Here is a 242,319-nt window from a genome sequence, read left to right on the forward strand (position 1 = left end):
CTTTCTTTGGCTAATAAGTCGACATACTCATTATGTTCAAATCCTGCGTGTGTTTTAATCCAGATAAAATGTACATTGATTCCTTTGGTTAAAAGATTTTGTTTAATATGTTTAATTTTATAAATGTATGGGCAGTCTTGGATGTTTGGGGGTCCATATTTACCAAGAGATTTCAATACTGCTAAGGAGTCAGACAAAATTATAATATGGGCGAAATCAAATTCAGCTACATATAGTAAAGCTTCATATATTGCAATAGCCTCTGCTGTATAAATCGAAGTCTCCGGTTTCAGTTTGAATTTCTTTTCTATATGTCCCGATGGTATAAAAAAGGCGCATCCAGTTCCATCTGCAGATTTAGACGCATCTGTATATAGAGCTATTGACTCATTGTAATTGTTCGTTATGGATAAAAGAATATTTTTATTTAAATATATGTTTTCACTATAATTTGGTACAATAATATCTGTAGGAGAAAAGAAAGAAGAGTACGCGTAGTTTTTGAATAAGTCGTTCGTTTTATCTATATTTTTTAAGAGTACTATATTTTGATTATAAGCTTCACACAGTAAGGGAGATTTCTTTTTTTGCCAATATTTATTGGTTAGATCATGGCAACTCAAATTCACTATTTTTTGGTATAGAAGTGGGTTAAGTAAGTATACTTTCATTAAATATTTTTTGGACAAAAAACTTCGTCTTAGATTTAAAGGAGGTTCCAAGGCTTCCAAATATAAAGCTTGTACTGGAGTGGATCTCATAGCTCCTAGACATATTCGTAAGGCTGAATTCTGTAAAACGTTGATTTTGTTTAGTAGTGCATTACTTGCTGATCCATACAAAACACTGCCGTAATCGAAAATAGATCGTATGTAAACTTTATAAAATAATAAACTTACTTCAACATCCGATCCCCACCAAGTTCTATTAATTGATTTAAGAAAGTTTATTCCCTTATTACACCTGTTCAACATGTCGTCAATATGTAACTTCCAGGTCAATTTTTGGTCGAGTATCATTCCAAGATATTTAATTTTATTTTTAAAAGAAAATTTATGCCCACCTAAGGTGATTGTGCTAATATTAGGAAAGTTATGTCTGGTAAATAAACAAACTTGTGATTTACTGCATGATAATTCAAAGCCATTTTCAATAAACCATTTTTTATGGAGACCATAGACACTATTCAAGTTTTCAATGGATTGCTGATATTTCTTGTGTTCTGTGTACAAACAGAAATCGTCAGCATATTGTACAATATTAAATGCAATATTGTTAATAGTGATGTTGTGTAGATCTGCTGTGTAAATGTTAAATAAAATAGGGCTCAAAACGGAGCCCTGAGGTAATCCTTTATTATTAAGTCTAGGGCCTATAAGAGTATGATTATTTTTTAAATAAATTATTCTATTTTTATACAGGTTTACAATGTTAGAAGCAAACTGTGATGGAATATTAAAAAATGTAATCATTTTTTCTTGGAGAATTGAAAGAGAGACACAGTCATAAGCACCTTCGATGTCTAAAAATAAAGCGGGCACATAACTGTTCCTGGAAAAACTGTTCTGAATGTCTACAACAACAGTTGTTAAGGAATCTAAAGTTCCATAACCTTTTTTAAAACCATGTTGGTTAGCGGGTAAAGGATTTTGATCCCTTAGCCACCAATCCAACCTAATCTTAACCATCCGTTTGAGAGTCTTCAATATACATGATAATAATGATATCGGTCGGTAAGCTTCAGGTAATTTAGGGTCTTTCCCCGGTTTGGGAATAGGAACGACTATAATACGCTTAAAATCTATTATGCTGTTGCCTTCAATAATAATTATCTGGTCAAATATATTTAAAAGTAATTGTTTTGCGTTATCTGGTAAATGTTGTATCATAGGATATTTGATTGCGTCGTATCCTGGTAAGGTACTAACGCGATTATCAAGGGCAACTTCTAATTCAGCTCTCGAAAAAGATGTAAGGAGAAAATGATTCTGATCAGATGGAAGCGTTTTAGAATTTATATCATCTAACTGGTTATTTACGTAAGGTGGAGCTATTTTATCGAAAAAATCGTCTACCAATGAGTTACTTAGAGGTAATGAAAAATTAACTTTTTTCCTATTCATTTTTCTTGCTTGATTCCAAATAAGACTAGATGGAGTTTGTTTATTTAATTTTGAACACTATTCAACCCAACTTTGTTTGGCCTTTAATTTCAGGAATTTTTTGACACGAGCATTTACTTCTTTGCATTTACAAAAATTTTCAGGAGAAGAATTGTTTTTATAGTTTATTAATGCCTTCTTTCTTTCTGCAACGGATTGATCACATTCCGAATCCCACCACGGAGGGGGAGTCCGTTTGCATTTAAATGGTTTATATTCAGAAATAGATTGTTTAGAAGCTTCATTAATACAGTCAATAAGGAAATTATATTTTTCTTGGGTATTTAAGAATGTGTGAGGTTTTTCGTTTAATAAGGTATCAACAAGCTGAGAGTATAATGATCAATTTGCTTTTTTAATGTTCCACTTACTACTGGGATAAATGTTATTAGCATTAGTTCCCAAGACATCGATCACAACCTTTATAACGAAATGATTTGATCCCAAGGTATCAAGATCTACAGACCACGAAGTTTTATCAAAAAGGGATGGTGAGCAAAACGTGACATCAATCATGGAATCTGAGTTTCCTGGACTCGTTTGGCAAGTTGGTTGTCCATTATTCATTACTACATAATCTAAATTCTGAATTGTCTTCACAATTTGATGGCCTATATTATCATTTTTATATGAGCCCCACAGAGAATTATGTGCATTCATATCTCCTCCAATGATACAAGGGTGTTTTAGTTGAGAAAATAACTTATCCCAATCTTCGGTTTTGGTTTTAGTTTTTGGGCACCTATATACAGAGAGTAAACTTAAATAACTTTGTTTATAGTTGATTTTAATACCACAAGCAAGCAAGTCTTGAATATAATTTTTTTTAATTGTTATGCGCTCAAAAGGAATACCAGTTTTAATTAAAATAGCAACTCCAGAATAGCCGTCATCGCGATCTTCGCGTATCACATTATAACCTCTATAAATATATACAACATCCCGTTTAAACCAAGTTTCACTTATTAAAGCTATGTCAGTATCTTCGGTTATTAAAAAGTTAATAAGGCTGTTTTTGTTAGCAACAGCTGATCGAGCATTCCATTGTATTATTTTGAGTTTAGATTTGTTTGTCATTAGATGAGTTATTTTTTAAAATATTATCTAGAACATTATTAATACCTTTGGCTAACAAATTCATGTCAAGTGATTTTGCCTCTTCTAAACAATTAATATTTTGAATAAAACTTGAGAAAAGAAGTACTAAGGAATCTACTAACTTATTTTTATCATTGTCTGTATTATAGCGGCTTCCCACTGGTCTGCGATTTTACGGATCATCACGCACAGCCGACGAGCACGGACCACCACGCACCGCAGACAGAGGTCTTCCCATGGTCTGCGATTCTACGGATCATCGCGAACAGCCGATCACCGCGGACTCTAACGCACCGCGGACAGAGGTCTTCCCATGGTCCGCGACAGTCTGTGCTTTTGATTGAGACTATATATGTGACTCATTTAATTTTGGCATTGATTACATTGCGTTTGTCAAGTTTCTTATCTCTTTCAATGTTTTCGTTTAGAATATGGTGTGAAATGTGTAGTATGCACATTCCATGTAAATCAATAATTACACACATAATGTATTTTATTTTTAACAAAATGTGTTAAATTATTAACTTGTAAAAAAATCGTTGCTCGAAAACAAATTTTGGACCAACTTTGGATATGCTTTATAATAGTCAGGGAGGTAGTGTAAAATTTGACCGGAGCATTTTAGCATGGGTGTTTTTCTTTATTGAGTTAGGTGTTCCGTTAAAAAATGATGTATCAGCCAGCCCAAAATCGGGGCTTTTAGGCAAAACAAGATAAAATATGAAACTAGATGGAAAAACCCTACAACTATATGTCAAATATTTATCTCCGTGGCTTATTTACATCCATCATGGCCTAAAATACCTAGCTCCTGGCTTTCACCCAGGCAAGCCGGGTTCCATTCCCCAAGTTGGAAGTTTTTTTTGTTTTTAAAATTGACATTTTGATTTGAAAAATAATTATTTTTATAATACCATGTTTTTGATGTTTATACGACACAATATAAAAAAGTTTGTAATGTCCTTTATAGAATCGTAAACTATGCATTTGATCATAATAGGATGACCTCAAGCAAAGTTGTTGTACATGAACCCGGGAAGGTTTCTGAGTGAATACGACCAACCTAAGTAATAAGTATTTGCGCAAACAGCACAAAAACTATTGTTTATTAGAAAAAAGGGTTGTTTAGGGTTGCATGATCTTTTGATTATACATCATATAAAATTAAGAAAAAACAGTTTGTCCAAAAAAATAAAAAAGAGTGTAGTGTGGTGGGGGGCAACCTCCTATACACTTAGATTAGTCGTACCAACTCAGCAACCTTCAGTCATGCACAACAACTTTGCTTAACCGGGCATTGGTCGCTATATGAGATTTTCTCTCACGGTTTAAGAATATTGCACACAACTTTTTCCCTGGTAAATTACACATGCTCTAGTTCCTTCTTGTCTCCGAATTATCCTTCCTCTACAATAGAATAGACCGTGTATAATATTATTCAGCATTATTTTTAGCATTATTTTATATTGTAGCATTATTTTATTTTGTATTTGCAATATGAATGGTGCAAAGATAATTTTAGAACTTACCCTGTTGCATAACAATAAAATAAAGGTACTAGTACAAATTTGAAATTTATATTGAAATATTAAAATTAATATTATTTCTACATTTTTAGATTAGGTTAAACTGTAACAGCGCATCAACAGTCACATTGTGTAAAGCTAATAATAACTTTATTAAGTTTAAAATCTATTTTGAAAATTATATTTCGTAAAAAAAGGCGAAAGTTGGGTACCTTTGTGAGACAAAATCTCACGCGCGACTACTCACGTAAGAACCAACCTAGCGACTAATGCCGGGTTAAGGTCAACATAATAATGATCAAATGCATAGTTTACAATTTGTGTTTTTGGCAAGTGGCCGGTAACACAGGTTTTACTGTATATGCAAATTTAATGAACAATAAGAGAAATTAACTTAAGAATATTGTTAAAAGTTTGTATGTATTTAAATATTTGTTTCTGTTTAAAGACTTTTAATATAGGTACTCTGAAACACGAAATATAAAATGTGTTAAACATGTTTATCCCCGTACTGATTCGTTAAATTGATAAAGATAATTTCAATTATAACTGTAATAATTGATAATAGTTAGTTTCCAATAAACAGAATAATTCAATTTGGACGTTACGAAATGTCCGTTACGAATTTGTCTAGTTACGAACTGTCGCCGTTACCGAGTGTCGCCGTTACCGAGTGTCGCCGTTACGAACTGTCGCTGTTACGAATTGTCCGTTACCAACTGTCCGGTTACGAACTGTCGCGTTACGAGGTGTCTGGTCACGACTGGTGGATATCAGAATACAATAAAAGTCGTTCAAAGTAAGTATATATAAATAAATATAATTTTATTTTCTTTGAATTATTTATTTTCTGTTTTGACACCCCAAGTTCGCATCACGGGAAAAAACTAACAAATGAACATTATTTATTGACCGTTTAATAATATGCTCATTATTCGCTATTTTTGAATAGATATTAACACCCATTACTTTACCCGTGAGTAATAGTTCATTACTCACGGGCTGAAGTTACTCACGGGCTGAAGCTAGGTTCAACTGGCGAATGTCACTTTTAATATTAGTCTTATATAAACTGTAAATAAAATTACTTAATCTTACTTACTACTGTAGACATCATCCAAAAAATTTGCCATGATATCATAAAAAGGCCACTCAGGCTTGTAAATGTCATCAGCCCCACTACCAGTTCCCATTGATTCTTTAACTTTTGTTTTTTGCCTTCTATAGGTCAACATTAGAGGTCCATAGAGGGGTAAGATATTGGGGGTCCATAGAGGTCCATAGAGGGGTCCATAGAGGTCCATAGAGGGGCCATATTTCAGGAAGCGATAGCGGAACTAAGTGATGGAATCTCTATAAACGGAAGAATAGTAAATAACATAAGATTCGCTGATGACACCGTTATAATGGCAGACACCCTGGAGTCGCTACAAGAAATAGAATTAACGATTATTGCATTCGATATGGACTCAAAATAAACAAGAAAAAAACTAAATTTATGATTGTCTCAAAAACACAACATGGAAATGAAAGGTTAATACTAGAGCAAACCCAAATAGAAAAAGTAAAGACATACAAATATCTGGGAACCTGGGTTGATGACAAAAATGACCAAAGCAAAGAAATTAAAGTCCGAATTGAAACTGCAAGGCAAGCATTTATAATAATGAAGACACTGCTTTCAAACAAAGACCTTCAGTTGCCTCTCAGATTGAGGGCTCTAAGATGCTACATATTTTCTATATTACTATACGGAATGGAAGCTTGGACATTGAAAAGGCAACACATAAGGAAAATAGAAGCGTTCGAAATGTGGTGTTACAGAAGAATGTTGAAAATTCAGTGGGATCAAAGGATTACCAATGTTGAAGTGCTACGACGTTTATTGAACAGTATAAAAACAAGAAAACTAGAATATTTGGGTCACATTACCAGAGGAGAGAAATATGAGCTGCTGAGAGTTATTATGCAAGGAAGGATCCAAGGAAGAAGAAGCATAGGAAAAAGACGCATCTCCTGGCTGAGGAACCTTAGAGAATGGTTTAGCTGTAGTTCATTACAACTATTCAGAGCAGTAGCCAACAAAGTGACCATAGCCATTATGATATCCAACCTCCGCTAGGAGATGAAACTTTAAGAAAAAGGTCGACATTAAATTGTCCCTCTTCTTTTTTAAATCTTTTATCGAAACAGTGTCATCTTTTAATTGGCTTTTGATGCGGCTCCATGCATCGTATGTATCGTTCCTATTTTTATGGTCTGGTGCCGTCGAATTCCACAAAGTGGGTTCATTTCGGTACAGATTTAAAAAATCAAAAATTAATTCGTTGGTCTATTCCATTTTTTAGCAAAAAAAAAATCTAATAACAACTCAACACACTTTAGCAACACTAAATACAACTGCTGGTGTCAGCAAATGAACAATTTCTTTAACTTGCCAATCAATGCCTTGTCGTCCGTTAAAACAGTGACGCGAAAAAATATCAGTGGAATGCTGGATAAATAGCGAAAACTGACGGTGTCATGAATTTCGGATTTTATGTATGTGACTCATTTAATTTGTAATTTGGCTATTGATTACATTGCGTTTCTCACGTTTCTTATCACTTTTAATGTTTTCGTTAATAGCATATTATGGTGTGAAATGTGTAGTATGGACATTCCATGAAAATCTTTATTCAAAGCTAATGATATTCATAATAATAATATACCCAAGCTAAATCTTCACAAACTCGCTACAAATGTAGTGCTTGTAAAATTTTTTATTGTTTCGAATGTTTGGTTGTTACTCATAAATCAGAATTCTTAATGCAATAATATTCATGAAAAGAGTTATTAAATTGTTATTAGTAGTTACTAAGAAGAAATGTATTATATTACGATTCAAATCAATAATTATACATATTATGTATGTTATTTTTATCAAAATGTGTTAAATTATCAATTTATAAAAAAACTGGCGTTTAACGTGTTAAAAAATCTTGACAGCATCCACACGGGCTATTAACGCACCTTTGATCTGTACCGACTTTCGACGGATCACCACAGACGTGTCTGTGCTATCACAGACGACCACTTCCCATGGTGCGTAGTGCGAGCTGGTCCGCGTCTGTCGGCGATATTGCCGATCTTGAGAAGCCGTAGTTACTACGGACTAGTACGGACCAGCACAGACGCGTCTTTGCTACCACGGACGATACGCTTCCCACGGTGCGTGGTGCGAGCGGGTCCGTGTCCGTCCGCAATATTGCCGATCGTGGGAAGCCGCTATTAGAAAAACTTTTCTTGTTTAAGGGAGGTAAAGGTTGAGACGGTCCAATGCTGAAAGGGATGAGATATGGTGTAGGATCTTCGGAAGTTGGAGATGATACTTTTCTTTTTTTATTTGCACTATACTCAGTGCTTGATGTACTACAGCTTGGTTGGCTAAAATTTTTGGGTTTCTGTAGATGAGGCCTCAATGGCTTGAAATAAGGAGATGTACTAACTTCAGAGGAGTTAGTTAATTTTTAAAATTCTTTGTCTGAATTTGACAATATTTCAAATCTGTTATTAGAAATAAGACCAGAAAATGATGAGTCGCTCAAATTTTTTGCCTCCAAATATGAGATTTTATGTTCAATCACGATATTTTTTATTTTTTTTTGATGTTCGAAAAAAGGACAGTTTTTAGAGATCGATATATGCTTATCAGTTTTACAGTGTATGCAACACTTTTTTGTTTCATCACATGTATGTATGTCATTTTTAATTTGTCCACATTGCATAGAGTATTCCTGTGTACCTTTACACTGTCTAGAAATATGTCCATATTTGAGGCATTTATAACATTGCGTCACTTTACCCAACAATTTTTCCACTTGGAAAAATACATAATTTATCTCAACAGAGTTTGGCAAAAAATTGCCTTCAAAAGTAATTATAACATTACGTCTAGGGACGTATTCTGTATTTCCATCCTTTTCTACTTTTCTGTGCATTCTTTTAATATCAACAATTGGTGAACTAGAGCTCATATATTTTTTCAAATAGTCAATATTATATTTGGTATCAACATCGCGTATCAGTCCTTTGATTTCCAAGAGGTGATTTGGAATGTACGCTTTTAAATTATCGTCCTTTAAGTGACTATTATTGACTAAATTATTTGCATCCAAAATAGATTTAAGGATTACTTTAACACGGTTTCTTCCTATACTTTTAATTTGCTTAATATTATTAATCTTTAATTTTTGATGTAAAATATCTGCAACAACCATTGGATGCAAACGGGAAATATTCTGATCATTGGTCTTCTCAACATAAACACAACAATTTTGAAAGTCGTAACTATTACAATTAATATTAAAAAGTTTTACCTCCCTTGTAGCAGAAGAATTTGTGGTGATAGTTCCTGTATCCATGTCTTGATTACTAACACTAATAACTTCAGCAGTATTTAGTTGGCACACTGGCGTCTTTTTTATATTCTCCCCCATCTGGGGAGAATATTTTCACTTTTGTATCACTATTCTACAATATGTAAATGCTTTTACCCACGATGAAATTTAAATGTTTTAATTGTCACAAAAACTGCGAGCTGAATGTCAATATTTAGGTACGTTTAACCGTGGCCAAAATTTAAACTGTTCACACAAAAGTTAAACACCGTGAAAAGAAGCCTAGGCTGTCTAACCCATAGGACCGATACTTCTTATCAGTGATAATTAAAACCACTATAAAATTAATTTAAGTTAAACTACTAAAAAATTAATTTTTTCTGGAGCTATTTTAGATGCAACCGTATTTGACATTTTTTTGATGGGGAAATTAATAGGTAACTATTCAAAAATTGCAAAAACTGTTGTTCATTATAAAATAATTTAATTGAAGCAAGTATTAATATTTAAATTACAAAAAACACAGAAATAATATTTAAAAATCATCATCGTCTTCTGAAGAATCGTATCTATCCACATCCGGATCAGTGTCTTTTTGAATCACTTTGTCAACTAGATAACGATTAGTAGTATAGTAAATTAACGATTTCCAATAAATTGTCCTTTTTCTTTGCGCTTATGGGTCGAGGATTTTCATATAAACGTTTTAGTTTATAAGATTGCAAGTTACTTAATTTTTGTCGTTTTTAAAAAAACTTACTTCTTTGAATTCTTCCTCTTCATCTAAGCTGTGCTTGTACTTTACAACTACTGATGACTTGGTGTAACGTAGCCAGCAACTTAGCTTAAAATTATTATTTTTATTTTGTAGTGGCCCCTTTGATAAGACCTTTGAAAAAGAAAATAAATTTTCTTGGTTTATAACCACAACTTTAAATTTGTTTTTCTTGCTTGCTATTCTTACAAGTTGGTACCAATCTCGAGGCACATGAATATCAAAAGAGTAGGTACTTCTTTTTGGCCCGCTCAATTACCGCATGATCTGCATCACATTCAAGATGTGTGTGGCCTGGAACGAGAAATTTGTGGTCGATCACTTCTAACGTCGGATGTTATAGGTCTGGATCCCGCGTATGAAAAAAAAAGTTGATTAATAGCAAGCTGAAAATTTGTTAATAGCTTAAGGGTGTCTAGTCGGACAAACTTTGATATATGGGAACACTGGAACAGGGGCAGTTTTAATTGTGGAACAAGTTAAAAATTTGGAACGGTCTGGCCACGAAAACGGCACATGTATTTTGTCCGACAGAACAGACTTAAACTCTCCGAACAGAGATTAAACTCTCATGCAAAAATCAGATTGCTATTTATCACCAAATGGGCGTTTTAATGAGTGGAACATGTAGAATATGTCAAATGACAGGAATTATGACAGGTGATAAATAGCAGTCTGATTTTTGCATGAGAGTTTAATCTCTGTTCGGAGAGTTTAAGTCTATTCTGTCGGACAAAATAAATGTGCCGTTTTCGTGGTCTGACCGTTCCAAATTTTTAACCTGTTCCACAATTAAAACTGCCCCTGTTCCAGTGTTCCCATATATATAAGTTTACCCGACTAGACACCCTTAAGCTGTTAACAAATTTTCAGCTTGCTATTAATCAACTTTTTTTTCATACGCGGGATCCAGACCTATTTTGTAATTGTAATTAATATAAATGTAATCAATACCCTAATTACAAATTTAATGAATCATTTGCATAAACTTCGCATAAGTTGGTTCGAAGTTGGTTCGTCGCTTTCCATGGATCGTGATAAGTTTGCGATGAGTTCGCTGTAAATATATTTTTCTACGAGCGTGCAAAAATGTCTACTTTCGCGCACGCATTATAGTTTAGAAAGTTTCACTTTTCCGCACGCGTGTTACTTTTCCGCACGCGGTTTTTACTTTTCCGCACGCGTGTTAATTTAGATATGTTAATATGGCCTTAAACTAATTAGAATACATATATAATACATATAATACAATATATCTTTTTGTGTTCCTGTTTTAGTGAAATTAATATTGATTATTTTGAATAAATTATTTTGACATAATATTCGAAAGTCAAATCGGTAGACAATAACAGTCGTTTTGAATCATCGTCATGGAAACCAAGATCGTCGTCATGCTAACTAATTATATTGAAAGTTTGTTTTTGACAACCTTGTCAAAGAATTAGTTTGTGTATGTATTTTCAGTAGTAATTGCACAAGAGCTCTGAAATTATTGAATTTTTCCCGAGTGACACTTTGACAGTTTTAATTTTCCCGAGTGAAATTATGTCAAAGTGTCACGAGAGCAAACATTCTATATTAATTTCAGAGGTCGAGTGCAATTTGTTGCGATTATTTCATGAATAAAACTATTCAAAACCAAAATTTTATTGTAATTTATTTATGTAAGTACCATTAAACACACAGTTTTTATAAATATTTAACGATTGAAAGTCATCACTTTTATAGTTTTTAAAACATTAATTGTCATTAATGTCACTGAATGTATTTTTTCGTAGCAACGAAAAGCATCTGACGTAATATACTTAACGACGGGAGATTATCAAAAATTATCGATTTAATTCAGATTTCTGTAGCTTTCTATTGGTCAGAATCTCCTATAAATGAAATAATCAGATTAATTAAATTAATTGATTAAGATTTGGTAATTTTTTAAAGACTCTTAGAAAAAATATTGTTCCTAACTCTTGCAGAAAGTCTCTTTTCCGCACTCGACTGCTTGCCGAACTCCCGCTTCGCGTCGTTGACAATGACTTTCTGCACTTGTTAGGAAAATAGTAATTTACGTAACAAGTTCCGAAAGTGATATTTTACGAGACGAGTAGGAAGTTTCCAGGGCTAGCCGTAGGCGAGTCCTGGAATCCTGCGAGTCTCGTAAAATCACTTTTGGATCGTGTTACGTACAATATTTTTCTGCAGCTTTTTTTTGTATGTTACAAAGAATATATGTATAAACTTTACTTATGAACTTTTATTAAACACTTTAATTATGACAAAAGACTAAATTGATTGTACAGGATGTGCGGGTATATAGAGGAGCCACTTGCGGCAGTGACCACCATCTATTAAAACAAAGCTCACAATAGGAATAGATAGAGCAAGAGATTTAAAAGAAGCTGCAGCGGAAATAGAAAAATTAACAGAAAAGAAATACAACCTCAACAGCTTAGAACAAGAAAGCGTGAGGGATTTATACAGGAGAAGACTAGATAAAAAGTTACAAACCGTGCAATTTACCAGCAATGAAGAGCATTATCATTATATAAAAACATGTCTTCAGGAAGCAGCAACAGAGGCCCTCGGACTCCAAATAAAAAACCACAGAAAAACTCGGTATTGGTGGGACGAAGAAATAGAACAAGAGATTAAAAATAAAAGAGAGAAGTATAAAAAATTTCTGAACACAAGGACTGACGCCGATAAGGTAGAATACAAGAGGGTCCAAGCTAAAGTGCGAAAAATGATATGCCAACAGAAGAATGAGGCTTGGGAGCAAAAGTGTAACATGATTAACACACATTTAGGAGGACGGAGAAGTACAGAAAGTTGGAAAGTATTAAAATCGCTACGACAGGAAAAGAAAAGAGATATAATATCAGCAATCACACCGGATCAATGGGACGAATATTTTGAAAAACTACTAAATGAGGACAGAGCGGAATTTTTAAATAACAGTGATACCAGCAATGTAAATATCTTAGCCTCACCATTACGAGTAACAACAGAAGAAGTAGAAGAAGTATGTAAGTCTTTAAAAAATAACAAAGCACCAGGACCAGGGAACATACCAGCTGAACTAATAAAATATGGCACAACAAAATTATATGAAAACCTGGCTAAACTCTTTCAAAGATGCATCAACGGAGCGGAAATCCCAGAAGAATGGAAGACATCATGGATATCCACCATACATAAAAAAGGTAGACGGGATCAATGTGACAACTACAGAGGCATCGCTGTAACGAACTCGATCAGCCGAATATACGGAAAACTGATTAAAAATAAAATCGAAAACGAATATAAAGATATAGAAGCTGAAGAACAGGCAGGATTCAGGGCAGGGAGATCAACGGTTGACCATCTGTTTTGTATTACACAGATTATTGAGAAGAAACTGGCCGTAAACCAGGAGGTGCATCTGTTATATGTGGACTTAAGAAAAGCGTATGATAGCATTCCACAAAACAAACTATGGGAAGCATTAGAGAAAACCAATATAAGCGCAAATTTAATAACAGCGACGAAACAATTGTATACCAAAACTGCAGCAAGGGTGAAAGTTGGAAGCAGGCTATCGAGAGGATTCCAAATTAGCAAAGGCCTAAAACAAGGGTGCTGCCTTTCACCGACATTATTTAAGATCTACCTCGAGCAAACTCTAAAACTTTGGAAACGCAAATGCAAAAACATGGGATTACCGATCAACAACAATACAATATACACTTTTTCATTTGCAGACGACCAACTTGTACTAGCGCAAGACTACGATGATATAGAATATATGACAAGGAAATTAATAGAGGAGTACAAAAAAGGTGGTTTGGAAATAAACATAAAGAAGACCGAATATATGTGTATCGGTGGGACACAGCAGGACCTTACACTGGGGAATGGCGAAATTATTAAACATTGCGACGCATATAAATACCTGGGTATGACCATCACACAAGAAGGAAACGTAGACCGGACGATAGAAGAAAGAAACAACCAGGGAAGAAAAGCAATTACCCTTCTCAATAGCATCCTGTGGGACCAGTCAATATCAAACAACAACAAATGTAGAATATACAATACAATTGTTAAGAGTATAATCACTAACAGCAGTGAAGTATGGCAAATAAAAGAAAGATACAAGAGAAAACTTGAAGCAACAGAAATGGATTTCTGGAGGCGCTCAGCAGGAAAATCAAGATTAGAAAGAGCAACCAACAACAGAATTAGGGAAATAATGAATGAGAAACACACAATAGTAGATGACATTAGTACCAAACAGCTTAGATGGTATGGACACGTACAAAGAATGTCCGAAGAGCGACTCCCGCAACAAATCCTAACGTGGACCCCCCATGGTAGACGAAAAAGAGGAAGACCCCGCCTTAGTTGGAGAGAAGGCATAAACCGAGAAATGAGAGAAAGAGAATTGGATGAAGACCTTTGGATGGACCGAAGTGAATGGCGACTAGGCATCGGAAGACGTAGGAGAACGATTTAAAACCGATATATATGTTATATCCGTTTGTACCAACTAGCCTTAATAATGAAGTACCTACCTATTTCCCATCAGCAGATATCAGGTGTCAGCCATCTGAATCGACGCATCCAGTTTCAATGCCAATGTCAGCGAGAACTACTACGTCCAGGCTTTCTCACAACCTCAGCATTTTGTAAATCATATAAAACCATTTGCCGGTGTTTAATATTTGTTCGTAATAATTTAGATTTCATTCATGTAACTTTAATTTTTCTATTTTTCAAAATAAAATATTTTTTAAAAAGTCAAAAAAGTTTTGTGATATAAAAATTGGCGCAGTCAGTAGGATCTGGAAACGTTGTTAGAACACGGAAAAGCCTAACTGACAACTGTGGATTCCAATCCTTTGATTCAGAAACGAACCATCCAAAAGGCAGAGCCGTCATCACTTTGCAGATATCTACGGATTAGGAACACCTGGTGAAGCCCCTGGTAGAGACGCTGTCGAGAACAAGACGACTAGATGTTTTTGGATTTAGTGTAAGTCTAATATTGAATCATCTCGTATATTATTATTACATTATTTTACAATATTATTATTAATATTATTATTATTGAATACTGTTCGATATTCCAATATTGATTATACTGAAAATCAATAAAAACAAGTACATATTTATTCTCATTATTTGACGTTTATACTGTAAATCGTCAATTTTTTTTTATTATTTATTGTTATTATAAAACGCCTGAAACACGCACTTTTCGCTCATCGGGCAGTTATTATAAGAACATTTTTTTTAATACTAAATACAACCACTAAATATTTTTCTGATTATCTTTTAACTATTTGACGTTTATTCTGTTAATCGTCATTCCTTTATTTTCACTATTGTTCTTATATACACGTCTGAAACACGCACATTTCGCTAATCGGACAGTTGTTATAAAAACATTTTCTGATATATTTTTTATTATTTCTGATTATTATTTGATATTTAAATTGATTTATTTGACTATTTTTATTTTTATTATTTGATATATTGGTTATTCCATTTGACTTATTTGACCATTTTTATTTTAATATTTGATATTTTGATTATTTCATATTTAAATTGTTTTATTTGACCATTTTTATTTTTGATATATTGATTACCTGTTTTATTTAAATTTATTTGATCATCATGACTGACAACAGTAATACTTCTCGCCCCGCAGTCCCCGTATCTCATATCGAGAATGAACCCGAAGTAGAACCTTATAAACTATCCGAAATATTTTCGATCGTACCCGAATTTGAAGGCGATCAAATATTTTTACAAACTTTTCTAAATGCTTGTGACTATGCCTACAATATGTCTACGCGTGATCAAAAACAACTATTAGTAATTCACATAAAAAATAAACTTCGCGGAAGAGCAGCGCAACTCATAAGCTCTAGAAATCCCTTATCATATCTAGAAATTAAGCAACTTCTTAATTCCCACTTTGGAGACACTAGAGACCTATCTTCTCTCATACAAGATTTACAGAGAGTCAAACAACTTCCAAATGAATCGGCTCTTACATTCCTCAATCGTGTCCAAGTCCTTAATGCAAAAATGCATGCCAATATCCAGAAATCTGGCCTCACTCCTGAAGAGAAACAAGCCCAAATCGTACTAATCGAATCAATGGCGCTCAATACCTTATTGACCGGCCTAGATCCAAAAATTGCACATATTGTTCGTGCTAGTAATCCGAAAGACCTTCTTCAAGCTCAGGTCCGCATCAGACGAGAGCTACAATTATCTTATTTCGAGATACAGAAAACCAATCGCCCCAATCCTCCAAGACCCAATCAAAATAATCAAGCCATTAGAAGACCAAACTTTCAACCACCTAGATGCACCTTTTGTGGACGCATTGGCCACTCAAACAACGAATGTCGCTCTAGACAAAATTCCCAAAATAATTCCCAGAATTTTAACGATACTCGAAATTTCAGTAGCTATCAAAACTTCAATAATGCCCAAAATAATGGCTTTCAGAGGCAAAACTTCAGCCCGAATAATAACTATCAAAACACTAGACCTAACGACCAACAAAGACCTCAGTTCAATCAAAATAACCCACAAATACGCCCTTCTGTAATTCATAAGAATCCAAATTTTTCGAGCGATAGACAGAGAGCTCATTTCGTTAACTATGAACCTGACTATGTTAATGATTATACCTAAGATCCAATTGAAAGCTATCAGTATGACGATTTTTCCGATAATAATTATCCACCTCCTGATTTCTACCATTCATTCGATGAATCCATCGATTTAATTGATACCCAAGACTATCAGGATTTTCTCACAGTTCCAAATCAAAACCACCCACCAGACAATGCCATTTCAATGAGCGAACCTTTGTCTCAAATAGAAAACCAGATCCAAACTCTAAATTTGGACGACATGAACCCGTCTCTGAATGTTCCAGATCAGGAATTCTTGCTGTAAACTCCAAAAATCTCTATTACATAACAGACGCAGCAAACAAATTTAAACTACTTATCGATACCGGTGCTGGTATCTCCATCTTTAAAGAAAATACCGCGAAAAATTTCAAACCGCGTTTTCCCGAAAGTATTACCATACAAGGTATTACAGACCAAAAACTTCTTGTCACTGAATCAACTTTAGTCCCGTTTCAAAAAGGAAACCCCCATAAGGTATTCATTTATGATCTAGATATTGATTTTGATGGAATCTTAGGCCTCGATTTTTTTGAACATTACGAATGTTCAATAGACATCAAGAACAAAACATTAATCACGAATTTTAAAACATTAATTCTCTACAAAGTAGAAACTGATTCCCATAACAATGATTCCCCTAAACAAATACAAAATCAAATTAAAATAGATCCCAGAACCGAGCAAATATTTAAATTAGCGTGTCATCTGTCGAATACAGATGCAATTTTGTATAGAAAAGAAAAAGATAAAGTCCATATACCCAACGCGTTAGTACACGTAAATGAAAAAGGTGAATTTCTCACATCCGTAGTAAACGCAAACGCAATGCCCAAAATCATCGATTTTTCCGATATCCAAATTGAACCCTACTCGAACCACCCTGTCCTAAATTATCAGTCAAACGATGTCTCTATCAATTATTGCCCTGATAAAATCAACCGAACTAACAACATCAAATCTCAACTTCGAATAAAACATCTTAACGAGGAAGAACAAGAACTAATTACAAATCTCTGCTTAACATACGAAGACATATTTTACTTAGAGGGAGACAACCTCACCTTTACCAGTGAGATCAAACATCAAATTGAAACCAATAATGCCAAACCCATTTTTACGAAATCATACAGATATCCTCAGGTCCATAAAGAGGAAGTAAAATCTCAAGTGAATAAGATGGTCAACGAAGGAATCATCCGACAAAGCACGTCGCCCTGGTCAAGTCCTGTGTGGGTCGTCCCAAAAAAGATGGACGCCTCTGGAGAACAAAAATGGCGAGTAGTAATAGACTATCGCAAACTCAATGAATGTACCATTGACGATAAATACCCTCTCCCTAATATCTCCGATCTCTTAGACCAACTTGGAAAATGTCAATATTTCACAACTCTAGATCTTGCCTCCGGTTTCCATCAGATCGAAATCGATCCTAAAGACATTCCTAAAATAGCTTTCTCCGTAGAAAACGGACATTACGAATTTACTCGTATGCCTTTTGGACTCAAAAATGCACCGTCCACATTCCAGCGTGTCATGGACAACATTCTCCTAGGTATTTTAAACGAGCGATGTCTTGTCTACATAGACGACATTATAGTATACTCTCCTACCATTCACGACCACATTTCCCGTCTTACTGAAGTCTTCAAACGTCTTCGAAACGCTAATCTTAAAATCCAGCCTGATAAATGTGAATTTCTCAGAAAAGAGATAGCGTACCTCGGACATCTCATTACCCAAGATGGCGTCAAGCCTAACCCTTCAAAAGTTGATTGTATCCAACGATTTCCTGAACCGAAAACACCCAAAGACATAAAATCTTTCTTAGGCCTAGCCGGTTATTATCGTCGTTTTATCCCTAATTTTGCCAAACTCTCCAAACCTCTCACTAGACTACTTCAAAAAGACGTTGCTTTCAATTTTGACCCAGATTGTAGGCAAGCTTTTGAAGATTTGAAAAACGCTTTAATTTCTGACCCGATTCTAATTTATCCAAATTTTGAGGAACCATTTGTTCTCACAACAGACGCCAGTGCATTCGCCGTCGGCGCTATTTTATCCCAAGGCCCCATTGGCAAAGATTTGCCTATAGCATACGCTTCACGTACCCTGTGTGGTGCTGAAACACGATATTCGACAATTGAGCGAGAACTCCTTGCTATCGTATGGGCTGTAAAACATTTCCGACCCTATCTGTTCGGAAGAAAATTCACCCTAGTAACTGATCACCGTCCACTCACCTGGTTATTTTCTATAAAAGACCCTGGCAGCAGACTAGCTAGATGGCGCCTCAAGCTTGAGGAGTACAATTATAAAATCATTCATAAACCGGGAAAAACCAACAAAAATGCGGACGCCCTTTCTCGAATAAAAATCAATCACTTCAAAGAATGCGCGAATTTCCATAAGAAAATATCAATATTAGCTTCGAATGATACGGAATCTGACGAAGAACCAAACGAAGTCAATGAAGAAGAGATCACCGAACATTTCAATAGATTTGTCGACCTGTATAAAACTAAATCACTCATTGATTATTCTTAAATCGAAATATCTAACGATCAACTACTAGATAAATCGCATAAAAACATCATTACTTTCCTTAGGCAAAATAAAATGGAAGAAATGCATCACAAAATTTTAGACGACATTTTTGATGAAAATGAAATAGATTTTAACCTATCAAAGCTTAACATACTTACTAGTAAAACTGTCAAAAATCGGAAATATTTTATCATTCCCCTTCCTTTTGATCCCGAAACAGTAGTACAACACTTATTCTATATCGTTTATGCAGACCAAGATAAATTTGACCTATCGCAAATCTATTACGTCGAAAATCAGCTCGAATTACCAATTTTAGAAATATTTTCGTTTATCTTTGCCGATAAAGAAATAAAAATCAGAATATGTCAAGATGTCATTAAAACCCCAGAACAAGACGAAATACCCCCAATATTGGATCACTATCACCGTGGTAAAAGCAATCTCCATCGGGGAATAAATGAGACCATACGAAGAATAAAAGAAAAGTATAATTGGCAAGGCATCACAAAGGATGTAGAAAATTTTATAAAAAATTGTGAAATCTGTCAAAAGGTAAAGATATGTAGGAAGAACTTAAGCAACCCGTTAGTCATTACCGAAACACCTAAAACACCATTCGAAAGAGTTAACATAGATCTTTTCGAATACCCTACTAGGAATTACGCTCTAACTATCAGAGACGAGCTCACTAAATTTACCCAAGCGTATCCTCTTGAAGATAAAACAGCCAAATCAATTGTCAATAATCTTATTGTCTTTTTCCAACACTATGGCACTCCATTACGCATACACTGTGACTATGGACGTGAATTCGACAATAATTTAATGAAAGATCTTTGTGAATTATACGACATAAAATTAACTTTCTCAAGTGTAGGCCACCCACAATCTAACGGTTCTATCGAAAGATTTCACGCAACCCTAAGTGAAATGATTAGAGCCAATCAGGCTGAAAATCCCGATGAACATCCGTTCAATGTTCTGCCTTATGCAGTTATTTGTTATAATAACACTAAAAATAAAACCCATGGATTTACACCTTACGAATTGATTTTTGGACATACTTCTTTTAGACCACCCGAAATACTTTACAATGAAAAAGCCCTTATATCAAAATACGTTAGGGACTTAAGTAATCGTATGCAATATTTTTATAAAGTGGCACGAGCCAAGACCGAAAGACAAAAAGAAAAAGCTAAAGAGAGATTCGATCAGCACGTGTCATCAAACCCTCCAGAATATAAAATAGGTGATAAAGTTTACGTCAAAGAATCACAGATTAAAGACAAATCCCAAAATAAATTTAATGGCCCTTTCGAAATACAAGAAATTCACGTAAATTCTGCTATTTTGTTGAATACACGAACAAATAGAACAATGAAAGTGAATTTTGATAGATTGAAACCCTATCATGAGTAATTTTCTTTCAGATTCCTCGGACTGATTCCAGTCATCTACCCCCAGTATACGTTAACCCCAATTAACAACACCGTTGGAGTCTTCTTTCATGAAGAAACCAATCTCAAAATTTCAAACGACAAATGGACTCTCCTGGTATACAAAGACATGCAACCAATCAGAAGATGTTATCGACAAAAATGACAGAATCTTAGACAATTTATTAGATACTATTGAAGAAAATGTACCTCGAATGCTGGCATTCAAATCTGAAGTCCAAACTCACATAAGTCTCCTCAAACAAATATCTAGTTCCGTCAATCTTAAATATACAGAAATAATGGCTGATACGAAACAATACGCTTTCCGAGAAAAACGTGGGCTTATTAACGGTATAGGTTCGATATGGAAATCAATAACCGGAAACTTAGATTCTTCCGACGGTGAATATTTCAATGAATGTATAAATAAGATAACCCGCGATGAGTATCAAATCGAAAACCTATTAAAAAATCAAATATCGGTTACCACCTCCGTGATTAAGAGTTTCAACGCGACCATCCAAAAATTACAAATAGATGAGGAAACATTCAACAATGATATTAAAGAAATTCGACAATCAATAATGGATATCTCTGACCAATTAAAATTCTATCAATCTCAAATTGATATGCTGAACTTTTGTGAATTGCTAATGGAAAGCTATTCATTTATCGAAGATTCGTTAAATGATATAGTAAATGCTATAACTTTTGCTAGATTAAAAATATTACATAGTTCAATCATTACCCCGTTTGATTTAATTGAATCGCTTAGGCATATATCACAATCATTACAGAAAAATAATCTTCCCCTATCAATCTATACTTCAAATCTCCCTCAATATCTCGATATTATCGAATTACAGGCCTATCAACTAGACATAAGAATTGTGTTTGTCTTAAATATTCCTTTAACTGATGCAGAACAATATACTTTATATCGTCTATATCCAATACCAATAATGGATAATCGAACAGGTTTACATTCAATTTTAACAACAACACATAAATATATTGCGCGAAACGATGATTCATTGTTATACCTTACAATAAATAGTCTTGAGTCATGCAAAACTCTTCGAGCCAGAACCAAAATCTGTTACAATATACTTCCATACCCAATTGACAGCGACGCCGTATGCGAAGCCCAACTCCTGAAGCGACAAGAACGCCTTCCCAGAACATGCCAGACTTCCGTAGTATTTGCTAAAGACTACAACGTTCAGAAGATCAGCATGAACCTTTGGCTCATAACAGTTTCTGACCCACTGCCTATTACTATCAAATGCGAATCCAGAGAAGTCAAGTCAGAAATCATCAATACCAACCACGTGCTCAAACTACAACCCACGTGCGATGCCTTTATTGGAAGTACAAGAGTACACTCACAAAAATTGATCGACGCTTACGACAATGTTACGTACAAAAGTCATCCAGTTCAAATACCATTCAATTGTTGCAATCACTTCCCAGATAAGATTCATCTTCCCGACTTAAAACCACTAAAGCTTAGCAAGATCAACACTGAAGACCTCGAAATAGCCCATCACAAACTCAATCAATATTCTGAAGAACTCGACAAATTAATCAATGAACCATTCGTCAATAAACATATGAGCTGGTTCACAATCCTAACGATAACAGTCATTGTGACTCTCGTCGTTCTTTACATCTTATGTAAATGCAGATCCAAGAGAAGATTCAAGATAGGAATTGCCAATACCAATGACAATGACCATCCACCTTCTCCACCAAGACACCCAGAGACAGCTTTCGCCAGGAATTGGAAGAAAATCCTTCCAAGACGAAGACCCAGTATCCACCTAAGTGACTCCATAGACGAAGAGGAGAGGATCCAACTGAATACCAACAAACAAACAGTCTGAAAGTTGCTGCCACGCGTCAACTTCCTTCTAACAAGGGGAGCTGTTATATCCGTTTGTACCAACTAGCCTTAATAATGAAGTACCTACCTATTTCCCATCAGCAGATATCAGGTGTCAGCCATCTGAATCGACGCATCCAGTTTCAATGCCAATATCAGCGAGAACTACTACGTCCAGGCTTTCTCACAACCTCAGCATTTTGTAAATCATATAAAACCATTTGCCGGTGTTTAATATTTGTTCGTAATAATTTAGATTTCATTCATGTAACTTTAATTTTTCTCCCTGGATTGGCTGTATACCTTATAGTTAAACAAACTGGAACATGAAGTAAAAACCACTTCTATGTAAAAGGTATATTTACTAAAAATTTTTAGAATCCCAATGGATTCAATAAAATGAGTTCATCAGAACGTTTTCAAACCTATCGGTCCATCATCAGTGAATTTGAATACTTGCAAAATAGCCCCAGAACCAAACAATGGTTGTGATTATAAATAAATCTACATTATGTTGAAATAAATTTAAAATGGCTAAACGCCGATGTTCAAGGATTAAACCTCTGGGAACATGGTGAAACTCTACCCGAGGACCCAATCAACCATCTTCGGTCAACGATGACTACAAAGTCACTTAGTAGTCATCGTTGACCGAAGATGGTTGATTGGGTCCTCGGGTAGAGTTTCACCATGTTCCCAGAGGTTTAATCCTTGAACATCGGCGTTTAGCCATTTTAAATTTATTTCAACATAATGTAGATTTATTTATAATCACAACCATTGTTTGTTCTGGGGCTATTTTGCAAGTATTCAAATTCACTGATGATGGACCGATAGGTTTGAAAACGTTCTGATGAACTCATTTTATTGAATCCATTGGGATTCTAAAAATTTTTAGTAAATATACCTTTTACATAGAAGTGGTTTTTACTTCATGTTCCAGTTTGTTTAATTTTTCTATTTTTCAAAATAAAATATTTTTTAAAAAGTCAAAAAAGTTTTAAGTGATATAAAATATATATATATATATATATATATATATATATATATATATATATATATATATTTATCCGGCCCACGTTTTCAGTCCCGCTATATTATTCAGGCTACCTAAGACCCACTTAATCCAAATGATTTAGGTGTGTATATAAACTGGAAATAAGCCGTTCGAAAATATAACTTCTTAAGCATGCTTGGAGGGGAAAACATTTCTTTTTACATAAAAAGTTGCATACCGAATAACAGTTTTTAAACCCAATTCATTTTACCACCTTCTCGAGCCCATATATACTACTTGATAATATCCGACCATCGTAACCAGACCCAGCGGTGTTGCCAGACAATCGGGACTCGTGGCGTTGGTCGAAAATGTTATACCATATACCAATCCCTACGTGGTCACAATTATTGGATTTTTAGAAGTTAATAAATTTGTCTCCATAAAGTATCATGACCTTGGGATTCATTATTTACTATACTTAAATTATACAAAGTAGTCCAGTCGGGTTAGACGAATAAAAGGCCTATAGCCTTGCATACCGAGCTGCCCCAAATTTTATTTTTCTAATCTTTAGGAAGGGTCAATATTAGTGTAAGTTTAAAATCTCGACTGAATTCCGCCGTTGAGTAGCAGCCATCTTGATTTTAAACGAGGACCGTTTTTACTCAATATCTCCGCTATTTTCAACTTCTCGACAAAAAGTGTAACAACTGAAATGGTTGAAAATTCGATTTTCTATAATTTCTTTTATTATAATTTTTTTCGTGCGGTCGATATTTTCCGAGTTATGGGGGAAAATAATGAGAGTTAGAACATAATTATTGAATTACATATTTAGTTTATTATTAGATTTACGACAAAAATGTACCGATAAAAAATAAAGAGAATTAAATTCTGTACAATTTTGATTTCTGTCACCTTTTTGCTAAAATCAATATTTAAGGTAGTACGTAGTCGGTAAAGGCGCGAGCGTAAGACCTGATTCGCTTTATAGCAATGGTTTTTGTTCAGCATCTACGCCATTTTTAACTTTTCGATAACAACGGCCGGAACTAAAATTGTTCCACATATATGATTTCCTATAATTTCTTTTTAACAATTTTTTTGGTGCGGTTGATATTTTTGGAGTTAAGCGGGAAAATAGTAAAAGGGGTGGGAGGCATAATCATCCCAAGTTTTATAATTCTATCATTTAGGAAAGGTCAATAGTAATGTAAATTTAAAATTGCTACTGAATTCCGCCGTTGCGTTAGCCGCCATATTGATTTTAAAAGAGAAGCGTTGTTGCTTAATATCTCCGCCATTTTCAACTTTTTAAAAAAATGGTAGGAATAGAATTGTTGGAAATGCAATCTCCTACAATTTCTTTTGCACATTTTTTTATGCGATCACTATTTTTCGAGTTAAGGGGTAAAATATTGAAAGCGGAGGGGAAGCATAATTATTGAATAATTGTCTCGTGTATCATTAATTTAAGGACATGATTGTATGTAAACAAAAATAAAGAGAATTATATTTTATACAGTTTTTGAAACTTCCATTAAGTTTTTTGTCAACTAAATATATTTTTGTTTTAACATTTTTTTTTTAATTTTGGACCCTGTTTGGGAAATTTCCCCACCCCTCCCCCTTTGTAGGTTCTCTGGTCTCTCTAGCCACAGAACGAGCCTTCGTAGGTTCTCTGGTTTTCTCGAAAAATTGTAGTAACTCGCTATTGTAACAAATTCAGTCCTTACAATTGTTGTCAAAAAGTTGAAAATGGCGGAGATATGGAACAAAAACATTTGCTATAAAACCAATCAGGTCTTACGCTCGCGCCCTTACCGCATACGTACTACGTTAAATATTGATTTTATGAAAAAAATGGATCAAATCAAAATTGTATAAAATTTAATTCACTTTTATTTTTGTATAGGTACATTTTTGTCGTAAAACTAATAATAAACGAAATAATTCAATAATTATGCTCCAACTCAATATTTTCCCCCAAAACTGGGAAAATATCGACCGCACGAAAAAAATTAAAATAAAATAAATTATCGAAAATCGAATTTTCAACAATTTAGTACTTACACGTTTTGTCGAAAAGTGGAAATTGGCGGAGATATTGAGCAAAAACGGTTCTCGTTTAAAATCAAGATGGCGGCTAACGCTACAGCGGAATTCGGTCGAAATTTTAAATTTACAGTACTATTAACCCTCCTTAAAGATTAGAGAAATTTAATTTGGGACAGCTTGGCATGCAAGGTCGACTGCTATCCCGACTGGGCTAAAGGTAGGTATAGTCTTTTTACTACAAAAGCAAGGTTACGTAGGTCAAAATTTCTGACGTCAGAGCACTGACAAATTATTAGAATGTGACTTTTTGTCATGGCCACGTTAATGCCATTACCTGTCAGATATTTTCTTTGTTTTCGTTTACTGTACAAATAATATCTCTAATTCTTTTTTCCTATTAATGATGTCAATCGGTTTTCAGTTCTTGCCGAAATATATTAATAATACGCCGAAATATTTGTAATGTTAATTAAATCAACTTTAAAATTGACATTTCTTTAGCTGACCGAACTGACCGATATTGCAAAAGTGTCAAAATGGTATTATAATAGGGCTTTTCATTCACAGTCATTTGTTTCGAGCTTCTGTCATATGTTGTATATGTATAATCCGGCTATATTAGGTTTGTTCTAGCATCAGTTTCAAACGGTTTGAAACCATCAGCGAATAGTGAACCAGCGCGAGTAGAGGGGATAGCATCGGTGACTGTATTATGTTCTCTCGCTGAACAACTGTTTGCTGACAGTTTCTGACTAGTTTGACTGTTTGCTAGAGCAAACCTAATACACAGATAATTATACAACATATGACGGAAGCTGGAAACAAATGACAATCGATGAAAAGCCTTATAAGAAAAACGTAATCGCGAGTACATTGAGAATTTTAGAATTATATTAAGTAAATAACCAAAAACATATTTTATTATTAATAATATAAATTTTATGAAACATTCCTTTAAGTTAAATACTCCAGAAAATAATAATTTTATTTTAAATATATCAGACAATCGTACGCTGTAACGCTGTAATCGTACTGACGTAACAGTTCTGTGTTGCTACATTTTTACTTCATTTCGTACACAATTTGATTCAAAATATAGCTTTACACTATAGATACTATTTTTATAAATACCTACATATTAAAATATGCCTTAATTTAAAAACTATTGCAATTATTCTTGTGCACCTATACTATTGTGTTTGTGTTCGTATTGAGAAACACTGTGTAAATTCAAAAATGCTTCTTTAATAGATTATTTTTAAACAAGAACGAAATAATGGGATTCCGTTTTACCATTAACTGCAGAGATGTAAGTTAAAGAATTTAGATTTCTCAGATTAGCTTTATTAGAAATAAGTTTATTGTTAGATTTAAAGATCTCAAAGTTTTCTTATGAATTTTAGCGTTTGCAGTACTTAGTTTTAAAAATATTAAATAATCAATTTTAATGATTATACCTACACTGTGGTAATATTGTTGGTAAATAATATATTTCGGCAAGTAATGAAAAACAAATTGACATCATTAATTTGAATAAATAACCATAGATATTATTTTTATAGTAAACAAAAAAATCTGACAAGTAATGACATAAACGTGGCCATGATGAAAAGTTACATTCTAATGTTTGACAGTGCTGTTACGTTAGAAATTTTGACCTACGTAATCTTGCTTTTGTAGTAAAAAGACTTTATATAAAATTTTGCTGATTTAAACTAACGAACTATCAAAAATAACAGTATATTATTTAAAAAATGAACAAGTTTCGTTCGTCGAAAGTAAAAGCAATTCTTTATGCATTTATAATATCCACAAATGTCGCCTCCTTAATCGCAAAATAGATTATGTTACCCTTTATGTAAGCTCTCTTTTACAAATAAATTTAAACTCATATAAGTTTGAAGTCTAATTTTTACTTTTAATTTCTTAGTTAACAACAATTTTAGTTGTTTTTTATTAAACGACAATATTGCATGTTTGTGAATGTGTTTTGAGTATCTCAGAGAAAAATCTGTAAAAATTACTTTTAATATATTTCATGTTTTTTTCAATTTTCTGAAATAAAATATCTCATTTTGGATAAACAAAACTTTGTTTTCTTTTTGGGGAATAATTCAACACAAATCTATCATATCATTGTTACCAGCCCGAAATAATAAAAAAAAAACGGTAGTTAGTAGGCAGTTTTAACATATCGGGTCTGTATCAGAACTGTAGATATATACCCAATCAACGTATATTTAAAAGCCTAATAATCCTTAAAACTTGTTATAATTTTGGATCAAATAAGTTTTAGGTCGTTTTAGTGTATCGGGACTGTATGAGCCCTGTGAATATATATTCTTTGTTTACTTATACACCATACGGTGTTGCCAGGTGTAGGGCTTCTAGGCGTATGTTGACTATGCGAAATATATACAGCTAGTTGAGCGCGACCGAAGCGCCCTCGAATCTGCCGAACGGTGAACTAAATCTGTATATAATATGATGTATTACCGATTTTTCAAGCCCAGCTAAAAATTCACCCCCTGCACCCCCTACACCCCTAGAATCCAGTACTATAAGTAAACGTTGTCAGACCCGAAGCCGGGTCTGACAACGTCACTTTTGGACTGAATAGGCGGTGAAGTATGACGTTTTGGGACTGTATAAGCGGTCAAACAAATATATATATATATATATATATATATATATATATATATATATATATATTATGACAAGCGTTGTCATAATAAAATACAAAGTTGATGTTATTGTCAAAGCCGTTACCTAGCTACCCAAAATCGTCCCGAAAGTAAAAAAAGCGCCCGGAAAGTGAAAAAATTAGTCACGAAAGTAACTACTTTCGGTACAAGTTGTGTAAAATGGTACTTTCGATTTAATAAATCGTACCGAAAGTTTTATTTTCGGGACGGCTGCAGAAAATAACTATTTCAACGAACTGTACGCGAGCACTTCGCAAACACTTCAACTTGCATATGTGTGCCGACCTTTAGTATACACCTTAATATTGTTGTAAATAGGGGATGCCTGATAGGAAGTAAAGAAATACTTCTAAGTAAGACTTTATCTTCGAAACTTTTCGTTCGTTTAAGTTAGGAATAAGTTAGTAACATTAATGAATAGATTGGAGACACCATAAAAATTAATAGATTAGGACCTCATAAATTCTGTAACTAAATTGGAGGCCTTTGAAATGTGGATCTACTGGAGAATCCTCAAATTTGCATGGCCATCGCATACCTCAAATGAAGAAATGCTGCATAGAATAGGCAAAGAACGAGAATTTTTCAACACAGTGAAAGTTACAAATAAAATCATACCTATATAGGTCACATACTAAGAAATCATAAGTACCGTTATGCTTAACTAATAGTGAAAGGAAATGTTCGAGGGAAAGACAGAATTAGGAAGAAAAAGACTATCGTTGCTAAGAAACATCCGACAATAGACAGGGCTAAATTTTGAACAGCTAGCTGATAAGAACAGCTAAAGACAGACAAAAATTTTCAATCCTCCAATCCTCCCAATCCTTCCTAGTAGCCAACCTCCATTGAGTACAGGTCACTTTAAGAAAAGAATAAATATTATTAGTATTACGACAATTTAAATATTTGAAATATACTTTCATGTTACGATATTTACCGTTCAGTTCATTTAAAAGAAAATATATGGTCAACATCTAAGTATTAATTCAGTCAATTTGTACTCTATACGAGCTCCCTAGTGGGAAAGTTTTGGGGTAGTTGTGATTTATTTCATTATATATGTATTTTGGGCTGCTTTATCCGAATATGAAGTTTGCGGACAAAATTTCTTGACGGAACATTAAAAAATCGCGAAAAAAGCGAAAAAATTCTGCTTTTTTCCGCTCTTTTGCTAAAATCTGGAAAACTATTAACTTTTAGTAAATGGTCTGCTAACAGCAAAGTACTTAAAATTCTCTACAAACATCTACTACTATTTACTTTTTTTCAGACAAACCGCTCGGTCTAAAGTGCAAGTTGAAAATTACCAATTTTTAAGGGTCTAGGCAAAACCCACTTTTTACATTCCAAAACTTTATTTTTTATTAGAATACTGTCATTTGATAAATTTCTCATAGTTTTCTGTACAAATAATAAGTGTTAGTTCATAATATGAATAAGCTCTTTTGACAGCTCCCATGAATCCATTCCATCTTAAGGTCTAAGAATGTCTCTGCTTTTCCCTTAGAGCCACAGAAGATCAGGCACAGATGGAGTCACAGTTTAAGTTGCTGATATGTTATCTTGATTTCTGATAAAACTTAAAGGTTTTTTCCTTTCAAAATGTATTAGATGAACAGCTCCCTGACTTCCATAAACCTCAGGCGCGGGTTTAGCTTTTAACCGAGGAATGGACTGGTTAGGAGCTACTTCATGTTTTGGTGCAATACAAGAAATGCCACTCATGACCTGAAAAGTGTGGTACACGCCGATTGTATGTACGTTAAAATCAGCGTTATCGTACACCTATTGTGTAACGCACGGCTGGTAAATTTTCTGCGGGTCGCCTGCGGTTACTGACACTTCCAGACAAGCAACGCGCTTGCTCAAAATTTTGTAGCGGCAGTAATGCCCAGAAAATTCGTCTCACCATTCCTTGCAGGGTTGGCCGTTTTCTCTATAAAAAGTACGGCTCAAGAAAATAGGTTGATGTAGTTTCCTCTTTGGGGTTTTGTTCATGCTATACAGAAGCTGTTTGCCTGGAAGTGTCAGCATTCGCAGGCGATCCGCAAAAAATTGACCTGGCGTGCTTTACATAGCAGGTGTACGATAACGCTGATTTTAACGTACACACAATCGACGGATAACACACTTTTCGCGTCGTAGGTGGCATTTCTTGTATTGCACCAAAACATGCAGTAAGCAAGATAAAGGAAAAGCAGAGACATTCCCGGCCTCTTAGGATGGAATGGATTCATGGAAGGAAGCTGTCACAAGGGACATACCAAATTAACTAACATTTATTATTTGTGCAGAAAACTAGGAGAAATTTATCAAATGACAGCATTCTAATAAAAAATAAAGTTTTGGAATGTAAAAAGTGGGTTTTGCCGAGACCGTTAAAAATTGCCAATTTTCAACTTGCATTTTAGACCAAACGGTTCGTCGGAAAAAAAGTAAATAGTGATGTTTGTAGAAAATTTTATGTACTTTAATTTCTGTTAAATCACTATTTACTGAAAGTTAATAGTTTTCGAGATTTAAGCAAAAAAGCGAGAAAAAGCAGAAATTTTACGTTTTTTTCGCTATTTTTTCAATGTTCCGTCACGAAATTTTGTCCGCAAACCTCATATTCGGATTCAGCAGCCCAAAATACATATACGAGTATAATGGAAGAAATCAGAACTACCCCAAAACTTTTCTAGTCGAAACACAATTTTATTGAATTATATTATGATTCACGTAAACACTTGGTAACATTTGTTACAGATACTGTACAATAACAATAGATTAAATTACTTATTAATGAATATTATCGGGTACTCTTCGATGCATAAAAATTGTTTACATTACAGCATAGATTCCCCACTATTACATCGTGCTTCCGTTTCCTAGTCTCGTTGAATAAAACGTTAAACACATATACAGGGTTGGGGCATTAGTGCGAGGAAGTCCAATTACTCGTTTGTCGTATAGTGCAGTCACTGAAGGTGGATATGAGCTATTACCTACGATTTCGTTGAACTTATATCGATTTGCATGAAAATTGGTGAGTGGTCAGAGGATATCTCAAGGAACAAAGGTGACATGGTGCCAACTTGCGCTTTGACCCTGGGGGTGGATGCCACCCCTCCTCGGGGGTGAAAATTATTTTATTAAAAATAACCCCACAATTCGATAGAGGGACAAATTATAAGCAACATTTGTTATATAAATTTATTAAAATAAATCAAAACTTTTTGAGTTATTAAAGATCAAAGATTTTATTTTTTCGTGAGAAAAATGTATGTTTTTAACCGATTTTTCATAAATAACTCAAAAACTGTAAGTTTTTCCAAAAAAGTTATTATTATCAAAATTGAGGCTAATAAAAAATCAAATAAACTCCTTACTAAAAAAACCTTTCAATTTTAACTAAAAGTGAGTTGTAGGTAATTGAATATATTTCTTTCGTCGAGTACCCAAATCTAAGTATCCAAGCTTAAACACCGGGAAAATAGTGCATTTTATAACATAAACTTATTAAACATTTATCAAAGTTCATAGAAATATCTATCAAATGAGCACTCGAACAAGTTAATAGCATTAAAATTTATGCACCAAAAATGTTTCAAAATGTATCTTTTAAAAAGTTTTCCAAAAAATGTTATTATTTTTTTATAAATAACTCCATTAATTTTTAAGATATTAGGTTCACCTAAAAACTAATTCAAAGCTGATTCCAAGAGCTATTAAAAATGCCAAAATTAGTCTTTTAAATCTCTTACTTTTTAACAATAAAAGGTTAAATGGCCCCGGTTACATGGTTCTCGCAGCAAAATTGAAATATTTAACGTTTCTATCTCGGTTACTTTTTTACTTTATGGAATTAATAAAATGGATAAAGTATTTGGAACAGAAAAAACTAAAATTTAGTTATATATGATTTTTTACGTATATTGAGTATTTTTGGAGTTATTATCAAAAGAAAATGAAAAGTACGGTAATTTTAAAAATTCTGATTTTTTTAAATTACACCTTTTTTTCAAAAATGTGCATTATAAACTGGTCAAAATTGTTGAAATCATTAACTATGTTAACCTAAAGCAATTCTTGTAAGGATTCCTACAAATTTTATTTTTTGTAGAAATGGCGTATGTTTTATTTTTCACTTTTTCCTAAAAAAAATCGAAAGGGTTCTCTTATTTTCATCATAACTTGCTTAATTTTGATGCTATTAACTTCTACTGGAGCTCATTTGATAGGTATTCCAAAGTACTTTGACAGGTGCTTTACAAATATATTATATAAAATGCATCGTTTTTCCGTTATATAGGGGAAAGTTGGATAAAAAGGGATAGTCGAATAAAACGGGATACCTAGCCTAGAGACCCAACTAGTGCTGATATCAATCGGACAACGACGAAAACTTGTTCTCAGTCGTCATTTTAACATTATCATTTCGTTTTACCTCGATGCCACTATTTGATGAAAAGTTGTTGTGTTTAGAATTGTTTCACTCTATTTTTTTGGTACTTTGTAGTTTTAAGTGCGTTGTTTTCTACATTATATTGCATATATATATAAACATATAATTCCGGTGACTATTACACTTAATTAAGCACTCATTAACGAATATTCTCATGTGTAGTCTATCTAGTTTTACTTTCACGTTTAGGCAATAGCCATTTTTGTTTTGAAAAATGTCTGAGTTGGACAAAACGGGACACTTAGAAGTTGGATAAAATGGGATACAGTTTCTTATGTCCCGTTTTATCCACCTATTTATTTGTTGGCCTATTATTTTTTTAAATAGCGATAAAGCGTGTTCTCATACTGCAGAAAAGAACAACATATGTTTATGTGACTTTTTTCTGATATACGTACCTAGTCCTAAATAAAAGATCTTATTTCCCATTTTGCAATAAAACATAAAAAAGGCCAATTTTTAAGTTTCTGTCTACTGAAGATACTGTTTTTTCAAAGGTAAATTTTGCTTTGCAGTCTATGTCTACTTAATTATACTTCTTAGATAATTTTATGCAAAAAATTAAATATTGTGAACCTATCCCGTTTTATCCAACCGTGGTATGCTAAAACAGGATGTACAAGACTTTAATAAATATTTTTTTTTACTATTTTCCAGTCATTAAAAATAGCTAAAAATATGTTTTTTGTGTGCTTCAATACCTAAATGTTATACCTATAAAAAAATAAGAATATGATAATTTCTTTAACATTTTTTCCCTAATAAAAATAAACAAGAATGGTATCCCGTTTTGTCCAACTCTCCCCTAAGCTTCAATACTTAGATTTGAGTACTCGTCGAAAAAATTATACATTCAATTACCCATAACTCACTTTGACATAACATTAGTTTAGTTCTTTAAGTGGGGTAAAAGTTTAAGTGTATTAAATTTTTTATTATCTTTAATTTTGGTAATAATAGCTTTTTTACAAAAGGTTATACTTTTTGAGTAATACGTGAAAAACAGCTTTTAGCTAATAGGCTAATAGGAAAAATAAAATCTTTGATATTCAATAACTGAAAAAGTATTGATTTGTGTTAATAACTTTATATAACAAATTTTGCTTAGAAGTTGCCCCTCTATCGATTTCTGGTATTATTTTTAATAAAAAAAATTTCACCCCCGAGAAGGGGTGGCATCCACCCCCAAGGTAAAAGCGCAAGTTGGCATCATGTCAACTTTGTTCCTTGAAGTATCTTCTAACTACTCACCAATTTTTATGAAAATCGATGAAGGTTCAACGAAATCGGAGGTGAAAACCTTCAGTGACTCCACTAATAAGAGATACGAAAAAAATGTATTTAGGTAAAAGTTGGGGCACAGATAGGACCATAATCAACGAAAACTTTTCGTTTATAAATTCGCAAAAGTGTGTGTGTTATTGCGTTGCCGCTCCTGAAATATCTAGAGGCCACCTAGCGATTAGGGCCGCGCCGTCCACGTGTGCAATATGTGCGGCGCACACAGGCGCCAGCAATTAAGGGGCGCCACTAGAGTTGTTACAAAAAATTTACGCAGGTGAACGCAACACTTACCCATTTAACGACCCTGCCACCCTGCATATCTCAACTTCAAAGGTAGGTATGTTACGTATTGATTTATAAAATCTGCATAAACAAGAAAAATCCTGTAAAGACATGCAGCCACCGATCCAGCAGAATTTATGCTTTAAAGCTATTGTAAAAGAATTTGATAGAAATGTATGATGCTTTATGTGATATAACACATTGGGATAAATATTTGATCTTGATTCAAAATATCAAGCTAGATGTTTAGGAGATAAAATATCAACATTTACATTCATATGCTCAGTCCATATAATATAGGTACGGTATGAAGTTCTGATGAAAGTTAACTTCGTTAGCAAAATTTTACAATCAGAGACAATGAATATGCAGATTATGCAGCCTGCCTTATAAGAGTTAAGGGTGTAGGCGCAAAATTTCGCGGCAATGTGTTTTAAATTCATTTATTTTTTTTTCAAATTCTGAGAAAACTAATAGGTATTTTTGAAAAATTTAAACCCAGAATGAAAGATTGCGTTATTACCGAGGGCCGAAAGTCCCTTTAAACTTTTACAATATTTATTTTAATAAGATACAGGGATGAAAAAAAATTACTGTTCTTGTTAATTTCAAATATCTCATTCATGAAAGTTTTTGCTTATTCTAAGGGACTTTTTGCCCTCGGTAATAGTATAATCTTTCATTCTGCGTTTAAATTTAATTAAATGCGTAAAAATACTTATTAGTTTTCTCACGATTCGAAAAAATGAATTCATTTAAAACACATTGGAGCGAAACTTTGCACCTACGCCCTTAAAACAATCCTTGCTCTAGTTTCGGATAGATAACATATATTTAATGATGTTATTACTATAGCAAATGAAACTGCGGAGAAAATGGAGTGGAGCCCAGTTTTCAACCAGACACACAGTTCGGCGTCGGAATAAAAGCAGACAGTTCGATTACGAACATAAAGACGAAACGATTTTGGATCCTAATTTCAGTAAATGAAAGATTTTACATATTGGAAAATCATGTTGATTCTTTCAAATTTTTATATAATTTAAACTACAGTACAGAACACTCACAATTAAAACTTTTGTGCAGAAATGTGTAAAAAAACTGAGTTTACCCAAATTTAGCAATAGCTCTTCGCATTCTGCTCACTCTGCCTATATCTGATGCCACTGCTGAACGATCTTTTTATAAAGTGAAACTTAAAAAATTATTTGAGATCGACAATCAGTCAAGGGCGGTGACAAAGAGTTATCTACCATCTCTATAGAGTCGTCAGTGTTAAATCAAATTGATATTCACCATATATTATAAAAATATTTTTCGAACTGAAGATGCGAAATAGTTATTTTCCTAACAAGTGCAGAAAGTCATTCTCTTCCGCACGCGACTGCAGTTTGCCGAACGACGCGAAGCGGGAGTTCGGCAAGTAGTCGAGTGCGGAAACGAGACTTTCTGCAAGAGTTAGGAAAAATATTTTTTTAAGAGTCTTTAAAAAATTACCAAATCTTAATTAATTAATTTAATTAATATGAAAATACATACACAAATTAATTCTTTGACAAGTTATCAAAACCAAACTTTCAATATAATTAGTTAACATGACGACGATCTTGGTTTCCATGACGATGATTCAAGATGATTGTTATTGTCTACCGATTTGACTTTCGAATATTATGTCAAAATAATTTTATTTCATCGAATTGTCGCGTTAATTTCATTAAAACAGGAACACAATAAGATATGTTTGAAATAAATTAGTAAATAATATCTAAATATTAGTTTATTGCATGTATTATAATTACTTTAAGGCCATATTAACATATCTAAATTAACACGCGTGCGGAAAAGTAATAACCGCGTGCGGAAAAGTAACACGCGTGCGGAAAAGTAACACGCGTGCGGAAAAGTGAAACTTTCTAAACTAAAATGCGTGCGCGAAAGTAGACATTTTTGAACGCTCGTAGAAAAAGTTAATTTTTATAAAGTATTTCATGTTTTCCTACCCATACCTTTAGTTTTTATGCTGTTACGCCAAAGATTTATTTTTATTTAATTATTTTAACTTACTATATTTTACTCTGGTATGTGTAAGAATTTTTAGTTATTTTATTTTTGGTTACAATAAATAATTATTCATTTTGGGTGCCATTAAATGTTTTGCACACAGGCGCTACCACGTGCTGGCGCGGCACTGCTAGCGATGGATTCCTATGTAGTTTTGTCTTCTGAATCCAAATCTGAAAACGGCATTTCGCTATCTCTAACCATCTTCGAGATATCCGACCTCAAAGTCGTCATTGTGACGTCACAAGCCTCCTTTAAATTGTCATTTTCTTCCGACATAGAAACATATGTTGTTTTACATACCAAATGAATAAAGTCTTTATTATTATTATTATTAAACGTCAACTCTAATTTGTTTTCGTTTGACGCAACTAAACGTCAACATAAAATTGAAATGTCAGATAAACAAATTTTATTTATTTATGTTAATGTAATGTTAAATTACACTTCACTATTTTCAAGGAAAACTGTTTATTTTGTATTTATTTATTTTTATTAGATATCAAATCTATATCATACGAGGTATGCCAAAAAATATGTAGTTCGATCAAGATTAAAGTGTCTTTATTTTTCACAATATTGAAAAGAGTTATTATAAAAAGTTGTTTGGAGTTAAAAACTATGTTCTACTATGCAATTACTTGTACATCCTTCTAAAGATAAAAAAAAATATTGCAAAATTTTTCTCAAAATACGAATACCAATATCATTTTCATTCATAACTCTTTTATTATTAATTTTACGAAGAAAAGTTATTCTTCATAAAAAGATCTACATGGCCTAAAATCTAAGATGCAATCATCATATATCAAATTTTCTCAATTTTATTCAAGGTATGTCAAAAAATATGAATTTCGCTTGAGAGTAGAGTACTTTTATAGTTCACAATATTTAAATTAGGATATAATTGCATATTAAAACATAGCATTTAATACTAAACAAATTTTCATAATAGAAATTTTCCATATTATGAATTTAAATACGTAAATAAATAAAGTTTTCGTTATGATTTTTCTCGCATTTTCAGCTTGTTTTAAAATATTTTGGGAGAGATTAAATGTCCAGCAAACGACGGCAATGCTGTCAGATTCCTTTTAGCGGGAATTTTAAAATTTTATAGCAGTTTTAAATTTGACAGTTCTGTTTTCTCAAGTCAAAAATCTTAACCTTACTTTTACAAGTGATTAGGATTATTATTATTTTATTTACATGTAAATTGAAACAATAAATATTGTGCTGTGTCATAATTTCAAACTCATTATGTTGCAGTCTTTTCCAGTTGATAAAATTGCAATTTAAAAACTTTTAGGTAGGTACGTGTAACTTCCACATTATTATTTATTTTTTAAGTATTAACATAAAATTTAGATTTCAAAGATAGTTTTATGTAGGTAGATACTAATAGAGTAATACTAGATAATAGATTAGATACAAAGTAAGCTGTAACTGCCCATGTAATCACCTGTTATGTTGTTTTTTTAGATTTGCACTGTATGGATGATGGCACAGGAAGAGAACAAGAGTACAAGAACATGAAACATCTTATTATGAATGTATATGTATGTGATCCTCAAAAAATTATTTTACAAAACAAGATAGAGAAAGAGCTTTAAAATCCCAAGGATCCTGCAAAATGTTTATTTGGTGTACTAGTCGAATAATAGTATCTAAAAATATTGAAACTATTTTAAAACACATTACGGGCATGAGGATGATATACGCTGTGAGCTCGTACGTAGAGGGGATATTTATAAATTCGTGAGCGCCAGTAGTGACAAGTCTGTAAACGTTTACCGGAAATTTGACATAAATGTCAACGTGATTAGTTTAAAATTAAAATTAAAAACATTAATTATAAAAAATATTAGTTGATCAAAGCTGTGGTATATATTTTTACCTTAAATATACTTACGTTTTAAATACTGAATTTGCGTTTTTTAATGTTCTGTAATATGTAATTATAAATTAATGTTGGCGCCATCTACATGATAATTGTGAAAGTATCCGAACTAAGAAATTAATATTTCATCAATAGAACGTTAAAATGATTAGCAAAATCTTAAAAAAATCTATTACAATTTAATTACTTTTTAGCGTTGTAAATATTAAGCGATACAATTAAATAATTAATTTAAAAATTACCGGTGAAAGTTGAATTAGTAACCGCTAGGAGCGACACCAGCGAAGCTCAGAGCATATAGAGCACTTACATAAATACCAAAATCAGATAAATATCTCTTCAAAGTTTATTTTGAGACTTTCTTCCAAAATGTAAGTAAAATATTTGCATATCGACGGCGGAAAGGCAGGACCTCGCAACTGAAAAAATTTTATAACATGAGTTACTTCAGTTTTCGCTTTAGAATAAGTGTATCGGCAGCTATTAAACAGCGTTTACAGCTGGGAAAGTTTCCGGAAGGCTTCCAAAAGGCTTTCCCAGCTCTAAAAGCTGTTTAATAGGTGCTGATACACCTATTCTAAAGCGAAAACCGAAGTAACTCATTTTATACAAATTTTTCAGTTATGAGGTCCTGCCTTTCCGCCGTCGATATACACAATATAATTTAAAACAAGAATGTTACCACTAAACCACTTTTTAAATATTACTCATGAATATTTACTACATCAAACTAGTGTGTTTGATTCTCCTATACCTATATTTTACTTTTTTTAGTAAACTTCAGACTGTTCAGGATAGCATAATAGCATAGGAGGCGAATTAAAAAGAATTGATTTACTTACAAGAAAAGATATCACAAACATTAAACTCTCTTATGGCATTGATTTGAAAGATGGGTATATATGTACAATGATGATGCAACCAGTGTTTATTTTTGGGTTGAATGCTTACAGACTCATGTCCAATATTATTTTACAAACAACAGGGCATACTAATGGATATTCATTCTGAATTTAACATTTATGATTTTTGTCTTATTTTCCTTAATACTGTGCCAAAAGGAAATGTTAATTAAGTTTGGTAAATCCTTTATCGCAATCGATGGAACTCATGGGCTCAATTCCTATGACTTTGAACTTATTGACAGTATTAGTAAAAGATGAATTTGGGAATGGATTTTGTACTGCTTTCTTATTTTCAAATAGAAAAGATACCTACTTTAATTTACCAATTTTTTTAAATACATGTCTGTGTTGGTATTATATGTATAGTCAAATGTTTTCATATCAGGCATAAGCGACACCTTTTACAATGCCTCGTCAAATGTAATGGGTATTGCTCCTAATAGACTGTTAAGTGCCTGGCACATAGATAGGACATGGCAAGTAAATCTTAATAAAATATCTGATTCTGAAAAAAATCCTATTATGTATACAAGATGTATTAATGATGGTTTAGAGAGTATTAATAGCTTTTTGGGTAGACTTCTAAGTGATGCAGATACATACAATTTTAGTAAGTATTTCCAGTAGAACTACTGCAACAACATCTAACAAGGAGCCTATTGTTATAGGAAGGGGTTGTGGAATTAATACCAATATGACCATTCAAAATTTTCATAAAATTTTGGATAAAAGGGTATCCATTAGTTGTTATCAGTTAAGTTTAAAACTTGGCACTCATGGGGAGCTATACCATAATATATAAAAGTATATCTCATAATATTACATCTCATATTGTTCACTACAGTAGTAATGAGTGAGCCTGCATACACAGAACCATAATAATATATTATAGTTTGTGTATGCAGGCTCACTCATTACAATAGTGAGCAATATGAGATATAACATATTATAGTATAAGTCTCTGTGCATGACCAGATTAACATGTTTGGTGCTTATCTCGAACAAGCTCCACTTGGCTGGTACCACATACTTAAATCATTTGTTTAGTTACACAGTACTACTCACATAACTTATGTGTCGTCAGTACCTTCCGTAAAACCTTCGTGATGCTACCCATACGTCATGGCCAGTAAATGTGTTAAAGCTTGTTAATGTAGGAGAGTTATACTAAAATATATATCTTATATTATATTGCCTTAAATAGAAAAAATATCTTATTTAAATTGTATCCATGTAAGTTTTGATATAATGAAATAAACCTTTTAATCAAAAAAGTGTTGTTTACTTGTGTACACCCAGCAAAATATCCTGATCATAGATAAATAATATAGTATTACCGGATCCTGATATGCAGACGCCAATAGGGCTTTTCATCGATTGTCATTTGTTTCGAGCTTCTGTCAAGTGTCACATAATATTAATATATCTACGTAATACGTCTTTGGTTTGTATCATTGGCAATATCAATAACATATGACATAGATATATTAATATTAGACAACACATGACAGAAGCTCGAAACAAATGACTGAGTGAAAAGCCCTATATCATGTAAATAAAAGTCATAAAGATGTCTTTCTACGGCTAAAATTGCACAGCCTAAAGACATCATTTATGTAACTTCTTAAGCCGTCACAAAATGACTGCAATAAGAAAATAGAATTTATTAACTCACCTCGCCCCCAGGCAAAGTAAAGGTGCTAGGCCACTAAGAATGTTTCTTTTCAATTTTTTTTTATTTTGCGGCATTAGCGCTTAGCTATTTACCCAGATACATGATGAGAATTAATACTATTATAATACATATTAAAACTAATTCAAATTACTAGTAATTTTATTAATATTCTGAATAATTATGTAACCACTTAATACTAAAATAAAAAAGTGTCCATCTATACTATCCCAACACATTTTCACCTTTGAAATCCTAAAATTTCCATTCCCATTAAAAAATAATTTGTACTGTATACCTAAGTATATTTCTTTTGAGCTTCATTTTTTCTTTCAAAATACTGCAACATGAGTTTTAAATTATGACACAGTACAATACTTGTTTCAATATTTACATGTAAATAAAATAATCCTAATTACTTGTAAAAGTAAGGTTATAAATTTAAGAATACAGAACTCTCTTTTAAAACCAAAGTGGCATTAGACTAATTTTAAAATTCCCGCTAAAAGGAAAAAGGTAAATCTGGCAATAGTGCCGTCGTTTGCTGGACATTATTTAATCTCTCCCAAATATTTTCAAATATACAGGGCCACCCGTATTGACAGGCTGACACAAACTTTTTTTTTTTTTAAATGAAACATCCTGTATGTTTACATTGTAATATTTTACGAAGTAGTTTAAAAGATAATTACGTTTTCTTTTGGTTAGTTTCGTAGCAACATTCACACCCAGTGGCGTGCTGGCCATATAAATGAAACGGTGCAATCACCGAGAGGCCGCGGCCTCTTGAGGCCGGTCAAATAAGTTTTTTTGCAAAATTATCGGAAGTATCGAAAAACGATGGGATCAAGACAAATCGTCTTATGATGATATAAGCACTCTACATCCTAAAAATTTTAACAATAAAAAATGGTATACATACCTTTAACGACATTTAAATCAGTTACTGAAAAATTAAGAAACTTTTATCCTACCACATCTGCGACAGCAATTAGAGAAGAACTCATCGATTTTACTGAGATAAATGGATTGTATTAAAAAATAGGACTTTGCAAAATAATGAAATTTTAGAACGTTGAGTTAATGATGAATATGCTCAGTCTACAGAAAATATGAAGGACGATATTATTAATCTAAGTGATAATGAACATGAAGTAACAAATGACAATGTTGTTGATACCGTGAAAACTTCTCCTCCATGTGGTACTAAAAAGTGTAAAGATTGTGTAGCTTGATGTTACGCTGTTTTGCATGAGTACAACTTATATCAGTGTGCTTATCCAAATTTAAATATAGTACATAGGTAAGCAGTTATTAACTCTTTCAGTGACACAAGTATCTTGTGAAAGAAGCTTTTCAACGTTGAAATACATAAAAAATCGGTTAAGAAATACTTTAACACAAGATCACTTGGAATCATTTATGCTAATGACTAAAATAATGAAATACTTACATAATCTACGAATCTACTCAAAAATCTACTTTAATGCGGAAATTATTGATCGAGAGTTAGTTATTTTATAAAATAATTGCAAAGGAATCTTTAGATTATTACGTTGTATTAACATTTAGATATCGTTGAATTAAAGTATTTGTACTGTACTTGTATGTATTTCTACTCTCTTGTATAATTGATTTACTAAAATTCAACTTAAGAAGATGGGTACGTATTTTCGGCTGCAATGCTATTCAAACGGGAATTCATTTTTTTCGAGTCCTGAGAAAACTAATAAGTATTTTAAAAAAATTTAAACGCAGTATGAAAGATTACGTTATTGGCGAGGGCCGAAAGTCCCTGAGAACTTCTATAATGTTCATTTTAATAAGTTACAGGGGTGAAAAGCTAAGAGAAAATTTAGTGTGATATTTAATTTAAAATATCTCATTCAAAACAAACTTCTTATTTATTCTAAGGGACTTTCGGCCCTCAGTAATAATATAGTCTTTCATTCTGCGTTTAAATTTTTCAAAAATATTTATTGGTTTTTTCAGGATTCGAAAAAAATGAACACAATGTCCGTGGTAATACAGTAGAACCCCGTAAATCCGAACCCCGCGAATCCGAACTTTCGGCAAATCCGAACCAACGGAAAGTGAAAAAAATTAAAAATTCAAGACAAAACCTTAAAAAAATGTTTATTATATAGAGCAAAGCCAGAAAATTGGACAATGTAGGATTACTAGGACTTTGACATTTAAAATTTCTTAAAAATAAATATCACACTTTAATATATAGGTTTATAAAGTGTTTATAAAGGTTAAACACAAACTTACTTTGGTTCTCTCGTAGTCAACTTGAGTCCAAAAATATTGTCCACACTCTTGCGAGAACGTTTGGCTACTCAAAATCACAATGAAAGCTTTGAACTACTAGTTAAGGCTAACTTTCGGATAATCCGAACTTTTCGGAATCCGAACAGGTTGTCCCCCCAATTAGTTCGGATTTGCGGGGTTCTACTGTATTTCCAAATCTATCTTTGTCATACAACGCACTCAGTCGAATAGAATATTGTCAGCATACTGTCAGTTAGACAGTGACAATCAGTGACAATTTTAAATATTTGACATGGCATCCGTAATATTTTGAGTTGTTGATTAAATAATATTGATATATAGTGTATTTGATAAATAATTGATTTAAGACGTGAACTTAAGAAAAAGTTATTTATTGTGTAATATTTGTGGAAGATCCAAGCAAAGAATACATCAGGATAATATATTCTGTGATCCTGTGATTCTGTGAAGTATTTTGTTGTTAAAGATGTTCAAAATTGTAAGCGTTCCATAGCAACAATATATTATTAAAAAATCACTTTAACACTTTTCCTCTTTTCTCGATTGAGTATTAGTTTTTTTTTGTACATATAAATTATTACAATCATACATAGTTAGTGAAAAAATTATCACATTCATTAACTGAATTAATAATTTGCAATTATAAAAATAATAGTTATCCAAGAACATTCAAAAGCCATCTCTTTAAATTAATGATGACATTTTCGAGTAGAATGACATTCTAGTAATGTTTACAATGTCATAATTATTTAATATAATTATGTCATAATAATTTAATATGTCATATCCATTCCAGTGTGAATTTTACTACACGTAATTTTTTGTGTAGGGATACCCGTAAAATATTTGCGAATTATGTACCGATGGCCTTAATTCATAATTGAAAAATTCTCAAAATTTTATTTTACTTTTACATATCCTAATTACATTAAATTCATATATATTCAGGAAATTGTTTTCTGCCTTCCTGAAAGGAATGTTGTTATACACGTGGGAATATTTATTATGTAAGATTGCTTATTCTTAAATAAAAAAAAAACAGCAAATTTAAAAAAATCAATGAATTCAGTTTTATGTTTGATTTAAAAGGAATTTATATTTTTATATATTTTTTTAAATAACGAATAAAAATCCTGATAATACAATGTAAAATAAGGATGAGAGGCCGCTTTTCTATAAAATCACCGGGCCGCTTGAAATGTTCCAGCACGCCACTGTTCACACCCTGCACAATTGTAATTATTTGACAACAAAATTTCTATTTATATTTAAACGATTTTTAATATAGTCTACTATTGTTAAAAATTATTAATATAGGGAAATATTTAATTTCAGTATTGCACTTGGAAGGGAAACGAGAAACGACCGTCGCGGAGAAATATTGCAACTATCTTAAATAATTCATATTGTCAATTGAAATTGTCAAATTGAGGTATATTTCGTATATTTCATACCTTCTGTCATTGAAGCAGAAAAATTATACATATATTGCTCCACAATATTGATATGATATGCAATTATTATATAAAGGTAAATTTAATTAATTGTATTTTTCTTGCAGTACTGCATTTTAATTAATTAACTAATTTTATTTACTACATACAATTGTTTACGTTTGCATAACATAACCTGCATCTTCTTCTTCTTCTTCTTCTTCCTTTATTGGGTTATATCCCTCGGGATAATTCGCCCAGCTTACACCAGGGAAATACTCTTGTCTTGCTCTGGGCAGTCGAATATTTCCAAATATATATTTTAAAGCCTCAATTTTTTTAAATATATATTAGCAGGAACATCTTCGTATAGGGCCAGACAGTCCCTACAGGAAAGGCAATATTATACCATAAGGGTTAAGACTTTTATCATTTGGAGGTCCAATATCTTTTTATATCTTTATCTACTTAATTTTTTTAATTCAAATTTGGGAATTGATTAATTTATAAATTAAGTTTGGCTAAGTTAAGGAATTTAAGGATCAGGTTAATCCTACGTGGATTAAGGTTGGACATAAGTAGGCAAATTTCAATGGGAGTAGGGATATTTGTCTTGGCTAATTCTTTATATAGGTCAAAATTGGGTGACATATTTATAGGGCACTCAAAAATCAGATGATTTAAGGACCCAACTCGGCCACAGTCACAATATGGGTCATCTTTTACTCCTATCCGGAATAGGTGAACTGGAGTAGCACAATGACCTGTCCTCATTCTAATAATGGTGGTTATATGTCTTCTGTCTTGGTATGCAAAATTGTGGTACCAGGGGAGTTTATCTATCTGACTTACAATTTTAGAGTAAAATGAATTATTTCGATTTTTCCCCTGCCATTCTTGCTTCCACCGATTCCAGATGGAATGCTTGATGTCTGGTAGAAAGTTGGAATAGTGAAGAGTGATACCAGCAGCTACATTTAAGGTTCTACCTATATTAGCTAGTTTATCAGCCACCATGTTCCCTTTAATATTCGAGTGTCCTGGAATCCATGCCAGACTAATATTAACGTTATTTTCTTTCGCTTCAATGATGCCTCTCTTTGTCATGAACGATGAATGTTCTGTTTCCATAGAATAGGTTGACCTGCCTATTTTCTGTAAGGCACTTTTAGAGTCCGAGCAGATGGTTGCTTGTTTAATCCCATTTTTCAAAATAATTTGGAGGGCATGATTAATTGCGACAATCTCAGCCGTACATATTTGGGTATACTTAGGTAGTTTACTGGTATAAGAATAGTTGATCTCTCAGCTAAAGACACCAAAGCCTGCTGATCCTTCATCATCAACCGAGCCGTCCGTGAAGAATTTGGTGTGACTAGGTTTATTTAGAATTATTTTTTGGAGTTGAACTGAGGCAAGTTCATCTGAACGATTAGATTGGATATTTATGATTGGAATTGTTGATAATTGATGGTCTAGTTCAAAGTTATGGCATGGGTATAAGTCACTTAAATATAAGTTGGGATAAGTACTTTTAAATTTGTTTTTTAAAAGCACTAGAAATGGAATACTTCTGTTTTTCCAATGATTTTGGTTCCTTTGAATTGCCAAGTCTAACAGGTCGAGAGCGGAAATAATTGGGTTGCCAATTAACATTAAATTTTTTAATATAAATTTAGAGCTAAGCCATTCCCATCTAGATTTAAGCGAGATCTGACCACTTTCACAATGCACAAGAGAGCATGCATTGGGGTAGATTTCATGCATCCAGTTATAATTCGGATACTTTTGTATTTTAGTTTCTCCAATCTTTTAATTAAGGAAGTTGGACAATCGAAAATTATCTGGCAGCCATAGTCCAGATGGCTCTGAATCAGACCATTGTGTACAATTTGTAAGGTTTTTGGATCACTTCCCCAATAAGTCCCACAAAGAGCTCTCATCACATTCAGGCCACGATTTACTTTTAGTTCTATTGAGTTTACATAATGAATTCCACTTTAAGTTTTTTTGAATATTTACCCCCAGGTATTTGACTGAATCCACCCAACCAATATTCTGGTTACAAAATATTACGTTAGGGGGAGAGATTTTCGTGTTTCCTTTTGTAAATAATATTGCAGAAGATTTGTTCTTAGACAGATTTAAATTGTGGTCTAGCAACCATGATTCCATCTGAATCAATAATTTATTTACATTAATTACCAATTCATTAATATCACTCCCTCAAATGAGAAGAACCAAATCGTCTGCATACTGAATTAGTTTGCATGAAGAGGGGATTAAATTATACAGGGAAAGACAATATAGGTTGAAGAGGATAGGGCTTAATGGGGAACCTTGGGGTAGTCCCAGACTTGATTTTCTTGGGCCATGGGTTTGTCCCAGTTTGTCTTTGACAAATAGCTCTCTATCATTTAGAAGGCAGAAAATCAAATTAGCCAGTTGGGTTGGAATGTTATGCTTTAATAATTTGGATTACAAGAGTGATATATTGACATTATCATAAGCAGAAGAGATATCTAGAAATATGCCAATAGTGTATTGATTTTGAGCGAAGCCTATTTGAATTGTTGAGGTGAGGTATGTAAGGCATTCCGTACAACCTCTACCCCTTCTAAATCCTAGTTGTAGTGGATTAAAAATCTTATTATGTTCCACAATCCACTCTATTCTATTCTTTATAAGAGTTTCGAGCATTTTGCCTACACATGAAGAAAGAGCTATTGGTCTAAAGTTTAACGGATTATTACAATCTTTATCTTTTTTGATTATAGGTAAAATTACTGATTGTTTCCACTGAACAGGAACTATACCCGTTCTAAGACTTTCATTGAAAAGTTGAATTAATAACAAAGATCCAACAACGGGAAGATTTTTTAACATTGAGTAGGAAATCTGATCCAAACCAGGAGCCGAGTCAGATTTAATTGAGAGGGAGTTCTGATACTCGTCGAGAGCAAATGGCGGTTCTAGGGCTTGAGGAGATCTAACCAATACTTTATTGACAGCGGAAAGGGGGGTTAAGCAACATAGAATTTCGTGGGATATAGGAGTAGAGGGCAATTGTGTATATATTGAAGGTTTCGAAGCCGATACCTTATTAATTTTCTCCCACACAACTTTTAGAGGAGTGTTTCTATTTAATTTACTGCAAAATAGTCTGAAACTATTTTTACGTTTTGATTTTAGGAATTTTCTTGATTTGGCTATATTCTTTTTAGCCTCGATATAGTTTTCCATTGAGGGGATATTTTTAAATTTTTTTAAGGCAGACACTCTCGCAGAGACGACTTCAGCACATGAGTCATCCCACCATGGAATGTGGTATTTGGAATTATTAGGAGGGTGAAGCCAAGGTATTGTTTCATCAGCTACCGATGATATGGAGTTAGTAAAAAATTCGTAATCTTCCCTGGGAGAAGCTAAGAAAATGCTGTTTAAATTGTTATGATAAGTAGACCAATCAGCTTTCTTTAGATTTCTTCTTTTACATGAATGCGGGGGAAATTGAGGACATACACCTATCTGACATATTATGGGGAAGTGGTCACTAGTTCCAGTATCTGAAATAGTGGACCACTTGCTCACACTGGCTGCCACATCGACTGATGCCATTGTTAGATCTACTACCGACTTACTGCCTCCTGGGGCCACCAGTCTAGTTGGGGACCCATCATTGAGAAATACTAGCTCAAGTTCCTCCAAAGAATCAAAAATAATCCTACCATTGTGACTGTCTCTAGAACTACCCCATGCCTTATGATTACAATTTAGATCACCCATGATTAAAAATGGCTTATTAAGTAATTTAACAAGGGAAAACCAGTTGGATTTGGAGATAGAGTTGCCTTGTGGACAGTATATATTAAGAACATTCAAATTAAAGTTAGGGAGAAATGTGAGTTGGAATTGGACATCATGATTGAAGCCTGGATTGGCAATTTGAATTTCCCTATAATCAATATTGTTTTTGATAAGAGTAATTAATCCGCCATAGCCATCCTCTCGATCTTTTCTGATTATTTGATACCCTCTACATCTTATAACATGTTGGTTTGAGAGCCAAGATTCGCTAATAAGGATTATATCTGGGTTAAGGTTTTTTATAAGGATTTTTAGATTGTCAGAATTAGTGTTATACGAACGTATATTCCACTGAATAATAGTTATCGGAGTGTTAGGATTCATTATAAAGAGTATGTTTGCTAGACCAAGGAGTCAAAAGATCTCGAATCCTCAGGCTCGAGATCCTCTATTCCCCTCCGACCCTGGTTTACATTTGTATTGAAAAGTGATACACTTTTGTTTATGCTAGTCTTTAGATCTGCCATATTGTAAGGAATGGAGTATGATTTTGAGTTTATTAAATCCCCAATGAAGGTCATGACGAGCTCCCTGTGAGATTGGTTCAGCATAGACATGGCCTGATTGAAATCCAAATGAAGTTGGGATAAAGATTGTGAGTTAGTGATTTGAGAATCAGAGTGAGCAGGATTGAATTTTGAAGTCGAGGGCTCATTTATTCTTCTACCTGATGGATTAATAAGTAGTCTTTGGTGGGAGATTTTATCATAACCTCTATTTTCTTGTATTGAAGGTCTTCTTCTTTTTGGTGGAGATTGAGTGACTTGACTAAAAGGTTTTAAATATTGAGCTGAGGCTGCAGACCTCCTCTCCTGTGGTAAGATGCCATTAGAATTATTCTGATCGCTATGTAAGGGGAGGAAATCGTTTATGTTTAAAGATGAAATATTATGGATCCTAGGAACCTGCTGACTTGCCTCATAGAAAGATAGATTAGAAAAGGACATTAGATCCTTAATATCTTTTTGTCTGACTCTCTCTCTACAATTACGACTACTTGATTCATGGTCAGAAGATTTGCAGAAAATGCAATATTTTGTACACGTATTAGATGAAGAATCCTCATGAGAAGTTCCGCATTTAGCACATTTCTTTTTTCCTCTACATTGGTTCGTAGAATGGCCATAAAGTAAGCAATTTCCACATTGAAGAACAGGGCTGATGAATGGTGTGACCCTCATTGGTAGTTGATATATGGAAATTTCTTTAGGAATAGTTTTTCCTGAAAAAGTTATGCTAATAGTTCCCGTGGAGACAAATTCAACCTTTGAATCCACTTGTACTCTCCGGTTCATTCGCTTTACACTTAATATCTTACACAAAGCCAAGTTGGTTTCTGATGCCTCCTTTATTTCTTCCTCTGTGAATCTTTTATTAACTCCCCTTACTATACCCCTACAAGAAATCTGATGAAATGGAATGAACACGTCATACCCTAGGGCTTCCCAATCTTTCCTCACAACGAAATCGTTGGCTGCTTTTCTAGTAGCAAATAATACCCCTATCCTGTTTTTACCTTTTCTACTGATTTTCGTGATGTTTTTAATTTTTAAAACAGAAATAGATTTAGCTATACTTAACACGTGGTAATCTCCAATATTTTTATCCTGACCCTGGACAAATACTTCATAAGGACCTATGTCGGTCTCCGAATATAGTATTTGTTTTTTTCCTTTAAGACTTTTCTGAATAATTGGAAGTTGAGATTGACATTCATGTTGGTTGATTTTATTAGGAGGGTCAGGTGGTGGAGGAGGATCGGGAGGAACTTGTTCCTCCATCTTATGCGGCAGATTGACGAATTTAAAATCTATGCCAGTCGATGCAAATTAGAAATTAACAGGGAAATATTGATAGTTTTGGCCCTTACCCTTTGGATGAGTTTCAAAAGTCGTCCGTTCACCTCGAACGATAATCACAGATTTGTCTATTTTAAGTTTTCTTCCAAAAAATCAAATGTCAAACACAACAAAATTCACAACAGATATTCACTGCGAAAAGAAGCCGAGGCTGTTCATCCCAGCGGACCTCGACTTCTTATCAACGATAAATAAAAAATTAACAAGAATTAACAACTGTTTTCAAACTAAATTAGGTTTGATGAGGTTTTTTTAGCAAAAATTAAAAACTGTCAACTGTGACGTTTTCAACTAACTCGCGCCCTAACCTGCATCTTATTTTTTTGTTCTTATTATTTTTTTGGACTATGGCCTTGACAATTATCCACCAACCAGGACTAATACAATTGGCCAATATAATTAAAAGTGCGAATAAATGTACAGAGCGTAGAAATAGAGGTCGCTTTGCTGAACTTGCACGGTCCCAATACAGGGTTACAGGAACATTCAGGACATAAAGCATTTTATGGAACATGTAACATGGAACTTTACAATCTGAATTACAACTATTCTGTAAAATGTCAAACACATATTATGTTTATACCGGGTGGTGAATTGTAAAACGGGCCATAGGAAACTCAATTTAAAATTTTAAACTGTTGAATTCCTGCTTCCCTAATTATTTTACATCAAAAGTTATGAGAGAATATTTGTAGAGAATTGAAATCTGGATTAAAATCAAAAGTTAAAATTTTTCTACGATTTAAACGCATTCCAAAATTTTGAAAAATATAATACATTTGCCACAGTAGATATGTGTGTAAAAGTTAGGCCACACATTACTAAATAATATTTAACTGACAGTACTCATACTAGTCCTGTCGGCAGGGGGGATACAACGGCCTCCTTTATTCAGATGGACTAACCCAAGTTTTTTTATTTACTTTGACCCGTAGAATACGACTTTTTTGGGTAACAGTTGATCTGGATGTCGATAAAATTGTTATAAACAAAGAAGCAATATCTAGCAAAACAAAACATTTTTTTTTGTATTTTTGGGCAATTCTAAGCAAAAATTGTTCTTACAAGTTTTTTCGTAGGATGCATAGTTTTAAAGATAAACGCGGTTGAACTTTAAAAAAATCGAAAAATTGCAATTTTTGAACCCGAATAACTATTAACTATTTTTAATGGGAAACAAGCCACAATTTTACCAAAAATGATTTTATTAACGTTTCGAAGCCCAAATCGGGTTTCGTTGTCAAAATACAAAATACTACTAAAATAAACAAAAATGTTGTCGAAGTAAAAAAATTATTCTAATAATTTATTTAATCTGACTCATTTATATTGGCAATTCAGACGTATATTATACATTAAAGTAGAAGACTTTAAAATTATATCGCCAATATTTATGAGTTGCGTTCCTGGGACGACTTTAATAAAAGATAGTTCATTCGATTACATTAAATCAATCCCAACTCAAGAATATCCGTCACAAAAATCATAGCATGTGATCTGTCTTTAAAAAGACAACCAAATGCAACGATGACAGTAAAATTCTCGCGCTAGAGATTCCATAGTAAATCACGAGGGAAAATCAGGAAAAAACCTCGTGATACTAAAATAATATATATCTATTTTTAAAGACAGATCACATGCTATGATTTTTTTGTAACGGATATTCTTGAGTTGGGATTGATTTCATGTAATCGAATGAACTATCTTTTAGTAAAGTCGTCCCAGGAACGCAACTCATAATTATTGGCGATATCATTTTAAAGTCTTCTACTTTAAAATGTATAATATTCGTCTGAGTTGCCAATATAAAAGAGTCAGATTAAATAAATTATTAGAAGATTTTTTTTTACTTAACAACAACATTTTTGTTTATTTTAGTAGTATTTTGTATTTTGACAACGAAACCCGATTTGGGCTTCGAAACGTTAATAAAATCATTTTTGGTAAAATTGTGGCTTGTTTCTCATTAAAAATAGTTGATTGTAAAAATGCCACAAGGAAATAGCTGCAGAACAATATTACGAATAACTATTGATTAAAAAATAAAATAGCAATTCTGCTTATCGCATTTGAAAATTCAAGTCAAATTATATGGGTTTTGATTATTTGCATTGTTAAAAATTAATTCCTTTATTGTTAAACAAAGCTATCAACACATAGTGCTTGAGTGATGTTATCAATTATCTTTCATTTTAAATCGAACGAGTAGGTAGAGCAGGTACAAGTGCAAGCGAGGCAGTTTGGGCACGGGAAACACTATGTTTATAGCTTTGTTTAACAATAAAAAAATAAATTTTTAGCAGTGCAAATAATCAAAACCGATATAATTTGACTTGAACTTTCAAATGCGGTAAGCAGAATTGGTATTTTATTTTTTAATCAAAAGTTATTCGGGTTCAAAAATTGCAATTTTTCGATTTTTTGAAAGTTTAACCGCGTTTATCTCGAAAACTATGCACCCTACGAAAAAGCTTGTAGGAACATTTTTTGCTTAGAATAGCCCAAAAAATACAAAAAAATGTTTTTTTCGAGAAATCGCTGTTATGTAATTCCTCAAGTTTTTTGTTTATAACAATTTTATCGACATCCGGATCAACTGTTACCCAAAAAATTCGTGTTTTATGGGTTAAAATACATAAAAAAACTTGGGTCAGTCCATCTGAATAAAGGAGGCCGTTGTACCCCCCCTGGCGACAGGACTACACCATTGACTGAATAAAAATCTTTATTATTAATACTTTCTCCGCAACTGAGGGTATCTTATCAACTGTATTGTTTTTAAACAATAAATGATAAAATAAATATATTGACAGTTCAAAAATGTGAAAATAATAACTTCATTGTGACACATTTTTGCACTGTGTGTGGGCTAATTTTGGGCTGAAAAATTGAAAAATGTATATTTTTACAAAATTTTGAAATATGTTTAAATCGTAGAACAATTTTAACAGTTGTTTTCAATACAGATTTCAATCCTCTACAAATAGTTTCTAATGTCTTTTGATGTAAAATAATTAGGGAAGCAGGAATTCAACAGTTTAGAATTTTATATTGAGTTTCCTATGTCCCGTTTTCCAAATCACCACTCTGTATATAGATTTTCTGACGTTCTAGACGTCACCAGACTCGTACGTGACTACATCTTCTTTCACGTCAAGGGAATTTTTCTATGTAGGAACAATCTACGGAACTGTCGTAACACTGCTTCCTTCTTTATAGTTATTCGCCTCGAATAACCGGTCTCTCAGGGTCTGGTCGAAGCAAACAAGGTGGATCAGTTCCATGATATGGATATGGGGTTAATCTCTCGATAATAACTACCTTGAGTTTACTTCTAGCTGAAAACTGGATGTGGTAAATAATATCGTTTATCTTCTACGGTACGGTGTACGGGCCTTCCCAGTTTCGTTGAAGTTTCCGACAAAGTCCTTTCTTACGTGTGGGATTGTGTAACCATTCTGGGTCAGTTCTTTCGAATTTCGTCCCATTGGACTGCCGGAATGGTGCATCTCTTTCGCACTCACATTGACGGCCGCCTCAATGCGCTGTTAGCGCTCATTGTTTGTTAATTAAAAATAACAGCTTAGCAATAAATTAATGACACGAATTTCTTCAGGATAATGTAGGGGGGCTATAAACTTTGATTTAGTCACTTTCTGACTTTCATGATAATAATTTTTAACCGAGTTATTAAGTCTTGAAAACAGCCATTTTCGCGTTTTTCAAATTTTAAATCACGTATAACTTGACAACAATCAATTTTAGAGAAAAATTACAAGAGACCTCTTTTTGGCTCATAATGACCCAAAAAATCTAAAAAAAATGTAAGAAGTAAAAAAATTTATTTTTTGAATTTGTTAAAAAAAAAAATTAAAACAATTTTCCGACCGGGGCACGTCCCGGCATCCTGTTGATTTGTTATAAGGACCTCTTTTTGAGTAAGCTTGTGCAAAAAACGAATCGGAATAATTTACCAAAGGGGGGCGACGATACAGTCTGGTCTACAAGATTTTCATTAATTCTTGCCATAATTCTGATTCAAATTTTCGTCCTTGATCAGAATGCAACTCTAAAGGAACTCTGTGTCTTGATTCGACGTGTGTTATGAATGCTTCGGCTACTGTAGTCGCTTCTTGATTAGGAAGGGGTGCAATTGCAGGCAATTTTGAAAAATGGTCCATTGCAACCATTAAGTACTTGTTACTTCTCTCTGTAATTGGAAGTGGACCGAGAATATCAACTGCAACTCGTTCAAAAGGTTCTCCGGAATGATATTGTGATATTTTACCATTTTTCTACCGTTACATAAATCGCATTTCTTACACTAATCTTTTAGTAGTAAAGTCTTCTCCAGTAAAATCTGTCTCGAACTCTGGCCAGTGTTTGAATCTGGCCAGAGTTCGAATCTCACCTTGCTAGAGAATTTTTCATTTATTAAAAATTAATAAGTGAAAATAGTTTCCATACTCGTGGGATCGGTACTCACTGGAGGGACCGCCGACGTTCGGATACAATTTGCAAAGACAATGAAGTCGACTTCGCTAAGTAACAAGACATTTACTCACTAGGTACCTGATTGGAAAAATCCACTGTACCATACCAATGGCTATTAGTTGTCGAGGCATTAAGCTGAATAAAAAAAATAATTAAAATAAAGTTTTTTAATAAATTATTTAATAAAGGGTAATTGCTCATAAGTTTAATCTAGTCTTTCCTCTGGTTTAAGTTTCACTATTTCTTCTGACGCCCTCCAGATCGCTTCACAAAATTGTGCATCGTTAGCTCCTATAGGTTTAATATTATGCAAAAATCTTCCGCAAAAATTCCCTGTTACATTCTCAAACTCTTTGGCAATTGCTATTTGTACGGCGCCTTGTGTGGTTACCCTTGGTTTCTGCAAAGTCAGTGTTCAATTTACATAAAATATACTATAATTAGTATGCCTATAAATAAATATAAACCTAAACCTAACCTAAATCTAAACCTTTTACATTTCATATTTTCCCACCTAAGTACCTGTCTCTTTAGGCATGTGGGCAACTCATAGTCAGAGAGATAGAAGCGGATTTTGGTGGTGATAAGTAATAAGGACAAACTATATGGGGATATGTTGAATTAGTTGTGTACATGACTTTCCCCTACGGGCGGAAACCAGAGTGGGGGACGAGGGTAGTTATAAGGCGTCAAATTCGCGGTTTTTATTATTTTTTTTGTGACTTTCATGATCGAGATAGTGCACCAAACTTTGGGAATAAGATGATCATGACGTAACTAAGCAAAATCTCCAGGGGCGGAAAGCTGCATGGGGAACACGGGGGTGGTGAGCAGGGGTGAATATAAAAATTATGAGGGTTTTTTGTGACGTTCGTCCTTATAATTTTTATATTCACCTCTGTCCGCCTCCCCTTTGTCCCCCACTCAGTGTTCCGCCCAAGAGATTTAGTTAGTTACGTCATGATCTACTTACTCCCAAGTTCTTGTGCACTATCTCGATCACGAACGTCACAAAAACCCTCTATTAATTTTATATTCAACCCTGCTCGCCATTCCTCGCTCCCCACCCCCCACAGCTTTCCGCTACTGGAGATTTTGATTAGTTACGTCATGATCTACTTATTCCCAAATTTTGGTGCACTATCTCGTTCACGAGCGTCACAAACAAACCCTTATAATTTTTATATTCATGATCTGCTTACTCCCAAATTTTGGTGTAATATCTAGATCACGACCGTCACGAAATACCCCTTTTTATTTTTACATTCACCCCTGCTCGCCACCCCTTTGTCTGCCACGGAGCTGTCCGCCCCTGGAGATTGTGATTAGTTACGTCATGACCTACTTATTTCCCAATTTTGGTGCACTATCTAGATCATGAGCGTCACAAAAAAAATAAAAACCGAAATTTTGAGCCCTTGTCTCCCACTCTGGTTTTCGCCCGTAGGGAAAGTCATGTACATAACTAATTCAACATATCCCCGTATAGTTTGACCATATTACTTATCGCGAGAAAAATCCACTCCCAGCTCTTGGACTATCACTTTTGTAAGTTTCTCTCCGTTTTTCATATTATGCTGCCCATCCAAGACCGATTCTTCTCTTCAGTTCAGAGGCCTGGTTATCCCTGCCAATCGTAATTTCATATCTTAGGTCATTATATCTATCTGCAAGTTCTATTTCTTTCCCACCAATATAGATGTTCTGGTTGAGTACCTTTGCATTAATTTTTGTTTTTGAGATGTTTATATTTAAACCTACATTTTCTGTAGACACAAGGTACCATCTCTCTCGCCATATCTAGATCCTCGGCTATTATGACTATATCATCGGCGAAACTTAAGTTGTTTAGGTATTCTCCATCTATTTTTATTACCCTTTTTCTACAATCCAAATTATTGAAAGCATGTTTTAAGACCTTATTAACAAGTTTCGGTAACATTGGGTCTTCTTGTCTAACTCCCCGTTCTATTTTTATGCGATTACTGTTAGTATGTAATTTGACAGTAGTTGTTGCCTGTAGGTATATTTTGTATAATAATTTTGTATACTTATAATGTATCCTGCATTCTTTAAGCGCCTGTAATATTTTGCTTAACTCAACTGTGTCAACGGCATTGTTAAAAACGATAAATACTAGAACTAAAGGTTTATTGTATTCCACTTTTTTCTCTATTATGGTTTTTATACTTTGTAGATGGTCATTGGTTCCGTAACTTTTTTGGTTCCGTAATCTTGCCTATTCTCTTGGTTGATAAGTCTAGTTTGCTTTCCATTCTGTTAACTATTATTCGCGTAAACAAATTGTATACATATATGGCAGAGGAGGCTAATCGGTGTGTAATTCTCTAAACTTGCTTTGTCTCATGCCTTGGGTAATAGAATCATAGTAGTGTTGTTCGAGCCTGTTGGAATATTGGCGTTGTGAAGGCAGATATTGAAAAGTAGTTTAATTTTTTCCAGTAATATATCTCCTCCAATTTTTATTGCTTATGACACTATTCCATCTTCGCCTGGGCATTGATTATTTCACATTTTGTTCAGGGCCTCTTTGATTTCTGATATAGGTTAATACCGATAATTTCCCTTGTCCATCTTTTGCCGGTTATTAGCGCCCTCATCACTGTATACTTACCACAGCTATTTGAAATACTACATACATTGTTAAATAAAACCATAAAATATCGATGAAGTTCGACAACTTCTTCTCAGCTTTTTTAAATATATCTGTTTTGACTATTCCAGGATGGTAACTATTACAAGTAATATTCCATCGTTTAAGCTTCTTTGCAAACATGTCAGCAGTTATTATATTGCAGAATTTGGAATTGGGATAGTCAAAGAATCTAAACATAGGATTGTACATTTTAAAACTCTTTAGCGATCTCCTGGTTATAGTGTGATAAAAAGCCATAAATGATGTCACAAAAATTACTCTAGCACCTTCAGACTTCTTCAAAAGATCTAAAAATGAAAGAAATATTTATTTTTATACTATAAAGTAATAATAATAAACATCGAGATGTGGGCCATAGAACCAGCTTTTAATAATTTGTAGAATAGATTAGAGATATTATACGCAACTTTTACATTATATAGGTACAGTAACCGCCACGCTACTAGACACACGGGTCTCTCTCTTCAATCCTGACCCCCCGGAGGGAGTGTAGTGGTCGACGTGATGTCGTGCATTGTCCGTCTCCAAAGATCTCTGTCTCTGGTCATTTCTTTTAACTCATGCATAGGTCTTTTGCATATTCCTGTAATTTGATCGATCCATCTTGTTGGGGATCTTCCTCGTGATCTTCGGCCTTCCACCTTTCCTTGTATAATGAGCCTTTCCATGTTTTCTGTTTGCTCTCATAACATGTCCAAAGTATTTTAATTGTTGGAGATGGACTTTACTGGAGAGTCGTTGGCTAACTTTTAGCTCTCTTAAAATTGAATTATTTGTTCTATGGTCGGTCCAAGGAATTCGTAGAATTCGTCTCCACTAGAACATTTCAGTGGCGTCTATCTTTCTTCTTTCCGAATTTCTCAGGGTCCAATATTCACATCCATAGGTCAGTATATGGAATATTAAGCAGTTGATCAACCTCATCTTTAACGCTCTTGAAATTTGACAGTCCTTCCATATTGTGGTCATTTTTGCTGTGGCCACTCTTGCTAGATCACATCTACGTTTTATTTCTTCCTGTAGTGACCCTGTGTTTGTGATTAATGATCCCAGATATAAGTATGAGCTCACAACCTCAAACCGATCAATTGTGGTTTTGTGTGGATGAATGTTATGAAGTCTATCCACTATCATGATCTTTGTCTTTGATATGTTTAATTGCAGACCAAATATTTGACTTTCGTTTTCAACCAGTCGTATAAGATCAATCAGCTCTGCTTGACTATTTGCAAGAAGGGCTGTGTCATCTGCGAAACGTAGGTTGTTTATTTTATGACCATTTATTGAGATGCCTTTTTCCCATCCTTCAAGTGCTCTTCTCATAATATGCTCTCCATATATATTGAATAATTGTGGAGATCGTATAGTATAGACACACGGGTATATTGAGCTAATACAGTCCTGGTCCCTTCACTTGTTTCACTCTTTACTTTTATGTCTAGTGACATCTAGAACGTCAGATAATATATAGAAACCAATAAAAACATACAAAGTTGACGGTTTGTCGAACATTTGTTTTTGAAGTTTATATTTGAAGTTTATAGTTGTCATTGTGTTAAAGTTATAAAAGTTTTAAAGTATTATAATATTTTTGTTATTTGAATAAACGTTTTTAAAAGCAGAATAACAATACTATTAATTAATGTATTTTTTGTATGTAAAAACAATTATTTTGAATAGATTCACGACAGGCATATGGCATGACAGACATGAAAGACACAGGTGAGAACGGGTCAGATTTGATCCCAAACCCTTTTTTCAGTGCGTCATAGTTTGTCGAATTCGCTCTAACGCATTAAGCTCAAAGTACCAGAAAAAAGAGATAAAACTAGTAGAGGTGGGAAATTATCAATATAAACCTATTAAGTAAATTTACATTATAATAATAACGTGTGATCCAAAATTATTGTCACCATAGGTGGCTCTGCACGACAGAGATAGCTATACAGTGCATGTCTATTCTTAATTCAGATATACTTTCCAGTTTACGTCAACTTTGCAGTGTACGTCAACTGAACAAGAAAAGTTAGGTTACAGCATCTTGTTTGATTTTATTTATTATTGTTACTTATAATTTTGTTAATTTTTTTATTTTTGATTAAAGTTCTGTGTTAAAAGTTTTGACTGATTTTTTTTTGTTTTATAATGTTAATAAAAATTAATTGATAAACCAATTCTATAAATTCAGATTAAAACAAGATATACGTAATTTTTTCCACGGCTAGCTTTGATCCCAATAATTGTGGATCGCTCGTTAGTTTCCTATGTTTAGACGTATCGGAGGAGTTTGGCAACTGCCACTGTGATAGGAGACTTTTATAAAATTCTCCTGCTAGACGAGGGCATTTAGCACAAAATAAATAAATTTTTAAATACAGCACCTAGAGACCTGCAGTTTTTTGCATTATGTTCAGGATGACATCAGGAATAAAGTCTACTATTCAAAAATGGGTGGAAATGCATAATTGCACTGTAAAGTGCATCAAATGCATCCAAAATTGCATAAATATAAAAATAAAGTCAAAATCAGTATACTAAGGAACAAAATTTATTATTGGGGGTTTTTTTGCGCCATCCGCCAAAACGCCATCAAACTGACTCCCGGATCGTCTGGTGTCCAAGGTCATGGCAAGAGACGTCATCTTCTGGAGTTTCGATGGTTTTCGGCATTAAATCGATGCAAACGGATTACTCACGGGTGTTAGGGATAGCTAAATACGAATATGCCTCAGAATTGAATTCTGGAGTACCTGGTGCCCAGGATCGCTACTAAGGCACCTAATCTTCTGGAGTTTTGAGTGTTTTCGGGATTAAATTGATGCAAATGGATTACTGGAGGGTTTTTGAGGTCGCTAAACACGAATATGCCATCAGAACTGAACTCCGGTGTACCTGGTGCCCAGGGTCGCTACTACGGCACGTCATCTTCTGGGGTTTCGAGTGTTTTTGGTATTTAATTGATGCAAATGGATTACTGGAGGGTTTTGAGGTCACTAAACACGAATATGCCATTAGAACCGACACTTTGTGCACCTGGTGCCCAAGGTCACTGCAAGAGACGTCATTTTCTAACGTTTTGAGAAATTTCGACATTAAATTGATGAAGATGGATTACTCGGGGTTTTTTAAAGTCGTTAACCATGAACATGCGATCAAAACAGACCATCGTAGCACCTGGTGCCCGCGGTCACTGCAAGGGGCGTCATCCTCTGGGCGAGGTTTTTCGGTGCTATATTGACGCAAACCGATTACTTATAGGTTTTTGGGGTTGCTAAACACGAATATGCCATCAAAACAGACACCGAACCAGCTGGTGCCTAGGGCACGCTATCTTCTGGAGTTTCGGAAGTTTTCGCATAGTTAGAAAGTTAACGCATAATAACATTGTCATTATAGAATATAATAAATCGATCTGGAAATAAATAAAGAAAAAACATTGTCAGATATAAATAAAGTTTATGTAAATTTTATATATACATAAGTAAAAAAATTGAATAGCACAGTGACGTACCTTGCAGTGACCATGGTCAACAGGTGCCCCGTCGGTCTGTTCTAATGGCATATTCGTGTTTGGCTACCTCAAAAACCCCCCGAGTAATCCATTTGCATCCATTTTATGCCTAAAACCCTCGAAACTTCAGAAGATGACGTGCCTTAGTAGCGATCCTTAGTAACAGGTGCTCCGGAATTAAATTCTGATGACATATTCGTGATTAGCGACCCAAAAACCCGCAAGTAATCCGTTTGCCTCAATTTAATACCGAAAGCCCTCGAAACTCCAGAAGTTGACGTCACTTGCAGTGACCTTGGGCACCAGGTGATCCGGTGGTCTGTTCTGATGGCATATTCGTGCTTAACGACTGAAAAACCCCCTAGTAATCAATTTTTATCAATTTAATGCCGAAATCTCTCTAACTCCAGAAGAGGACGCCAGTTGCAGTTAGATTGGGCTCCAGGTGCGCAGGGAATCAGTGTTGATGGCATATTCGTGTAAACTCACCTCAAACACCTGTAAGTAATTCGTTTGCATCAATTTGATACCGAAAGTCCTCGAAACTCCAGAAGATGACTTCCCTTAGTAGCGATCCTAGGCAACAGGTGCTACGGAATTAAATTCTGATGACATATTCGTGATAAGCGACCCCAAAAACCCGCACGTAATCCGTTTGCATCAATTTGATACCGAATGCCCTCGAAACTCCAGAAGATGACGTTCTTTACAGTGGCCTTGGGCATCAAATGATCCTAAGGTCTGTCCTGACGGCATCTTCGTATTTAACCACCTCAAATACTCCCCGAGTAGTTCAGTTACATCAATTTAGTACCGAAATCTTTCGAAACTCCAGAAGATGACGTGCCTTTGTAGCGATCCTGGGCACCAGGTACTCCGGAGGTAAATTCTGACGGAATATTCGTATTTAGCGACGCCTAAAACCCGTGAGTTGTCCGTTTGCATCGATTTAATGCCGAAAACCATCGAAACTCCAGAAGATGACGTCTCTTGCCATGACCTTCGACACCGGGTGATCCGGGAGTCAGTACTGATGGCGTAATCGTATTCAGTGACCCCAAAAACCTCGCAAAGAATAAATTTTATTCATTAGTATACTGATTTTGACTTTATTTTTATATCTATGCAATTTTGGATGCATTTGATGCACTTTACAGTGTAATTATGCATTTCCACCCATTTTTGAAGAGTAGACTTTTTTCCTGACGTCATCCTGAACATAATGCAAAAAACTGCAAGTCTCTAGGTGCTGTATTTAAAAATTTAGTTATTCGGGTGTTTTTAGTGCTAAATGGCCTGGTCTATGCGACAGTTTGACTCCGATACGTTTAAAGATAGGAAACTATCAGTAGTAATAACCCATTGATAATTGTTCGAAAAAATTTTATAACAGATTTCGAAAGCTTGTTGCTTGGAAACAGGCCGACGCCGTAGGCAGAGGTCTGTTGCCTGTAAGCAACAAGCTTGAGAAAGTTGTTAAAAAATTTTTGAGCATTTATCAATGTTCGAGGGTTATTCGGATAGAAAATTTTTTGCTGGTTATGAAAAAAAAAAATACAGAGCAGAAACAATTTATTTAAATGTGCAATTAACAATTCTTCCACCGTCCGATTTCCATCTAATTCATATTTTCTATCATTGCAAAAGTCCATAAACGCTTTCCATACAAATTTTTTACTGTAAACAGTATTCTTTGGTATATTTGATTCGATAATTTCATTAATATTCTCATCAGTATTACAACCAAATCGTGACATTTTGAAATATTGAATATTTGAAATGTCAAAATCGAAATGAAACGAAATGTAGGTATCCATAGCTACATGATTGAGTGAAAACAGCCCATGGGATCTGTTTTCAATATAATGTTGGTTTTATTGGTTGTATTCAATCAGATGACCACAAATTAATTGATTTCATTGGATTTGTAATTGAGCAAAAAATTTTCAATATAATGTAAATTTAATAGGCTTCTATTGATATTTTTCCACCTCTACTAATTTGATCTCTTTTTTTCTGTCACTTCGAGCTTAATGCGTTAGAGCGAATTTGACAAACTATGACGCACTGAAAAAAGGGTTTGGGAAAAAGGGAAAACAATTACTTTGCATAGATTCATGAGAGGCATATGACATTACAAACATGAAAGTCACAGGTGAGAACGGGTCAGATTAGCCCAAGACTAGAAATTAGTACCCGTGGCCGTGTGTCTACTAGCGTGGCGCTTAATGTATATGAAAACGCAACTACAATTGATCCCAAACCCTTTTTTCAGTGCGTCATAGTTTGTCGAATTCGCTCTAACGCATTAAGCTCAAAGTGACAGAAAAAGAGATAAAACTAGTAGAGGTGGGAAATTATCAATATAAACCTATTAAGTAAATTTACATTATAATAATATCGTGTGATCCAAAATTATTGTCACCATAGGTGGCTCTGCACGACAGAGATAGCTTATACAGTGCATGTCTATTCTTAATTCAGATATACTTTCCAGTTTACGTCAACTTTGCAGTGTACGTCAACTTAACAAAAAAGTTAGGTTACAGCATCTTGTTTGATTTTATTTATTATTACTTACTTATAATTTTGTTAATTCTTCTTATTTTTGATTAAAGTTGTGTGTTAAAGGTTTTGACTGATTTTTTATGTTTTATAATGTTAATCAAAATTAATTGATAAACCAATGCCATAAATTCAGATTAAAACAAGATATACGTAATTTTTTGCACGGCTAGCTTTGATCCCAATAATTGTGGATCGCTCGTTAGTTTCCTATGTTTAGACGTATCGGAAGAGTTTGGCAACTGCCACTGTGATACGAGACTTTTATAAAATTCTCCTGCTATTGACTCCGATACGTTTAAAGATAGGAAACTATCAATATAATGTAAATTTAATAGGTTTCTATTGATATTTTTCCACCTCTACTAATTCGATCTCTTTTTTTCTGTCACTTCGAGGTTAATGCGTGAGAGTGAATTTGACAAACTATGACGCACTGAAAAAAGGGTTTGGGAAAAAGGGAAAACAAGTACTTTGCATAGATTCATGACAGGCATATGACATTACAAACATGAAAGTCACAGGTGAGAATGGGCCAGATTAGCCCAAGACTAGAAATTAGTACCTGTGGCCGTGTGTCTACTAGCGTGGCTCTTACTGTATATGAAAATGCAACTACAGTTGATCCCAAACCCTTTTTTCAGTGCGTCATAGTTTGTCGAATTCGCTCTAACGCATTAAGCTCGAAGTGACAGAAAAAAGGAGATGAAACTAGTAGAGGTGGGAAATTATCAATAGAATCCTATCAAATTTACATTATATTAATAGTTTCCCACGTTTAGACGTACCGGAAGAGTTTGGCAACTGCCATTGTGACAGGAGAATTTTTAGGGGAGTCAAGATAGAACGAAAACATGCATTGTTTCGGAATAATTTAAACAAGCTTATATTTTTCTAAAACTTTTTTTGTCAGTTTATATACATATTAAAGTAAACAGTTTCACTCAGAGATTTTGTCGCTAATTAGTTATTAATTGTTTAAACAATAACAATTATGTTGTATAAATAATTTTAAAAATGTCGTTGAAGTCATGAAATTATTACTTTGATCAAATTTGTTTCTATTTTGTTTTTGATTACGCTGAATCCGAATATGACATTACAATTTGAAAATTCTTATACAGATTCAGTATGTCTGCTTAGCTAGGAATCATATGGGAAACTTTTTTTCCACCTACCTCTACTGAAAGTATACTTTTCCGGACCTGATTGTAGGGAGCAAAGTTGTACTTTTCCTCCCTATGGAGGAAAATATTTTTCCTCCCTAGGGAGGAAAAGTAAAAGTGACGTCATGGTATTTCATTCATGAAATATAACTTATTGGCGCCCTGTACAATAGGGTGGTGCGAAAAAAGTCAAGTTGATAATTCCGTATCGCTATAGTGCGGAAAAGTTGCGATTGGTAATTACAAGAAAAACAAAAAAAGAATTATTCAAATCGGACTTTATCTTCCGATCCCGCAACAGACCTAAAGATTATGAAAAAAAAAATAAAATTTTACCTTTTTTAAAAAATGTTTATTTCTCCTTCGAGTACTTATTTATCGCTATAGTAAAATTTATTTACACTTTGAATGGTTGTGTACTAACAAAAATTGTTTTACGCATCTAACGGATATTTTCCGATCCCGCAAGGTCAATCAAAATCTATAAAAATTTGAAATTTTTGATGATTTTAAAAAATTAAAAAACATTTAGTTATCTCATTTGTTTGTTACATTGTGAAGCTCTTCGCTTGTTTAGATTTTGTATGACAATATTTAAACAACCCAGATCTCAAAACGAGGGGATGGTTGCACTTCTAGCTCCACACGCACCCTTCTCTCCAACCAACCAATGAGTGTGTGTTTTTTACATTCTTTACATATGTACATTTCTTTTTCATCTGTTTATGTCCAGCTTTCAAACACCAACTTTGCATTGTGATTTCTTGGTAAAATCTGGCAGCATGGACCTTGATTTAAGTGTTGCCCTGATGCATCTATCTCTTGATTGAGGTCCACATGTATTAGCATTAGACGATGCTTCCGTGACCAACTTTAGATACCGCTTATCAGCTGGCTTGTGACAGGGATAGTTTTGTACATTCCAGTCTGATATGTCGCCCGATCTAATACAAGGAGTTATATCTTCATTTGAAACTCTTCGAGGAAGTGGTGGAGAAAATAGTTTTGCAACATTCCAGTCTATTATTTTAGTTTAGTCCTGTGCTTCAAAATTTCAAGTAGTAGGGAGAAAGGAAGCACATTAGAGAGCTAGGGCAAAGGAGAGTGTTAAAAGCCGGACAGACTAAAGCCAAGGGCAAAAGTATTAGAAATTTCATCCCTCCTACTTTAAATTTTCAAGCACAGGACTACACTAAAATAATAGACTGGAATGTTACAAAACTATCTTCTCCACCAGTTCTTCGAAGAGTTTCAAATGAAGATATAACTTCTTGCATTACATCGGGAGACATGCCAGACTGGAATGTACGATTCCTGCCACATGCAAGCTGACGATCGGTGTCTAAAGTTGTCCACGGAAGCATCGTCTAATGCTAATGTATGTGGGCCCCAATCAACAGATGGATTCATCAGGAAAACATTTAAATCAAGGTCCATGCTGCCAGATTTTACCAATAAATCACAATACAAAGTTGATGTTTAAAAACTGGACACAAGCAGATGAAAAAGAAATGTACATATGTAAATAATGTAAAAAATACACACTCATTGGTTGGTTGGAGAGAGAGGTGCGTGTGGAGCTAGAACTGCAACCACCCCGTCGTTTTGAGTTCTGGGTTGTTTAAATATTGTCATACAATATCTAAACATGCGAAGAGCTTCACAATGTAACAGAAAAATGAGATAACTAAATGTTTTTTAATTTATCAAAATCATCAAAAATTTCAATTTTTTATAGATTTTGATTGACCTTGCGGGATCGGAAGATATTCATTAAATGCGTAAATCTATTTTTTTATTAATCTACCATGCAAACTGTAAATAAATTTTTCCACCTACCTCTACCGAAAGTATACTTTTCCGGACCCGATTTTAGGGAGCAAAGTTGTACTTTTCCTCCCTAGGGAGGAAAATATTTTTCCTCCCTAGGGAGGAAAAGTAAAAGTGACGTCATGGTATTTCATTCATGAAATATAACTTATTGACACCCTGTACAATAACTATTTTCTATTACGTAAGTGTCTATACATTTTAACGTTTATTTAAAAACACTATGTATTTTGCAGAATGATAAAAAACAGTAAATTGTTATTCTGATTTAACAATGTTTACATTAATAATTTGACTTATATTTGACAGTTGACAGTTATATTATGTACCTACTTGTTGGTTTTAGTTCTAATAAATTTTGTTGTTTAGTTACATAAATAAATTAAGTAAAAAACGAAAAAATGACTTGTAATTTGAGGAAGGTGGAAAAACCATATGTATAACATGGGAGTAAAGTGCCTTTTCCTCCCTTGAATGATTACTACCCTCCGCTACGCGTCGGGTAGTAAACTTCATTCTCGGGAGGAAAAGTAGCACTTTCCTCCCTTGTTATACAAATAGCTATTACTATAGCGATAAATTAAACGTACACGAATAATACATAAAAATTTTTTGAAAAAAGGTAAAATTTCATTTTTTTATAATCTTTAGGCCTGATGCGGTATCGGAAGATAAAGTCCGATTTAAATAATTCTTTTTTGTTTTTCTTGTAATTACCAATCGCAACTTTTCCGCACTATAGCGACACGGAATTATCAACTTGACTTTTTTCGCACCACCCTACTGTACAATATATATTTTCTGTTACGTAAGTATCTATACATTTTAACGTTTATTTAAAAACACTCTGTATTTTGCAGAATAGTAAAAACCAGTAAATTGTTATTCTGATTTAACAATGTTTACATTAATAATTTGACTTATATTTGACAGTTGACAGTTATATTGTACCTACATGTTAGTTTTAGTTCTAATAAATTTTGTTGGTTAGTTACATAAATAAATTAAGTAAAAATGAAAAAAGGACTTGTTATTTGAGGAAGGTGGAAAAACCATATGTATAACATGGGAGTAAAGTGCCTTTTCCTCCCTTGAATGATTACTGGCCTCCGCTACGCGTCGGGCAGTAAACTTCATTCTCAGGAGGAAAAGTAGCACTTTCCTCCCTTGTTATGCAAATAGCTATTACTATCAATTTTATGAAAAAAAGTTATTTCCCATAAATTGCTCTGCATAGTCTAAAATCTAAATTAAAAAGGGATAGTTCCCTGGGTTGGCTGTATACCATAAAGTTAAAAAAATTTAACACCGAAGTAAAACAACTTCTATGTAATATTTATATCAAATATTTTAAAAATCCCAATAGATTGTCTAAAACGCGTTCAGAACGAAAGTTTTCGGACCTATCAGTCCATCATCAGTGAACTCGAATACTTGCCAACTAGCCCCAGACCAGAATCAAACAATGGTTGTAATTAAAATTCGACAGACTGCACGACGTATTGCTTTAGGCTTTTATAAGATTTGATTTTTCTTACCCACAAGTAGATGAGTGAGCAGAAATCCACTAAAATGGTTAACTTGCATTGTTTCATTCAACCCATCTTGAGTTGCATCATTTAAACAAACACCAATCCCAGCGTTATTAATTAGTATATCTAATTTGGACTCTGACCGTTTTAGCCTACTTGCAAGTAGTCGAACTGATTTAAAGGAAGCCATATCAACATATTCCAGTACAATATTCGGGTTATTGGTTTCGTGTATAATTTGTGTTCTCAGCTTTTCATCTACTGTTCTACTAGCTATAATAATCCTGCAACCCCTGGATGCTAGTTGAAGAACTATGTCATATCCTACGCCTAAAAAAATAGAACATGTGTAAAAAACATGTGTTTTAACAAAATACACAGAATGTTTTCATTGCTACACAAACAAGTTTAACAAGAATTATTTGTGAGTTAGAAATATACAAAAAATATAATAAATACTTGAGCAAAATTTAATAAATACATATACCCTTTTTACTACAAAAACACGGTTACGTCATTTAAGATTTCTGACGTCAGAGCATTGCCAAAACAGTAGAATATAATTGAATCATGGCATTTATATTGTAGGTACAGTGAGAAACTAGGCGTCATTATTTGTCAGAGATATTTTTCTTTGTTTTAGTTTACTGTACACATAATATCTTGTCTCTATAATAGTAGTCCAGGGTAATAAGGATTTTCTCGGGACACTCAAAGTTCCAGGTAGCTGACTATTTTTTTAGTTATTGTAGACCTATAGGAAGAAAACCTACCTGTTTCCTGCCTAGAGATCGCGTCCGTTTATTAATTAAGGTAACTGAATACAATATGCCCATGTTAAGGAAATTTTTGGATTTATTGCTACAAAAATATATTTTTCATATATTTTTTAACACTATACCAATATTTAGGTGTTTTAACATCGCTAGTTTTTGTATTGTTTTGCAATTATTTTTTTTTCATATCGAAATTTTTTTTTTAAAAAACCCCTCAATCTGGGCATATTGCCAACCCTTGAAGGTAATATGCCCAGTCGAGTGAAGGTAATATGCGCGTACCTAAAACACTAAAAGATATGCAAATAAATATTAAATTAAATCATATACTTACAAAATCTTATATTTATTGACACTATAAAAAACATGTAACCAAACAAAGATATTAAACAACCCTTTTTGTAAAAACTAAAATGTCAAAATAAACAATTTTTAACTAAAATAACTTAAAATTAAGGAACATTATTGTGGGGTCCAGTACAATCAGGACAGGTAAAGGATTCCTTATCGAATTTTTTCAGCCCTACACATTTTTCATGAACGTACTGTACACATATAAAGCATAGTCGCATGTCTTTTATTTCAGCTTTGTCGCAAATTTTGCAAAACCATTTCGCTACGTCTTCTGATTTTTTGTTTTTCTTTACCAAAGAACCCGGTAGAGTTTGTTTCGTGCCTTTATTTATATCTGTTCGTGGACCTGTGCTAGTGGTAGAAAATACATTTTTTTTACCACTATAGCTCTGCTATTTATTGCCTTCTTTCTATTTTGTGTATTTTTTTTTCTCAATTTTTGCCGGAGTCTCAAGCATATCCGTAAACGATGTGTCCAAAGTTTTGCCCTGGCAAGTTTTTATTTCTTCAATATTACTTTTTTCTTCTCGAAGATTGTTATTCTCTTTGTTATGAACCACCAAATCATTTTTTTCAGAATTCATAAGGAAAGTTTCCTTTTTTTATGAAACGGATTTATTGCCAATTTAACTTCTTCGCCGCTGTCTTCTGATTCCGAAGTATAACTGCCAGAACTCTCACTTGATGAAGTTTGTGTTTTAGACTTCTTTTTCATGTGAATTTGCGTCTTTTGGTATTGTGGCAAACAGTTTTGTTGGGAAGAGCTTTTTGAATAGCTTGCAGTAGGTGGTGGAGTTTTCTGGCGCAGATTAATGGGTCCGCTATCACTATCACTTGATGATGTTTCAGTTCTAGGTTTCTTTTTTTTTGTAATCTTGGGTCTTTTGATATTTTGGTACACTTTTTGTTGAGAGGAGTTATATGAACAGCCTGGAGTAGGAGAAGGTGTTTTCTGGCTTACATTAATGGGTCCGCTATCACTATCACTTGATGATGTTTCAGTTCTAGGTTTCTTTTTTTTTGTAATCTTGGGTCTTTTGATATTTTGGTACACTTTTTTGTTGAGAGGAGTTATATGAACAGCCTGGAGTAGGAGATGGTGTTTTCTGGCGTACATTAATGGGAGTGGGATCAATGTTCTCAATTTCTGATAAAATACTTGGGGCAAAAGCAACTTCAGGTATAGCATCGGGGATATAAGGAAATATTCCTGTTGCAGAAAAGCCAGATTTAATGTTAGAAGGTGTCAATGCCTTGTCCCACACTATCGAAAATATTTCCCCAAATCGCTGCTTTGTTAAAGAACGTTATTTGTATTTGGTCCAATACAACAACACTTGTTCGTCCCAGTGGTGTTCAAAGGAACTAAACACAGCTTTGTCCATCGGCTGGAGCTCATGAGTTGTGTTGCTAGGCAAACACAGAAGGGTTATTTGATATTTCTCGGCAGCTTCGACAATTGAAATGTCTAAGTGATATGAGGCTCCATCAAATATTAAAAGACACTTTCCCTCCAATTTATATTTTGCCAAATGCTCCAACCAAATAATGAAGGTTTCCACATTCATACTGCCTTTAGGGGTCATCAACGCCAACGTGCCATGAGGCAAATTATCTTTCCATTCGGGCTTCATGCGCCGTCCTTTAAACAAAACGGCAGGAGGAATGGTGGTGCCATTGGCGTTAGCACAGCTAACAACAGTTATATTTTCCCCATGTTCCGGAGCAACCAAATGTACGCGTTTCGCGCCTTTCTTTGCTAGAACGGTCTGTTGATGATGCAGACTGAGTCTGCAGCCTTTCTCGTCCACATTGTAAATTCTTTCAGGTTTGTCGATTAAATCTAATTCTTGAAGTACACCCCTTAATTTGTCAAAATAGTCTTTTACTATGAACTTGTTCAATTTTTGCGCCCGAGCAGGATTCATGTTTTGTGCTTTCCTTATCGATATTTCAGGGTGTCTTTGCAAAAATCCTTTTAACCAATAACGTCCAGTCATTTTGGTTCCTTGTGAAAAAAAGTGTGGTAAATTGTTTTGTTCGCAATAAGTAAACACACATTTTTTCAAAATTTTATTGCTAAGGGGATACCCAACTTCTGCCAATCTAACAATTCGTCGAGACAATTTATTTTCTTGATATATATTCAAAATAGTCTTTCTCCCCATTTTTGCCTTTTTGGTACTATTTTTTTCTACATAGCGTTTCAAAGTGCGTCTAGAAATATTATACCTTTGACTTGCCGCATTGTATGACATTCCATTCATTACTGCTGCAATTGCGGATTCTAGCTGTTGATTGCTCCATTGCGACCGTATCCCCTTATTTCTGACACGAGGCATGTTATCTAAAACAAAAAAAATCAATAAATTAACTGTTATAATAAGCTGGCAATATGCCCACTTGAGCAAATTGTCAGCATACACTATGGGCATATTGTTAGCACATGATGATTAATACATTTTCTTAAATTATAAAAACATTTTGAATAATATTATATTTGATTTTTACTTACATTTTAAGTACTCTATGGCAGACTAAAATCACTTAATGTCGTAGACAAATTAAAACGTTTAAGTGCAAAACAGAGGTAAAACTGACGTCAATTTTTATAAACACGCTCTTAAAAACCACGTACAACTTGACTGCACCACGGCAAGCTCACAACTAACCTTGAGGTCGGTCACGGGCTTAGTTATATTAGGCGTTCAGTGTGTCCAGCGCCTCCTTCGTCGAATATCAAATATTAAAGCAAAAAATGGAAATGGGCATATTACCAACATGGGCATATTGTATTCAGGTACCTTATTAACAATTTAGTGCAAAAATCGCGATTCTTTCGATTCTTTGCACTCCATTCAAAAACTAAATAGTTGACATAAAATTACAAAATTCAGCTTTTTAGAACATTGAAAAACCTTCAAAATGCCGATTTTTTAAAATTAAAAAGTTAATTTGTTGCTACGCAAACTGCAAAATAAGTGAACATCGTTATTTATTAATAACTTTTACTAAAATTACCTTAAAACTTTAGTGTTTCGCCCAAAGTTGGATATTGAGGTACTTAACAAACCCTAGAAATTTGAGACTGATCCATTAATTAGTTTAAGAGTTATTCTATTTGTTTATCCCAGAGACCTTTATTTTGCAATAAGATAAGACAGAAAATAATGAAGATAGAGCAATCCTGAGTACGTGAAATGAAAGTAAAGAGTGATAGTATCAAAATATATTAAAAAAAGATAAAAAAATGATTAACATAGTCAAAAATCCTAATGCCAAATTTTTAAAATTTTGTTGTTTATAAACATTTAGAATAACTTTAAAAATGTTGTCCGTAGAAACAATATTTTTATATATTCGAAAGGATAGTATTTTAACACGAATTTTCAAATAAAAAAATTTAGTCTGGGCTCATTTGGGCCAAAGTTAGCCATATATTTTTTTTAATTCACAGTTAATTTGTTTATAATAATTAAGGAATCTCGTTAATGCCATTTTAAAGAAGGGGATTTGTATTTTTTCTTAAAATATTTGCACAAACATTATACCTTCACAGCACCCTCTACGATTTTTCAAAAATGTAGTGCAAACGATTACTAGGGGGAACCTACAAATCCAGTGAGTTAAAATAACGAAAAAGCAAGCAATTTCAAACGAATATAATTTGCTGTATCTCCGGATCAACTCAATGAATTTTGATCTTTCTTTTTTAATTGGCATGTAATTTTTACGTACATTACAAATATGCAATTTGTTTATAAATTTATTAATTAATAAACAGTCTAATTTGTTTAAACAATTCTTGAAAAAATATTTTTTTTACAAAAATCTATTTTTTTCATCATAGTATCATTAATGATCACAGAAAAAGTTAAAGTACACTTTAATAAATAAATGATTTTTATTAGATAATTATTTATTGAAGATAATTTATTTATTAAAGTATATCTTAACTGTTTGTATGATTAATAGGGATAGTATGTTTAAAATCATGGATTTTTGGGAAAAAATTATTTTTTTAAAAATTGTTTAAACAAATTAGACTGTTTATTAATTAATAAATGTTTAGACAAATTACATATTTGTAGTGTACAGAAAAATTACATACGAATTAAAAAAAGAACGATTAAAATATATCCAATAGATCCCGAGATATAGGAAATGATAGTAGTTTAAAGTTGCTTTTTTTAGTTTTTGAACTCGTGCATTTGTCGGCTCCCAGCTCCCCCTTCACTTACCACGAATGGTCACCAGTTAAACTACATTTTTTAAATTTTTGTAAAATACCAGCTTTTGTAATATGTAAAATGACTTTTTTACAGACAATATTTTTTAAAGTTATTCTAAATGTTTTTAAACTGCAAAATTTCACAAATTTGGCATTAGGATTTTTGACTATATCAGATAATCTTTTTATCGTTTTTTAGTACATTTTGATAGTGTCAGCCTTCTACTTTTATTTGGCATACTCAGAATTGCCCTATATTCATTATTTTCTGTCTTATGTTATTGCAAAATAAAGGTCTCTGGAATAAACAATTAGAATAACTCTTAAACTAATTAATGGATCGGTCTCAAATTTTGAGGGTTTGTTAAGCACCCCAATACCCAACTTTGGGTGAAACATTACAGTTCTAAGATAATTTTAGTAAAAGTTATTAACAAAAAACTATTTTCAGTTTTTTTGCAGTTTGCGTAGCAACAAATTAACTTTTTAACTTTCAAAAATCGGCATTTTGAAGGTTTTTTAATGTTCTAAAAAATTAAATTGTGAAATTTTATGTCAACTATTTAGTTTTTGAAAGGGGTGCAAAAAATCTAAAAAATCGCGATTTTTGTACTAAATTGTTAATAATTAAAAAACTGACGCGAACTCTAGGCAGGAAACAGGTAGGTTTTCATCCTATCGGTATACAATAACTAAAAAAGTAGTCAGCTACCTGGATCTTTGAGTGTCCTGAACAGGGTCTATTTCTAGCTTATTACCCTGGTCTATAGGGAACTTGCATAAAATTTTAAATTCGAAAAAAAAATGTTATAAATCACAACAGAACATAATTTAAAACATATATCAAAGATAAAAAAAAGTTTTGTTTGTCTTTCGTTTGGCCCCTAAAGACGATTAAAAATTCAACTTATATCAGCCAGCCCAAAACGCGTCGTGACGTCACGGGGTTTATGTTAACATTCGTAAACAAAATTGTATATAATTTTAAATTAGATATTACTCGTATAAACGTCAGTAGGAAATACAGTTATGTGACGTTACAAGTGTTTTTGACCGTTTGAACTATTCATAGAAAACTTGTACTTTTACAAAATGGTTTTATTTTTCATAGTAAACCTTCTTTCCTTTCCTTCAAAAACTGTATCAAACTCCAATCTCAACAAACTAGTATATATTATTACAATGACATACCATAAATGTCATTAGAATATAAAAATTTTTTCTTTATTACGCGACGACGAGCTGGCCAAATACCCAAGTAGGTGGAGGCCAATAAACTAAAGAAGAAGAAGAAGAAGAATATACCTAAATGTAACCATAAACCGAACCATATAGGTAAACTCTGTGACGTTACTGTTCGTTTGAACTATTTTATGATACAGAAGACTTTAAATTTGTACTTCTAAGTTATTATGAGTTTTTAAGGCTTGAAATTTTGGAAATCTCATTTTTATACAAAACTGAACATTATTATGTAATAAAAAAAATGTGCAAGTTCCCTATTATGTATTTATTATAATTAATGATGTTAATCGGTTTTCATTACTTGCCAAAATATATTAATTAACAACAGTATTATCATAGTATATAATCAATAAAATAGATCATTTAATATTTTAAGGCTACAAATGAGAGATTCATATACTCAACAGTATTTAATACGAGTAAAATATTGTAGTTATAGCACGAGATTGTTTATAAGGAAATAAATGCTTTGGTTTTTTTTATATAAATTATATGTTCACAGCTACTTTATTATTTAGGTATATTACTAATGGCCGGTTTCATCAACAACGAATAATATCTAGTTTATTCGATGAATAAAATTATTTTATCAATAACACGAATACACCTTCGTTTCACCAACGTCAAATAAGACTTAACCTCGATTTGACTATCTATAACACAAAAAAATTATTCATTTTAAATTATCAAAAAATGATTAATATAAAATATTAAATAATTTATTTTATTGATTATACATTAAAATAATTTAATATTGTTGTTAAATAATAAATTTTTCAAGTAATGAAAACCGATTGACATCATTAATTAGAATAAAGAATTATAGATATTATTTAATAATAATAATAATAATAATAATAATAATAATAATTAGGATTATGTTTAGGATCGCTGCCTGGGGATCGCCAGGGCACGTCTGGAGCCGGCGCTGGACGTGACAGCATGCGGGACGTCGGTGGCAGGGTGTTGAGGAGGCGGGCCCCTGTCACACAAACAGCTACAGCCCAACAACAACAACAACCACAAGCGAGCCAAACAACAGCAAGAGCTCCACTCGCTGAAGGTGCTGCGCTGGAACATCAGCCGGCGCTCACTCAAGCGGGACGACCGAGGCAGCGCATGAAATGGACTGTGTCCATTAACGAAAGCATTTTGCGCTCCTATTATAAGGTGACAAACCTCGGTCAAGAAACGATCGGCTACAGACAACAGCTGTATACCGAATTTTGCAGGGAGTACCCAGATATTCAAGTATCGGAGCAAAGAGTATCAGATCAATACCGGGTAATCATAAGAAACAACCTTATCCCAGAGACTAGACGCAATACGATCAAAAGCGAAGTCGAACGGGAGATTAATAACCAAGAGCTAGTTATAGATAAAGTCCCTGATGCAGGTCTTGATGAGCAGATTCCTGAGATTCCTATAGCAGAAACTCAACCTGACAATACAGAGCAGGAAAACAACGAGTTGCGCGATAGTCTAGCAAACGAAATGGCTCGTGCTGTACAAGAGTTTAATGGAACAAATCCACTTAGCAGACCACCGCTACCACGAATAAACTCTTGTAAGAAACTAGGTGCGCTGTTACAAATTGTAAACACTGAAGTCCTACCCAACTATGTCGTAGAAGCCCACTCATTGGAATATCTGCATATGCTAATCTACTGTGCAGCAACAGCAATTGCTAATGTAATGGGCGTTAAGATCAGAACAAGACGGGGTACTAATAACGGAAGGACTTGTAACAGGACTGCGCCTTGGGAAAAAAGACTTCTCGGAAAAATTGAATTACTGCGTAGGGATATTGGTCAAGTAACAGAATATATAAGAGGTGTAACAAGTAGAAAAGTCATTAAGAGAGCTGAAGAAATAATGCGGAGCACTGCAAGACACTCGAGATACGATCCGGAAAATAACACAGCCCAACAGTGTCTGGATACATTAAAACAAAAACTCTCCGTCTATTCAGGTCGATTAAGAAGGTATAAAGTTAGTAACAACCGAAAATGTGACAATGCACTTTTTGAGAACTCTGAGAAGGCGTTCTACCGAAAACTCAATTCCACCGTAGAAAGTGTCGACAAGTCTTACCCAAGCCAAGAAGAGATTCATGAGTTTTGGGGAAATCAACTTTCCACACCAGCTGCTCTTAACAACAATGCTGGCTGGATAGAAGATACGACGCAGAACTGTCGCCACTATGTCACAGCTAACTACGAACCATTCACTACCGATGAGGTCTCAAATATCATCAAAGAGCTTCATAACTGGAAATCTCCTGGACCAGACGGAGTTCAGAACTTCTGGCTTAAGAAGTTTTGGAGTATTCATGAGTGCTTGTCAACATTAATTAATCATGTTATTTCTAACCCGCAGGAAATACCATCATTTCTAACTCAGGGAACCACTTATTTAATACCGAAGGACCAAAAGAACACCCAAGATCCAGCCAAGTACCGCCCAATTACTTGTCTTCCAACTTTGTATAAACTGGTCACATCCTGTATAACCCGGCGTATCTACCAACACTGTGCTCTAAACAATATCATAGAGCCTCAACAGAAAGGATGCGCTAAGGGTTCTATGGGTTGCAAAGAACAACTGATCATCGACTCAGTCATTTCTAACCAGGCATTCACCAAAAAAAGGAGCCTCTTTACTGCCTTTATTGACTATAAAAAGGCCTTTGATTCAGTGCCGCATGAATGGCTTATAGATATATTGAGAATATACAAAGTCGATGATAACATAGTGACTTTTTTAAGGCATATAATGACAAGTTGGAAGACTAAAATTCACCTCCAAATACCTGGTGAAAACAATATCGAAACGGAAAATATCGCAATCAACCGGGGCCTGTTTCAAGGAGACTCGCTGAGTCCATTGTGGTTCTGTTTGGCTATGAACCCTCTATCACAGCTATTAAATTCCACTGACTCAGGTTTTAGCATTAAAAACAACAATACTGTAGTAGCGAAGCTTAATCATCTGTTGTATATGGATGATTTGAAATTACTGGCTTCTACTCGAGATAATCTAGAAGAAATGCTAAAAACAGTAGAAACATTCTCTAATGATATTAATATGCACTTTGGACTAGACAAGTGCCGCGTTTTAAATATAGTCAGAGGAAAGATACAGCCCGGTGGATTCGATATGCAAAATGGCCAGAACATCGAGGCCATGGGTGAAAATGATATATACAAATATCTTGGAGTAAAGCAGGCGCGGAAAATTGACCATAAGCAAATGAAAACTGAGATAACTACTGAGTTTATACGAAGGATAAAACAGCTGCTTCGTTCACAGCTTAACAGTAAAAATTTGTTTAAGGCACTAAACACCTACGCTTGTTCCGCGCTTAGCTATTCATTTGGTATTGTTAAGTGGACAAAAACAGATATAGAAAATCTTCAGCGAAAAGTACGAACACACCTCACAAAGGCACAAAAACACCATCCTAAAAGTGCAGTAGAAAGAACGACATTACCACGGAATGTAGGAGGAAGAGGACTTATGGATATAGGTGAGCAATTAGATAAACAAATTGCTAATTTAAGATCTTATTTTCAGATGCAAGCTGAGACATCTACTCTACATCGCGCTATTTGCGCAGTAGATGACACAACACCGATCAAACTGAGGGAACCAGAAATGCGCATAAACCACCTCACTAAAGACGAAAAAATGCGCGCCTGGATGGGTAAACCTCTGCACGGGCGACATCCCAATGAGGTCAGCCAAGACTATGTCGACAATACAGCGTCGAACTATTGGTTGACAGCAGGAAAGATGTTCCCTGAAACGGAGGGTTCATTACTGGCCATTCAGGATCAGGTTATACCAACCAGAAATTACCTGAAATATATCATCAAAGACCCTCAGGTTCAAAACGACAGATGCCGATATGGATGTCAAGCCCAAGAAACCATCCAACATCTTACAGGGGGCTGCCAGGCATTTGCTGCAACTGAATACAAGGAACGGCATGACGCAGTTGGAAAAATACTTCATCAAGAGATAGCTATCAAGCTGGGACTTCTCCAAACGGACCATCTCCCGTATTATCAATACGTCCCCGAGAGTATGCTTGAGGATGGCAACTACAAGCTATACTGGGACCGCACTGTGCTCACAGACCAAACAGTGGCACATAATAGACCAGATCTCGTACTAGTTAATAAATTAACAAGACAAACAACACTAATTGATGTGGCGATACCTAACAACAATAACCTACGTAGTAAATTTACTGAAAAGATCGCCAAGTACAGAGATCTGGAAATTCAAATACGAAGACAATGGAGAATGCAAAGTACCCAGACGATACCTATTATTATGTCTACTACTGGAGTCATTCCGAAGAACCTCCTCGAAAGCATAAAAAGGCTGGGTCTAAATGAACATATTTACAAGACCATGCAGAAAGCTGTACTACTCGCAACGGCCAGATGTGTACGAAAATTTCTGGGAGATACACCTGCATACCAAGTCACCTAGGGCTCGATAACACGGAAAGAGTCCCACCAGAGCTCAATCCTTTTGATACCGTAGGTATCTGGGATGAGTCAATTTTCCCCTTAGAGGGAGTGTGAGCCGTATGGCTAAATAATAATAATAATAACCTGTGGGAGTTTTTTGTCAGTTCTTCTATCAGGCGCGGCCCCCTGCGAATGGGGGATGCTTTCTGGGTATTCGTAGCGCCAGTACCCAGAGAGTAGCAGGGATACTTGCCGTGGAACAAAAACTGACACCTGGCAGTAGGTATAAAATGCACACCCATGAGAATGGAGAATAATAATTTATGTTTAGGATCGCTGCCTGGGGATCGCCAGGGCACGTCTGGAGCCGGCGCTGGACGTGACAGCATGCGGGACGTCGGTGGCAGGGTGTTGAGGAGGCGGGCCCCTGTCATACAATCAGCTACAGCCCAACAACAACAACAACCACAAGCGAGCCAAACAACAGCAAGAGCTCCACCCGCTGAAGGTGCTGCGCTGGAACATCAGCCGGCGCTCACTCAAGCGGGACGACCGAGGCAGCGCATGAAATGGACTGTGTCCATTAACGAAAGCATTTTGCGCTCCTATTATAAGGTGACAAACTTCGGTCAAGAAACGATCGGCTACAGACAACAGCTGTATGCCGAATTTTGCAGGGAGTACCCAGATATTCAAGTATCGGAGCAAAGAGTATCAGATCAATACCGGGTAATCATAAGAAACAACCTTATCCCAGAGGCTAGACGCAATACGATCAAAAGAGAAGTCGAACGGGAGATTAACAACCAAGGGCTAGTTTTAGATCAAGTCCCTAATGAAATCCTTGATGAGCAGATCCCTGAGATTCCCATACCAGAAACTCAACCTGACAATACACAGCAGGAAAACAACGAGTTGCGCGATAGTCTAGCAAACGAAATGGCGCGTGCCGTACAAGAGTTTAATGGAACAAATCCACTTAGCAGACCACCGCTACCACGAATAAACTCTTGTAAGAAACTAGGTGCGCTGTTACAAATTGTGAACACTGAAGTCCTACCCAATTATGCCGTAGAAGCCCACACATTGGAGTATCTGCATATGCTAATCTACTGTGCAGCAACAGCAATTGCTAATGTAATGGGCGTTAAGATCAGAACACGACGGCGTACTAATAACGGAAGGACTGGTAACAGAACTGCACCCTGGGAAAAAAGACTTCTCGGAAAAATTGAATTACTGCGTAGGGATATTGGTCAAGTTACAGAATATGTAAGAGGTGTAACAAGTAGAAAGGTCATTAAGAGAGCTGAAGGAATAATGCGGAGCACTGCAAGACACTCGAGATACGATCCAGAAAATAACACAGCCCAACAGTGTCTGGATACATTAAAACAAAAACTCTCCGTCTATTCAGGACGATTAAGAAGGTATAAAGTTAGTAACAACCGAAAATGTGACAATGCACTTTTTGAGAACTCTGAGAAGGCGTTCTACCGAAAACTCAATTCCACCGTAGAAAGTGTCGACAAGTCTTACCCAAGCCAAGAAGAAATTCATGAGTTTTGGGGAAATCAACTTTCCACACCAGCTGATTTTAACAACAATGCTGGCTGGATAGAAGATACGACGCACAACTGTCACCACTACGTCACTGCTAACTACGAACCATTCACGACTGAAGAAGTCTCAAATGTCATCAAAGAGCTTCATAACTGGAAATCTCCTGGACCAGACGGAGTCCAGAACTTCTGGCTTAAAAAGTTTTGGAGTATTCATGAGTGCTTATCAACATTAATTAATCATGTTATTTCTAATCCGCAGGAATTACCATCATTTCTAACTCAGGGAACTACTTATTTAATACCCAAGGATCAAAATAACACCCAAGATCCATCCAAGTACCGCCCAATTACTTGTCTTCCAACTTTGTATAAATTGGTCACATCCTGTGTAACCCGGCGTATCTACCAACATTGTGCTCTTAACAATATCATAGAGCCTCAACAGAAAGGATGCGCTAAGGGTTCCATGGGTTGCAAAGAACAGCTTATCATCGACTCAGTCATTTCTAACCAGGTATTCACTAAAAAAAGGAATCTTTTTACTGCTTTTATTGACTATAAAAAGGCCTTTGATTCAGTACCGCATGAATGGCTAATAGATATATTGAAAATATACAAAGTCGATGATAACATAGTGACCTTTTTAAGGCATATAATGAGAGATTGGAAGACTAAAATTCACCTCCAAATACCTGGTGAAAACAATATCGAAACCGAAAATATCGCAATCAACCGGGGCCTATTTCAAGGAGACTCGTTGAGTCCATTGTGGTTCTGTTTAGCTTTGAACCCCCTTTCCCAGCTATTAAACTCCACTGACTCAGGTTTTAGCATTAAAAGCAATAATACTGTGGTAGAGAAGCTCAATCATCTGTTGTATATGGATGATTTGAAATTAATGGCTTCCACTCGAGAACACCTAGAAGAGATGCTAAAAACTGTAGAAACATTCTCTAATGATATTAGTATGCAGTTCGGTCTAGACAAGTGCCGTGTTTTGAATATAGTCAGAGGAAAGGTACAGCCCGGTGGATTCGATATGCAAAATGGCCAGAACATCGAGGCCATGGGCGACAACGATATGTACAAATATCTTGGAGTAAAGCAGGCGCGGAAAATTGACCATAAGCAAATGAAAACTGAGATAACTACTGAGTTTATAAGAAGGGTAAAACAGCTGCTTCGTTCACAGCTTAACAGTAAAAATTTGTTTAAGGCACTAAACACCTACGCTTGTTCCGCGCTTAGCTATTCATTTGGTATTGTTAAGTGGACAAAAACGGATATAGAAAATCTTCAGCGAAAAGTACGAACACACCTCACAAAGGCACAAAAACACCACCCTAAAAGTGCAGTAGAACGAACGACATTACCCCGGTATTTAGGAGGAAGAGGGCTTATGGATATAGGTGAGCAATTAGATAAACAAATTGCTAATTTAAGAACTTATTTTCAGAAGCAGGCTGAGATATCTACTCTACACCGCGCCATTTGCGCAGTAGATGACACAACACCAATCAAACTGAGGGAACCAGAAATGCGCTTAAACCACCTTACTAAGGACGAAAAACTGCGCGCCTGGATGGGTAAACCTCTGCACGGGCGACATCCCAATGAGGTCAGCCAAGACTATGTCGACAATACAGCGTCGAACTATTGGTTGACATCAGGAAAGATGTTCCCTGAAACGGAGGGTTCATTACTGGCCATTCAGGATCAGGTTATACCAACCAGAAATTACCTGAAATATATCGTCAAAGACCCTCAGGTTCAAAACGACAGATGCCGATATGGATGTCAAGCCCAAGAAACCATCCAACATATTACAGGGGGCTGCCAAGCATTTGCTGCAACTGAATATAAGGAACGGCATGACGCAGTGGGAAAAATCCTTCATCAAGAGATAGCTAACAAGCTGGGACTCCTCCAAACGGACCATCTCCCATATTATCAATACGTTCCTGAGAGTATGCTTGAGGATGGCAGCTACAAGCTATACTGGGACCGCAGTGTGCTCACAGACCAAACAGTGGCACATAATAGACCAGATCTCGTACTAGTTAATAAATTAACAAGACAAACAACACTAATTGATGTGGCGATACCTAACAACAATAATCTACGTAGTAAATTTACTGAAAAGATCGCCAAGTATAGAGATCTGGAAATTCAAATACGGAGACAATGGAGAATGCAAAGTACCCAGACGATACCTATTGTTATATCTACTACTGGAGTCATTCCGAAGACCCTCCTCGAAAGCATAAAAAAGCTGGGTCTCAATGAACATCTTTATAAGACCATGCAGAAAGCTGTACTACTTGCGACGGCCAGAAGTGTACGAAAATTTTTGGGAGATACACCTGCATTCCAAGTCACCTAGGGCTCGATAACACGGAAAGAGTCCCACCAGAGCTCAATCCTTTTGATACCGTAGGTATCTGGGATGAGTCAATTTCCCCCTTAGAGGGAGTGTGAGCCGTATGGCTAAATCTGGATAATAATAATAGCTTTATTGCCCAACAGTTTCCCATTTACAGGACAATGATAAAAATATTACATAATTTATAACACCTATAGGTAAGATTTAAGCAGTAGTACCAAAAAAATAACATTAATAATACAAGTTAGACTAAAATTAATATAAATTCAACCCGAAAAAGAAAATAAATTAATAAAAAAATAAAATAAAAAATTAGTGCTTATTTCAGACACTCAATAGCTACTTTTATAAAGTTCCTTTGAGAACATGAAAAAATGTCACAATGCTTACCAATAACATTAAAATTTCTACACATTACATTAATAGGAGCCTTACATAGAATATTTGTACGAGCTCTTGTACACCTAAATAATACATTTGTTCTTAAATTTGACCTTGGAATATTAAAATTAATGTTTTGTAATATTGAAATGCAATCAATTGCATTATTAACAAGTTTGTACAAAAAAATTAAAGATGCAACTTTTCTTCTTAATTCTAAACTACACATACTAAAACGATCACACAAGTAATTATTATCTATACCTCTAGCCGGATAAAGACCATTTACTTTAAACATTAAAAATTTTAGAAATTTTCTCTGAACGCTTTCAACTGCAATGTTATGACAATCATAGAAAGGACTCCATACAATACTGGCATATTCAAGTTTAGAGCGGACATAAGTATAATATAGCAATGTTAATGACTTTATATTATTAAATGACTTACAATTGCGAATTAAAAACCCATAAGCCTTCAACGCTTCAGAAACTTTAACACACATATGTTCCACAAAAGTGAGTTTTGTGTCAAAAATTACACCCAAATCCTTAACCGTGTTCTGCCTTTCTAATATTCTATCGTGACAACTATAGTTAAATACAAATAAACTTGATTTCCTAGAAAAAGTGACTACTTTACATTTTTTTGTGTTAAGATGTAATTTGTTGCTGTTGCACCAATTTTCCAATATTTCTATATTCTGCTGAAGTTGGTTACAATCATCCAGCTCCCTAATAGTAGAAAATATTTTCAAATCGTCAGCAAAGCCCAATCTTTCGCATGAAATATTTTCAAGAAGGTCATTAATAAATAGTAGAAAGAGCAATGGACCGAGATTGGAACCTTGTGGCACACCAGACGCAGCAAGATATTTTTCTGAGACATAACCATTATATGCTACAAACTGCATCCTTCCCTGAAGATACGATTTTAACAATAAAAGAGCACTGTCAGTAAAACCAAATGTTGAAAGCTTGCTAAGTAATACTTCATGATCAATTCTGTCAAAAGCCTTCGAAAAATCGGTATATATAACATCAACTTGGCCATTATCGTCAATAACTTCAGAAAGATATTGGGTAAAATAAACCAGGTTGGTTACAGTTGATCTTTTATTAACAAAACCATGCTGATGAGATGAAATATAAAGTTGAACAGAAGATAAGATCCTATTATATAATACAATTTCGAAAACCTTTGAAAAATTAGATAAAATAGAGACAGCTCTATAGTTTTCTATTTCTGACTTCACCCCAGCCTTAAATATCGGACACACCCTTGCTTCCTTCCATAGTTCTGGATACTTCATTTGTTGTATAGATAAGTTTATAATCTTGGTTAAAGGTATGACAAATGCACCAGCGCAATCTTTAATAAGAAACGAGGGAATCTTGTCAGGGCCTGATGTCATCTTATCTTTTAACTTTCTGATAGCAGCATTTATTTCATCCTCTGTAACCGATTGAAAATTAATTGATGTCATATATGGGTTTATTGGATAATTGCAACCACCTTCATCATCAGAAACTAAATAAACACTACTGAAAAATTCCGCAAAAGCATTCACTATGGCTTGCGGATCTTTGTAATCACTTCCCTCAAAACTCATGTTGCCAGGAATTCGTGATGATTTATTTCTAGAGTGAATGTAAGACCAGAACTTAGTTTTGTCTTGAGAAATATTTGTTTGAATATCCTCCAAGTAATTGTCATATGCCACCTTGACCTGATATTTTATTAGTCGTCGTAATCTTTTAAACTCAATAAAATCGGAATGAATCTTAGATTTTTTATATTTGCGTCGGAATTTAACTTTTAGTTTTATGTTTTTTATAATCTCGGAATCAAACCAAGGTGGATATTTATGAGCATGATTTTTGTAAACCGGAATATGCTTATCAAAAATGTCATAAATTTTATTATAAAAAGTTTGTACAGCAATATCTACTTCGTCGCAGCATTCGATAAAACTCCAATCACTCTGTCGGATACTTGAATATAAGTTACCAAAATCTGCATTCCTAAAATTATAAGCTTTATCAAGTGAATTTGGAATAAACGTTACTTCTTTAGAAAATATGTTGTTAAAATTTATTAGTAGAGCCGGATGATGATCATCCTCAGCTACAAGAGGCAAATCATCGTGAGACACAGTACATTTTATATTGGATGCTATCAAATCAAGTATTCGTTCAAGTGTATTTTTTATATTATTATATTGATCCAAGTTATTAGTATTAAATAAATTTAAAATTGCTGCAGTTTTTCTATCCGATATGTCATTCTCAATAAATTTAGGCGCATTAAAATCTCCCAAAATAATCACAAAATTATCATTCAAATAATCAAGTTGCTCTAAAGATTCAAAGAAAAATTCAAAATCTAATAAACTTAACTTATCAGGAATATATAATACCATTACATAAAAAACGATATACCTTATGCTGCATTTAATAACTAACATATCAATTAATGGAAACTGAAGATCAAATGGTGAAGTATCCATTACCTCGGACTTTATAAAATTTTTTATTGCAAGCAAAATGCCACCGCCTTTTGTTTTATCCACTAAATCAAATTTACGATCTTTTCGATGTACATCGTAATCATCAGTAAATAATTCATTACTGGATACCTCCTCATTTAACCAAGTTTCACTTATAGCAATTATATCAAATTCAGAAACACTAACAGCAGCCAAAAAAGTCTTCAATTTACTGTTCAATCCACGCACATTTTGATAGTAGCATAATAAATCTTCTTTACAAGTTGAAAATCTGTTGGGATTGTTCAGTTTAAATTTTGGACTATTCTTGGCACACCATTAATATACTTTATTCGGAAGTTTTGTTGGCCGTCCGAATTTTTTACAATAAGTTCCTCTTTTAATTTTTTATAATGTGTAATCTGACGCGGAGTGCGATCACTCGCAACAGAAACATTTTTATAATTTCCATTCCTAAGAACTTTTGAATTGCGAATTAATTTTAATACTTGATTTTCATCGCGTAAAACTACTTTGATCGGTCGAGTTCTTCCATCAGAAAATCGACCAACCCTAAATAGCCTCAGATTTGAAATATCAAATTGCGGATCTATGAGATTAATAATTTTATTAACCTCCAGCTTATCATTAGCGACTTCACCCTGTTGACTGTGATCTGGAACTCCAAAGATGACCAAATTTTTCTTGCGTCTATTTCTGTCGTTAAGTTCCTCGATGACTTCTTCTAAATCCACCTGCTGTGTACTAGGTTGTATTTTCACATTTTCAGCTTTCAACTCTTGAATATCATTTTGAAGTGATATAATTAATTTTTTCAAATCGCTTATTTGATTGCCAATTACTCTACAACTTGAACAAGACCAATTATATCCTTTATCAGGATCACTCAGGACACGGAGTTCCTCAGATGTTATGTTAACACAAGCATGTCGATAATGTCTATTGCAGACCGAACATTGAATCATTAAGTTGGTTTTAAACGATTTATTACAACACATACAAATTTTTGAAGGCATGGTGTATTAAGAATAAAACAATAAATGAAAAAAGAGTAATACACTAGCACGCCACTGGAACCAGCGAAAAAATCCAAGTTGATTCTGTATATAAACAGTAGTTCTTTTTTGGTGATTATGTTTTAATTACACGACTAACGCAAAAAAATGCATTTAATTGTTTCACTAAATTGTCGATTAATAGTCTTTGATGGCAATAATTCAAATAAAACTTAATAAGTAAATACCTTATTTCCAGCAAAAATCAATTAAAAAGCACGGGAGCACCAATTTAACGTGTGTACACTTCTAAAGCTAAACTACTACCTACTATTATTTGTACAACAAACAAAACCAAAAAAAATCTCTGACAAGTACCTAATGATGCCTAGCTACTCACTGTACAATGAACGTGGCCATGATGAAAATTCATATTCCAATGTTTTGGCAATACTCTGACGTCAGAAATCTTGAATGACGTAAACGTGTTTTTGTAGTAAAAAGGGTATAAATAACAAAATAGTTTTTTTTTTCTAATGGCATTAACAAAATAGATCAATTTAAAAATATTATCACTAGGAATGTGTACATACACTGAATTTATATTTGAGTTTATATCCTTATTTAAATAAGAAATTTCGTTAGATTTTCAGAAAAACTGAAGATCTGACAACAATGTAAATTTAACTATAATATAGACTTTATTAGAAGTACCTTACCCACCAAAATCTATAAAAATCGTGCTGGCGTTTCCGAGATAATTGAGGCGAGCCATATATTATAAATCTCACTATTTATCTTAAATAAATAAAAAATACGCCTTAAGATTTTTTAGTTTTTTGCATAAAAACGGCATCTCATATCGAAAAAAGGCAAGTCACAAATCGAATAAGATATTCAAAAACAATTTTTAGTTTAAAATATCTCAGTGGTATACTATTTCTTTCATTAAAACAATTCAGACCATTACCCGTATGCGCGTCAATGATAAATATATAATTCTTAAGTGTACCTATGTCAAAAATGCACAATAACCACCTCTTAAAACTTACCAAATTTGACATTTTACCATTTCTACATGATATTCAGCGATTTTGTCGTTCCAGGAACCAACCACTTAATCAATAATGGTTTTAGCAGGACGGGGCTACCTGTCACACGACCAAGGAGTCTCTTCAAAAGTGCGAACACACTTCACACAGGCATAAAAACGCCACCCGAAAAGTGCAGTGGAACTTGTTCGTTCTACTGCACTTTTACATTACACTACTACATTTCCCCGGTATTTAGGAGGAAGAGGACTTATGGATATAGGTGAATAATAATTAGATAAACAGATTGTTAATTTAAAAACTTATTTTCAGATGCAGGCTGAGATATCTACTTTACACCGCGCTATTTGCGCAGTAGATGACACAACACCGATCAAACTGAGGGAACCAGAAATGCGCATGGACCACCTTACTAAGGACGAAAAAATGCGAACCTGGATGGGCAAACCTCTGCACGGGCGACATCCGAATGAGGTCAGCCAAGACTATGTCGACAATATGGCGTCGAACTATTGGTTGACATCAGGAAAGATATTCCCTGAAACAGAAGGTTCATTATTGCCCATTCAGGATCAGGTTATACCATCTAAAAATTCCAGTAAGGAAAAGAAATTCCAGTAAAACAGTAGGAAAGATCCTTCATCAGGAGATAGATATTAGGCTAGGACTTCTTCAGACGGACCATCTCCCATATTATCAATACGTCCCTCAGAGTATGCTTGAGAATAACAACTACAAGCTATACTTGGACCGCACTGTACTCACAGATCAAACAGTGGCACATAATAGACCAGATCTCGTACTAGTTAATAAATCAACAAGACAAACAACACTAATTGATGTGGCGATGCCTAACAACAATAATCTACGAACTAAATTTACTGAAAAGATCGCCAAGTACAGAGACCTGGAAATTCAAATACCAAGACAATGGAGAATACAAAGTACCCAGATGATCCCTATTATTATGTCTACTACTAGAGTCATTCCGAAGAAACTCTTCGAAAACATAAAAAAGCTGGGTCTAAATGAACACCTTTATAAGACCATGCAGAAAGCTGTACTACTCGCGACGGCCAGGTGTACGAAAATTTCTGGGAGATACTCCAGCATACCAAGTCACCTAGGGCTCGATGACACGGAAAGAGACCCGCCAGAGCTCAATCCTTTTGATACCGTAGGTATCTGGGAGGAGTCAGTTTTCCCCTTAGACGGAGTGAGAGCCGTATAACTCAATCTGGATTTCAATATTAATTTCAGTACTGTATATTTTGCTGCATACTGTATAAATAAACAAGAATAACAAAAAAAGCTAACCGCCGTAAAAATGAGTGGCGCATACAATATTCCAGCTACAAAAGAACTGATATAAATATTACGTGGCGAGAAAATGTATTTAGAATAGAATAGAAACATGCTTTATTGTCACTGAAAATTATACAATTGTATGGACAAAGCTTAACATAGATTCACGAAAAAGATATACAGTAGGAAAAATGAAAGAATACCCATGAACGAACATATAAAACAGGCTGTATTTTCCTGTCACCGTGTCACACAAAAAATTGGCTGGCACAGGTACATGTAATAATTATTGTTACATGTACTTGCACTGGACAGTTTTCTTTGTGACACAGTCACAGGAAAATACAGCGTGTTTTATATGTTCGTTCATGGGTATTCTTTCATTTTTCCGACTGTACATAACAATAACAAATACAATTTTATAAAATTAGATAAATCGTCAATAAAAAAAAATATAAACAAGTTAAAAAAGTGAAGTAAAAAAACAAAAACCAATATATTGCAAAATTACTATAAATTGCAAAATTTAACATACAACATAATATAATAAAACACAAACAAAGGAACTAATAAGTTTAAGCTGCTGTATGTGACACCCAAATATATATAAATACACTTTAGTTACTTGTACATTACTGTGATTTCTTAGTTAGTCATTAAGAAACTCTTCTACTGAATAATATGGTCTTTTAGATAAATGAGCTTTTGTCATTTTACGGAACTTGAGAAAGGATGTTGCAGATTTGAGTTGTAAAGGGAGATGGTTGTATAGTTTTTTGCGGAATATAGTATAGATTTCTTTACTAACTCAGAAGACGGGATCGGTAAATAGACATCAAAAGTTGAATTTCTGGTGGAGTAGTCATGATGAGGCCTTGCTGGAAAGACATGCATGTGTTTACGAATTAAGCAAACAGTTTCTAAAATATACAAAGATAGAAGAGTTAAAATTTCGTGATCTTTAAAGTAACTTCTGCAATGGGTTGTTCTTCTGAGGCCAAACAGATATCTCATTGCTCTTTTTTGTAATTTGAAAATCACATCAAATTGGGCAGCTGTACTAGACCCCCAAAAAGGAAGACCATATCGAAGATGAGACTCGAATAAAGAAAAATATGTTATTTTAGAAGATGCTAAATTGAGTTCCTTCGAAACAGATCTTATGGCATAGCAGGCCGAGGCAAGTTTCTTACTTAACAAATCGATATGAAGGGACCATTTGAGGTTGCTGTCTAAAAGAATACCAAGAAATTTTACAGAATCAACGATAGAGATCTGGCTGCTATTCACAAGCAGGGGTTGAAGAGCACCTTTATATGATAATGCTACCGTTTTATCCACGTTAAAGGAGAGTAAGTTAGAGTCAGACCAGGTTTTTATCGTAAGAATATCAGAAGTTATAGTTGCATGAAGAGTTGCAATAGTTGAGTTGCTCCAAGTGATACTGGTATCATCAGCAAAAAGAAAAAATTTTCCATCGATTTGATACTTGTACTTGTGGTACTCCACATATAATGTTTTTGAGACTAGAGTCAGTATCATTTGCTCTAACCAATTGTTTCCTATTATCTAAGTAAGATTTGAACCAATTCAAAGAAATACCTCGAATTCCATAGTAATTAAGTTTTTTAATCAAAATGTTGTGATTTACACAATCGAAAGCTTTGGAATAGTCACAGAAAACAGTGGTAGTATAAAGATTATTGTTTAGTGCTTGGTAAACCTCGTGAAGTACAGAAAACATGGCATCAGTTGTACATTTATTAGTTAAGAAGCCGAACTGATTTTGTGATAAAATATTGTTATCAAAGAGAAAGGACATAAGTCGGGTTTTTATGAGCCTCTCAATAATTTTGGAGAGTACCGGTAGTAGGGCAATAGGTCTATAGTTGCAGGCATTAGATTTTTCGCCACCTTTATGAAGAGGAATAATAATGGCTGTCTTTAGGCACTCTGGAAATTTACCGTTTTCAAAGGAATCATTAATTAGTGACACGAGGAGTTCTAACACATTATCTGTGAGATTTGAGAAGATTTTTATGAATAGTCCATCAGTACTACAAGATGATTTGCTTTTGATACTATTGATCGTTTGGATCAATTCAGATTTATAGATTGGTCTTATAAAGAATGAATTCGAGACAATTTCTGAATTAGGGAGATAGGAAATGGGATCTTGTTGAGAGTGAATAGTTGATGTTATATTTTTACTCACATTAATGAAGTATTCGTTTAGATTTTCAGGGTTTGGAAGGGCAAATGTTTGAGGTGCGTGGGTTTTATTTCGAAGATCGTTTATTATGGACCAAGTTTCTTTTGCAACACTTTTGGAGCTTCCCAGACGATTTTGATAGTAGGCTTTTTTAGCTGATTTGATGAGTTTTAGGTATGTGACTCTGTAATTGGTGATATATTGAGTGACAGCGATGTTGGTAGTAAATTTCTTGATATAAAGTAGTGAACGCATATTTTTTGCTGATATGCGAATACCTTTGGTAGTCCAGGGTTTGCGACGTTTTGGCTTAATTGAATCGTAATTAAAGGAAATGCCTTATTGAAGATACAGACAAGCTTCTCCAAAAAATCACTGAAATTATAGTCCACGTCCGTAGAAGGAAAATGCCAGTCAGAAGTTAAACATAAATTTTGAAATTTATGAAAATTCCGAGCGGAAAAAATCCTACCTAAACGTCGGGTTTTCGAGGAGGGTTTGCTGAAGATGTTAAATTTCGTATATACTGCTTCATGATCCGATAGTTCCGCATTAATAACTGTAGAGCAAACATCAAGGGGTGAGAAATCGGAGACAATATAATCAATTATGGTAGATGTAGTTTTTGTAATCCTTGTAGGAGAATTAACGTGCATTGAGAGACCATATGATTCAAATATGTTGACCAAGAACATTTGGGTAGCACAAGCAGCAGCATAATTTATGTTGAAGTCTCCGCATAGAATTTTTCTGCTTTTGTGAGGCAAGTCATCTAACAAATTTAGCAGGTTCTGAAAAAATAGTTCCACGGAAGAGTCAGGTGATCTATAGATGCAAATAATGTAAAGATTAAGATTTTTATTAAAAACTAAGAAAAATTCAAAGAAGGCTTCATTCAACAAAAAGTCATATTTTGTTAACAGAGAAATATCATTGTTTGCAGAAAGAATTAGGGTGCCTCCATGAGCTGAGTTTGGACGATCATACCTAGCAATTGTGGTATATTCCTCTACAAAAAAAGGCTCGTTGCCTTCTGGGGAAATCCTAATTCCTCCAGAAACAAAAACAATTCGTCAGTTTTATTTCTTATAGAACGAATATTAATCAGAACCATACTAAAGTTGTCATCACTAAAATTATTCGAGGTTTCTAGTTCCTCATAACACGTCTTATTATTTAAAAATTTCGTCTTGGAGAGCTAGTGGAATAATAATTTCGGTGACATTCCCTTGATTTTTGCAGGTGAATAATTCTTTCCGAAGTGAGAAAAGACCTAAAAGCAGCAAGATCAGCGTCTACTTCATCTGCACCGATTCCATAAGCATCGTTGAATTCTAGAAGAATTTTTCTTAGATCTTCACTCTTAGTCGGAAGTCCTTCGGAAGCCAGAAACAGTTTAACACTTGTGTTGGTATACCCATCATAAAATACTGATGCAGGTTGGTCGTGTAGAAAAGCAAGATGAATTTTAATGGCCTTCAAGATATCCGGTTCCCTTAATCTGGCTAAAAGATATCGACTATTCGAGTTATTGGTCAATCTAACTCTTGGTGGGGTCAAAGGATCCAGATTTATCGATGGTTCTAAAGTATCCTTCTTAATGAAATTAATATGAGAACGGAAAGGATCTTTAGATTTGCACATTGCAATGGCCTGCTTGTCTATCAGTATATTTGTGGTATCAACTTCATTCTTGTTGTTACTTGGAATGGTAATTGGATTTTCCAAGTTAACCGTGATTTTGATGTTCTTCCGATTTATATCTGTCTCATTTTGATTTTGATGGAAAATAAAATTTTAGTTTTATTTTACAAGATATTTCCATAATATTTGCTAAATTTAAAGTAAAACGCGCCACAAAAGAGTAACTTTCTTACAGTTTGTATTTTGAAGCTCTTTTGTGGCGCGTTTTACTTCAAATTTAGCAAATATTATGTATAAAACATTTTAAAATAAAACTAGAATTTTATTTTCCATGAAAATGAAAATACATTTTCGCGCCACGTAATATTCATATCAGTTCTTTTGTAGCTGGAATATTGTATGCGCCACTCATTTTTTACGGCGTTTAGCGGTATTTTATTTTTGTGTCAGGAATTTTTCAAAGTTATTTATAAATTAAATGTCTGAAGTTGAATGAAATGTTTCTCGATTCCACGTTAAGCGTTAAGTCGCCTTTCTCGCATTATCTCCCAAATGATCTAGTGTCCATCAAATGTACACTAGATTTGTTTTCTATTTGAAATAAATTGAAAAAAATATTGGGATAGCCGGTAAATGAACTCCGATTTCCCTATCAAATTTAGCGTCGTAAACACTAAAACTACATAAACCATTTCGGCCATAACGGTTAAATAGATTATATTTTTGGAGCTTGATAACTTTAAAACGGCTTAACCGATTTTGATCACTAAACATGAGTTTGATATGTAGTATCAAGTAGTATCTGATGCATCCGAGGTCAAATTTGATAACTGAAGGTATTACAAGACTTATTGAGCTTGAAAAACAGTTTTTCCCATAGGAAATAGATTTGATCATACTTATGAAGCCTATAACTTAAAAATTCAAATTTTCCCAGATATGAGGTATACACTGTTACACGCGCCTAGAGTCATCCTACAAACGCTCAGTTATTGGCGCAATTCGTAGGTTGAAATTTTGAGTAATTGTTGAAAAACCAAAATTTTCAAAGTTTAGTTTTCACTTTTTCGGCTATACTGAGCTGTGTGTATGTCTGATCCTAACTGCTTAGCCACTATTTTGAAAGCTTAACTCAACGCTGTTGATTTGGTGTATTTGCGGTTTTCCTGTCTCTCCTTGAACCTAAGATATATACCCCCAAAAATATGCCGTTTTGTACTTACTAAGACCTATAGCTGGCTTATGGGTGGTCGAAAGTCACAAAATATACTGGTTCTGTATCGGCCCTGACCCCCTCTTGAAACAGAAAAAAAAATCAGATCGGTGTCATCAGCGTCATCAGAATGATCTGCTATTATCGCTTCTAAATCTTCTTCTGATTTCAGATAAAGTACCAGAAGGTAAAGATTTTTTAAATCCTACTTTAGCCTTATGTATTTAATACATTAAATAGTGGCCGCTTTCGACTACAGATTGACTATGGGCCATTCCACGAACATACGCCTCGCCTGTTTTGGATTACTTCGACAACGAATATTTTACTGTGCAACATAAGAAGTACGAAAGTAAATGGCGCTAATAATTATTCCAATAAACAACAATGTAATTTGCAATTTACTTTCGTTCTTCTTATTTTGCACAGTAAAATATTCGTTGTCGAAGTAATCCAAAACAGGCGTATGTTCGTGGAATAGGGTATAACACTATGTAGTATGCACTATGCGCCGTATGGATCTGGTATGTCGCAGTGATTAATAAACCTCCCTACACTCCACAAGCTTCTACGCAACAGTATTGAAATGTATCACATTACCGTTCTAGTCCTGGATTTATAGACCAGAGAAATTAGCAATTAAATGGCCTCTTTCGTGACATCCGTTGATACAGATATCTAAGAACTGCTTTGGGTAAATTTAGTTACAACAATATCCAATATAAAAATTATGCAAAAGATTTACCGTACTTTTTAACTTATAAACAATATATTAACAATTAAAAATCGCTGTTTGATTTTAAATACAAAAGGTGGAGACCGGTAAATTATATGAAATAGTGACACAATTTTTCTGAAGAAGCATAGAAAATTCTTTAAAATGAGAGTTTGCAAAGTTATTTTTGTTAATTTGTTGCTTAGTTATTGGAAAAATAGCTCCAAAAGTCGATTTTTTGAAAACGATTAATAACTTTTCTGAAAATAAACAAAAAACTTTAATTTTGCGTCAAAGAAGGAACAATGTTACAAGAATTTTGTTATTAAAATTTCAAGAAGGTTCACTTAATAGTTATTGCAAAATTGCATTTGTTTTTCCCAAAAAGCTTTTATCTACAACGTCATTATGCGTAAACTGTTATGTTTACATAAATTCTAAAGACACCAAATTAAATAAAAAAAAATCATTTTATTGAACTGAATCATTTATTGAAATATATAAATATTTTTGAAAAAGTGGTACGATTTTAAGCTTAAAAACAATTAGAATAACTCAGACGCATTAACATGTAGGAAGTTAATATTTTTTATTTGACATGTTGGATTTTTTATATAAATTGAAACAAAAAAAAATAATGCCCTAAGGCCCTTAAAACCCGAGTTAACCATTTTTTTTTTTCAAAAATTCACCTTGGTTTTTTTTATAAACATTAGGAAACTTAAAAAGTAACATTTAAAAGAATAGAAGTTCAAATATAAACAAAAAAAAATCAAAACGGTTCTTCTAAAAGTGAGCCGTCCATGATGCGCCAAAAATGCAAGGTTTAAAATCAAAGCGATTGTTTGATTTTACTGTCGAAAAATGAACTCACAACTACACATTTACAAAAGTCGCAATAACTCCGGTTCTAATCAACGAAAATTGATGTTCTTTTTTTTAATTTGGGGTGCCTCGGTGCATAGATTATAAAAATACGATCAGCTAATTTGTGATTTGTTTATTCAATACTGGCATATTTTGTTTAAACCATTTAAAATAAATATTTTTTTGCCAAATTTTGCATCTCTCTTATTATTAGTAGTATTAAAAGTTAATCAAGTGACAAATAATCTAAATATTTATCTATAACAGTTATAATATAACAGTTATAAATATTATGGCGAATGGATTTAGTGTCCACAGTCATATAAACCCAAATAAACAACAAAAACAGTTATAAATCATATCTTTTAACCATTTAATTCATTATACCGTGTCTGACACGGAACAGCTTGCCGAAAAATTTGGGACTTGCATGTGTCACACACGGGCTACCGTAGTGCAGTGCTAATATTGTATGACTGTTTTTGGTTTATACCGAATTTATTATGTTATTTTTAATGGTAACTGTACTTTCGTTGAAATGTTTTAAGGCCGTTTTTGGTTTATAACGAATTTATTAGGTTATTTTCGTTTCTGTCAGCTGGTAAATGTTTCTTGTATTGTGTTTGCAATATTTACAGTTTATTCTATTTTCGTTACTGTCAGGTAGTAGATTTTTATTGTATTATCTACAATTGCAGTGTTTACAGTATTACAGAGCGGTGCACAAAATATTTTTAAAACTTTTTACAACTTTATTATCAGATTTCAAATAAAACTTTTTTATTTATGCCTTTACTATAATTCTACGCTTCTATAAATCTTTCCTTTTAATTGTACATAAATATTAAATTTTCTAATATAAAAATACTTAAAATATATACACTCACCGGCACAAAATTCCGCCACCCAAAATTTTTGATTAAGTTTGACAATCTATAACTCTATTATTTGTACTCCGATTTTTAAGATTCTTGCATCAGTTTTAGGTACATATATTGATGTCGTTTTTTATTATTCCGGTAACAAAAATTATACGGGGATGAATGGAAGCGTTGTTTTTTCTCCTAATTTAAAAAAATTCTGTGGAAAAATTGGAGGGCTGATTTTGTTTCATACTTCTTTTGTATTATCCTGAAGGTATTACTAAGGTTTTGTTTTTGAGCTATCGAAATATCTCTTTTCTTGTAAGAGCTGTAATAAAAACACTGCTTTGAAGGTTTATTTATTAAAATATAAAACGCACTAAAATTACCAAAACAAAACAAAATTAACAACAAAACAAAGCCATTCAATAGCGGGTACGTTCACCTCTTGCAGCAACGACTGCTCGAAATCTGTTTAGCATCGAATAAAGATGTGTTATCCTTGCCTGGGGAATAGCCCGATATTCCTCTACCAGGGACATAACGGTACCAAATTTTCTGGAGGTCTAGGATGACGGCAAATTGCTTTTTTAATTCATCCCATAAATGTTCAATAGGATTGGGATCTGGGCTGCATGCGGGCCATTCTAATCTTATCAATCCAACCTATATTTTATGAGTCAATCAGTGTTTTATTTACAAAAAATGGTGCAGCTCTTACAAGAAAAGAGATATTCGGATAATTCAAAAAACAAAATTTTAGTGACACCACCGAGATAATATGACAGGACTATGAAACCAAATCAGCTATTCCATTTTTCCACAAAATTTTTTAAAGTTAAGAGAAAATACATCGCTTTCATTCACCCCTGTATAATGCCATGCAAGCAAAATTTTTTTGTTACCGGAATAAAGCCAAATGATATCAATACGTGTACCTACAAACTGTTGCAAAAATCTTGAAAATCGGAGCACAAACAATAAAGTTATAAATTGTCAAACTTAATCAAAAATTTTGGGTGGCGGAATTTTGTGCCAGTGAGTGTATATTTAATATACTAAATTAAAAATACTAAAAATTTTTAATTTTTTTTAATACGCCCTTGTCATGAAAAATACCCTTACTGCGCCCCTGATAATTGTTTTTTAATTACCTTATGATATGCACAACCAAGTCATTAAATGAAAAAAATAAATCATTTTTTGACAGTCACCTCGAAATTAATGTGTACATTAAGTGGTTAACAATAAAATTTACAAAAAAATTTATTTTTTATTTGAAAATCATGTGCTTCGATTTTTCTTAAATTATGCTTATTATTTTTGGAAGCATAGCTTTTTTATCGCTAACTACGGATGGAGCGGTAGATCACATGTATGAAAAAAATAAGAGGGATTGAAACGACAAACTGCAACGATCGTGCGACCATACACTGTAAATGCAATCACATGCATTATAAACTAAAATAAAATAAAACATAATAAAATAAAATAAAATAAAATAAAAAAAATACGTAAAATTAAATCAAATTAAATAAAATTAGGTAAAATTGAATACAATAAATAAAATTGAGTCGAATCTAATAAAATAAAATAAATTAAATAAAAAAACATCGCTCTGTTTTTTATTTGACAAATAAACATTGCTTTTCGCTTAAATTAAATGTTCAAATTGCCAAGGGGCAGGTGTGTGACTGTTTGACATTTAATTTAAGCGAAAAGCAATGTTTATTTATGAAATAAACATTTTTTATATTATGTGGTATCAGTAAAATGTATTTTAAGTTAAATAAATTACATACATTCTTCTTTTTGCGTCAATTATTTTAATTCCGAAATTATCTTTTCGCCACCCTGTATAAATAATGATGTTAATGTTTATATTACTGAATAGAGAATGAGCCCTCACCTTTCAAATGAGCTACCACGTGACTCCTATTCCCATTTAAAAAAAATCATCGATGACGTCATCACGCCCAAATCGATGACGTCACTATTATGCACTATACTTCAAAAAATCATAATTTAAAAATAAAAATCGGCCTGTCACTCTTTAGGTGATAGTCATAACTTTGATTTTTTTTTAATGGGAAAGAACCTCATGTGACATCTCCTTTAAAAGCTTTTGAAATACTGATTACAAAAATGTATAATACTTTAATTGTTTTTGAGAGCGTAGGCGCAAAATTTCTGTCAAATTTTTTTTCGAATTTATTCTTTTTTTTTTCGACTCCTGAGAAAATAATACGTTTTTTTTTTTTTAAAATGTAAACGCAGAATAAAAGATTACAGTATTATCGAGGGCCAAACTTCTCTAAGAAGTGCTATGTTTATTTTAAAGAGTTACAGGGGCGAAAAAAGAAAAAATTAAGTGTGATTTTTAATTTTAAAAATATCATTCAAAAGAAACGTTTTGTTTATTATAAGGGACTTTCGGTCCTCGGTAATAATGTAGTCTTTCATTCTACGTTTAAATTTTTCAAAAATACTTATTAGTTTCCTCAGGATTCGAAAAAAAGTTAATGGATTTAAATAGAATTCGACCGAAAGCTTGCGCCTACGCTCTCAAAAAGGAATTAACTGCTTTACATTTTTGTAGTCAATATTTGAAAAGCTTTTAAATGATATGCCACATAATGCACTTACCTATTTACAAAAATCAAAATTACAGTGGAACCCCGATAGGTCGGCCCCCGATAACCCGGAAGTCCGGCTAACCCGGACCGATTTTCATCAGATAAACATTTTGATTTTCAATATTTTGTATTTTTCAATTTAATTGTGGCTTATTTCCAATCAAAATAGTTAATTATCAGACAATCCTTTCAACAATAAAAGTGTATGTAATATAATATTTGAGAGATAATGTGTCTAGACTCTCTGTGTCGTGTACTTAAGTGTGTAATTTGAACACGAGATTAAAAATTACTCATAGTACACGCCGCAAAAACAACAGCCAGCTGTCTGCAGTATCTATTCCTTTTTATTTCAAACTGTCAGCATTGTTTAGGAAAGACTATTTAAAAAATTCTTTTATAAACAATGGTCTTTAGTATTGTGTGTCTTGTATTGTTTGGGTTTGGTTTTTTTTTAGAATTGTAATGAGTAGGTAATATGTACTGTGCATATTTATAAAAATATTTCATGTTATTTCAATTCTAACGGAGTTTATCTGTAAGTATACCGTATTTTATTAATTTTTACCATATTCTCCGGCTATCTCGGATTTTCGATAACCCGGATCGGTCGTGGTCCCGATTAATCCGAGTTATCGAGGTTCCACTGTATGTCTGTCATTTGAAGAGGGATCGCGTAAAGTTCGAAACATTGATGCTATAATATACTATGATTATTTTAAAAATCCGCCTGCCCGAGCGTTTTGCTTATATGCTAAAAATAAATAATATACATTATACTATACATTGTATCTACGTAACCTGGAACCACATTTTTTTATTATCAATTTTATAGCAGGTATGTCAAAAATAATAAATCCCGCTTTATTTGTTATTATGAAAACTTGTTTGGAATTAAAAATCTGAAACCGACACCCATTTTTTTTTCACTAAGTAGTCATAAAACAAAGGTATTATTCATAAAAATTTCTGCATGGTCTGAAACCTAAGATGCAACTATCAAATATCAAATTTTATCAATTTATATCTATATATATATTGAACTCATTAAAATTTACAGACTTAATTTTATTTTAACATATTTTATAATTATACGAAGTTTATAACATTTGCAGCATTGTAGGGTTTAGTCAAGAAAAGTAATTGTCACAAAAAATATACCTAAGCATAACTCAAGAAAACAGTCATCAGACCAATAATGGCATACGCGCCAGAAACACGACCCGACACAGAGAGGACAAAAAGATTGCTCGAAACAGAGGAGATGAAAACCCTTCGAAAAATCGATGGTAAGACTCTATGGGACAGAGCTAGAAGTATAGATATACGACGGAGATGCAAGGTGGATAACATTAACAACTGGGTAAGAAACAGAAGAATAGAATGGAATGACCACATAAGCCGAATGACAACAAATAGGGTAGTCAGGACAGCGAGAGACGGTTCCCCAATAGGAAGACGATCAGTGGGAAGACCACGAAAACGATAGAACGACAACTTACTAGAGGCACATTGAAAAAACAGACAGAGTCATGTCTATACAAAAAGAAGAAGAAGAAGAAGAAGAAGAAGAAGAAGAAGAAGAAGAAAAGAACTCAAGAAAAATTAACAATGCATAGATTTGAGTTCAAATAAAAATTAATATTTTTTTGTAAAATTTATTGTTAAATAATATTATTTATAACTATAATACATAAGTATTTATGTTACCTATCATTTCATTAACTTTTATAGTAATAATAATAATAAAAATGTCAAATTTGGCAACAAAATATTTAGTTTAAATGGTTTAAACAAAATACTGGCTAAAATAAACAAACCACAAATTAGCTGATTGTATTTTTATAATCTATGCACCGAGGCACCCCAAACTAAAAAAAGTACATCAATTTTCGTTAATTAGAACCGGAGTTATTGCGACTTTTGTAAATGAGTTGTGAATTAATTTTTCCACAGAAAAATCAAACAATTGTTTGCTTTTAAACCTTGCATTTTTGGCGCATCATGGACGGCTCATTTTTAGAAGAATCGTTTTGATTTTTTTTTTGTTTATACTTGAACTTCTATTATTTAAATGTTTCTTTTTGACTTTCCTAATGTTTATAAACAAAGCCACGGTGAATTTTTGAAAAAAGATGGGTAACTCGGGTCTTAAGTGCCTTAAGGCATATTTTTTTTTTAAATTTGTATAAAGATTCCGACATGTCAAATAAAAAATATTAACTTCCTACATGTTAATGCGTCTGAGTTATTGTAATTGTTTATAAGCTTAAAATCATAACACTTTTTCAAAAATATTTTGCAATATTTAGCATACATTTTTTAACCACTCAATGATTCAGTTTAATAAAATAATCCTTTTTCTTTAATTTGGTGCCTTTGAAATTTATGTATACCTAACAGTTTACGCATAATGACGTTGTAGATAAAAGCTTTTTGGGATAAACAAATGTAATTTTGCAATAACTATTAAGTAAACCTTCTTGAAATTTTAATAGCAAAATGCTTGTAACATTGTTCCTACTCTGACGCAAAATTAAAGTTTTTTGTTTATTTTCAGGAAAGTTATTAATCATTCTCAAAAAATCGACTTTTGGAGCTATTTTCCCAATAACTAAGCAAAAAATTAACAAAAGTAACTTTACAAACTCTCATTTTAAATAGTTTTCTATGCTTCTTCAGAAAAATTGTGTCACAATTTAATATGATTTACCGGTCTCCACCTTTTGTATTTAAAATCAAACAGCGATTTTCAATTGTTAATATATTGTTTATAAGTTAAAAAGTACGGTAAATCTTTTGCATAATTTTTATATTGGATATTGTTGTAACTAAATTTACCCAAAGCAGTTCTTAGATACCTGTATCAACGGATGTCACGGGAAAATCCTTAGTTCTCTGGCCAATTATTAATAATTACCGGTCGATGTGTACCGGTAATTTTACCTATCTATTCGGTTTGTATTAATAGTAACCGGTAATTATTAATAATTTCCAATTAATCATACTTACCGTAACATATATATCATCAAGAAAAAATACAAATGAGGGGATGTCTTTATCCCGCGTATACCAATGATTCCAACAGACATTTGATTTTAAGCATTGGCTTTTGCCATGAGGCTAAACAAATCACAAGTTTTTCGGAAGTTCCGGAAGTGTCCATGTTTCGGTCATGGAAAATTAATCGTGCGCTGGAAAACCGCCATTTTTGTATATTTACCCACCGTAAAAAGGTATTTCTTATAAGTTATCAGAAATAATTAAATTGATTCTTTTATAATAGATAATATTTTTAAGTATTTTTTTTATTTTTATTTATGGAATTTTGATACATTAATTATTTCTAAGGTAGTACGAAGTTCGCCGGGTCAGCTTACGTTTATAAATTAAGCTGTTATTATTGAAGTTATATTTCTTTAGGCGTGATTAGTAGTGAATTTTTATTATTCTGCGCGCATGCGCACACAGACAGTATGTAAATCTTTTTAAGTTTTGTATGTATCAGTCCAAAAAAGGTGATTAGGTCCAATTAGTGTTTTTAGTAAATATATTTATTATAATTTTTGCGTGTCTTTGGATTTGTCTTCCTCGGAAGTAAGATAATACGTATTATTAAAATATTTGGGTCTAGGACGTTTCATCGCCGCCAGTTAATCGCTGCCGTTTCGATGCCGCCAGTTCATCGCCGGCCGATTCATCGCCGGCCATTTCGATGCCGCCGGTTCATCGCCAGTCAGTTAATCGCTAACTGATATATTTCCGAATTTTCGACCAATTTTCGACAGTTACATTTATTATTTATTTTTAGTATTAATTAGGAATTCCAGGAAATGCGAGATATGACCATTCCCGTTGCCATACTTAATCTTTTAATAGACTTTTAAACTTTTATAATATAATAGTACATTATATACCGCGGGACTGAAGTAGTACATTTAATCCTGAAGGTAAAGTTTATGGCCCGACCGCAGGGAGGGCCATAATTTACCTGAAGGATTAAATGTACTTCAGTCGCAAGGTATATACGATACTTTTCGTACTTCCGGTATGATTTTATTAATTATTTCAATAATTTCAATCAGTTTTTTCTCTCTTCAACTCATTTAATAAACTGTCTTTAAAATAAGTTACCATAGTAACATTGCGTTGTGACAGTTATAATTTAGAAACATTGTCATTACTAGTGTCATTGTAAAGAAACATTGTTATTGATAATTATTGGTATCATGAGTGAAGAAGGTGTATCTGATATTGATAAAAGAGCAGCCGAAGTAGGTGAAGAATTGTTACCACCGAAATCTAGAAAACTATACGAGCAGCAGTACGATGCTTTTAAAAAGTGGTGCCGCTTAAAAAATGTGAGACAACCTACTGAAAATGCGCTGTTAGTCTACTTCGATGATATATAGATGACGAACTGTCACAATATTAATTTGAATATTAACGTTAATTACCATTCTAATTAATTATATTTTTCAATAAAATATCCCTTAAATTCGTTTGTTTGTGATTTAATCGTTCCGGGAGTTTCGTCAATATTTAATCCCGGAGGGATTAAATGTGACACTTTAGTACCTGTCACAAGGGAGTGAAGTTGTCACTTTAGGCCCGGAAGTACGAAATAGTACATTATATACCGCGGGACTGAAGTAGTACATTTAATCCTGAAGGTAAAGTTTATGGCCCGACCGCAGGGAGGGCCATAATTTACCTGAAGGATTAAATGTACTTCAGTCGCAAGGTATATACGATACTTTTCGTACTTCCGGTATGATTTTATTAATTATTTCAATAATTTCAATCAGTTTTTTCTCTCTTCAACTCATTTAATAAACTGTCTTTAAAATAAGTTACCATAGTAACATTGCGTTGTGACAGTTATAATTTAGAAACATTGTCATTACTAGTGTCATTGTAAAGAAACACTGTTATTGATAATTATTGGTATCATGAGTGAAGAAGGTGTATCTGATATTGATAAAAGAGCAGCCGAAGTAGGTGAAGAATTGTTACCACCGAAATCTAGAAAACTATACGAGCAGCAGTACGATGCTTTTAAAAAGTGGTGCCGCTTAAAAAATGTGAGACAACCTACTGAAAATGCGCTGTTAGTCTACTTCGATGATAAATCAAAAGCGGTTTGTGCCTCAACTCTCTGGGCACATTACTCAATGCTGAAATCGGTTATTAACATTAGAGAAGATATTGATATAAGTAAATTTCCAAAATTATTAGCTTTTTTGAAGAGAAGAAATGAGGGATTTAAGCCAAAGAAGTCAAGAATTCTCACGTCTGAGCAGGTAGATCAGTTCTTACGGGAGGCTCCGGATGATAAATATTTAATGCTTAAGGTAAATTTGGAAATTACCTGCTGCATTAACCCAGGAAAGACTGGTCAATATGACGAACTGTCACAATATTAATTTGAATATTAACGTTAATTACCATTCTAATTAATTATATTTTTCAATAAAATATCCCTTAAATTCGTTTGTTTGTGATTTAATCGTTCCGGGAGTTTCGTCAATATTTAATCCCGGAGGGATTAAATGTGACACTTTAGTACCTGTCACAAGGGAGTGAAGTTGTCACTTTAGGCCCGGAAGTACGAAAAATATAATTTAACACTACAAATTTAATACTGTTTAGTATCAAATTTAGGGGAAGTAGAAATAGAACAGTAAATTAATATAATAATATTTTTTATCTATTTATTTGTCATAAGTTTTGAACTGAATTTAACGTCGTGTCGTGTCATCTCCCATAATACAAGATCAACTGACTAACTGGCGATGAAACGGCCGGCGATGAAACGGCCGGCGATGAAATGAACTGGCGATGAACCGGCGGCATCGAAACGGCGGCGATGAACCGGCGGCGATGAAACGTTCCATTCCTAAATATTTTTATATTTATATTTCACTTCGTCTATTTGTTACGGCGATTTGTTATAATTTCCCAGAAACCGTATAAACCGTGGGGTCGTGGGGTCATTGGTAGAGCATTCGACTACAGATTCTACAGATACTACAGAATTGCTGCCTTTTTTTATTTTTGGATTTTTGGAAATTGGTAAGTATTAAAATTAGTTTAGTATTTAAATAAAATAAAAATAAACTAAAAATGTATACCATTTTTATTCAGTTGCAATGCGAAGGCAAAACAATCTTACTTTTCAATTAGAATACGGAGTGCAGTCCAGTCCCTTGAATCGCGATTTTCGGCTCTTATTGGAGCCTTCATCGGAAGGAACGTAGGCACTGTTCTCCATGCCTACGTGCCTACGTTCCTTCCGATGAAGGCTCCAATAAGAGCCGAAAATCGCGATTCAAGGGACTGGACTGCACTCCGTATTCTAATTGAAAAGTAAGATTGTTTTGCCTTCGCATTGCAACTGAATAAAAATGATATACATTTTTATTTTATAGTCGTATTACTCCGTAGAGTAACTAGGTGCATTTTTCCGTTGGAACTTTACCAGCTGCTGACGGGGATGTGAATTGCATAGTGTAGAATTCCTTCCCTCTCGTCTTCACTACAGCATCCATTTGACTTGCAAATTGTAGCAGTCTTGGGGGTGTCACCAGGAAAGTGTACCAATAAGTTTTCAATTTAAAAATCTTTTAGTAATATTTTTAATATTTTCAATATTAATAATTTACTATTAGGATTGAAAACTACTTAGTCTAAAAATAAACTATTTAAAGTATTTTATTTCGTTGAAATCGTATAATAGAAGTACCTATAACTTTTTTACACACACATTCTTTTGTTCTTCATGCAGAATTACCCCTTAAAGTTTGTCGCACTTATTTACTAACAACAAACTGTATATGAACAAGAAAGGATCTGATCATTACTACAATATTTTGTTAAAATATTTTAAGTTGAAAATATCGAAGTCCAATTGTTTATGCCTTGACATATTTAATTAAGTTGTGTTAAACATATTGATATCATAAAATCTTATTTGTGAATAAACATTATTTTCTAATTACTGTTTGTCAACCACATTCCATTACGATACCATGAAAATGAATATTCCACTAATCCAACTACATGCACATTTTATGTTCCAACTTATAATGACGTCAGGTTGGTGAACCTAATAAGGTCATTAAATTAAAGATATTTATGTATGTCGATATTAAAAATAAATTCTACAACAATGTAAAATAAAATTAACCAATGTTGTTCTAAACTTTAGAACAACATTGGTTAATTTGATTTTACATTGTTGTAGAATTTATTGTAGAATCTAAAACTATTTCCTTGTGGCATTTTTCTAATCAACTACATATTTTCTACATATTTTTAATGTGAAATAAGCCATAATTTTACTAAAAAAATATTTTATTAACATTTCGACGTCCAAATCGGACGCCGTTGTCAAAATACAAAATATTAATAAATCAAACAAAAATGTTGTTGCTTAGTAAAAAATTCTTCTAATAATTTATTTAATCTGACTCCTTTATATCGGCAATTCAGACATATACATATTATACATTTTAAAGTAGAAGACTTTAAAATGATATTGCCAATATTTATGAGTTCCTGGGACGACTTTACTGAAAGATAGTTCATTCGATTACATAAAATTAACCCCAACTAAACAATATCCGTCATAAAAAAATCATAGCATATGTGTTCTGTCTTTAAAAAGACAACCACATGCAACGGTGACAGTAAAATTCTCGTGTTAGAGATTCCATAGTAAATCACGAGGGAAAACAAGGAAAAAGCCTCTTGATACTATTCCGACATCGTAAGTATTGGGTCTTACATTTAGTTTACTCTCAAAACGAATACCAAATTCTGACCTTAATATACATAATGTTAAATTATAAATAATTTTAATAGTACATCCTCTATAAATACTACTAAAATATAAAATATGTACTAACTCGATATGTTATTAACTTACTAATCGTGGTATTTTCTTCCTATTGACTTCCTCCTTTAGTATGGGTAACCATATCCTACTGCATTCTACCGAGGAATTTGCGAGACAATTGGTTTCATTTAGCATAATTAGAGCCGCTTCTTTGATTTTTCTCTTTTTACTATCTGTTTCTTTCAGGACTATACTTGAATCTCTCCACTGACCTCTATGTTCATTATACCATGCATGTTGGCATATTTGAGATCTATCACATTCTCTATTTTTAATATAAGACTGATGTTCACTTATTCTAAGGTTTAATGGTCTTAATGTTTCACCTAAATAAAAATGTTCGAATTCGCAAAGGTATTTTATAAATACAATTATTTGTTCTTTCCTGTTCATTGTTAGGTTTAGTTTTAGATAGAAAAGATCTCAATGTGTTTGTTGTTTTAAATGTTGTTAAAATGTTAAATTTCTTTCCTATTGTTTTAAGTTTCTCGGACATTACTCTTATATATGGTATTGATATTTTCCTCGTATTATTTCTTGTGAATGTTATAGGATCCCATTCTAAGTTGTTCTGTTCCATTCGATCCAATCTTGACAATTCCTTATTTTTATAAACGATAAAGGATAATCATTTTCTAATATCCTGTTATATTCAGGATTTAAAACCTAAAATAATATTAATCACCGAGACTTGGCTAACACAAAAAGATTCGGACAATTTATATACTATAGATGGATACTCTCTTTACAGATTTGATCGCAGCAATCGAAGAGGGGGAGGAGTGTGCATATACTTGTCATTAGATATTTCTGAGACTTTTTCTGTTGCTAATCTGGATGTTGTTGTACCTAACATTGAACTTTTATGTTTAAAAATTTCTCTTAATTCACTTGTTATTCACTTGGCGTGCATATATCGTCCGGGTAGTACTGTCCTAGAAGATGACCTAATGTTGATTGAAAAACTGGAACTCCTTTCAAACCTTGAAAACCTTGTCTTATTTGGTGATTTTAATTTTGCCGATATCTCTTGGCCTTTGACTATTGTAAGTAATGAACTAACAAATTCGAAAAACATTTTTACAAATTTTGTTCAAAGTTCTAATCTACACCAATTGATTACCAATCCAACTCGTTTCAGAATAAACAATTTGCCATCAACGTTAGATTTGATTTTTACAAATGATGACCAGTTGCTTACAGAACCGGTGATTCGCACTCCAGTGGGCAATTCTGATCATGTAGTTATCACGACAAACATACAGTTTCTTATGGAATATAATCATCTTTCTTAAAATACAGTTATACATGAAATAACAAATTTTGAAAACCTCTCTCTTCAATTGCGTGATGTTGATTGGCCGTTACTACTGGGAAGTCTAGAACATCCGGAAGAAGTTTGGAATAATTTCATGAATATCATTGACAACTACAAAAGACTCAACACTACAAAAAAAACTTACTATAGGAACAAACTTAAGCCATGGATTAACGGTGAATTGATATCACTTATAAGACACAAAAGAAAATTATGGCGAAAATACAAACGTACAGGTGATACACGTGACTTGCAAACTCACAAAAACTACACAGGAATACTAAAAAAGTATATCAACGAAGCCAGAATGGCATATGAAGAATCTATTGTAAGCTGCAACGACTCTAAAAAACTGTATAAATATGTTAGGTCTGCTATGTCTTCTAAAGTGTCCATTCCACTGTTAAAAAAGCATGATGAAACGATTTGTCAGAACACGTGTGAGGTCGCTAATATTCTCGCAGATACATTTTCTAAAGTTTTTGCTATTGAACCGTCTCAAAATCAGTTTCCTATAATCAGTAATCCACGAGTTATTCCCAAAATTGATTATATTGATTTTTCACCTGAAATCATTCAGCGCCATATTGACAAATTAAAAAACAACTCATCTCCAGGGCCCGATAAAATTTCTACATTATTTTTGAAAAAATGTTCAGATGTCCTCTCTGTTCCACTATCACTAATGATGCGTTCATCTTTTAATGCACACTCTTTGCCTTTAATTTGGAAAAGTGCTTCGGTGACACCTATATTTAAAAAAGGGAATAAGTTAGATCCTAATTATTACAGACCAATAAGCCTTACACCTGTTATTTGTAAAGTTATGGAATCAATTATTACAGAGTGTCTTTCAGAATTTTTACTTCGAGAAAAAATTATTCCTCTACAACAACATGGCTTTGTGAAAAGTCGATCAACCATGACTAATTTACTGTGGTGTGTTAATGAGTGGACAGCAGCATTAGATAAAAAACGACCTGTGGATATAATATATTTAGACTTTGCAAAAGCATTTGATCGAGTACCAAGAAGAAAATTGATGTATAAACTAGAACATTTTGGCATTCGCGGACAACTTCTTGAGTGGATTAATGATTTTTTAACAAATCGGGAGTTTTGTGTGAGAGTTGGCAAGTCGCTGTCATCTAAAAAAACGGTTTTAAGTGGTGTTCCACAAGGATCTGTTTTGGGTCCACTTCTATTTGTGTTGTATGCTAGTGATCTTGAATCTCATATCAAATCTAGGAAAGCTTTCTACGCAGACGATACAAAAATATTTGCTGACCCACTCTTGAATGGGCAAGACTTACAAAGTGACTTAGATTCGATCTTCAAGTGGTGTTCGGATTGGATGTTACCTCTAAATAGAGATAAGTGTGTGGTTTTACATTTGGGAAAAAATAACCCTCGTTTGTCTTACTCGATAGACGGGCATTTACTGGATACTGTGGAATCATATAGTGACCTTGGTGTAACAATTACTGAAAATTTGAGTTGGTCGGAGCATATTTCAAACGTTACTAAAAAAGCGAATAGTAAGTTATACCTACTTAGTAAGACTTTTACAAAAATATCATTTTCGGGTTCTATTCGTTTATATAAAACTTATGTCCGACCCCTGCTGGAGTACTGTGGAACGGTTTGGTGCCCAGAATTAGTGCGCGATAGAACTCTTCTCGAAAATATTCAAAAGAAGGCCACCAGACTATGTTTCAAACGAAGAAGGCCAGATTACCAACAAAGACTTTCTTTAGCAGGGTTATCAACTTTTGAAGCCCGTCGACTCCGTGGTGACTTAATTATCACCTTCCGAATTTTAAAGTATGGATATGGAGATTTGCAACACTTGTTTATTTTAGACGATCACAGCAGACTACGTGGACATAGTTTGAAAGTGAAGAAGGAACCCTTTTCGTCGATAAAGCGCCAACATTTTCTGTGTAATCGCATTTTTAATATATGGAACAGTCTCCCAACGGAAATTATAAATTCTCCATCTATTAATGTTTTCAAAAACCAACTAGACAGTTATTTGTTTGTAAACTGATCAGTGTTGTGCACAATCTATTAGTCTATAGTTTATTTGCGAAGCTAATTTTTGTAATGTAGGTACTATTTCATTTTTCTTGTAAATGGGCTTATGGGTCTCCATGACCCCAGCCCTTATTTCTATGTAATAATAATAATAATAATAATAATAATAATAATAAAGCGAAGTCGAACGGGAGATTCAGAACGATGTTGTAATTGAAGATCAAATCCCTGTTGAAGTTCATGAGCAGATTTCTGAGCTTGCCATACAAGAAACTCAACCTGACAATACTGAGCAGGAAAACAACGAGTTACGTGATAACCTAGTAAGCGAAATGGCACGTGCGGTACAGGAGTTTAATGGAACAAACCCACTTAGCAGACCACCGCTACCACGAATAAACTCTTGTAAGAAACTAGGTGCGCTGTTACAAATTGTGAACACTGAAGTCCTACCCAATTATGTCGCAGAAGCCCACACATTAGAATATTTGCACATGCTAATCTACTGTGCAGCAACAGCCATTGCTAATGTAATGGGCGTTAAGATCAGAACACGACGGGGTACTAATAACGAAAGAACTGGTAACAGAATTGCACCTTGGGAAAAAAGACTGCTCGGAAAGATTGAATTGCTGCGTAGGGATATTGGTCCAGTCACAGAATACATACGAGGTGTAAAAAGTACAAGAGTCATCAGGAGAGCTGAAGAAATAATGCTGAGTACCGCAAGACACTCAAGATATGATCCAGAAAACAACACAGCCCATCAGTGTCTGGATACATTAAAACAAAAACTCTCCGTTTATTCAGGGCGACTAAGGAGGTACAAAGTTAGTAACAACCGCAAAAGCGACAATGCTCTTTTTGAGAGTTCTGAGAAGGCGTTCTATCGAAAACTCAATTCCACTGTAGAACGTGTCGATAAGACTTACCCAAGCCAAGAAGAAATTCATGAGTTTTGGGGAAATCAACTTTCCACACCAGCTGCTCTTAACAACAATGCTGGATGGATAGAAGATACGACACAGAACTGCCAACACTACATTACTACCCTCTACGAACCCTTCACTACTGAAGAAGTCTCAAATATCATCAAAGAGCTTCATAACTGGAAATCTCCTGGACCAGATGGAGTTCAAAACTTTTGGCTCAAGAAGTTTTGGAGTGTTCATGAATGCTTATCAACATTAATTAATCATGTTATTTCTAATCCGCAGGATATACCAGCATTCCTAACTCAGGGTACCACTTATTTAATACCGAAGGATCAAAATAACACCCAAGATCCAGCCAAATACCGCCCAATTACTTGTCTTCCAACTTTGTATAAATTGGTCACATCCTGTGTAGCCCGGCGTATCTATCAACACTGTGCTCTGAACAATATCATAGAGCCTCAACAGAAAGGATGCGCTAAGGGTTCCATGGGATGCAAAGAACAACTCATCATCGACTCAGTCATTTCTAACCAGGCATATTCCAAAAAGAGGAATCTTTTTACTGCCTTCATTGATTACAAGAAGGCCTTTGATTCAGTGCCGCATGAATGGCTTATAGATATATTGAGAATATATAGAGTCGATGATAATATAGTGACCTTTTTAGAGCATATAATGACGGAGTGGAAAACTAGAATTCACCTTCAAATACCTGGTGAAGTTAACATCGAAACTGAAAATATCGTAATCAGCCGGGGCCTGTTTCAAGGAGATTCGTTGAGTCCTCTGTGGTTCTGTCTAGCTATGAACCCACTATCTCAGCTATTGAACTCCTCAGATGCAGGTTTTAGCATCAAAAATAACAACAATGTGGTGGCGAAGCTTAATCATTTATTGTACATGGATGATTTGAAATTAATGGCTTCCACTCGAAACCAACTCGACGAGATGCTAAAAACTGTAGAAACTTTCTCTAATGATATTAGTATGCACTTCGGACTAGATAAGTGCCGTATTTTAAATATAGTCCGAGGAAAAGTACAGCCCGGAGGATTCGATATGCAAAATGGCCAGAACATCGAGGCCATGGGTGAAAACGATATGTATAAATATCTTGGAGTAAAGCAAGCGCGGAAAATTGACCATAAACAAATGAAAACAGAGATAACTACTGAGTTTACACGAAGGCTAAAACAGCTGCTTCGCTCACACCTTAACAGTAGAAATTTGTTTAAGGCACTAAACACCTACGCATGTTCCGCGCTTAGCTACTCATTTGATATTATTAAGTGGACAAAAACAGATATAGAAGCTCTTCAGCGAAAAGTACGAACACACCTCACAAAGGCACAAAAACACCATCCTAAAAGTGCAGTAGAAAGAACAACATTACCACGGAATCTAGGAGGAAGAGGACTTATGGATATAAGTGAGCAATTAGATAAACAAATTGCTAATTTAAGAACTTATTTTCAGATGCAGGCTGAAACATCTACTCTACATCGCGCTATCTGCGCAGTAGATGACACAACACCGATAAAACTGGGGGAAGCAGAACTGCGCATAAACCACCTTACTAAGGACGAAAAAGTGCGCGCCTGGATGGGTAAACCTCTGCACGGGCGACATCCCAATGAGGTCAGCCAAGATTATGTCGACAATATAGCGTCGAACTACTGGTTGACATCAGGAAAGATGTTCCCTGAAACGGAGGGTTCATTACTGGCCATTCAGGATCAGGTTATACCAACAGAAATTACCTGAAATATATCATCAAAGACCCCCATGTTCAAAACGACAGATGCCGATATGGATGTCAAGCCCAAGAAACCATCCAACATCTTACAGGGGGCTGCCAGGCATTTGCTGCAACTGAGTACAAGGAACGGCATGACGCAGTGGGAAAAATCCTCCATCAGGAGATAGCTATCAAGCTGGGACTTCTCCAAGACCATCTCCCATATTATCAATACGTCCCTGAGAGTATGCTTGAGGATGGCAACTACAAGCTCTACTGGGACCGCACTGTGCTCACAGACCAAACAGTGGCGCATAATAGACCAGATCTCGTATTAGTCAATAAATTAACGGGACAAACAACCCTCATTGATGTGGCGATTCCTAACAACAATAATCTACGTACTAAATTTACTGAAAAGATCGCCAAGTACAGAGATCTGGAAATTCAAATACGGAGACAATGGAGAATGCAAAGTACCCAGACGATACCGATTATTATGTCTACTACTGGAGTCATTCCGAAGACCCTCCTCGAAAGCATAAAAAAGCTGGGTCTTAATGAACATCTTTATAAGACCATGCAGAAAGCAGTACTACTCGCAACGGCCAGATGTGTACGAAAATTTCTGGGAGATACACCTGCATACCAAGTCACCTAGGGCTCGAAAACACGGAAAGAGTCCCACCAGAGCTCAATCCTTTTGATACCGTAGGTATCTGGGATGAGTCAATTTTCCCCTTAGAGGGAGTGTGAGCCGTATGGCTAAATCTGATAATAATAATAAAACAGATGTTAAAAAATGAATTTTCGTTAGAACAAGTAATTTTGGCTCTATCGTGTAAGGATTTAATGATTCCCATTTTAACGTTCATGTGATTTGCTTTGTAATTGAGATACCTGTTGGTGTGTGTTGGTTTTCTATACACTTGAGCCTCATATCCAGTATCCTTCTTTGAGACTAAAACATCGAGGAAAGGTAGGGTGTTATTGTATTCATTCCCATTGTAAATTTTATTGTCTCTTCTTGATCGTTTATAATATTTAGGAATGTATCCAACAATTTTGATCTATGAGGCCATATTGAAAACTCATCATCTACATATCTCCACCATACTGTGGGTTTTAAATTTTGTTTAGAAATGATATTATTAGTTTCGAAATTCTCCATAAATATATTAGCTAATAATGGAGATAAAGAAGAGCCCATTACTAGACCAAAATTTTGTTTATAGAATTCATTATTTAGTTGAAAATAGGTATTATTAGTACATAATCTCAATAACTCCATTATAGCTGATACATGGGGCCAGTTGTTCGAAAGCTAATCAAAAATGGAATCCGCTGATCATTATCAAATATTTAATTATAATTATATTTGATTAAACGTACTTCTGACAGATGTCACATTTTGAGGTTATGTTGACATTGTTGACTGATTTATTTTATTATTTTGGCTTTAATCTAAAATAAACCATAATTAAACTCTTTCTGATGTTAATTTCTTGTTTTTACTTACAAATCAATAATAATAATATTTTTAAAAAAGAAGAAAAAACTAAAATAAAAAAATCCTACGCATTAATACACCCTTCCTCGAAGCACTTACGAAATTTTTTCACAATTGCAAAATTGTTCATCAAGTTATCGCGAAAAAGGATAAAATGTGAGATTCTATCTAACGGCGCGACTACTCGCGGGTTAAACAAAATAATTGTAATCAAGGGGACTGCTAGTTAGGTCTGGATCCCGCGTACCAAAAAAAAGTTGATTAATAGCAATCTGAAATGTATTAACAACTTAAGGGTGTCTAGTAGGACAAACTTTGATATATGGGAACACTGGAACAGGAGAAGTTTTAATTGTGGAACAGGTTAAAATTTTGGAACGTCAGACTACGAAAACGTCAGAGGTATTTTGTCTGACAGAACTTCGAATTGACTCTCATGCAAAAATCAGACTGCTATTTATTACCAATTGGGCAATGTAATAAGTCCGACACGTAGAACATGTCAAATAACAGGAATTACGTTGGTGATAAATAGCAGTCTGATTTTTGCATGAGATTTTAATGAAAGGGCAACACATTAATTGGAAGTTCTGTCCGACAAAATACATCTGACGTTTTCGTAGTCTGACCCATACCAACACTGTTCCAGTGTTCCCATATATCAAAGTTTGTCCGACTAGGCACCGTTAGGCTATTAACAAATTTTTCAGATTGCTATTAATCAACTCTTTTTTTTACGCGCTGTCCAGACCTATGTCCCATGCGTGACCAACGAAGGGTTAAAGAACAATTTAATAAAAAAATAAAATTTACCTTGACTTCCTCCTGTAACTAGTGCCGTTTTTCCCAACAAACAAACATCGCTAGTGCACTTAATATGTTCAAAGTTTATAAACCATTTCACGATTATTAGAACCAGAATTATAAAGCCAATTAGACAACCAGGTATTAAAAGTAACGACATCTTCGGTAGGTACTCAAGCTCAATGTACGAGTTGTCGTTGACTTTGACCTGTTAACTGTCTTTAAATAAAATATCACTTTAAATTACTTTATCACAATAGTTATCCTACATATTTATTACAGGTAGGTACTTATTTATTGAATTCTCTGTTCAGCGATAAAATCATTAACATAATTGTAATTTTATACTGGGTGGCCATAAAATCTATTCGTACAAGAAGTATAATGTTACTGTGAAAGCCCGAAATGCAAGCAAGCAAGCAATTTGATTTAACCCGACCTGTGGGAATGTCCACCCTCTCGAAAGAGTACATTCGGGTGTAACAATTCATTGGGGCGAGGTGTTTTGACCCGAGTGTAAAGAGGGATCACCCCACCTCGCTCCAATGCCCCAGGCCATCCCTTTCCCCCCCATAGCACGCTGATGCGCGATGAGGGCACAACTATCGTAGCCAAATGCTCTTCACAATGGAATCCTGGGTAATAAGATTCCATGTGGTACCCTAATCGAATGCAAAAATCTTAGGCTCAGCGTGATGCGCTCTATACCTTTATCGTCTTACTTACTTAACCGCGGTACTAAAAATTGCTTGCTTGGGCCCCAAGTCATCGTGCTGAGCCCTATTGGGCTCCGCCCAATGACTTGTTGCTCGAGTTTTTATGTGATTTTTTTTGTTTTATTATATTTTTTTGGGGGCTTACGCCTTTTTATTTTTTATATATTTTTTTGGGGGCTTGCGCCCTTCTATAATTTTCTGTAATTGTCTTACCTTGAAGGTGATCGTGGTGTTGGATCTTCGTGTGTAACGCTATCTTCGGCACTTGTTTTTGAGCTACGAACTGACTACTATCACTTTTCACTTTTGTTCACTTTATTCCACTATTTTCTGTTTCGGTTTTCTGTGCTTCCATCGGTGGAACTCATCATACCTTAACATCTCTCGCAGTATGTGACTTGGGTGGTGCTCCAGTTCCGCGAATTTGACCCTTGCCTTGTCTGTCATGATTTTGGTGACTCTCACCTGTTGGAGTTCTCTGAACAGGAATCTTTCTGCTACGTATCTTGGGATTCTGGCGGCTTCTCTCAAGCTGCTGTTGTGGACCGCTTGAATCTTCTTTTTGTGGGTGTTACATGCTTGTCCCCATGCGAGAGATGCGTATGTTAATACCGGTAGTATAATACTGTTTATCAATGTTAACCTTGTTTTTAGTCTTAGTTTGCTTTTTCTGCCTGTAAGTCCTCTTAGTGTTGCTTTCGCTATGTTGGCCTTATGGACTGTGGCTTCTACGTGTTTTTGGAAGGTTAATCCTTTGTCCATGATGACTCCTAGGTATTTAGCTTCGTTTTTCCACTCGATGGGGGTGTTCTGTACCGTCAGCTGTTCCTCTGGTTGTTGTCTTCCTTTCTTGTATAGAACCGCTTGTGTCTTTTCCGAGTTGATGGCTATCTTCCATTTTATACTCCATTCCTCTATTTCTTGTAGTGCTGTTTGCAGGTTGGTCACTGCTATATCTACATTTCTGTGTTTGGCCGCTATCGCTGTGTCGTCGGCGTATAGGCTCATAAGGGTACCTGGTGTTCTAGGTACGTCAGCGGTGTATATCGTGTACAGCAGGGGTGACAGGACCGCTCCCTGGGGTACTCCAGCCTCCGGGTTCCCGAGTTCGGACAGGACTTGTCCTATCCGAACCCTGAAACTCCGGCCGCCCAAGTACGACGAGATTAGCCTCGTCATCGCCCCGCTGTACCCGTATCCCCTCATTTTGTATAAAAGCCCCTTATGCAATACTCTGTCGAACGCTTTGCTTACGTCCAGGAACGCTGCTCCAGTGTACTGCCTGTCGTTGAACCCAGCTGCTATGTACTCGGTTAATCTGAGTACTTGTAGCTCACTGGAGTGCTCTGCTCTGAATCCGAATTGAGCTTCTGGGATAATGTTTAGTCTATTTGTTTCCGCTTGCAGTCTGCTAAGAATGATTCTTTCCACTATCTTTCTGATCGCTGGAAGTAAGCTGATTGGCCTGTAGTTCTGCGGGAATGTGTGGTTCTTACCAGGTTTTGGGATCATAATGACATGGGCCATTTTCCACCTGTTCGGGAATATATTATATCTTAGTATCGCGTTTACTATGTTTGTGAAGTATACTATAGCTTTTCTGGGCAAATACTTTAGGGCTCTGTTTGTTATTTCGTCTGGACCAGGCGCTCTTTTCGGTGAACTGTTTCTGATGTGTTCGTTGATTTCTTCCGGTGATGTTGGGGGAATGATGTCCTCTGGGTCTTCTGGTCCTTCTTCTTGTTCTTCGACTTCTTCCAGGAAGTCGTCGTCTTCGCTTTGATGGAAGTTTAGGTCGCATTCTCTTTCAAGTGTAGCCCTCATCGCCTCTACTTTATCCTCTATGGTGTATACTGTATCTTCCATGTAATGGGGGGATGGGTTTTCTGTCGCTTCTCAACACTTTTTGGAGCTTCCAAACGTTTTTCATGTTTGAGTCTAGTTCTTCCATCTCTTGTACAAAGTTGTCCCATTTTTTGCTGCGGTGGAGTTGTAGGGCCGTTTTGACCTCTCTGTTTAATGTATTTGCCCAGGTTTTATCTACTCGATTTCTTGTTCTTCTGGCTATTTGTTTCGCTCTATTTTTTTCCCTTATCAACTTTTGAGTTTCTTGTGGTATGTCTTTGAACCTTCCCGTATGGATCTCGACTTCTTCCTCTGTTGTGCTGTTTCTGATTGCCTCTTGGATGATGTTTTCGAGCTCTAGGACTTTTACTTCTATTTCTTCAGGGTTATTTATAACTGGCACTATATTTATTCTTTCACTCACTAATCTTTTATAGTTCGTCCACTTTGTTTTCTTTTTTGTTCTTTTCGGTGGGTTTGTCTCTTCCCATGTTCCAATTTCTAGTAGAATGGGGTTGTGGTCTGTTGATCCTTCGTCCAGCGTGATTAGTTCTGATTGTAGTCCTAGGTTTTTGGCCACAACTATGTCGATATGGGTGGGAAGTCCATTTCCTGGGAAGTGTGTTGGTCCTTCTGGGCCCGTTGCCACTGTATCTTCGTTATTTTATATGTAGCTATTTAGTAGTCTTCCATTTCTGTTCGTAGCTCTATCGTTCCAGTTGGGGGATCTTGCATTCAGGTCTCCTATTATGATGGATGTTTCAGCGATGTTAAGGAACGCATCTAGGTCATCGTCCATTAATGGGTGTTGTGGTCTTACGTAGGCTGATGTTATTCTGACTGCGCCTTGCCTCATTTTCACTTCTACTGTTGTTGCCTCCATGTTAACTAGTGGTGGAGTCGTGAATCTGGTGTAAGTGATTCCCTTCTTAACTAGGATGGCCGTTCCTCCTGATCTTCTAGTGAGGTCGTTCCTATATACATCGTACCCAGGAAACTTTAGGTTGAAGTTGTTTGTTAGCTTGGTCTCCTGGATTGCTACGATGTCCATCTCATATCTGTTGGCGATTTCATCCATGATGTTTTGGTTCGTTGATATACCGCCCGGATTCCAGGAGCCTATCCTCAAATATCCCCTGTCTGTCAGCATTACTTCTGTGCCTCCCTGGTGCCTAGTATAACTTCTTTGACTACCCTAGTCACTATTCTGACTATGTAGTCTTCATCAGGGATCGCTGCTTGGTGTTGTTTATTCTGCGTGGCCTGGGCGTAGGTGGTGCCGGTAGCTTGTGGTCGTCTTGCTTGTGGTTGTTGTTGTTGCGGCCTCCTTGGTGGGGGTCTTCCCCACGTAGGGCATTTAGGGCATCCTCTGTAGCTGGCTGGATGGCTGCCTTTGCAGTTGGCACATGTAGCTTTGACTTCTTTGGCCCTTTTGCACATCTTAGTGGGGTGATCCTCACCGCATTTGACACACCTGGGATCCTTGTGGCACGCGTTCTGGGCGTAGTGGTAGCCCTGGCAGTTGAAACACTGCGTTAGTCCTGTCGCTTTTCGAAGATCCTCTACCACGACCTTCATGTGGCACAGGTTGATTATGCGCCTCGCCGCCTCGACGTCCCCTGATCCAGAGTAATGACGAACATAGGTAGCTGTCTTCTTGGGCCGGCTCTTGTTGACATGTTCTTTGCTGCTTGGCAGTCAATGTTATATTGATCTGCCATGTCATTCTTGATCTCTTCCTCTTTGGTGTTCGTTGGTAGCCCTCTTATTACCATTTTAGGCTTTACTTCTTCCTCGAATGGGAAGGCTATCCATTGTAGTCTCTTCTTGGGATCTTTTAGGGTCATATTCTTTGCATAATCCTCGATAATATGGGTCATCTTACGATAATCTTCCGGGCTTTTCGCCTGGATGAGGGTTTCCCTTCCGCTTCTGGAGATCTTGTTTATCGTGATCACGCTTTGTTTCTGGGCTATACTGAGGATAGCTCCTGTCTCGCTCACGCTCTGTAATTTAATTACAGGCGGCTTTCGTTGACGGGTTACCTGTTGTTCAGGTAACGCGGCAGCTTCTTCTTGTTGGTTCGTCACCATTTGGTCCGACTCTGAATCATTGGGATGCCGTGCGGCAGGCGTATCTCCACCCGTGCTCGTAGATGGATGGATTGGTGGGCATTCCCTCGGAGCAGATTGAAGGATTCTTCTGCTGGGGGTGAAGCAGCTCTCATGGCGTTGTTCGCTTGGAGTTCCCATGCCGTCGTCTCGTCTTTTGAGATTGGAGTCTTCAATTTTGGAAAATCTTCTCGAATCTTCTTTAGTCTTTCCTCTGCGGGTGACTTTTTTGCTTCAGGGATTGTCTGCGGATTTTTGACTTCAGAGACTGGCGTCTGTTGGGAATTCTGTATGACTTTTGTCAATGTTCTTATTTCTCCTCTCATCTCTGCCATTTGGGCTCGCATTGTCTGCATCTCATCGTTTTGTTGTGAGATGAGGATCATCAATCTCTCGTTTTCGGCTTTTTGTTTGTCTCTTTCTGCTGTCATCGCCTCTAGCATCTTTCTCATCTCTTCTTGTTCATTCGTCTTTAGTACCTTCTCTTTCGTGTCTTCGTTGGCTTCGCTCTCTTTTGGTTTCGCTCGTTTGGTGGTGCCTCTGACTGCCTGTTCCGCTTCGTCGTCCATGGGCTCTGCTTTTGGATTTTCGACATCTTTCTTCGCTTCTGCGTCGCTCTTCGTTTTCTCCTCTTTCTTCTTTTTGGATTTCTCCTTTTTTCTCTCGTTCCTAGGTTTCTTGAAACCATTTTCATCCATGGATGAGCAGTCGTCTGTGTCTGAGCTTAATCCCTGAAACAGGTTTGGGCCCACTTTGCGTGAGCCCTCATAGATTGGCGGGGATTGCGCCATGGATCGGGGCTGTGATCGAGACCTAGCTCGATCAATCGTCTGGGGTTGGGGGCGAACGGTTCTAATATTGACGAAGCCTTTTTTTCTGCCGACTGGCCTGACGCCAGCTCGACTTCAGGGTTGGCTCCCTGCAACAAGCGCGGTAGTTCACGTACCCAGACAGAACTAGATACGGGTTCCTCTTGCGTTTCTCAATCTACTGACTTAGGGGCCGGGACTGCACGATGTAGGTTTCTAAAGAACAACACCTTGCAGTGTCGAGGTACAATGTTTTAAATTGCACCCATCCCTTACGGAGGCACAGTAGATATCCCGTAGCGGGCTCGCGTCGAGCCCGCTAGTTCTTTTTCTGCTAGCCGATCTCTAGCTGTGGCGTCTCAGAGAATCCAATAAAATCAAATTCCCTCAGTTTTACCACATCCAGCCGATCGGCCTTTGCCTCTCCTTCTTGCCTAAGGCTTTGAAGTGCACGACTTCGCTATCACGCTTGCATTCGTGATTGGAATGAAAATTTCTGCTAGTCGTACAACTTCTTCCACCGTTGGCTCCTTGTCGTCTTCTCGCCTCGGAGAGTGAAAACGCTCAACTGCTGCCTCGCTTACATTCAAGGCAGGACTGAAAAGTCCACAGTCGAGCTATCCCCACTTCTCGTTGGCTTCTCTTCGCTGCTGCTGCTCTGCTCCGCTCGCACGCGTGTTACCAGTCCAGTGGTCGGCACCAGACTACTTGAAAGCCCGAAATCATTGTCCAGAGAAATAAGGTTTTTGTCAGGACAATTGACCAGCCAGGTTGCAAATGGGTTTGTTGGGTATTATCTAATATATTATAAATACAAAAATGCCATTAATATAATCGGACGAGAATTATAGTTATTAACAAATAAGGGTCAAAAATGCCAGTTTTTTAGTTTAAATTGCTACAAGTAAAAATAGGGTAATTAAATAATATATCTTATTTAGAGTACCTATTCATCTTTTAGTAGATGAGCAAAGGTTTAAAATGGCAGTTTTTGAATGTTGGTCCCATCATTTGTTGCTTCGGAAATTGTAAACATATAAAATAATAAAATTTTGAAAATAAAAATTTACTATAACTTTTGCAAAAATGAACTTAAGACTTTGATATTGTACAAAAAGTAGAGTCAAATAGTCCATATAATACACAAAAAATTTAAAGACGATTCGTCCATTAGTTTAAATTTTATTCAATTTGTTTATTCCACAGAGCCTTTTTTTTTGCAATGTTATTTGAGAGTAGAGTCATTTTGGGCTTATAAATAATTTGAATAATTTTGTTAATACTGACTATAGACTAAATCTATTTTGGGATTTGAAAAACTGGTATTTTTACACGAATTTTCAAAAAAAATTCGCCTCTGTTAATTACGGTCAAAGTTTGCCACTTTTTTTATTTAATTCACAGCTATTTGTAAATATATAAAATTCTCCTGTAGCAGTGTTAGTTATCATAGTCCTCCGAAACGGCTTGAGCGATTTTTATGAAATTTTACACGTATATCCTGTAGGATTGAGAATGGGTTGTAATCTATTTTTCATACCCATAAGTTATAAGGGGCGCTGCCCCCTAACATTTATTTTTTATCCTTTTGGACACAATTGTCTTCCTTGATTTTTTATGATGTAGCATTAAAAGATAAACCCTTCTATCACAAACCCCTTCTTTTTAATAGTCATTTATATATTTACATCTATAAAATTCTCATGTCATAGTGTTAGTTGCCATACTCCTCTGAAACGGCTTGACCGATTTTTATGTAATTATAATATATGTATATGTATATTCGGTAGGTCTGGGAATCGGTCGTAATTTATTTTCATATCTGAGGGATAAGGGGGGTTCATTAAAATTTTGTAATGTTAGGTGGATATGTGTACATAACGTACTCTACAAGTCTACGAGTACATACAAATTAAAAAATAATTATCAAAATCCATCAACAAGCTCCGGAGATATTAATCGCAGCATATGTTTGAAGAATCAATTTCATATTTTGAGTGCACAGATTTTAATAATTCCTTCCACCGACCTCGAGCCGATTTCATTAGGACGTCAGAAAATGAGTTGGGTATGTCTTTATTTGGGAAAATTGTTTTAACAAACATATAAGAAGATTATTGTATTTAAAACAAACAGCCAAAATAGCGATTGGTAACTAAAATATTATCAACATAAGAGAGAAAAACATTTTTAAATTTTGATATACATACTATAAAAAAAAACAAAAACAAAACAAAGGAAATATTTTTTTTGTTTTATGGCATATACTTGGGTATCAATTCGCACACCTAGATCTAAAGAGAGTTAAGTCAAAAATATGTGAAATTGAGTTATGCACACCATTTAATTCCCTGTACGGATACCTATCGATCAATAAAAGAGATTTAAAAATAGGTGCAAAACTCAACGCAAGATGGCGCCTAGAGTCTCTTTTGTTGAACGAGCGAGCCAGGTCCCCTCGCGCATAAACGGGAACACCGGGAACAACCCTAGATGCAATCAGAATTACATGCGGAATGCACGTGTCCTCCGTAAACAGTTTGGAGGTATTTTGAGTTGTACCTGTTTAGTTGAAATTTGAAGCAGTATTATTTTGAGTTGACACCTTTTAGATGGTTAGTGGTAATTAAAAGGATACAAACTTTTGAGTTCAGCCTGTATTGCTGGCAAGGTGAATAAAGTTTTTATTTTTATTTTGAGTTGTTACCCTACTCTTGAAACATTTTTGTTTTTGTAGTTGTGTCTGTTTTGTTGAGTTATATTTGATACCTTCTTTTTTCTGTAAAATCTTATCAAAATCAAACTTATTTCGTTATTGACGATTCGATTTTTTGGATCTTAGTACAGTTTAATGTTTATTTTAGAATTAACAAAATTGGTTCTTTTTTACTGTCAATTTTTCAAGTTGGATCCCTTTAGATGGTTTTTTACAAATATATTTTGACAACATAGCTAAAAAGGTCAAAAAGGTTTTTATGGGCTTTCTAAATCGATTGGTGGCACGTTACTCTGTAAATTACTAAAATAAACATTATATATTTCAGGAAAACAATGAATCGCGGGCGATTGTTAGTAAGTATAGTAGAAAAACAGGATAAAGAAAATATCACTTCTATAACTTCTACTCAACATGCAACCGTGGAAGATAATTTAAAGATGTCATCAAGTGATGAAATTCCATCCAAAGAAACTCATGCTATCTTGACACCGGTTAATACATCTATCCCTAGCACGTCTAAATAACAAAACTCTGTTGCCCCGAACTATTATATTTTACCTATCCGGAGCGAGAAAGTGTATCCGGAGCGAGAAAGTGATATTAACAGATCCTAATTTTCAATTATTGTTTAACAAGAATGCGCATCCATCTAACGTCTTACCTTCATCATCATCGGTAACTTCATCTAGCACTAGCATAACAGCAGCTCCAGTTCATGGGATACCGAAGATGATAGTGAGCAAGTAGGCCCGGAAGGTGTTATGGTTCCTGAAACTGGTACTGAGATTGAAAAAAGAGAGTACGCAAGCCAGCAACGTGGAGGTCGGAAATCTTTAAAAGAATTCAGAAATTCTGGCAAACCCTACCATTCCCGGTCAAAATCTAAGAAACTAACGCTAGCAAGAAAGGTTGGACCACCCTGCGGAGACAAAAATATCGCCTAAAATGCAAAGATAAAGTGGACGAAATGTGAAGACAACAGGTCTTTGACGGATATTGGGCACTCGGCGATCTTGAAAATCAAGGATAATTCATAGTACACAGTACTAAATATCGGTACTCGTACACAAAATTTTAGAGCTTCCAACAATGCATTTTACTTTGAGATTAATGAATCCAAAATAAAAATATGCAAGCCATTTCTCAAATCCACTCTTGATTTGAGCAATAAAGTGATAAGAACAGCACTTTTGAAAAAAAAACAGAATTAGGTATTTATTTTTAGAATGATCATTTGAAGTATGGAGAAGCAGGCCTACGTTCTCTCCGATGAGACTCCAACAAGAGTCGAAAATCGTCGATTCAGAGGGCTGGACTGCTCTCCGTATTTTAAGTGAAAAATAAGATTGTGTTGCCTGAATTTTTATTTTATTTTTAGAATTAGGTATTATTCAAGCCGATTTAAGAGGAAAACACAATTATTACCCATTTTTATTTTTTATCAACAAAATATACTTTGGTTATAGCATACTCTGTTTACTTGGATTTGTTATAAATAATTCAAAAAGTAATTTCGTTCTAAATGAACAATGCCTCTTCGAAAGAGAGGCAACTATAAACTTAATCCACCAACACAGGTTCAACTCAAGTTAGTATAATAAATATACATACATTGATAAGCAAAATGGAAATAATTCGAAAATATCGATTTTTAGCTTTAAAACGTGTATAAAATACTAAAGTACTTCAAGATAATATTCTGTTGTATAAATAAACCAAACCATAGAAGCAAAACACTCCCGCAGTGCACAGCGACATAGAAAACAGTTTTTCGTGTTTTCTGAAAAAAGTGCTTTTTTGACTTAACTCTCTTTAGATCTAGGTGTGCGAATTAGCCAGTCACAATTGTTTTGTTTTCTATTCATACATAAAGAAGGCATAGAGCTCCATAGCAAACTCTTCCACAGCTCTCTACTCAGTTTAAAGAAAATATATTATTAAAGGTAAGGTAAAGTTTTCATCCTAATATATTTTCATCATAATAGCAACATGAATAATATTGAAAAATATTAAAAATATTATCTACTAAAAGATTTTTAAATTAAAACTGTTTGGTCAATTTCCCTGGTAACACCTCCATGACTTCTAAAATTTGCAAGCCAGATGGATGCTGAAGCGAAGAAGACAAGAGGGAATTCAAAAACTTACAATTCACGACTCCGTCTGTTCAGCTGGTAAATTCCAACAGAAAATGGACCTAGTTACTCGAAAGGAGTAAAGACCAATATAAAAATAAAATAAAAATTCCATTTTTATTCAGTTGCAATTCGAAGGCAAAAAAATCTTATTTTTCACTTAGAACAGGGAGCGCAGACCAGCTCTCTGAATCGACGATTTTCGACTCTTATTGGAGTCATCATCGGAGAGGCGTAGCCCTGTTGCTCTCTTCTCGAAGTGACCAAACCATGAAAGTTTATCCTCGCATTGCAACTGACATGTATGGAATAGGTGACTAGCGTCATCTGGCAACTGAAAGGTAAGGTAAAGTTTTCATCCTAATAGCAACATTAATAATATTGAAAAATATTAAAAATATTACTAAAATATTTTTAAATGAAATTTTTTTGGTCCATTTCCCTGGTAACACCTCCATGGCTTCTAAAATTTGCAAGCCAGATGGATGATGAAGCGAAGAAGACAAGAGGGAATTCAAAAACTTACAATTCACGGGCCCGTCTGTTCAGCTGGTAAATTCCAACAGAAAATGGACCTAGTTACTCAAAGGAATAAAGACCAATATAAAAATAAAATAAAAATTCGATTTTTATTTAGTTGCAATGCGAAGGCAAAACAATCTTATTTTTCACTTAGAACAGGGAGCGCAGACCACCACTCTGAATCGACGATTTTCTACTCTTATTTGAATCATCATCGGAGAGGCGTGATGACTCCAATAAGAGTCGAAAATCGTCGATTCAGAGTGGTGGTCTGCGCTCGCGCTCCCTGTTCTAAGTGAAAAATAAGATTGTTTTGCCTTCGTATTAAACTGAATAAAAATGGAATTTCTCTTTTATTTTTATATTGGTCTTTACTCCTTTGAGTAACTAGGTCCATTTTCTGTTGGAATTTACCCGCTGAACAGACGGGGTCGTGAATTGTAAGTTTTTGAATTTTTTCTTGTCTTCTTCGCTTTAGCATCCATCTGGCTTGCAAATTTTAGAAGCCATGGAGGTGTTACCAGAGAAATCGACCAAAAAGTTTGCATTTAAAAATCTTTTAGTAATATTTTTAATATTTTTCAATATTATTAATGCTGCTATTAAGATGAATACTTTACCTTATCTTTCAGTTGCCAGATGACGCTAGTCACCTACTCCATACACGTCAGTTGCAATGCGAGGATAAACTTTCATGGTTTGGTCACTTCGAGCAGAGAGCAGCAGGCCTACGCCTCTCCGATGATGACTCCAATAAGAGTCGAAAATAGTCGATTCAGAGTGCTGGTCTGCGCTCCCTGTTCTAAGTGAAAAATAAATTTATTTTGCCTTCGCATTGCAACTGAATAAAAATGGAATTTTAGTTTATTTTTAAATATATTATGTATAATTTTAATTATTGCAATAACTTAAACTACCATGACACTTCGAATTGCACAAAAGCCCCTTGCCTTTACATCTACATTTAGCTCTGGAAGACTTTTTTTGCAACTACAACGTGTATAGCCTTGTCGTCCACTTTTCGAATTAGCACAAGGTGCTTCTCTCCCTAATAACACAAAACATTCCAGGAATGTTCCTAGAAGGTACACACAGGACATTGAAAACATTCCTGGAATGTCCCCAAAAGCACACGAACGTCCCTGGAAAGTCCCAGGAAAGTGCTGTGTCAGCATTTTAAACATTCCTTGAATGTATTGTTGGAACATTCCATGAATGTCTCTACGAATGTTCGTTGAACATTCACGGTATATTGTTTAGACTGAATGTCTTGTTGAAACATTCCATGAATGTTCTTAGGACATTCAAAGTATATTTTTTAGACATTCTCTGAAATATATCGTCAGTGATGTGACAATACCTCCTATATGTTTTTTCATGAGTTTTGCAGGAGACGAAAAACATTTTTTACGGTCACCTCCTGTTTTCATACGTAAGTTTTGACTTGTTTTGTAGTAAATAGATAGTTGAATTTACTACAAAACAAATCAAAAAATATATGAAAACAAGAGGTGGCCCAAACAAGTTTTTCACCTCCTACAAAATTCATGAAAAAGCAGATAGGAGGTATTGTCACATCACCGACGATATACCAGAAGTACAGTAGGAAAAATGAAAGAATACCCATGAACGAACATATAAAACACGCTGTATTTTCCTGTCACCGTGTCACACAAAAAACTGGTCAGCACAAGTACATGTAATAATTATTGTTACTTGCACTGGACAATTTTCTTTGTGACACGGTGACAGGAAAATACAGCGTGTTTTATATGTTCATTCATGGGTATTCTTTCATTTTTCCGACTGTATATGTATCCATACCAAATAATACATCCTTGATAAATATAAACATTTTTATTGCACAAAATCTTGTCATATATTTTTTTCCATAATCATCACTACAATGACGATTCATTGTATTGAATTGTTCATTAGAATTACAATCTGGTCATAACTCTGACCAATGAGCAATTTTAATTTAACCTAAATTACTACTGTTCCTTAAAATGAAGAGCTTACCCATAGCGTCTTTTATCTAATCTAACAGGCACACAAGCACTATGCTCTGCTTTTCTAACCGCACTATTCTATCATACACATGCACACAAGCATTATGCTCTGCTTTTCACTATCACTCAAACTAGTTCAAAAGGCTTTGTCCTCTTCAATCTTCTAGTTTGCCCAGTAGTATCCAGGAGCTGGATTTCCTCAATATTCTTGTATAGGTACTTAAGAAGTTGTTGCTTGTGACTTCCAACTTTACTCCAACTTTAAAAACAAATCCAGCTGTAAAATATTTATGTGCCTGAAGGCTTTTGTATGCTTTCATCTATAATATCTATAATAGTAATTTGGTGGAATGCACTTTATGGTAAAATCCAATTCTGACTGAATTGTATATGGATCTAAATCCCCAATTATTTTCAGCTTCAATAAATATCTAAAACAATAAAAGAAATAATGTTATTGCTTGCAAAATTCATCAATATTGATAAATATCAGAGAAAAATGAACATTGATAAAAATTGTTTGCCCTACCTTTCTCCAAACATCTGGTGTCTCCAATAATAATTTCCTTAAATAATCACTTTGCAGTGTGGTAAAGTTTATAAAGTTCACAAAATACAGCAGACGAAATCCAAATGAATCCAAAATATGACGATAAACAGTGAAATGATGAAATGAAATGATATTACAAACATAACCTCTGTAACCTGTATGCCATGCCAACCAGAACCAGAAGTCACGTGGTTTGGATTGCCTAAATACATATACACGCGCAGAAAATTTTAAAATGAATGCAAATTGAATAGTAAATGGCCTCTCTTAAAATATAGGACATTGGTAGTATGTTCATAGGATGTCTTGTGGTAACATTCCACGAATAACTTAATCAGATATTCACCGAATGTTCCTTGAATGTCCAGTACATTCAAACATTAATAGAACTTTGATAGTACATTCCTGGAATGTTTTGTGTTGTTAGGGCTTAACATTTCATCAGTTGTAATATCACCCATGGAAAGTAATTTTTCTTTACAAATTGCGAACTGATTACGTGTGAATAGATTATATTTTGCATCTGCTCGCTTTGAAGAAATTTGCTCGTACTGCTCAGTCAGTAAGTACTTGGGATGAAGAAGTGCTAGGCTGCGGAACGGCTGTTTCTTGAGATGTAGAAGTATTACACTACGAATCGGTCTTGTAATCGGTCTACAAGTCGGTGCTTGAGATATAGGCGTGCTAGTTTGCGGACCTGTTCCAATCGAATTCTTTTGAAAACTATTGAAATAGGCCTCTAGCTCTTCCTGAGTTTCAATATTTTCAATTTCACTTTGAAGGAGAGATGACCTCCTTGTTACAACCGCTTTTTTCCGACATTCGCCGAAACTCTTTTGCGTTTATCGACATATACCAGTGACACTGTCGAAATTATAACAAAATGTATAACTATTCGGTCTTTCACCAAGGCATTTGGTGTTTATCGACATTCACCCGTGAATCTTTCACTTCCTACTTCTGCGACTCTCCGTACTTTTGTGTCCGTTACTATTCTTCTGATTTTCTGTTTTACCAATACATAATTGAGGCCCTCAGAGCCTTATATTTATGTCTGCACTATTTGTTAGTTTGCGATGGAATGCAAAAGAGATATTTTACCATACACATACAACCACATGGCGATACTTGAAACCTACGACTGGTTTAGGGTCGTGTGCCAATGGTGCATTTACGGACAACTCTCAATTTATTAGATTGTGATATTTGCTGGAGGGATCATTAATATCGGTCTTGTTACCCAGCTAGCAAGATTACGTTACCTTAACGTTAAATTTAGGTTTTTTTGTATTGTTACCTAACATCTATTAAAAAATGACGTTAATGACACGAAATTTTAATACGTATATTACGTATGAATTTATTCGTTTCTGAAACGTGGCTCGTTGGTAGGTATTTAATACGTATGAATTTATTCATCCCTAAAACGTGGCTTTTTGGTTTTGGTGGGTAAAATCTCGTTTTAGACTGCAGCGCCATTGCGTATTTATTTCGAACCTTTCAAATAGACCACTAATATATAACCTTACAGTTCCGTGCTTAAAATCGTGTTTGTTTTTATTGAGTTATGGCAAAAAACTCGAATTATTATTGTTGTGTGCCTCAATGTGATTCTTGGATAAAGCGTAATAGTAATTTGTCGTTTCATTCTTTCCCTAAAAAGGATAAACAAGATAGAATTCTATTCAATAGCAGTTTAGTTGAAAAACGAAATGTATGGAAATATCTTCTAAAAATGGGAAAGGAGGACTTATATGAAAGTGTGCAGATTAAACTTTAAGAATAAAGATTACTTTAAGGGTATGCTTATGTATTATATAAAGTACATAGCTATTAATAATTTTGTCTCTTCCTCTCACATAAAAGTCAAATAACATAATAAATGTTTATTTCAAATATTTAATAAATGTGTCAACATCATGTATGTGGTTTTATTTATCCAATAATTTTAAGTCGTTTTTATATATTATTTATAGGGCTTTTAATTCACAGACATTTGTTTCAAGCTTCTGTCATGTGTCGTATTAATATTAAGATATCTACGTTATACGTTTTTGGTTTGTATCATTGGTATATAGCAATAACGCATGACCTAGCTATATTAATATTACACGACATATGATAGAAGCTCGAAACAAATGACAATCGATGAGAAGCCCTATACCGAAAATTCAACTAGAAAGTGACGTTTTTGTGACGTTAAAAAGGTTACGTAGAAATAACGTAAAACTGTTACGTAGCATCGCTGTGACTTTTATACGTATATTTTAGGTGAAATTTGATGTAACTGTTGACGTAACTTCTCCCAAAATGTTGACGTTTGTTTGACGTCGTAGATACGAACATTGTTAGCTAGGTAGTTATACAAATTTGATTTTTTTTATGTGAAATATCTCCAATATACATCTTTTGTTGTAGTTCTGTTCTTTTTCTAAAATCTATAGATTTCCATAGTCAAAAGTGTGGTTATATTCTATTTAATATCATTGTATAACTAGACAGTAATGCTTATCTAAGGCTGTAGTGTTTAATTTTGGTTTGTAAACTATGTTTGTGTGACACAATCCTTATATGCGAATATTGGTGTCTTTGGCCAATATTATGTTGAGTTGCAGTTTTTATAATTTTGTGATATCATATTTTGTCAGCATTTTTGAAGTTTGTTCGGAGAATCTACTAGTGTAGGGTAGGGATATCTAGTATTTGTTTTTGAGTTGATGACATTAATGTGATAATTATTAGGTATACTTTGGATTTTTTTGGATTGGCATTGGAATTGGATTGATTTTTGATAATAAAAAGTAGCAAATGTCTTTGGGTGGTAACATCACCAAATATCACCAAACATTTGGTGATGGTACCGTACCAAAAAGGTGTTTGATTAGAACTAAAATATATTATATTTAGACTATGTGGAAAAATAACAACAAATAATTAAAATCTGATTTTTTAATAAATTAATTGATAAAGGGTGATTGCCCATAAGATTAATCTAGTCTTTCCTCTGGTTTTAGTTTCACTATTTCTTCTGACGCTCTCCAGATCGCTTCACAAAATTGTTTATCGTAAGCTGCTCTAGGTTTAACATTATGCAAAAATCTTCCGACAAATTTTCCTGTTACATTCTCAAACTCTTTGGCAATTGCTATTTGTATGGCGCCTTGTGAGGTGACCCTTGGTTTCTGCAAATTAAGTGTTTAATTTATAGGCCAGAATCTCGCGTACCAGAAAAAAGTTGATTAATAGCAATCTGAAAATTTGTTAATAGCTTAACGGTGTCTAGTCGGACACACATTGATGTACGGGAACACTGAAACAGGGGAAGTTTTAATTGTGGAACAGGTTACAGGCTTCGAACGTGAGACTACGAAAACGTCCCATGTATTTTGTCGGACAGAACTTCCAATTGATTTGTTACCCTTTCATTATAAAACTCTGAGGCAAAAATCAGACTGCTATTTACCACCAATATAATTCCTGTGTGGGACGTGTCGGACTTATTAAAATGCCCAACATATTTGTCGGACAAACATTTTTTCATATGAGGCGTTTAAATGCCAAGGGGTATAAGTGCAATTTTGGTCAAGTTGGAGATAAGCACAGTAATAGATAGTTAATACCCATTTTATTTATTACTACATTTATTTATGACCTGAAAATAGGTTGTTTATCATTTGGCAGCCAACGGATATGAGTACACTTATATCCCTTGGCCTCCAAACAATTGTTAGTTATATCATTTGGCCAGGGCCACGCCGTCCATAATGTAAGGGCAAAGAGGGGCGGCGCCACCGGCGCCGTATTGAAAAGGCGCCGGTAGGTGCCGACAAAAATTTTTTGGCAATTCCGAAATTTCCAGAATTTTTTTTATTACCAGAAACAATAAACAAAAGTAATGACGTCGACTAAGGTCAAGACGGATTTTACCCACTTGTGAAATCAAACCAAAAATATTAACAATATTTTATTGTAAAATTGAAAACTTCCCAATCGTAGGTAAATAAAAATAGCAGCTAATATTACTTTGATCCCATAAGTGTACGAAACCTTATTTATCTCATTAATCTGAACTATATGTTTGTTCTCTAATAGTGTAGTGTAATCGTTGTTTTTTGTAAATAACGAAGAAGTGGTTCAAGCACTTCAAGAATAAAGAAAGGAAAATCAGTTGGAAAATATGATATTTCTGGGGAAGTGTGGAGAGCATTACGAGAGACAGGAACAAGGTGGCTAACAGTTTTATTTAATAGAATTAGAGAAGTTGGACAAATGCAAGACGAATGGAGAAGCAGTATATTAGTACCTGTTTACAAAAACATGGGAGATACAACAATGTATGTACAAACTACAGGACCATAAAACTACTTAGTCACACCATAAAAATATGGGGGAGAGTAGTTGATAGGTGGATACGTGCAGAAACCGAAATATGCGATAATCAATTTGGGTTTATGCAGGGCAGATCAACAATAGATGCAATTTTCATTATAAGGCAGCTGATGGAAAAATACAGGAATAAAGAAACAAACGCTTATATAGTAAATCTTGAGAAAGCATATTATGATAGAATTTCTCGAAAGATTCTGTGGTGGGCACTCAATAACAAAGGAGTTCCGGATGAATATGTAAATATTATGAGGGATATGTATGAGGGAGCAACAACAGTGTTAGGGCAGGTTTGGAAGAGACTGATAAATTTCATGTGAAGGTAGAGTTTCACGTGTACTAAGACTCAGTGCTTAGTCTTTATTTATTCTTATTAGTTTTGTATCAGATAACAGCGAAGCTACAGGGTAACATTCCCTGGTTCTCAATGTATGCTGTTGATGTTGTGTTAGTATGAAATGGTAAAAGCAACTTATAACAAAAACTGGAACAGTGGAGACAAGCTGGAAAAGAGTTTAAAACTTTTTGAATAGTAATAGTACTACCTACGATCGGTATTATAGATTATAGAGTATGGGGAAATATATGGAGATGCATGTAGTGGAATTAGAGTGGGATGGATCGATGGATAAAGTGGAATGAAGCGAGTGGTTTGTTGCGTGACAGAAAAATTCCAATGAAGCTGAAGGGAAAATTCCATAAAACAGCTATAAGCCCAGCTATGATCTACGGAACTGAGTGTTAGACACTTAAAAAGAAAGAAGAACAACGAATGCATGTGGCGGAAATGAGAATGCTTAGATGGATGACTGGAGTGACAAAGAAGGATAAGATTGGGAATGAGCATATTAGAGGAAGTCTAAGGGTGACACCGATAGATGCCAAAATGAGAGAGCATATGTTAAGATAGTTTGGTCGTGTTCAACGTCGAGACGTCAGTCACCCAATACGAAGAATTCTTGAACGGCAGGTTCCTGGAAGGAGTAAGAGAGGAACACCAAAGAAGACCTGGAATGAGACTCTTAGGCAGGATATGTTGGTAAAGGGGATTAATATCTATATGATGCAAGACAGAAACTTATGGAGAAATGCAATAATTAGTGAAGCTGACCCCGCATAGGGTTAAAGACAGGAATAATGGTGAAACAAATAATTTGTAGGTTTTCGCTTTGTGTATGACTGACGCGACACCTAGCGCCTTCATCTGACGTTTTTGGATCTCACAATTTGACGTTAAGCATATGATAAAAAAGTAACAGTTATATACCATTTTTGACAAAAAATTTTATACAAACAATGACAATGACATTACAAAGATAGCTCCAATATTGTCATATTTCGCCACTACTCACGTTGGCATCGTTTCAAGGTACCCCACCATAGTCACGCACGGAGCGAATACGGTATACCGATTCACTAAGTTGCAAAAAACTACTTACAAATAGAGGAGGAAAGGGGCGCCTAAAATTTCTTGCCCCGGGGCGCTTGAAAGCCTAGGCTCGGCCCTGCATTTGGCAGCCAACTCGTTAATATTTGTTAGATTAATGGTATAGTTGGTTCGCTAATCTCAGACACAACAGTCTAATAATTTTAGTAATTATATTTTTGCGCAAGTTAGTTACATTTATTGTAAAATCCTGGTTGCACATACATAATTGCAACAACGAAAATTAAAACTGTAGATCACAGATTTTCGTAACTGGACATTCATTTAATGAGTGCGACAAAAATTTGGTCTTATTGAGATATCAAAGAAAAACTGAAATAGAAATGTTTGTACCAAAACGCTGGGAAGAGACAATTGCCAAGACCAGCTCAAAATGTATTGTGGTTAGGATTAAAGATCAGAATTTTGTTAATTTAGATACGCTTCGGCAGTTTTTTAAAGCTACTATACCGGAAATACATGCAGTGGCTTATTTTTGAAATACATTGTTACTGATACATTATTTTTAAAAAATAGTATAGGAACTGAATTTCTTTTCGAAAATTTGAGCATGAAACCGAATCATCGGGGAAAACCTCAGATAGTACAAAATAATCTACCATGTGAAACCAGAAAGCCATTATTAAAACAGGCAAAGTATGCTAATCTTATGGAGTTAATGCAGTTTGTGCTTCCCATCCATCACAATTGCTACAGAAATTTGTCTTAGCAATAACAGGAAAGACAACAAATCCCAGATCAAGGCACTCAGGATAATATTCAGGAAGAATCCGACGAATCAGATAACTGCTTTGAGAGGGATGATGACCAGTTAAGTTTATTTCTAGTGTTTTTCTACTTTTTGCATTGCATATGTCAATTTTTTACTATTTTTACAAAAATTCTATTTTTTAAATAAATTGTATTTAAAATAATAAAGATAAAAGTAGAGTCCAAGTATTTAATTGGAAGACAATGTGTATAAGTGCTGTTTCTTATTCTAAAATATCTTATAAAATGCTAAGTTTTTTTTAATCTGATATAATTGTACTATTACATAAAAGTTTTTAAAGTTAAAAAGACCAGTCAATCACTAACTATATTGAAAAATAAGCGGCAGATTTTAGGAAAGGTATTAAACTTAAAACTTGATTTTCTCAAAAGTACCAAAAATGCACTTGTATCCCTTGGCTTCTACACGCCTTATATAGTGTATAAAGTTTGCTATTGAATAAACCTAAAAACAACCTGCTAGTTTTCACAATCATAAACTTGTCAGGATGACACGTTCCACGATTAAAATTTCCCCTATTACACAAAATATATTATAATTGAAATATACTAATTGAAATTCTCCAAAACATAGGAATTGTTGATGAGGAAATCCGAATTGTGACAAGTCTCTACTGGAATCAGATAGCCATGGTGAAAGTTGTCAAATCGTTCAGAGAGCATTGAGATCAGAAAAGTTATGCGACAGAAATGTGTTCTCTCCCCTCTACTTTTTAATATATGCTCCGAACAAATTTTTAAAAAGGCACTTGATGAAGCAAACATAGGCATATAAATCAAGAAAGAATTGACAAAAAAAATCCGATATATGGACGATACAGTCGTACTTGCCAGTAGTATTGATGAACAACAGCATCTTATGGTCAGGGTACAAAGAGCGAGTGAAGAAAGAGGACTTAACCTCAACATAAATAAAACAAAATGGATACTGGTGAGACAAACTCAAAAACCTGCCAGACAATTGAAAATAAAACGAATTAATTCAACACCTATACTCATATATACCTTGAAACAGTCGTCAACTCGAAATGGGATCAAACTATCGAAATACGATGTAGAGTTGAAAAGGCCGCAGAAACATTTAACAATATGAGAAATACTTCCAATACCCATTGCAATACCCATTGCAATACCCATTGTGACATATCTCTCCCACTAAAAATACGGCTGCTAAAATGTTATGTATTTCCAGTCTTTCTGTATGGCGCAGAGACCTGTACAGTAACGGAAACACGAATGAAAAAGTTAGAGTCATTCGAAATGATGGTGTACCTACATAATATCCTTATAATATTCTGGACGACCCATACCCACACAAAAAGAAGTCTCCTTCACAATTAAAAAAACGGAAACTTAAATAACTTGTTCATATTATAAGACATGATAAATATCGTATCCTGCAACTGATAATACAGTGTAAAATAGAGAGCAAACGCGGACCTGGAAGAAAAAGACACTCATGGTTTAAAACTTGCTTGGTTTGGACCAATGGTTTGGACTAACGTCGATTAAGTTATCCAGAAACGCTGCAAACAAAATTAAAATTGCTATGGTGATAGCCAACGTCCGCAACGGACAAGTCACATAAAAAAGAAGAAGATACTATAATTAGTATATCTTGTGAGAATAGTGGCAGACAATTTTCTTGCATTGTGACTATTTTTTTTAATTGAAGACATTTTTGGGATAGTTGAAATTGAATGATATTTATTAAAACATATTGTTCTGTTCCAAACTTCCTGCTCAATTAGTTCATTTTCCTGTCAAAAACAAATCGCACCCTCAGTGCAAGACTGCAGTAAGTCAAAATAAGTAAGTTTCGAGATAAAGACGATTTTGTTTATTTTCGTGCTAATATCGGTGAAATAAGACACAAGTTTTAAGAAAAATTAACGTTTAATTATGATTTTGCATGCTTTTCAGCCTATATTACATTAACCAAAAATAGAAATTTAAATAAAATAATATTAATGCAAAAAAAATTAGGAATTTCAAAGTTACAACACTTTTAAACGGAAAAAATTTTTAATCACTACACATTTAGTATTAGAATTTCAAAGTTACAACAGTTTTGCACGGAGAAAATTGTAAAAAGTGTAGACACATTTACTTTTACAGTAAAACCTGTATTACCGGCCACCTGCCAACATCGGACACCTGTACTAACGGCCAGTTTAAAAATTCCCCAAACCAATTATGTATATCTAGACTACACAAACTGGCAATACCGGCCACCTTTCTATATCGGCCAATAGTTCTTTCATTTTTAGTGGCCGTTACTGACAGGTTTGCCCGTAGTTGTTGTCCTCTTCTCGTACATCATCTTGTGCCAAAATATTTTTATGAAAACTATGGTAGGCTTCTGGTATCATACCCGAATGGCATAAGTATACCAAATCTTTCTTTTTGGCCATTTGAATTTTGGGCTGTTCTTTGGCAAGTTTTCTGAGAATAGATATTTTTGACCTGTCAGTATTGTCAATACACAAGTTTTAAGATAACTGTTTTTCCTCTCATGAGAAAAAATACTTTTTGGTCGTAAATAATTAGTCTTAATTTATATGTTTTTAATCCAATCTAACAAATAAATGGTCAAACGACATCGCACACATCTTATGGAAAATATAATGTCACACAAAGGACATAAAATTTACATGAATAGTTTGGTCTCGTAAATCTTTTTTTATTGTCTCGGCCGTTAATGGATTACGTAGACACGGTGTATATTAAAATTAAACACTACAGATATAGATATTATAATAACAAATATCTTACTTTTTTCGTGCCTTTCATTGCTTGTTATCGAAGCCATTGCAATGTTCCGTGCAAAACTGTTGTAACTCTGTTACATTAGAGTTACAACATTTTTGCACGGAACTTATATTCAAAAACGCAAAAAAGTTAAACTGTTGTTGTTGTTGTAATATTTAGCCGGTTAAGCATTTGAAAGTTACTAACGTTTTACAGGGGATAGATGTGCATGTTTACAATCGAATTCCATGATTACTTCATTTTCGTAAAAATTTTGAGTTACTGCAGTCTTGCACTGAGGGTGCGAAATATAAACTGTATAAAATTGAAATAATTGAATGAAGGGTATGACATTGTTAGATTTGTGAAAAGTCAAAGACTGTCATGGCTGGGACAAAACTGTCAGCGACAAGAAGACACGGAAACGATAAAGAAGATGTTACAGTGGAAGCCGGTAGGAAGGCGTAAAAAAGGAAGGCCCAGGACGAGATGGTTGGATGACGTGGAAGAAAACCATGAATACCATGAATATAAGACAATGGAGGAGAAGGGCCCAAGAGAGATCTGAATGTAAGGACATAGCCGGACATGCAAAGACCCATCCAGGGTTATGATTCCAAAAGATGAAGAAGATAAAATTTAAATAATACAGAATCCAGTGTACACCAGAGGTAAGTGAACATGAAAATGCAGATAAGTTGGATGAATAAGATAATGAAGTTGGATGTGTATGTGCGTGTGTACGTGTGTTTTTATAGAGATTGGAATTACATTTAGACATCATAAGGACTAGATGTACTGCCTGATATGTCAAACTCGTATGTTACAATACCGACCCCCGGAACTACCATAAGGCATTACTTCACGGGAGGAGGATCTAGCCATTGCTTCCTTCATGCTTTCGATGCCATTGCGTCTCTCGTTCTAACCGTCTCTATTTTAGCTCGCCTAGCTTCTTTCAATATGAGAAAGATCCTGCAGGACTTCCATCTCGAATGCGCAGATTGCATCCCAAGATATGCTCGAAAGCTGCCATGTCCTAAGAACATCAGCGTCACGTAGAAGTTGATCTCGCCCATGTTTTCGGTTTAAGGCGGATTGACAGAATCCAAGTGTACTTGGTCAAAGTCTGCTTGGACGTTGCACGCGCAACACTTGGATGCTACTTTGATTGTTTCACCTATTCGTCCAAGTATACTTGTATCAACAGGTTCTATCCAAGTTAACAAGGACGCTGGCCAACTTTCTGGGATAGAAGTAGTGTAAAAGAGTAAAATTAAAATGGCGTCTTTGTCGGAACATTGAAAACGAGAAGTAAATACACAAAGAAAACGGTTTGAAATGGAGAGCGTTCGAGTCCAGTAGCCATACGAAACTGAGAAAGCATTTTAGAATGTTCCGATAAAGGAATATAAAAATAAGGCTAGAAGTGCCGCCCTACAACAAATAAAAATGCACATGAATGTTCCTGGTCTCACTGAAAACTATGTATAATTAATACCATGCTAACTACGTATAAACACCTTTGCAATAGTTATGTGACATCCAAGACATTTAACCGTGTCAACCAACTTATTCCAAGTAAACTTGTACAAGTGCAGTTAGTCCAAGTTGGAATTCAAGTACACTTGGATTGTGTCAACCCACTCTTTGCCAAAAATTCATACATCCACCTACACCTACCCGTTGTTATGAAATCCAACTACAATTGCCATCGACCCATGCTTTGTGTCGATCTTTTCGTCTAAGTTCATCAAGACACAATGTAGTTGTAATTAGCTCCCTTTGCCGATAAAGGGTCTTCCTTTCTTCAGCTAGCACTCCAATGAGTAGTATCCCCGCTAAGACTTATATGTATTGCGTTCTCAGATACAGTGCGGACACTACTTTAAAATGATATTGTGCGCTGTACAATAGCATTTTAAAGCATTTATCATAAATGTATCATAATATATACAGTGATGAGCGCGCTAATAACCGGAAAAATAGCCAAAAGATGGAAAACATAATACATTGCTAAACAAAAAGAGATAAAACTAGTGGAGGTGGAAATTATCGTTATAAACGTCTAAAATAACATTACATTACATAGTTTCCCACTTTTAGACGTATCAGAGGAGTATGACAACTGTCACTGTGACAGTAGAATTTTATAAAATACACGGTTATAAAATACTCCTATCACAGACGTCTAAAGGTGGGAAAAAAAAACTCGACACGGGAAATATGAGGCACATCTGCACAAATTAGGAATAATTAATTCATCAGTATGTTTTTGTGATAATGTTTCGATTAGAGATTTAAACCATATTTTCTTGGAATGCAAAATTAACGAGAGATATATAAATCAATTATATTACAATTTACGACAAACACAAGTTCATTTTCCAATTAGTATAGAATATCTACTAAGTTGTCATAAAATGGAAATATTTAAATTACTCATAAACTACTTGAAAGAAACAAATATAATCATTTAAGTGAAATACGTATAAATATAACAAAACTAATAAATTGAGGTAAAAATAAAATAAAAATCTGTGGCTAACGGACTCGCATCCAAGCCATTTTTTCACACACACACATAAAGGTGGGAAACTACGTAATGTAATGTTAATTAATACGTTTATAACGATAATTTTCACCTCCACTAGTTTCATCTCTTTTTGTTTCGCAATGTATTATGTTTTCCATATTTTGAGCTATTTTGCAGGTTATTAGCGCGCTCATCACTGTATACAGTATGGTGTATGGTGCAAATGAAAGGAATCAATTCGATATTTCGTAAACCGGCGACATCAAGAAAAAATCCCGAAACAGGTCGATTTTTAATTTTAAATTTTGATATTTTAACAAATATATCACACAAGTGACGTCATATATCTGGGCGTGATGATGTAATCGATGATTTTTTTTAAATGAGAATAGGGGCCGTGTGCTAGCTCGTTTGAAAGGTTGCTCTCTATTCAGTAATGTAAACATTAACATAATTATTTATACAGGGTGTCCAAAAACAATTTTTTAAATTAAATTAATTGGCAAAAAAAGAAGAATGTATGCAATTTATTTAATTCCAAATACTTTTTACTCTTATCATAAAACAGAAAAAAAATGTTTATTTGAAAAATAAACGTTGATTTTCGCTTAAATTCAATCGCAAAAGCAATGTTTATTTTTCAAATAAACATTTTTTCCTATTTTCTGACAGTCGTAAATGTATTTTGAATTAAAAAAATTACATACGTTCTTCTTTTTCTGTCAATTAATTTAATTTAAAAAAATTGTTTTTGGACACCCTGTATAAATAATTATGTTAATGTTTACATTACTGAATAGAGAATAACCTTTCAAACGAGCTAGCACACGGCCCCTATTCTCGGTATAAATAATGATGTTAATAATTAATAAATGATGGTTTTGCTTGTTTTCGATTCAGAGGGTTGCACACCAGCTAGATAGACTGTTTCTACCATTTCAGGCGTCTTCAGTAGCTTTTGTTAGCGTGCACACCTCTGAAACGAAAAAGAGCTCCACCATCATTTTAAAGGGAATCTGAAAAATAATTCAAATCTCCCATTAGACACGACATCTCATAACAAATTGAAGAGTGTCAGATGCAGAATCCACCAATTTAATAAAAATTAAAATGGTAAATAGTAATTTAAACCTGAGACTTTTCGCGTTGAAAGTTCTAACTGGTACATCCTTAATCTGCGACTTTTTCAATTAATAAGACAGCAGACGACGAATATAGAAAACGAAAGGGAAACGATCACATTCCGCCTTCATTCGTCTAGAAAAAGGACAGCAGAGGAACTTTCAGTACTCAAACCGAGTAAAGGAAACGCGAAAAGTCTCAGGTTTAAATTACTATTTACCATTTTAATTTTTATTAAATTGGTGGATTCTGCATCTGAGACTCTTCAATTTAAATGATGTTAATGTTTATATTACTGAATAGAGAACTGAATAACCTTTCAAATGAGCTATCACACGACCCCTATTCTCATTTAAAAAATCACTGATTATGTCATCACGCCCAGATGGATGACGTTAATCGTGTGATATATGCCAAAATATCATAATTTAAAAATAAAAATCGACCTGTTTCGCCTGTTTCGGGATTTTACGCCGGTAAGCCATAAAGTCGCCGGTTTACGAAATAACGAATTTATTCCTTTCGTTGGCACCATACTGTATTTCATATTAGAACATTTTTTTTACCAAGTAACAAAAAACAAAATTTGTTTAATTAATTAATATTTTGTATGTTGAGGTAAAAGCGGGAAAAGTTAAAGGAAAATCACTCGAGGAATTAAAAATAATGGCGGAAAACAGAAAAGAATGGAAGAGATGGGTGAATGCAAATTAAAATAGCGATCCCAAATCCGACACCCCGATAGGGTACAAGGAAGGGGAGAAAGGAAGAAAGAAAGTATGTTGAGAATGAAGATGCCAGAGGAAAATAGGTTCAGAAGAATATTTTAAAATATTATTAGACACAGTGGACGATGATGGAATATTTACAAAAGTATTTGTAATAGTAATTTAAGTATTATTTACGGAGTATTATTATGGAAAGACAACTCATGAAATTTTATTACCAATATCAAAAACAAACTTAATAACAATACAGGGTGTTTCATTAATAATTGTCCATATAGTAACTGGAAAAACCTTAGCACAAAATACGAGGATTTAACCCAAAACACTTAAATAAAATGTAGTTCCTTACTGAGTTACAGGGTGTTTTATCTAAAAATTTAAAACTACTAAATTACGTTAAACTAACGTTTCTGGCTATTACCAGAGGCGTACGATGGGAGAAAGTAAATGGTTGACCCTTTCCAAATTCTACGCCACTGGCGGAATTGCTATTTTAGTTCAATTTTTGGATTCTCCAATACTTTCTATGAAAATAATATACTCTTCATTTGTAACGATAAAGTCATTAGTTTTCGAGATCTTTGAAGTTAAAAATGAAACGACACGGTTATTTTGATTAATGTATTGTGTCGCTTCATTTTTAATTTCAAATCTCTCGAAAACAAATCATTTTATCGTTACGAATGAAGAGTATATTATTTACATAAAAAGTATTCGAAAATCAAAAAATTACACTAAAATAGCAATACATTTCTTCAGTTGCGTAGAATTTGGGAAGGGTCAACCAGCCACTATCCCCTGTCGTACGCCTCTGGTAGTAGCTAGAAACGTTTATTTATCTTAATTTAGTAGGGTGTACAGTGTCTACACATTCTGCCAAGTATGATAAGGATACGCCAAATAGTTTTAATGTACTGGGTACAAATAATTTTTAAATTTTAATCACATTAATCATATCATAAATTAATCAAAATAACTGTGCCGTTTCATATTTAACTTCAAATATCTCGAAAACTAATAACTTTATCGTTACCAATGAAGAGTACATTATTTACGTAGAAAGTATTGGAGAATCTAAAAATGGCACTAAAATAGTAATTTCTCAAGTGGCGTAGAATTTGAGAAGGGTCAACCATTCACTATCCCCTGTCGTACGCCTCTGGTAGTAGCTAGAAACATTTGTTTATCATAATTTAGTAGAGTGTATAGTAGTCGCACTTTCTGCCAAGTATGAAAAGGATACGTTGAACAGTTTTAAAATGCTGAGCAAAAATAATTTTTAAATTTTTAGATAAAACACCCTGTAACTCAGTAAGGAACCCCATTTTATTTAAGTGTTTTAGGTTAAATCTTCGTATTTTGTGCTAAGGTTTTTCCAGTTACTATATGGACAATTATTAATGAAACACCCTGTATATACTTACCACACTACTCAATTTTATCAATAAAGGTATTAAAGAATAATACAGTAAAATATCAAATAAATTTGACAAATTTTTCTCAGATTTTTTAAATATCTCTGTTTTTACTACGCCAGGCTGGTAACTGTTACAAGTAATATTCCATCGTTTAAGTTTCTTTGCAAACATGTCAGCGGTTATTATATTGCAGAATTTGGAATTGGGGTAGTCAAAGCTTCTAAACAGAGAATTATAAATTTTAAAACCTTTCACGGATCTCCTTGTTAGAGTGTGAATATAAACCAAAATTGATGTCACAAAAATTACTCTAGCTCCTTCTGACTTCTTTAAAAGATCTAAAAACGAAAAAGATATTTAATTTTATACTATATTGCGTTACGGTACAAATAACAATAAGTAGGTACAATATTAATTGAAGAAATCTACAAAAATGTCCTCAATAGGAACCCAAACCTCAAATTTGACATCCAGATAAAAAAATACATGTTACCGGACTAGACTCCTCAAAATATATTATCCAGAAGTAGTTAGTATCCAGAAAATATAGGCGACTTTAAGGCCTTAAAACAAAGGTTAAACTGGCAAACAGGTTATATGTTCTCAAAAAATATTGATAGTGTGTAAGAATATTTTATTTTAATTCAGCTATAAAGTACTTTCGGCATAACTCATGCCATCACCAGAGCTTCCTAGGGACCGTTCAAGTATTACGTAACGCAGGCAGGTTGGGGGGGGGGGGGGGGTCAAAAATCTTCAAAAATCGCTTTACGTAATACTTGAACGCTCCCCTATAACGAACAGTAAGTTAAGAGAATTTTTTATACAAATATAATGGTTGAAAAAACTTACGTCTAACAGGTCATAAATACGTCATAGAAGAGTCACTCTGATCTAGGGTGCAAATCCATTAAATATTAAAATTTCACATCTGGTGTCACCAAAATACAATGGCTACCACATGGTGACAGGAACAGCTGTTACACTGGTATTTTAAGACATGAAGAAAGAATCGTTTTTACTGAATTCGCGACCTCTATATTAAGTAATTAATAATTAAAAATTAAGAGTGACTAAGTTGATATTTTGAAGTTAAATTTAAAATTACAAATGTTAAAGTTAAAGTGAAATATTAAAATATACAGGGTGGTTCATCTTATCCGCCTCAGTCTCTGTACGGAAAACCACTTGATACTTTAAAAAAATTTCTTCACAGAAATATACAGGGCCTTTAATACTACAACCTAAAAATAATGTGAATTATACAGGGTGTTCCAAAAAAGGGTGGTATATCAAAGTTTTATTTTTTCTTATGGAATGCCCTATATCTGATGACATTATTGAATTGACCTTAAAAAACAAGCTATACTTTCATAAGGGTTCCCTATACCTAAATACAGGGTGTTTTGATTTATTTCGATTTTTATAAAAATGTAAGGTTTTAGAAAAAAATAAATATCTACGAATCTAAGAAGCAGTAACAAATTCGTTCTTGGATCTTAATAATAGACTATTTAGCATACTTAAACAGATGCTTATTGCAACAAAATGCCTTACAGAGTGGTCAAAATATGAGATTGTTCTATTAACAAATTCAAGCTGTAATAACTTACTTATTTTAAATGGAACAACCTTACTAGTCTATCGCGTAGAAAATTTACTTAGCTTTCAATTTGTATTAGGGTTTCCTATACCTATCTTTTTACAGGGTGGTCAAAATATTAGATTGTTCTATTAACAAATTGAAGCTGTAATAATTTACTTATTTTAAATGGAACACCCTGTATCTTACTAGTCTATCGAGTAGAAAATTTACTTTCAATTCTTATTAAGGTTTCCTATACCTATCTCCCTTCATTTTTTAAATATTTAAAGATTTCCTAATTTTTAAGCTTTAAAAATTAGAATTACATAAGTACCTATGTCGTGTTTATGTACAACACATCACCAACACCGGCAGTATACTTAGACAAGATACTGTCATTAATAAAATTTTCATTGTTATCATGTAATCACACAGAGTGTTGTATTATTTTAGTTGATTTTGGCCTACATGTGAAATTGAATAATATGTTTATTTTAAGCTGCATACAATATATTAGATGCCGTATTCTGGAAGATATTTAAATTATATTTCATTCCGTATAAGTATTTTCCATATCTTAACCCAACGGTTATTAAGTAAATTTAAGAACGCCACTTTTTGATTGAATCTTTAAATCGCAATTACAAACAATTAAATGCAATGGCTACTTTGACGAAAACGAGCCTATTGTACAAAATATGTAAAAATGTAAGAATAGAATATCGAGTATGTCATTTAAAATAAGAACACTCTGTGTGATTAAATAATAAAAATGTGAATTTTATTAATGAAACTATCTTGACTAAGATATCTAAGTATATTGCCGGTGTTGTACATAACCACGACATAGGTACTTAATTCTAATTTTTAAAGCTTACAAATTAGGAAATCTTTAAATATTTAAAAAACGAAGGGAGATAGGTATAGGAAACCCTAATAAGAATTGAAAGCTAAGTAAATTTTCTACTCGATAGACTAGTAAGATACAGGGTGTTCCATTTAAAATAAATAAGTTATTACAGCTTGAATTTGTTAATAGAACAATCTAATATTTTGACCACCCTGTAAAAAGATAGGTATAGGAAACCCTAATACAAATTGAAAGCTAAGTAAATTTTCTACGCGACAGACTAGTAAGATATAGGGTGTTCTATTTAAAATAAGTAAGTTGTTACAGCTTGAATTTGTTAATAAAACAATCTCATATTTTGACCACCCTGTAAGAAATTTTGTTGCAATAAGCATCTGTTTTTTGTACCACTCTTTTTTGGAACACCCTGTATAATTCACATTATTTTTAGGTTGTAGTATTAAAGGTCCTGTATAGTTCTGTGAAGAAATTTTTTTAAAATATCAAGTGGTTTTCCGTACAGAGACCAAGGCGAATAAGATGAACCACCCTGTATAAAATTATAAAAAATATATCAAAATTCTTTCAGACAAACTGTTAAAGTTTAATACAGTGTAGAAGCAATTAGATTAAAACAACTAAGGAGAAGTCTCATTTGCTAAATTCAGAGTTCGAAAACGGTTGTAATTATCAATGTTAATAGTAAAGTAAGCCAAATCTCCAAATAATTTCCCTATATTTAATAAATAAAAGAAAATTTTAAAAACCTTTAACAATTGTTGGGCATACTAAACAAATTCTTACAGAAATTTCTATTTTGAAGATAGGATCGAATTTACAATTTAAATGAATCTGAGGTTTTGAGGGTTTCTTTTTAATTCTGTACTTATCTCTGTAACAGTAGGTTCTGTTTCCTGCCAAGAATCTTTAATTGATTGATAAAGATGCTTCTTATCATTAGTTCCATTAACTGAGACCCCAAGATATTTAAAGTAGGGTAGAATACCCAGTGATTGGCCATATTTAATATTTGTGTTAGTCATTGGCCCCCATTAAAAAACTTTTAAAAACAAGGCACCACTGTACAACTAATACTAAATACCAGTATCAAATTCGTCTTCCAACATTCAAGGCCACTTCCATAAAATTTCGTTGTTAAACAGTCTGCCATTTGCGTGCTACAACTCGTTGTTAACAGGTCTCTCAGTCATGTGTAGTATTAGTTAGATTTCTAAAGTATTTGCTAAGGGCGACTACATTTTGGTAAGTGTTTGTGCAGTTTATTTTCTTTAAAACCCTGATTTTCTTACTTTGATTGTGTTAGTTACGTAATTGGTGGCTAATTAAATAATTTTTTTATGTTATAACTAGTAAATTTAAGAAAATAAATGACGGCCAATCTCTAGATTATAAAACACATACTACATTAGTGATTGGCCTGATGGCCAATAACTGAATTTTAAATATCTCGACGAAATTATATTTTCTATAAATGATTTTGAACTCTTTTGGCGTATTAACTCTATTGCTAGTCTATATGCTACAAACAAATCATTAAAATCAGTTATTGGCCGGGGGCCAATAACTGATGTTACACAGGGCCAATAACTGATTTTTACAAATTTGCAGGTAATATTGAACTGAACTTTTTTGGAACAATGCCTAAAATTATTGACGGAGAGAAATATCAAAAAAAGTATACAGAAGAAGAGCTTCAAACTGCCCTAGATGAAATAAACAACGGGTTTTCATTACGAGAAGTTTCAAGGCGCTATAAAATTCCAAGGGCAACCCTACAATTTCGAAAAAGTAAAAAATTTACGAAACCAAATTTAGGACCTAATCCAGTTCTTCTACCAGAAGAAGAAAAAATTTTGGTGAACTGGATTTTCGAAAATCATAGGAAAGGGTTTCCACGTCGAAAGGAAGATGTGCAGGAATCAGTTAAGCAGTTTCTTGATAGTAATCCCAGAGATAATCCTTTTATTAACAATCGTCCTGGCGAAACTTGGTACAAAGCTTTCCTACGAAGAAATCCCGAGATTTCTTTGCGTACAACAGAAGCTGTAACCGCGGCTAGCGCAAATGTTTCGGAAAGTGACATACGAAAATGGTTTTTTGAAGTTGAAAGTTTTTTCATAGAAAAAGGACTTACGGAAGTGTTACAGTACCCCGATCGTATTCTGAATGCAGATGAGACATGTTTTAATCTGTGCCCGAAAAACAGTAAAGTTCTAGCGCCTAGGGGGGCATCAAATGTTTATGAAGTAGAACATGCATCGTCTAAATCTAACATCACTGTGATGTTTACTTTTACAGCATCTGGAGGAATAACACCACCGATGGTCGTGTATCCATATAAACGGCTTCCTGCGAATATCGCCAAGTCTGTTCCTGGTGAATGGGGCATTGGCCTTTCTGATACGGGCTGGATGAAAGCAGAATTAATGTGTGATTATATTGAAAACATACTTTATCCGCATTTAAAAAAGGTGAATACGTCTTTTCCGGTCATTTTGTTTTTAGACGGTCATCGAACACACATGACGTACAACCTTAGTATCTTATGTAAAAAACTAAATATTGTTTTAATATGTCTATATCCTAACTCTACGAGACTTCTTCAACCGGCAGATGTGTCAGCTTTCAAGCCTATCAAAAGTGGATGGAAAAAGGCTGTTATACAATGGAGACGAGATCATCATTCAGAGACATTATCAAAAGAGCATTTTGCAAATGTTCTGAAAATTGCCGTGGAACAAACTGGAAAGTCAGAAACAATAAAAAGTGGATTCAAGGCTTGCGGACTATACCCTTGGAATCCAAACGCTTTAGATTATTCCAAGTGTCTTGGAGGACAAAAAATATTGACAGTTGAATCCGAAACAAAGTCAGAAAATCTAAGTAACACATTTTTAAGTTACAAAGATTTCTCTCGCATAGTAGGAAATCGCATTATTCAAGAATTTAACAATGATTATAAGGATGTCACAGAAAATGAACAACCACTGTTGTTTAAGTTATGGAAAAGTTTTAAACACATTCCTCAGGCCATAGAAGTGATTCCGGTGGAACAGCAAACTTTAAATATGCCTACCGATAGCACTGTCCATACAGAAGAGCCTGAACCTTCCGATTTCAACATTAATGAGATTCCTGTATTAATTGTAAGTCACGATCAAATATTAGATGGGCTGCTGGATGAAAATATTCAAATTATTAATGTCCAAGATATGCCCCCTGAACATACAGGCACGGAGCAAATTGAACTATCAAGGCCTAATAATAATGAAAACACAAACGAACAAAGACCTCCAAATCTGAATGAGACTTTGCAGTTTGCAAAGACACCTAAACGAAAAGGAAACAGAAACACCGAAAAAATAACATATGCAATTACATCTACCCAGTGGATTAAAAGAAAAGCTGAGGAGGAGGAATCTAAAAAAAAGATTGCTGCAGAAAAGGAGGAGAGAAAAAGACAACGTTTGGAAAAGAAGGCTGTTACAGTAAGCAAAATTTCCAAGAAGGTTAAAAGTTTAAAAACTGCCAAGAAAGAAAAAACACAAAGTAAAAAAACAGAGAAAAGTATAAACCGAGAAATAAAAGATGATGATAAGCCTAAAATGTTGAACAAACTTACCGAGCAACCTATCTTACCAGAGAAGGATTCTTTTAATACATGTGAAGACAATTGGCTTCTTGATAAATTTTTGTCAGATATACCATCTTCCTCGTCTTTTCAAGATAACAAAAAATGTGATTTGAAAAATATTGCAATAGAGAAGGTAAAAAAGAGTTTATTTACCGATGAGGTAATGGAAACCTACAAGAATAATTCGTTATTTAAAAATCCTAAGCTGACTGAGGGTCTTTGCTTCTCGTGTACTTATAATTTTAAAGAGCAAAATCTTGGAATTAAATGTAACTTTTGCCGAAGGGCCTACCACATTTCTTGCATAAATAGACTTAATATGCATAAATCAAATTCACAAACATTTAGCTGCAATATATGTCTAAAAAACCAACATAAAATTAATTAAGTCTTATACTTATGTATCATTTTTTACTTTTATATTAAAAGGGAGTTATATTAATAGGGAATTATTTTGATTTTGTGTACTATTTTTTACTGTGAATAAATACTACATATTTTAATTAGTACCTAAACCTGTTTCTTTTTTGATTATCTTTTTCGGCCAATAACTGATTGGTGGTGGCTAATCACTAGAAGTTTCATAATCCGTCCTGGCCAATAACTGACAAATTAGTGGCTAATTACTGGAGAAGCCATGCCAATAACTAGTTTTTGACAGAAAGGTATTACACAAGATTTTTTGGAACTTAAATTTGAATCTAGACTAGAAATGTTTGGTTTTGTATAACCTACAACTGATTTTTTATAGGGAGGAACGTAATATTCCTAATGATAAACATTTATTACATAATTCTATGATTTAATCCCTTAATAGAAATGTGACCGGCCAATCACTGGGTAGTCTACCCTATTCTAACTTTTCAAATTCATATTTGCCAATATTTTAAACCTTGTCACATTAACTTTATTTTTTCTTGGGCATATTATTAGGTATTTTGTTTTATTTTGATTTACTACAAAATTCCTCTTGGATGTCGATGATTCCTTGCGCAACTTCGTAAATCCTTCCGTTAAACTGTTTAAGTTTCTGCTAGTCAATGCTATGTAGTAAGCGTACGCCACAAGTTGCGATGTCGCTGTTATAATTGTACCTATATTTGTAACATTTAATTAGTCACCTAATTATTGTGAACCACACCTATTGATTCAGTCATAGATTTTTGTAGTCACATGGTAGTCTCCAGAAAATATTTGTCGTGATTAATAACTACCGGCCACTGGTTGCTGCTGTGTGTATCTGTTAATACCTTCCAGGGTATTAACTAACAATCGCACATCGACAGATTTTTGTTCTCGTCTTCCAATTGATCAATCCCATTTTGTTCCAATTGATTTTTTCCAATAGTTCAAAGTGTGGTTTACCCTTTTTATCAGTAGGTACGTACCTATATTATTGCATATGGATGTGTTGATTGACGAGAGAATTTTAACAGCTACAGCTTCCAAATTTGTTTGTAAAGTTCATCGAAATAATAAAACGCACAAGACAAATAGTAAACATTGTTCTTACCTACAAGTAGATGAGTGAGTAGAAATCCACTAAAATGGTTAACTTGCATTGTTCTGTTCAGTCCGTCTTCGGTTGCATCATTTAAACAAGTACCAATCCCAGCATTATTAATTAGTATATCTAATTTGGACTCAGATCGTTTTAACCTACTTGCAAGTAGTCGAACTGATTTAAAGGAAGCCATATCAACATATTCTAGTGCTATATCTGGGTTCTTGGTTTCGTGTATAATTTGTTTTCTCAGTCCTTCATCTACTGTTCTGCTAGCTATAATAACTTTGCAACCCCTGGAGGCTAGTTGAAGAACTATATCATACCCTATGCCTAAAACAATAAAAAATACATAAATTTTTGTGTAAATGAAAAATCAATTTTTTGTGTAAACAAAAAACAAGCCCTTCTAATTATGACAGAAGCCTTTAGAGAACATCATAGGTCTCCCCTGCTGGAATTATACAGGGTGTCCCGAAAAGATTGGTCATAAATTATACCACACATTCTGGGGTCAAAAATAGTTCGATTGAACCTAACTTACCTTAGTACAAAGGTGCTCATAAAAAAAGTTACAGCCCTTTGAAATTACAAAATGAAAATCAATTGTTTTCAATATATCGAAAAGTATTAGAGATTTTTTATTGAAAATGGACATGTATCTTTCTTATGACAGGAACATCTAAAAACAAAATTATAGTGAAATTTGTCCGCCCCATAAAAAATTTATGGGGATTTTGTTCCTTAAACCCCCCAAACTTTTGTGTACGTTCCAATTAATTCATTATTGTGGTACCATTAGCTAAACACAACGTTTTTAAAACTTTTTTGCCTCCTATTATTTTTTCGATAAGCCAGTTTTTATCGAGATGCAGCTTCTTTTTCAATATATTTACGTAAAAAATTTATGGGGGTTTTGTTCTTTAAACCCCACAAATGTTTGTGTACGTTCCAATTAAACTATTATTGTGGTACCATTAGTTATACACAGTGTTTTTAAGACTTTTGCCTCTTAGTCTTTTTTTTATAAGTCACCTTTTATCGAGATGTAGCTTCTTTTTCAAAATATACCTAAAAATGTAAATTATAAATAAATTTTCAGATTATTAACAGGTCTCTATAACCGTACTTAACCATAAGCAAATATGTGGTGGATTCGACAAATATTCAAAATATCTCGATAAACACTGACTTATCGAAAAAGTACTAAGAGGCAAAAAAGTTTTAGAAACATTGTGTTTAACTAATCGTGCCACAATAATAATTCAATTGGAACGTACACACAAGTTTGGGGGGGTTTAAAGGAACAAAACCCCATAAAATTTTTATGAGATGCACAAATTTCACTTTAATTTTTTTTTAAGATGTTTCTGCCATAAAAATGCCACATGTCCATTTTCAATAAAAAATTTCTGAGAGTTTTCGATATATGAAAAAAAATCGACTTTCATTTTGTAGCTTCAAAGGGCTGTAACTTTTTTTGTGTGCACTATTGTATATAAGTAAATGAGGTTTAATCAATCTATTTTTGACCCCAGAATCTGTGGTATAATTTATGACCAATCTTTTCGGAACACCCTGTATATTTCGATGGTGGCCTGTATGACCATACTGAGACTTAAATAATAATAACACTTGGAGCAGATGATATATACTTAAAGGCCAAATTATGTATTGGATAATAACAACAATAGATACTAGTACATAGGAAAGTACCACTAGGATTATACTAGAGGAATTTATCTTTCAGAACCCAGATATGATGATACCAGAATTAATCTTCACTAAGAATATTAACACAATTATACCATCTACAGAAAAAAAAGTACCAAACATTAATAGGTACTTAATATGGTTTACTGATGGATGCACGTGCTACTGGATCAGTAGTCGTTGGACAAACAAGATTTTTAACAAATCTTACAGCCTCTAGGTCAATTCCAAACCGTTTTCCAGTTTGAAGTTTTTGTTTTCGTGACCTGCATTGATGGAAATCTTGAATGGAGACCGCAATTCAAAAAAATTCAAAATTTAGAAGGGTACACAAGCCGCTATTTTGGTCATAAAGAACCCAGTCACCAAATAACAACTGGCGAGGAACTGCAACAACCTGACAAAAGATAACGAAGTGTCTCTAATATAGGGTCATGAAGGGGTGCATGGGGATAAACGAACAGATTTGATGGAAAAATTAGATTCGAATGAAACTTTTGCAAGCCCAGAACCAGTATGTGGCTGCACCAAAGATGCTGCAAGAAACGAGGTTAAGGAGTGGCTAATATAATTATCAATGCCTGTCAAGGATACATATAGTCGTATTCAATTGCCTCGCCAGTTCAATTATTGAACTGGCAAGATCCACAAGTTTTTATCGAGCAGGGAACCATGTTGCCCTTTGAGCACTCCTAACACATTCAATCTTTTAACATCGACTTGAAGTCGCTATAAATATTATATAAGTATCATATAAACCATATTTCTCGATGTTACCAATTTCATAAGGTTGCTAGTTTCATGTACTAAGCAGAACGCATTGAAGATGATCTGATATAGATCGAAAACGTTTTGCGAATCCTTTTGGATGACTTTTAATGGTTTTTAATAAACTTTTTTATACCATTGTACAAACGAAATTTTTTACTTCTGTATGATATATTATAATAATAAAAACGATGGGTATTACGCGTGAAAAATACCAAAAATACCAAAATCCCAATCAAATACTCGCATGAAGCAAATAGAATTAGCTCAAAGTTTAAAATCGGAATGCGTAAAAAAATGGATTTTCTCGGCTTCCCATGAAGAAATGTTCTTCATTGTTTTTAATCATATCTAACTCAAGTAGAGCCATCTAATTAACGCATTAACAAATAAAAAAGACACTTTAGTTTTCTTATAATAAATTAATCTAATGATCAAAAAATAAAACTACATATTTTCCCTGTTGTAAGATTTTTTTTAAACTTACCACACATGTATAGGTCTGGATCCCGCGTATGAAAAAAAGTTGATTAATAGCAAGCTGAAAATTTGTTAATAGCTTAAGGGTGTCTAGTCGGACAAACTTTGATATATGGGAACACTGGAACAGGGGAAATTTTAATTGTGGAACAGGTTAAAAATTTGGAACGGCCAGACCACGAAAACGGCACATGTATTTTGTCCGACAGAACAGACTTAAACTCTCCGAACAGAGATTTAACTCCCATGCAAAAATCAGACTACTATTTATCACCAAATGGGCGTTTTAATGAGTGGAACATGTAGAATTATGTCAAATGACAGGAATTGTGACAGGTGATAAATAGCAGTCTGATTTTTGCATGAGAGTTTAATCTCTGTTCGGAGAGTTTAAGTCTGTTCTGTCGGACAAAATAAATGTGCCGTTTTCGTGGTCTGACCGTTCCAAATTTTTAACCTGTTCCACAATTAAAACTGCCCCTGTTACAGTGTTCCCATATATCAAAGTTTATCCAACTAGACACCCTTAAGCTGTTAACAAATTTTAAGCTTGCTATTAATCAACTTTTTTTTCATACGAGGGATCCAGACCTAGTACATTATAATGTTAAAAATACAAATATTGTCATTTGACAGCTGTATAATTTTTTAAACAAACTAATTAACTGTTTAAACTAATTAAATCATTTTTGGCACTTATTGATGCGTTAGTGAGATGGCTCGACTTGAGTTAGTTGGGATTCAAAAAAATGAGGAACTTTGCTTTATAAGAAGCCGAGAAAATCCATTTTTTAACGCATTCCGATTGTGAACTTTGAAATTCAATTTTCCTTATGCAAGTATTTTATTGGGATTGTGGTATTTTTGGTATTTTTCACGCGTACAGGGTCATGGAATCCAAATGGGCTAAAACAGAAAATTAACACCTTGGACGAGTTTTCCAACAGACTCGAACTAAACCTCATAGCCTTACAAGAAACTAAGATAACGGAAAAAAGAAAAACAAAATTTCCAGGTTATGATGTCTATAGAAATGACTACACAGCCACATCAGGAGGGACGGCGATTCTGGTGAAAAAAGGAATCAAACACCAAGTAATTCCTACACCAGACGGACTCATCACTATGTAAGCCACCATAGTGAGGATCAAGACAGGAAAAGATATGCTGAAAATTTTTTCAGCATATGTTAGACCAAATGATCCAATCTTCAAGGAAGACTTAAATGTCGTATTAAACACAGTAGAGCCCTCTATCATTATAGGAGATCTGAACGCAAGATCGCCGAACTGGATAGAACCACAAACCGCAACGGGAGAATATTGTGTGGCTATCTCGAAGAACGACGAAACACCATGGTGGCGGGACCCATAGAACCTACATGCTTCCATGGTGGAAACAGACTTCCCACATTCCTAGACATAGCAATTCTACAAAATGTGAGTCAACAATACCAAATATATTCAATGAATGAGGGTGACTCAGATCACAACCCAATTATACTGACCTTGGGAGCAGTAGCAACAAACAACTTGCAAACCTATAAGAAAAAACGAACAAATTGGCCAAACTACAAAAGAATAGTAAGTGAAACTATTGGTGCAATACCAACAGTAAATACAAAAGAAGAACTAGAGGAATGCGTTAAACATCTAGAAAAAACGATACAAAACGCTATCGAGGCCAGCACCACAGAAGAAAAAACTCCAACAACAAAAGGAAGATTCAGGGAAATCAGCAATGAGCTGAAAGAACTAATAAACGAGAAAGGAAAAGAAGAAGAGCCAACAGAACAAGAAACACAGAGGACAAAAGAATTGCTAATGAGCTGAATAGGGAAGTCAAAAAACAATTAGACGATCATCGAAATGAAAACTGGGACAACTATCCAGCCACTAAACCCAAATAAATCCGCGTTCTGGAAGCTATCTAAAATATTAAGAAAAGATAAAAAACCAATCCCTCCTTTACACGGTGAAAATGGAATTGTCTACACAGAAGAAGACAAAGCGGAAGTAATGAAAAACACGCTAGAAAGAGAATGTAGGGAAAACTATCATCCCGATGAAGATCTAGACTTCACAGAAGAAGTCGAACGAAAAAGTAGAATTCTAAAAAGAAGAAAGGGCATTATAGGTATTACACACACCTCCCCTGAAGAGGTCAGACAATTGATCAAGAGCGTACTAATGCCAAAAAAGCTCCAGGACCGGACCAGATTACGAACAGAGCTGTGAAAAATCTGCCAGGAAAAGCAATAGTGTACATAACAAATCTAATAAATAACATCTTAAGACTAAGACATTTTCCTGACAGATGGAAAGAGGCTCACGTAGTCATGATTGAAAAACCAGGAAAAAATGGCACATTTCCACAGAATTATAGACCGATAAGCTTATTACCAGCATTAAGCAAAATCGCAGAGCGGGTCATATTAGCTAGGCTAAAAGAAGAATCTGAAGCAATCGGAACAATACCTGAAGCACAGTTCGGATTCAGATCCGAGCACTCGTGTGAACTTCAAGTGCTGAGGTTAACAGAATATATCACGAAAGGGTTCAACGAAAAGAAATATACAGCGGCCGCCTTTCTAGACGTCAGTGAAGCATTCGACAGGGTCTGGCACGACGGCCTGCTGTATAAAATGAACCAACATGGTTATAGTGAGGCGATGACGTGTCTTCTCTCGTCATACCTAGCCAACAGAAGGTTCAGAGTTCGGATAGGACCAAACCTGTCCGAAGTTGGGACCATGGAGGCTGGTGTACCACAGGGGGCAGTGTTGTCGCCATATCTATATACCATATATACGGCAGACACCCCAACTGAACCCAGATCGTTGCTAAGTCTATACGCAGATGATACAGCGATAGCTCTTAGCAGTAACCTCCCAGATTTTGCAACAAAACATCTACAAAGAGCTCTTGATGAACTACAAGAATGGTGTGTGCAGTGGAAAATAGCTATCAATCCTGACAAAACACAGGCCGTCATGTACCAAAAAAGAAGAGGCAGGCCAAATGAGGTACTATCCCTATTTGATACCCAAATTGAATGGTCAAATCAAGCCAAATACCTAGGCGTAATGTTGGACAAAGGGCTGACCTTTACAGAACACGTAAAATAAACGATCAACAAAGCTAAAGCCCTTAGGAGTCAACTCTCATCGCTAAAAGGTCGAAAGAGTAAACTGAGATTTAAGACAAAGATTAGGATGGCAAATTGTATAATTTTGCCAACACTAACATATGCCTCAGCCGCATGGGGGCACACGTGTAATACCAACAAGAAAAAAATACAAACCATCCAAAACCACATGATCAGGGAAGCTCTGAATATACCTAGATATGTCCCATTAAGATACGTATTTGGACATACGCAACAAAAGAAAGTCCTGAGAATGATAGACGAAAGAGCACATGAAATATTTAACAATATCAGGAACCATCCTAGCAGATTATTAAGAGAATTAACTAACTACGACGAAAACCAAAGAACGGTACATAGACGGCCTAGACAGCAGTTAGCTGGATATAGAGGAAACCCTTAAGAATGAAAAATTGAGATAGCCACAGGATATCGAAACACAAATGTCGCCCTTCAGGCACTAAGTACCCTTCAGGTAGGTCAAATGGACCATAGCCGCGGAATGTGAGCATCGAGGTCACGTACCGACAGACGTGGGCTTGATGGCCACACTGCCAACATTGTTCAATTAATTGATTAACGGATTGATAATCAGTAATCGTAAATTGTCATTTTTAGACAATTCAGTCACGGCTTACTTAAAATTTGGAAAAATTTAGAGACCTAATTAATAATTTGCTCTGAAAAATAAAAATATCTCGAAAACTGATAAATTTATACATAGGGAATGTTATATAAAAATTAAAGTACGGAATAGTTACTTTTTGACAGTTATATAAAATATGGGGTGTTCCATTTAAAATTACTAAAAAAATAATGTATTTTCGTTTTGACTCACCCTGTATTGGATATAAAGAAAATTAGCAACATCAACCATTCTTGAAAATTTTGATAATAAATAAAAAAATGTGGCCTCAATAATCCTTTGCTGCTGTGCATATTTTTATTTATACAGGGAGTTGAACTGGTTACGATTTTTATATAAAATTGGTTATAACTTTGTAGATACCCTCTATAACATAACAAACATTTATATTTCTGTGATGGAGAAGTTAAGATGATTTCGAATATAAAATAAAATACAGGGTGCTCCAGTTAAAAACATTAGTTTGATCTGCCACTACGTTATCGAAGACCCTGTGACATTTTAACTAATTTTTTAATGTAAAGCTCAAAGTTGGCTACAATTTTTGTTATTAACTTTTATTGCTATCTATTACTATAGCGGATCTACAGAGCTTTAGCACACTAATCAATCACCCTGTGTATGCAATCAAAAGACTGGATTCCAGAAAAAAAATTGCTGATAAATAACGTATCCTTGTTTTTTCCTAATTCGCCCAGAGTATATATTTTTAACAAGCATGTGGCAACTATTTTGCCCAAACTTACTCAAAAAGAGGTCCTTATAACAAATCCACATGGTGCCAGACGGTACTGTGGTCAAAAAATTGTTTAAACAATTTTTTTAAACAAATTCACAAAAACAATTTTTTCACTTCGGACAAATTTTTTTGATCATTTAGGTCATTCGGAACAAAAAAGGTTTCTTGTGATTTTTCTCTAAAATTGATTGTTGTCGAGTTACACGCGATTTAAAATTTGAAAAATGCGAGAATAACCATTTTCAAAGCTTAATAACTCGGTAAAAATTATTATTATGAAAGTCAGAAATTGACCAAATGAAAGTTTAAAACTCCCCCTACAATATTCTGAATGTTGTGTCATCATTGTAGTACTAAGCGGTTATTTTTAATTGTTAACAATGAGCGTATTGAGGCGGCCATCAATATGAGTGCGAGTGAGATGCATAATTGGACTGCCGGAATGGTGCATCTCTTTCGCACTCACCATTGACGGCTGCCTAAGGCTGCACCTACATTGGATCCGTATTTCTCCGATCCGACGTCGGATTGAAAACAAACTCAAGGTATTAACCTTTAACTACACGCGCTGGCGTATTTTGTACGCCAGATATAAGAATTCTACTGCAAATATATTTAAAAATTTAATTTTTAACCTTGTTTATCTCTCTAAGCTATCACTGGAACGTGCTTTACAATTTGGTTTTAGTTTCGTTATAATCGGCTTTCTGGAAAGATCGTAATTTACAGTTTATTATTTGTTGTTTCCGGTGTGGACAATATACGTCACGATTATATTAATATAAGTCTTAATATAAGTACATATTTCAATTGTTTTTTAGTCATTATGGCACAAACTATATTTTTCTTTATAAACAATACTTTTTCTACTGTAAAAAATCACATTTAAAAAAATTTTTTATTAGTAATTTTATTTATCATGGAATCCAGTTATTCCATGATTCCAGTTATAAATCCCAATTGGTTTACTGAGAAGGAACTCCAAGTATTCACTGATGCCGAATAAGATTTATAACAAACAACTAAGTGTATTTTTTCAAAAAAAAAAAAATAAACAAATACGCTGTTTTTAGGTGTATTTTCTTATGACGTATAAAGTACGCCACGCGTATAGTTATGTTATAACTTGATGCGCGGGTAGTTAAAGGTTAAAGTGCCTACAGTGGAGTGTAAAGCCCGATCCGATATCGGGCGATTGATAGGAGAAGCTATTCAGTTCGACGTCGGCCGATTAGTGCAGTCACTGAAGATGGATATGAGCCATTACCTCCGATTTCGTTGAATCTCCATCGATTTGCTGGAAAATTGGTGAGTGGTTAGAGGATATCTCAAGGAACAAAGGTGGCATGATGCCAACTTGCGCTTTTATCCTGGGGTGGGTGCCACCCCTTCTCGAGGGTGAAAATTATTTTATTAAAAATAATCCCACAATTCGATAGAGGGACAAATTCTAAGCAAAATTTGTTATATACAGTTATTAAAAAAGATCAAAACTTTTTGAGTTATTAAAGATCAAAGATATTAATTTGTCGTGAGAAAAATGCATGTTTTAACTGATTTTTCATAAATAACTCAAAAACTATAAGTATTTACAAAAAAGTTTCTATTACCAAAATTGAAGATAATAAAAAGTAAAATAAACCCCTTACTCCAAAAGCCTTTTAATGTTAAATGAAAGTGAGTTATAGTTAATTGAATGTATATTTTTTTCGGCGAGGACCCAAATCTAAGTATTCAAGCTTAAATAACGAGATTGATGCATTTTATTACATAAACCTACTAAACATTTGTCAAAGTAGTACTTAGAAATATCTACCAAATGAGTCCTCGAACAAGTTGATAGCATTAAAACTTATGCTCCAAAATTTTTTCAAAATTTATCTATTAAAATTTTTTCCAAAAAATGTTAGTGTTTTCTTTTTAATTTAACTCCGTTAATTTTTAAGATATCAGATTTAACTAAAAACCGTTTGAAAGTTAATTCCAAGGGCAATTAAACGACGTTAAATTTAATCCCGTTTTTAAAACCCTTACTTTTTTAAAAGTAAAAGGTTAAATAAAATCCACGAGAAAAATAAACTTCCTGTAGGTGGCTGTATACCATAAATCACAAGAATACCAACTTTTTTTAATGGGTATATATTAAAATACCCCAAGATAAGGGTCACAATACAAAACGTTTTCGGATTAAGAAATCCATCATCAGTGTTTAAAAGCCAAAAATTGCATGCCTGAGCCACCAAAATGTATTGGGTAAAAACCCTTTAAATGTAAATGATATGGTTGTTTTACATATTTATATAAAGATCATCTGATGTTAAAGATATGCCTGGATGTTACCCAGGGCAGGGCAACACAGGACTCTTTCCACGTGGTTGGAATATTTTTTTTTTTTTTTGAGGAAACCTCTCATATTGGATTTCAACTCAGTTGGCCATTGAAATCCAATATGTGAGGTTTTCTCCAAAAAAAAAATCCAACTACGTGGGAAGAGTCCTGTATTGCCCTGGGTAACATCCAGGGATATCTTTAACATCAGATGATCTTTATATAAATATGTAAAACAACCATGTCATTTACATTTAAAGGGTTTTTACCCAATACATTTTAGTGGCTCAGGCATGCAATTTTTGGCTTTTAAACACAGATGATGGATTCCTTAATCCGAAAACGTTTTGTATTGTGACCCTTATTTAGGGTATTTTAATATATACCTCTTACAAAAAACTTGGTATTTTTTTTAAAGCTTAAATGGCCCCGGTTACATGGTTCTCGCAGCAAAATTTAAATTTTAAACGTTTCTATCTCGGTTATTTTTTACCCCATAGAAATAATAAAAAAGGTAAAATGTTTAATACAGAAAAAACTAAAATTTAGTTATATATCATTTTTTACGTATATTAAGTATTTTTGGAGTTATTATCAAAAGAACATGAAAATTACGATCATTTTAAAAATTCTGATTTTTTTAAATTGCACCTTTTTTTCAAAAATGTTTATTCTAAACCGGTCAAAATTGTTGAAATCATTACTTATGCTAATATAAAGAACTTATTGTAAGGATTACTATAAATTTTAATTTTTGTGGAAATGGCGTATGTTTTATTTTTCACTTTTTTCTAAAAAATTCGAAAGGGTTCTCTTATTTTTATCATAACTTGCTTAATTTTAATGCTATTAACTTTTTCTAAAGCTTAATTGATAGGTAATCCAAAGTGCTTTGACAAATGCTTAACAGGTATATTTTATAAAATTCATCGTTTTCTCGTTATTTAAGCTTGAATACTTGGCTTTGATTGAGTACTCGTCGAAAAAAATTTACATTCAATTAGCCATAACTCACTTTGACTTAAAATTAGTTTAGTTATTTAAGTGAGGAGTGTATTCAATTTTTTATTATCTTCAATTTTGGTAATAATAACTTTTTTGTACAAGCTTATAGTTTTTACGAAAAAATAAAATATTTGATCCTCAATAACTCAAAAAACATTGATTTATATTAATAACTTTATATAACAAATTTTACTTATAATTTATCCTTACATCGATTTATGGTATTATCTTTGATAAAATAATTTTCACCCCCGAGAAGGGGTGGCTTCCACCCCGAAGGTAAAAGCGCAAGTTTGCATCATGTCACCTTTGTTGCTTGAGGTATCCTCTAACTACTCACCGATTTTCATGAAAATCGATTGAGGTTCAACGAAATCAGAGAAGAAAACCTTCAGTGACTCCACTAGATATCGGATCGGAGAAATACGGTTCCAACGTAGGGCAGGCTTTTAATACCCTGAGTTTGTTTTTTAATCCGACGTCGGATCGGAGAAATACGGATCCAATGTAGGTGTAGCCTAATACGCGGTTAGCGCTCATTGTTAACAATTAAAAATAACCGCTTAGTAATGCAATAATGATAAAAATTTCTTCATGATCTTGTAGGGAGGGCTTTAAACGTTCATTTGGTCAATTTCTGACTTTCATAATGATAATTTTTAACGGAGTTATTAAGCTTGAGAATGGTTATTTTCGCATTTTTCAAATTTTAAATCGCATATAACTCGACAACAATCAATTTTAGAGAAAAATCACAAGATACCTTTTTTGCTCCGAATGACCCAAATGATGTAAAAAATAATTGTCAGAGGTGAAAAAATTCTTTTTGTGGATTTGTTTAAAAAAAATTGTTTAAACAATTTTTCGACCACCGTACCGCCTGGCACCCTGTGGATTTGTTATAAGGACCTCTTTTTGAGTAAGTTTGTGCAAAAAAATCGAATCGGAATAATTTACCTAACGGGGGCGACGATACAGCCTGGACTATTACAGTATTTTAGTCAACTGTTCAAAGTAACATCAGCTAAGATGAGTAAATAAAAAAGATTTCGAGGAAAATATTTGTTTAACAGAACAAAAAAATAAAAAAATAAAATTTACCTTGACTTCCACCTGTAACTAGTGCCGTTTTTCCCAACAAACAAACATCGCTAGTGCACTCAATACATTCAAATTTTATTAACAATTTAAACATCATTAACAGAATAACTAAAGAACTAATTATACAACCAATTATCATTAAAAATAACGACATCTTCGGTACCCGAACTCAATGTACCTACGAGATTTCGTTGAGTTTGACCTGACTAACTTTCTTTGATACAAAACTTTCACGGTCGAGTTCAACATAAATATCGACATAGGTACATAATGTACTTTCTATTGAGATTTTGGTACCACCAGAGTGGGTCCAGTAAGTATTTATAATGGGGGTATAAAATTATGTAAAAATAATAATTTATTGTAATAGTAGCTTAAATATTTTTAAACAGGCTTTAAAATTATACAAAAACAAGTAATTGGACTTCGTAAGTCCTAAGTTTTCACCCAAAGTAATCGAAAGTAGAACTGGAAGTCGATATTTGAACTCTTCGTGTAACTTTACGTCGATTGAGGTACGATTTTACTGATTTTTAGTCATTTTTACTAAACTTTGGGTTATCATTGTTGAAACAGAAATTTCTCACCTTTAGTACCATTCTTGGATTATAAGCTTTCATTTGACACTTTATTTGTCATTCTACCTAGTATAATGACGGAGGAGTTGTGTTCACAGACAGACAGACGGACGTGGATAATTCCAAGTTTTCACATTTTTTTTTAAATTGGGTAAAAACAATAACTAATTAGCACAATAACATTATTTATGATAAAAGAAAAATTTCATTTTTTTTCAGAAATCGATATTTTGAAAACAGATCGATACAAAAAATTGAAAAAATCATGGGGGTATCTTTTGACCAACACTAAAAGATGAAAGTTTTCAAAAAAAATCAGAGATGCAAAAGCCACATATTATGTAAACTTTTGAACCACATGTACCTACCTATTTTCTGATTCAGTTCGACGAACTGAGTAAAAAAACATACAAATTAATTTCTATGAAACCTACTAAAAATATAATGTAAGTATTCTGTAAATTAATTTCTTTTAAATAATATGACATAAAACATATAATATTTTAAATAAAAATATGTTTTTTTTATAAATAATAATTTCGTTATAAACTTACACCAGAGTTTAACTTACTTTAGTTAGACGTTTAGTTACCTAAACCAGACTGGACGTGGAAATGGTGGTAAAGGTTTGGGAAAAGGTGGCGCTAAATTTCAGAGTAAAGTATTACGTGACTACATCCAAGGTATTACCAAGCCTGCTATAAGAAGATTAGCTCATCGCGGAGGAATAAAACGTATCTAAGAGGGAACTAATCTTTGTTGGAATTTTACCGTGCTGGATAGACGGGTAGTGAGATGCAACTTGATAGATCTCCCTCAGCCTTCTTTGCTCCGGCGATTCGTTGGCGTGCAAATTTTTAGAAGCCACGAATGGTGTAACCAAAAGATTAGTTCTGATAAAGTTTTATTTCCAATATTGAAAGTAAAACTTTCGTTCGTATATTTTTCTAATTTAGCTTAAATGCCTCGAAAACTAAGGCCATTGGCATGGTACAGTTGATTTATACATTTATTAAAAAATTATAAAATCTCAAAATTGGAGGACACACACATAGGTATACAGATTCCATAAACTAATAACAGACGTGTGAAATACAGAAGACATTCCAGGAGACTGGAAAAAAGCAATTATATGTTAATCCAGAAGAAGAGGGACAAACTAAGCTACAAAAGCTATAAGGCATATCCTTACTCTGTGTTAGTTATAATATAAAGTGTATACGGGGATCATAAACCGGCGATTAAGTCACTTCACAGAACAAATCATAGGAGAATACTAGGCCGAATTCAGACCAGGACGATTTACTGTTGATCAGTTATTCAAAGTAAAACAAATATAGTCCAGAGAAATAAGGTTTTTGTCGGGACACTTGAGCAGCCAGGTTGCAAATGGAATTTGGGTACTATATACCTAATATATTATAAATACAAAAATGCCCGTCACAGTTTGGACGAGAAACTTAGTTATTAACAAATAAGGGTCAAAAATGGCAGTTTTTTCGTTTAAATCTCTACAGGTAAAAATAGGGTAATTAAATGTCTTATTTATAATATTCTTCTTTTTGTAGATGAGCCAAGGTTTAAAATGGCACTTTTTGAATTTTGGTAAAATCCTTTTTTGTTTCGGAAAGTGCAAAATAAGACTAAAATTTCAAAAATAAAAAATGTGCTATAACTTTTGCGAAAATGGCCTTAAGACTTTCATATTGCACGAAAAGTTGAGTCAAACATTCCACATAATGCACAAAAAATTTTAAGACGATTCGTCAATTAATTTTATTCAATTTGTTTATCGCAAAGAGCTTTTTTTCGTAATGTTATTGTTCAGAAAGTAATAACGACATAGCAATTCTGTGGAAACCACATGCAAGAATAATAGTTATATTTTTAAAGTATTTAAAAAAATCATTAAAAAGTCGTTTTTATCACTCCGAAAAAAGTTTAGTAAAATAAAGTCATTTTTGGCTTCTAAACAATTTGAATAACTTTGTTAATATTGACTATAGAGTAAATCTACTTTAGGATTTCAAAAGCTGATATTTTTATACGAATTTTCAGAAAAAAAAACTTTTTGCCTAGGTTAATTAGGTTCAAAGTTAGCCATTTTTATTATTTAATTCGCAGTTACTTCTATATACATCAAATTCTCCTGTAACAGTGTTAGTTACCATACTACTCCGAAACGGCTTGGTCGATTTTTATAAAATTTTACACGTTTATCCTGTAGGACGTTGAAGAGGTTTTAATCTATTTTTTATACCCATAAGTTATAAGGGGGGTTGCCCCCTGACATTTTTTAAAATTTTTTTGGACAAAATTATCTACCTTAATTTTATATGATGTAGAATTAAAAAATACATACAACCCTTAATTTTCACTCTTCTATCACCAACCCCTATTTGTTAATAGCCATCTATACAGGGTGTTAGTAAATAAGTATGAAAAATTTTAAGGGCTAATTCTACATGTAAAATTAATGCCGGTTTGCTTTATAAACATATGTCCGCAAATGCTTAGTTTCCGAGTTACAGGGTGTTGAAATTTTTATTTCAAACTGCCAATTTATTTATTGCTCTAAGATCAGTTGAGCTATGAAAATAAAATTTGGTGAGTTTTAGGAGGTAGTTACTACGCATTTTTTGACATACAATTGAGTATTTTGTATTCATCATTGGCGCGCCTACGGGTAATGGTCTGAATTTTTTTAAAGAAAAATAGTATGCCACTGAGATATTTCGAATTAAAAATTATTTTTAAATTTCACGTCTAATTTATGATTAAAAACCTTTCTTGCCTTTTTTGCATATGGTGCACCGTTTTTATGCAGAAAAATAAAACATCTTGACGCGTATTTTTCATTTTTTGAATACATTATCAAGAAATATCCAATAATAATACTAAACTGGAACAATAACAGAAAATATTACATATAAGATTTTAACTAGGTGCAGAGCTACAACAAATGTTAAAAAAGACCTCCTTTAGAGGTTACAGAAGAATTTTATATTCATCACTGGCGCGCATACGGGTAATGGTCTGAATTTTTTAAGAGAAAAATAGTACGCCACTAACATATGTCAAATTAAAAATCATTTTTGAATTACTGGTCCAATTTACGACAAAAAAATCTTTCTTGTCTTTTTTTCATATGCGGCGCCGTTTTCATGTAAAAAATAAAACATCTTAACGTTTACAAAGTATTTGAACGAAGTTTCTATGCATATGGAAACTAACGTGTGATCCAAAATTATTGTCACCATAGGTGGCTGTGAACGACAAAGATAGCTATACAGTGCATGTCTATTATTAATTCATATATACTTTCCAGTTTACGTCAACTTTGACACATACTTGTCAGTGTACATACGTCAACTTAAAAAACGCTATAATTGAACATAAAAAGTAGCAGAAGAAGCAAAATTTTAACTTTATACGAATTAAAAGATCTTGAGATTGGGTATCTTTTCAACGTGTTTTCAATCTTTATCCTTTGTTTTGAAAAGTGATCATAACAACACTGAATATAGCCGCAGTTGGCCGTGACGTCACACTCCGGCAGTTTTCAGACTAAAACAAGACATACGTAATTTTTTGCACGGATAGCTTTGATCCCAATAATTGTGGATCGCTCGTTACCTCAAATACTTTGTAAGTGTTAAGATGTTTTATTTTTTTGTATAAAAACGGCGCCTCGTATGAAAAAAAGGTAAGAAAGATATTTTATCGTAAATTAAACGAGGAATTCAAAAATGATTTTTAGTTTGACATATCTCAGTGGCGTACTATTTTTTTCTTCAAAAGTTCAGACCATTACCCGTACGCGCGCCAATGATGAATATAAAATTCTTCTGTTACCTGCAAAGGAGATCATTTTAAACATTTTTTGCAGCTTTGCACCTAGTTGAAATCTTATTAGGAATATTTTCTGTTATTGTTGTAGTTTAGTATTATTATATTGGATAGTTCTTGATGATGTATTAAGAAATGAAAAATACGCACCAAGATGTTTTATTTTTCTGCATAGAAACGGTGTATTATATGAAAAAAAGGCAAGAAAAGTTTTTTATGATAAATTAAACGTGGAATTTAAAAATAATTTTTAATTTGAAATATCCCAGTGGCGTACTATTTTTTTCTTTAAAAAAATCAGACTATTACCTGTATGCGCGCCAATGATGAATACAAAATTCTTAATTGTATGTCAAAAAATGCGCAAAGCTACCTCCTAAAACACACCAAATTTTATTTTCATACCTCAACTGGTTTTAGGGCAATAAATAAATTGGCAGTTTGAAATAAAAATTTCAACACCCCGTATCTCGCAAACGAAGCATTTGCGGACATAATATGTTTATAGAGCAAACCGGCATTTTTTTTCATGTAGAATTAGCCCTTAAAATTTTTTCATACTTATTTACTAACACCCTGTATATTTACATCTATAAAATTCTCCTGTCACAGTGTTAGTTTCCATACTCTTCCGAGACCGCTTGACCGATTTTTATGAAATTATATATGTATATTCTGTAGGTCTTAGAATCAGTCGTAATCTATTTTTCATATCCCTGAGTGATAAGGGGTGTTCCCCCTAATATTTTGTAATGTTAGGTGGGGTTGTGTGTACATAACGTACTCTATAAGACTACGAGTACATACAAATTAGAAAAATTATGATTAAAATACATCAACAAGTTCCAGCGATATTAATCGCAGCACTGGCGAAGCGTCCATGTAACCACTGTTACCATTGGTAACAGTTAAAAATCTTGCAAATAAATATTTTATGACTACTATGAAATAATTCCATTTATATTTTTTACCAACAGAAATATTTGTTAATACCTACCAAATTCAGTAAATAGCCAATTAGACGCACGAAAATATTGGCGAGATTACATGTGAATACATTTGAATCCGTTGCAGGGTTGCGCGTTATTATATTCCGTTACCACTTCTAGTTCTGGTAACGAAAGATGATTCTCGCTATCGGTCGAGACTGAAAATTTTGAAGGAATGACGGCTCCAGAGACGGCGCGGGCACGCAGTGTATATCAGTATTGTCACCATTTTACAATATGGTAACGTTAGTTTAGTAGCTATTCGTGCATTTGAATTTGAACATGGAAGAATGTTGCTGCGTAATCGATCAACTACTTGAAAAGTCATTACCCTTGTATATTTTTTTTATATATAATTTTGAAGAAAAAAATTAAATTATTTAAAATATATAAACACTAGTTTTCAAAATATGTTCTGTTCCCTACTTGTTTATTTTTGATGTTAATTTTATTGTAGAATAATCTGTTTAGTTTGTTTATTATTTATTGTTATACTCGTACCTATTACATGCATATAATACATATATACATAATTACAAAAACTTATATTTGGGAGGTTCAAAATAATGTTAATAATGTTATCTACTTTTTATGTCATATTATGTATAAGTTTTTAGTTTGTGAAAACTGTCATTATAGACAGCAGTGCGTGAAGGGTTTAAAGTGTGCGTGAAGTAACAATGTATTTTAAATGGGATTTACTTTTTCGCACACTTTCAATGGGTTTTTTGGCACACTTTCATATAATCAAGTATCCTCATCCCCCTCCATTTTTCTCGTGACTCATCCCCCTCCAGGCCAAAACCAAATTTTTTGAGTAGTATGGACATTTATATTAATAACCTATATGTTTCCTGCAGCCGATTTTGCAGCCGAAAATCAAAAAAACGGTAAATTTTCGCGTTTTTCGTCTATAACCAAAAAGTTAAACATTTTAAACAAATTTGAGAGTAAGAAACTCATAAACTGTCTAAAAAATTTCAATATGGCGTCCGCTGAATATGTCTATCCTTATTGGTTGCTTAGAAAATTGCAAAATAAATCATAAATTTTGAGTTTCTATAAATATTCATAACTTATGTAAAAATTAACTTAGAACCTTCTTATTACACGAATTGCTGAGACTTCTGGTGCTTAAATTATATTTTAAATTTCAAAGCAATTGGTCAAATAGTTTAAAAGTTATTTAATTTGTTTATCCCAAATTCATTTTTTTTTTGCAATACTATAAGTCAGAAAATTATGAGATTACAGTAAGACTTCTGACAGTTTATGGAAGAGGAACATTTATACTATTGACTTAATTAAAAAAAATGACAAAAAGTAATTTTAAACAGTGTAAGATTATTTTGCAAAAACACGCCGATTTTTTGCTTACTTATAAACAATTAGAATAACTTTTTAACCGTTACCCGTAGAAAAATTATTTTTTCATATTTGGAAATACTGAATTTTTATACACATTTAGAAAGAAAAACAATTGTCCTAGGACAATTAGGGACGAAGTTAGCTCCCCTTTTTTTTAATTTACATGTTTTGCAAAATAATTTTGCAGTATTTAGAATTATTTTTTGTCATTTTTTTTTAATTAAGTTAATAGTATAAATCTTCTTCTTTCATAAACTATCCAAAGTATTAATGTGACTTCATCATTTTCTGACTTATAGCGTTGCAAAAAAAATTAATTTGGGATAAACAAATTAAATACCTTTTAAACTATTTGACCAACTGCTTTGAAATTTAGGATATGATTTAAGCACCAGAAGTCTTAACATTCCGTGTAATAAGAAGGTTATAAGTTAATTTTTACATAAATTATGAATATTTATAAAAACTCAAAATTTATGATTTATTTTGCAATTTTCTAAGCAACCAATAAGGATAGACATATTCAGCGAACGCCATATTGAAGTTTTTTATCCGATTTATGAGTTTCTCACTCTCAAATTTGTTTAAAATACCTAACTTTTTGGTAATACACGAAAAAAGCGAAAATTTACCGTTTTTTGATCTCCATTTGTTTATAACTATGTATATCATCAAAATCGGCTGCAGGAAACATATAGGTTATTAATATAGATGTCCATACTACTCAAAAAATTTGGTTTCGGCCTGGAGGGGGTTGTGTCACCAACAGGATATTTTTTCCTTATTTCTCTGAACTATTTAATGAACGAAATAAAACAGATCTGTGATCAGTATGAATTAAAATTCAACGTTAAGAAACCTAAATATATGATAGTTAGCAAACAAAATTATATACAGGATGACAGTATAAAAGTCGGAGATGCCACACTGGACAGAGTAGAGAAACTCGTGTATCTCGACAGTAATACCAATGAGAGCTGGGATCCAACCGCATAAATAATTAAAAGTCGAATAGAATAAGCCCGAACTGCTTTTGTAAAAATAAGAAACGTACTTTACAGTCACGATCTTAGTATTGACCTTCAAGTTCGAATGACATATTGCTATATCTTTCTTGTCCTAATGTATGGAGTAGAAGAGTGGACTCTAACTGAGACTATGCTTAAACGCTTTACAGTCTGTGAGATGTGTGTATGCAGACGACTACTAAAAATAAGCTAGGTCGACAGAGTTCGAAATGAGGAGGTCCTTATACGGCTGAATCAAACAACGGAACTGGTCAAAACGCCTTATGCCCGGCGCAAATTGAATCTAAGCGAGACACAACCTGCACCGGCTAACTGCGTAGACAGTTTTGCGCATCCTCCTATCAGTGCATTCGTTCGCAGGTCAGGTCTTGCTTGGGAACGTTTGTCATCGGCGTACAGTTTTCTTGGGCCGTGGGACGCTTGACTCACCGCCAGATGTTTATTTTTACTTCTTTTTGTTGCGAGATGGACTTATCTGAAATGAATACGGATGGTACCTAAGTACAATTTATTATGATAAATAAAAATATTAGCATAGTCAACACCCCGAGTGAAAACTGCGTTGTCTTTGTCATTAAATTCTGATAACTTTTGGTAGACTAAATTAGCGGCGATACAAAATTAATAATCAAAGTTATGCCTTTACAAAAACACATTATTAGAAAAATAAGGTGAAAAATTATTCATGTTACTTTAAACCGCGATCGATCAAAATATCGTGTTACCCTCAAAATCAACTTGTCGGCATATTACATTTTTGTGTATTAAATATTGCATTTTTTATGCTTAAAAATTAAAAACGAAATATGCAGATAGTGTTATTTTTATGACCGATCAGTAGCAGAGGGATTATGAATTATTATGACCTGCAGTAATTGTAAATGATTGTGATCCGAGCAGTAAATTGAGGAATATGAGTTATGACCGAGCAATTAGTAGGGGAGAGATTATTTTAAATATGTAGGTATTATGTGAAGAAATAAAATACTCAGTGTAATATATCTTTTTATGCACCCGCTTATGATCAAATTCGATGTTTTCGAAAGTCATACCGCTACGACTACTAGGGACGTGTAAGATATTTTTAAAACCTTACTAGTTACAAGTACTGAAATACCGATTTTAAGTTGCCTACCCAATTCAGTACAAGGATCAGATACATCAGTATTTTGTATGACATTTTATGACATAAAAATATGACATTTTATATTTGATCATTCAGGGAAAGCTCCAAGGTAAACGTGGTCCTAGTAGAAGAAGAACATCATGACTAAAAAACCTAAGGCAATGGCACAGAATAACTAACCATACAGAAGCGAAACTCAGGCCCAAAACGGTAACATAAATTTCATGATCATGCGTCACGTAACTGGTGCAACCTCACTTTTGCGACTGACAGTGACAGTTGTTTATAGTTAAATTTTATATTTATATATGTTTTATTTTGTTTTATTTATTTTTCTAGTTAAATTTTATACTTCATATTTATTTAGTAACTATTTGTAAAAAATTTACATCATTTGGAATGGTCTATTCGTTAGAACATCAAGTTCTATTCTGTAACTGGTGCACAAGGTCAAATATTTCGGTCCCAACAAAATCAATGGAAACGACAGTCAGATTCGCTTCTGTATAGTTAGTTATTCTCTGGCAATGGTATGAAAAATCGACTACATCGTTATTCAGAACTGCTGTCAATAAAGTCACGACAGCGAATATGGTAGCTAACATGATATCCAATGATCGATAACGGTCATGGAACTAGAAGAAGAAGAAGAAGAAGAAGAAGAAGACTGAAGGAAGCGTTAAAATTGGCAACATTGCTTAAACCACTACCGTTGTTTAATCGCCGAAAGATGGCGGAGGACGGAGCAACGGAATCAACGAAATAGACCGTGATAGTCGTGACGTCAAAATGTCAAAAAAAGTTTTCCAAACACGTTGTGTCTAGGTACACGCTAAAATGTACGCAAATAAAAAAGTTAAACTTCATCAAGCTAGTGACTATTTAGCGTGGGCAGTGACTGTATATTTTGATACACGCTATTTTGATATGTTTAGTGTTTGTTTGATAGAAAAATATTTGTTATGACGTTTAATTCTACCTAACTTTTTTATTTGCGTACACGGTAGCGTATACCCTAGACACAACGTGTTTGGAAAAATTTTGACGTTTTGACGTCACACTATCATGGTTCATTAGAATCGGCGAGAATAAAGTGCATTGGTGACCGTCTGGTACTCAACGGCGTGCGGTGTTGCCATTAACAGGTCGTGTATCTTTTTTAAAACTAAACATGCTGTATCTACCAAATCTTGAAAATTGTCGACAAGCCGATGATAACATAAATACAGATAAAGTATATTTGATTATTCAAGAATTTGATATACCAAGGAAATTGGTAAAGTTAGTTCAAGCCACCATGACTCACACAGAAGCGCAAGTACCAGTTTAAAATCAATTGACAGATCCCTACCATATAACTAGAGAGCTAAAACACAGAGATGGGCTGGCACTAGTCTGTTTAATATTCAGAGTGAGTTTTATGTATGGAAACCCTCAATTATCTCGGAAACGGTTTGCACGATTTTTATAGATTTTGGTGGGTAGGGGTTTTCTGATGCGGCCGATATTATAGTGATAATTACATTGTTGTAAGATTTTCCCTTTTTATTAAAAACTAATTAACTTTCTTATTTAAAATAGAACATCCTATATATTTTTTGCGTTTTAAAGTCGTTAAGAAATACTGATTATTTTTCATGTTATATTCCCTATACCTAAAGGCCATAATTTCGGAGTTATTGCTACATTTGTTTAAAAAAAATTAAACTTATAATAAAAATCAATTTTTTCGCCCCGGGTAGACATTATTTTACGTTCTTTGGACCATTGGAAACAAAAATTTCTTTTGTAATTTTTCTCTAACGTTAATCGTTTTCCAGTTATAAACAATTTAAAATTGAAAAAATCGAATAATGACGATTTTCAAGGTTCAAAAACACAAATCAAAAATATTATTTTTGAAACTGCGAAGTACACAAATTCAAGTTCAAGCCTTATTTTATTAGTTACCAATAAGTAATTTGAGCTTGTTTCATTCAAATTTGACCTAGGCTGTCTGTCCGTCCGACCGCGAATATAACTCCTCCGTCATTATACCACGTATAGGTATAATGACAAATTAGGTGTCAAATGAAAGCTTCTAATCCAAGGATGGTACTAAAGGTAAGAAATTTGGACAGGAAAAGCTTTCATTTTTCCGACTGTACATCTCCCTAAAAATAATTTCGGCGGCGCCCATGGTTAAATCCATAATCGACAATACGGTATTGAATTTTATTCAAAAAAATCTTTATTTATGTACATCAAAGGTTTTATAAACTGATTTTTAAGTGGCTTTTGTAAATGTCAATATATCTCATGTTTTTATTACCAGTCAACATTTTATACAGTCGGAAAAATGAAAGAATAATACCCATGAACGAACATATAAAATACGCTGTATTTGCCTGTCACCGTGTCACAAAGAAAATTGTCCAGTGCAAGTACATGTAAAAATAATTATTACATGTACTTGCGCTGGCCAATTTTTTGTCTGACACGGTTACAGGAAAATACAGCGTGTTTTATATGTTCTTTCATGGGTATTCTTTCATTTTTCCTATCTTTAAAGTAGAGCGGAATTATTTACTTTTAAGTAGATATCCATCTCTGATGATGGTCTTATAAATAAGACCGAAAATGTTTTGACATTTTGTAATACTTTTGGAAATTTTGTTTGTTGGAAAGTTTGTAAGTACACTTCCTCGTAAGTTTCTTATTTTATACATACTAGATAAGAGACAAAAACTGGACGTGTAACAGGAATTGAAAGATCCTGCCAGCATCGCCATGTAACGTAATAGTTATTTTTCTACAACCACTATTCAAAGTGCACTTTTCTGCACGGTTTTATGTTAGCAAACTTGATATTTTCTCACAGTATAAGATATTTGACATTAGTGTGCAGAAAAGTGACGTTTCTGTGCCGCAAAGTGACGTTTCTGTGCCGCAAAGTTCTTTTCTGCACAGTTGACTACCTCATTCTGAGTAACGTTATATTCTGTTTACATCCGTGGGCTACCGCATTCTGAGTAACGTTATATTCTGTTTACATCCGTGGTTAAACTTTAGACAAATATATAACCTATAAGACAATTATTATATTTAACTATAGCATAGAAACTAAATTATGGATGTTACAACTGTTTTATTTTATTCTTATTAAACATTTTATAATTATCAAATAACCAATAAGGATTTAGCAACCTGTGCAAGAGACGTCGAATGAAGTAGGTTTTGTGTAAATCCGTGACTGCATAAATATTATATAATGTCAATAATGTGTAATAATTGTTTAAATTTAAACAAATTAAGGCAGTGCATTAATTTTTTAACTGATTTCTGTGTAATTTATTTAGGTATAAGGAATTTAAATTGATTAGTAGGTATTAATTAAATACAGTGTAAAATTTATCACATAGGTACCTATTATAATTAATCGTCGTTTGGAAATTGTGATTTTTATTTTTAGGAAAAACTGTGATTGTAGAAAAAGTATAGTGTGAAACACGTGCAGAAAGATAATTTCTCACTCGTTTGAATTGCGGCACTCGCTTGCGCTCGTACCGCAACTTTTCAAACTCGTGAGAAATTAGTATCTTTCTGCACTTGTTGCACAATATACTATTTCCTAACTAGTGCGGAAAGTGATACTTTCCCACACGCGACTGCCGTTGACCCGAACGACGCGATAGCGGAGTTCGGGCAAGCAGTCGAGTTCGGGAAAGACACTTTCCGCATGAGTTAGGAACAATATTTTTTCTACGGCCGTACGTTTGGAAAAAATCCACAACAAATAGTGTTTGGGAATCTTTATTATTTGTTTATTTTATATTGAATATTATTCTAATATTTAATTTATATCAGATAGATTAAGTTTTTAGATCATTTAATAATTATATTTGCTTTTCTCTGCCCTTCTTTAAAATGATGCAGAATAACCTTATTATTAATTAAATACGATATAGTATGATTCTCCTTACATGCACAAAATCGCTCATATATCCAAATGGGCATGCTCCAATGAGTACATTTAGACGATCAGGTAAGACTTAGATTCCAATCTTCAACGGTGAAAGTTCAAAACTTCCGAATTCCGAACCTTCCGTGTAACTGGCGGTACCGTCTCGCGTCCATCGTGGAATAGGTACTTGAATTTCATGGAAGGATCCAGCACTGATTCTGGAATATTTAATTGATTGAGAAGTGATGAATTGAGTAGTCACATTTGGGTCTGCCTAGTTATAACCAAATCCTAAAGAACACCAATTTAACCTTTAACTACACGCGCTGGCGTACTTTGTACGCCAGATATAAGAATTCTACTGCAAATATATTTAAAAATTTAATTTTTGACCTTGCTTATTTTTCTAACCTATCACTGGAATGTGCTTTACAATTTGGTTTTAGTTTCGTTATAATCGGCGTTCTGGAAAGATCGTAATTTACATTTTATTATTTGTTGTTTCCGGTGGTGGACAATATACCCCAGGATTATATTACTATAAGTCGTAATATAAGTAAATATTTTAATTGTTTTTTAGTCATTATGGCAAAAAATATATTTTTCTTTGTAAACAATACTTTTTCTCCTGTAAAAAATCACATTTAAAAAAAAATTTATTAGTAATTTTATTTATCATGGAATCCAGTTATTCCATGATTCCAGTTATAAATCCCAATTGGCTTACTGAAAAGGAACTCCAAGTATTCACTGATGCCGAATAAGGTTTATAACAAACAACTAAATGTATTTTTTCAAAAAAAAATTAAACAAATCCGCTGTTTTTAAGTGTATTTTCTTGTGGCGTACAAAGTACGCCACGCGTGTAGTTATGTTATAACTTGATGCGCGGGTAGTTAAAGGTTAAGGTAAGCGATTTTGTCCATAACTTGTAGAACCATATTAATTTTCATATTTTTCTACAGTTCTTATTCAAATAGAGTTATATTAATTTTTATTTACGAATAAATACAACATACAACAATACGTAATACAAAAATGTATGCAAATTTATTGTTGTTCTGGAGCTATTTGCTTGTGGCTTTTTGTAATCAACTATTTTAAATGTGCAAATAAGCCACAATTTTACTAAAAAAATGATTTTATTAACGTTTCTTAGTTGATATTCTTGAGGGTTGATTTCATGTAATCGAATGAACTAGCTTTCCGTAAAGTCGTCCCAGGATCGCAACTCATAAATATTGGCAATATAATTTTAAAGTCTTCTACTTTAAAATGATTAAATAAATTATAAGAAGAATTTTTTACTAAGCAACAACATTTTTGTTTAATTTATCAATATTTTGTATTTTGACAACGGCATCCGATTTGGACGTCGAAACGTTAAATAATTTTTTAGTAAAATTGTGGCTTATTTCCCATTTAAAATAGTTGATTGCAAATTTAATCATTTGGAAAAACAAAAATGTCTTTATTTATTGCTTGGTAATATTAATTTTAAACGAGCAATTCGTGACATTTTGCAAATGTATCACTTATGTAAGTTGACCTTTGAATTGTTCAATACGTTCACTGACAAGGTTCCAAATTTTCGATAAAATAAAATTGGTTTCCAACACGACCGACGATTCAAAACCATTGTTATTGTCTACTGATTTGACTTTTGAATATGTCAAAATAATTATTATTCAACGAATTATCAGTAGTAATTGCACAAGAGCTCTAAAATTATCGAATTTTTCCTGAGTGACAATTTGACAGTTTAAATTTCACGACCCGAAGGGGAGTGAAATTATGTCAAAGTGTCACGAGGGCAAAAATTCGATAATAATTTTAGAGATCGAGTGCAATTTGTTGCGATTATTTAATGAATAAAACTGTTCAAAACCAAAATTTTATTGTAATTTATTTATGTAACTACAAATTAGTACAATTAAACACACAGTTGTTATAAATATTTGACGGTTGAAAGTCATCACTTTTATAATTTTTAAAACATTAATTGTCATTAATGTCACCGAATGTATTTTTTCGTAGCAACGAAGGGCATCTGACGTAATATACTTGACGACGGGATATTATCAAAAATTATCAGGTATAATATCACAAGAGAGTGAGAATGAATTGAAAATAATTTTTTATCTGGAAAATTTGTTATCTGGCAATAGACACAAAAGCCCGCAGGGCTCCAGTGGCTATTGCCCAATGACAACAAATTTGAGTAAAAATGAAGCATTATTTTCTTATTTATTCTTACTGTCGTGTGATATTCGTAAGATTATTTTTTAATACGTATATTATGGATATTTTCTTAAATGTGACAGTTGTCAAAACTAGGAAACTGGTTGCCATTAAACAGAAACAATCTACTTAAAAAAAATTCTATCTAAAAATATCTTACTATACGATTGGAAGTTAAAATCATCAAAAAATAATCGGGTATAATATCACACGAAAGTGAGAATAAATTGAAAATAATGCGACAGTTTTTCGAAAATTTGTTGTCTGGCAATAGACACGAGAGCCCGCAGGGCTCCAGTGGCTATTGCCCAATGACAACAAATTTGAGTAAAAATGAAGCATTATTTTCTTATTTATTCTTACTGTCGTGTGATATTCGTAAGATTATTTTTTAATACGTATATTATGGATATTTTCTAAAATGTGACAGTTGTCAAAACTAGGAAACTGGTTGCCATTAAACAGAAACAATCTACTTAAAAATATTCTATCGGTAATTTTCTACAGTAGATAATTCTCAGTATAATTTTAATCTGATTGGACAGGATTAAACACGTGATCAAATATCTTACTATACGATTGGAAGTAAAAATCATCAAAAAATATTGAGTTTAATTTTTATTTCTGTAGCTTTCTATTGGTCAGAATCTCCTATGAATGAAATAATCGCGTTAATTTCATTAAAACATAAATACTGTTGAAACTTCATTAAATAATCTAATTTATTTTTCTTTATTATACCCCTAAAATTTTTGACATCGTTAGATATTCAAAAACGAACAGTTTTCTTTTTCAGTACCTATATGGTTCAAAGTAATTCCGAATTAATATTTTGGACTTTTTGTTCTGCAGATTAATTCTTGATGTGTCTGTTATAAAAGTTAAAAATAACTTTAGGTGTAGTTTTTTGAATAAAGCCAATTAAGATAAAAGAACCATTCTTTTTCTTCAAACAAGAGATGGAGAGACGTTTTGGAAAGCAAAACCAAAGCTGTAGTTCTTCAAACATAATAAGACAAATTTGAAATAAACTAGCAAATAATATCTAAATATTAGTTTATTGCATGCACTATAATATATTATAAAGCCATATTACATGTACAAAGTATTCTACTTTCCGGCACTAGTGCGGGAAAATCCAACTATCGGAAAGGAAATACGTGCGGGAAAGTGACTCTTTTAGCACGCCCGTAGAAATAATAAGTTGTTGGTTGGGATACGGTGTCTTTGCTCCTTATTATTTTAATGTATAATCAAACGTGTTCAATATAACTTAATTAGATTGTCGACGACTGTTGGTCTTATATTGTTTTTGGTTTTCTTATTTATTGTCCAATTTTTATATCACAGTACCTGGTTCAATTTTAGTATGCAGTCGCTTGTTTGGGCTAGTCTATTTTTATACATTCTTCTGTTGTTTCTTTGTTTGATATTATGAAACCTAAATACTTGTCCTAAAACTTCGTCTATTTCCAGCAGTTTCATTTCTGTATTTTCCGTTGTTAGGTATATATTTTTCTTTAGGTTTTTATTCATCCCATTTTTTGCATATTCCTGTTTCAGTTTTCTCATCATAAAACTGAGGTCATCTTGTGCGATCAATATTTGATCGTCAGCAAAACTTAAGGGTATACAGATGTTCGTTTCTTACTGGTATGCTTTTTTTCATGAGCATTTTTCAGTGCGTCACAAATGATAGAAAAAAAGGTAAGTGATAATAGTTGCGTTCGCGGGTACCTGATTTTGTCAGAAAATTGGATAAATTGTCAGAAAACGCATGCGCATTTTAAAATAATATAAATATTATCGTTAGTAGATAAATATACAAGGTATATTTACCCAGTATAATTTAATAATTAGTTATTAATATTAATTAAAAGTAAATATACCTTGTATATTTATCTATTAACGGTATTATTTATATTTCGTAAGGTTAGGAATTGTCAGCGACAATTTGTCAACTGTACCCGCGAACGCACTTATACATTTTAGTGACATGACATTTTAGATAAATCTGACAGTTGTCAAATTTTATTTGCAATTTGGCATAAAAACAAATCAATTTTGTTTATTGCATTTATAAAATGGTATTTTCTTTGATTTGTATAGTCTTTTAAATTGTTCAGATTATATTCGTAGATATATTATATAATTCGCAAATTATTTTATTTTCGATTATGGCGCCATCTATTGACAACTAGAATAAATGTTATAAATGTCACCGACGAAATGTAATCACCGACGTGCGTTTTTTCTGTCACATACAATTTAATGCGTTAGAAAGAAATCGAAAAACTGTGACGCACTGAAAGATCCTCATGAGAAAAAGCATATACCCATTCCTTCACACCCTCTTGTCCATGGTTTCGGGGGTTTTCCCAGAAAAAATTTGAACAACGTAGGGATGTGGGGCAGCCCTGTAGTAGTCCCTTTGTCGTCTTAAATAGACGGCATATTCTATTGCCCGTTTTGATAGCTACTTTGTTATTCTTGTAGAGTGCTTTTACAGTTTTTATTATTATTCGTTGAACTCGATATCTTCCATTGCTTCCCACAGTTAGGTTCTAAGTATCGAGTCATGTGCCTTCTTAAGATCTACAAAAGTCAGGTACTGATCTTTTTTTGGCCATTATTTTTTCTATTAGTGGTTCGTGTAAATGCAATTTAAGCATGCTTTCCCTGCTGTGAAACCTGCTTGGTTTTCTCCGATTTTCTATTTTATAATATGTATTTCTAATTTTTCCTTTATGGTCTTTCCATACAGTCTGCCTGTAAACGATATAAGATATAATGCTGATTCCTCGATAGTATTTCGCTTGCTTTTCGTTTATATTGAATCTTCATGTAAAAGTAGAGTTACTACTACAAATAAGATGATAATTTTCGATGGTGAAATGGTTATAAAAATTAGACTAAGTATTGCATAGTGATGAAAGCAGATGTGTGGTGTGTTATGTGATTGAAATATTCCAGTGAAACTAAAAAGAAAATTTTATACAACTGTCATAAGATGAGTTATGAAGTACTGAATGTAAGAGAGACGGCGTAAATGAGGGTTCTTATATTAATGAGTATAGGGATAATGATTATAGGGAAAAACCTAGGGATAAAATAAAAGTGGAAATATAATTACTTATCTAAGGGTCAACACCTTCTCAAATGCCTCAAAAAATATGGGCCTAAAAGTAAACGAGGAGAAAACTAAGATGATGGCATCAACACCCAACAATAGAGCCAAAAACATCGGTCACCAATTCTCTGTTGATAACTCTACCTTTGAAGTGGTGGACAAATTCACATACTTAGGCTCCCTGATCACCAAGGAGAATGTCATGACGGAAGAAATCAAGCGAAGGATAATCCTAGCGGACAAATGCTATTTTGGACTGAGTAGATATATGAGAAGCAGAAACTTAACGACGTTCTACACCTTCGTTGCGGGGTATGCCTCTCAGAGGAAAGGGGGGAAACTTATATGCAAACGAAAGTTGGCAACACTGCATTTATAGCAGAATACTCAAATCATATGTTTCAGTATTGAATACTTTTTAAAAATAAATTATAATAAATTACGGAAATTACGGAATTAATTACGGAATTAATGATAATAAATAAATTAAAAATAAATGGTACGGTAAACAATCCTCATTTTTTAATATGTTATTCCTTACAAAAAAACCTTTAATTTGAGCACAAATAATTAAAAATCGTAAATTTGGGTCAAAAGTTATTAACTTTTTAAGAATTCCCATAAGAGCCCATGTTAAAACCTAACTTTGACCCTTAATAGTAATTAAATGGCACGGTTAAACAATTTTTAATAAATGAAGTCTTAATTTTTTGAAGTAAACTATAACATACTAAAATTTCATGCAAATCCTTAATTCTTTGCCGAGAGTGTAGAACGTCGTTAAGCCAAAAGAAAGAAAGGAAAGAAACGCTGGACGGAAGGGCCGCCCGAGAACTTTATCGTACCGATATATTATCGTTATGGTACTAGATACTGGCATTCTATAAAAATAACAAAGTTACTCGTTATTTTGATATTTTACAAACACCTTGTGTACTTAAAAGTATTTTATGGTTCTACGCATCATTAATTCCTGCAGTTGAGAAAATGTTCGATGCCATATTTCGGGGACACACTATAGATGTATAGATTATAGCATAAATCAATAGAATATTATAGTCATACTTTCTTTTCAAATTAGTTCATTTTTCTGAGAAATTAATAGATAACAAAAATTTGTAAGTTGTAAGTTTCTGGAAGTTATTTTAAGAGTAAGATCAAACGAATAGGGAATGCTAAGAGGGATATATGCGAAGGAAATAAATAATGGTATTATCCAAGATATAAACTTCTAAATAATAATTATATGACTCCGCATAAGAATAATGATAAAGAGAATGACGATCATGATGTTTCGTATGTCTGCGAGTAAAACAGAAACAACTAACTAAATTCTGGTTTTTAATAAATTATAAATTACTTCATAAAATATTATTGTCTATAGGTACACTAATCCAGTTTTTCCTCCGGTTTAAGCTGTACTATTTCCTCTGAGGCCTTCCAGATTGCTTCACACAATTTTGTATCATAAGCTGACCTGGGTCTTATATTATGAAAATATCTTCCAACAAAATTGCCTGTTACATTCTCAAACTCTTTGGCAATTGCTATTTGCACAGCGGCTTGAGAGGTTAGCCTTACTTTCTACAAAACAAATTCTTAATATAAGCAAAAGCTTGATATAATATATTTTGAAAGTCATACATTTTTATTCTAATATAATTTTTTAATAGTTATTTTCTCAGTAAAAACGTTCGTAAAAACGTCAGTTTGTCAGAAAAATTTCAACACCCCCTATCTCGGAAACGGATCATTTGCGGACATAGGTTTATAAAGCAAACTGTCATTATTTTTCATGCAGAATTACCGCTTAAACTTTGCCAAAATTTTTTAAAAACACCCTGTATTGGTCAAAAACATGTGTAGTTGTTAATGCACCTAACTTTTTTATTATCCAACATAAGCGAATCAATCAAAAAACAAAATGTTAAGAAAGCATGAGACTATAGTTAGGTTTTAATTATTTCAGTATTCTACAAATGCTAGAATATTCCACAGGGTGATGCAAACTTTAAGAACAAAACACAGTTTTGGGCCGGTATACAATGAAAATTTACCTGTTTAGCAACAATATTATTATAACGATATTGTCAAGGAATAAGGCTATAACATATTAAAAAAATCACTTAAATCGGACCCCTTACCCCTTAAACTTTGCCAAAAAATGTTTAAAACACCCTGTATTGATAAAAAACATGTTAGTCTAGGCGCCAAATAGAGGTCACCGTGTCCTTTTCAATTCTGATGAACAAACTCAACGGTTTCTTATGGATTTTTGGCTGCTAATTACGAATTTCGAGGGTGGAATTCGATCCGAGTGGTCAAAAAATTGTTATAAACAATTTAATTGTTTATAAATTGTTTATAAGGCTCTGGATCATAAACTAAAAGAGATAAAAAATAGGTCCGTAAAGTTGGCTTGTCCACTTTTATATAACAATAAAATTTTCATGCCATAATTTAGTGCTCATTTAGTGCTAATTTTGTACCGCAGTCCCGAATTTTGTGCTCTTTATTTATTTAAAAAAGCAGGTGGACAAGCCAGCTTAACGTTAAGCTGGCTTGTCCACTCTTAGTACACAATGAAAAAATAAAATTATTCAGATTCTAAATAGGCTATAATTTAGTGCTCATTTAGTGCTAATTTTGTACCATAAACATTATAATGAAATATTTGTTTAAACAATTTGTTATAAACAAAATTTTAAAAAATTAAAAAATAAAAAAAATTTTTATGATAGAATTTAGTGCTCATTTAGTGCTAACAAAATATCCATATCCTGAATTTTGTGCTCTTTATTTATTTAAAAAAGCAGGTGGACAAGCCAGCTTAACGTTAAGCTGGCTTGTCCACTCTTAGTACACAATGAAAAAATAAAATTATTCAGTATCTAAATAGGCTATAATTTAGTGCTCATTTAGTGCTAATTTTGTACCATAAACATTATAATAAAATATTTGTTTAAACAATTTGTTATAAACAAAACTTTTAAAAATTAAAATATCGAAAATTTTTTTATGCAATAATTTAGTGCTCATTTGGTGCTAATTTTGTACCATAAAGATTATTATAAAACATTAAAATTTTAAACAGTAATAAAATATTACAGAAGTGGTCAAGTCAACGTCAAGACGAATACTGACTTCAGGGTGCGGAAATTATTTCGACTTTACATATTTAAAAAAAAGTCTTTCTTATTATTTAGCAACCCAATCATAAAAGGATTTAAAACATATGTTCCTGTTTGAGCCTTAGTTAACCTTTGTCGAGCGGCATAATTTTACCCCGCTAACAGACGGCATAGGTACAATTGTACCTATTATATAGTTTCTTAAAAATTCCTTAATCTAAAGGGAAATATCTGTTAGTTTTAAGATAATATAATTTTATTAGTGTCATAACTGGTAAAAATTCTTGAATATTGCCATAAATAAATACTAATATAAGGTAATTTGATCTTGTACCCATTAACAAAGCTTAAAAGCCGCTTTTACGTGACCCGGCATAGCTATCGTAAATTATTGAAATTACTGCAACAATAAACTTGGAAACAGACGTTGTAAGCAAATTTTATGAAGAGTAGCATTGTATTGTATTTCAATTGGAAACGTAGATATTTTTACGTACATTTAGTTGGTTGTTTTGCGTTGTTAGGTATAAGCGTTTGATTCCAGAATGCTTCAAGACGGCCTCCACAAAAAAAAATTTCAACCATTTACTGAATGTGAGCTCAACGCATTTTTTGATATTCTAATTGTTGCTGGTGTACATAGAAGTAACAAAGAAAACTTATGTGAGATGTGGAGTATGGATTCTCTGCCATTAATACGTGCAGCAATGTCTCGTGATCGTTTCAAGACCATGTTACGATTTATCAGATTTGACAATGAAAGTACCCGGGAAGAACGCAAAAAACGATAAGGCTGCACCCATAAGATATATCTGGACAATGCTAAATAAAAATTTGCAACAAGGCTACAAACCATTCGAAGACATAACCATCGACGAACAATTGTTTCCGTATAGAGGCCGTACAAGTTTTACGCAATACATACCTTCCAAACCCGCTAAATATGGTATCAAGGATTTTTGGGCTTGTGATGCATCAAATGCGTATCCCTTACAAGGTCCGCCTTATACTGGAAAACCAGCAGCTGGTTCACGACAAGTTAACGTTGGCGAACGAACAGTTTTGGATCTGGTCACATCTTATAAAGGTTCTGGTCGGAATGTTACAACAGATAACTTTTTTACCAGTTTTGAACTGGCTAAAGTCTTGAACTCATGGCAAATGACTTTAGTGGGCACAGTTAGAAAGAACAAAAGATTTCTACCCACCAATATGCTAGTAAATAAGGAAAGAGCTGTTTTTTCTACTAATTTCGCATACAATCCTTATGCTACTGTATGTTCTTATGTGCCAAAGAAAAATAAAGCAGTAGTGTTACTTTCGTCCATACATACTACAGGCAAAGTAGAAGACACTGAAGTAGCGAAGCCGGAAATTATTAAGTACTACAATGAAACCAAAGGGGGGGGGGGGTTGACACTATGGATAAAATGCTGAGTGAGTATACGGTCAAGCGTCGAACATTACGTTGGCCCTTGGCCTTTTTTTATAATATGATTGACGTCACTGGCTTAGCATCCTACATTATATATCGAGAGCACAATCCATTACCAAAAACAAAGGACCAACGCAGGAAATTTTTGAAGGATCTTGCTAAAGATCTTTGTTTACCTTCAGTTCAATCTCGAAGTAAAAACCGGATGATGATGAGGAGTCATTTTCTTCGTAGTGCTGTAGAAATGGTCCTTGGTCGAAACATAATATTTTCTATAGTTGCTCCACCTCAAGTATCTCACAGTACTCGTGGATCTACGCCAATAACCGGAAGTTGCCATGTGTGTCGGAACGAACTAAAAAAACAGCGTAAAACGAGGAAAAGTTGTGTAGTGTGTTCTCTACCTGTGTGTGACGAACATTCTTCGTCTAAAACGACATGTATGTCTTGCGAAAATCCACAATAACATTCAGTTTTGTATTTTTATTTAAATAAACTATCATTTAATAACAAAATATATTGTTTTTTATAACCTTTATTTAAAAAAATTAACAAGGTACAAATGTACCTATGCCGTCTTTTATGGGGGTCGGAACTATTTAGGCCTCCTTCTAGGAACTAAATAAATATTTTTTTGTTATATTTGGCTCACATAATCTACTGGATAAATGTAAAGATGTCACAAAGCTTCAAGTCTCTACCTCTTTGAAAAAGAAAGTTATCACAATTTGAAAACTCAAAAGTTACAATTGTACCTATGCCGCCCGACGAAGGTTAAAGTCTCCAATTTTTTCTACTGTAGTTAAAAACCATGAGAAAACACTATTGGAGGTATATTTCACGCATAAAAGTCCCTTTCAATACAAAAGGGTTTATGACGTGCCATCTTTAAAGATGTGATATCCTGGCTCCTAAGGTCAAATTATCTTAAAAGGAATAAACTATTTATAATACATTACAGTATATAAATTATTAAAATATTTTTTTATATCACATAATATGATTTAGGCTCGATTAAAATAAACAAAGGACACAGCATTCAAGGAATATATATTTTTTTAGCAAAAAGTAAGTTATTAGTTATTATTACAGTAAAGGACCGAAAATAATATACAGAGATTCTGGGGTAAAAAATAGAATGATTGAACCTCACTTACCTATATACAATAGTGCACACACAAAAAGTTACAGCCCTTTGAAGTTACAAAATGGAAATCGATTTTTTTTCATATATCGAAAAATCTCAGAGATTTTTTATTGAAAATGGACATGTGGCATTTTTATGGCAGCAACATTTAAAAAAAAATTAAAGTGAAATTTGTGCACCCCATAAAAATTTTATGGGGGTTTTGTTCCCTTAAACCCACCCAAACTTTTGTGTACGTTTAAATTAAATTATTATTGTGACACCATTAGTTAAACACAATGTTTTTAAAACTTTTTTGCCTCCTAGTACTTTTTTGATAAGCCAGTATTTATCAAGATATTTTGAATATTTGTCGAATCCACCACATATTTGCTTATTGTTAAGTACGATTATAGAGACCTGTTAATAATCTGAAAATTTATTTATAATTTACATTTTTAGGTATAATTTGAAAAAAAAGCTACATCTCGATAAAAGGTCACTTATGAAAAAAAGACTAAGAGGCAAAAGTTTTAAAAACACTGTGTTTAACTAATGGTACCACAATAATAGTTTAATTGGAACGTACACAAACATTTGGGGGGTTTAAAGGAACAAAGCCCCCATAAAATTTTTACGTAAATATATTGAAAAAGAAGCCACATCTTGATAAAAACTGGCTTATCGAAAAAATACTAGGAGGCAAAAAAGTTTTAAAAACGTTGTGTTTAACTAATGGTACCACAATAATGAATTAATTGGAACGTACACAAAAGTTTGGGGGGGTTTAAGGGAACAAAATCCCCATAATTTTTTTATGGGGTGGACAAATTTCATTATAATTTTGTTTTAAGATGTTCCTGCCATAATAATGATACATGTCCATTTTCAATAAAAAATCGCTAATAGTTTTCGATATATTGAAAAAAATCGATTTTCATTTTGTAACTTCAAAGGGCTGTAACTTTTTTTATGAGCACATTTGTACCAAGGTAAGTTAGGTAAGTTAGGTTCAATCGAACTATTTTTGACCCCAGAATGTGTGGTATAATTTATGACCAATCTTTTCGGGACACCCTGTATATCTGGGTTTTACTGTAGTTGCAGAATAAAAATATTTACATTTTTATACCTTTTTAAAGTTTTGTTTATAACAAATTATTAAAAAAGAATTTATTTTACTATTTTCAAATTTTTAAAAATTTTATTTATAACAAATTGTTTAAACAAATATGTTATTATAATGTTTATAACTATCTGAGCACTAAATTATAGCCTACTTAGAATCTGAATAATTTTATGTTTTCATTGTTTATACTAAGGGTAGACAAGCCAGATTAACGTTAAGCTAGTTTGTCCACCTGATTTTTTTAAATAAATAAAGAGCACAAAATTCGGGATATGGATATTTTGTTAGCACCAAATGAGCACTAAATTCCTGCATAACAAAATTTTCGATATTTTAATTTTTAAGAGTGGACAAGTCAGCTTAACGTTAAGCTAGCTTGTCCACCTGATTTTTTAAATAAATAAAGAGCACAAAATTCAGGATATGGATATTCTGTTAGCACTAAATGAGCACTAAATTATTGCATAAAAAATTTTTCGATATTTTAATTTTTAAAAGTTTTGTTTATAACAAATTGTTTAAACAAATATTTTATTATAATGTTTATGGTACAAAATTAGCACTAAATGAGCACTAAATTATAGCCTATTTAGAATCTGAATAATTTTATTTTTTCATTGTGTACTAAGAGTGGACAAGCCAGCTTAACGTTAAGCTGGCTTGTCCACCTGCTTTTTTAAATAAATAAAGAGCACAAAATTCGGGACTGCGGTACAAAATTAGCACTAAATGAGCACTAAATTATGGCATGAAAATTTTATTGTTATATAAAAGTGGACAAGCCAACTTTACGGACCTATAAAAAATAATGTTTCAAATAAAATTAGTTCGTTAATAAAAAACGGAAAAAGAACCGATACTAAATTTAAATCCAACAGTTAGAACTCAAGATATTGTAAAATTGGTGCACAATGCAAATTGCAAATTGCAAAATAAGTATTTTTCGAAGCTTTATCGATCGTATCTCGGCTTCTACACATCCATATGAGCCTTAGAAGGTCTCATTTTAAAGTTTAATGAATATGCTTCCAAACAAAGTTTGCTAAATTACTTTGTCTTCATTTGTTTTAAAGTTCTATCCGTTTGAATTTAAAATTGTCTTAAAAAAATTGTACATTAATTGGTTTTTAAGGGTTTCAAGCAAATTTGAGCTAAAAAAAGTATACTTTAATTAACAAGAATGATAGAAGAACTCAAAATGAACATTGTGAGCCTAAGAAAATGTTCGTATGTCTATTTTTGGCCAAGATATCGATATTTTAATAGCGCGCTATGAGGCGCGAGATTGGCTCCCGCGTAAAGGTTCACGCCTCGATGCAAATTATAATTTCTATGTATATATACGTTATCTTCATTTTTAATTTTTAAAGATCCTAATAAAATTTTATCATATAATTCTTATAATTTAATCATCATACTGTACCTCGTATCACCTTTCATTATATTTACTTTGTCTTCTATTTTTTGTACTAAATGAGAAAAAAAAAACATTAACAACTAATATTTCAGAAATATAACTAAAAATAAGTTGATATTATTTATTAATACTATTTTTACAAACATTATCTTTCATGCATCTGCATCGAGATACACAGAGAATCTTAGCTTTTTTACATCTGCATAAGTTCTTAGAGCAATTTTTACAGTTACATGGTGGAACTAAGTCTGTTCTTGTAGGCAGCAAAACTAAAACTTTCTGGGGCTTCAGAGTCTAATTATATCTATATGATAACCATATAAAGAGGATCTAGTTCTTTTGCAACATCATCAAGGCACGTCAATTGTGTGTATGCTGCCACAACATAAATGCTCGTTTTATATGCAATGATGATATAAAATAACTCGATTCATTTTTATATGGATATCACATATTGGCTCATTTTCATGCGAAGGAGCCGAGTTACGATCGATAAAGCGTTGAAAATTACTTTTATACTTGACTGTGGGCCGATTTTGCACCTCATAGCGCGCCATTAAAATATCGATATCTTGACCAAAACTAAAATTACGAACATTTTAAAAAGCTCAAAATGTTCCTTTTGAGTTTTTCTATCATTATTGTTAATAAAAATATAAATATTTAAATGTTTTACGAATGCCACAAGAAAGAAACGTCCTAAGAGTTTTATCAGCAGGAGAACAAGGGAAGAAAAGAAGAGGGAGACCACGAAGGAAGTGGTTTGATGCCGTCCGGACTGACCTAGAAGAAATGGGTACAAGAGACTGGAGAGAACAAGTACAGGACCGCAAAAAGTGGAAGAAATTAGTCAAGACTATCGAAGCCAAGGGCCTCTAAGGCCTGTACCAAATACCAAACTTTAATAATACAACAACCTTTCCACAATTCTTGAATGTTTTCTTCTTTTTAGTTAAAAATTTATAGTTTTTCTAATACTAGGGCGATCCTATAAGTACTTAGCCTTCAAAAGAAAATAACGAAAATTTTGGAAAAGTGCAGATTTATTTTTTAATATTCTCCTTTTAGCTCGATACACTTGATAAACTTCTTAAATACATTGAGTGCCACCATGGTAACACAAAAATAGGGTTCCACAGGCCGAAGTTGTCACAATGAAGAAAACAAATATAAAAAATGGTCTTAGTATGCCAATTTAAGAAAAACCTGTAAAAACATGATTTGATTGTTATATGACGTCATTTTTAGTATGTATCCACATTGGATACACACGGCCATATGTATCCGGCCACACGTTTTTATGTATCTAGAAACAGCTTCATTTCGTTCATTTTATCGAAAAATACTATCTTTTAATTTGTTTTTTAACCCACAAATGTTTTATTATATATTTTGTTTACGGTGGGCAGGGCACGTGGTCCGCGTGGATGAGAATAGAATCCCCAGAAAATTGCTGAATGCAAGAATGCAGGGAAGAAGACCGGTTGGAAGACCTAAAAAGAGATGGGAAGACGAAGTCGATGAGGATGCCAGGAACTTCCTGGGAACGCGTTCATGGAAAAGAACAGCGGTAAATCGAAATGATTGGAGAAGCTTATTGAAGGAGGCCAAGGCTCGATTTGGGCTGTAGTGCCATTGGATGGATGGATATATTTTGTTACTGTATAAAATAAATAAATTGTTTCATTTACCTTTATTTTGTTTAAAAATATGTCTAGGCAAAAATCATCGCAGTACCTGCAGGCCAACCAGAGTTTTTTATTTCGTAGGTCACTACTTACAAGCACCCATAAAGATATTTAGACGGTGTATAGCTATTCTTGAGGTCTGCAAAGTAGGCTTCCATGGCGGCGATGAAGTCCTCATTTGACTTAAGTTTCTATTCGACGAGTTTCTGTCTGACTTTTTCAAGTTTGGAAAGAAAAAGAAGTTGTACCGGGTGTCCCAATAAGAATGGCTCTCGGCCATATCTCAGGAACCGTTTATAGCAGAGCTTTGAAATAAAAAATTGTATAACAAAAGTTACCTCAGGAAAAGCCTGGAAATTATTTTCATAATTGTGGGTCCACCGCTAGAGGGCGTAATTGAATATCAAAAATAAAAAAATCTAAATTTTACAAAATTTTGCTAATGAAGGGGCACTGGAAATCCGATTATTGTATTCTTCATCAAATTCTGCGCATATTTGATTTAACAAGTTTAACTCTACCTTTGCAAATAAGAGGTGGGGGTGAGTGGGAACCTTGTTATGAAAAAATGGCTGTAAGTCCGGTTCTGCTAAATCAAATTTTGAAAACTGGGTCTTGTTGAAGACAGATCTTTTTCTTCAATGTAAGCGTGATAATTTTGAACCATCCTAATAAGTAATAAGCCAGCTGGGAGGCGTTATTTAATTTTTTTCAGAAATCTAGTTTTCTTTGGAAAATATTAAATACAAGTATGCATTTTTAATCATACTTTATAAAATTAGATTAAATTAGCAATAGAATAGCGAAAACCGCATGTCGATATCTTTTTTCTATCTCAAGATATCTCGAGAAACGTGTAAATTTTATACATAACTGTCAACATCACCGGTAAACTAAGTTAATGAAAAGTAGTGTGCTGTGGAAAAAAACAAAATAACATTTTCCAGATGTCAACGTATAAAAATATAATTAATTAAACAACAATATAAAGAGAAACAATACTATTAAAATTAAATATAACACAGAACAAAAAGAACTACTTAGTGACGACCTAAATATTCAAATTGTTGCCCATCATACACTTCTCTAGAATACATTATCCAGAGAATACTAAACGTCATTCAAAGCATATCGAGAGCAGAAATTGAGACTGCTGTTCAATCTACTCTTGAAAGAGTAAATGTTTGCAACGAAAATGATGGGCAAAAATTTGAACGTTTATGCCATCACTAAATAGTTGTTTTTATTTCTTTGTAATAGGGCTTTCCAACGCTTCTCATTTGTTTCGAGCCTCTGTCATATGCCGTATAATCCGTGTATAATATTAATATACGAGATATGAACGAGGCTCGAAACAAATGAGAAGCGTTGAAAAGACCTAATATACGTTGACAGCTCGAAAATGTTTCTTTGCTATTTCCATAGCACACTACTTTTAATGAATTTCGTTTACCGGTGACAGTAACAGTTATGTTTTTAAATTTACACGTTTTGTAAGATATCTCGAGATAGAAAAAAGGTATTAACATGCGGTTTTCGCTATTCTGTTGCTAATTTTGTCTAATTTTGTAATATGGTATTAAAAATGCATGTTTATATTTAATATTTTCCAAGGAACACTAGATTTCTGAAAAAAATTAAATAACGCCTTCTAGCTGGCATATTACTCAGTAAGTTGGTTCGAAATCATAACTTTTACATTGACGAAAAAGATCTGTCTTCAATAAGACCAAGTTTGCAAAATTTGATTAAGCAGAACCGGACTCACAGCCAGTTTTTCATAACAAGGTTCCCACTCACCCCCACCTCTTATTTCCAAAGGTAGACCTAAACTTGTCAAATCAAATGTGCGTAGAATTTTATGAAGAATACGACGATCGGATTTCCAGTGCCCCTTCATTAGGAAAATTTTGTAAAATTTAGATTTTTTAATTTTTGATATTCAATTACGCCCTCTAGCGGTGGTCCCACAATTATGAAAATAATTTCCAGGCTTTTCCTGAGGCAACTTTTGTTATAAAATTTTTTATTTCAAAGCTCTACTATAAACGGTTCCTGAGATATGGCCGAGAGCCATTCTTATTGGGACACCCGGTACATGGTCAAATCTAGAGAATACGGAGGATGAGATAGTAGTTCGTAGCCCAAATCGACTAGTTTGGCCATGGAAACGGCGCGCGGCGGAGGTGTGAGCTGGTGATTTGTCGTGGTGGAAGAGGACTTTTTTCTTCTCCAATTAGGGCTATTTTTTCTGCAATTCGGTATCGAATCGGCCAATAGTGCGGCATAGAAAAGACCTGTCACCGTTTTGCTCCTTTCCAGGAAGCTGATAGAGAGCAAACTTTGTGAATCCCAGAAGACGGTTGTTGGAGAAATAAATTCCCAACACTAATATTTAGTAAAACTATACTTTATTTAAATATTTTGTTTAGTGGTTTGCGCCTTGTGTTTACGTTGCAAAGTTTTTTTTATGTTTTTATGTTCTGTTATTCGAAGTTTACACAAAGGCGCAATATTCAAAACAATAAAAGTTCGTTACTAAGGTTTTGTTAAATGTAATAAAAAATATAAAAACGGGAAAGTAGGGCGTGTGTCCGATCCCACAAAAATTATTACGTTAATACCAAAAGTTTGTATTATTGTAATAAAGTAAAATTGTGAAAGTGCTTTTAGTTATTCCTAGCTTCCGAAATTCAAAACCAGCGAAAAATTATTCCTTATTGTTGAAAAACCCAACATTAAATTGGTCCTTCGAGCCGGATATAAAAAAGCTAGAAATTAACCCAATTGCCAGAAGGTAAGCAAGACACCTGATAAAAAAGAAATTATCCAACAAAAAGTACGAGATTTTCATTGCAAAATTTTATGTTGTGAACAGGGATATAAAGATTCGATTGATGAAATTAGAGAGGAATATTTTGATACATTGGCTAAAATGAATAGTCAACTCTCAAAAACAGTAATACAGAGCGTAAGTACTAATCCACAAGATGTAAAAAATTATTTTTATTCTTCAAATATTCCACCAAGAGATATTCCTTCTCATGACGGCAAGGATTTAACAAGTTATAGACCTTTTATAAATTTATTTCTAGCTGTTTTTGATAGAAATAAGTCACTGCAAAATGTTGAAAAACTGTTTCATTTAAAGAACCATTTGGAAGGGGAGGCAAGAAGCCTAATAAATGATCTACCTCTAACAAATGACTCTTATGATGATGCATTGAGAATGTTAGATAACCCTTATAACAATGAAACAATATTAATAAATTCTCACATTTATTCACTACTTGGCATTCCCTCCATTCAAAAAGGAACTTCCACCGCCTTACGTGAGTTCATTAGTAAAGTGAGACAGCAGTTAGGTGCACTAAAAAATTTAAAGCAACCTGTAGAAAGTTGGGATATGATCCTTATTTGCATTTTAACTAAAAAACTAGATCACTATACTAACAGATCATTTCAAATTAATAGGGACAACTCAAAATTGCCAAATTTAAAAGATTTCTTACCTTATCTTGAAAATTGGGCTACAGCTTTAGAAACTGTAACGACTCCAGATAAAAAATGTAGCACTAACAAAGAAAGGTATCAGAAAACTCACTTGGCTACAAGTAAAGTTAAATTAGAAACCAGGTGTAGCTTTTGTTCATCCTCAAGCCATAAAATTTATAATTGTTCCAATTTCAAATCTGTTTCAGTAAAAGATAGATTGTCTTTTATAGACAGTCATAAGGCTTGTAGAATTTGTTTGATTAATCATCCTGGTAGGTGTAAAATGAGTTTCACGTGTTCAGTTTGTCGAGAAGAACATAATTCTCTTCTGCATGTGGACAGACAATCTTCCATCAGACAGTACTGGACAGAGTAATAGTAGTAATGCAGAGGATAGGGTGACTACATTTGGTTCAATAAATGAAAACATTAATAATATTCTCTTACCAACAGTGAAGGTAAAAATTAGAACAAAAAGGGGTGATTATATCACTGCCAGAGGTCTCCTGGACACAGGATCTCAAATTTCACTAGTAACAAGTAGATTGGTAAGTCAATTAAGCTTAAAAACATTTATTAATAATGTCAATATCTTAGGTATCCCTGAGAATATTACTAATGGGAAAAGTGCCTTTAGCTTCCGAAATTCAAAACCAGCGAAAAATTATTCCTTAATGTTGAAAAATCCAACGTAGAAATTCGTTTATATTACCCTTAAATAGCCTCAGACGTTGCTCTGAAGTTGTCTCATGGTGTCCCTTGTCGTCTGAGTACGAAAATGCGGCATCAATACTACTACTATCATTGTTTGATTTGCGTGTATAGATATAATGCTATGTGGAAATGCGATCAATGATTGTCCCCGTTTAGGATTTAGTCCTCTTCAGGGTTTGTAGTGAATGTATAGTGTTGGCAGCAAAAGCAAACAGTCCGAAAAACACACTGGGGCAGGCGCCGTGTCCTGGTGTTTTTGGATCCTGGGTTATGCCGGACGATGGTGTCCAGAAGGCTAAGAAGTCAACAGAGAAGAAAGTTTGATGGATTGTTGTTGGTTCCATAGACATTTACGTGTACTGTCCGTGCTTTGCTCTCGATCAGTCTCCCTAGAAACCATTGTACAACGACAGGCGAACCTGCGTCCCTCGTCGGCGGTCAGGAGGTGGCTTTGAGCGCGGCGTGGACAGTGTGCGTTCGAGTGGAGAAAATAGTTGCGGCTATTTTCTTGGGACGAACAGGTATAATTGTGCAATGAAGTTGGGAAACCGCAAAAAACCAACTTCTCCCTGTTCGGGGTAGGGAAGAGGAGATGTTAAAGGTGGGTACGGTAGGCTAACGGGGTAGCCTCGAGGATGTTTTCGTACTCCACCGGGAGTTCGTCAATGCATGTTTGCATTAGAGCGGACGGTAAATGAATCTTTTTGCGTTTGGGCTTTCGGTGGAGTACGTGGCCGGAAGATGAACAGGAACATTTGAGAGATTCTTGTGTGTCGGAGGGGGGGCCGTTGATTACTTTGATTGTGAAGTTCCTGTTCAGAGAGTTTATTCTCTCGGTGATTTTGGGGATGTTATGGATTTCGTTTGAGGGATATCGCCAGTGCTCATAGTTACATCTACGCAAGATTCTACGTTCAGCGCGCAACAACCACTCTTGTTTTGCTCTAGCGCAAAGAGAGTAGAGGCAAGATTTGTACTCCATGACGGGTCGAATAAAGGTCTTGTAAGTGTGAATGAGAGTCTTCTTGTGTGTCTTGCCAATTCGTCCAGAGAGAGAGTTGAGAAGTCTGGCCCTGTTCCTTACCCTATCTAAAGTTGCCTTTAGATCTGCGTTCCAGTTAAGAGTTCTGGTGAACAGAACTCCTAAATAGTTCGCAGTCGGACTAACAACAAGCCTTTCTCCCAACAGTCTCAGAGGATATTGGTCGTCATCATTAATTATGATTCTGTGTGACACAGAAGGGGCGCGAAACACAATTGTTGTTTTGTTCGCGTTCAGCGTGACTCTCCACTTACAACACCATTCGCCGACACCGTCCAACAGAGCCTGGGCTCTTCTGAAGAGGAGTCTTGGGTTGTAACGAGAGGTTGTTGTGAGCAGAGCGGTGTCGTCTGCATAGAGAAACAGCCGAGTGCCTGGGATATTTTGGTTAGTGATATCGCTGTTGTAGATGATGTACAACAGCGGTGCTAGGACTGAACCCTGGCGGACTCCAGTTTGTAGAGTGAAGGGGGTGGACTTTTGATCACGCGGCATCAATCGTGCTGACAGCTTTTTATACCCAAAATTTCATGCAGGATATGACTGATGCGATTTTTTTAAGATGCCTACTGTCACAGGTATCCCGAGAGCCTTCAGTCGCGGGTCTGCCAATAGGCGGTAGTGGATATTTTCACGCTATCCTCCGTGATAGCCGTTTTCGGGGGACGAGGGCGTAACTTATCAAAGACCGACGTGCAACCACGTTGAAACTTGATAAACCAATTTTTGTTGGTCGCCATTGAAGATCGAAGGAGAAGAGTCACCGTACTAAAAATAGCTCTTTTATTTCACTGTGCGCTTTTCCCTTTTTGCTATATATTGCTGGATATTGCTCTTTTTTCATTTTTTTTTAATCACCAAATACCCTGATTCCACACAAAGTGAAAACAAAACTACTAATTTGATGTTGTTCTGTTGTTCTATTTCCTTATGACATTTTGTAATTAACTATTCTAAATGGGAAATAAGCCACAATTTAACTAAAAAATGATTTTATTAACGTTTTGACGTCCAATTTAGACATCGAAACGTTAATAAAATTGATAAACCAATTTTTGTTGGTCGTCATCGAAGATCGAAGGAGAAGAGTCGCCGTACACGGCGTTCAAGCGCTCTTTGATTTCACTGTGCGCTTTTCCTTTTTTGCTATATATTGCTGTATTGCTGGATATTGCTCTTTTTCCATTTTTCTAAAATCCCCAGACACCCTGATTCCATACAAAGTGAAAACAAAACTACTAATCTGATGTTGTTCTGAAGATATTTCCTTGTGACTTTTTGTAGTTAATTATTCTAAATGGGAAATAAGCCACAATTTAACTAAAAAATTATTTTTTTAACGTTTTGACCTCCAAATATTTAACTAAAAAATGATTTTGTCCAATAGTCCAAATCGGACGTCGAAATGTTAATAAAATCAAAGTAAGTTATCAATCGAAGTAGCACAGAAAACGACAATAAATGTCGTTTCCATACCACCATATTGACAACAGGTGGAATACTTTCTTTGGTTACAACCTCCCGAGACTTTCAAAAATTATAAATCATACAGGATGCCGAGGAAATTAAGATGAGAGAATTTTAAATAATTCACAACCCATCTGCTCAGCGTGGTAAAAGTTCCAACAAGAAAGATTCCTTAGTACTCAACAAAAGAGTAAATGAATTAAAATGTATAAACATTTTCAATTTCTTTGCAACACAAAAATGCAGCAGCTGCATAATGCTCTGGTTAAATCGGAAAGTGCAGGAAGAGTCTATACCGATTTCGGAGGTTTTTTCCTCATCAGTAGTCCCATATCCTCTTCTCTCCGATTTCCCCAGGCATCATAATTTGGACCTTTCCGAATTGCAAAGAAAGAAATGTCACGGATGTACTAGAGCCATCTACCGAAAAACAAAGTAAGTTATCAATCGAAGTAGGACAGAACAGGACAATAAATATCGTTCCCATACCACCAGATTTACAACAGGTGGAATACTTTCTTTGGTTACAACCTCCCGAGATTTTCAAAAATTATAAATCATACATAGTGTGACCAACTAGTCCGAAAAATCCGGGACATGGCCCGAATTACGAAGTCGTGTCCCAGCGTCCCGGACAAGGCTTCCGGGCCATCCGAATTTTCAACGTTTTGATAAAATTCTATTTTGAATTTTGAATACGTTCTTCTTCTAAGAATTCATATCGAATTGAATTGGTGGAGCGAAAAAAAGTCGACAGTAGAGCAGTGGCGTGCTGGCCATATAAATGAATCGGTGCAATCACCGAGAGGCCGCGGCCTCTTGAGGCCGGTCAAATAGGTTTTTACAAAAAATTTTACACAATGTAACAAAAAATATTTTTTAAATTTCTAATCGGATGTTAATTTTGCTAATAATATTAATAAAACATTTAAAAAAATCAATTTTTTTTATTGTGAAATACAGTTCAAGTAAATGAGTAAGACTCTATAGTCTATATACATAAATAGATTGCTACAGATAATATTATTTATTTTCATACATACAAGTATATTTATGGTTTTACAATTTCCTTCAAACATGTGTGTACTCTGCAGAATTAAAAAATGGAAAAACGTCTTGCTCATTTTTGACCGAATAATTGAAAGTATCTAAAAACGACTTTATCAAGACAAATTAAACCGTTTTATGATGATATAAGCACTCTACATCCTAGAAATTTTGATACAATAAAAAAATGGTACACCTTTGATGGCATTTAAATCATTTACTGAACAATTAAGAAAGTTTTATCCTACCATATCCGCGACTGCAATTAGAGAAGAACTCATGGATTTTGCTGATAAATGGATTGTATTAAAATAGGATTTTGCAAAATACTGAGATTATACAAGATGGAGTTAATGATGAGTATGTTCAGCCTACAAAAAATATAAAGGATGATATTATTAATCCAAGTGATAATGAACATGAAGTAACAAATGACAATGTTGATATCTTGAAAACCTCACCTCCGTGTGGTACTAAAAAGTGTAAAGATTGTATAGCTTGCTGTTACGCTGTTTTGCATAAGTACAACTTATATCAGTGCGTGCTTATCCAAATTTAAATAGTATAATATTAAGCATTTATTAACCCTTTCAGTGACACAAGTATCTTTCGAAAAAAGCTTTTCAACATTGAAATACATAAAAAATCGGCGAAGAAGTACTTTTATACAAGATCACTTTTATGATAATGACTATAGAAAAAGAAGCTTTGTATGAGCTTAAAAATGATAAAATAATCGACGAATTTGCTAAAAAATCTAGTTTACTGCGGAAATTATTGATCGAGAGTTAAGCAATTATTTTATAAAATAATTGCAAAAGAATATTTAGATTATTGCGTTGTATTAACATTTTAAATATTTGATGGATTCGACCGTTACTTGATGGAAGTTCATTTTATCTCACAATAAAACACTGAAAAACGTTTGATTTCTACACTTCCACAAAATTTATTACAAAACAGAACTTTCAGAACTAACAACAACTTAAGCAAACATATTAAAAACAATAAAAGCCGAAAGAGAAAGCAACTACAGAGTGGTGTGTACAAACTAACTTGTGGTGACTGTCCGAAAACTTACATCGGTCAAACTGGCAGAACTTTTGACAAACGGATAGCAGAACACAAAAGGGCTTTCAACAATAGAAAAACAGACACTTCTACATACGCACTTCATCTTCTAGATCATAATCATTCTTTCAATGAAGATTTTCAAATTCTACATATTCAAAATAAAGGCCTTAAGCTATCACTTTTAGAATCAATGGAAATTAATAAATTGAAAAATACAGATATAATTCTGAATGACCAACTCGAGACAAACAGCTCCCCACTCCTCAACCTCTTCAGTTAAAGACTTAAAAAGGCAAACACATTGTAAAATATATCACTTGAGAAAGGCACTTTGCCGAAACAGCTGTAGTAATAACATAGTTGTAATAAATTTTGTGGAAGTATAGAAAACAAACGTTTTTCAGTGTTTTATTGTGAGATTTTAAATATTGTTAAATTAAAGTATTTGCACTGTACTTGTATTTGTACTCTCTTGTATACCTAATTGATTTACTAAAATGCAAATTAATACATAATTTAAAAATTCTCAATTTTATTTTACTTGTATCTTAATTACATCAAATTCATATTATATTGATTTAGGAAATTATGGTTTCTGCCTTAGGTACTGCATACAATATTGTCATACATTATGTCAATTATTATTTGTAAGATTTATTATTCTTAAATGAAAAAATATAGCCAATTAAGAAAAAAATCATTGAATTCAAAGTTTTATGTTTGATTCAAAAATAATTTATATTTTTGATTTTTTTTTGTTTTTTTTTTTAAATACCGAATAAAACATTCTGATAATAGAAGGTAAAATGAGGATGGGAGGCCGCTTTTCTATAAAATCACCGGGCCTCTTGAAAAGTTCCAGCACGCCACTGCAGTAGAGTGTGCTACTAATGCCACATCTAAAACGCATGCATTTTACAGGGTGTAACAAAAATACAGGTCATAAATTAAATCACATATTCTAGGACCAAAAATAGTTCGAATGAACCTAACTTACCTTAGTAAAATATGAACATAAAAAAGTTACCGCCCTTTGAAGTTACAAAATGAAAAATCTATTTTTTCGAATATATCGAAAACTGTTGGAGATTTTTTATTGAAAATGGACATGTGGCATTCTTATGGCAGTCACATCTTAAAGAAAGATTATAGTGAAATTTGTGCACCCCATAAAAATTTTATGGGGATTTTGTTCCCTTAAACCCCCCCCCCCAAACTTTTGTGTACGTCTCAATTAAATTATTATTATGGTACCATTAGTTAAACTCAATATCATTTAAACTTTTTTGCCTCTTAGTATTTTTTCGATAAGGCAGTTTTTATCGAGTTGAGGCTTATTTTTCAATATGTTTACATAAAAATTTTATGGGGGTTTTGTTCATTTAAACCCCCCAAATGTTTGTGTACGTTCCAATTAAAATATTACTGCGGTACCATTAGTTAAACACAGTGTTTTTAAAACTTTTTGCCTCTTTGGATTTTTTTGAAAAGGCACCTTTTATCGAGATGTGACTTCTTTTTTAATATGGTCCAAAATATCCCTAAAATGTAAATCAAAAATAAATGTTCATATTATTACCAAGTCTCCATAATCGTACTTAACCATATACAAATATGTAGGTGGTGGATTTGACAAATATTCGAAATATCTCGATAAAAACTGATTTTTCAAACAAGTACTAAGAAACAAAAAAGTGTTAAAAACATTGTGTTTAACTAATGGTACTACAATAATAATTTAATTGGAACGTACACAAAAGTTTGAGGGGGTTTAAAGGAACAAAACCCTCATAAAATTTTTATGGGGTGTCCAAAATTCACTATAATGTTTTCTTAAGATGCTACTGACATAAGAATGCCACATGTCCATTTTTAATAAAAAATCTGCAATAGTTTTCGATACATTCGAAAAAATCGATTTTCATTTTCTAACTTAAAAGGGCTGTAACTTCTTTTATGTGCACATTTGTACTAAGGTAAGTTAAGTTCAATCGAATTGTTTTTGGTCCCAGAATATGTGATTAAATTTATGACCTGTATTTTTGTTACACCCTGTATACCGTGGTATTATAGTTCTACGAAAACTAAAACGATTTAGTTTTTTCGTTTCTGTATTTTAATTATCGTCTTCTGAAAAAAAAATGGCCCGATTTTCATTGAAAAGTCCCGGATTTCATGTACTTTTTTCAGCCATGTCCCGGATTCAACTGAATCGGAGTTGGTCACACTAATCATACAGGATGCAGCGGAAATTAATGTGAGAGAATTTTAAATAATTCACAACCCATCTGCTCAGCGTGGTAAAAGTTCCAACAAGAAAGATTCCTTAGTACTCAACAAAAGAGTAAATGAATTAAAATGTATAAACATTTTCAATTTCTTTGCAACACGAAAATGCAGCAGCTGCATAATGCTCTGGTTAAATCGGAAAGTGCAGGAAGAGTCTATACCGATTTCGGAGGTTTTTTCCTCATCAGTAGTCCCATATCCTCTTCTCTCCGATTTCCCCAGTCATCATACTTTGGACCTTTCCGAATTGCAAAGAACGAAATGTCACGGATGTACTATAGCCATCTACCGAAAAACAAAGTAAGTTATCAATCGAAGTAGGACAGAACACGACAATAAATATCGTTCCCATACCACCAGATTTACAACAGGTGGAATACTTTCTTTGGTTACAACCTCCCGAGATTTTCAAAAATTATAAATCATACAGGATGCCGAGGAAATTAAGATGAGAGAATTTTAAATAATTCACCACCCATCTGCCCAGCGTGGTAAAAGTTCCAAGAAGAAAGATTCCTTAGTACTCAACAAAAGAGTAAATGGATTAAAATGTATAAACATTTTCAATTTCTTTGCAACACGAAAATGCAGCAGCTGCATAATGCTCTGGTTAAATCGGAGAGTACCTATAGGAAGAGTCTATACCGGTTTCGGAGATTTTTTCCTCCTCATCAGTAGTCCCATATCCTCTCAGTTATCCAAATCCTCAGTTAATCATTTTTTAGTTAAATTGTGGCTTATTTCCAATTTAGAATAGTTAATTTCTAATCTTATTCTTCTGAAATTTTGACACTGGCCATGTACAATGTAGGTACCTATTAATGTATTATGATAGTAGATTTTTCTTGCGATAGTAGTGCCATCGGGCGGAGAGGCTAAGTACTTATCGGACCTTCCACGCAGCAACACTTACCGTACCAAATTTTTGCCATATATATAATGTTGAATAATATAATAACGTATCGAACAAATTCGTCGTACTTCTATCAGAGTTTTCAAATATCACTGTTTTAACTAATCCAGGTTGGTAACTATTGCAACTGATATTCCATCGTTTAAGTTTCTTGGCAAATATGTCTGAGGTTATTGTGTTACAGAATTTGGAATTTGTGTAGTTGAAGAACCTCAGCTTGAATGTGTTGAATTTGAGACGACTTACACCCTTCCTGGTCATCGTATGGCAATAAGCCATAAATGATGTCGTGAAAACTATTCTAGCACCTTCAGACTTCCTCAAAAGTTCTAAAGAGAAAAAAATATGTTAATTCATGTTTCAATAAATTAATTGTAAACCTTGAAAATCAGGACAATAAACAACAAACTAGTTATCATACTACGCATAAAAAGAATACAAAGATACAAACAGGCTAAAAACGTCTACAGTTGAGTTCGCGAATCTTTACCCGTGCGTCATCATTTAAAGCATACGAAATAAGTCGATGATAAGTCGGAAATTAAAATTTACTAAACGCAACAGCAAGTGACAGTAAGTAACTTGCTGTTGCGTTTCGTAAATTTCAAATTCCGACTTATTATCGACTTATTTCGTATGCTTTAAATGATGACGCACGGGTAAAGATTCCCGGACTCAAATGTACACACGCTCTGATCAAACCACCTGGCTGTGGGGGCTGACAACGTTGGGTCAGACTGTTGGAGCGTGTGTAGGCCTGTCGCACGACTAAAATGAGTCATCCTGATAGTCAGGCTGACAGATTTAGTCGAGTGGTCTGGCTATTGCAACATCCTGACGATCAGGTTAGGCTATAAAATTTAATGATCTATTTATACACAAATGACGTACTAACTATGAGAATTTACTACTACATACTTGGATTTTAAAAAGTTACACTTTTTGTACTCCCAATAGGGAACTTGCATTAAATTTTAAATTCGAAAATATGTTATAAATCACAACAGAACATAATATATCAAAGAAAAAAAGTTGTTTTTGTCTTTCGTTTGGCCCCTAAATACGATTAAAATCGACAGAAAATTCAATTTATAGCAGCTAGCCCAAAAGGAGCCCTCATTGGCCGTGACGTCATATCATTATAATGATTGAGGTCCTCGCCATTAATTCTTTACGTTTGATATTCGTTTTCTTGTAATCATTTTATGGTGTGTATCTTTTCATCTTCTTTTTTTGTTTTAATGGCTTCCACGTCGTGGTGATACGCCAGCTCAATTTGGTGGTCACCACGAATACGTCTGGTTCTAAACCAACTCGCAGCCACTTACTTGTGTCAATGTCGATATATAAGAGGTTAAGTGAGTAAACACAACAATAGGTAATAATGGTGTATGGGTAAGGTAAAAAACATACACAAATAGGATGCAATACAAAAGGATCTGGAATGAGAAAAAACATTATTTCATTGAGCATTATGGGGCATTCAAAAAATATATGATTTAAGTTCCCTATTCGGCCACATTCACAGTAGGGGTCATCCGCCAAGTTCAGTCTGAAAATATGTTGATTTGTTATGCAATGACCAGTACGCATTCTTATAATAGTTGTAATGTGTCTCCTATCTTTATATGAAAAGTTTTGGAACCATACATTACTAGAGAAAATATTTTGTACTCTGTAATATTGATATGATTTTTGACTAATTAAAGTTTTCCAAGTGTTTTTGAATATATTTTTAATTTTATTTTTTATTATGGGTGATACATCCTGGGGATCTGGCTTCATACTCAAAGGAACATTAAGATCTCTCCCTATTTTGGTCAATGTGTCAGCTTGTAGGTTGCCCGGTATATTTGAGTGACCTGGTATCCAAGAGATGAGTATTTCAAATCCGTTCCTATTTGCTGATGAGATAAGATTTTTTGTTTGGAGGCACAAATAATCTGCTGAAGCACAAAATTTGCTGTTATTGATTTTAGAAATTGCACTAACAGAATCGAAGAAGATAATGACTTTATTGATATGTCTGTTAATGGACAATTTGACTGCTTGATATATGGCCATATTTTCTGCTTTGCATATACAGGGTGTAACGAAAATACAGGTCATAAATTAAATCACATATTCTAAGACCAAAAATAGTTCGAATGAACCTAATTTACCTTAATAAAAATATGCACATAAAAAAAGTTACAGCCCTTTGAAGTTACAAAATGAAAATCGATTTTTTCGAATATATCGAAAACTATTGGAGATTTTTTATTGAAAATGGACATGTGGCATTCTTATGGCAAGAAAATCTTAAAAAAAAATATAGTGAAATTTATGCACCCCATAAAAATTTTTTGGGGGTTTTGTTCCCTTAAACCCCCCCAAACTTTTGTGTACGTTACAATTAAATTATTATTGTGGTACCATTAGTTAAATTCAATATTTCTAAAACTTTTTTGCCCCTTAGTATTTTTTCGACAAGGCAGTTTTTATCGAGTTGCGGCTTCTTTTTTAATATGTTTACATAAAAATTTTATGGGGGTTTTGTTCCTTTAAACCCCCAAATGTTTGTGTATGTTCCAATTGACCTTTAACTGCGGTACCATTTGTTAAACAGTGTTTTTAAAACATTTTTGCCTCTTTGTATTTTTTCGAAAAGGCACTTTTTATCGAGATGTGACTTCTTTTTTAATATGGTTCAAAATATACCTAAAAAGGTAAATCATAAATAAATTTTCATATTATTACAAAGTCTCCATAATCGTACTTAGCCATATACAAATATGTGGTAGATTTGACAAAATATTCAAAATATCTCGATAAAAATTGACTTTTCGAAAAAGTACTAAGAGGCAAAAAAGTTTTTAAAATAGTGTTTTTAACTAATGGTACTACAATAATAATTAAATTGGAACGTACACAAAAGTTTGGGGGGGTTTAAAAGAACAAAACCCCCATAAAATTTTTATGGGGTGTCCAAACTTTACTATAATTTTTTCTTAAGATACTACTACCATAAGAATGCCACATGTGTATTTTCAATAAAAGATCTCTAATAGTTTTCGATATATTGGAAAAAATCGATTTTCATTTTGTAACTTCAAAGGGCTGTAACTTTTTTTATGTGCACATTTGTACTAAGGTAAGTTACGTTCAATCGAACTATTTTTGGTCCCAGAATCTGCGAATAAATTTATGACCTGTATTTTTGTTACACCCTGTATAAAGTTCATCGAGTAGTCTGGATGAAAATTTGTAATTGATACTGGGAATATAAATGCCAAAATCATTGATATATTTTTCAGTACATAATGCGAATTTTTCTCTAATCATATTAGGTTCATTCTTTGTTATTTTACAATTTAATGATTTTAGGGGATTGACTATTGTATCAAAATCCACCTCACAGCATGGAAAATTATTACCTTTATATATTTTGTTAAAATATGGGAAATGGTATTCTAGTATTGAAATTAAGTAAGGTAAGATAGGTTTGTTTATCAGTTTTTCCCGTTAAAAAGGGATAGAGTCAAAGGACGGTTTTTGATATTAATGATTTTGCTTAAAAAGTTAGTGGCTAATATTAGCCTCCTATGTTTTAAATCATACTGAGCGGATTCTGCTAGTAGGACCAAGTGGGGGGTAGAATTCATACAACCTAAGGAAATTCTTAAGCCTTAGAAAAATACTGTGTTAAGTTTAGTAACACATTTCTGAGATATAGGTCTAAATGAGAAGGAACCATAGTCTAAGTGAGATCTTATTAAAGCATTAAAGACTATTAGAAGAGTCCCAGGGTCTGCGCCCCACCATAGTCTGCAAATTGCTCGTAAAACGTTAATATTTTTCTTTGTTTTAACTAAGATATTGTCCACATGCTTGTCCCATTTAAGATGATTTTGAAAAATTATGCCCAGAAACTTCACCTGTTCTTTTATCGGAATGACTGTGTCACTAAGTTTAATTTCTGGGACAATAACTTTGCGCTTTCTCTTTGTGAACCAAACGGCTTCACACTTGTCCACAGAGAGGGATAGGTCATGTTCTAACAACCATTCATGGACCCTGTTCAATGCTGAATTAACTTTATTTGCCATTTGTTGCGTTACTGATCCCTTCACATATAAAACCAAGTCGTCAGCATAACCATCAATATGTATATCTTCAGGGAGAAGGAAAAATAAGTCTACGATGTATTGTATATATTGAATAGGATTGTGCTGAAAGGAGAAACTTGGGGTAAACCTTTGGTTGCTAAATACGGGCCCAAAAAGTCACCATTATTGGATCTAGTATATAAAAGTCTTCTTTTCAAGATTTTAAAAATAATATTTATAATAGGAGGGGGGACATTTAAATTTTGTAATTTATTGTACAGTTTATACAGGGTTAAGCAAATAAAGGGCCTATTAGAAATATCTCGAGAACTAAAGGCAACAGAATCATGAAAATTGGAATAAAGGGGTTTTGAAGGATGATCTATTAAATGAAAATATTTTCATCTCTTTGCAACTTCCGGTTATACCGGAAGTTGCTTATAACTTCGTTTTTTTTAATGGGACACCCTGTATATTTTTACATTTTTGGATTCTCTTCGATGTCTTCTTTCTTAAAATATGAGGTTTTGTAATATTATACAGGGTATTTTAATAGATAATTACGTTTTTTTATTAATTTCTTAGCAAAATTAACACCCTGTAGAATTGTAGTAGTTTGACATCTAAAACTCTACTTACGTTTAAATGATTTTTAACATACTCTACTATTGTTAAGAATCATTATTAGAGCTAAATTTTTAATTTTAGTATACAGGGTTGGTCGAAACTCGGAATGAGTATTTTCTGAGTTTTCTTAAATGGAACACCCTGTATTTTAGTATTGTAATGAAATGATATTTTATGGTACTTTTTTATTTCTTAAGCATTCCCTATACCTAACTGCTTTAATTTGTGCTTAATTGTTAATCGCACCAACAATCTTAACTAAATAGGTATTTCGATAGCTAAACCATTACTGGTAATTTTAAGGACCAGTCTGGATTAATATGTATTTATTTCTGAAAAATTATTTGGGATTGAGTATTTTCACGGCCAACCTAATAAAATTTTACGTATTTTTATTGCAATTAATGTTTCGCTTGAATCACCAATAACTCACAAATTAAAGCAGTTAGGTATAGGGAATGCTTAAGAAATAAAAAAGTACTATAAAATATGATTTCACTACAATACAAAAATACAGGGTGTTCCATTTAAGAAAACTCAGAAAATACTCATCCCGAGTTTCGACCAACCCTGTATACTAAAATTAAAAATTTAGCTATACTAATGATTCTTACCAATAGTAGAGTATATTAAAAATCATTTGAACGTAAGTAGAGTTTTAGATGTCAAACTACTACAATTCTACAGGGTGTGAATGTTGCTACGAAATTAATAAAAAAACGTAATTATCTTTTAAAATACCCTGTATAATATTACAAAACCTTATATTTTAAGAAAGAAGACATCGAAGAGAATCCAAAAATGTAAAAATATACAGGGTGCCCCTTTAAAAAAAAACGAAGTTATAAGCAACTTCCGGTATAACCGGAAGTTGCAAAGAGATGAAAATATTTTCATTTAATAGATCATCCTTTAAAACCCCTTTATTACAATTTTCATGATTCTGATGCCTTTAGTTCTCGAGATATTTCTAATATTCCAGTTATCTGCCTCACCCTATATATGTTCACGTTATCATAAGCTGATTTGATATCAATGAAGACAGCAAGGATAGAATGGGCAGATTCAAAGGCTTCTAAAATGAAGGTATGAAGGAGGCTAAGTTGTTGGCAGTTCCTCTACCTTTTCTGAAACCAACCTGGGTATTTTTGAAAACGAGATTGTGTTCTGAAATCAAATCTAGTCTATTTTTTATGACGATTTTTAAAGTTTTTAGGATGCAAAAGGATAAGACAATTGGTCTAAAACTATTCGAAAGAAGTGGGTCCTTCAAGGGGTTTAGGATGTTAAGGACATTAAATTTTTTCCAATCAGTAGGTAAGGGTTCTCCTTTGAGACAGTCATTGTATATATTCAGGAGAATTTGTTTCGCTTTTAAAGGGAGGTGCTTTATCATTGAGTAAGAAATATCATCGATTCCTAGGGCAGAATTTCTTTTACTGAACAAAGCAGTGTCAATTTCTGAAATGGAGAATAGTTTATATTCCTGTTTTGAATGCTATTAATCAATTTTTTTTCATACGCGGGATCCAGACCTAAAACAGACATTAAACATTTAAAAGTAACTTCACATACATGACGACCTTGAGGATAAACTAAAATGTCCTTAATGTCTTTTCAACGTGGATGTTACCACTTAATTAAACGCCGTTTCTGATCGACTGGTAATCCAATAAATATTTTATTGGGGGTTTTAATGGTTGTGCGTTAATACAATTTTACTAAACACTTATAGTATTTACTTTTTCCAGCGTAAACACTATATTTTCCATAGTAAACACAAACATAATTCAATACTATCTCTTCAAAAACTGTATTAACCCGGGAATAGTCGCGCTCCCTTATGTCACGTAAGCAGTCCCGCGTTAGATTTAAAAGCTATAAATTCCATAAAAAATTAAACAAAAATACCTACTATAATAATCATCCTGGAGGCACTTAACTTACGAGTGGAAAGTTATGTTGCAAAAATCAAGTTATCACGAAAAAGGATAAAATGTTAGATTTTTTCTAATGGCGCGATTGCTCCCGGGTTAAACTCCAAAGTAAAAAAAATGGTATATAATTTTATATGAGACAAGAGAAATGTCAGTACCAAATATTATGATATGACGTCACAACAGTTCGCGCGGTTGTTCAATTGTTTGAAATCAGTTAAATGTACAGAAGGTTTTTAATTTTTACTTCTAATTTATTATGAGGTTTTGATGAGTGAAATTTTGAAAATCTTATTTTTAAACGAAACTAAAATCCTGACCTTCTAGACCTCAAAATAAGGCACTTGAGAATGCTTAAATCGCACATACTGTTAAGCGAACTGTGTCTGAGAGAAGCACTCCTGAGGAGAAATTAACAAAATAGAGCAAAACTGCTGCTGCCTCTTCCAAAGAGCTCAGCGGCAACTACAAAGCTGCTCTTACGGGGATAAAGACGACAATCATTTCCAAAGAATATCTGTATCAGAAAAAGACGTTGGGGGCAATAAAAGAAGCCCTAATTAAACTTGGTTCCTTGCGCACCTCGTTACGAAGGTAATCAGCTCATGGATGGATACTATGGGCTGACGAGAAGTCCTTTAAGATTACAAAGGACTTCTTGGAAGAAAAGACGGAGTGAAAGGTCATTAAGTCTGAAGAACTCCCAAAATCGATGCGTGTACTGATGTACCTTCCAGAGACTAAAAATGAGGATGATCTGAAGGTGCCACAGGCATGAATTGGAAATCAAAATCCTGAACTAAGGACCAGTCGTTGAGCGATTCTGAATATATGTGAGTCTCAGGATTGATAATGAGTCAGAGGCATAGCTCAAAGGGCTTCAATGGAAACCTTATTGCCTTCTTCAGCGAGCAAGTATTATCCCTTTGGAAGAGGGTAAAGCAAGACAGGCAGGGAATATTGGGAAACCAAAGCCTGCAACAATTACTTCCAAACCGCAGGAGGCCAAAGGGGAATCTATTCAGGTGGAAGAAATTAGAAGAGGGCCTGTATCTTGTATCTTCTGTAAGAACTTGTATCTTTTGTAGATCTGACCTTAAGCTGGTACCAGTTATGGAGCTCTGTTGGGGAGATATGACAGCTGCGAGAATGAAACTGAATTGCAATGTTTTGCAGTGTTATACGACGGAGAATCTCAACGGTTTTGTTATCTTTTCCTATGCGAATCTCATGACCTAGCTAGATATTTATAAGCCATCATATCGGAATCGTTTGTTTAGATATTCGAATGGCACATTAGGTGGTATTATCGGAATTCTCAGAATGAGAACTTCCCCAACCCTAAATTTTCGTTTCAATATCGCCTATATACGGTATATACGAATACACGCTCAAGTATTATATTGCGTACGAGTTTTCACACCACCAAATGCGTTCCTGTACATAGTTTTAGTTAGTTCAGATTTCTAATTCTGATGACAACCTATCCAACCTTTAGTTGGTAGGTACGTACTAAGCTCAAGAAATAGAACACTGAGGTATGGTTTAGCTATGATAACACTTTTTGCTTTTTGGCAATAATTTTGTCCTCAAGGCGCAAAAATGTATTTTAATTTCAAATAATTAATGGAAATTAGTTGTAACCAGAGAATCTGTTAAAACTGAAACAAACGCAAGTTTCATCATACAGATGAAAAACTGGTAAAAAATACTAGAAGTGAGAAGACAAATAGCAAACCTCGTCCTTACCCACAAGTAGATCTGTGAGTAGAACTGGGCTAAAATGGTTAATTTGCATTGTTTTAATTAACCCATCTTCTATTGAAGTAGCCATGCTATGAAAAATCTCAGCATTATTAATGAATTATTAAATTTCACTTCTTATATAATCTTATTTGTTTCTGAATGAAGGGATAGGGGAACAGAAATAAATAAAATAAATAAAATGATAATTATTATAGGCCAATTTATCGAGAACAACATTCATTATGAAAATCCAAGACAACTATTAAACATTGCTCTTACCCACAAGTAGATGAGTTAGCAGAAATGGGCTGAAATGGTTAACCTGCAGTGTTTCATTCAATCCGTCTTCTGTAGGAACGTCTGAACAGTGCAGAATCCCAGCGTTATTAATTAGTATATCTAATTTCGATTCCGACTCTTTTAACCTACTTGCAAGTTGACGTACTGATTTAAAGGAAGCCATGTCAACATGTTCTAGTCTAATATTCGGGTTATTAGTTTCACGTATAATTCGTTTTCGCAGCTCTTCATCCACTGTTCTGCTGGCTATGATAACCTTGCAGCCTCTAGCCGCCAGTTGAAGGGCTATGTCGTATCCTATGCCTACAAATAAAATAGAAGTAAAATTATTTTATCGACAAGCACACCTTATATTTTAACAAATACACATCTTCAAAAATCAATGTAATAGAAGACAAATAAAGTGAGCAAGACAATTGGACTGTGTTATTATGCATCCACTACAATGTAGAAAAAACAAAACAAGAATAGAGCAAAATAAGAACATGAAAGTTTTGAAGAAAAGCGTACAAAAAGGAAAAATAGAAATCAACAAACTAAGAAACAGAACTGGAAAAGAAACTACAAACAGAGATGAAATATTAACAATAGTCGAAGAGTTCTACACAGAGTTATACAAATCAAGAAAAAAGATGACAATACGCAACCTCCAATTACAGTAAAAACTGGGGTATTAAATCAAGGATCGGATTTAATGCCCGATATAACAAAATCAGAAATCAAAGAAGCTCTGAAGAAAATGAAAAATAATCGAACCCCAGGTGAAGATGGAATAGTATCAGAAGCACTAAAAATTGGAGGAAATATACTACTTGAAAAAAATTAAACTACTTTTCAATATCTGCCTTCACAACGCCAATATTCCAACAGACTGGAAGAACGCTACTATGATTCTATTACACAAAGCAGGAGACAAAGCCAATTTAGAGAATTACAGACCGATTAGCCTCCTCAGCCATTTATATAAGTTATTTACGCGAATAATAGTTAAGAGAATGGAAAGAAAGTTATTACTTATCAACCAAGAGAACAGGCAGGATTCCGAAAAAATTACGGAACAAATGACCATCTACAAAGTATAAAAACCCTGATAGAGGAAGTAGTGGAATACAATAAACCCCTTAGTTTTTATCGATTTTTATAAAGCCTTGAACTTAGCCTCAGTTGAACTTAGCAAAATATTACAGGCGCTTAAAGAATGCAGGCTAGATTATAGGTATACAAAATTATTACACAAAATATACTTACAGGCAACAACCACTGTCAAATTACATACTAACAGTAATCGCATAAAAATAGAACGGGGGGTTAGACAAGGAGACCCAATGTCACCTAAACTTTTTAATACGGTCTTAGAACATGCTTTCAAGAGTTTGGATTGGATGACAAAGGGAATAAAAATAGATGGAGAATACCTAAACAACTTACGTTTCGCCGATGATATAATCATAGTAGCTGAGGATCTAGGTATGGCAAGAGAGATGGTACAAGAACTCGTTGTGGCTACAGAAAATGTAGGTTTAAATACTAGTATAAACATCTCAAAAACAAAAATAAGGACAAATTTGGTACCCAACCAGAACATCAGTATTGGTGGGAAGGAAATAGAACTCGTAGATAGATATAAATATCTGGGACATGAAATTACGATTGGCAGGGATAACCAGACTCATGAGCTGAAGAGAAGAATCGGTCTTGGGTGGGCAGCATTTGGAAAACTGAGAGAAACTTTTAAAAGTGAGTTGCCCACATGCCTAAAGAGAAAGGTATTTGATCAGTGCGTTCTCCCAGTCTTGACGTACGGATCAGAAACACTTACCTTAACTAAAGCCTCGGCTACCAAACTAAGAGTCACGCAGAGAAGAATGGAGCGATCAATGTTAGGAATAACTCTGCGAGACAAAATCAGAAACGAAGAAATCAGGAGAAGAACAAACGTGACTGACGTCATCGAGAGGATAGCCAGGTTAAAGTGGAGATGAGCAGGACACATAGCCAGAATGACAAATGGGCGATGGACGAAGAGGTTATTGGAATGGAGGCCAAGAGAAGACAAGAGAAGCGTCGGTCGACCGCCTACAAGATGGACTGACGACTTAAAAAAGGTAAATAAAAACTGGATGAGAGCGGCGCAGGGTAGATGGGGTTGGAAACGAGGGGAGGAGGCCTATGTTCAGCAGTGGACTTTTGAGGCTGGATGATGATTATGCATCCTTAGATGCAGCATCAAATCCTAATAGCCCCAGTACACGTTGGCGGCTAGTTGGCCAATGGAGTTGGCCCAATAAGTTGTAGTGATGAGCAAAACAAGAACAAGACCAAGACCAGGCTAGTCTTGGTCTTGGTCTTGTCCTTGCAAGCTTGGTCTTGGTCTTGGTCTTGCAGCTAAAAGGCAGTCTTGGTCTTGGTCTTGGTCTTGCACTAGCCGGTCTTGTTCTTGGTCTTGCTACAAGAGTCTTGCTGGTCTTGCTTTTGGTAGTAATAATTTGAACCAAACAATTTCAAATAAAATATATATTGAAATAAATAAAAATGTGAAGAATGAAACTACCTATATTTTTTGCTTTCAAATTTTAAAAGAATGTAGAATGTAGTTTCAAACGGATACCAATTTTAACATTATACATTCACCTAATTATTTCATTAGTATGTTTCAAATATAAAGGTTTATTTTCAAATTTCAATTTTAATTTGAATTGAGACACAACCTGCTTTTTATACATTCAATAGCATATGATATAAAAGAAAAAAAAAGTGAAAAAAAAGTGAAAAAAAAAGAAAAAAAAAAAGAAAAAGTTATTAGTTACATTTTATTTTATTTGGAGGAAATACTCGCTTTATTTAATTATACATACTTATATACAAGGCAAAAGCAAAACTGTGTTTTTTAAGTGGAGAAAAAATTTAAAAAACCTTCAATTTTAACCAGATGTAAAATTCCTATTGAAATGATGTATCGAACGTGAACACTGATTTCTCATTAAAAAAAAATTATTTTCAGTTTAACGTTTAACCTATAAAGTTTGTACACATAACTTAGTAAACATTCTGCATATACAGGGTGGCTGTATAGTGTGACAAAGCTCGATATCTCGGAAACTGTTCATAATAGAGAATAACTGAAAACAGAAAAACTAAAGAAAATCATTTTCCGAAGAATCCAGTATCACTCAAAAAAATTTTAATATTTTTAGCTTTTAAGTTCCAATTAGAAACAAATATGGCTTTCACTCGAACACTGTAGTATTTAATTTTACGAGGGTCAAATTTAAGAACATAAGAAATTAAATTTTTTTAAGAAAACACAAAAATCAAATATTTTTTTCTTTATTTAATATAATTAACTTTTTTTGTAAACTAACTAAAACATAATTTTTAGTAAATACACACATATTTACCATACCTATTTCTAGACCTAATACTATAACATAATAACTAAACCTAATGGGGAGTTATAAACGCTTAATTCTGTAATTTGTTATCTTGCAGTTTTTTAATTTTATTTAAACTACATTGCTCTCGTACCACGAGTTATTCGCACTTTTTATTTTCACATATTTTTAATTGAATACCCATTATGACATTTAAAAATTTGAAAATATTCGGATGTGGCTAGTAAAAACTAGAATTTAAAACACACTGAAATGATTCGCATGCATTTCAAGTGCGGCACATACTATTTGTAGTACTGGCCCTTTCTGGGGAAAACCTAGATTCTTCCAAATAATTTTCAACTATGAAATCAGTAAAATTCTTTACGCGTTTGTCATCCGGGATTTTCACAAATAATTCAACTTCCAACTTTCGTTGATTGTAAAAATTAATCCAAAAAATAATTCGTCTAAGTTTTCAGTCTAATATCATATAAAGCAACATAATGCTACTCTACATCCCACCAGAACGAAAACAATGGGAACATTCTCTGGTTACACCTCCGAGGCTTCTACAATTTGCAAGCCATACGGATGTCGAGACTAAGGAAGATGAGGGAATTTTACAATATATAATTCACGTCCCATCTGCTCAGCGCGGTAAAGTTCCAACGAGAATAGTTCCCTTCGTACTCCAATTAGAGTAAACATGTAAATCAAAAATGAATAACCATTTTCAATGTCGTTGCAACACGAAACTACAGCCGCGCGATATTCTAGTCCAATCAGAGAGTGCCGCAAGCACCCCTACCGGTTTCGAAACTTATTAGTCTCTCATCAGGAGGCACATATGTTGCTCTCCCCGATCCAACCAAAACAAACCCCGGCGTGCAGTCACGGATCGCAACGGTGATGAGAGACTAATAAGTTTCGAAACCGGTAGGGGTTCTTGCGGCACTCTCTGATTGGACTAGAATATCGCGCGGCTGTAGTTTCGTGTTGCAACGACATTGAAAATGGTTATTCATTTTTGATTTACATGTTTACTCTGTTTGGAGTACAAAGGGAACTATTCTCGTTGGAACTTTACCGCGCTGAGCCGATGGGACGTGAATTATATATTGTAAAATTCCCTCATCTTCCTTAGTCTCGGCATCCGTATGGCTTGCAACTTGTAGAAGCCTCGGAGGTGTAACCAGAGAATGTTCCCATTGTTTTCGTTCTGGTGGGATGTAGAGTAGCATTATGTTGCTTTATATGCCATTAGACTGAAAACTTAGACTTTTGATAGCAGTTGCCGCTAGGACATCTATGCCATTTCGTTCGTTGCGATCCGTGACTGCACGCCGGGGTTTGTTTTGGTTGGATCGGGGAGAGCAACATATGTGCCTCCTGATGAGAGACTAATAAGTTTCGAAACCGGTAGGGGCGCTTGCGGCACTCTCTGATTGGACTAGAATATCGCGCGGCTGTAGTTTCGTGTTGCAACGACATTGAAAATGGTTATTTATTTTTCAAAAAATAATTTTAAAAATTTCCCAATTCGGAATTTTTGTCATTATATTCAGAAACTGAACCTAAGCTTTGGATTTTGCGATACCAAGCTTGACACATTACAATCGACAACCAGTTATTTTTTATTCAGGCCACAATGCTTTCACAGCATTGCGAATCCCCTTTTAAAATCTATTATGATATTTTTTGGTATTCATTTTAAATTTAACGACCTGTTACATAAAAACCGTTTTTAATGGCATTTTTTTAAATGGATTACCCTATCTATAATTACATTTTTTTGCCTTACAAGTCATTTCAATTGTCCTTGAACTGTCGCCGTTTGAAAACTTGCCTTCTGGACACTTCGAAGGTTGAGAAAATGCAAACCGTTTGACTTAATCAAAACGACTTAAAAATATAACCAAAATATTATGTATTTTAAAAATTCGATCTTGTTTAAGGTTTATTACAATGTCAGAAGATATTATTGAACTAAAAAAATAAAGTTAAATAATAAAAAAACCAATTTCGCAAAAAAGTGCAAGAGTCTTGCAGGTTGGTCTTGGTCTTGCGTAGTCTTGCAGGGTTCGGTCCTGGTCTTGGTCTTGGTCTGGAATACCTGGTCTTGGTCTTGGTCTTGAATACCTGGTCTTGGTCTTGGTCTTGCAAACCAAAGGCGGTCTTGGTCTTGGTCTTGGTCTTGGTCTTGCTGCAAGACCAAGACCAAGACCTGTCTCGCTCATCACTAATAAGTTGGGCCAAGTAAGAACAGTGATTACAGGTTGGTGGAGTTCCTAGTCTGCATTAGCTTTTCATAGTGGGTGTACTCTGATTATGAATGTGTAGACTGTTTATATAAAATATTAAAACAGTACGTGAGAAAACAAATAACTCAACCACCAACGTGTGAATCACCAATCGTCATTAAATACTGTTTGGCAGATCACGTAAAAAACCTTTGATATGTACACGAAAAACCGACAATATTCGGTTTGTAGACCAACGCTGGTCGTCAATTCTAAATATCCGTCAAGTGGTCCTGTACATATTGACCAAACGCATTGGCCCAACTAGTTGGCCCAACGTATACTGGGGCTATAATATTTACGAGAACTAAGTTAAAGTTTATTGTATTCTCATTGATTAAGGACACCACTTTTGGTACATTTAATAAAGTATTTTTTAAGTCAGTTGGAATACCCAAACAAGAATATATCAGGACTAAGTTTTCACTCTAATGGCATATAAAACAACATAATGCTATTCTACACCCACCAGAATGAAAACAATGGGAACCTTCGTTACCTTCGAACCTGGTTACACCTCCGAGGCTTCTACAATTTGCAAGCCATACGGATGCTGAGATTAAGGAAGATGAGGGAATTCTACAATTTACAACTCACGTCCCATCTGCTCAGCGCGGTAAAGTTTCAACGAGAATGGTTCCCTTCATACTCCACACAGAGTAAATGTAAATTAAAAATGAATAACCATTTTCAATTTCGTTGCAAAACGAAAACACAGCCGCACCATATTCTAGTCCAATCAGAGAGTGCTGCCAGCACCCCTACCGGTTTCGAAACTTATTAGTCTCTCATCAGGAGGCACATATGCTGCTCTCCCTGATCCAACCAAAATAAACCCCAGCGTGCAGTCCCGGATTGCAACGAACGAAATGGCATAAATGCCCTAGCGGCAACTGCTAGCAAAAAGACTAAGTTTTCACTCCTCTAATGGCATATAAAACAACATAATGCTATTCTACACCCCACCAGAATGAAAACAATGGGAACCTTCTCTTATTGGAACTCTTATGGGAACCCTTATGGGAACCTTCTCCAATTTGCAAGCCATACGGATGCTGAGACTAAGGAAGATGAGGGAATTCTACAATTTACAATTCACGTCCCATCTGCTCAGCGCGGTAAAGTTCTAACGAGCATGGTTCCCTTCATACTCCACACAGAGTAAATATAAATTAAAAATGAATAACCATTTTCAATTTCGTTGCAAAACGAAAACACAGCCGAACCATATTCTAGTCCAATCAGAGAGTGCCGCAAGCACCCCTACCGGTTTCGAAACTTATTAGTCTCTCATCAGGAGGCACATATGCTGCTCTCCCTGATCCAACCAAAACAAACCCCAGCGTGCAGTCCCGGATTGCAGCGAACGAAATGGCATAGATGCCCTAGCGGCAACTGCTAGCAAAAAGACTAAGTTTTCACTCTAATGGCATATAAAACAACATAATGCTATTCTACACCACACCAGAATGAAAACAATGGGAACCTTCTCTGGTTACACCTCCGAGGCTTCTACAATTTGCAAGCCGTACGGATGCTGACACAAACAAACGTCAAATCGCAATAGAAACGTAAAGCGAGAAATGTTTTTACCTTTGTTTTATTTGTCCCGTATCAACTCAAAATTGTAGGTGAATAAGGTATTTTTCCTTTATTCCGAGACGATGACCTTGCCAAATACCCAAGTATATGGAGGCCAATAAACCAAAGAAGAAGGAGACACACATAACCTAATAAAACTAGGTTAGGAAGAACGTCATACGTACAATTTATGACTGAAGTCAACTAGCTGTTTGGCTGCGTTGACATGGGTCAAGTGACTTGATCAACTCACTTTAAGTCAAGTGAATTGAACGCAAAAGTTAACATGTTTCATTAAACATGAAAAAATGTCAGTAAAAAAATGGCGCCAACAGAGATTCATCGAGGTATTTTAAATGCAGTTCTATGTACTGCTACTGAATTAAAAAAATATATTGTAAAACTGTGCGACGCAAAAGAAGATTCTGATGTAGAGAATGGATTAAACATAGAAGTGAACTAGTGGTAGCGGAGCCCAAGCGGGGATTTTTGCAGTTATTCGAGCGCGTCAAAAAATATATCTTTAGAAAAACTCGAAATCGTCATATTAAGATAAGGTAAGTTAAGAATACGCAAAACAGTGTATATTTTAAAAATCTGACGATTTGAGCGGGGCCTATGGAAATGGATGAGTCTCAAAGTTTCACAAGAAAAAAGCGAATATTTCGCGAAATGAATGACAGATCGAAACACTAAAAAATATGTGCTCAATATTTTTCAAAAATCTATCGAATGATACCAAACACGACTTCCCACGGAGAGGGGTGGGGTGTAAATTTAAAATTTTAAATACGAATCCCGCGATATTTCGCGAAATGAACAACAAATCGAAAAAATGAAAAATATACTTATTCAATATTTTTCAAAAATCTATCGATAGGCACCAAACAAGACCTCCACGGGGGTGGGGTGGGGGGTTACATTAAAATCTTAAATGGGAGCCCCCATTTTTTATTGAAGATTTGGATTCCTTACGTAAAAATAAGTAATTTTTATTCGAGACATTTTTCTAATTATGGATAGATGGCGCTATAATCTTAAAAAGCGATTGTTGGAAATGGAAAATTAAATTAAAAATGGAGAGTCCCCACTAAAATGGAGAACTTTACTTAACTTTTTTGAAGTTATTCTTCTTTAGGCGCGATTGAGAGTAAAATTTCATAAATCTGCGCGCATGCGCACACAGACAGTAATAGTTCGTTGCTATTCTTTCAAGATAGGTATGTATGTATCTGTATCAGCGCAAATAAGTCATTTAGTCATTAAAAGAATATATTAGTGTTTTTAGTAAATGTATTACCTATTTATTATAATTTTTGGATTTGTCTTTCTCTGTAGTAAGATAGTAAAATATTGTGTATGTAGGTATAACATTTTTATATGTCTATTTGTCACCGTGTTGTGTAATTATATCCGAAACTTACGTGTCACTTAAAGAAGCTCGGTGGCGTAGTTGGTAGAGCGTTGGGCCAATGATTGGAAGGTTGCGGGTTCCAATCCTGGACGATTCATACTTTTTTTTAATTTTTGGTTGTTTTAATAAAAATTTTTGAAAGTGGTAGATAGGAAAGTTAGTTTAATATTTAAATAAAATACGAATAACCTGTTAAGTATATTTACTTCGTTGAAATTATATAATAGAAGAATAACTTCTTACGTGCGTACAAAGTACACACACATTCTTTTTTTTTTTGGTTTTAGGACCTACTCTTCACATCCCAATAGTTCTCTATAACGCTCGAGTGACTGCACATTTAGCATACTTTGCTCCCCTACCATAGGGATATCGGCAAGGTTATTACAAGAATTAAGAGATCAGGAACCAGAAGATTATAAAAAATTAACAGTAGTATGGTATAACTAGACCCAAACCCAGACATCCAAAGTGAAAGTTATCAAAATCAATGGGAAAAGACCCAATAGTTGGCTGTATACCATAGTTTAACAAACTCATACAGAAGTAAAAACTTCAACTTGTATTCTGGTATAAAATCGTTTATTAAAAAACTATCTAAAAAGTCATCCAAATGGATTGCAAAACATTTTCGTTCTAATTCACAACATTTTCCAATGCCTAGAATGAAGTATTTCCACGTTACACTAAAGCAAAAAGGTTAAAATTGTGACTGTTAGAATGAAAAAACTTGTGGGAATACTTACATTCTGCTGAGTAGTTTGAAACTAGCACACTGTTAAAAGTGGTAACCCCATAATATATGGTTTAAATATGTTATTTTAACAAAACATGGTGACTACAAGTCGATGTTATTAGATATAATAGAACACATGCTCAAAGGGCAACATCAAAGGGTTTCCTGCTCGAAAATGCTAGGTACTTGCCACTTCAATGGGCACAGACCAACTGAGAAATTAGTTATCCTCCTACACCAAATTGTTCTATACGGTCCACATAATGTTGAGAAAAAAGTCACACCATTTTGAGCGTCGGGTTTGGGGGTGGGGGAGATGGGGGAGAAATCGGTAAATTCGTAGGTTTTTACGTTTTTCGTCAATATTTCTAAAACTATGCGGTTTAGCATGAACAACCTTTTATACAAAAATGTTCTATATTAAATTTGAAATAAAAAAGATCCTATGCATGCACATGGTCGGAGGCTACATAATATATATCTTGTGTTCCTGAACCGCTTTTTGTACTCTTTTTAATTGTTCTAGCTTCCGGAGGATAGTTTGTTCGAATACTTTTTATACGATTTTTAACATTCACCATAGTCATGGAAATTCCGTTTTCACGCATTTCTTTAATAATTTTCATAGGAGCACTTGCCCGCAAATCTCTATTTCTATAATCAAAACTTTTTCTGTTCCACAAACATGGATATTTTTCATATATTAAAACAAATTGCAACGATTTTTCCTCCGTCCATCTAGTGCCGGCCATCTTGAATTTGTCGACTTAAACGAAAAAGTTTAAGCATTTTCATGACGATTCTTTCAAGTGCAATGAATCAAGTCAGATGAATTGGAGATTTAGACATTCAAAAAGCGTTCAATTCACTTGAATTCAAGTGAGTTGATTAAGTCACTTGAGCCATGTCAAGCAGCTTTAAGCTAACATCTAAAGGTGGAAACTCTCGATAGTGGTAATGTAATTTAAATTATATCATAGGTTTCTACCGAGATTTTACCATCTCTGCTAGTTTCATCTCTTTTTATCTCATAGCGTATTATGTTTTCCACCTTATCTTATTTTGCTGATTATTAGCGAGCTCATTACTGTATTAGTATCGATATATCGATATATCGAATTCACACAATCATATTTAAATTTAAACAGTAATTGTTTTTATTGTTTTTCTATTGAAAGCTTATTTTGTATCTATAGATGCTGAATTGACATTTATTTTTGTATTCAATTAATTTTTTTACCCGTATAGTATCGATATACTACAATGTTTTTGACTTAATTAATGGTAGTTGTTTACTCATTACTAATTATGGAATTACACGAAAATGATTTTATGTTCTAGCTTTAAACGATATCAATTGTTGATACAAAGGATGGGAAATTTAAAGCTATTTATTTTTATGTTAAATTTATGATAAATAAATTAATTGATTGGTTGACTTATCTGTTAAGGAAGGACAATCATAATTGTCCTATCTTACATTTCGAACATTTGTACTAATGGTAGTGGCATTTTCCTGCCTCTGATCACAGTTTAAAGAAGAAGAATAAGAAAAAAGAAGATATTAGGCTTCTTGACACGTGACGTGCGCACATCACTGTTTTTTTTTATTTTGATCGCACAAAAACGGGTGGGTTCGAAAGAATCAAAGGGAGGGAGCGTACAAATGTTCGAAATGTAAGATAGGACAATTATGATTGTCCTTCCTTAACAGGTAAGTCAACCAATCAATTAATTGTCCTTCACATTACATTTCGAACATTTGTACTAATGGTAGGCTGTTGAAAGATTAAGCAATATTGTGCGATAATTAAACAAAACTACATTGCAATCCAAAAATCGATACTTTACATTTTTTTTTATTAGGAACTTTACAAAAAAAAAGAGAGAATATATTAGAACAATTAAGAGTAATGTTTGTAAATAATAATAAAATTAATCTTCTTATGTAATAATAATAACATGAACATATAGTTACAAACGTATAACAAACAATAAACAAACGCAGAAGCATACATGGACTAAACAGACAATATAGTTTTTGCAAAGAGTCCGTAATCTTTTGCTAAAGGTTTATTATAAAAAATATTAAATACTTGACAATTTTCTGTCCATCCCGCCGTCTCTCTAATAGTTTCTATATTTAATCCAGCCCTAGCTCCTGCTGACGTAGATGCTTGTCTAACACTATACCCTTTAAAAATATTGGTGTCTATGTTACATAATTTTAAAACATCTTTTAGCCATCTACTCAAAGTCTGCGTAGATGCTGCTTTATATGGTTTTTTATTGTTATAAACAACTTGTCCTCTGATTGAGGACGAATGTTTTTAGAAATCTCTAAATAGTGACATAAAGTCGATACTACACACGACTGTGGTTTTTCTTTAAAATAGAGAAATCTTAAAATAGGTTGATTTTTATTTTTCGAAGAAGTCTTTATCCTATCTGGTATCAAAATCGTAATTTTATCTTGATCCATGAAAATATTTTGAATTTTTATTAGGGATAGGGTTTGCAACCTGTGAGCTGTAGTCAGAGCAATCAACATTACAAGTTTGTAAGTAAGTTCTTTCAAAGAAAGACCTGTGAGAAGAAATAATGTTTCTAAATAAAATAATACTGGTTGAAGGTCCCAAGTAAATTGATATTTGGGCAATGAAGGTTTGAGATTATATATACCTTTGTAAAATTTTTTAAACATGTTTTTATGATTTTCTGGTATATCTATTGAATGTTTATAGAGCTATATGTATAATCCTGATCTACGATATATTTAATAAAATTAATAATATTTGATAATTCATAAGCAAAAGGGTCCATATTTTTTCTATACCATCTCTTGAAAACTGTATCATATAAATTTAGTGTTTTTGTTGTAATAGATGCAATCATAATTGCGATGGAATGCTCAGGAATACCTTTTCTTAAAAAATATTGCCTGACAAACATGCGATATTCAGGGTAAGATGTTGGTGTCCCGGATATGGAAGCCTAAAAGGGTTCAAAATAAAATTTTTATCAGGTCCTAAAATTATCTTTTTGCCTGATATCAGTTTATTAAAGGTTGGTTACCAAGGCTGATTTGGCCATTCTGCTACTGCCACAACTCCTACTGCTTTGTTACATATGATTTTTTTTCTAAAACTCTTGGAATAATAGCAAAAGGTGGAGTGAAAAAGCATAAAATTTTAATCCATGCCAATTTAGAGTGAAGGCATCAACTTTCTCCGATTCGGGGTCAGGTTTCCAAGATACATACCTTGCACATTTTTTGTTAAGATATGCGGCAAACAAATCGATTTCTGGAATATGAAGCTGCTTAATAATTATATTAACACAATTATCACTTAAAGAATACTCTGTTCCTATTTTCAAAGATCTGGACTCTGAATCAGCAATAATATTTTCTTTTGTACTGATATAACATGCAAATATTTTTAAATTCCTATTTTCACAGTATTGCCAAATTTCTCTGCAAATGATGTTAAGATTAGAGTATTGCACACTCCCCATCTTGTTAATACAAGATACAGCTGTTGTGTTATCTATTCTTAGCAAAATATTACAATTCCTATATTCCTTGGAAAAGTATTTCAAGTCATTATATGCTGCCAATAACTCAAGTACATTTATATGTAGTTCTCGCTGTTCATAACTCCAAAAACCATGAGTTTTATTATCATTACAGCATGCTCCCCATGCTAAAAGACACAAAATATTTCAAGTACATAATTAGATTCTTTTATATTTTGTTTACTAATTGGTAGGTTATGTAACCACCAATTGAAATCGTTTTACAAGTATTTAGGTATGGTCATTTTTTTTGTTAAAACTATTAGTTTTAGAAAGAGCAAGCCACTTTTCTTTTTCTAAATTTTTTAAATATAATTTTCCATATTTAACTGAAGGACAAACTGCTACCAACTGACCGATTAAAGCTGCAAATGATCTCATCATATATGTACTTTTATTTTTGATGGTCCGAATACTATTAATTATTTTTTCTTTTTTGTCAGTAGGTGAAAAATATATCATTTTATTAGAATCAAACGTAAAACCAAGAAAAGTTATAATTTGTGTGGGTGAAAGTATACTTTTTTTCTTTATTTATAGTAAATCCCAGGCGGAAAAACATAGAACAAGTTTCAACAATATTTTATTTAAATTCTAAATATGATTTTGAAATCAGTAAAGTGTCATCTAAAAAATGACAGAAGTAAAGCCTCTTGTTCTTAGATTGTTTAAGGCTGGTTTTAAGGTTTTCGTAAATATAAAAGGCGAGATATTCAAACCAAATGGTAAGCTGTTGAAATGATATAGAGTATTTTTGTACTCAAATTTTAAATTTTTTTTTTTATTTTCATGAAGAGGAATAGCAAAATAGGCATCTTGTAAATCTACTTTTGTTTTGCCATAACACAACCCTTGAAAATGAGCTTGAGAACTGACTTATAGACTTCGAACTTAAAATGTGGGGCTTCTATAAAAAAATTTAACTGTTTTAAATTTAAAACAAATCTATGACTTTCGTTTTTTTTTTGGGCACTAGAAAATATGAAGAAAGGAATTGCTCTCTTGTATGTGAAGAAGGAGAAATAGCTCCCTTATCAAGTAATTGCTTTATAGCTAAATCATACGACTCATTTGGGTCTATGAAAAACTTTTGGTGCTCTCTCTTGAGACGGTGTTGTTTTAAATAAAATATTAAAACTTTGGACCCAACTTAAAACTTTGTTGTCTGAGGTAATCTTTTTCCGGTTTTTAAAATAATTAGCCACATTTCCTGCTGATTTTTTATTTACCTTTATTATGACCTCCTGGTTGTTCTGGTTGGGTTTTGGTGCTGTTGTCTGCTCGACTGTTTGTATCTCGATGTTGGTTGAGGATGATTTGGGTACTGGCTTTGTCGAAATTTTGGTCTGTTCGAGGCTGGATTGAAGTTTAAACTCTGCTGATTGAAGTTGTTAGATTCTGGAAGAACTCTTGTTGGATGTTGAGTGGAAAAAACAGCTTGGCGTTGTGGCGCGGTCTTCGGAAAAAAGTGGCTTTTTGGGGCTTCATTATAGAGCTGACTTCAAAAGGTGCTGATCTTGTATCTTTGCTTTCTTTCAACATTTCAATCAAATTGTCCCCAAATAAATATTTATCTATAGGTTGCTCGTCTAATAATTTTTTAAATTTTAAATTTAATGAAGAACTGAGCAAAAATTTTCTGTGCAAGGACATCTTATAAAAGACTTCTATATTGAAGTTTATGGAATTGGTAATTGTTTCGATATTCTTTTTTTCGTTTAATCCTAATTCGACCTCTTTATAAAGGGACATAATACTTGCAGCTAAAATTGTTTGCATAGTTTGCAAGTTTTGCAAATCTTCCCTAATTTTATTTTTATCTTTTATGGCAGATAAAATCTCAGAATTCAACTGAGATGGGCAAAGTCTTTCGCAGTTTGTAGCAGTTAAGAATTTTTCTGTAAGTTTACCCACAATACTTTTGTCTAAGCCTTTGGAAAGAGAATAGTTTAGCCTTTTTGTTACATCTGGCAACATTTCAGAAGCATTAAGGTTAGTTTTTAATGGGTCTTCCCCAAAGTTAATCATATTTAGAGAAATAGATTCTTTTTGTGTAGGTACCTCTCCAATGAAAAAATCTTCTGTCTGCTGTTGCGACTCCTCAATAAGTACTGCTGGTTGTAGCAGGTTGCTGGTAGCTGGTTGTTGCAAAATCTTCAATTATGCTCAAATTGCATTGGATCTCATTTTCTGTATTATTTAGTGAAACTGACGGGCTATGCACCTCCACAATGGTTTCTATAATATTATTTTTTATATTTTGACAAACCCAAACAAAAATTTAGTGTAAGTAAACTTGCTACGCTTGAAAAGTGAAATCAAGGTAAAATGTACAAAAAAATATTTAAATAAATATTATGTATTCTATTTTAAATTTCTGGGCTATTATAAAATACCTCTGAGAAATAGGAGCATCTCAAATAAATCTTAAAAAATTTTCTGGGCTATTAAAAAATACCCGCTCCCATAGTATTATTCTTTGAAGACAAGCCAAACACAAGTATTCTTGTGATGTAAATTCGAAGTAAAATGTGTAAAATTAGTTAAATAAAAATATATTCCATTCTATACTTCTGGGCTACTATAAAGTGCCTCTGAGAAATAATAGATGCAGGTCAAATAATCATAAAGATTTTCTGAGCAACTTAAAAGTACCCTCTGATTTATTGTTATATCCTTAATTATTTAGTCTGTATTACTTTGGGCTACCTTAAGGCACCCTTATTGAGACAAACAATATAATTTTTCTTTGCAAAATGTGACCTTTTTGCATGTCATTTATGTTAACCCATTTTCTACGAAATAAACATTAATAGGAAAACCAGTGCAGTCCGGCAACATAGTGCCTGTTTTATATTCGAACAGGAAGATGACGAAAAACAGGTACTATGGCAACAGAAAAATATATTGATAACAACAAAATAAAAGACTCCATGTTTGAATTTGATTAAAATTGTCATTTTGTAAATAATTAATAAATATAGCTCTATTTATTCACGCTAAATTTAATTTAACCACCATAAGAAAATAAAAAAAAATATCATATAAATACCTGAGTCCTTTTCATCCATTTCCTCTCTCAACTTTACCAATTTCTGTTGCAACTCTTGATAAACAATCACTCTTTGATGACCTTTTTGGCATTTTAAACGCTTTTTAACAATTTTCATAAAATTATTTCGAACACGCGTGTGATCAGCCGCGCACAGAAAAAAACAGTGATGTGCGCACGTCACGTGTCAAGAAGCCTAATATCTTCTTTTTTCTTATTCTTCTTCTTTAAACTGTGATCAGCGGCCAGAAAATGCCACTACCATTAGTACAAATGTTCGAAATGTAATGTGAAGGACAATTCAGTGATTACGTAGAATACTTACTTACTTACTTAGTCCTAAGCCTTTCTACCTTTAGGTGTAAGGCTGGTGGAGTTGAGTTTGGCATTGTAGTCTCCATGCTTTCCGATATTGCGTTAGGTTTCTTGCACTTTCCAATGTCAATCCCTTCTTCTCGAGTTCTTTCCTGATTTCATCTACCCACATAACTCTTGGTCTTCCTCTTTTGTTTTTCCCCTGCACTCTCGTTTCGAACACTCGTTTTGTAAGCCTCTCGTTCGACATTCTACACACGTGCCCGAACCATCTTAGTTGTCCCTCCACTATTTTTTCATTGATTGGTTCCAGTTTTAGGTTTTGTCTAATTGTTTCGTTTCGTATTTTGTCTGTCCTCTTTCTGTTTGCTATTTTCCTCAGGAATCTCATTTCCATAGCATTGACTCTGGATTTTTGTCTCCCCGTCAATGTCCATGTCTCGCTGCTATACATGATTGTTGGTCTAACTACTGATTTAACGACTGCCGTTCTTACTTTCTCCGGTATCTCTTTTTTCCCCAAAAATGTTGTTTTCATAGCGTTAAATAAGCTTCCTGTTCGTCCCATTCTCTCGTTTATTTCCATGTCTTGTTTACCATTTGCTTCGATTATTACTCCTAGGTATTTAAAATATTCCACTTGCTTCCAATATTCCGTCTAATTATATTGCGTGTGTATTCCTCGTATTTGAAATTATCATTGTTTTTGTTTTCTCTGTATTAATTTTCATATTTATGTTTGATAGTTCTTCTTCTAGAATTTCAAGATTGTTCTGTAAGTCTTCTCTGGTTTCTGCTATCAATACCATGTCGTCTGCAAATAGTAGCTCCGATAGTTGAGTCCGTTTCATTTGCCAGTATCCTAATGTTAGTTTTTTCATTCTTCTCTTGGCTTCCTTTATCGCTTCATCCAGTACCACTGAGAATAGCAGTGGACTCAGCACGCATCCCTGTTTGACGCCTTGACTTGTAGTAAATTCTCTGGATTCCTCGTTATTGGTTCTTATTGTATTTGTATTATTTTTGTACATATCCTTTATTACTTCTATTATGTGTCTGTCGACTTCCCTTTCTTTTAGTGTCTTCCATACGTCCTTTCTTCGGATTCTGTCAAACACCTTTTCCAGGTCAATGAAGCACATATGTATCTCTCTATTCTTCTTGATTACCTTCTCACTTTCTTGTCTTAATGTGAATATTAGGTCTTGCGTGCTTCTGTCCTTCCTGAATCCACACTGTGTGTCTTCCATAGTTGTTTCTATTTGGGTTTTTATTCTTGTCTCTATTATTCTTGCGAAAACCTTCCCAGGGATACTTGATATGGTGATACCTCGGTAATTATTACAGTTTCTCTTGTCTCCCTTTTTGTGTATTGGTAGTATAATGTCTTTCTTCCAGTCCTTTGGTAATTCTGCTCTATTTATGATATCATTCATTAGTTCTTTCATGCTATCCATTCCCTCTGTCCCCATGAATTTTATCATTTCCGGGGTGATATGATCCTTGCCTGGTGCTTTGCCCAATTTTACTCTTTCTATCGCTTTCTCTAATTCCTCTCTTGTTATGGATTCCACTTGTTGTTCTTCATTTCTTTCTTGTATCTCCCCTGTGTTGTCCGTGTCTGCATGAGTTAGCTCTTTAAAATGTTCTCTCCATCTTTCCATTATTTGTTTTTCTTCTGTTAGTACGTTTCCATTTTTGTCTTTTATGTTCGGCATTTTTTCTCTTTCTTTTGTCTGAGTTGTTTTAATGCGCCGTAGAAGAGTTTTTGGTTTTTCCTATAATTTTTTGTCATTTTTTGTCCAAATCTCTCCCATGACCTTTCCTTTCCTGCTTTCACCGCTATTTTAACCTCTTTCCTTTTTTCTTTATATGCCTCGTAATCTTCTGGGTGTTTTGTGCTTAGGTATCTCTTCCATTTGTCTTTTTCATTCTTTATTTTTTCTCGTATTTCTTCCGTCCACCATTCCGTTCTCCTCATGTTAGTATTTGCTATTTTTGCTTTCCCACAAGTTTCCTCAGCTGCTTTGATTATGCTGGTTTTTAGATATTCCCATTTTTCTTCTATATTTGTATTTTTGCCCTACCTTTCAGGGTATTGTCTAATTTTTCTTGAAACTTCTTCTTATATCTTTTCTCTTTTAATTTGTAACTTTTTATTTTTTCATTTACTACCTTTCTTCTCTTTTCTTCTTTTTCTTCTGTTGTTCTCATTCTCATTATTACTAGATGGTGGTCACTGCCAATGTCTGAGCCTCTTTTCACTTTCGTATCCTGTACTCTTTTCCATTTGTTGCTGCTTACCAAAAAGTAATCTATGATTGATTTTTCGCTTCTGCTGTCTTGTACTCTCGTGTATTTGTGTACTTCTTTATGTTTAAATTTTGTATTTGTTATAACTAGTTTGTTCTCCATACATATTTCTATTATTCTTTCACCATTTCTGTTTAGTATTTCTTCTCCTTATTTTCCCATGCACTCCTCTATTCCGCTGTTGTTGTTTCCGACTCTACCGTTTAGATCTCCCATTACAATTATGTTTTCTTCCCCATTATCAATTTGCATTTGGAGCTCCTCGAAAAATGTATCTTTCTCTTCCTTTCTTGCATCTTCATTTACGCCGTAGGCTGTTATTATTGTCCATATTTCTTCGTCCATCAGTTTCATTTTCACCGATAATATTCTCTGGTTAACATAAGTTTCTTCTATAACTTGTTGTAGTCTATTCGGTGAAATTATTATCCCGACTCCTTCTTTTGCTCTCTCTTTTGTATCCGCTCCTACCCAAAGCAACCAATATCCTTTGTGTATTTTCTTAAGACCTTTTCCTTTCATCTTCGTTTCCGTTATTCCTAGTATTTTTATTTTTTGTTTTATCATTTCTTCTACCAGTTCTTCCTCTTTTCCATTGATGCTTCTCACATTCCATGTTCCCATTTTTATCTCTCCTTTTTTCTGCAATCTAGCTTTCCCCTTCTTTTTATTTTTATCCTTGTTTACCTGTGCATCATCTTTTTCCCTATCGCTTTTCCCATTCATTGCCTTGGTCGTCATTGTTGTGTGTCCGGTCTCAATATTTTCTATTACTTTTTTGGGGTCCTTTCCCCGACGTTTCTGTGAATTTGTATAATTTTCTCATTATTATGGTCCCATTTTTACTCCTTCCCATTAATCTTCAGTTTCATATATCCTATCTTCGTAGTATTACCTTTGTCTTTTTCTTCTTTTGCCATTTTCCTAATTTTTGCTTGTATTTCCCTTTCCTTTCTTGTTAAATCTGATTCTATATACACCTTTTGTCCCTGTAGATTCTTCAGTTTTCCTTTGTTTTTTAGTACACTTAGCTTATCCGTTAGGTTTTCCATTTCTGCTACAAAGATTTGGTCTCCGATCTTCACCGCTCCTCTCAGTTTGACTTGTAATTTCAGATTTCTTCCTATGAAGTGTTCTACTGACTCCTTTACTGGTTTTCCGTCGTTAGGATCCAGTGTTAGGCCCTTTAATACTATATTATTTCTCCGTCTATCTTTTTCCAATTGTTCTATTCTTTTGTTTGCCATTTTCAAACCTTCTTCCAATTTTTTGTTTTTTTCTTTTAGCTCTTTAATGTATTCCATCGTTTCCTTTTGGTCTTTCCGTATGGTTCTTATTTCTGCCATCATTTCATCATTTTTCCACATAACTTCCCGCATCATTATTATCATCTCTTCATTTGTATCCTTGGTTTTATTCGGTGTTAGTCTCGTCATATTACTCTTTTCAAAATACAAATCATCCCCTTTATATTTTTTATTCTTAGATTCTTCGTCGCTACTATATTCGTTCCTTCTATTGGTTTCCTTTCGGATTGTTCCGCCACTGGCCATTTTAAATTAAATTATTAGATGTTATCCTCAGCACTAATATAAATATTATTATATACTTACACTTTAAAGACTATTTTTAATTTCACACAAGTACACTTTTTATCTTTAACGATTATCGATAACGATAGGTCTTTTAAAAACCGGTGTTTTTATTGTGATAGGTTTCGATTCCGAATTTACCTTATCGCCAAGCACACCGGCCTACGTAGAATACAATTTTATAAAATGTACAACAGTGTTCAACATCTCCTTCCATGATTAAAAATTTTTAACATAAAGCCGGGAAATAGACCCTAGAATTTTATAGACGTGAGATGCCTTGTGCTGCTCTAGCAGTGCTTGTTGTGGTTGTTCCTTAATTCCTTAGTTTTCTGAAGGCGTTTTATTAGCAATGGCGGAATATATGCCTTGTGGTGGGAGACTTTTCATAAAACACCAACCAAGACATAAAATAGATAAACCCAAACTAAACAAAAGACATAGAATAACATATATCCAATAATTTGCCTTAATTTTGCTAACTACCGAGTTTATTGGGCTGAATTTGTCTATGTGTAGTGTAAGTTCCATGTCAGCTAATGATTTTTTTATGTGTTAATAATTTTTTCTTTACTTCTGGACCGTGTTACAGGAGGAATTCCCTTATTCGTCCCCATAGATCTACCACTGTTCAGTAGTTTTCTAAAGATAAGGCGGAACTGTAGCTATGCTAATAAATAATAAATGTGAAGCATTCATAAAAACATGATAATTCTTAGGTCACTCTAGCAGCACCTGTGCACATGTTCTATCGCACGTGAGTTATCACACTTCAGTTTTCTAAGGACTTTTCTGGGGTTTCCTGAAGACTAAACTACGATGGAGCTATTTTTAATCATGAATTCATATGGAACAGGCGAATGTGCATAAAGAAAATGAGTCTCTCTTCTGTGAATACTAAATATTTTCGTTCACTTGACCGTGAATTAGACATCACTCGATAAAATCTGTGAACATAATTAGACCAGGGTAATAAGCTGGAAATCGACCATGTTCGGGACACTCAAAGATCCAGGTGGTTTGACTACTTTTTTAGTTGTAGACCTACAAAATTTAATTTTTTATAACATTGAAAAACCTTCAAAATGCCGATATTTGAAAGTTAAAAAGTTAATTTGCTGCTACGCAAACTGCAAAATAAGTGAAAATCGGTATTTGTTAATAACTTTTACTAAAACTACTTTAGAACTTTAGAGTTTCACCTAAAGTTGTGTATTGGGGTACTTAACAAACCCTTAAAATTTGAGACTGATCCATTAATTAGTTTAAAAGTTATTCTATTTGTTTATCCCAGAGACCTTTACTTTGCAATAACATAAGACAGAAAATAATGAAGATAAGGCAATTCTGCGTATGTCAAATGAAAGGAGAAAAGTGATACTATCAAAATGTATTAAAAAAAAGATAAAAAATTATCTAATATAGTCAAAAATAGTAATGCCAAATTTTTGAAATTTTGTAGTTTATAAACATTTAGAACAACTTTAAAAATATTGTTCGTAGAAAAAATCATTTTACATATTCGAAAAGTTGGTATTCTACACGAATTTCTAAAAATGTTGTTCAGTTGGTGACTAGTCGTGGTAAGTGAAGGGGGAGCTGGGAGCCGACAAATGCACGAGTTCAAAAACTAAAAAAGGCAACTTAAAACTACTATCATTTTCTATATCTCGGGATCTACTGAATATATTTTGATCTTTTTTTTTTTAATTTGTATGTAATTTTTCTGTACATTACAAATATGTAATTTGTCTATTTGCAATTTGACATTTATTAATTAATAAACAATCTAATTTGTTTAAACAATTTTTGAATAAATAATTTCCCCCCAAAAATCCATGTTTTTAATCAGACTATCATTATTAATCATAGAAAAAGTTAAGTTATACTTTAATAAATAAATTATCTTCAATAAATAATTTTCTAATAAAAATAATTTATTTATTAAAATGAACTTCAACACTTTGTATGATCATTAATGATACTATGATTAAAAAATAGATTTTTGTAAAAAAATATTTTTTCAAGAATTGTTTAAACAAATTAGACTGATTATTAATTAATAAATTTATAAACAAATTGCATATTTGTAATGTACGTAGAAATTACATACAAATTAAAAAAAGAAAGATGAAAATCCATTGAGATGATCCGGAGATACAGAAAATTGTATTAGTTTGAAATTGCTTTTTCGGTATTTTAACTCGGTGGATTCGTAGGTTCCCCCTAGTAACCGTTTGAACTTCAATTTTGAAGAATCGTAGAGGGTGCTGTGAAGGTTTATGCAAATTTTTTAACAAAAAATACAAATCCCATTATTTATAATGGCATCAATGAAATTCCTTAATTATTATAAAAAAATTAGCTGTGAATTAAAAAAAACAAATGGCTAACTTTGTCCCTAATGAACCCAGGCTAAATTTTTTTATATGAAAATTCGTGATAAAATACTAGCTTTTCGAATATATAAAAAGATTTTTCCTACGGACAATATTTGTCAAGTTATTCTAAATGTTTATAAACTACAAAATTTCAAAAATTTGGCATTAGGATTTTTGATTATATTGATTAATTTTTTCATCTTTTTTTTAATACATTTTGATACTATTAGTCTTCTACTTTCGTTTGGCATACTCAGAATTACCCAATATTTATTATTTTCTGTCTTATGTTATGGTAAAATAAATGTCTGTGGGATAAACAAAGAGAATAACTTTTAAACTAATTAATGGATCGGTCTCAAATTTTGAGTGTTTGTTAAGTACCAAAATAACCAACTTTGGTGAAAAAATTCTAAGTTAAATTTAGTAAAAGTTATTAAGAAATATCGATTTTCATTTATTTTGTAATTTGTGAAGCAACAAATTAACTTTTTAACTTTAAAAAATCGGTATTTTGAAGGTTTGTCAATGTTCTAAAAAATTAAATTTTGTAGTTTTATGTCAATTGTTTAGCTTTTGAATAGGGTGCAAAAAATCGAAAAAATCGCGATTTTTGCACTAAATTGTTAACAATTAAAAAACGGACGCGAACTCTAGGCAGGAAACAGGTAGGTTTTCTTCCTATAGGTCTACAATAGCTAAAAAAGTAGTCAGCTACCTGGATCTTTGAGTGTCCTGAGAAAATCCTTATTACCCTGGACTAAATATATAATCACAGCAGATAAATAGTAAAATGCACAGAATAGCGAATATACCAAATTAAAACAGAACCATCAACGAATGTTGGTACGATATACAAAAGTCGATTTTAGAGGACGTAAGAGTCTTTAAAAACACTTACAATATTGGCAAAAAATTAGTGAATGACACAAGAAATTCAAACCTGATGGCAGTTCGACGGAAATACAAAAATAGAAATATTATCAAATACCGTGAAATCAACATTCTACTTCTGGTTCCTATCCGTATCGAATCATATTGGCAATCATAACCTTATTCGCTGCGACTCGAACCAGTTCCGTTAAAAAAACTTATGTGAAGAAAAATTAAACAAGCTAAAAAATCAAGCTCGAGAATTCAGGTAAAGAAATAGAAGACTTCCAAAAAAACATGACAGTTTCAACCTCCACAAGAAACTTAAATATACCTCCGGATGTAGAAAAAAGAAAAATGCTCACGTACTTGAAACCGCAGACGGAAAAATTTGCGCTCACGAACAACAGTGCAAAGAATGGGAGAGATACATCAATGACCTTTTTGGTGATGTTTCTGGAGAAAATGCTCAACATACTACCTGTGACAACTTAACCACACCATGAAAATATGGGATAGAGTAATTGATAGACGAATACGTGAAGAAACCAAAATATCCGATAATCGATTTGGCTTTATGCAGGGCAGAAAAACAACAGATGCAATTTTCATTATAAGGTAACTAATTGAAAAATATAGGAATAAAGAAACACACTCATATGGTATTTACTGATCTTAAGAAGGCACATGATAGAGTTCCTCTAGAGATTCTGTGGTGGGAACTCAATAAGAAAGGAGTTCCTGGTGAATAGGTAAGGAATGTGCGAGATATGTATGAGGGAGTAACGATTAGTGTTAGGACAGGTGTGGGAGAGACTGATAAATTTCATGTGAAAGTAGGATTGCACCGAGGCTCCGTTCTTAGTCCTTATTTATTCTCATTAGCTTTGGACCAGATAACAGCGAAACTACAGGGTAGCATTCGATGGTGCTTAATGTATGCTGATGATGTAGTGTTAATAAAAAATAGTGAAAGAGACTTAAAACAAAAACTGGAACAGTGCAGACAAGCTCTGGAGAAAAAAGGTTTAAAACTTAGCAGGACAAAAGCAGAGAGTTTGGAATGTTCATTTAAAGATGGAGCTACCACAAATAAAATGATATCTTTAAATGGTGAAATTATTGTGAAAATCAATAGTTTTAAAGGCGCGTTTATACGTATCCAGTAACTGGCGCCAGTCGCACTGACACGACAGCGCTGGCATGGTAGTGGCATCATGTAAACACTTTTTGGCGCCAGTCCAGCGCTGGCTGCCAGCGCTGTCTCGAATAGAAAGGTGGTCTATTTTTCATGCCACTGGCATTCCAGTGAGACTGGCGCCAGTTACTGGATACGTGTAAACGTTACTTTAGTACCTAGGAGCGGTATTACAGAGTATTGGAGATGCATGCAGTAGAATAAGGGCGAATAAAGTGGAAGGAAGCGGGTAGTGTGTTGTGTGACAGAAAAATTCCAATGAAGCTGAAGGGAAAATTCTATAAAACAGCCATAAGACCGGCTATGATGTACGGAACTGAATGTTGGTCAGTGAAAAAGAAGACAAAAAAAAAGTGAAAAGAGTGACAAAAAAGGATAAAATTAGAAATGAGTACATTAGGGGAAGTCTAGGTGGGGCACCAATTCATGCCAACATAAGAGAACATAGGTTAAGATGGTTTGGTCATGTTGAACGTCGAGACGTTAATCATCCAATACGAAGAATTGCTGAAGTGCAGATTCCTGGAAGGAGTAGGAGAGGAAGACCAAAGAAGACCTGGGGGAAGACGATTAGGCAGGACATATTGGTAAAGAGGATTAATATTGATATGACCCAAGATATAATTGTGTGGAGAAATACAATTAGAGAAGCCGACCCCGCATAGCGATAAGGCAAAGGGAATGATTACTACCTGTGCCAACCAGTTAGACAGAGGTTCCAGTATACTGAAATCGGAAGTCAGAAAGCAATACAGCAAGCCAAAACAATAAAGCACTTGGACCAGATTAAATCCCTGCTGAGCTACTTAAACTTTTGAATGAGGAAAATATTACCTACTTAACCACTTTCTTTAACCAAATTTACAATGAAGGAAAAATATCAGATAATTGGTTGGAGTCACTGTTTATATCATTATTAAAAGAAAAGCAAGCCCAAAAATTGCAGCGATTTTAGACCAATCAATTTAATGAGTCACGTATTAAAATACTTTTACGAATTATACAAAACCGAGTAGAATATACCAATTGTCAGTGATGAACCAATAACAAAAGTTAACCATTTTAAATACCTAGGATGTTGGATAAACGAAACACTAAATCCGAATGAAGAAATTAAAACTCGTATAGAAATTGCAAGAGGAGCATTTATGAAACTTAGATCTATTCTGAGCAACTCTCAGATGAACTTACAACTAAGAATCAAGTTCCTAAAATGTTATGTGTATCCTGTATTACTATATGGATGTGAAACCTGGATCATGAAGGTTAACATGATGAATAAATTAGAAGCCTTTGAGATGTGGTCGTATCGTAGAATGCTCAAAATATCTTGGGTTCAACGCATTTCAAACACAGAAGTCTTAAACAGAGTAGGTCAAGGCGAAGGTGACTTAATGAAGATGATAAAAAAGAGAAAACTTGAATATCTGGGGCATATAATGAGAGGTAGCAGATACAGGATGCTGCAGTTAATACTCAATGGAAAGATCGACGGAAAAAGAGGAATTGGTCGAAAGAAATATTCATGGCTCCGAAACCTTCGTCAATGGACTGGCTTATCAGCAGATCTATTGTTACATGCCGCACAAGTTCGAGAACGATATCGGCAAATTGTTACGGAAGCTACCCACGCCTAAAAACTTGGGCACGGTACTTAAAGAAGAAGAAGAGTAGAATGAGTAATAAGCAATTTGGATTTAGAGATGGTCTAGGAATAGGTCTGGATCCCGCGTATGAAAAAAAAGTTGATTAATAGCAAGCTGAAAATTTGTTAATAGCTTAAGGGTGTTTAGTCGGATAAACTTTGATATATGGGAACACTGGAACAGGGGCAGTTTTAATTGTGAAACAGGTTAAAAATTTGGAACGGTCAGACCACGAAAACGGCACATTTATTTTGTCCGACAGAATAGACTTAAACTCTCCGAACAGAGATCAAACTTTCATGCAAAAATCAGACTGCTATTTATCACCTGTCATAATTCTTGTCATTTGACATATTCTACATGTTCCACTCATTAAAACGCCCATTTGGTGATAAATAGCAGTCTGATTTTTGCATAAGAGTTTAATCTCTGTTCGGAGAGTTTAAGTCTGTTCTGTCGGACAAAATACATGTGCCGTTTTCGTGGTCTGACCGTTCCAAATTTTTAACCTGTTCCACAATTAAAACTTCCCCTGTTCCAGTGTTCTCATATATCAAAGTTTGTCCGAGTAGACACCCTTAAGCTATTAACAAATTTTCAGCTTGCTATTAATCAACTTTTTTTTCATACGCGGGATCCAGACCTAGAACTAGAGAGACACTCTTTGAGAGAGAATGCATTCGACTGAGTACAACACGATACACTTTTCGATTGCCTGCGGGCATCAGGACTTGACCACTATGATATAAGACTCCTAAAATAAAAAATCCACAAGGAAAAAGTTTTCCTGTAGTTGGCTGTATACCATATAATACAAAAAACAGTAAAATCCTGTATAAAAGGTATATTTAAAATCCCTGAAAAGGGCCACATCAAAATCACATAACTAGTTTTCGACTGGTTTACCAGTCATCATCAGTGAGTACGGGCAATGTACGTGTTAACCACCAAGATATTGTTTAACAAAAATATGTGGGTCAAAGCCCAGTAAAAGTAGTCCGTCAAGGAAACATTGGTTTGAAATGCTACATTAAGCTAGGATGTTTAAAATATTTGGCTAATCTGCCCCAGGTAACATCTGAGCTGTGGATGTGACTTGTTTACATGTTGAAAGTATGACGGCAAGTCTAAAATACTTATATTGCAATCAAGTAGTCTCTATTCAAGTTGGAGATAGTCGTAGTGTTTTCTCACCCAGTATTTTTAATCTATACTCTGAAGAAATCTTTAGAGAGGCTTTGGATGGAAGAGAGAGTAAGACTGGGCGGAGAAGTAATCAACAAAATCAGATACGCTGACGATACAGCCATTCTTGCAGAAAATTTACAAGATCTCCAGACATTAGTAAATGTAGTAAGTGAAGCAAGTTATCGGAGAGGCCGTAAAATCAATATTTCGAAGACAAAGTGGATGGCAGTTGGAAAGTTTGATATGGATCAATGTCTGCTTTCTCTTAATGGAGAGACGATAGAACGGGTAAACCATTTTAAATACCTTGGCAACTGGTTAGATGTAAATTCTGACTCTGATGAAGAGATAATAACCACGATCGAAATATCACGTACTTAAGACTTTTATGACCTGGAATACAGTTCTATGTAATAGAAATCTGTCGATCAATATTCGCAAGAAACTCCTGAAATGCTATGTGTGGTCTATCTTATTGTATGGTTGTGAAATATGGACGTTAAAACCACAATGCTAAACAAATTAGAAGCATTCGAATTGTGGTGCTATCAACGAATCCAAATTATATCGTGGGATTCACACACTTCCAATGAAGATGTTCTTCAAATAATAAATTCAGAACTGTTGCCCATAAAAATCGTAAAAAGGAGAAAAACAGGATACTTCGGCCATATAATTGGGGAATCTAAATACCATCTAGTTAGGCTCATAATACAAGGAAAAGTGGAGAGAAAGAGATGGATTGGTCGAAAGAAACTTTCATGGTTGCATAATATTAGACAATTATATGGTTCCACAGTAGAAGAATTATTTCGATAAGCAGCCAATAGGGAAAGTTTTCAAGAACTCGTAAACATGATGACGGCCAACGTCTGAATAGGGACACAGTACCTAAAGAAGAAGAAGAAGTTTTCAATTGCATATGTTACAGGGATAAGATGAAGAAAACTTTCAAAGCAAACATTACTCTAATAGAAAATGATAGAATAAAAAAATTAAACATACCTTTACTTCCACCGGTAACCAATGCCGTTTTTCCTACCAAACAAACATCACTTGTGCAGGTAATATGTTCACAGTGTATATAAAACAAGACAGCTGCAAAGTAAATAAGTAAAATGCCGACTATACAACCCAACACAAAAAGTAGTGTCATGTTGGTAGTAAAAGTACAAATAGACGCAGTATCAATATTATAATATTTATTAAGTTTTCCTTGACTCTGATTTCCTTGACTCAAAACATTCACGATAATTTTTAGAACATAATAAATAATAGTACCTATGTAAGTAATATAACGATAACGGTATTAATTACTTAATTTTTGATTTTGGAACTATCAGAGGTGGGATCGCCAAAAGTTTCTAAGAGGTTTTTATAATTACATTAAACAATTTCTAAAAAATAAAAAGCTTTAAGAGAGCTTCACGATTATGCAAAATATAATTCTCCTACAAGGATTACCAAAAGCTACATCTACCATAATTATTATATTATCTCAGATTTTTCACCCCTTGACGTCTGCTCTTATTACTAATACGGGACTATCTGATCATGATACCTATACGAAGTTTACCATCTTCAGCAAACCCTCTTCGAAATACGAGGAGTGGATTTAGGTAGGATTTTTCCCGCTCGGAATTTTCGAAAATTCCATAATTTACGCTTAACTTCTGAGTGGCATTTTCCTTCTATGGCTGTGGACAATAATTTCAGTGATTTTTTAGATAAGCTTGTCTGTATCTTCAATAGGGCCTTTCCTTTAATTACAATTAAGCCAAAACATCGCAAACCCTGGGCTACCAAAGTTATCCGCATATCAGCCAAGAATATGCGTTCACGACTACTTATACAGAGTAAGTTTTATGTATGGAAACCTTAATTATCTCGGAAACGGCTTGCACGATTTTTATAGATTTTGGTGGGTAAGGGTTTTTTAATGCGGCCGATATTATAGTGATAATTACATTGTTGTCAGATCTTCCGTTTTTCTGAAGATCTAATTAACTTTCTTATTTCAACTGCGAAGTACACAAG

At 33.8% G+C, this 242,319-nt stretch overlaps 4 protein-coding genes across 4 annotated transcripts; 1 reads left to right on the plus strand and 3 right to left on the minus strand.

Moving 5' to 3' along the window:
- Positions 1–54,976: 54,976 nt before the first annotated feature.
- LOC126890854 (retinol dehydrogenase 12-like) lies at positions 54,977–69,766 on the minus strand. Its single transcript, XM_050660015.1, has 4 exons — positions 69,700–69,766; positions 68,059–68,382; positions 57,407–57,735; positions 54,977–55,171 (listed from the first exon to the last, which is right to left on the minus strand). Exons 1-4 carry the CDS (start codon positions 69,764–69,766, stop codon positions 54,977–54,979), a joined length of 915 nt encoding a protein of 304 aa, XP_050515972.1.
- Positions 69,767–132,080: 62,314 nt separating this feature from the next.
- LOC126890745 (retinol dehydrogenase 12-like) lies at positions 132,081–164,060 on the minus strand. The gene is made up of 4 exons (XM_050659946.1): positions 163,827–164,060; positions 151,909–152,232; positions 144,312–144,643; positions 132,081–132,328 (listed from the first exon to the last, which is right to left on the minus strand). Exons 1-4 carry the CDS (start codon positions 163,978–163,980, stop codon positions 132,134–132,136), a joined length of 1,005 nt encoding a protein of 334 aa, XP_050515903.1. The 5' UTR covers positions 163,981–164,060; the 3' UTR covers positions 132,081–132,133.
- On the plus strand, positions 147,733–150,904 carry LOC126890591 (uncharacterized). Its single transcript, XM_050659691.1, has 2 exons — positions 147,733–148,003; positions 148,370–150,904. Exon 2 carries the CDS (start codon positions 148,399–148,401, stop codon positions 150,781–150,783), a length of 2,385 nt encoding a protein of 794 aa, XP_050515648.1. The 5' UTR covers positions 147,733–148,003; positions 148,370–148,398; the 3' UTR covers positions 150,784–150,904.
- Positions 164,061–183,406: 19,346 nt separating the features above from the next.
- Positions 183,407–241,548, minus strand: LOC126891095 (retinol dehydrogenase 12-like). The gene is made up of 4 exons (XM_050660303.1): positions 241,288–241,548; positions 212,723–213,046; positions 204,046–204,374; positions 183,407–183,662 (listed from the first exon to the last, which is right to left on the minus strand). Exons 1-4 carry the CDS (start codon positions 241,436–241,438, stop codon positions 183,468–183,470), a joined length of 999 nt encoding a protein of 332 aa, XP_050516260.1. The 5' UTR covers positions 241,439–241,548; the 3' UTR covers positions 183,407–183,467.
- Positions 241,549–242,319: the final 771 nt, after the last annotated feature.

The sequence above is a fragment of the Diabrotica virgifera genome, chromosome 1 (assembly GCF_917563875.1).
Source record: "Diabrotica virgifera virgifera chromosome 1, PGI_DIABVI_V3a".
NCBI classification, from domain to species: Eukaryota; Metazoa; Arthropoda; class Insecta; order Coleoptera; family Chrysomelidae; genus Diabrotica; species Diabrotica virgifera.

What these genes read in the sequence shown, in the direction of transcription:
- LOC126890591 (XM_050659691.1), top strand. Translation starts at nt 148,399, where the DNA reads ATGCCTAAAATTATTGACGGAGAGAAATATCAAAAAAAGTATACAGAA.
- LOC126891095 (XM_050660303.1), bottom strand. Translation starts at nt 241,438, where the DNA reads ATGACACTACTTTTTGTGTTGGGTTGTATAGTCGGCATTTTACTTATT. An exon ending in GCTAACTCATCTACTTGTGG is followed by an intron (nt 204,375 to 212,722) that starts GTAAGAGCAATG and finishes TTTTCTCTTTAG; the next exon opens with AACTTTTGAGGAAGTCTGAA. An exon ending in TATGGCAAAAATTTGGTACG is followed by an intron (nt 183,663 to 204,045) that starts GTAAGTGTTGCT and finishes TTTGTTTTGTAG; the next exon opens with AAAGTAAGGCTAACCTCTCA.
- LOC126890745 (XM_050659946.1), bottom strand. Translation starts at nt 163,980, where the DNA reads ATGTCGTTATTTTTAATGATAATTGGTTGTATAATTAGTTCTTTAGTT. An exon ending in AGTTACAGGTGGAAGTCAAG is followed by an intron (nt 152,233 to 163,826) that starts GTAAATTTTATT and finishes TTATTGTTTTAG; the next exon opens with GCATAGGGTATGATATAGTT. An exon ending in ACTCACTCATCTACTTGTAG is followed by an intron (nt 144,644 to 151,908) that starts GTAAGAACAATG and finishes TTTCGTTTTTAG; the next exon opens with ATCTTTTAAAGAAGTCAGAA.
- LOC126890854 (XM_050660015.1), bottom strand. Translation starts at nt 69,766, where the DNA reads ATGAATTCTGAAAAAAATGATTTGGTGGTTCATAACAAAGAGAATAAC. An exon ending in CAATCTTCGAGAAGAAAAAA is followed by an intron (nt 68,383 to 69,699) that starts GTAATATTGAAG and finishes CTATTTTTTTAG; the next exon opens with GCGTAGGATATGACATAGTT. An exon ending in GCTCACTCATCTACTTGTGG is followed by an intron (nt 57,736 to 68,058) that starts GTAAGAAAAATC and finishes TTTCATTTTTAG; the next exon opens with ATCTTTTGAAGAAGTCTGAA.